The sequence below is a fragment of the Rutilus rutilus genome (genome assembly GCF_951802725.1).
Source record: "Rutilus rutilus genome assembly, chromosome: 1".
Classification (NCBI taxonomy): domain Eukaryota; kingdom Metazoa; phylum Chordata; class Actinopteri; order Cypriniformes; family Leuciscidae; genus Rutilus; species Rutilus rutilus.
In genome coordinates this window covers 50,599,730-50,813,127 of record NC_140209.1, presented here as the reverse complement: position 1 = coordinate 50,813,127, position 213,398 = coordinate 50,599,730, and the positions used below count along the sequence as shown (strand labels likewise).

The following is a 213,398-nucleotide window of genomic DNA, read 5'->3' as shown; positions in this document are numbered from 1 at the left end:
AAAATGCAAAACTGATGCAAACAAATGGCATAACTGCAGTCATCAGTTTTAAAAGTATTAACCTATACCGTGTGTGAGAAATGTGAAATAAGACGTACGTTTTTCCTTACAAAAAGAACTGGCAAGTTCTGTAAATGTAAAAAACAAACTAAAGTTTAGTACCCTACTAAATGGTATCCATATTTGTGTACTGTGGTGCTCCAATGAACTTCAAAGAGCACAATGGCACCTTTCCTGGCTACAATGGTACTTAAAATGTGCTGGGTACTGAACTATGTCTAAACTATATATAGCTATACTATAACTATATGTACTGAAGTACAAACCAAGGCAGTGCCGTGGTGTATTTTGTTCGGGTTTTTTGTTTGTTTTGTTTTGTGGCTCAAAAAAAGGTACTGAATTATCACAATTTTTGACCTTGATACTTCAAGGGACTGAAAATAAATGGTACTTTACTGTTATCATGTACTTACCTCAAAAAAGCGCAATGAATTAATAAATATTTCATAATGAAAGGAAAACAGTGATGTAACATGGTTTTAGACTTAGAGCTGCATTGTGTTTGTTATTACAGCCCGTGGGTTCACACAAACGAAAGCGCGCAGAAATGAATTTCTCATTCGTCACGTCACTGACTGAACTGCCCACTTGCGCGCGTCTCCTCCTCTGACGCACAAGAGGATATGACGAACTTACGAGCCCCACAATTCCCCGCGCAGATCCGCTTTCCCTTCCTTGAGAGTTAAGATGGCGGACCGGCGGCGACGGAGACGGCGCGCCTCTCAGGACAGCGAGGAGGAGGACGAGTCCGCCTCGGGCTCCGAGAGCGGGAGATCCTCCTCGGCCAGCCGGAAGCCCCGCGGAAGAGATCCCGAGCCGGTCGAAGTGCCAGTGGAGCGCGTCGTCACCAAAAGAGACGATGAGTCGGAGTGTGTGAGTGTGTGGCTATAAATCTGCTTTTATAATCAGGGCCGATCTGAGTGTGTGCGGGCTATAGTGTTTCTATCGCTCTAAACACTTTTAAATGTGGGTGAAGACGTGATATAAACGTAGACGCTTCATGAGGTGGGGTTTTCGTCTCCAGCCCTTGATGTAACGTTAGATGTTCAAGTGTGTAACAGTCGCCTATTCCTAGTGATTTTTTACAGGGGTCCTGTGCAATTTCTGATGTGTCTGTGGTTCTGTTTAAATGTAAATTGAGTGCTGATCTCTTTTGACCTTAAAATGACTAGCATTCCATCATTTAACCCAGTGGTTCTCCATCCTGGCCCCGGAGGTTCCCTTGCCCTGCATGTTTTAGATGTCTCTCCTCTATCGTATACCCCTAACTTAACTCATCAGCTCAGTAGGCTCACTAAACAGGCTCCCTAAACTGAACTGGGTGTGTCAGGTTAAGGAGACCCCTGAGATGTCTAGGACCTCCAGGAGCAGGCCTGAGAAACACTGATCTAACCTGATACTTACTACTTGTGTGCAGGGGCGTCAGTTTGTGTTGAAAAGTGGTGGGGACAAAAATTCAGATGAAAAAACATTAGAGCAGGACGGGAAAAATATTGAATAACGGCGCATCAAAAATGGGCATAGCGTAGGCCAGTAACAACACGAAAAAACTCAGCAAGCATAAAGCCCTCAACAATGTCGACTGTACATGTAACAGTCCCTGCAACACCAGCTCAACTGAACAGTGCCAAAGCACCATACTGTAGAAAACAGCAGCGCGTCAATGATTACAATGAAATTCATTACATATGTAAAAGAAAACACACCATAAGCATACAACGCAACATATCTGCATCAAATAACACCAGATACAAATAAAATTAAAACAATGTGGGATTTGCAACCCACATAGAATGCAGTGCAGTTAGAGAACCAAATCCACAAAATGTGAAATCCTCCTCTGCCATCACACATCGCAGCGTAACCAATATAAAGTGCCGTGATAAATACTGTCATTATGTATGCCACAAAAAAACAGATCCGATTCTCTGAACTCTGATCGTTATAAAGGTGTTTAAACAACAAAACACTTCCACTTGCATATATTTGACAATCGAAATATCAGATATGTCATGCCATAGCTAACAAATTTGTGAGTATTTTGAATAAAAAATGGAAAATGACATCATTCATTCAGCGCTGTTGCTGCTGCGGTGTGTCACGTGAAAAACAATGATGCGTCAGCGTCACCATGGCAACCACAAAGTGACAAGTTCTAAATAACGGTCCCTTGAAAAACTCACTTTTAAATTTACGTGTGAAAGGCAGTAGCCTAATTTACAGCAACCCAAACTGCACGATGTCCAAGAGGAAGAAGGGAGGAGACATTAGAAACTACTTTAGCAAACAGCGCTGTACTGTAAGTGATGATCTTATTATGGAGGCCTACTGTAAAATCCAGCAATAAGAAAGAGGCACTTACCTTAATATGTTTGCAAAACTAGCTATTCTAGCTGGCTAGCTAGTTAATCAGTCCATCTGATTAACCGTCAACGTTACATTATGATTTAACAGCCTGCTGATTACCTCTATTATCTAATGAACAATAACAGTTTTCCTGCACCTGTTGTAGACTGTTGCTTAGCTGTAGTTAATAGTGTAGCCTACTGTAAGGATTAGGTCTCGGGTTAACATTTTTTCATAATTTTGCATATCAGCAGCAGCCAGTTGCAATTCCAGGAGCTGATGGAGAGCAGGAGAAAAAGCCAGAGAGTTTAGAGGTGAGATTAAGGCGAAACACTACTGGTGAATAGGGTAAAAAATTTAAATAGCAGATATCATCATGAAACTTTCCCAGTTGATTCCCTACATTAAGATGAGAAAAAAATGTAGGCTATTACAAGTTTTTTGTAATTTAATATTTAAATATGCAAATTAGGCAATATCTAAGTAAATATGCGCTAATTTGTATATATTTTAAAAAACAAAATCTGAGTATTGGATAAAGCCAGATTAAAAATTATTTTTTCATTGTGTTCACATATTAGATGGGAAAAAAATTACAGAGGGATTTATGGATATCTACTTTTGTATACTGATTTTCGCCATGTTTTTTGGAATAAATTTTTATATAAATCAGGCTAGGAATAATATATTTACAAATCCCTCGGTAAATGTCTTCATAATATAACTAGGTACAAGACTGAAACGTTTGGTGTGTATAGGTGCTACTGAAGTGGAGATTTCGGACTTGGAGTATGAGGGAAAGGTCATTTTGAGAAAACGGGCTTTAAAGATTTATCATCAGCCAATGAGATGGCGCATTCAGCCTTTTTACTTTCGCGATTGGTTGCTGATAAAAAGGAAATGACCATATTTGGATCCGACAGCATTGTACAGTGAAGAGAGAGCTTTCCAGCGGTGCCTGTGATGACAGAGAGCAGACAGAGATCGCGGATCGGCGGGATGATTTACAACGACAACTTTTGTTGAATTTACGCGAAATCTACAGACGCAAACAGACAAAGTCTAGTAAAATAAAGACCTAAATGTGTATTTCGGACTTTTTTCCACCACAGTCTGAAAGAAGACATGTTATTGAAATATCCAAAAATCTCAAAATTGACCAGTAAAAAAACAAAACATACTGCCGTCTCGCCTTAACATAGTTTAGCAAAAGTAATGTATATTAAGATTTTATTTTATCAATTTAAAAAGTGGATCTTACACTTTAAAAGTATTTGACAATTAAAAAAAAATTAAGATGTTGCAGACATTGTAGACTGTTGCTTGCTGTTATGATGAGGCAAGGATGAAGCGGAGACAGAATCCATATGCAAGCATACTTTAATAGAACAAAAAGAACACGGAACTCAGGACAGGAAACAGCTACAACGACCGACAAACAACAACTGAAGCACAGAGGTATATATACACAGGCAAAAAGCTAAACAAGATAACAAGGGGGTGTGGTTAATCAAAAACACCTGGGAAGACTAATAAACAAGAAAAACTACAAAGGACTACAAAACATGGCACAGGACAGGAAATAACAAAAGTCCACACACGACAAGGGAAACACAGGACAGGAATCATGACAGTTGCTTAGTTTATGGTGTCTTATTTGGTTGTGGGTTAATATGTCATAATCTCACACCAGCTTCAGCAGCAGACGGTTTCGACTGATGGAGAGCAGGAGAAAGAGCCAGAGAGTTTAGAGGTGAGATTAAAATAGGCTACTTCAGAAAAAAGTTATTTCAACTGTGTTATAACATTTTTACAAAGTGCATCTTACACATTAAAAGTACAAGACATTCATATTTATTGTACAATTACATTTATTTCAATAGGATCTGCAGCAGGCAGTGGTTGGTGTTAGGGCTGATGTCAGGGAGAAAGGGCCAAATCCGAACAATGAGGATGAGGAATCCGAGCATGAAGGCACTGTAGATGAGGAACAAGTAGAATCTGAGGCACAGCAAAATTACCCTTTGACTGAGCCACATCACCCTCATCCCAAGTTTATTGAGGTGCAGAAGTTGGCCAACAAGACGCTTCGATTTCAGAAGAGCTGGTTCAATGATTTCCCTTGGTTACACTACTGTCCTAGACTGAAAGGAGTTTTGTGCTTTTATTGCACCAAGGCCTTTTCAAAGCAAACATCTTCACTAGCCAAAAATACAGAGCCAACATTTATTTTGACAGGCTTTAGGAACTGGAAACGGGCTGTGGAGGGTTTTGAGCGACACTCAAGCAGTAAAACACACAACATTGCAGTGACTACGCACATTTATGAGCCAAAATCAATTAATGCCCAACTGTCCAGTGTTTTGGCAACTGCACAAGAGGAGGCCAGGTCAAACTTACTAAAAATATTAAGCTCTGTTAAGTACTTGGCCCAACAAGGCCTAGCTTTAAGAGGGCATGGAAATGAAGAGGGGAACTTCCACTACCTTCTCCTTCTTAAGGCAGAGGATGATCCTGCCCTTGGACACTGGTTAAAACGGAACCACAGCTACACCAGCCCTGTCGTTCAAAACGAAATGCTAAGTTTAATGAGCAATACCATCATTCGCAACATTGCAGAGGAAATCCTGGCTTTACCAGTGGTCCAATATTCAGTAATAGTTGATGGAACACAGGACGTAAGTGGCACAGAGCAGGAGTCCATCTGTCTCCGCTACGTTGATTCCGACTTGGAACCACGAGAGGAATTCATTGGCCTCTACGAAACTTCTTCCACCACAGGTGAGCAAATTTCTAAGATTGTCTCTGATGTGCTACTACGTCTGAACCTACCCCTTTCAGGACTGCGTGGCCAGACCTATGATGGAGCAGCCAATATGTCAGGACATCTGTCGGGAGTACAGGCTCACATCAGAAAAGAACAGCCACTTGCTATTTATGTTCACTGTGGGCCTCACTGCGTCAACCTGGTCACGCAAGCAGCTTGCTCAACCACACCGATTGTGAGGGATGCATTGCAGTGGACCCATGAGTTGGGGTGCTTGTTTGGACAATCAGGCAAATTTAAGACCATTTTCAAGTCTGTTGCAAAGTCCACAAGTGGTTCCTACATCACACTCAAACCTTTGTGCCCAACACGATGGACAGTGCGCACCCCAGCCATTGACGCCATCCTTGGTCAATATGAGGCAGTCTTGGCTGCATTGGAAGAGATGGCTTCGTCCAACACATCCGACACAGCTTCTAGAGCTAATGGCCTTCATGAGCGGTTCCAAAAGGGCACCACAGTCCTTGGCCTGTTTCTGGCAAAAGAGGTGATGATGGGGTTAGAGGGCCTGAACACTTCACTGCAGGGGAGAGGGAAAACAGTTGGAGGCATGTTAAGTGCAGTTGACTGTGTGAAAAAACACTTTCAGAGCCAACGAACCGAAGAAGCATTCATCACAGTCTACACCAGTGCAACTGATCTGGTTACATCTTTGGACATCGAACCAATAAAGATGCCACATTCACGAAAGCCACAGAGGAGACATGCTGGCCCAGCTGAGCCCTACATTCCATCCACAGATCAGGAGTACTACCGTGTAGAGTTCTTCCAAGTCCTTGACCTTGTAACAACACAGCTGACAAAGCGGTTTGAACAGGAAGGGCTACAGCACCTGGTCAAGCTGGAGAAAGTCCTACTCACTGGTCAAGTTGATGACGTGGTTGACCTGTATCCAGAGCTGCAGTTCCAGTCCCTAAAGGTGCAGCTGGCCATGTTCACTGCCAATTACACCTACAAAACCTGCTCAGAAGTGACAGAAATCATGAGGAACATGGTTCCCGAGGTCCGTGGTCTCTTCAGTCAAGTTGAGGCACTTCTGTGTTTGTTGCTCGTTGTTCCTGCCTCATCTGCTGAAGCAGAGAGAAGCTTCAGTGCCTTGAGACGCCTTAAGACCTGGCTGCGCTCTTCAATGTCACAAACCCGACTCAACAGTGTGGCTGTTTGTCATGTTCACAGAGAGAGAATGTATAACTTGGACAAGAAGAAACTGTGTCAAGAATTTGTTCAAGTTACTGATCGGCGCATGCATGTTTTTGGGTCATTTTAGGATCAGTAATAGTTTATTTTGTTTAAGTTACTTTTTTTGGACAATGTACATTGTTTCTTTCTGTATCTAAACTGCATTGCATGTTTTATTTTGTGCAAATAAACCTTTAACATTTCTTGGTTCGCTTGATTTTTCAGAACATTTTAACCAAATGCTTTCAAAAAGTGGTGGGGACAAAATCAGCCATTTCAAAAAGTGGTGGGGACATGTCCCCAGCGTCCCCAGTGTAAATGACACCTATGCTTGTGTGTAATGGCAAATACATCTGGTGGGCTTGAAGATGCTGCATAAGACATTTTAGGTTTTCGATAAGCAAACCGGATGACATTTGAGAATCCTAGATATTTGTCTTCTGATCTGGTCTGTCACTCTGACTGTGCCGTTCCGCAATGAGAAGAGAAAGATCTGCTGACCATAAAGAGGAAGTTCAGCATTGTTTTTAAACGGGATGTTATGAACTATCAAGTTTGCACTTGTTGTTCGTTCTTGGGTTGGAGATGTAGACCAGTTTTGTTGATTTTGTTGATTTAAGTGTGCTTTGTTTGGCTGGATATTTGATTCTGATCTCTTTCTATTAAGGAAAGTGAAGATGGCGTTGGTGAAGGTGAGTGTATATCTTTCACTTTTTTTTTTTTCTTTTTTTTTTGTGTGACCACAAGCTGGCAAGTATCTGCCTTCAAATTATGCCTTTAGTCCAATAGGATCATGAACTGCTACCACTTTAGTCTGGATCTGTGATTTCATGTTATTAACTGTCACTCTTGATGACTAGTTCTCTAGTCATATGTTATTTGCTCTCAGAAATGAACAGACTTGCTGAAATGGCTGACTTCTTTTCTTCAGCAGTGCTATCAGACTATGACAGTGCTGATCTGGAGGAGAATGGATCGCACACGGAGGTAAGTCTCTATGGCAACACAGTTTAGGGGGGGACTCAATCAGTTCTGTGAAAGACAATGCGGCGATGAATCCGTACAGATCCAGACTGGGCTGTCGGACTGCTTGCTGGGGTGTGTGTGTGTGTGTGTGTGTGTGTGTGGGGGGGGGTACAGAATGTCTCCATTACAGGCAATCTGTTTTTATGCTCAGTCGCTGTGAGAGAGCACTACCCTTTCTTTGAGGAGAATTTGGATTTGAGAGTGTGATTTGTGGTTTAATTTAGTCGTTTTAAATGTGAAGCTTGAAATGGACCTGCCTAATGTATGATTTAGAAAGAACTGATTTCGAAGAGACTCGGCTGGGGAGATTTTCGTAAGCATTAAATGTGGTTTGCTCCTCTCTCGGGACATTATGAGTGCTGCCAATGTCGAACCCCATGCTGTTAGTGCATCTGTAGTCCTCTTCTAATTTTAGTAGACCTTGTATGATGCACCATCCACACGTTTTGCTACTCTTCCTCCTTATGCAAGTAGCATTTCGATGATTGCAGGACTTGTCATCAGGCAATTTAGGCATATTAGAGAGCGCTCGGGTTCATTGGTTGTGAGGTGGTGGCACCTGCCGAGTGGACTTGGATGGGGTTGTAGATCTCAGCTCATCGGGGTCAGTCTGGGCTGTCTTGGATGCTGATGTTCGCTCCACTTTGTTTGGTGTCCTAGCAACCCGATCGTTCAGACCTACGTAAAGCTGGCTTTCATTCACTGCAGACTAACACAAGACTGCTCACGGTTTCAGAACGCTGTGTTTAGGAGAGATTTCAAAACTGGAACAACCATGAAAAATGTGTTTTTATTTATTCTTTTAAGTTAGGAATGATTTTGTTTTGTAATAACATACGATATACCATGTCTTGTGGTGCAGATACTATATAAATAGTGAAAATAAACGCATGAGATCAAGAACGTTTTGTTTGTGAAGTATTTAATTTACAAAACTATATATATATATATATATATATATATATATAAAAAATCTCTGAAAATGTATATCTGATTCAGTGAAATCAATTGATAGTATTTCTCAAAAAATAGGATTTAGCTTTAATTTTATATATTTAAGTTTTTGTATTTTTCTTATGTGCTTTTGTCACTTCTATTTAGTTTTTTATTCCAGTTTTAGTAATATTGGTACTTTTAAATGCATCATTATATTCAATTTTCATATTTCTAATTTAGTTTTAGTTCTAATTTAGTTTATATTTATATTTTATTTCAGCCTTGTTCAGTTAACAAAACCATTTTAAATAGGTTTTCGTTTTTCTAATTCTTCTGTTATACTTTATTTTAAGGTTTCGCTTGTTACAGTGTAATTGCACTGAGTACAGAGTAATATTAATTGTCAATGTGTTCTATAGGGTTAGTTGTTTGTAATTATGCATAATTTACTGTTGTTTCTCTTGCAAGTACATGTAACGTGTAACAAGCACACTGTGAAATAAAGTGTTACCATTTGTTCTTGTAGTTTTATAGCTTTGTGGTTCTAAAATTTGTGAGTGTACTTTAATGGAGATTGATGTGCAGTGTGAGTATTTTGGTTTGTCTTTCCTGACCTGGGAATCTGCTGTTATTTGGCATTTGTGTTCCTCTCAGGGAGGAGAGGATGAGGAGGAAGGAGAGCATTTTAGTGACGACGAAGCCTCACGTCCTGCTGCCGAACCGAAGCCCGCTGCGGATGCCCCGACAGAAGAGCTTGTTGAAGCGGAGGAGAGAGAAGAAGGGGTCAAGGAAGTTAAAACAGACGACAAGGAGAATCTAGCCGGGGAGCGACAGAGTGGGGATGGACAGGTATGGTAGAACAGAACGTTGCATTTTTTTTTTTTTATAAACTATATAGGATGAAGCAATATCGTTTGTTAATAATATACAGTAGCCTAGCGAAGGACACAGAGTGAGCTGCTGCGGGGAAAGTGCACGATCCAATTGGTCCTAAACATGAAACATGCTTTATATCAAGGCCTTCAAAATAACTCATATAGTTAATGTGTATAGTTTAACGCGGCTTGCCCAGTCAGATTCTCTGACAAATACATGTGCTATGCATTTGAGATGTTTTCCTCAGTGCATAACTTGCATTTCACCAGGTTCTCCATCTTTAAATGTTAAAGTCTCCACTAAACTTCACAGACTTTAGTGAACGAGCGCCATATTTGTTTAGACAAATTAATACAAATAAATGTAATAAATCAAATAAATAAATGTGCCATATGTAGAATTGCAAACCTACAAGTAAGTGTATTTTTATGACAGCAGTAACTAATGTAATGGGATAATGAAATCTAGGCTAATGTAATAAGCTCAGATGAGTGAATGTATTCCTCTTACCTGTTAACATTTAGTCTGTGTGTTTGGTTTTAGTTTAGTGATTCTAACTTCTGCTTTAAAATGTATTGTTTTTTTTAGATTGTAATGTTGTTACAATAGAATGTAATGTGATTTTAATCCTTTTTTGCACATATAGCATAGCATAGATGATTACATTCACTATATTTGCTTTTATAGCCTTCAATATAAACTTTGTTTGTAGGACAATATTGGGCAGAATGTCATCACTTTTTATTTAATTTTTTTAAATGCAGTTTATTTATTTTTTATCCGAATACTAGAATAGGAGAATATTAGGGGTGTAACAATATATCGTGTCACAATTTAAAAGCAATACAAAAATGCAACAATATGTACCGTAGATAGTGAGAAAATGAAAATCAATGTGTGGGAAACAATTCAAGTTTACAGAGTTTTACTCTGTACTACATTAAACTACTATATATAATGTAGAATAATGCAATGCAGGAATATTTGTGGAATGCCAAATGTCTTATGTTACCTGTAAAAAGTGGCCTATATTATTTTAAATATATCTAGTCAGTGGCGTAGTGCAAGCATTTTCGTCTACAACAATTCTGTATTTTCAGCTTCAGAATCATGAATATTTTTATTCTGGTGTCACTATTGTCCTGTGCATTGGGTTTCCATCACCAAGTTCAAGCCTATTCATTTCCACCCCCAATGTAATACCAAATTTAGCATTTTAATCAGCTGTAACAAATATTTTTTAACCGTTTACCATAATGTCTTGGAGTGTTGCAATAATATTGTATCGTGAGTTCAGTATCGTGATATGTGTCGAATCATGACATGAGAGTATCGTTACACCCCTTGAGAATATATAGAGATATATATACCGTATATCAACCACAATAATACAGAGAGATGTTTTTTTGGCCATGTTGTCCAGCCCTATCTTTTCCTAAGCTAAATTTCTGGCAGGGTTCAAGTGGCAGGAATGACATTTAAACTCTCTGTATTAGCAAGAACCTTTAGTTTGAAACAAATAACTAAAACAGGACCAAGACGATGCTAAATCACACTGCCACACTGATGTTCTTAATTGTAAATTATTTTTAAGCCAGTACTTAAGTTAAGACTCCTAAATGATTACAGGAAAGCACAGAAGACCCTGAGAATAAATCGGGAAGTAAAGGCCAGAAGCTGGATGATGATGAGGACAGGAAAAATCCAGCCTACATCCCCCGAAAAGGCCTTTTCTTTGAGCATGACGTGAGAGGCCAGGCTACAGAGGAGGAGAGGTGAGAGACCAGATGGATTATCTTTCAGGGAAAATATATCTTTGCTACTATAAAATCATATTTTAATGAATGGAGTTAGTTTAAGATGTTTCAAATGTTGAATCTGATGCAAATGGTTGGTAATTCTCTCTTTTTCTATGCACCCATCTGTCACCAGGCCTAAAGGCAGACACAGGAAGTTGTGGAAGGACGAGGGCCGATGGGAACACGACAAGTTCCGTGAAGAGGAACAGGCGCCGAAATCCCGCGAAGAGCTTATCGCTCTTTACGGTTATGACATCCGTAACGGCTCAGGGCAGAGTGATGGACGATCTTACCGCTCCCGAAAACCCAGGTGAGGTCATGTTTATGTCTTTGCCATGTGGTATTTGGTGGTAACATTTTATATATATAAAATATTTGTTCATATATAAATATATATAAAATATTTTTTTATTTTTTTATTAAACAGTGGTTTCCTGAACAAATTGTGTATCTGTCTTTAAATTAATTCAGTTATAATGAAAAGTTTCTTAAGGATAAAAAAATTATCTCTGCTAATGCTGTAAACTATATGCTCCCTATATAGTTTACAGCATTAGCAGAGATAATTGATCTTATTTACCTCAGTTGCTATTTATTTTTAGATAAATTCAACATTCTAACAAATTATATGCAAACATGTAAACTGAACATTTCAACATTTCAACAGCAGTTCAACTTCTAAACTTAATTATGTTTTTACTCAAATTCTTTGTTGAAATATAATCATTTAAACACTGGCTGTCATTTTAATGACAGAATTTTAAACGTACATTTAATAACAAAGACCTCACTTATAGGTTAAGTAAAATATTATTATTTGGGCTAATATAGTGCATATTTAACGAAAGAGTTCATTATCTATAGCTGAATAACAAGCTGTGGACACTGAATGAGTTGCCAGAGGTTAATATAATGCTACGTGGGATATTGTTTACAAGCTGTTTTACTGATGTCTTTCCGCAGTTGAAACACAGTGATTACACAAGATATAATACGTTTCACTAAGTTGCATTGTATCTTTCAACATGCATTCAGATGTTCATTCATGTTTATTAGGAAGAGATGATCGCGTTCACATGCGCTCCACACGTGCTGCTGCTTAAACTGAGGCGCCTACATAGTGATTGTCATGCTACGTTTAAAAGGCGTCAAAATGGCATTTGTTTGAATTTCGTGATAAAATTTACATGATTTAAAAAATGACATTGTCTCTTATTGTTTGGCTAAAACACTGTATTCGTCTTGTACACATAAGATACGAAAATGACATGAGTGAGGTCAACCTCAACAATGGGCCAGGGCTGGGCAGCAGGGGGCGGGGGGGGGTTTGGTACGACACGAGTATCGCGATGCGTACCTTGGGTGGTGCATTGCGTTTTTTCCGTTCGGTTTGAATATCGTTACACCCCTAATATTTATATACTAATATTTCAATTTTATATACATATCATTTGTACATACAAAGGTCAGTAAGATTTTTTTTTTTTTTAAGTAACTTAATACTTTATCTATTAAGTATGCATTAAATTGGTCAAGTAAAGTGCCAGTAACAATATTAAAAAGTGATCTTTTTAAACTTTCTATTCTGTCCTAAAAAGTATCAGGGTTTTAAAAATAATTAGCACAACTGTTTTCAGCATATTAGAATGATTTCTGAAGCGTCATGTAACATTGAAGAGTAATGGTGCTGAAAATTCAGCTTTGACATCACAGGAGTAAATTACATGTTAAAATATATACAAAAACAGTTGTTTTAAATTTTAATATTTTCACAATATAATTGTTTTTTCATTTCATTGCAGATATGCTGGCTCACCCACTCGGGAGCCTAGGCGCTACCGTGACGGAGAGAAGTCTGTGCGTACAACATGGCAGGGGCCTCCACCTGGCCACCGCAATAGCCCTCAGTCTGTTACCCTACAGTCAGGTCCACCTCCTGCTCCTCCTGCAGCACCCAAACCCTCCGGGCGACCCTCGACTCAACCTCCGCAGCGCAGCTTCCAGGGCAGTCGAGCCTCGTCGGCCCCCCACAGGACAGAAGGTCGAGGATACCCGAAGCCCAGTCTAGACGGCCCGCCACCTCGAGGTGTGCGGCCACAGCCTGTGGAGGGTGAAAGGGGCCCGAGGCTCAGGGGCCGTGGCTCACATGCTGTTCATGCTGACCGTAGCCCAGCCGTGGTGGTGGAGGACATCCGCAGTGAGGAAGAAGAGGAAGAGGGTGAGATTCCAACAGCCACGACCACATACACCGCTCACCACTACAAGACGGAGAGAGAAAGGGTTCCGTCACCACGAAAGCAAGATCCAGGCCCAGCGATGGACGGGGGCAGTGCAGCCGGTCAGGTGCGAGAATCGTCTCCGCCTCAGGAGAGGCAGGTGGAGAAGAAATCGTACTCGCTTGGGCGGAGGGCGACGCGAACGCGAACGTCTGATCTCAGTAAGCAGGCGTCGTTAGATGACTCTTCGCCTACGGTCCAGCAAACCCCAGCGCCAGCGAAGAGCGAGTCGTGGCCAGAGCAAGGTGATGCAGGAACACAAAGTGGACTAACAGGGCTCGACCAGGACCTGGCCCGCCTCAGCCTGGCAGGGCAGAACTGGGCCCAGAGCCCACCCTCCTACCTGCAGGCTGAGATGAGAGGTAATAATTACTTTTTCTATAATTATGTTTTACAACCATTTTTAAGAAGAGTGGTTCTACAATTCCTGCATTTTTGTCCCTAACAGGCATCCGTGGTTCTATGCACATGGCAGGAGGCCCTCCACAGTACGGAAACATGGAGGATATAGTGAGTTGGCTGGTCCATCAATAATTACCTACAAAGACTAAATAGAATTACAAATCCATGTACCATATTTTCTGGAATATAAGTTGCTTTTTTTTTTTACATCTAAAGGTGCTGCAACTTTCATTCCAAAACTTGTAATTTGTGTCAAGTACGCAAAACGTGTGCAAAGCATGTTTCAATGCAAATTAATGTATTTAGGCTGTGTTTAATGAATGCCACTATAGTTAATTCAGTTCTGAATACTGTTCAATTTAAAGGATTTGTTGTGGAGTGAGGGGAACTCACAATTTCTAGTGTTTATAATGTTTGTAAACGTACCACACCGCTGCAAAGTCGCGTTTATCTGCGTCCATTTGGGTTAGGGCATGACCATCACAATACGGAAGAAAAGATCGATCTCGGTTTCCATTTCATCACCACTTTTACACTGATCCTAGATGTTCCTCAGTAAAGGCCAATTCAGCAAATGTGTTTAGCAACAAATTTCAAAGTCATGGAAATGATTTGCACCTAGCTCAATGCACAGCTGAAATGTACAAAGGACATAAATTATAGAGTAGAATATGTTCTAGAATTATGTGGTGTGTCTATAGGGATTCATTCAAATAAAATAAAAATGGACGCTGATTAGAGAGATAAATTACAACCTTGCATTTCATCAATTATTTCTTATTCTCAGGGTGTTGGTGGTGGCCGGGCTAAGCGGTATTCATCACAGCGCCAGAGGCCAGTTCCTGAGCCTGCGCCCATGCACATAGGAGTCATGGAGGGCCATTATTATGATCCCAGTGAGTACAGTGCTCCTTTTGGCCTGTAGAGGGCAGTTCTTAGTTAAATGGGTCACTTGTGTGTCCTAAATTCACCTACTGAATGTAGTAATATTAATTGATTTATTTTTATGATGATCATACATCCAAGATAACTATCATGTCTTCGTGCAGTGTCTTTCCAGGGACCAATCTACACGCATGGGGACAGTCCAGCAGCCCTGCCCCCTCAAGGCATGCTTGTTCAACCTGAAATGCACCTGCCACACCCAACCCACCCTGGACACCCAGGTGAGAGATGTGAACTTCTGCTTAAAGTTGACTCTTTGCTAAATGCGTGTTACTGATCTTATTGGGAACAATTCGTCCATCCATGTTATTTCTTGATAATTTTGACTTAAAGTTAGGGCTGGGCGATAAAACGGTAGCGGTATTTATCAACGATACACCATTGTTGGTAACAATATAAAACATTTTCGATATAGCGTTCGGAATTTTTATTAAAATGCGCGTGCATCGCCCGAAGACCTTAGTTCACATATCGCGTCTAAAAACAAATGGAAAGTGCGGCTGAGCCGCTCTCTCCTTCTTTCCAAAGCGATTGCGCTCCCGAGGCGTCTGTCGTTGCTATGCAACCATGAACTGCGCTCTCCACATCATGTTGACTGAAGGTGCGTTCCATTCGACCGTGATTCGTAAGTGGACTGCAAAGTTAAAGATTGCACGACCACCACAACGTTGCCCAACATCAAATGGCAAACATAATGAAAGCGGAATGAAAACTGCGCTACTCAATATTTTGTGCTTCACGCTCAGTTTGGACCAATGCAGCGCGAGCTGATCTTGATCAAGTGACACGGTTACTACACAGCGCTAAGAGATCCAGTAAAGAAAGCATTTGAATTCGCCACAGAAGTAATAACATCGCTGCAAGATCTAGTGAGAAGCATTAAAATGATCAAACAGCGCTGACGTGGAAACCAGGAGAAACATTGTTCCATGAATGAACTAGTTATAGGCTTTAAGTCCACAGATCAGCAACAGTCACCATGAATTCAATGCAGTAACACTAACTATAACCATGGAAGTTTGGCAGGAATAGTAAAAACCTTTCAAGTACATCACATCTTTTTCCAGCACTTCAAAACTAAAATATTATCATATTTAAATGTTATTTTTAATGTGGTGACCCAAACATTAATTGTTCATCCTTCAAAGATTACCCCCATTTATAAAACTAAAAGTTTCAAGATGTTGGAAAACTCACACTTATTTACAAATAATTTTTCTTTTAATAATTTTTCTTATTTTTTTAAATCAAGAATTTCTCTGGCATTTCTTTCTTTTTGTTGTATCAAAAACGTACCGAACCATGAATTTTGTGAACCATTACACCCCTACTTATTACAGATGTTGATCTACCTCAAAGTTTGCCTTGATTGTTCTACATTTACACTTTTACGTTGCACACATTTTGTAACATTAAGATAAAAGTGTTAAAGAAACTCTCAAACTTAAGATATGAAGATGTTTTACTTTTTGACTGTTAAAACTAATATAGTTTGTTGTTTGCCTTGTCTTAAAAAAAAAAAAGTTATAAAAAAAGTCAATAATTATCGATACTGAACAATATGAAACATTATTTGGTGATCTTTTTTTTTTTTTTGCTATATCGCACAGCCCTTCTTAAAGTCCCCCTGTGGTGAAAATCAAGGTTTTTAATGATGTTTATGTCTATGTGGGGTTTTTAATATGCTTTTAGTCAACACCATTGCAGAGTATTTTCTCTTTAAAACTGCAGTGAACCAAAGACAGCCTCAAAAACACGGTTTGAAATCGCTGGTGTTTCTGACGTCACAGACTACCTTTTAACCAATCACAGCAACATACGGGCGGGCTTTAGCATACCATTAACTATTCTCTGAAGCTGGGGAGTCTCAAGAGAAGCCAGGATATCCCAGTATATTTTTCTGTTGATATGAAAAATCGGATACATTTAGCAATATAGCAGGTGAACTATGTCTTTCTCCACTGACGTTCTGAGTTGTTGAAAGCATTTTTAAGGATGATGATTGTTAGAAGGCAGCTGTCTGACTCTGAGATGGCGAACGGGAACATGGTTTGTGTAACATTAGCAACAAATTATTAGCTGTTTGAAAAGTCAAGCAAAAGGCTAATCAAATGAATTACCGTTATGTCTCTGTTGTAAAGAGCGACACCATTGTGCAGCGTTTACCTCAGTAAGTTGCCCGAGCGAGTCAATCTCTGAACCTGTATGAGTGAGGGGAGGTGGGGCTAATTAGCATATTCATGACATTTTTATTCAAAATGTCAACTTGGTCTTGAAATTACTGACTTCTCTCTGGTGACGTATACCGGACTTCTCAAATAAATTTTCTCTGCTTAAACCCTGCGTCTTTCTTACAATCGACAGCAAGCTCGCATTCAGATCTGCCTTCATCCAAACAACCAACGGATAGAACCAAGTCCATAAATTTTGATTTGTCTGTCTCTGTCATTTATGTATGATTCCTCATTTGTGATGATTTTAATACCCCAAAAGGATTAATATTTATAAGATATTTTGTGAAAATATTATATGATAATTTCAACATTAACATTTTTTTATATTTTCCGTTTCAGGCTTGCATCCGCACCAGTCGGGAGGGCCCATTCCCAACCCGGCTCTTTACGCTGCCCCACCCGTTTCTATGTCACCCGGGCAACCGCCTCCACAGCAGCTGCTACCCCCACCCTTCTACCCTCCACCAGGTGTCATGACCTTTGGGAACACCAACTACCCGTATCCAGCCGGAGCTACGCTACCTCCAATGTACCCCAACCCCCAGGTGAGCCTGTTTGACTATGAGTGTTATTTGCTTCCTGTGATCAGTGCTGGGTGAATTACTTACAAATTGTTGTCCATTACTGAATAAAAATTACATGACAAATTGTAGTAATTAGGGGTGGCACGGTTCACAAAACCCACGGTTCGGTTCGTATCACGGTTTTAGGGTCACGGTTTTCGGTTCTGTACGGTTCATGTTGTTGTTTTTTCTTTTAATCTTTAACACTCCAAAAATTTACTTCAGCATATGATATATAGCTGAATTATCTAATTATTTATTTATTTATTTCATAAATGGGGTGTGTTTGCAAAACGCAGCTTCTCATTTCCCATTCTGAAGTAATATGAGTGAGCAGTCACCCTGAGGAAACTTTCAGTGGCCCTGGAGGTCCATCATCTGTAGAGCTACGTGGGCTGTGTTGGACCGTTATTTGTCAATTTATCCTCGTGTCTCGTCATCATAGGCGGGACATGTCCCCACCATTTTTTGCCAGGGTTGATATTATCTTGCAGCACGGGTGTACCAATACAAATAAATAAAACATTTCCAGTTAACTAGCAAAGTATTTGTTTCATTCGTTTGTTAAATAAGAAGCAATTTAGCGCTGAAATGTGTTTTTTTAATCAAGTGATCAAAGTGCTCGTTGCAGTTGCGATCAGTGGTGCTGATACAGTGTTCTCGTGGCTCGCGCACACACCGCAGCGGCCGCACATTCATCACTCGGACGCGCGCTTCAATCCATTGAGGAGACTCAAGGCTACTCGTTCCGATTAAATAATAAAACAAAATTCATACAAATCGGTCCCTGCTTGATATACAACCGCTGATAAACATAATCGGTTTTGATAAAGAAAAAAATATATACGAGCGCAGATTAGAACTCAGAACCTTTGATACGCTTGGCAAGTTCTGCCACTGGACCATTAGGCTACGTGGAACAGTCGATCTATGTAGCCTATTTATTCACATGAAAAAAACAACATATAGTGTGGAGTAGATCTCATTAAATGTCTAGGTAAACTCAGTGTACTATATAAATCGATTGCTGGACATTGTAATGTAATTCTACATATGTCTGATTTATGATTTAGCATTGTATTAGCACGGGCACGAGGCTACATTGCGCATGCGTCGAACCGTGCAAACCGCGCGACGCACACGCGCACCGAACCGAGACAAGCGAACCGAACGGTTCGGATGTTTTTTCATGTACCGTGCCACCCCTAGTAGTAATCTATTACACATTTTAGGTAATATAATCTGACTACTTTTGGATTGGTTTTAGATTACTTTTAACCTAATTTATCACATAAATTTGAATAGGATAATCTTGTACCATAATACAGTTTTTATGTTTTGCTAAAATACTAAACACCATTCTCTGAACCAAATTCTCAATAGCCTAAACCGATTTGTCGAATAAATCACTCTTTCTGTAAAATCTTAAACAAGTTCAGGCAGTTAGACACCATTTGCAAATCACATTCACTCTTTTTGCAAAACTCTAAATTCTCACTCACTAAAACACATATCTGATATGCACTTGTTGCAAAACGATAAACAGACAGGCAAAAGTTGAACTACTACAACAGTTGTCATCGTTTACACACAACGACTCAAAATAGTTCACACTTATTTCTAATGATGTCATCAAAACAACTGTACAAAGTGTACAGGTGCACTGAATGTTGATAAAAACAATCTGAGAAGAGGATGAGAGCGGGACAGTGTTAATCCAGCACAGCGGAGGGTTTTTCCCCTTTGCCTGGCAAGAGACAGCATTGCCTGTGATATGGACAAAGTCCTCAGGCCGGAGACGTGAAGACGTGATGCTGAGGAAGAATGAATCTCTCGCTGATTTAGATTTTGTAGTTGCACAATTCTTTTGAGTGTACTGTAACATGCTTTTCATTTAGAGTTTATTTATTTTTTTGCTTTGACTTTTGCAGTTGGACTACTGTATTTTTACAGTATGCGAGTGCTGAATATAGACATTCAGTAATATTCAGTACTATACTTGCAGTGCATACAGTATACAATTTATTAACCTTACTACAGTAAGTTGTGATTTACTATACTGTTTTACGAAAGTGCAAAATTTGTTTACTGTTACAATATACTTTTTTCCCTGTAACTGCATGCTTTGGATGTTTGTGTATGTAGTGTCTAGGGAGTGATCTGTAGTGTTTAAATATTGACTGGCTGTGTGTAGGATCTGAAAGCATCATTTGATTTTGAGCGCAGATAAAATGGTTTTGAGGCAATTGTTTTATTTTGCCAGAAGAATCAGATGTTGTTTGAAGATTTGGTTTTGAGAAATGTGTTTTAGCATTTCAGAAAAACTGTAATATATAAAAATACAACGAGACAGAACATTTATTCCATTCTTTATTAACAACATGAGGTGCATTAAACATTATTATGAAACTGGGAGTTGTGAAGGAACTGCAGGGGGTTTGTAAATTGATGTAAATCTTAAAATAAATGAAATCTCAAATGATAAATTAAAATAAAGACAATCAAAATAAAATGCTTTTCTAAAAGTATGAAATATTTTATTTATGCTGTGGTTTCTCAATTGTGTAATTATAGCCGTCTGACTAGAGGCGGTCTGTGTGCCATTTCAAACATAAATATAGACAGACATAAAACTTTTTTTTTTTTTAAGAGAGAGAGGAACAATTAAAATAGAAAAATGATAATTTACTTAAATTTGTGAATATTACATCTATAAAAGTAACTAGTCTTATGATCATTTTAAACCGTAGACTAATTACAGGTATTTTCTTTTGTAATCTGATTACATGTAATCAGTCACCGCCTGTGATACTCATCTAGATTGTTGTGCACCTCTGCATGCTTGACTTCCTCCTGTGCGTCTCTCTCTCTCTCTTCAGGCACAGTCACAGGTCTACGGTGGTGTGACGTACTACGACACGATGCAGCAGCAAGCTCAACCCAAACGCTCGCCGCCGCGACGTTCCTCTCATCCCGTTACAGTCAGACCTCCTCCTCCTGAGGTAACAGCATATTACATTCAGCAAGGAGAGCTCAATCAGGTGATTTCTAATGATGCACATTGCTACCATATTGGTTGCCTGCTGTATGTATTATAGTTTGTTCAGTATTGAATATTTAATTAATGATTATTTACTCTGCTTAGATGACTTAAAATGAATATACGTTTTTCATGCTGTACATTTCAGTCACAAAATACAATTGTGTTTGCTTGCACCAAGATAAACTGCTACTACTACTAACAATTTTATATATGCATGTATGTTTATGGATTAATTACTTAGGGTTGCCAGTTTACATTGCATTTCTGTAGAGTATTATATTAACAGCTGATGTTCCATCCATATCCATCAGGACCAGAGCAGAAATCCCGCTGAGGAAATCCACTCCTAGCTGCCAGGGGGCGAGGAGGCAACGTGTCAGGACCAGCACCGCTTTTGTATAAATTGAATTCATCGTTTAGGTTTTACCTTTTAGTTGTTTTATTATTATTTTTCCGCCTTGCTTAGTTTCACTGTCTTCATCCAAGGTTCTGTTCGCAGGCGGTTCCTTCCTGTTGTACTTCCATTCATAACCGACAAAGTGTTTTACCGTTGTTCAGCTAGAAGTGAAATATGCAGTCTTAAACAGAGAGACATTTTATTTTTCATTAGCTCCTGTATCCCTGATGTCTCTGCTGACAGGCTAATTGAAATTGTACTAGGCGGCTGGACTTTTGAATCGAGTGGTTTAGTTGGTTCTCTTACTTTTTAAATTGCCTTTTGCTCTGTTGTGCGAATGTTTTAATAAAAAATAAATAAAAAAGAGGAGAAAAGCACTACAACAAACTTGAGTATGTGAAAAGATGGACCCGCATTTTTAATTCTGAACCAGCGGTTAAGAGAGTCTGAAATCAGCCAGCGGACATCTGTCGTACACCTTCAAATGCACAAATCCCTTTTCGCATGTTTGTCAGTTTAAGACCGCTGTTATCATTCTGACTGCTTAACTTGCCGTGATGGTGCTAGTCCCACTTCAAACTGGGCCTGAACCCCTCAAACCTCCTCTTTCCCCGTCTGTCTGGCTGTCCCTTGGATCTTTAACATTGTACTGTTGAATTCATTACTGTAATTCTATCGAAGCGAACCGTTGACCTTGCCGGACACTGACCTACTTGACAGTGAAACTCGCTTGATTAGCTTTCTATTGTAAGTGTACATATTAAAGTATATTAAAGCCAGTGGTTTAACGAATAATACTAAGAACTAGTCATTTACGAAATGCTGTCAATATGAACAAAGCAAGCAGGGAAACCTAGCCAAGCCTCTTTGACTTTGCAAATTCATTTTAAATTTTTTGATTCAGTTATTCATCTGTTTTTGTTTTTTTTATAAATAGTTATGTTTGCAATTGTTTGAGGCACACTGTACAGGCATGCATGGTTTTATAGATATATTTCTTTGTGAAAGCAATTCTAGATGGCAACTTTGGCTGTGAGCTGTTATTCTTTGCCCCACCGTGGGAGTGCTATGGATGCATCTTTTTCAATCGTTCCCTTTATGGTTGTTTCCCAAATTAAACCTAACAGTATAACTGAGATCTCGTCGTTCCCAGCGTTGTTTAGACCTGGCTTGTAAAGACTATTAGAAGATGTTGTATTACTTTCTATGCCTTAAAAAGAGTTCATTGGTTTGACATATCTGTTTTTGTTTGATTAGACCTGACAACACTGTGAGGGCTTGTATGTTTCATAGATGTTTGAATAATATTAAGTGTTTCATTTTTTTTTTTCAAATTTGTTTTGTGGAGCAATGTCAGGAGATGAAATTAAACAAGAACTGAATATAACATTCAACTTGTCCTGGCTATTTGGTTTGTTAATCGTGACTTATTTATTTTCTGTAACTCGGGATGCACAATATATTGAATATTCCATATTGGGTTTTTCAGGGTTTAATTTAAGCAGTGTCTGAAATTGTATAATACTTAAATTCACTTGTAGCATTTGAAAATTAGAAACCAATAATTTTTAAATATTACAAGTTAATGTTAATGTATTTGGACAATAATTTTACAATTGTATTATCTGTTTATTTGTTTTGTCCATAATTATCAATGTACATAGTTTTGCTTAAATTGTTCCTTTATGCAGCTTCTGTTACATTCTCCCATCTGATAAATGTCTCCATTTTATATTAAATGTTCAAAGACATTTAAAAATCAAGGTAACGCATTATTTTAGTGTCCTTGTTACATAGTCCTACTCACCATAGTGATAACAGTAAATTATGCATAATTACATGCAACTAACCCTCAACCAAACCCTAATCCTTACTGAGTACATGTAGTTAATTAAAATTACTCCGTACTTAAATATATAATTACAGTGTAACAATGACGCCCTAAAATGAAGAGTAACCAAAATTAAATAATATGAGCAATATTATTAGCGGTATAAAGCATTCTAGTTTGTAAATACAGAGAACGGTGCACCCTGTGTTTGTCTGAGTTGCCGCCTGTGGTTGTGTGCTAAACTCTGACTTTGCCAAAAGCGAAGCGTCGCCTTCTGCCGCATCCAACCCTGCCAAGAGAAGAGTGTGTAAGTGAGACAGTGAGTGTGTGTGTGTGATGCTGCTGACTCTTCTAGAACAGCGCGCCTCAAAACTACACTTCAGCCAGTACGAGCGCCATAGTCGGACCGTAACTTTAATATTCGTTGAGTTCATTTGACATTTTCCTTTGGATTTATTGTATTTAACTTTCCATTGTCGCGTTTGCAACTGTTATTTAGAGAAATGCAAAATAAAGTCTTTTTTCCACAGGCCGTAACAACGCCTGTGCGAAATCAGACGGCGTAGCCCTAGACGGTTTGTGTTCACCAGTAAACATGCATAGCCTTTTTTTTTAAATATACGAGAAAGACTTAATCATAGACCATTTCAGCAGGAGAATGTGAAACCAAACCGAGGTTTTTTTCCCCACAGTAAAAGTTTAGTGGCGTCGTTGTCAGTGCTTCAGAATGTCCACTTGAGGGAACTAATGGCTTTATTCTTCTTCAGTGCTGCCATGTCACACTTCTCCACACACAAACCGCACTCTCACGACCTACAATAAATACTGCAGTAGCTGCCTGAACGTTTGTTTTTTCCCTCTTAAATCCTTTTTATATATATTTACCATATTCGCTTATATAACTTAAATTTATTAATTTTGTAGAATGATTTAACAAATGTAGGAGGCTACTCAAATATGAGTTGTAAGGTAGCGTAGTCAAAATGTAGCCTACCGCCTGTCAATGAAATTTAAAGTTGAAATTGTAAACTAAACCTATTCAAAATTATTCGAAATAAAGCTAAAATGATATAAATATGAAATAAAATAAAAACAACTAACTCTTAAAAGCAACTAACTGAAATCAAATTAAGTTGAAGTACTAAAATTAGGCTACTAAAACTGAAATAAGCTGGAAATATTTTAAAGAAATGAAAAAAAATTACAAAAGCAAAAATTAATGAAAACTTAAGTTTTATATAAATATAAAAATTATTATATAAAATAAAAGCTAATTCAAAATATTAATACTATGAGTGTATAAATCAATACTAAAATAACACTGCTGTCAATGAGCCTAACAATCTATTAATCTAAAGCTGGGTTCTTGGTGTATGTTTGATATTCTTCTTTGCATTAAATTTACATTTTATTTAGTGTATTAACTCATGTTAACAAATGAGACCTTATTGTAAAATGTTACAAATGAATTAAGTAACAATGAGTATTCATTTTTAAAGCATTTATTGATCTTTGTAAATGTGAGTTAGTAAAAATACAGTCATGCTCAAAAGTTTACATACAACAGGATGATGTCCAAATTTTGTTTATATATATATATATATATATATATATATATATATATATTTATATTTATATTTCAGTACTGCCCTTTGGAAGCAACAGAAGATACTTGTTTCCCGGAAGACAAATTTAGTACAATTTACCTCGATCTTCAAATTCAAAAAGTTTTCATCCCCCTGGCTCTTAATGCATCATTTCCTTCTGGAGCATCAGTGAATGTTTGAACTTTTTCTAATAGTTGTGTTTGAGTCCCTCAATTGTCCTCAGTATGAAAAGATGGATCTCAAAATCATAGTCACTGCTGGAAAACTGATGAATTTGCAGGACCTGAAGGATTTTTCTGAAGAACATTGGGCAGTTTAACTGCTCAGGCCCAACAAGGGACTCAAGAATAACCATCATAAAACAAAAACAGCCATGGATCATCCAGGTAACGACACACGGTATTAAGAATCAAGGGTAGGCTATATGTAAACTTTTGAACAGGGTCATTTTTTTATAAATTCAGCTTTTTTTTTTTTTACTACATATAACTAATTACATTTTTTATGCAAAATATGATTTAATGGATTATTACTTTCGACCTAAAGGTAGTGCAGTTACGAAATTGATGTGGTGTGATACATAATACATACAAAGTTTGTTGTCAATATGTCAAGGCATTGCAGAAATAAAGCCTGAGTAGTCATTTTGGCATCATGCCTCAAATTTACTGCTGCGGTATACGAAAACGGTTTTGTCTATCGACACGAAATCCATAACTTTTAGTCGACACAGTCTGGAGATGACACGATTAGATTTTGGTGAAAATTGGACAAACAGTCTAGGAGGAGTTTGAAAAAGTAGGTATTGAATGAAAATCAAGATTGCAGACAGGAAGTTCAGCCAAATATGGCAAAATTGGTATCTATGTTCTCAGTGTGACCCAATAGATGTATAAAGACCATTTTCATTGCAATAGGCAAATGTATTAACATTTTTTTGGAAATTTCATTATAACTTTTGACCAAAAGTTTGATCTTCCCCGAAACTTTGAGTACCTTCAAGGCATGGTGCCGGTGACTCATGCCGAGTTTCATAAGGATACGCTAATGCGTTTATAAAGTATAGCATTTTATATCACAATACTGTATTGAAGTCAATGGCAATTTCATGTTTTGTTCTATTATAGCGCCAACAAGAGGCACAATCCCACTATTTTTTTTTTTATGTGTCCTCAGTGGGAGCCCATACATCTGTCAAATTTGGTGAAAATATCTAATTTCGTTTTGGAGTTATAGACATTTATAAGTATAAACACATAAAAAATTACCCACACCTGACTTTGTTTGCATTTTCATGCCACTTACTATTAATATTTTGACATTTGGGCATTATAAGCCAATGACCTATGTTTTCAAACTTCCCACGGTGGTTTCGTCTCGATCGGTCTAACGGCTTCGAAGATATTGGCAAATGTTTTTTGAGCGCTAAATCACAACGCTACTCAAACCGTAAGGCGACACCTAGCATGTTTGGTATCATTGGACTCGGCAAGGATTCAGGAATGTAAGGAGAGAACTCCAGTGAAAAAAAGTCAACCACACCCAGAGTTATAAGCATTTGAAAATTGAATTTTGACCACTAGGTGGCGCTGGTTCGAAACTTTTCAGGCTCCTTCAGGGCATCGTATTGATGACTCACACCGAGATTCATAACTATACATTCGTGCGCTCATAAAATACAGCATTTTAGTACAAAATCCAAAATGGCCGATATGGGAAAATTGGATATCAGTCGACTCGGCATGACGTCCTGATTCTAATGAGACCACTTTTAAATAAATTTTTTGATAAATTGTTCAGAAGTAATAAGCAAAAATAGCCATTTTTCGTATCTCTGGACAAGTAGGTGGTGTGCGCCGAAACACAGCATGTCGCCTCAGGTCATGCTTGTGATGATGTACCAAGTTTGGTCTGAATACGATAAAGGGTTGCGGAGATACAGCCTTAAGTCTGTTTTCGCAAGCGCTACGTAAAATTTGTTTGTGCGGTTTTCGAGAATGTTTTGACGAATCAACTTGAATTCCATAATTTTTTGTTGGCATGGTCTGAAAATGATCTGGTTCAATTTTCGTGAAAAACGGAGCAACCGTCTAGGACGAGTTTGAAAAAGTAGGTTTTAAAAAACTTAAAAATGGCGGAACATTTTTCAAGACGCCAAATGACGTCATATGGCGCAATCGAATCAGCTTGAGCTAAGGAATCAGACGAAAAAATTTTTCTAGCCCTTACGGTTCAAAAGTTATTAGCATAAACGTGTGAAACTTTGGACAGTTGGTGGCGCTAAAGGGATCGAGGTAAAGACTCCATATTTGCTATGGTGACAGTTCAGTCTATCCTCTATAAGTGTGCCAAATTTCATAACTTTCCCGCAAACGGTTCTATGGGCTGCCATAGACTTCCATGGCAGAAGAAGAAGAATAATAAGAACGGCAATGATTTCAAGAGGTGCCTACGCACTTTCAGTGCTTGGCCGCTAATAACATGCATTTTGTATGATCCCTCTTATTTTGGTAACATAATTAACATTTTGCAGATTCTGCAAGGTGTAGGCTATGTCAGAAAAACTGAGTAGGTTTGAACCTTCGACTTGTACTCTACATGAAAGTTATCAGCTTGAAAAGATTCAGCTTCACTAGAAGTCTATAAATAGTCACATTTCTGAAAAACCCATGGCTTTTACCAGAGTGTCAACCTCACATGGAGTTTCTGTATTCACACTCTCCTTTCTGAAACCATCAACTGCCTCGCTAAACCAAATCACACTTGCTAAGGGACTCAGTTTGTGCTTTGTGGCAACAATTATTTTAAAAGCGATCAAATTGTGATGAGCCGACTGGTTGAAGCAATATGGCTGCTGCATCATCTTGACTGTAACACCCCAGCAGAAAATACCCTCTTCTGCCTTGTGTTTGTGAATAATCATAATGTGATTATTATGCACAGTAGGTGAAAGGAACAGTGAAAGTCTCACTGACCTACTTATAGAAGTGTTTAGGCTGTGCTGCAAAACATGTGAACTGCTGAGTGACAGTCCTGTGTCACTGCTGAAAGGGTAAAACAGGAAGTCGAGGGTTTTGAGTAAGGCCAACCAGACTTCTTAATTTAGCAAGGTTCATGTATGAATATAGCATGTAACCCAGGTCACTAAAAATCCTGTTGATGTAAGAAAAAGAAAAAAAGACTAACACTGAATATGTAAAACAGTTATTTTATTTGATAAAATATCTGTGAAGAGAAAATAAGAAAATACATCAATTAAAACCATAAAACTAATTTAGAAAAGTGATTTAATTTAATAAGATGAAGATTGGTCCCATTAGACAGGACACAGACGATGCAACACTCCTTGCCAGAGAGAGAAGCAGCTGGCGCGATCCTGAAAAGAAGAGAAAAAATAAAATTAGAACGAACAAACTAACAGTTGTAGGCCTATGTATCAGAGAGATAACAGAGATTTTAAAATAAAAGTGTGGATTGAATGTCATCAGTCAATGATTACAGGTGAATGTTAGCGCGAATGCTACAGGGAAAATGCAGCCCTAAAGTTGGAGTTTTGCCTTTCTGAAAACTTAATAATTGAAAATAGAATTCTCTTGGTAAGTGAACTAAATAAATTCTCTATTACTGAGGTTTTTGAGGGGGGGGGGGGGGTGTAAATGTTTGGTAAATGGTGTTCAGATATAGACGAGAATACTTTTTGTGCGTAAAAACAAACAAAAATAACGACTTTATTCCACTATTCATTTCATTCTCTCTCTGTGCCTCGAGTTAGTTTACGTAGTGTTTTTGCGCAGCGCGTCTGTGTTGCACGTCACCACGTAGGCTCACTATTGGGCGATGCTGGTCATGTGTGTGATGCGTGGTGACGTGCAACACAGATGTGCTACGCAAAAACACTACGTGAAAAGACTCGAGGTCCAGAGAGAAGGAAATGAAAAGTGGAATAAAGTCGTTATTTTTGTTTGTTTTTATGCACAAAAAGTATTCTCGTCGCTTTATAAACTTAAGATTGAGCCACTGGAGTCACTTGGACTATATTAACGATGTCTTTAATACATTTTCTGGGCCAGCAAGTTATAGTGTCCATAAGCCTGTGGAGGAGTGATCCAGCTCTCAGATTTCATCAAAAATATCTTAATTTGTGTTCCGAAGATGAACGAAAGTCTTACGGGGTTGGAACAACATTAGGGTGAGTAATTACTGACAGAATTTTCATTTTTGGGTGAACTAACCCTTTAAAGAGACACAAAACGGTATTTAATGTTTAAATTTATTTAAAAAATGACCGAATTTGAAAGGTGAGACTTTGTTTCATATCAAAAGTAACTGTCTGTCAGCGCGTTGTCAGTGTCCTCTCTGTTCCGTGATGTATGTTACACTGCATGAGAACATGGTACGGCGTGAGAGCGGTGTGGCTTGTCGAACATAGCAACAGCAACTAAAGGGGGCGGGTCTTTGCGAACCTCGTGCAAGCAGCATTGAACTGGAACTGAGATTTCTGAGATTTAATGAAATCCTAATTCATATATTGAGACTGCTATTGTGAACAGTAAATTTGATTTATTGTGAATTTATTTTTCCCTACTGTTATTTTCTACTTTCAAATTCTACTGTATTTTATCAGTGAAATCAGGCCACTTATCAAGGCACATATATAATATATATATGTATATATATATTACATGGCTTGGTTGAATTCCAATGTAGAATGTGGTCTGTTATTTCTTGATAACAGACTGCTGCGAAGTACAGTGCATGCAGAATTATTAGGCACGTTGATTTTCTGATCATATTTTTTTTCCAGGCACATTTGACCAATTCCAAACCACATTAATCATAATAACTACAATTAATTTGGTTTTTAATCATTTATAAGTGATATATAATTGTTCATGAAGGCTGGAAATGAAAAACGCCTTATATTCAGGTGTGCAGAATTATTAGGCAAGTTTTCTTTTACAGATAAAATAAGCTAAAAAAGAGATTTAACTCTTTTTAACTCTAACTCTTTTAACTCTAAAATTATTAAATGCCCATGAGAAGAATGCAATACTAGAAATTGCAGTTAAGGCATTACCATTGGACAGTGAAATACTCATTAAGTCAGCAGGGTCAGACAAATACAGGTGGAGAAGAAAAGACACATGTTAACTGCAAAAGAATTAGGAATTAAGGTGAAGAATTAAGTGTGAAACCATCAGGAACCCTTTAGTCTCCAGCGGCACCATTTTCCAGAACTGCAACCTACCTGGAGTCTCCAGAAGTGCAAGGTGTCAGGGTCTCAGAGACTTGGGTTAGGTAAAGAATCCTAAAAATGTACCCCCTCTTAATAAGAATCACAAGCTGAAGTGTTGTGAAAGAATTAATCTTCCAGAATCTGACAGTAAGTTTTGGGAGTTCATTTTTAGTCCATCTCTGCAAAACGGACTTCAGGGTAGGAGATGGACTAAAAATAAACTCCCAAAACTTATTAAAACATATTCTGGGAGATGAATTCTTCAAATAGTGGTAGAAGAGGATGTGGTGCTGGTCCTTCAAGAGTCACTCTCAATCTGTCTGTCTATAAAGCCTATAAAAAAAACAGTCTTCATGTATTTCACAACACTTCAGCTTGTGATTCTTATTAAGAGGGGGTACATTTTTAGGATTCTTTACCTAACCCAAGTCTCTGAGACCCTGACACCTTGCACTTCTGGAGACTCCAGGTAGGTTGCAGTTCTGGAAAATGGTGGCGCTGCCGCTGGAGACTAAAGAGTTCCTGATGGTTTCACACTCAATTATTCGCCTTAATTCCTAATTCTTTTGCAGTTAACATGTGTCTTTTCTTCTCCACCTGTATTTGTCTGACCCTGCTGACTTAATGAGTATTTCACTGTCCAATGGTCATGCCTTAACTGCAATTTCTAGTATTGCATTCTTCTCATGGGCATTTAATAATTTTTGACTTTTCAGTCTGAGTTAAATCTCTTTTTTGGCTTATTTTATCTGTGAAAAAAAACTTGCCTAATAATTCTGCACACCTGAATATAAGGCGTTTTTCATTTCCAGCCTTTATGAACAATTATATATCACTTATAAATGATTAAATACAAAATGAATTGTAGTTATTACGATTAATGTGGTTTGAAATTGGTCAAATGTGCCTGGAAAAAAAAATATGATCAGAAAATCAACGTGCCTAATAATTCTGCACGCACTGTATAAAACAGTTGCCATGAAAAACAGAGCGTTGCTATGGACACAGGATTCTAACCGTAGAGACGGAACGGACTGTTTTCTTTAGCGGAAGCAATACAATCGTTTTTAAATCAATAAACTCCTTTTTAAATCAATATTTTGTGTCAAATTATTGATTTATTTGGTGGGTAGCCATGTAATAAGCGGGATAATGTAGAGCGAGGCGGTTGTTATAGTGAATACAACCCCTTCAGTCCCTCCCCTTCCGGTTGACCACCATGGGACCTTATTTCGGAAAAATATTGTATGGTAGTCAACGGTGAGAGACAACAAATATTTTGATCTCGTTTGAATTGTGCCCTGAATTACACATATGATGTTTGTCAATTTAAAAGATACATTTTAAAGTCAAGAAAGTCGCAGTTTGATGTAAAACTGTTGAGGTATAAGACTGTGAAAATACGTAATTACAAAGACTACAAACCCAAAAGGCGCACGTGTGACATCATACCTTTTCTCTCAATGAATGAAGCTAACTTTACTGAAGCTAACATCTGTCATTTTTTTTATAGTCTTACGTTATAATCGTAACGTTACGCCGTCATGCCTGAGTGTTTTGTACCAGACTGCACACATACGATGCATGTTGGTGACGTACATAGTGCGAGACGAGAGATGTAGTTCATTGAGCGATTTTCACATAAAACTAAATGTTACTCTTCTGTTTTATGACAAACTGCGACTTTCTTGACTTTCATAATTATCTTTTAAATTGACAAACATCATGTGTAATTCAGGGCACAGGTCAGACGGAATAAAAAGATAAGTTGTCCCTCGCCATTGACTACCATACATATTTTTTCCGAAATAAGGTCCCATGAGCCGGAAGCGGAGGGGAGGGACTTAGGCTCTCTATAACAACCACCTCGCTCTACATTATCCCTTACATATTATATATATATATATATATATTTCTTTTTTTCTGGAGAACAGAAGTGAAAAGGGAATTTCAAAGGGTTATCATTTGGAAGAATTGTATTCAAATTTAAAATGATTCTCTACATTATATAAGCCAACTAGAAACAATTTGAATAAATAGGTAAAAATACATTTTATACACATATTAATAGAGTAAGGGTCAATTAACTTTATTAGTTTGAATCTAAATAGGTCAAAAAGAGAGAAACAATTTATAATAGTTACAAACTAAATAGGAAATATAAATCTATATAAATAAGGGTTATAAGAAGGTAACATTTAATTTGTTTGGAACAAGTCTTTACTGCCAACCTGGTCATTATTTTCTTTTGTCTTATGTGGTAATGATGTTTTGAATTTCACTGCTTTATTTTTATTTATCATTTTCCTAAATACATCTTACCTGTTGCTAACGCAGCCAGTGTTGTCACCATCCCCTTGTTGTGGACACCGTTTCTTGAGCAAGTCTAATCTTCTGGTCACTGGTCCAAATCTAGAAATGGTGTACTCCCTTCATGCTCATTTCCGGATTTCACTGTTTGAGAGTGAGGGTTGCACTCTCGCCGCGACGCGCGTTACACGTACTAAGGCATGTATTACTAGTATTTCTTATATTATAGAATGAGGATTTGTTTTAAACCCGTATTAAACTTTAACTTTACAGTGATACCTTAAACCAGGATCAGCAGGAAAAATGCTCCGCGCATTTTACACCGCAGAAAATATTTTCTTACATTGAAAGATAGACCCGAGCCATATAGAGATCAAAATATTTAGGGGTTCAAGCATGAAATGCTGAGACCCTATTGTAATTGTAAGGATTCGTAAAACGCATCGTGCAGGCCAAACCGTAAGGCCTAGAGACGTGAAACCTGGCCAGATGGTAGGCCTCAGTTTGGGGACAACCTATCAGAGTATGACCCCGATTGGCCCATAGGTGGCGCTACAGCAACCAAAAGTACAAAATCGCTCATAACTCTTAGGCCGTTTGACCTAGTTTCAAGTGCCGTACACCACTGTGATCCCTGGCTCAAGGCGGACTGCAAACTAGTCCCTGGTTTTTCGCCCGATCGGAACCAGACCAGTCTAGGACAATTCTCTGGACTCTTAGATCAATAATTATCGAAATAAAGTTGAACTTTTGCATTTTTCGCATGGGTATAATTGGGTCATAAAGAAAATGGGCGTGGCAAAATGCACTCAAAAGCCTATAAATCCTAAACGAAAACTCAGAACTTCACGAAATTTGGTGAGCATATGTGCCATAATATTCTAAACAAGCATGCAAAATTTCATGTAGATCGGACCATAGGTGGCGCTATAACTGTTAAAAAGCTTTGAAACCCATATATTTCCTATGGTAAATTGCCTGTATTGGCTGTAAATGGACTTTTCCATCTATTATTTCAGTGGTTAAAAGCTTTCCAAATAAAACTTAATGTCTTAAATGCTTATGTGCTTAAAGGCCTTAAATGCTTGAACCCCGATAAATGCTGCTTGCAGCTTTAATCAAGATTATTACTATTAAAGTTCTTTTTTCATCCCTCTCCTCCTGTTTCCCACTCTTTCATTGACAGCGACCCACATGCATACATCTTCATCGACTGACCTCATCTCTCCTCATCTATTATGTATGGAATCTCTCTCATTCTGTCAGCAGTGACTTGCACAGACTAGCCAAATGTGATGGGGCCTCAAGTTCTGAAGGGTTCCCTTTTTATTTTATTTTATTTTTTATTTTATTTTATTTTATTTTTTATTTTTTGCTAAACAATAAGCCTTGATATTTTTCCTGCCAGACTGATGCAGTGTACAAACACACTCGCAGCAATGCTTTCCCACAGCACATGAATGATGCTGATCACGTGGCTGAATTTGTTTGTATGCTGCATCTGTGTTCACTGAAACGTGGCCTGATTTTGGCTTCAGGCCGCAGATGACCTGCAGAAACTCATTCCAAGTTGTCGTGGGGTAAACATTAAGCAGGACCATATTTGCTTAAAGATGTTATTATTTTTCTACATATCAAAACATCTATTTACTACTTTTTTTTTTTTTTTTTTAGGTTACATATTTTGGAATGTACTGAATGGTACCGAAATTAAGTTTGTTTATGTGTGTATATATTATAGACAATAAGTATATACTGTATATATATATGTGTGTGTGTATGTATTATAGATATTTACAGTATATATTATACATATATATATATATATATATATATATATATATGTATATGTATATGTGTGTGTGTATGTACATGTATGTGTGTATGTACGTATATGTATGTATGTGTGTATATGTATGTATATGTGCAGTATCTCACAAAAGTGAGTACACCCCTCACATTTCAGCAAACATTTTAGTATCTTCTCAAGGGACAATACTATAGGTATAGTCAATGTATTACTGTCCTCTGAAAATAACTCAACATACAGCCATTATTGTCTAAATAGCTGGCAACAAAAGTGAGTACACTCTAATTGATAATAGCTGTATGTCGTTTAACCATGCAAAGCCACATGTCCTATTCATCATGTTCATGTTTTTGTCTGCTTGACAGGACCATACAAATTAGTGTATCTTGTATTAAAGCAGTTAAAATTTGTGCTTGGAGTACAATTCTCTCATACTGACCACTGGATGTTCAACATGGCACCTCATGGCAAAGAACTCTCTAAGGATTTGAGAATTAGAATTGTTGCCCTCCACAAAGATGGCCAATGCTATAAGAAGATTGGTAACACCCTGAAACTGAGTTACAGTACAGGCCAGGGTCATACAGAGGTTTTCCGAGACGGGTTCCACTCGGAACAGGCCTCGCAAGGGTCAATCAAAGAAGTTGAGCCCTCGTGCTGTGCGTCAGGTTTAAAAAAACAGACGCATGAGTCCTGCCAGCATTGCTTTAGATGTTGGAGAAGCGGAAGGTCAGCTTGTCAGTGCTCAGACCATACACCGTCGGTTTGCATGGCTGTCGTCCCAGAAGGAAGCCTCTTCTGAAGCTGACTCACAAGAAAGCCCGCAAACAGTTTGCTGAAAGCAACCTGTCCAAGAACATGAATTACTGGAACCATGTCCTGTGGCCTGATGAGACTTAAGATAAACTTGTTTGGCTTAGATGGTGTCCAGCATGTGTGGTGACGCCCTGGTAAGGAGTACCAAGAAAATTGTGTCTTGCCTACAGTCAAGCATGATGGTGGTAGCATCATGATTTAGGGCTGCATGAGTGCTGCTGCTGGAAACATGGATTCCAACATGTACTGTGACATTCTGAAGCAGAACATGATGTCATCCCTTCAGAAACTGGGGCGAACGGCATGATAACAACCCCAAACATACAGCCAAGATGACTACTGCCTTGCTGAGGAAGCTGAAGGTGATGGAGTTTGGAGTGGCCAAGTATGTCTCCAGACCTGAACCCTGTTGAGCACCTGTGGGGCGTCCTCAAGCGGGAGGTGGAGAAGCGCCATGTGTCTAACATCCAGCAGCTCCATGATGTCTTTATGGGGGAGTGGAAGAGGATCCCAGCAACAACCTGTGCAGCTCTTGTGAACTGCATGCCTAGGAGGATTAAGGCAGTGCTAGATAACAACGGTGCTCACACAAAATATTGACACTTTGGACACAGTTTTGACATGTTTACTTATGGTGTGCTCACTTTTGTTGCCAGCTATTTTGACAATAATGGCTGTATGTTGAGTTATTTTCAGAGGACAGTAAATAGATACTGCTATACAAGCAGCACATTGACTACTCTAAAATATATCCAAGTTTCATTTCTATAGTATTGTCCCTTGTGAAGATATATTAAAATGTTTGCTGAAATGTGAGGGGTGTACTCTCTTTTGTGAGAAAAGAGATTTGCACACACTGCAGCAGGGATTTTGGCCCACTCCTCCATACAGACCTTCTCCAGATCCTTCAGGTTTCGGGGCTGTCGCTGGGCAATATACGGACTTTCAGCTCCCTCCAAAGATTTTCTATTGGGTTCAGGTCTGGAGACTGGCTAGGCCACTCCAGGACCTTGAGATGCTTCTTACGGAGCCACTTTTTAGTTGCCCTGGCTGTGTGTTTCGGGTCGTTGTCATGCTGAAGACCCAGCCACGACCCATCTTCAGTGCTCTTACTGAGGGAAGGAGGTTGTTGGCCAAGATCTACGGTGCAGTCGTCCTGTCCCCTTTACAGAAAAGCATCCGCAAAGAATGATGTTTCCACCTCCATGCTTCATGGTTGGGATGGTGTTCTTGGGGTTGTACTCATCCTTCTTCCTCCAAACACGGCAAGTGGAGTTTAGACCAAAAAGCTCTATTTTTTTCTCATCAGACCACATGACCTTCTCCCATTCCTCCTCTGGATCATCCAGATGGTCATTGGCAAACTTCAGACGGCGTGCGCTGCAGGATTTTAATCCATGACGGCATAGTGTGTTACTAACAGAGCCGGACAGTAACTGAGTACATTTACTTGAGTACAGTACTTAAGTACAATTTTGAGGGATCTGTACTTTACTCGAGTATCATTTTTGGGGAGTACTCATGACTTTACTCAAGTACATTTGAGAGGCAAATATTGTACTCTTTACTCCACTACATTTCTATCCATAACTGTGAGTACCCGTTACTTCTAAAAAAAAAAAAGAAAAAAGGAAAAAAGAAACATCTCGGAAACCCTCTCAAATGTGATTGGATTGTGCAGGCGCCACTGATTGGGACAGCCTATCAGCAATCACCTTCAGCTTTCCGCCAAAGTCAACTCCATGGTCAGATTTAGATAAGAGACGAAACCATGGACGAAACAATGGATGAAGACGCAACAGGTCCATCCTGGGAGCGATATTTTTTTTCCCAGGATGGTAGGGGAAGACTCATGAATATTCATTAGGGAAGTCATCCCTGATTGGTCTTAACCCCAGTGACAGGTAGGTTTAGGGGCGGGGTTATGGAGGTCATAAGACCCCCAGTGACGGGTAGGTTTAGGGGTGGGGTTAGGGGTAGGTAGGAGTCTTCCCCTACCATCCTGGGAAAAAAAATATTGCATCCCGGGAATGTGCCAAGCCGTGGCCCCACCTCGCCAGACTAGTTAATGATAGTTTTCGCTTCAAGTGTTTGCTGTTTTTACCAATGTAAGCACTGTGGCAGTAGTAATGCAATATTTAGAAAATGTACTCTTGATACTCAAGTACTTTTAAAAACAAGTACTTTAGTACTTTTACTTAAGTAGACATCTGACTGTAGTACTTTTACTTGTACTTGAGTAAAATTTAGCAAGGGGTATCTGTACTTTTACTCAAGTAATGTAGCTGTGTACTCTGTCCGCCTCTGGTTACTAATGGTTTTCTTTGAGACTGTGGTCCCAGCTCTCTTCAGGTCATTGACCAGGCCCTGCCGTGTAGTTCTGGGCTGATCCCTCACCTTCTTCATGATCATTGATGCCCCAGGAGGTGAGATCTTGCATGGTGCCCCAGACCGAGGGAGATTGACCGTCATCTTGAACTTCTTCCATTTTCTAATCATTGCGGCAACAGTTGTTGCCTTCTCACCAAGCTGCTTGCCTATTGTCCTGTAGCCCATCCCAGCCTTGTGCAGGTCTACAGTTTTATCCCTGGCCATTGTGGAGAGGTTGGAGTCTGTTTGTTTGAGTGTGTGGACAGGTGTCTTTTATACAGGTAACGAGTTCAAACAGGTGCAGTTAATACAGGTAATGAGTGGAGAACAGGAGGGCTTCTTAAAGAAAAACTAACAGGTCTGTGAGAGCCGGAATTCTTACTGGTTGATAGGTGATCAAATACTTATGTCATGCAATAAAATGCATTTTATAGAATAAAATTCTTTTTTTCTGGTGTTACTGAAAATGGATCAGCTCATCACAATGATACCAGTGTAAAAAAAAAGTAAAAAAAAGGGCTTTTCTGGATTTTTGTTTTAGATTCCGTCGCTCACAGTTGAAGAGTACCTATGATAAAAATGACAGACCTCTACATGCTTTGTAAGAAGGAAAACCTGCAAATTCTGCAGTGTATCAAATACTTGTTCTCCCCACTGTATGTGTATATGTACTTGTGTGTATGTGTATATAAGTATATGTATATGTGTGTGTGTGTGTGTGTGTGTGTGTAGATAGATAGATAGATAGATATTCATGTTGTGTTTATGAAAAAAAACATGAATAAATGGATGAATAAATTACAATAGCATTTTATTTTGTGCACAAACCTTTCCTAGTATTCATGGAAGAACTTAGCCGTGGATGAATCTTTGTAAACTAGAGAAAATGACCCTAAACTGAACCCAAACTTTAGGATTTCAAAGATTCAGAAAAACCTTGAAAAACTTGAATTGCCCTAAATCTCACATACATTTAAAACTCATGAAGTCTGCACAATTAGCGAGCCTTCTTTGAGAGCTTTTGTCACCAATGCATTTTTAATGCTTTAAGTTGGCGGTCTCTGCATATTTAACGTGTCTCTTCTCTCATCCATTGTTTTGTAGTAGAGATGCACATGGCCGAGGTGGGGTCTCCCCCTCTGGCTCTTTGTCTGAGTGACAGTAACCAAACAAAGCCCCCTGTCTCTCAGGGTGATGATGTCATTTTGGGTCTCCATCCCCCAGCAAGGGCCAGGACAGAGTATGTTTATGTGGGTGTCATTAAACTTTCACATGATTCATGGGAGCAGTTAGGGAGCATCCATGCATTGAGACAAATGATGTGCATGTGAAATGAGAAGTGGATGTGTATTTTTTATAACGCTCAAGTAAAGATGCTCGCTCACACTAACTCATCAAAAGTGACTCAGGCATCTGAAACCCATACACGCTGTCATTTCTTTTGATTTATTTTCTCTCTTTTCGTTTTCCTCACTTTCTTTGTTCATGATGTCTTTTTCTCACATTCTCTTCACAGCTGAGAGCAGCACAGAGGTGTGATATCACAGCCAAGGAAATTGCTTTAACCTGCATGCATCCCTAGATGAATGCAAGAAGAGAGTGTGTCTAATGTGCCCTTGTTCTCCACAATTGTTGTGTAAGAAAGGAGTCTCACTCTTTCTGGCTATTCTGTTCTCTCTCTTTTTTGCTTCTTTCTTTCAAAGAGAAGGCTACATTAAAAACAATGTTCTTTTTATATTTAATTTGTGTTTATTAAAGGAATACTTCACCTGTAAGACTAGAAAAACTGGAAGAACTGGAAGAGAGGAAATTAACATTTGAACTCTCTCTTGTGAAGTTAGCATTACCATTTGAGATGCAAGTCTCACCTCAGAATACATCTCTTTCCCTCTTCCCCCACTCCTTCTCTCTCGCCCAAAAATAAAAACGCTGTCATTAGCGTTGGAAATAAGAAGCTATTACCCTTCCGGAACTGAATGATTTTTTATGACATTCGATTCCATTAACAGTTTCCTAGATAACTAGTGCGATAAGTACAATCAGATTCACTGGCGAATAATTTTCTTTCCCTTTCCGAATTATAGTCCTTTCTATTATGAATCAAACACATACAGCAAGACTAGTGTATTGCGATTTTCGCACACATGACTCTTGCGACGCTACCAGACTCCACACCATAACTATAATGATAACGGCACAGAGAAACCATATGGTTGGCTGATGAACGATAAAAACATTGACACTCAATCAGAATTCATCCTGCTTTAAAGAGGTCGAGCATTTAAATCGGCAGATGACAAAACTGCATGCTTATAATTAACAGATTAGCCTAATATCGCCCACTGTTGTGGACACTAATATAGTCTTCGTTACTGTCTTTATAGTTATCGTTCTTGGTGTGAACGGGCCAGGTTCTTTTTTTAGTGTGTCTGAAATATGCAGTGCGACCAGTGAAGGCCGATTCGCAAACAAACGACTCAAGCCGATTAAAGGAATAGTTCACTTAAAAATTGAAATTCTCACAATTTACTCACCTCAAGCCATCCAAGGTGTGTGACTTTCTTATTTCAGTCGAACACAATCAGAGTCAGTTATGTTAAATAATATCCTCCTAGCTCTTCCCAGCTTTATAATGGCATTGAATAGTGCCCGAGTTTTTGAAGCTCCAAAAGGCGCATCCATCCATCCATCCATCATAACAGTCATCCATATGACTCCAGTGGGTTGATAAATGCCTTCTAAAGCAAAGCAGTGGGTTTTTGTAAGAAAAAAAAATCCATATTTAAAACTATAAACTACAATCACTGGTACGTGCATAGAGAGTCGAGTTCTGGTGGAAAGGTGACCTGACGACGTATTCAAAAACTCGGGCACTATTCATTGCCATTACAAAGCTGGGAAGAGCCAGGATATTTTTTAATATAACTCTGATTGTGTTTGGCTGAAAGAAGAAAGTCATATACACCTATGTCTTGAGGGTTAATAAATTATGGGATAATTTTCATTTTAAGGGTTGCACTTTATTTTAGTTTGTGCACTTACTATTTGCACTTACAGTGTACTTATGGGTTAAGGTTGGTACCCAGTTCTTGTAATTACTATAATAAGTACATCGAGAATAGGACTGTAAAATAAAGTGCAAAAGATGTTACAACATTTTTGTTTTGTTTTAGACCTTTATTGAAGTTGATCCCAGCATTTAGCAACCGAATTGCTTTTCTGTTTTCCAAATATTTCTCAAATTCAAAAGAGTTAACATAAGCACCTTTCTGGTGTCAGGTCTTAAACAGTAGCTACACATTAAGACATGTAGCATATCATGCTTCCCAATTGATGCCAAGCTAAATGATGTGAAGCCTGAGGATCACAGTGAAATAATAGTCCCATAAAAGTGTGTTTTTGAAAATGTTCTTCAGGGGGCACATTACCATCTTAATCTGCCAGACTGACTGGGAGGAGGGCGTCTGCGCTGGGGTAAGACAAACGGCTCTCCTCATTAAATTATGTGTTTGGTTGTGTACCGGGATAAGAAGGGGGGTTTTGTATATCATAGTGCTTAAAAGTGGGTCTGTTTAATGAGTTAAAGATAATCTCCTTACGGCACAAATCACACACACACACACACACACACACACACACACACACACACACACACACACACACACACACACACACACACACACACACACACACACACACACACACACACACACAATGATCCTGCACTCTAGAGGCCTTCAACATTCATCTTAGTTTCTATGTGTGTATGTGTGTATGAAAGAGTGAGTGTGTTTCCACATGAAAGGCTTCTGTCTAGATTTAAAGGGGTTCCCAGTTTAGTAAAGTGTTGGACATGATGGATCTATTGTTTATTGTGAAAATAAAAGGCTCTGTCTCAGTATTCTGACTAAGGACATTGGCGTTTTGTTGTTTATTCGCCCGTACAATGCATTACAATCCTTTTCACGAAGGAGAATGACAACATAGCGAGCGTGTGTGCTTGAGCTTGTGTGTTTGCGTGGTGTACGATAACGATAACGCATGTCATAAGGATGGCGTTGTGTCAGCGGGGAGGGGTGATGGGGGGATGTATTTAATGAGTCATCGCAGATGTGAGCTCTGTTCTCCTCACTCCAGGGCAAGTGCGTTAGGCTCCTGAGGTCATCCATCATCTGAGTGTGTGTGGGTGGGTGGGTGGGTTTATGTAGTCTTATGAGGGCTGGTGGGCTTCACTGCCAGGCAAACATATTAGAGATTCATGTTCATTACAAAGACAAATCTGCTTATGGAATTACCATGGTAATGGCTTCTTTCGCTTTTGTGGAAATACTGCTCTGTTTTTGTTGGATTTCTAGGAGGAAACTAATATAAACATGTAGACACAAAATGTTTTATGAGTAGGGATATACAATATGTAACTCTATATTGGCCAATTGCAACCATTTTTTATTTTATTTTATTATAATTTTTTTGCATAAATCTGAAAACACTGATATTTGAAGCAGATAATATTAGGACTTATTTTACCCAGTTCAAACAGTACCTTTTTCTATGCCAGGTTTAAAGAGTTATTATAAGTTTTTACATTATGTTCTGAGCTGTAAGCTTACACACACGCACACACACACACTCTCTCTCTCTCTCTCTCTCTCTCTCTCTCTCTCTCTCTCTCTCTCTCTCTCACACACGCTTTTTTTATTATACACTATAGTGTATATATAATTATCAAATATATTCAATATTATCAAATATAATATCAAATATGTGTTCTATTTTTTATACTTTTTAAAGATCAGACTTTTAATATAGTATACAAGTGTGTATGCTTAAATAGATTTGTGTGTATGTTTGTCTATATATATAGTTATTACATTTGTTTTCAATATACTATATCATATAAAATATATAAAAAAAACAAATATATAAATTTACATACTATAATTCAGCTTCAGCCGAAACATTATATACAACATTAAATAAACATATATAATATAATCAGTTATCACTCACAAGTATCGACCAACGATATACAGTACTCACTGTATAGACCAATGTTTCTGTATGTCTGTACATTCCTAATTTTGACATTCATTAATGTCATTCCCAGTTGCAGGACCTCATCTGGCTTTAGAGTGAATTTATTTATGGGTTCATTACCCCTTAAATTCTCTTGTTGAGAGAACAGAAAACATTATGCAGCCATTTACAGCACTTTGATGGCAAGTCTAATGGTGTTATGGGGGTTCTTGTGGTGAAGTCACAGACTATGCATGTTGACATCATGTCAGTCATCTTCAGAGAAGGTCATGTGACTAAATGGTATGACAAACACTTGACTGTCATTCTGTTGACACTCACACACATCCTCATCTGACCACAGCCCTAATGCAGTGTACTTCCCCATTCAAGGGACCGCAGGAACCACAGAGGTTGATGTGGGAGAAAATGAGGAACGACCTTCCGTGAGATAAACGTGGGAAGCCACTAAGTTTATAACGGTGGAGAGATTGAGTGTGTTCTGTGACCAGCGGATGACTGCAGTGGTTCACCCCATGTGTGATTTCCGCCACTCTGCAGCATGGTCTCACTCTCATTTCCATGGTGACAACGAGGACCTCTACTGACGCAGAGCTAAATTTATACCTTTTCCCGCCTGCAGTTTTGAGCTTGCAGACATGACTAAGTGAAGTCACACACACAATGCTCAAAATTCAATAGGATCATGTAGAATTTATCTGAGGTTCATTACACCCAGCCTAACTTGAACATGTTTTGTTTGTGTGATGTCACAAAGGGCGGAAATTCCCATTCGGAGGTTTTGCCAGACATCACATATGATGTGCGGAAGAAGCTCTAACCATAGTTGAATGAGTTCATCTTATATCAGGCAGATGATTCCCTCTTCTGTTGATCAGGGACCATTTCCACAATAGAAAAAATAAATGCAGATATATGCTTTTATAGAGATTACTGCTGTGCTAACCCTTAAATGGTTCTATCAAGCGCTACATACATTAAACCATTTAATTTCCCATCATGGAATCATTTTATGGATTTAGTTGTCACTGTCACTAGAAAAAAAACAATTATCATACATGAAAGCATTATGCAATAATTTAAGACATTTCTGCCAATTTAGAACCTGTATGGCATAAAGGGTTCTTTAAAATTGAGTCAAGAACCCTAGAGTTCTATATAGAACCCATTAAACCTTTTTTCTGCCTATAGCATAAAAATGAGTTTTAAGCAATATTTTATTTGTTTTGTGAGTTTTATTAAAGAAAGTAAGGTCATATAATAGTTTAACGTGTTTTATAAACCACATAGGCCTCATTAATTTTTCAAGCATTTTACTTTTAAGCAAATTAATTGGTATCCATGTGTTACAATGATTCTGTATTCAATTAAGTGCTGCAGCATAGTGCGGTCACCGATGGTCACCGGATCCCATATTTACCCCTCATAGGTGTCTTGGGATACTGTTTCCTGACAGACGTTTGAACAAGACACCATGGGCTTCCAAACGTAACTTAATACTGATAATGAAGTTGCTTACTCTATTGGCTCACAACTATAAGCCACTCGTACCTCGACCATGCAGGCCTGAGGTCTGATGGTGTCGGCATGTGCCTACTAATAAGTGCCTTTGATAAATAAGACACTTAAATGCAGTGTGTGTGTTCATGAAGTGGTTTTGAAAGAGATAACCCCTTTTGTGCTTTCCAGCTGGGCGATTTGAAACCATACAGCTGGCTAACTGTAGACCTTACGGAGAACAAGACACATGCCAAATGTAATTGATACAGCACAGAACTTTAGTCTGAGTCAGGTTCTTCATTAATGAATGTCGCTGCTGTTATCTTTATGCTTTAAAAGATAGACAAAAGTCTACGTAAAATAGATGTTCTTTTATTTTCTTGATTCTACTTTGCCCTGTTCTTATTATGTGTTCACATTATTTCCACTATTTCTACTGTAATAGAGAAACACACAAAATATGTGTAATGTTCTTTGTCATTCCTTACAAAAATGTCATTTAAAAATAAAGGTTCTAAAAAGAAGTTTCTGCAGTGCCGTAGAAGAACCATTCAGTCAACAGTTCTTAAAATAACTTCTTCTTCTTCTTTGCTTTGTGTGAATAATATTTTGATTATATAATAGTATTAGTCACCCATACCATAAGAAAGTTTGTATTCATATTTATTTCCTTTGTAATCATTTATTAAAATATTTAAAATTTAACAAGTGCTGGAATTCAAATTCTTTTGAAATTGTAAGTTTGATTATCACCCACAAAAAAAAAAAAAATCACAAAATTAATTAAACATTTTTTTTCGTTAGTGTTACAACCAAGGTTCAGCAGTGGGAATTCTTTGTACTTTACGTTAATTTGAACCGTTTAGAAGTAGGATACATTCTGAAGCATTCATATTTCATATCTCAGAATATTACATAGCACACTAGCACAAACATAGTGGTATTGTACCAGTTGCCACGTGCACTGATGGAACAGTTATTCAATATTTCGGGGTGCAGGATTAGAAAAAAAAATGAAAAAGCCTATCAAATAAATGTTCAGCCTTTGGCACACACGTGGGTTCTTCAGCGTCAATATGAGCTTGTGACTGCAATTGCTGCGATTCAAAGCAATTGAGCAATATCTCTTCACACCACCAATAACCCGCACTCAGCTGCAGAGAAGGCGGGTGGAGAGAGAGAGAGAGAGAGAGAGAGAGAGAGAGAGAGAGAGAGAGAGAGAGAGAGAGAGAGAGAGAGAGAGAGAGAGAGAGAGAGGGTGTGTGTAGTCTGTATACTGTACGTGAGAGCGACGGAGCGCAGTATTTGTGCGGACTCAGAGACGCAGAGACATTCGGTACCGTGAGAGAAAAATAAATACGGATATAGCCTACCACCGAACCAGTCAGGGATCTACAGACACGGAATAATCTTCAGTATCGAGTCGCCTTGTCTCGCCTGCGACGAAAGCCCGTTTCACTCAGACCTGCTGCGGTAAACGATTCATTTATGGTCCAGCATTTTGGCAGAGACTGATTTATACATGTATATGCATTATTAAGTGCTACCTGCTGCTATTTTCATTTTTTGTGTCTGAGTATTCGTCTAATTGACTCATCGATCAAGGCTTCGTTGACAGTGGCAATGCCAGTAGCCTACACATAGCCTTCTTCTCGAGCTGAAGGACTGCAGTGCAGGACGGGTTTCCCTGGGATACGTTTGGATTTTTTTTTTTTTTTTGTATTATTATTATTCTGAGGGTAGTAAGGACTCGATCATCAGCATCCACTTGTGTAAAAGGAACATTGAAAATGGCCGTATTTAATTCTTGACACCTTAACGCAGCGAGGAAGATATTCTTCAGGCATTTTCCAATCAGAGTTGGGTTCCAGCATTATCCAGCTATGATGTAGCCTACACGCGCACGTCAATACGGTTATCATCAGTGTTCATTATTGAGTATTAGAATCAACCCAGGGCCTTCTTGTGATTTCTGTCATCAAAATGCCGGCTGGAATGAAGCCTCTTGAAAAATTCTTGAAGAAACAGACCAATGCACTCACTCGGGCGGGTGGTTTTGGGGAGAAGGCCACTGGCACAGGGGCATCCAGGCGGCGGGCCAGCCTGTCCCGTGTGGTGCCGTTCTTCAGGGAGACATCTCCTGAAAGCGGCCCGGCGAGAGAGGTGTTTAGCCCGGAGACCGAAGAAGCGCCGTGCTGGCCATCCGCCACTGCGGACATCAGGAGCCCGTCGCTGTCCAGTGATGAGCAGAGCTCAGAGGCGAGCCTGGACACGAACTGGACTCCGCTGCCCGCGGACACTCCGGACAATCTAGCGCTGGCACTGCTGGATAGTGTGGCTGGAAAGCGGTACGGCAACTGCACAGGTGAGATGAGTCTCTTTTCCCACCGTTCGTGCTCCACTGACAGATATTCTTGGTGGATCTTTGAAGAGCAGGTCGTTTACAACTATGGTGACTGTTTATGGTGCACGGGTGTGTTGTAGTAGTGGGTTACAATAAATAATCGTTTCCACAAGGCTTGTCACGATTATCAATCGCTATTTTTTGTTGCAATAACCGCGGTTACCGTGCACTTTAAATGCACTTTAACTTTGTTAATTTTCGCGTAAGGGCAAATATTTGTATCCGTTGTGGTTTGCGGATTGCACGATATTAATTTAATGCAGGCACAATAAGGGGAATAAACAATAACATTGTAAATCATTAGCCTATTATTATTTATTTATGAAAAATTGAAAATTAATTGTCAAATAAATGTTCATGATCGCAATCGCGCTAGTTCCGATATTGAGCTCCTCAATAACTTTTATACAAGAGGTTTAAATTGTTGGGCGGTTTGTCATGTCTTGGTACTGTATCAATAACGTTTACACTAAGTTTAAATTGTTTTGTGGTCTTGCAATTGAAAACAATTTTTTTTTTGTCTTTTTGTGTCATTCCATGATAATTTTGTTTTTAAGACAACATATTAACTTAAAAACTTAAACATGAAAAAATCAACATGAAAGAGCATTTGCAGAACATTTTACTTTGGGAATATGATATATTTCTGAGTAAATTTGTAGGGCAGGACTTAATTTGATCAGGAATTGATTAAATCATGAAAAGTGGGTGTGTTACCAGAATGGAACCAGACCATAAAGTTTAAATTAATGTAACCAAACTGGCTCTCTTAAATTATCTTGCCTCACGACTGCATTTTCGGGAAAAACCTGTGCTAGGTAAACCGAATTACACTCAACAACTAGTTGTCAGTTAAGTCACAGTAGCCATTCTGTTGTTTACTTTAGTCACTATCTCTCTATGGTTACAGATTCACTGCTATTGCGAGAATAAATTGGTCATAAAGACCAAAAAAAAAAAAAAGACCACTTCTGTAAGCTGTTGTATGAATAAGTCATTTTATGTAGTGCCATATTAATTTGGGCAAACAAGGTCATTTTTTTAGACAGAGGAACTCTTTATTTCACAGAGATGTGGCATGACAGTGGACCACCGTATTTTAGAAAGGCAGTCATAAACCTTGAGATTATATTGAGCACTGGCAACATTTAAAAGGTCACATCAAAAGGTCACAGAGAGTGATGTCATAAAACAAAGTGCTTTCACATTTGTCAATAACAGATCCTATCACTATGAGGAACTGGCTGGGAAATATCTTCAACTAGGGTATTTCCTCGGCTATGGGAAAGCTTATGACAATCGAACGAAATTATTAAATGTTCCCATGGTGCTTTCCTGTGTGTTTTTCCTCAAATTGGTGTTATGGATGTTTGATGATCGCACAAGCAGCTACCACCCACACCTGACACCCACATACAGCACTGAGCACCTGTATGTAGAAAACACCACCAACCAATCAGTTCATGCATGAATGAAGTGAGGGGATTTCTATTTTGGTCTCAGACAAAGGACTTTTTACAGGGAAATGACGAATTGTGTTGTGTTGTGATGGGAATGGGTTGTCTGTAACAAGTGCATACATGTTACCTGTTCCTGTAAGTTCCAGGACTTTTATGAAGAATGGCTCTCCCACACATTTATTAGCAGCGATGCTTTGCAGCCATAGTGCAGCAGTTTGCACTGCACATGTGCATTAGAGTGTTTTTGTGAAGTAACCATGGAAACTGCAGGGATTTCTACAGTATGCCGGTGCATAAAGAGAGAATTATGCTTGATGCGAAATCAATGGGCAGATGGGCCGTTTGCCGTGGTTCAGTGCGTTGACAGGATGTATGGTAACTAATAAAATGTCCCTTTTTGTAAATTATGAGGACAAATAGGCTAGTTTTGTTATTTTTCATTGGACTGTTTTGAACAGTGTAGAAAGGCGAGGAAAGGTTTATGTGCTTGTGGTAGATTGAATGTTTAAAGAGATAGTCCCCCGAAAAATGAAAATTCTGTCATTAATTACTCACCATCATGTCGTTCCAAACCTGTAAGACTTTCGCTCATCTTCGAAACACAAATGAAGAGAGAAGATTTCTGTCCCTCCATTGACAGTCTGTGCAACTACCACTTTGATGCTTCGAAAAGTTCATAAAGAGGTCGTAAAACTAATCCATATGAATTGAGCGGTTTAGTCCAGATTTTCTGAACATCTTATCTTCTTATCTCTACGAAAATATCTTCATTTGTGTTTCTTTTGAAGAATTTGAAGTCTTTAAACTTGCTTAAACCGACTGAAAATTGTGACTTGAAACATTACATTAATCATTCAAAATCAAAAGTTCATTCAATTTAATAATTTCTTTTCAAAACACATTCTAGCTCTTGCTAACCTCTAAAATGATGCCAAGACCTAAACTTTCATTCGTGTAGTGTGCTGGACAGCTGATGTCTCTTTTTCTCCTTTGGAGGTGATTTTAAGCAATTTATCTTGAACCTCTGCTCTATATCTAGAACAGATCAGAGAGATTTCAGTTTTATGTCACATACTGAAACAGTTGGCCTTATTCTCAACCTGTTTTTCCTCTTTTTATGTAAAGGGGGATGCCTTGCCTCTATATAAGACTGACATTTTCTCTCCAATTTGTCATTATCGAGGCCCGGGAAATTTTTGAAAATGTGTCGCTAATCCTGGATTAGCCAACAATGGGCTTGCAATTTGTCTCATCTAGTGTTGTTGTCCGTAGAGTGAATGTGGATTATGGACTGAGGGAAGTCCACTGATCCAGGGTCAAGAGGAAACACACTGAAATAAGACACTGCTTACATATCAGTCCTGATGCACATGCAGTCAAGTCATCAGCGTTAAGAAGACACACAGCCCAGCTGTTGACCGAATGAGTAACTGTAGACAGATGCACTTTGTAGATGTTTCTATGTTTCTGGCACACTATGTATTTAATGACTTTGAAATATAAAAAAACCTGGTATATCTACTTCTGTTCACTTTTGTGAACTTTATCTCTTGAGTTTCTATGTGGAATCCAGAATTCCCAGGAACCATAAGTAGCTCTGTTCCAAGACAACGCAACACACCCATGAAACTGCTTTATCTCTGGAATGTGTATGGACACCTCATGAGTGTGTGCAGTAACTGGTAGTGTGTAATGGAGTGATTTGGTAAGGCTCATCGAACCAAGATTAGCAAGTTGATCATTACATAACTTTGTTTACCTGTAACCCTTCCAGTTGTGAGCCCTAGGCAAAAGTAGTTCTGTTGGTTGGCGTGTCAGAACAAAGCCCCAGAGGGCAGAGCAAGAGTGATGCAACGGCCATACAGTATGATTCGTTAGTTGCCAATTTTGTGAAAATGTCCTCCAGTCTTACATGCCGAGGGAGGGGAGTGGCTTGGGACTTCACGCTTAATTGTTTTTGCTGAAATGCTTGGGACTTCATGCTTAATTGGTTTTGCTAAAAAAGTTTTTGCAGTTCTAATACATACTTCAATCTATATTATTGCGCCAGGAATACTGTTTGGTTGATCTTTAATTTCTTTCTCCCCATATATATATATATATGGCTCTTCAATATGAATGGGAATAATAAATAATAATAAATAAATACATACATACAAAAGGGTTTTTAATGTCTTTTCATAAGCTTTTTAGAAATGACAAATGCAATATAATAATTGCCCTTAACATATATTATTAAAAAGGGCCATGATTATTTATTTTTATAAAATACTGATAAAGTGAATCTTTAACGCTGTCGTATTAACCAGTTCACTGATTCACTGATTTAAGTTTCACAGTTAGTTGGTGGTCAACCGGTATGTAAACGAAACCAAGTGTCATTAGTTTTCGGTATTTGTTAAAAATAATGAATGAAAACTCGTTCTTGGTTCTCAGCCATACACTTAAAGGAGTGAAATGCACTTATTTTCCCCTTTCTGCTGCCTTTCATATCACGTCAAGACTTTTGCTATATAGTAAAGGTTTGGGACTGTGTGTTTCTTGTGTCCAATCAGCATTGTCAAGATGTAATTTTCCTGTGGTTACAGAGTGATGGCATTTACAGCTCAGATAAACTTCTGTTGTCATATGCCCAAAGATTTCTGCAAGTACTATCATCAGAAGTTAACGAAGGTAACTAGAGGTGTAGATAGTCTCTAAAGGCTGAGGCCTGGTTGTATAAGGACCACACCACCCTCCATGTGCTGCTTTCCTGTGGGCCGAAACTGTCCTGAGGGTGTTTTAAAGAATCTTCGGCAAGTGAGCAAGTGTAGAGAAAGAAATAAATGCAAGGAGGGAGAGAAAGAAGTGCAATCGGAGAGAGTGTGTTTGTGTAGGAGGAATGCTAGCATTTTTTTTCTTTTGAAAAGAGTGAGGGATTAGAGTGGAATGACTGCCCACTCACTGGCCTCCCATTGCAGGGTTTTACATAACATTGTGAGGAAAAGCGAGATACCTCTCTCGTTCTGTGTGGTTGTCACCCTCTCGCCCCCCTTCTCCTTGATCCTTAATGGTTATGCCCACTCATTTTCTGCTTATCCACACACCTGGGCAGCTCTGCTGAAAGCAGCTACGGTGTCCACCTCGACTGTGCATTTTGATGTATGTTAGTGCTGCAATATTAATGCGTGGAGTGGGTGCTAATATACAGCAGGGTATTTTCAAGTGTTTGTGTTATTGTGTGATATATGGGACTCATTTGCACTGTTCCTGCATATAGGCAACTTAGAAAACTATTGCAAAAACTTGACACTCACTGTGCAAATAGCGCTTACAGCTGATTCCAGTAGAGTTTAGGATTATCTAATAATGCTATTCTCTAATAAGCAACAAACAAAATTATTGTATTTATGCATTTGCCAGATGCAAAAGTGGATTAAACCCATGACTTTGTTGTTGCTATAGTGCTCATACTCTGAGCTACAGGAAAGATAGTTCATTTGAAATATAGCTACTAAAGTTTTTTATCAATGCTTTGCAGTGTTGTCCATGCCGGCAAAGAATACAATTAGTACTGCCTTTGAATTGGGCGTATATATACGTATATATATATATATATATATATATATATATATATATATATAATATATATATATGTAGTAAATAGATGTTTTTGGATGCTATTCTCTCCATGTTCTGAAATGGATATTTGTGTGAGCATGTTGGCTCCTCTTAACACAAATGCTCCAGTGTGAAGAAGGAGCCTCTCTCAGACTCAGCACCTGTTCACATGGCAACTGCTGCTTTCGGATCAGGTGGAGGTGAAGAGGATAAGGTAAATGGAAGGCGGCTGGAACTTGTGGGATACGTGGAGAGCAAGTGTTAGAATACAATAACTTTCAGTGCATGTTTCTTGATATTTATATCGGAAATCAGATGAGCACAAGCTAAACTGTCTTTCGGCACCACTAGTAGAATAAGACAAATGTTAACCGACTCTTAAATACTTTTTCAATGTTTTATTTAATTTGTATCGTCTATATATACACTACCATTCAAAAGTTTGGGATCGGCATATTATAATTTTTTTTTTTTACATTCAAAAAAGTCTAAATGTTTGTGGTAGATTTTTCCTAAACCTGTTTCACACCTGAACTAAGTCTACCTGGGTCTTGTTTACAATCAACGTCCCCTTGGTCTCGTCTACAATCGACGTCCCTGAACGTCTACAGTCGACGTTAGTTTCTCTGGCTCATGCCTTATTTTGGGCATCATATTCCCTTTTCAAACCCCCCATAATTCATGCCCTGATGTTATTGGAGAAAATCACACTCAGGCTATGTAGACACAATTTTTGAAAGCGATTATAAGGCGGCACTTCTGAAGCGATCTCTCTCTCTCTCTCTCTCTCTCTCTCTCCCGCTCTCGCTCTCTCTCTCCGCTCTTTTCATTCTGCATCACAAAAACAGCATTGCAGTCACTGCGAGTCAGTGCCTGAATCAAACCATAGCAAATGCGCCACGTGACGCCCCTTTGAAGTGACAGCAGAGGTTGCTCTTTTTCACCACGCAGTTTGCACACTCAAACACACGCGTGCACACACACACACACACAGATGGCCCGGAGCTCCCGGATCAGTGGCTTGACCGACAGCCCTAATAACAGCCTGAACACAGCCTCCTGCTTGCTAGAGAGAAGGATGTGATTAGCACACAGTGATCATTCCCACCAAGAATCAGTCGCACATGGAAAGCCTCCTTCCGAAACAGCTTACCAAAGAACATACAGAACCTTCGAACAGCTATTCATGCTTTTAGACCACATAGTGGCATAAACAATAATGCAGAGAGTGATAAACGTAGCAATGAGTTATATTAATCACTGCGTACGATAATGGCGATGAAGTTCTTTCACTTTAGTGGAGGAGGGTGATGGTTATATACAGAACTGTTTAGAAAAAGAGCCATAAAGGAGCTTTTAGCTTTGATGATCTTCTTATCCTAATCAAACATGTGTTAGATGTTATTTTGAAGTATTGGGGCCATTCTCGCTGTGACGATGGGCTGGGTCTGTTCATCTCTCTTTGCCTGTGGGAAACTGTGACATATTTTTCATAAGAAAGTTTATGCGTATGCAGTATTACAAACACAAGCTGGCTAAAGGCTATCTATTATGTATATAGGTGTGAAAACCTTTTAAAAGCAACAGGTAGTGAAATTTCACCACATTTACGGTTTTATTGTTCATGAGCGCACATTAGGAAATGTTTTTTTTCTACATCATCAGTCACATGATCCTTCAGAAATCATTCTAATATGCTGAGTTGGAGCTTAATGAATATTTGTGCTGCTTAATGTTTTTTTTTTTTTTTTGGAAACCGTTATGCAGTTTTTAGGAATATTTTATGTATAGAAAGAACAGCATTTGTACTTTTGTATTACAGATGAACTTTTTGTACATTTAATGCATCCTTGCTGCATAAAAGAATAAATGTAACTCTGTCTAACTGAAAAAATCGTACCGACCCCAAGCTTTTTAATGGTATTGTATATACTATTGTCACGTTATGCTGCATATGAAGGCACGAAGAGGAAAGGTTCATACTGTATTTAATAGTATCCACAAGGTAAAGCCAAACAAAGAAGAGCAAGCAAAACACAACCATACATGAACAAGACCAGACAAGGGTGAACTGAAAACACATGGCTTAAATACACAGACAAACAAGGTGATTAACGATACACAGCTGACTGATGATGAATGAAATCAGTAACTAGGGTGACAAGAATAGTAGCCGGAAATGGTCCAAACAGGGTGATATAGTGACAATTATATACCGTATATTATAGTTGGAATATATGTGCACACTAGGGGTGTAACGGTTCAAATTACTCTAGGTTCAGTTTGTATCTCGATTGCGGTATGATTTGGTATGTGCTATGTTCAGGAAAAAAAGGACTACTGTCAAATGAAAATAAAGAAAATACAAGATACAAATAAAATAAAGGTTGTCAGGTTTTTCAGGTTGATCTAACAGTAGTTTTCAGGTACAGAAATTGAATAAAGTAATCAAATGTAAAATAACACTGTATATAATCTTCACTGTATAAATTAAATAATGATTCATCTTTATTAAGGCCCTTGCAGACTGAGGCCCTTGCACACTGAGTCCGAAATTTTCGCACGTTAAAAAATAAATACGACCTCACGTTATGTCAATCACACTTGTACACTGCCTCTGAAACTTTCGTCCGTCAAAAAAAAAATCTAATCAGGTTCGATTTTCTGCGTTTTTCGCATCGGTAGCAAGCATTTTGAATGGTGTTTTGACAATTCAGAACCACCGAATCACGAAAGCGGAAAAAACGCATGCGATAATTTCAGACTCAGTGTGCAAGGGCCTTGAGTCCGAAATTCGCGTCCGAAATTTTCGCACGTTAAAAAATAAATACGACCTCACGTTATGTCAATCACGCTTGCACACTGCCTCCGAAACTTTCGTCCGTCAAAAAAAAAATCGAATCAGGTTCGATTTTCTGTGTTTTTCGCATCGGTAGCAAGCATTTTGAATGGTGTTTTGACAGTTCAGAGCCACCGAATCGCGAAAGCGAAAAAACGCATGCGATAATTTCGGACTCAGTGTGCAAGGGCCTTTAAAGTTACAAAAGTTATTCAGTCAAGAGCAGTACTCGAAGTTGGCACTTGGCCACTGTACCACCTGACCACTGCAGATTTAAGGTGTGTTTGACCTGAAGCGGCGCTGTCCAGACCGATCGGTGTATAACATCAAAGTGTTGCAAGAGTGATTTGACAGCAAAAAAACTCAAATGAAACAGCCCAAACAACACTTACAGATTAACATACAAATAAATGATGACAGAGTTATATGAGAACGCTCAGAACTCATGATTGAATAAATGTTAAAAACACTGTATATTTCACTACACAGGAGCTGTTATTATCCTCAAATGAAGTTTAGCGCTCAGGAGTAATGCTGACGAATGCTTTAATCAAGACCTCTAGCTTTTCATTGATGTCTGGGTGAACATGCATAAGTATCATATGAGTTCTGCTGCTCCTCAACCAGCGTAGTCACGTCACAAACGTCGTGCGAGATCGGCTGTTGAAATATATTAAGTTCTTAAAGTCACAAATTACATTCGACAACATTTTTATGAATAAAGGTGGAAAATTGAATACATGTTGAAGTAGGCTATGAAACTTTATTTCGTCATCTTAAATTCCATTTCAGCACCCCTAGTTCCTGCGGCAATGCCGAGAACCATCAAACCCCTGGTGCACGCTGTCTTTAAAGAAATGATGTGATAAAACTGCACATATTTGAGTTCGATGTTGCAAAAAAATGTGCAAAATGCCCCGAGTAACAGCAGCATCAACACACTGACTGCAGCGGTAATGCATAATTTCAGGGCCAGGTTCAAAGTTCGTGCACACTGTTGGCAAACAAAAGGGTGCAAAATGAATCCATTAACTCTGCTATGGGTTTGGATTTGTTTGCACGGGTGTGCTGTTCTCTGGTATTATGGAGTTCAGTTGTGTCGTGCTTTCATGTGGGCACATCTTGGACTGATGTTGTTCGTTCGGCTATTAAAATATCTCTCATTTTCATGTTATGTAATACCAGTCACAGAGGTTTCAAATCATTTCTCCCGGTTGACCAGAGAGCAGGCTTTAAAAATGCATTTTGTGAGCCCTGCTCTAGGAGCAATCTCTCCTGGTGCCAGTTTGAACTGGGTTAGACCTAAAAAAAAGTGGCATGCTTCTAAATTCAGCACTCTGTTTTAGTTTAAAGGCCGTAAGGTGTTTCTGTTTCTTTTTCTTTTTCGAGACGCATGCTGTGTTTCTCTAGACTGGTGGCTTGACATAGACTTTTGCTTGCTTTTGTCAGCTTTTGAAAGACTCGTAGCGTATGTATTTTCATTTGCACCTGCTTTCTTCCTTCCAAACTGTATGGGAAGTTTTCACCACGAGCATTCATTTCAAAGGATTGTTTTGAGAATAGCGGCGGTCCTCCAGTGGCGTTCGCGCATTTACTTATAGTTGGCGGCCCGCCAAAGCAGATTTGCATGTGAATGATGGTGTTTTGTGTCACGATCCAAAGAAAAGATGGGAGTTGAAGGGTGAAATGCCTCCCAGAATGGAAGAATTTTGTGCAGGGGGGGGTTCGAGATAGAGCAGATACGAAGAACAAGCGCATACAGCCTCAGAGAATGAACAGAGACCTTCAAAACACACACCAATGCACACACACGGTGCGTCATGCCAAAAGGCACCAACGTGAGCGAGGGAGAGATGAAGAAAAGACGGTGCAAGGAAGAGAAAGGAAAGCATGCGTGGGTAGTGGGGGTTTTAGATGTGATAAGGCCTCCATGGTAACGGAATGTCTATCATGGTTTATGTAACGCCACCCTGGTCCTCTCCATTACGCTCTCCTGAAATCCCAAACTCCGATCTACAGCTGATTACAGTCTATACATTGACCACATCCGTGCAGCTTGGATTCTTAGCCCTTTTTCACCGACAGCGGTTTAGTGAGCGTGAAGAACCTCCGTGACCCCTAACCTTGAGGTGTCCCCATGCCTAAAAACATTTATATATAGACACAGAGGAAAATGAAATTGCTCAAATGTTGCTCTCTCAACCTAGAGGAGTTTTTAGTTATGCTTCATTTAAGTATTAATTATGTCAGTTGTTAAAATTCAGCTGGGGGTCCGCAACCCCTGGCAGTCTTCCAAGGGGTCGACCAATTATAATTTTTGATAACTCTTTTTATGAAGTTGATGAATATGATACTATCTACCGTGTTTTTAGAGTAAGAGCGGGTTCGGCCATTTGTAACTTGAATGTGCGAGGCTTCAGATGTCCAGTTAATTTAGTCTGTTATGCTGCTTGATATTGCAAACTAGTATTTATTATTGTAATCAGAAACACACTGATTTGTAGTGCACGTAATTTTATTTATTTTTCAAGTTATTAACCTATAATTAACTGGAAGTCTCACACATTCACAGAAAATAGCTTATAAATGTTATTTATATGCATTTTACTTATATTTATATTTATTTATTCTGAGATACAAAAGCATTAGAAACATTAAGCATTGATGTTTTTTTTGTTATTGTTGTTGTGTTATATGTTGGGTGTGTTTTAAAAATTGGACCCTGAGTCTGTAATAAAAGTTTTGATTGATTGATTGATTGATTGAAATCGGCCCTAAAAGGGTGGAAGTGCCTTTTCACTGACTTTTGATTGCAAACTTGGTATCTTTGAAATTCTGGGCACAGTTTAAGATATGGTTGAGAATGAGAACTCTTCTGAAACTCTAGAGAGACATGAAATGACACATGAAATGATCCTAGTTTAGTCTCATCAAGGTTGTTTTTGCTGAAACTGAAATTCTTTGAGGCGGCCTTCAGTTGCACACACCCCGTTACCTCCCTCCGTCTAAAGACAGCAGGATTATGGTGTTTTCTTTTGGCAGGAGCTTCTCTTGACCTTAAGATGAAAAGAAAGGGAGTGATTTTCACTTGTCTGAACGATGGGTGTTCTATACGTGTAATGCGTGTCCGTCTGAACTCCCTGCTGCATCTGCTCAGTTTGGTCCTCACAGTGCGAGATCATGTGCTGCTGTGGAGAATACATGTGCAGTTTCTATATTTGACAATGATTATGTGTCTGTGTGTGTGTGCATGTGCTTGTGTGGGTATCAGGGTGGCTGTTGGATTTTACTCTATTCCCACTTTTGTCATTTAAAGAGATGCGTTTTGTGCCAATCTGGGCAGGAGATTTGCTACACTTTTAGCTCTATCATAATGTAAACTAGTGAATCGAAAGAGGAAAATGGATGAAAGAACACTGGAGAATGTGGGGGCCGTCAGTGAAAGAAGGGATTAAATAGAGAAAAAGCATGCGAGGCGGAAAGGTGTCATATTTGCGTCTTCTGTGCCTCATCTTCATGCTGATTTATATTTCCAAGCTAAACATCAGCACTGACTAATTTACCACTAAATGTGGATATCAAACATTTACACGGTTAAGCTGCTTTGACAGTTTCTTATGGAAGCCTGTTTCGGAGACAGGACATAAAGTTTAATATAAGAAATAGAGGCACATCGTAAGATATAAAGTTGCAGTTGTAAGACGTAAAGTCACAATTTAAAGATACAAAGTCACAATTATAAGAAAGAAAGTTGGATTTGTAAGATATAAAGTCGCAATTGAGAGATGTAAGATATAAAGTCGTAATAATAAGAAATAAAGTTGCAGCTGTAAGATATAAAGTCAAACTTAAAAGATAGTCACAACTGAGAGATATAAAGTCGCAGTTAACTTATGAGAAATGCAGTTTCCTGTTTTATTCCTTTGATTTAACTTGATGTGGTAAAGTTTTATTTGCATAAAATCCTTACATTTGGCTCAAAGCTGTTAAGTCGGAGCTAAAAGTGTTGAGTAAGGACAGCTGGATGCATTAAATGTGCGTGATGCGCTGGTTGTTAACGTGATTCAGGAATTTACTTGGCTCCCCAGAGCAGTTTTGATGCTCTCTGCTAAGCATTATATGCCTGAGGGAGGCAAACAGACCCACACGCTGACATAACACATGGCTCAATTACTGCTGCAGTACAAGTTATCGAGAATTATAAACTCCCACCCTAATTTAATCTCAACAGCCATGACAAATTCTAATGAAGAGAGATGGTCATTGCCCTAGAATGTAATGCTTACATACATCTGACCGGAGGGGGTCCAGTCAGCCCTCACAATCGCACACGCTCATTTCGTCATGCGGTGACTAAAAGTTAAGTTGCTTTAATCTTCTACACCCTCAGCTCTGACACAACACCTTATACATTCCTCATCGGCTTCGGTAGAGGTTGTCCGTCGCGTGTCTTCTGTTCGGTTGCTAACACGTGCCCAAGAGGTACTTGCAGCTATCAGAGGTGGTAATTAACCCAGTTGACTCCTCCTCCAGTCATTCCGTTCCTGTTTTTCTCACTGACTCGCCTGACCTGGCTGTCTGCCTTGCCGTCGTTATGGCTTTGCATCCCATTTGCTTTTTTTGTGGGTTTTACCTTGATTATTTTTGCATCTGTCTGTATGCGTACATCTGTCTGTATTTTGTATGTGTGTCTCGCTCTCTGTCTCTAATCTATTTTATTTCTCCTTACTCAACATGCAGCCTCTAAAGTCAGCGTTGCCGTGGCAACCGCAAGAGATCTGCAGCTCCAAAGATGTGGAAGGAAACTAACTCGCATGCCCACCTTATAAAGGCACACTATGCAAGATTTGTACCATAATATAACAGCGTCGAAATCATTTCGATGGTAAACGAACTCGTAGTAGGGTGAATTATCCCGATAGCAAAGCAGGGGGGGACGCCGCTGGCAAAACCAGCAATGCAAGTTTGAGAGGTGGAGCCCTGACAAATCTCGCAAGAATCACGACGTCACATACATCAACAACATATTAAGCAGCCTCTGTGGAAGACACTAGCACGAATTTCAGGCGTGAATCATGGCAGAGTTGACGAAGAAATCGCGGTCAGAAGAGTCAAGGAAAAGAAAACGACGGCTCTGCGTGAGTGGTATTTACGACAGTAACGTTAAATACAAGTACTTCACAGCGACTCTAGGGGTCACTGTTTGAGAAAAACAGAAACTGCATAGTGTGCCTTTAACTTGCACATATATATATATAGAGAGAGAGAGAGAGAGAGGTGTGCATGTGACCTTATCTTCCCCAAGCTTCCATTGCGCCTCACCTGTGACTCTCAAAAGAGGTGCGACTTCACAAAAACATGCACAGAGGTGTGAAGTATGCAGGTCTGAGCATGTTTCTAATATGCACATTAGGACGCCTTGAGTGCACCGTGTGCAGGAGGACGTACGCATCATTTTTCGATAATCACAGTCAGGAACTGAAACAAGCACGTCTGCACCAATCAGTGATCAGTTGTTGCCTGCAAATCAGTAGGTAAAGCAGAGGATGATTGTGGGAATCTTTTCTGTTCAGATGATTCATTCAACTAAGGAAATTCAACTGACAGTTCATTTTAGTTAAACTCATCGTCTCACTGAACCAGTGATACACGTTGATTCTGTGTCTAAGCTACTGCTCTGAAAAGGGAATGTGTTAATTGTTTCACATGGCACGCGAACGCTTTAGCATTTTGAACTGAACTGACATATTCATTTTGTGCTACTGACTCTTTTCTCGTTCCTCTAGGCGATCACGTTTTAAATAGTAAGGTATCAATGATTTATGCGCTCCACATTGATATAACCCAGATACATAATCAGCATCATGTCCTCAAATCAGCCAAAATACAGTCCCTGAAAACCTCACTGTCAAGATGTGCCCCAGAACGAAAGATATGATACACATTTCTAATCTTTTTTCAGTTTTTCAAAGTACCGTTCATTCGTAATGCTGCTTACGATTCCCTTTTCACTGTTGACGGGTTTTTTTCACGCTCTTTACTTTCGTCTGCTACTGTTCAGGCTCATATTGTAGAGGCAGACATGCTCGTACAGTACATCACTGCAGCCTTTGGGAGTGTCTGTGATCTAAAGTGGGCCAGAAAGCACCGTGATTTATTCTACCCACAAACCCACTGCATGTCCTTGAGATGAGCTAGCAGAGGTGAAGGCTTGTGCCGTCAGGTTCAACTTCATACTCACTGAACGAGTGTTCACAACCTGACGAACAGCTATGACAAAGTCTGCGCTAAAGATATCATTTTCTCGGCTTCCTTCTCTTTCATTATTCCGTCCTCCTCGTGTCAAATCTCTGCAGCCGTTTGTTTCAGACAAACATGAACATTTTGTTCAGTTGTGACGTCACTAATGAGGTTGTGTTCTTCTCTCTGTCTCTTTGCAGAAATACTCCTGGATGACTTCATGCTGACACACCCAATCTTCTTGGCCTCAGACAAGTTCCAGCAGGTCTTGCTTCAGCAGTATCCTTTCTTCTCGCCAGAACCATAAGTGTCAACCTCTTCAATTCTGAAACTCTTTAACTGGCGACCGTAACCCTATCATAAGGTGATTTATACAACTAGAACATGGACCTGGATCATCATCTTTGGATCAATGCTTCTATTAGCCAGTTAGTTTTATGGGGGACGGGCTAGGATAAGGGTCTCATCAATCAATTTTGGTTAGCATTAGCATTAGGAATAAGGGTTAGCCTATCATTTATGTTGGGAAAAATTATTATTGTATTATTGAAAAATCATTATTATTATTATTATAAAATAATTATATTATTTAATAAAAGTTATTATATTGAACTTTTATTAAACTATTTAATGTTTAACTTTAACGTTCCCCTGAGAAACTTTGCATTCACTCGCAAAATGTATAATATGGGAGGAAAAACTATATTTCAGTGCAGTGCTTTTTTTTTCTTCTGGAATGCGATACTTTTGCAAGAGGACACAAGTTTTTGTGATTAAACACAGAAGCATTGAATTATAATTTCTCCTCCCGTCTAATTTTTTTCCATCATTATGTCCCCTTAATGGCTCTGTACTATAGTGTGATATCAAATCCTGTTGTCTTTTTCCGAAGAAATTTCACATAATCAAAGTCTAGCATGACCATGCTTTATGGTTTTCCAGTCCAAAGGTTACCATCTCGACCCAGAACTGGTTAAATCACGTCTAAGTTAATAATTTTATTTCTGGTGAAATTTCGTGGTGCAACAATAAACGCTTTATTATTATTACGTTTTGTTTGTTTATGTTACTGTGTTTGAAATTGAATTATTGCAGTGACAGCTATGCTAGTGCACAACATGTTCTCCAATCAGTTTGTTTACTTTGTAACACTCCAGAAAAATGGAACACTTGTCAGTCTTCAAAACACTTCCAAAACGAACCGAATTATCTGCTTAAAAACAGCCAACAAACATAGCCCGAGAATCCCAGCGTCTGTCTACCGCAGGGGGCTAAGAGCAGTCGCACATGCTGCTTAAGATTTGGGTCAAAATGACGTACCAATTAGCCGCAATGCTAACCTACCTCTATCAGTCTCCAACCCCCCCCCCCGTCCATCCGTCGAGGTTGCCGAAATTCAGATAAGAAGAGTGCAATGTGGGGAATGTGTTTGTTTTGTTAGCTTTAGGCAGAGTGTGTATACATGTGTGTGTGTGTGTGTGTGTGCAGAGGACACCCCTCTCTCTCTCCATAAGTCCCCTCTTATTTAGTGACCTACATTCCTTTTGTGAGTGCCATAGCCCCCCCCATCCAGACCATAATGGCGTCTGAGGGGCTTGTCTGCGGACTTTAGAGCACAAAGGTATTCCTGGGGAGGCCCGTCTGCATGCCTCAGCGCTCCTAATGCAGCGTGTCTGCTGCGGATCCTCTGCGGGAATCAGTGACCCTTGCTAATCTTCCGTCACCACCTCGCCTTATGATCCACTCCTCTCTTTCTCTTTCCTCTCCCTCCTCCTGAGCCATTTATCTTTCTACTTTCCACACCTTTTTTTCCTGGTCTTTGACTTGACCTAATCCCTAATCCAGGCCTAATCAGATCTTTTTGTTGTGGCAACATGTCTGCTTCCTGCTTAGAAAAGACCCGTCTCCTACGCTTCCCACTAGTCAGGGCTCATTTAAGGGGTTTAATAAAAAGATTTCAAAGCAGGATGATTCCTTTTCATCAGGACTGATAGTGCTTTCAGCCCTTCACACGTTGACACACACTCTCGGCGGACTCGGCCTGGCTGGGCTCCAAACCGCGATCCAGGACTCGTGCAAGGGAACAGAGTTCAATGTTTTGCAGCTGCCCAGCGGCTTTGGGCACCCAAGCAGAGGTGACGGCTCTGGATATAGATTTACTAGATCTGGGATGCCATTTGGAGAAGCTCCTCTTGGGCCTTTTTATGTACGGGAATAGTTGTGTCAATTTTAGACGGGGTGTCGGGGACTCTTTAATTATAGACAGAGAGGCTCAAGGATACTCCAGTTTTAATTTAGTCCGCCTTTCAGGTTTCCTGCGCATATGAGTGGTAGGATTGGGGACAGGGAGTCTTTGCAGATTTTAGGTCATTTTTACCTGCCGAAAAATTATGTCTCTGCTTAAATGCTTATGTAATGTTTCACCAACTTGACTTATGTAAGTGTGTGAGTAACGAAAAAATCCATTCCGTGTGTGCTTATGTTGTAGCGTGTGTGTATGAGAGTGTGTGTGGGTGTGATGGGTGTGTTCCATCGCCCTCAATACTTTTCAAAGGTTGTAATTATTCTGGCTGTCTGGCCACAGAGGCATAGATTTTGTTTTTCCAGTGCGGCATCTGTGTCAGGTGATCGGACAGCGGCTGTCTGAGTATGTGTTTATCCGCATGCACTCTGCAAACCCACTCAACACAATATCTGTGCTGAAAATCACCAGCTTTATATTGCGTTTTAGGCTACAAGGCAAAAGTCTAACTATCTATCTGTCTGTCTGTCTGTCTGTCTGCCTGTCTGTACAGGTTCAGATGTGTGTACATTTGTATTCAGTGTATTTAGTGAGCGCAGGTGTGTGTGTGTTGGCTCGTGAGTGTGTTGTTTCTTAACTCCTGGCTCAGATTCAGCTCAGAGGGTAAGCAGGGTGAGGGCTGGCCTGGCTGGGAGGGAGCTGAGCGGAAACTTGCAGTTCTGACTGTGGCCTTCCGCTATCTGGACACATACAGAGACTTACTGCAGGAGGAGGGAGATCGCTCCAACACCTTCCCAAAGGTACTGCACACGTGTGTAAAAAACCTCAAAGGAATGCTCATAAGTGTTTTTTCTAACAACCATAAACTGCAACTTTTTGTTTTCACATTGCCATTTCATTATTATTAAAATATTAAAACAATTTTTGGTATATAAAGACGTTCACTTTTCATAATCATCAGTTGCTTCTTCTTTATTCACTCCTGGTTTTAATAATAATGCAACCTATGGTTTCAGGAGCTGTATTTGCGCGCCGTTCAGGAGCTCAGTCGCTTTCCTGAACTGGTGGAAGACGTCCTGAAACTTCAGCGCTGGACTGAGATATTACACAGCCCGTAAGCATCAAATCCTCTTCATCCTCACAGTGGAATATTATTTTAAGCTATAAATGTTTTTTTTATGAGCTATAATGGCTGCAGAAATCATAGAGGAACATGAAATCATTTAATACATGAAGAAACAGAGCCTCTTAGTTTACGTACATCATGAGTTGTAAAGTATTAAATGAGGCGTATGTAGTTGCACATTAAGAGCTTTAGAAGCAGATGAAGAATTAATGTGCAGAGATTAATACTTTAATGTGTTGTGTTCAATTTCGATTGTGTCATTAAAAGCCTCTCAACGGGGCAGCAGTCTTTTCATAAACCCTTAAACAGTTTATTTCTGTATCCCAGTTTATAAAAATAGGCCTATATATTACCTGGTTGACATTAAATTGGCAGTGGCATGTTTGGTCTTTCTGCTTCTTTAAATTATAACGATGCCATGTAAACATAATGTCATTTCCACTGGCATATTGGAGTTTAAAATTTCTTGCAGTCCAGTCATAACAAATAGTTTAAGAGCCTGCCATGACCGGTCCTCAAATATCTTGCCCATGCATAGAGCATTTTCCATCCCTGATGCCATTACCAAACTAATTTTAGGTTGATATTCGTCTTTTGGAGACAAATAACTTTAGTTATTTACACTTGAATAGCTACCTGACTTGTTTTTCCCTCCTATCCGACAGAGCCGAGGAAGACAAGGAAAGTCGCAAGAAGCAAGTCCGCCCGCTCTTCCGACACTTCAGACGCATCGACGCCTGCCTGCAGCCCCGAGAGGCTTTCCGTGGCTCAGACGAGAGTACGTTTTAATAGAATGCATAAATATTGCACAGACTGACCACAGTTTATTAACTTTGCGTTTGCTTAGCTTCGCAATAACGCCCGTGAGAATACCGTTAGTGAATCATCTTATTCATCCTTTTTTGTAAAAGTGCCAGTCTGCTTCCACTTCATTGAAACCAGGATGACAAATCGGGTCACGGGGTAGCGTCTGCCAAGTTTTATAGATGCAATGAGCTCATCTGATGGAATGGGACTCTTTGTCGGGGCAGTGGCTCAAGCCAAGCTAAGTGATTTCCCAGACCTTAATCAATAGGCAATCTGACAGTACAAAACGCTGCTACCCTGAAGCCTCCAGTGACCCAGTTTCTGCTTTTGTCAGAGCTGTGACTGGCTAATGGAGAGGAAGTCAATACTGTACATAATACTATTCAAAGTTTTGGATCTTTCATTCAACTCGTGATAAAATGATTCAGTATAAATGGGTGATGGTGATGCTGATACTGATATCTGGAAAGTCTGAAATATATATATATGTATGTATACTCAAGACGGTAAAGACATCACAAAATATCTCTATTATTTTGCTTTATTCTATAAATGCTGTTCTTTTGAACTTACTGTTCATCAAAAAATCCTAAAGAAAGACCCATGGTTTCCACAAAAATATTAAGCAGCACAACTGTTTTCAACATTGATAATAATAAGAAATGTTTCTTGAGCAGGTTTCATACTGGAGTAATGATGCTGAAAATTCTATAATTATTACTATTATTATAGAATTTATATATCTTAATATATTTATATATATATATCTTATCTATATGTAATGAGCAAATGTATTGAGCTACCTAAACCTATTTTTGCCAAATAATAACCTGTTGGTTAATAAATAAAATGTATTATTATTATTTTTATTATTATTATGAAAGCATGTGATACTGTTGCCTGACATCTCTGTTGACTTTGTGTTGGATAGCAGGATTGACTATTTGGTCCTTGTTTAGTCTTCTGCAGGGTTTACACACCAGATCATTCGTACGTGACCATTCGGAGCCGTCTTTCATGCCGGGTCGGGGAGATCTTGGCTCTGGTGAAAGAGAAGCTCCAGTATAGCGAGGACCAGCCCACCCAACCTGCCAACCTTATACTGGTGGCTGTCACCTCAGCTGGAGGTAAAAGCATTAAAGTTTGTACCCATAAACACATAATGATCCAGACCTTGATTCACTGCTTGGGGTCACAACATTTTTCAAGAATGTCTTCGATCATCTGCTTTAACATCACAATCTAATCTGTGTTTGTTCAGAGAAGGCTGTGTTCCGTCCCAGCGACGAGGCCGTTTTCACCACCCTGGGCGTCAACACCCACCTGTTCGCCTGCGAGGCCTCAGAGCTCGAGAGCTTGGTGAGAACCGTGGGCGAGACATTCATGTTGGGTGGGGGGAGTGGTGTTGCCATGCCTTCAAAAATGGCAACCATTAATGCCCACACTGGATTGCTCACCTATGATTATCATGTGTCAAACACCATAAATTACAATGTTCAGTGAAGGTGTTATCCACAATAGTGTTGAGGACTTTATACAGTGGTTTAGAAATTATTAAAGGCATTCGACTGCCATCAAAATCTCTTTTTATTCAAACACAAAATGAAAGTAGTATCACAGTGTCACAGTTATTTAAAATCTGAAATTGTAGTTCTGTCATGAAAACTCTTTGTGTGTTTGGCATGGTAATGGGTATGACAGTGATGATGTGCTTGGTCTTGGCGGAATAGATCTGCTACGCTGCTGCTGCTGCAGAGCAAGTACAGGATTTGCTACTGCCAACACATACACAACACCCTACTGCTGTACAATATAGCATGCATGAATTACCAGTAGCAGATCTATAGAGGTGGAGCTGGGGAAGGTGGAGGGTTTCTGAAACGCTCTGCACTGCTAAGGCAAATGCTAACCGAGTATTTAAGGGTTGAGCAGGGAACTGATTGGCTACTGATACAGCATGAACCAATCAGCTGCGCCTAATAGAGAATAATGTGATTGCAAGCAAATTAAGTTAAGAATTAGCCTGTACCATCTAGAGTTTCATGACAGAACTTTGTTTGAGAGAAAATGCAGTTAGAAACCCAAGGCTGTAAGCAAATATTCAAGGCTTGGGGGCACTAAATGCAGAAGTTATTAAAAACCCATATTGACTTGTCCCCCTCAGTGTCTTTTGGTGAGTCTGGTCCTCATCCACATTTCTTTGTTGGTCAGATACCTCTCCCTGAGGAGATCCACTGGTCACCAGGCGACAGCAAACTCCATGACATGAGTGCAGAGGAGGTGGCCAATCAGCTGGTGGTGTTCGACTGGGAACTCTTCAGCTGTGTGCACGAGGTCAGGACACTACAGCATTCAGCACTGCTTCACCACACACTGACAGTCTAGCAGACAGCTACTGTATTGCATTGTGCACATAATAATATCAAAAAATTTCATGCTTCCAGCCAGATATCAGAAGATTCATTCTCAAAGGACAAATTCATTGCGTTCTGTGCGTTAAACTGGTTATTAATTGTTGTTTTTTTGTGTGCATGGCAGCGGCTTTTATCCAAAGCAACTTACAGTGCATTCAAGGTCAATTTTATTTGAATGTGGGAATCAGACTCACAACTCTTTTTTTCCAGTATCATGCTCTTCCAGTTGAGCTACAATTAATTAGTCATTTTTAAATTAGTAACATTTATTTATTTACTTTTTAGGTTTTTGCACAAAATAAATGTGAGTCTAAGATTTTCTGATTTTAGAGGTTGTAAAATTTCTAAAACAGTGTTGTTATTGTTACCTAAAAATAAAAATATTAAAAATGTTTTTTCAGGAGGTGAAATAAAGATGAAATAAAATAAAATATAAATATTAGATAAACTTAACCTTGAACAAAAGTTAAACTTAAACAAAAACTCGAAAATTAATGCTGCCTTGACAACTAACTGAACTGAAGTTGAAGTACTAAAATCACCAAAACAGAAATAAATTATTTAAAGCGATATATAAATATATAAAACAAAAACTAATAAAAAGAGAGCTACAATACACACTCTGTAGTTTTCCATTGCAATCAAATGTGTGCCTTAGGAAACTGGCTTTAAGTTCAAGGCTAGTCGCATAGCAAAGTTCATGTAAAAACAACAAAACTTTATGGCACGTTATGCAATGGTTTCTCTGTTTCCCAGTGTCTTAGTTCCTGTTCTGGTTTGATTTTTATTGTTGTTGTTTGAACAGGTGGAGTTTGTGTGTTACGTGTTCCACGGGGAACAGGCTCGCTGGCGCCCCCTTAACCTGGAGCTGATCCTGCAACGATGCAGTGAAGTGCAGCACTGGGTCGCCACAGAGATCCTGCAGTGCCAGTCGCTTCCAAAGAGGATACAGCTACTGCGAAAGTTCATAAAGATTGCAGCCTTGTGAGTGTATATGTGTTTGTGCAGAGTACAAGCTAAATCCGCTTATGAAGGTGACAAAAATGAATTATTCAGGAATCGTCAGAACTGTGAACATGTTAACATGTGACCACCCACGTATATCAACACCTGTTCAGTATTCAGCTACTTGAAGGCAGTGTTGCCAGATTGGGACGGTGATTTCCAGCCCAAAAGCTCACCAAAACCCGCCCACTACAAGAAAAAAACGCCCAAAATTTTACTGCCAAAATAATGTGATATAATTTCATTACCATGTCATTCAAGATTGATAAGCATTTGTATCTCCTTAAAACAAAATAAAAAAAAAATTCCAGGAAAACAGATCAAAACAGGGCAATAATTAAGGAGAATTAGCCAATATGACTAAAATCTCCAGGTGGACACTGTCAAAACGGCAATCAAGAAATGAACCGATGACTTTAACCCTCGAAAGTACACATTGCAGAACATAAAGCAGAATTTAGCAGTCAAAACGGATTCATCATTGATTCAAACCTTTTTCAGCAGCTGTCAGGGTCGAGTAGAGTGAATGCAGTCTGGATGGCGTAAAAGTTGCAGATGTCTGGTTAGGCTAGTGTGCACATGACCATGGACAGGAGTCATCCCATATTTGATTTCAATTCAAATCATTCAACTTTGCTCTCCTCTCAGAGTTATAGTCACCATCGATATCTCCCAGATACAACTTACTGTATAGTAGGCTATATCACTTTGGCATTAGCGATCACTTTGAATATACAGCTACAACTTATCATGCTCAATCGCATCTGCCTGCGGATCGCTGATTGGCTAAAAGTGCGTGCTCGTCGGTGACGTCAACACCAACGCCAGCTGACTCTGCATGGGCGAGTGTGTACAGTAATGTCATTATGACTGATTTTATGGACTACATGCACACTTTAGTTTAGTTTTTTAACCAATTAGACTTTAAAATGTAGATGTTTGAAAACCGCCGAACTGACCGCAAACCAGCCCAAATTTTGTCCACCTGCCCAAACCCTTTTTTACCCGCACAATCAAATTCAAACCCGCCCAATCTGGCAACACTGCTTGAAAGGTGTGCGAGCAGTGATTTCACATACAAAGAGGTTAGCCAATCATAGCAGAGTTAATTTGCATATAGTCTTAAAGGTGCAGTAGCAAATAAATATCTGCTTAATTCTAAGGGTCACTGGAAAGATGCTGAATGTAAAATTAAATTAATCTGTTTTTGGTGAAAGAAAACTTGACTAAAGTTCCCTGAAGTGGACTTGCTTTTTCAAGTTTATTCACCTCTTATTCACATTCTAGGTTTTTTTTTGTTATCTACTGTTATAGTCCTTATGTGCTTTGTCATTTTTAATACCCTTTTTTATGGTTTACCACTTCTACATTGCTTCAACTTGTTTTTTTATGTCAGTTTTAGTCAGTTTAATAATTTTTAATGCTGATTTTAATACTATTGACTTCTTAGTTTTTAAGTTTTTCATCTAACATTTATTATGTTTTATCCAAGTAACACTGCCTCATTCTTGTGTGTGTGTGTGTGTGTTTTAGATGTAAACAGCAGCAGGATCTGCTGTCGTTCCTGGCGCTGGTTCTGGGACTGGACAACCCTGCAGTCAGCCGCCTACGTCTGACCTGGGAAGTGAGTGCATTTGTTTGTTAATCTCCCGCTTTCTTTTTCACTTCTCTTTCTCTCTCACACTCACACACAGTCTCTTAGCACCTCTGCCTACTCTCGTTCCTAAGAACCGCCGAGTGTTATTCTTGGCAGGAGGTTATTAGCAGTTGCCATGGTAACGGAACTGAATTAGCTTCTGCCGTTCCGAAGGAAATATTTCCATGTCCACCTGTCCTCGATCATGCTTTTTTAAATAATATAAAAAAAACCTGAATCCTGTTTTTTTGTTGTTTTTTTGCCTCATATGTGTTGCATATGTGTTGGTTTTCATCCATCCGATTCCTAATAGAGATTCAATTGCCAATTGAAATGTGTTGGTTACTAATTGCATATGTATGTGTGTTTTGGCAGGGTTTGCCAGGAAAGTTCCGAAAGCAGTTTCAGCAGTTTGAGAGCCTTGCGGTAAGCGAAGAAAAATCACAAATGCAATGTCTTTTATATCTCAATTGTTTCTCCTAGACAGCAATGAGATTAAATGGAGAGCAAACATTGACTTTAGCTTTGGTCTCTTACTTTCTCTTGGGAAAAAAAAAGAGACTCCTCTTGAGTTTCTGAACTGACCTTAATAATGTCTTGAACTGTGCTCAGATTTGCAAAGATCAAAAGTTAGAGATCTCATAATGAGCTCAATTGTTTCTCATTGATTTCTCAGTAAAACCAGTAATATTGTCAAATATTATTACAATTTATTGTAAGCTATTTTCTCTTTTAATCTATTTTAAATGTAATTTATTCCTGTGATCGAAGCTGAATTTTCAGCATCATTACTCCAGTCTTAAGTGTCACATGACCCTTCAGAAATCATTCTAATATGATGATTTGCTGCTCAAGAAACATTTCTTGTTATTATCAAATTGAAAACAGTTGTGCTTGCTGCTTAATGTTTTTGTGTAAACTTTCTGAAAAGATATAATGAAAAAACTTTACTGTCACTTTTGATCTATTTGCATCCTTATTCTACTCATTACTTATAATAAAATAAATACTTGTATGACTTTAAATAAATACTTTATTTCCAAGTTAGCACTTGAATGCAGCATAACTGTTAACTCCATGAAGTCTCTTGAGCTCTGAAAGAGCGATACATTATTTCGTCACTCTGAATGCTGGTGTGACATTGCATGTTTGACAGCATTTGTAATGATGATGTTGTTTCTGTTTGCCACAGGACCCTTCGAGGAACCACAAGTCCTACCGAGACCTTCTAGCAAGCCTGAGAGCCCCACTCATACCCTTCACTCCACTGCTGCTAAAGGGTGAGTCCCCCGCATGTACAGTAGCGCCAGTGTGCTCTCGTCTCTTCCTTCAGCTGTTGTCCATATGTGTTCCTATAAAGTGGCCTCCTGCCACGGCGGCCTCTGTGATTTGAAGTGGGTCTGAAAGGCCCCGCCTCATTAATTAACGCCCCTCTGTTGTGCAGATCTTTACATGCAGGATTGCAGACCCCCTGCAGCCAAACATACAGCAGCGATCAACATGCATGCAAACACATTAGTGATACGCCTACACACAAACATGTGTATTTATGACAGAAATTCTGTTGTTTTTATTTTACTGAGCTAATCATATTTTCTATTTTCTCTTCTCTAACCCTAAACTTAACCCTTAAGCATTTTTAGATTGCCATTAAGACATTATTTAGCTCCTTTATGGGTTTCCTTGTGGACCCACAATATAGGATTTGTGTCATTTTACCATGCTTAAGGGGATGTTTGGTCTCCACAATAAAAGCAAAACCTGACCCACACTTTTTTGCTGCAATTCATTAAAAAGTTTCATTATATGCACAAGTTGTTGCCTGAAAAGCACACATATAATTACACAAAGGTCTTGTGATGAAGGCTCAAGGCACATTTTCTCAAACAGTAACGGCTAAAACAGGAAATATATTGACATTTTTGCATCTTATACTACAATGTTTCTCTTACATTCTTTAAACAAATTTTTTTTTTTTAAATAAGTCCTCACCCAGGCGGCATTCATTTGATCAAAAATACATTAAAAATAGAAATATTGTGAAATATATTTTTTTTCCGTTTTCTATGTAATATGTTTTAGCATGTAATTTATTCCAGTGATGACACAAGCATTTTGCATTTTCAGCATCATTACTCCAGTCTTTAGTGTCTCATGATCCTTCAGAAATCATTCTAATATGATGATTTGATGCTCAATAAACATTTATTTTTTTCAAATTTTTTTGTGGAAACCATGGGTCCTTTTTTCAGGATTCATTTTATAGCAATGTACAAGTCTTCACTGTCAATTATACATATTATATATATGTTTATTATATTACACACACACACACACACACACACACACACACACACACACACACACACACGTCCTGTCCAGTCTGTCCTCTCTCATATCTGTAGTCTCTCTCCATGTCTTTTCGGTCTCCTTCCCTGTAGGTGCTCATGACTCAAGCCTGTCAGGATCAGTTGAGCATCAAAGTCTTTGCTGAGCATTGCTCTGCGTTTTAGTCTGACACACACATCTCTATCACGAGACACACAGGATTCAGAATACAAACCATTGGCTTTACAGTTAGGAAAAACAGGCTCAAGAACAAAGAACAAAGAACACAGGACCAGTAATTTTGAAAATTAATTTTTTTAAATGATTCATTTTGATCAAAACACTGAAGTGTTCTCATAAGTTCCCTCGCAACATTTTAATATTCAATAGGGATTCGTCAAATTGATCAAAAGTGAGAGTAAAGGCATTTATAATATTAGAAAAGACTATTTCAAATAAAAGTGTTTTTTTTTTTACTTTCTATTTATCAAATAATTCTGAAAAAAAGAATATATATATATATATATATATATATATATATATTTATTATTAGTAGTATTATATATATATATATATATATATATATATATATATATATATATATTTAATTTTTTTTACATAACATGTGACGCTGAAGACTTTCATTACAAGAAGTAATGATGCTGAAAATTCAGCTTTGACATCACAGGAATAAATTACATATTAAAATATATGAATGTAGAAAATGGTTATTATTGTTATCCAAAACTAAAACTATTACAAATGTTTTCAGTAGGTAAACCTGAAATAAAATAAAATATAAGTATTAGATCTCTATGAATTAAGTATTAAAAATCTCAATGAAAATTCAAATGTAGCAACCAAATGAAAAAATGTAAACATTTCAATTAACTAATGCTATATAATTTTTTTTTTTAAATAATCATAAAAAAGACAAAAGCACAAAATCAAAATCTAAATAACTAAAACAAATTAAAATGAAAACTGAAAAAAGCTCATTCAAAATATGAATAAATAGTATATAAATAATATTAAACATTACAATACATTGACTTATTTTTGTCTGTCAAATACAAATAAATTAGCACATTATTTCAACTGGGGAAATAAACCAATATTTGTATTATTATAGCCTGAGGACCCTATTAGAACTGCTCAGTTTATTATTATTATTATTATTCCAAAAATTGTATACAACATTAATTATTATTATCATTTTCCTTTTTTTTTTTTTGATAGAAAAAAGTATTTTAAATGCCAATATAGCTTCTTAAATCTTAAGAAAGAGAGAAGGAGCGAAAGAGGAGTAGGAGTTCATCACGCTTCACCTCCTGACCTGCTTCTCTGAGGCGGTTTCAACAAAAAGCCAAACATAAAAAATGCAACACGTGTCACATTTCGCCCCCCCCCCCCCCCCCCCCATCACAAACAAACATCCCGAACGACTCCTTCAGCTTTCTTTCCAAGGTCACAATATCGCCTGTGTGGTCTGAAATATCACCCAAATCATTTGAGAAGATTTTTTTAACATATTATCCATCTAAATTTATGATGAACATAAAACGTGGCTGCTGTCCTCAGGCGTACAGCGTAATGATGAGCATAACCTAATACACCGGATGCATTAATATTACACATGAACATATACATATACAACTCCTGCTGTATTCACATTGAAAGGATTTCAGATCAGATGACATTTCTGAACGCAAATAACACTGTCTGTCAACTACTAACATCATTCTAACATCTTTATCCAAGCAGACACATGACAATTTACACTTTCACAGCTCCTTGCAGGCCATCAAGGAAACAGTGTTCAAATCCGTTAAACACCGTCAGACTGCAGATGAAGCCATGCTATGAGCATCACAAACCTTAAAAAAGAATTTACAAGACTTTTCTAAATGTTTGGACTCAGACACATTGCATTGTAGGCAACAGTCCATGAGCAATAAACTGGTTGCATACTGTAAATATCGTCAGAAAATAAGAAAACTTACTGAAAACATGTTACTATATAATATACTGCATCCTTAATTCATTTCAGAAAGGACTGCAGTCAGAAAGCATGCTAATGGATAATCGAAAGGAAACGTTTTTTTAGATCGTCCTTCTTTACATTAGTGATGTCTCACTCAAATAACTCTTTTGAACTGATTCGTTTCAATGATTGATTTGAATCGATTCGCAAATCACTCAGTTTGGTAAGATTTTTGAAATGTTTTTGACAGAAGTCTCTTATGCTTGCCAAAGCTGCGTTTTATTTAACATATCATAAACACAGTACTATTGTGAAATAGTATAACAATTTAAAACAGCAGTGTTCTGTACACCTCCTTAAGTCCGAACTGGTCTCAGTTATCAACAAAACCGCCATATTAGTAGGTCTGCACAGTTGTGAAACGCGCAGACAGAACAGCTGAACAATGGCTCAAACAGTCGTGTGCAGATAACAACTTTTATTGGCCGATATGTTGGCGCACGGCCTCTCTCTCTCTCTCTTTACTCAATCATCTGTATTCAATACACTCATCCTGACAGCATGTAGTGTCTCTGACATTCTCCTTTTCTCTCATGTTCGCTGTCTCTCTATCTCTCTTTTTTCACCAGACCTGGCCAAGGTACTGACAGATCACCCATCATGACATGATGACTGTTCACTTCTCTCTCTCTCTCTCTCTCTTTCTCTTTTCTTGCGTGTGAGCGTCAAGCTTCAGTTCAGCTCAGCCAGAAAGAAGACGCCTGGCTGAACGAGTGATGGCATGATGGCATGTCGTTACATAACAGTTCCCTTTATTATGCATTCACTCTCTCTCTCTCTCTCTCTGCAGATCTGACCTTCCTTCATGAGAGCTGTAAGTCTTTCCATGGGGAGCTGGTTAATTTTGAAAAGATGGTGAGTTGGCACATATAATGGAAGTAATGATGTGCTTACATTAATGCACACACATATTTGCCTAGCTACCTAAACGAGGGCAAACCACAGAATTCTGTTTTGATTAAAAAAAGCTGTAATTATTTTAATTATATTTTCTACAGACTAGCTCTAACCTTATCCCTTCTGCTAAAAGGAACCTTTTCAAATGCTTCATTTTTTACAATAAAAAAAAGAGACATTTACATTATTTAAGAGTAGGGTTATGAATTGAGAACTAAATTGGTTCCATTTAAAAAACCAAATAATGTAAGCAACTGATTTCCATGATTTTATGTCTGTCAGAGATGTTTCTCTCTTCTGTATGTGTGCGGTGCAAAGAAAATCACATGGGGAAGAGCTATGAGCTTTGACTCATTTGTGTTGCCAGATCTTGCTAGAAAAAACTGCGAACAAGAACAAGCCCATAATAAACCAAGATAAATCTCAATATATTGAAAAGAATACCAAAATATCATGACCCACATCTTCCCACTTTAATATCCTCATAAACTTGATCGCTTTATGAATCGAACCCAAACAAGCCCCAAACCGCGTAGAATAAGTGGTCATGGCAACACTTTGAGAGCGCGCTCTGAAGCACCCTTACAAACAGAAACAAAACTGTGTAAACCTTCACACGCTCAATGGAAAAACGTAGGCATACCTGTGGCGACATTTTTGCAAAATGCTAAATACGTACCAATATGCAGCTATATATCACTGCAGTTTCCAACAGAAACGAACACTAGAGGAAGTAAAACAGCAAGCACTTTTAATCGGTTTCACACAATTATGATTACAGGGGCAGATTATGGATGAATGACTTGTTTTCACACGACTCCTTGCACAACATTATGTTATGACCTCAAAACACTTTTTACCATAGTGCATGATTTGTAAACAAATAAACTTTATTTTGGAGCTTGCATCACTTTACCAACTCCATATGTTCGGTTTTACTGACATTTTACAGACGAGTCACTATAAAAGAGCTCAAAGACGAGTTAAAAAAAACAAGCTAAAATGCAATGGTTCAGATTGCGTTTTTATGTCACATGGTAGGTATGTCACGGGTAGGTTAAGGGTTTAGTCTTAGTGTACGTTAAAAAAAGTGATGGGGCGTTAAGCTTTTAGCGCCACTTACCGTACATTTCAATTCAGATTGCGGTGATAAGTACAAACTCCAACGTGATAAAACGTTTCCATATTTACGTCCATCTGTCCCGGAAAAATACTCATTGGACATTTCACTTTGAAACTGTCGCGAAATGTATTTTGCGTTTTGCAAAAATGGTGCCACAGATATGTTTTTCAAATGAGCCTGGGCTGCTGTGAACGGTGGTTTCGTTAAAATTGCATAACATAACAAGTATTTGGTCGTGTATTATTACTTTTGTCAAAATAATGGATACCAATCACACGAGACTATGGTTACCATGCTGTCAATCATCGAAATTTCGGGAGTGAGCCGTTTTCTGTAGGCACAGTACACACACACAACGAGCATTTATTGTTTTCAGTCCCTTATTTAAATGCGGTTGTCACTCCCGAATCTTACAGTGTGTATGTGGCCAGTGAGTGCAATAAGAATTGTTTTCCAAACATTGTGTATTCCCCCCACCCCCCCGTGTCGAATCGTTAAAAAAGAATCTAATGAACTATATGAAGCCCTGATCAAGATATCCTGTACAGCTAATTAGTGGCCACAAGTACATTATTTTGTCATTGTATATCATTAATGATTGAGTGTCAATCAAATCTCTGTCTCCTTTTCTCTACCAAGCACAAAGTGGCTGAGATGGTACGAAGCATCAGGCGGTACAGGAGTACTCAGCTAGGTATGTGTATTTCTACACACACACACATACGCACGCACGCACACACACACGCACACACACACCTGTCTGAGTGGATTAGTTCTAGGAGACTGCTGCTCCACCCTGCCACAGCCCATCTGTCTAGGACAGCACAGCCCTCGGGGCCACGAGCCACAGGGCACCACTTCAAACACACACACACACACACACACACACAAGCACAAAGGCACATGCCCATGCCCACAGCGTGTGTATACACAAACATGCAACAGCTGGACAGCACTTCAAACTATTTATGTTCACAGACAGTACGATTTGCTGTTGTACATGTGTTTGCATGTGCATTATGAGTGATAACATTCATTATTATTTATAATCACTGAGATACTATTATAGTTTTTTTTATTATAATTATTTTTATTATTATTATTATTTATTTCTTTTTACATTTAGTGTTCTGAAAAAGTTTTGTTAAAATTGTATAGATTTTGTTGTGTGCTTTTTGTAATTTTTACTAGTTTTTTAATTTGTATCTATGGGTTTTTATTCATTTTTATTTCTATTTTAGGGGCCGTTTAAAATTGTTTGCATTTTGGCCGTTCATTTACATGACAATGCTGAAAATGCAAATGTTACCGTTATCGTCTCTGTGTAAACTACAAAAACGTGAATTTGTGAAAACGGTGACGTCGTGCACATGCGTATTACGTGTTCAGTCTATAGATGTGTAGTGTTTCTTTACAAGAACATCGGCAAATACTGGCTCATACTTAGTCATTCTTGAAATCATTCTTCGATCATTTTGAAAATGTTGTCATCTGTACACTTTTTAAACACGTTTTTAGTACATCGTTGTCGTGCAAACGTAACCTTAGTTTGAATGAACTTTAATAACCCTGCTTTATTTGTGTTGATGCTGTCATTTGGTGTTCAAAATGTGCACTAGGTACCTTTTTGTGCTGACCTTTGAGCTCTTGGGGTTTTCTTGAAGCTCGGATTAGTTGAATGTCAGTTTCTATTTTACAATTCTTTTTAGGAGATTCGCTGCCTTGGACTCTCGCCTCCCTAGATTCAAATCTTAACAATCACACAAACAAAACATGGTTTCCATGGTAAGCATGACGTTGCGTGAGGTTGAGAAGTCGTGAATCCGTACGCACCCACGCAGTTTTTGATTGGTGTAATGCTGCATCATCTGGCGTGCCTTTAAAGAGCGTCTGGTGCAGACGCCCTGCAAAAGATTCTGCAAAAGATTCTCTTCCCCTTCCTCTCTATGCGAAGTTTGTTTTGAGGTTGTCATGCATAATTGTATCATCACCATCATCTCAAACCACCATTTCTATGATCATCAAGTGGTTAACACACAAACAAACAGATACGGTTGGTAACGGCTTCAAAAAGGCGATTATTTTTTAAAAAGAGATTTTTGGATTGAGATTTTTCATAAAAATAATAGTGATTGAATTTTTATAATAGTAGTGAATAGTTCTCAAAATATTCATGACAACCATCCACCCATAATCGACTTGTCTGACTTTCATCTGATATAACTTTATTTTTCTGTCAATTGCTTACTAGCTTGTAATATATCAAAACTTGTACATTTTATCTGCAGTTCTTGTAAATGTCAGAGATATTATGAGGAGAAAGCGAAAAATCTTATTTAAAACATCAAATATTATATTTCTCTAGAATACACATTAGCCTTACCAGCCTAAAAAATATAGATTTGTTGTGAATTATGTTATCGAAATAATCTGGACTTCCAGACTAGATTTCGGTTTCCATTCAAGTATTACTTGTATACTACTTGTGTACACTAGTGTTTAAAAGTTTGGGGTCAGAAAGATATTTTTGTTAAAAATAAATGAATGGTTTAATTCAGCAAGGATGCATTAAATTGATCAAATGTGCAGGAAAGTAAATATATAAATAATAATCCAAATGCTGTTCTTTTTGTCCCTTGTGAAAAATAAATATTCCAAAATTTATTTGAAATACATTTATTTTATGCTAAGTATACTACAAATACATTTACATATTTATTTACTTAATATAAATAACCTGCAATTGTACTGTTGGTATACGAAATTTATATACTTTTACTAATTTTCTACTTCATGCACTCTAGTTATCCAGAAATAGTGCTGAGAGGTACTTCAAGATATATATACTTAAATATATAGTGGAACTATTATAAGTATACTACTTTAAATATCTTGCATTTAACGACTGATTTTATACAGAGATCATACTATCCTTACTAATAGTGATATTAAATCTTTAAAACTTCCGGGCTTCCAAATAATCTTTAATTATAATATTTCTATCAGTAAGTCTCAAGCGATATATCAGTAAATATGTTAATGAGTTTGTAGTATACTTAGTGTGAAATAAATGTATTTAAAATGTGTGGTTTTTTTCACTAGAGTGTTCATCAAAGAATCTTGACGAATATTAAGCAGGACAACTGTTTTCAACATTGATTATAATCAGAAATGTTTCTTGACCATCAAATCTGACTGGAAATCAAAGAAAATTCAGCTTTACCATCACAGGAACAAATAAATTGTAATAATAATTCACAATATTACTGTTTTACTGTATTTTTTTTATCAAATAAATGCAGTCCTGGTGAGCATAAGAGACTTCTTTTCCCACAAATTAAAAAATCTTACCAGCCACAATCTTTTAAATGGAAGTGTATCTATTGCCAATATGGCCTTGGAGTCGCTTCGACTTCCCTTAAAGGGTTTTTGTTAATGTTGCACCGTAGTTTAGCAGCATTATGAGTCAGCTCGGTTTTTGAAATGAGTCACTAAGAAAAATATGCCCTATTTTCAGCTATTATGTTAGTATTATTCTTTTACCAGGGCTTTGTTCTGGAGTTTGTCAGGCTGTTGAAGTCGAGCAGCAGGTCTCGTGCGTCAGGGCACTTATTTCCCTGACTCTTCCTCTGTAATTATCAGGGCTCATTCTCCCTCCATCTACCTGACTGGATTGCCCTCATCCATTCCCATTAGAGGGATTGATGGCCAGCCAAGCGCACGCCACTTTTTCCGTTTTTTAAAACAATCTTTTTTTTTTTTCTTCTCTATGCGCAGCATTTAGATGCACCAAAAACAGCAGCCCATTATCTTTATCAGCGCACATTCATAAAAAAAAACTGCATTGTGAGATAATATCTCATCAGACGCTGTTAATTTATGCTGGTGTTGCGTGACATGCCATATGTCGCCCACGCAACCGGACCCCATTTGCAATGACATTTCTATAGGGTGGCTGAGGCTCATTGGGTGACGTGCCGAGGCCAGAGGGCATCAATTTCAATGGACAAATTGCAGCCATTGACATTTGTTAGACCATGCACAACTCCATTTCCCTTAGAGCGGGTTTGAACTTTGGGGGAGCTGCTCGGATGCGAGACTTAATGACTCTGTAATTGTCTCTAATGCTCTCCTGCTGTCAACGTGTCAAAGGAAGGATGCTGCAGCCCACAGCTGATGATCTCAGATCAGTTCTGTCTTCTGTTTTTACTGTTAGGGAAGACAAATCACCAAGGAAATTATTTCAGAATCTCAAATGCTGCTCCAAGGCATTAATGAGACGCTCAAGCAAATGCTCATAAAATTGTCCAAGACCACATTATCTGCAGGGCTCTGCTATCTACATTTATTTTTTGTTTATATCAAGTTCCTTTATGAAACATCTGAGAAAATCTGAGTTGCATTGCATCACTGTAAAAGTGATCAGTTGACTTAACTTAAAAAAATTAAGTTACCTTAAAATGATTAAGTAAATAAACTTAAGTAATGTGGAACTGTCAAGTTCACATAACTTCTTTTTTTTTTATTTGTTATTAAGCATTAAGTTTATTTACTTAATAATTTTAAGGCAACAGGTTTACTCAATTTTAAGTGAGTGACCTGAACACTTTTTACAGTGATACATTAAACATGATTAAATCTCCTGAGCTATGAAAATGTTTTTCAAGATATTGCAAAATTGATCTTGCTAGTCAATATTTTTGTCTGGTTTTGTACAAAAAAAATATTTTAACATCCTCAGCATAATGTAGCCTACACTACTGGAAGATTCTTTTGAAAGAGGGCTCATACTGACCAAGGCTGCATTTATTTAATAAAAAATATACAGTAAAATAGTAACATTTTGAAACGCATGCTAATACATATATTATGGTGAGTGGACAGTGCCACGGATTACCTTCCGAAAGAGATAGTCATGTACCTTTACATGAGAGTAGGGCATTGTAAGCTTGGTAAAAAAGGATTATTTGCAGTTTCTTTTTCACGTTTCCCTGTTCATTTTAATATTGGCGGTCTTGTCTCAATTTTGGCACATATTTTGCATACAGTGTCATTTAGGCAGAAAACGCCTCCCATAGAATCTAATGCAGAGTCAGAGAGACCGTTTTTTTTTTTCTTGAGATCAGAGAGGACAAAGTGCAGCTATTCATAGCTACTGAAAGAGCTGCTTTGCTTTCTCTCTCTCGCTCTCAGTGTCTGTTCTTGGAATTTTTTTTCGCTCTCTTTCTTTTTAAAAAGTGTGTCTTAGCAACGGATGCTGTGTGTGTAAAGTCAGGTCAGCTGGACATGAGCGTTTGTGAGCTGAGCACGTGCATGCCGGGATCTCAGCTCTACCACGCCACCATGTGGTCAGCCACAGTATCACCCCATACTCAATACAGATCATTTCTTCAGCGGAACACAAGATGTTTTGCAAAAGAGCAGGTTGATGCTGTTAACTAGCTTCATTTTTTGCAGCCCTGTTCTCAAAATATGTCTGAATATTAAAATCCTGATTGTTTAAATGCATTTTTTAGCTAGTTTTTAACAGGTTTCATTTATTAAAAAAATAATTGTTCAACATTGACAATAATAAGAACCATTATTATTAACTGAACACCAATAATAGAGCATCAAATCAGCATATTAGAATGATTTCTGAAGGATCATGTGACAATGAAGGATAAGAGTAATGATGCAGAAAATTGAGCTTTTTATCACAGAAGTAAATCACATTTTAGAATATATCCAAACAGTAAACCGTTAATTTATACGGTAAAAATATTTCACAATATTTCTGTTTTTACTGTATTTTTGATCAAATAAATGGCCATGGTGAGCATGAGAGACTAAACATAACATAAAATTATTCCAAACTTTTGACCTCCAATGTATAAATATTACATACATTTATTTTGATAAATAATTATAAGGTTTTACAAATTCGATTTTTTCTGTCTGTTTCTTTAGATTTCTTTCTTCCAGTGACTTTAATTGATTTCTTTTTGTCTCTCTTTCTTTCCTCCTCACAGCAATGGAGGCCGAGCCGTCCCCCTCTCACCTCCAGACGAAAGCGTACGTTCGGCAGCTGCAGGTCATCGACAATCAGAACCTGCTTTTTGAGATGTCCAGCAAGCTGGAGCCAAAAGACATGTGAAGGGACCAAGCGTACCTACAAGCCATATCTACAAAACCTCTTGTTCCCTCCAATAAACCCACACCCAACCCTTCATTCTCCATTGTCACAGATCAACCCAGCTGGTCTGTCAATCATCTCAGGCTGCGCCTCCGAATCACTGAACGAGGAAATTTGCTCATGAAAATGGTGTGAATTGTGCTTTTGAGTGATTCTGTGTCAATGTTAATTATGACCACGCATAGGGATCTGGATTCATTTCTGCTTTTATTTTTTTCGCTGTTCACGACTGAAGGGAAACCTGTCCTGATTGCACTGCCATCAGTTGAACTGAACCAAACCGAAATAAGCTTTTCATCCGGGCCTTCAGAGAAACAGACTTCATTTTGACTATTCATTACCCTAAAATACATGAGACAATCTGACCTCTTGAACTCTGACCTCTGGTCTTCCCTCTTCCCCTGCCAACATTGGCACTTTCTGCAACCCTGTGTAACTTGGCTGCAGTCGTTAGTTCTTAGTGTTCTGAACAATATGGATCCCCAGCCATCAAATGAGTCCCGAATCCAAGACCAGCTCCAACGTACAGGATGTTTTCATAAATAACCTGAATAATGTAAATGATAAAGTCATAATACACTAGAAATTGGCTTTAACTGGACATTAAAGTGAATGTACAGGAGCTCGTTTACTGCAAAAATGTATTATATCAATATTTCTGTCTTGTTTTTTCGAGAAAAATCTTTTTTTTGAAACATAATTGCATAATAATACATTTAATATTTAAACAATTGTAATATATTTAATATATATTTTAAATATTATATATAAAGAACACTACATTATGTTAGATTTATACTTAAAACAAGAAAAAACTATTGTTTGTATACAAATTTGAATATATTATGCAATTTTGCTTTTCAAATAAATTTGAATGCATATTGTTTAAAGGATGTTTAGATATTAGTTCTGAAAAACAAGCAAAAATACTGATAATTATTTTTTTTGTGGTCTTGAAGCCAAATTTAACTTTCACTGCTGTTAATTTATTAACGCTTAATAACAGACCAAAAAGAAAAAAAGACCAAATGCAGTATTTTATCTTATTTTTGGACAGAACCACTTATAACGCTTAATGTAATATGCCGTTAATATTAGTAGTTCCTGATGGCCCAGCTTCGTTTCAAGTCGAGCTTTACTTGGTCAAGCACTTGTTTTCAGTATGCCTTTGCGTTATGTTGAAAGGGCCAATGGAAATGTTAATTCTCATGACCAGAAAAGTGTTTATTTGCACCCAAGTTTTCTCCTGAACGATCCCAAGCTAATCAGTCAAAATGGGCTCTGTACCGGATGACTTGTCTTGGATTGGACTCTCTCAGGATCTCCTCCTGAGGTCATATAAGGGACGGCCTGTAAGGCTGCACTGTACATGTCATGTAAATAGCAAAATAAATATGAATATGATTCTATTTTATGTAAGAGCTATGAGATGGACTCTCAAGAAGAATATTTGTTTTGTAAATTAAGAAAAAAAAGTATGTGTACAGTTTAAAAGGGACGACCCAGACAGAGTCTGTGGTTTGCGATGAAAGAATTGTATAGCATATTTGCTGGTTTTGTTGTTTCGGTTTGATATCATTTCTTATCCATTACAGATGACTTGTACATATCCTCTGTTTTGGTTGCATAGTTTTTTTTTTTGCGTTGTCTGTCTGAAATGGATGAATTGTACAGCATGTAGGTGGTTTAGTTGAATTTTGCTGTTATTATTTGGTAAAAGTTTCTCATTTTGTTTTTATTTGATATTTTTAAAGCGGGTATTCTCTTGTTGTTTTTTGGTTTTGTACAGAAGTCCGTGTTTACAGTGCGATTTCTCTGAAACTCAGACATGTCCAATGAAAGACACGGAGGGCGGGGCAGGAGATACTGCCCCGCCCCCTTTTCTTGACATACGTCAAAGATGCATCTAAAATAAAGCCTCTTGTGATGAGCACTCGAGACGCTCTGCCTCAGTGTTTATTCGGTGCAATAATGATGTTGAGTTTCATGTTGCTTAAAACCACAAAGCTTTCTGGGGAGAAAATGTTACAAAGTAGCCAACAGATAGGGATTTTAAAATTACGATTCTCAAACCTTGACATTAAATGAATGATCAGTCAGCACTCTCAAACTTCGAGTATTATATTAGTAGCCTACTCGGTTCTTGGCTCATTTTGAGTCGGGCAAGATCAATTCAAACTGGTTCGTTCTTTGAAAGAATCGACTCAAAAGAGAATCGATTCGGACATCGCTACATCAGAGCGGATCTCTTCAAAATAAGAAGGAACGCGAAGGAACGTTTGTCCTAAAATGTAGTGGCATGGATCCATAAAAAGTAGGACTAATTTCTGTGACCCCAGCTAACAAAAATGTTCTAAGAATGATTTGCTAACATTCTCATTAAGTTATGAAAATGGTACATTTGACTGTTCTCTAGTCTAAACTATCTTTAACAAGTAGCAAGACAAACATCCTGCTAAAATGTTGCAAAAAAAAAAATCGCTCCACGAACGATGTATGAATATCGTTTTTGTGTTTCGTTATTAAAGAACAGATAACTTTGAACGAACATTCTATTAATGTTTAGAAGTTCTTCCGAACGTTTGTTCATAACCTTGCAAGAGCGTTAGCCAAAGTTCTGAGAATGTTCCGTTAGCTGTGATCGCACCAAATGGAATGACAGAAATAATGACATTCCAAACATGGCCACATACTGATATCCACAGAGGGCAACGCATTATTATTTCCCGCCCTTATTTTTTATGAGACAGAAAAATAATAATGCACGGCCCCTGTTGTATTCTGTATTTGTATTAAGTCTGTAAGTCATTATTTTTGCAATATCGCTCGATGCTACTATAATGTCAAAGGAAAAAAATACATTTCAACTCAACAAAACGTCATAGCAATGCTCAACGATGTACCTATTCCCACACTTACTTTCAAAACAGACAAAATTTGCTGTTGCTCAGCACATTTCTGCATTTATTATGACAGTACTTATGCAATTATTGAACATGATGATAATTATTTCAAATGGAGAACATCTTCCTCTTGTTCATGTGGTAGCAATTTACATGGCATGGGTAAAAAAGGAACTAAAACAGTACAGAGGAAAATGGAGTCGTAAAAGTTCGTAAAACAACTATAAAATCAAAGGCGTTCCTGCTTTACATTAGGTGTCAGACAAATGTGATAATGCCATAAATTACAATCAAATTACAAGTTGTTGCATTTTCCGCCCTCCAATATAGTTCCAAACAAGTTGATGCATGTGTAACGACACCACGGCGTTAAATCTTTAAACATGTTATTCTGTACACATTTGTATTATTAGATTTCAATTTAAATACACTGTAGACACCAAAAATAAAGAGGAACCAACTTTTATACCAGCAGGTGAGGAGATAAACACAGAGCTCTTTCCTGTACATGGAAGCAAATTCATTTCATTAAAGGCAGCAGCTAAGCTAAGCTAAGCTAAGCTAAAGTGTGAAATTTAAAAGCGTTAATAAGATTCAAAATGTTCGTTTCCTCCATAACTCAGTTTGCTCGTTTCTACAGTGTAATGCACGGGGGGAATAAATGAACGTTTCCATGTTTCAACTGTGCCACCGTCTGGACATCCATACACATGGTCATGGTGTGTACTAGCCAGCACATTACAATAATAAATCCCAGCAAACAGAGGCTCATAGTAAACAGAACTATACACAGCAAATGTGACCGTTATGTTCGAATGTCTTAGGTCCTTGTCAAACCAGTGGGCTTCTTCCTTGCAGATGGGAAATCATGGTTTCCTTGACATTGTGCAAATAAAAGAAAGCCCTCAAAATTGTTCTATTTGTGAGATCTATATACATTTACAGCGGCGTCAATCATTTTGTAATTTCTCAAATAACGTTCTGCACTTGGTTGCTAGATAACGCTGAGGTTTCTAGTCAGGGTTAAACAGTCAACGAATTGAGAGCTGTAAAACTGAGATAATAGTCCCATAATTAACGTAGCGAGAAATACACTTTCCTGTCAGTGCTTGACCTCGCTTGCTTGACAAATTGTTTTAGGTGACCATGACAACGAAAGTCAGACATAAACTCAAGTCTTATTGCGGTTTAGGATGATTGACGCACAAAATATGTTAGATTTACCCGCGGAATATCAATGATTGCAAGATTCCTAGAATAGGCCTATGGGTTTGTTGCATCGTTTTACAAAACTCTTTGTCCTATGTACTCTCAGTGTTACCCTGTTGCTCAACATTTTTAACCAATGACTTGTAATATTGGAAAAGAAAAAGTATTAAAAACTATATGAAAATAAACAATCGCATAAAAAGCTGAACACGTAAATACTTTCGGGGGGAAATGGAAGAACTCCAATACTCTTGAGGGTTTTCAATACTGTGCTGAGTTTACAAGGTGTAGTGCCCAATTCTGTGACCCCACTAGGCGCCTACTAGGGTCACAGAATTCATTTGAAAAACAAACTCGGTTCTGTTTAATTCATACGGTTGATGTGAGAGGCCCAACAGTGAAGAGAACAGGCCACAGCTATCCGACTGAACTATAATCTCAGGTAATAATGATTTTAAGGGCTGTTCACACAGAAGACATTCTTCAGTTTAAAACGTGAGAGGCGGTACGGTACCTAAGGCTGCGTCCGAAAGCTGAAAAATACACGGAGGTAGGAAGTCAACAAGGCACGTCCTAATCCAATGATCGTGTCACATATCCTGTCTACTAAGAAACCTTCAACTGATTGATTTTTGAAGGCAGCCTAGATGTATCCTTCACTGCCTATGATATCCCACAATTCTGTGTTCCATTTCATGACAGTTGAGCAAAAAATAAATATGGGGTCTGATAGGTTGCTGTTCATTCGGTGTAAACAAAGATTCTGACCAACTTTTTCCCACTTTTAATGTCATTTCTAGCAAGAAAATTTGTATTATAGTAATTCAATATTTGCTTAGTTATCACCAAAGCACTCACTTATTTTGTTTCAGTTTCGTGAGAAACCTTCGTGCGCAGACGATGCCTGCAAAGTCATTGACTGATAGAGCAGCGAGGCAAGTCAGCTGCCTAAGCTTTCGGACGCAGCCTAATAAAGAAAGAAAAGAACGCAGGGTCTCGAGACGCTTCACAGCTTCTAAAAAACGGGTCAGCGGAGAAGCGAGACAGTCCAAGGCGTTATTTTCTTACAATAGAAAAATAACGAAAAGCAGTGAACCAGCGCTTACATTAACCGACGCACTCAATTAGATGCAAGGATTTACATAAGAATGGGTTTACGAAGATTTGACACAAAGTATGCTTGTGTCAACACACTAAATTGAGACCACTGAAGCCTCACAATTGCTGTCAAAATTCCAGTTTTCCCAGGAGAACAATTTAAAAGAACACATTTAAGACAAAGAAAGACCAAAGTGGCTTGTAACACCACAAAACAACTAAAAGGAGATTCCATATCAATGTATATGGAATGATAATACTGAATCAAATCACGTCCAGCAGGACAGAGGACAATGAAAGCCAACAGAGACATAAAACTTTAGGATTCTCCAGGACTCTCTGTAGTGCAATCCAAGTGCACTCACCGTGGTCCCAGGAGACCAAAGCATTGTAGTAAACACACTAAGAGTGCTTAAAACAGAGAGGGCTGGTGAAAGGTTTTGTGTAGCATTTAAGCAAGGCCATATTTCTGATTGATTCAGAATTCTTACACCGTCACATTGTCAGGCGGCTCGGTCACATTGTCGGGTTGACCGAGGCACACTGTGCAGTGCACATAAACACTGCATCAACTAACCACAAGCGCTAGAGATTAAGCACAGGGTGATGTTTCTCCTGTGAAGAAACCATTACCCATAAGCCCCTGTTCATTCTACACTCCCATTACCATATCTTTTACACAGAAAGAAAACATAAGAAGCTCCTGAATGCTAACTCTAAATGTCAAATTTACACTTTTCACACCCTGTTTTCCAATTTGGCCTAAAAAACAACAACTTGACCATCTCTTTTGCCATGCAAAAATGGACTTTCACTGTATTATTTGCCTAGATGTGAAAAGTAAAGCCCTTACCCCATCTCCCCCCCCCCAGCACATTGCTTAAGCGATTTTAATATTTAAATATATGCCAGAATATATACAAACAGTCCTCTTGTCAGTCACTGCGATACAGGCTCCGATCCTACATTTATTAATGGTGCGTGTTGGCATCCGTGCGGTCTTCGTCCGGCAACCGCTTCGTTCTTCTCCTGCAAGCATGTGAGTGAACATTTATTAACGAAGAGGTTCTACATTCCTGCCGAGAGCAGAGAGGCTCATAATACCTTTAAGGGCGCTTAAAAAGAAACAAGGAGAACATGAATAAATGACTATAAAAAGGGCCTCCTGATAGCTAGACGTCCCCTCAGGCGTCTGGTACAGTGTTTGTTTTGTCCCCTCTTCGTCCCCGGTAACATCCCCTCAGCATGTTTCCTGTAGTTCATCAGGTTCTTCAGGTCATGGAGGAAAAATGTGGTCGGAGGGTAGAGTGGGCGGAGTTGAAGGCGTTTCTGTCGTTCTCTCCGTCAGTTCCACAGTGGAAGGCTTACGAAGGCTCCAAGCTCTTCAGAGCGCCAACCTTTGACTCCAAGTCAGTAATCTGAGATGGAAACACATTGGAGTTTAAGCCAGTTTCATTTAATATTTACATTTTTATAAACATGGCAGATGCTTTTATTCGTAAATAATTTAAATGCCGTTCAAAGGCTGCGTCTACTTGATCAAAAATACAGTAAAACGGTAATACTGTGAAAGATTATTACAATTTAAAATAGCTGTTTTGGCTTTTCATTTATTTCAAAATGTAATTTATTCCTGTGATGTCAAAGTTGAATTTTCAGCATCATTACTCCAGTCTTCAGTGTCACATGACCATTCAGAAATCATTCTAATATGATGATATGCTGCTCAAACCCCAAATTTTGTATGATAAATATTAAGAGTGATGTTTGTTTTAGCAGGAACCAATAATGTAGTATAAAACTAGTATTTGCATTCAAGTATGCAGACCACACAGGCATTGCAGTCGTTTACACGCTTAATTTTCTTTCTGTTGATCAGATTATAATTTCAGGTCCACCCCTTTCAATCCAATCTAAATCGAATTCAGATTGAGCTCAATCAGATCGAGTAAGATGTTTACGCGAAGGCTTTTCTGTCCGATTGAGCCATCAATCTGATTATTTGGGTGCACGTAAACGTAGCTGATGTATGAGTGAATGAGAATGATCTGCATTGGCAGTTTCTGGAAATACTGATTTCCAAACGCACCTTCTCCTGGAGATTTTCTGTCTCCACCTTGTGGCTGGCCTCTGACTCCTCTTGTGCTCTGCGCTGCGCAGTCTCCTTCTTCAGATACTCAATCTCTCTGCATTAGGACACACACATAAACACAGCTTAGTTTAAACCCTTTCGCTGGGTCACATGAAGGAGTTTTGTCCAAATCCTTCAACCACAAACCATATGATACACGCTTATTTAGCTTTGTAATCCTGATTAAAGTCATTATATTGAGTCTGACTGGCTGTTATCCACCATTTCCCGCACTCACTTCTGCTGGTACTCTTTGATGAGGCGTTTGGCTTTGCTGTACTTGCGCTCCAGCGCCTGGTACTGCGTCTGCGTCTCTTTCAGGTGCTCGTCCACTGCCTGGCACAAGCTCTGAGCCTCCATCCAATAGCCCTCCAACTTCTCCATCCGCTCCTTATTCTCTCTCACCGTCTGCTCCAACTGAGCCCTTTCCATCCGCCAGCGCAGCTTATCCTGCTCAGCGTGAGCCAGCTATAGAGACAGAGAGAGAGATCTTGTCACAAGGGTAAATAAAGGTTGTTTAAAGATCTCTTACACATGTTTATTATTCTGAAACCTTAAAATCTAAAAGCTAGCAAACAAAATGACATGTACAAGTGGTGTCTGTGACGGTCAGTCATACCTTCCTCTTGAGCTGCTGGATCTCAGCCTGGGTCACAGCATGTTTGATCTGGAGCTGGAGACAGAGATGGAGAGGGTACTGAAGCATCCAATGGAAGCAATGCTAATGTACATTTTTCTAGATTACTGATTTAAAATCTTACAGATGCATGTCTACAAAACTATTCCAATTAAATTGAAGCTATATAATAATATATTTAGGCACTTTTAAGTAAGACTTATTTTAAGGATGTACAATATTGGTGACCATAATGTTATAAATCAATATTAATTTTTTTTTGTATATTATTTTCCCCAGGAAGAAACCTAATTTAATTTCCCCTAATTTAAATTCAAACAGTATAATCTTTAATTTTTAAATATCAAATTTTAATCTGTTCATAACGATTTGCCATCTGAATTTACTTAAAATTCTACACTGAAACATATAATTATGGATGGATGATAGAGAGACAGACAGATAGATAGATGGATGATAGACAGACAGACAGACAGATAGATAGATATATAGATAGATAGACAGACAGAAGGATGATAGACAGATAGATAGATGGATAGATGGATGGATGGATGGATGATAGACAGACAGACAGACAGACAGATAGATAGATAGATAGATAGACAGACAGACAGACAGACAGATAGATAGACAGATGGATAGATGGATGGATGATAGACAGACAGACAGACAGACAGACAGACAGATAGATAGATAGATAGACAGACAGACAGACAGACAGATAGATAGACAGATGGATAGATGGATGGATGACAGACAGACAGACAGACAGATAGATGGATAGATGGATGGATGGATGGATGATAGACAGACAGACAGATAGACAGACAGACAGACAGACAGACAGACAGACAGACAGACAGACAGACAGACAGACAGACAGATAGATAGATAGATAGATAGATAGATAGACAGACAGACAGAAGGATGATAGACAGATAGATAGATGGATAGATGGATGGATGGATGACAGACAGACAGACAGACAGACAGACAGACAGACAGACAGACAGACAGATAGACAGATGGATAGATGGATGGATGATAGACAGACAGACAGACAGACAGACAGACAGACAGACAGACAGACAGACAGACAGATAGATAGATAGATAGATAGATAGATAGATAGATAGATAGATAGATAGATAGATAGATAGATAGATAGATAGACAGACAGACAGACAGACAGACAGACAGACAGACAGACAGACAGACAGACAGATGGATAGATGGATGGATGACAGACAGACGGATGGATGGATGGATGGATGGATGGATGGATGGATGGATGGATGGATGGATGGATGGATGGATGATAGACAGACAGACAGACAGACAGACAGACAGACAGACAGACAGACAGATAGATAGATAGATAGATAGATAGATAGATAGACAGACAGACAGACAGACAGACAGACAGACAGACAGACAGACAGACAGACAGACAAACAGACAGACAGACAGATGATAGACAGATAGATGGATGGATGACAGACAGACAGACAGACAGATAGATAGATGGATAGATGGATGGATGGATGGATGGATGGATGACAGACGGAGCGGACGGACGGACAGATAGATAGATAAAAGTAAAACAATACACTAAAATAAAAAAAAGTTTAAAAAACTCTACATTCATAATGATACCTATAGTTCAAAATATAAATATAATTATCGGATATTGGCAAGTCAATAATGACAGTTTGAACAGGTTTGCATATTTTTTCAGGTCATGTGTTAACGAGTGGCCAGGTTTAGAAGTTCCTTGTATGTTCTACTGACCTCCTTAAACTTGTGAGCAAGTTTCTCTGGGTCCATCTCCACAGGAGAAACCATGTCTTCATTCTCTGCCAGGTCAAACACCTCGATGGCATTAGGACACATGGGGCTCATCTCTTCTTCATCTGTGGCATATTCACCCGTCTGAACATGGACAAGAAATGGAGAGAGACAAAGAAAGAAAGACATTGAGACACGTGCAAATAAGATTTGTATATCTGATTTTAATCTTATGTTTATGGATTTTGAAGCAAAATAAGTTTATTTATAGGACTTTGGGTGTGTATTGGTGTCTGATCAGTGTGTTAATAACATTAACCACTAGATGTCAGAGTTAAGCTAGGCAGAAACCAATTGGATCAAGGGGAAATGCATGCCAGGACACTATAAAAAAACCCTGTGACTGGCCAACCACCATTTTGAATTGACTGTGCAGCTGCAGGAAGATGAAGTAAAGCCGGATAAAAGCTAATTAAAAGAACTGCAACCGCTTGATACATTGATGTGCCACATTTGAAGTGACTTGGGAGCTGTCAAAACCTTGGAGAATATCTTGGACCTTAAATAAACACACAAAGTCTCTTGTGTATTTCTGCATGCCCCAACACATCTGAAATAAAACAACCAGCATGTTCTCCAAATCCCAAACCGGCTATTACTCTCACCCCAAAAGCCTGTCGTACACCCAACACTCCCTAAAAACCACTGCAAATACACTACTATAACAAACATCCTTTTAACAATGGACTTCCCCTACAAGTTAGGACATGAGCAGACTAACTCTCGCACAATGACTTCCTGTCTGGATGAGTGAACAGTGTAAACTCTTACCAGGAAACCAGTCACAGTTCATGACACATGTGACAGAAATGCTTTGTGACAATATTGGTTCCTCTGATGTAGAGTTTTGATCTTGTTAATATTGTATGTTAGTATCAGTTCAGCATTACAAGAAAAGAACGAAGAATCACAATATCTTATTATGTCATCTTGAAGTGAGAGTTCATCCAAAAATGAAAATTCGGTCATCGCTTGCTCACCCTCAATTTGTTCCAAACCTGTACCCCCCCATCCCAGTTACTGCAGTCTTGAATAATTATGTGTCCTTGCTGAATAAAATGATATTCTGTATTTACAAATGTGTTTTTCTATCTCAGTGAGCCCAGTTTGTCGTTGTCTCCCTGGGTCCAACTCTGCCATGTGGGTGAAGGAGCAGACAAACTGTCTGTTTTAGCACTTCTCAAACGTTAAGATAACATCAGACTGACGTGCGCTCAGTGTTGCGGAGGAGAACGTGCTGAGAGGGCACTGAGCTGGCAAATTAAGCCGTGAGATGCACTGTGATGGAATTCTGCCCTACCCAAGATCTCCAAAAATATCAAATGTGAGAACTTGTCAATCTTTAATATCTGAATTATTCATCAAATCCCTTCACGCCATAGCTAAGTGGGCCAGTGTGGAGGACAATCATGAGTCATGTAGAGGAGGTACAGGTTGAACGTGTTAAAGCAATGAATGCTTTAAAACAGAGCTATTTATTGTTATATCATGGATTCTGAAAGAGCGTTTCGATGAAGGAATGTTGACATCATGTCTTCCACTGCATGGCAGTCTCACAGCAAGATGAACGCAATAAGATTGTATTAGCTGTTGAAAAAAAAATGTCTTTCAGTTTAACTTGATTTATGAGTTGAGCATTTTGAACATGTCATAAAAAACTAAATACCTCAGCTGTGTTGATGCACTGCCAAGAACAAGGTAAAATATCATTCCCCATTAATGTCACATTCTCAAGTGAAAATCATATGTTAGAGATGGAAAAACATGCTGTTGCAGATAACTACATTTATATGATTACAGTCTATAAAGTAAACGAAACATTGTCTGAAATTAGTCACTTGACTCTTCCCCTCTTACTTGCTTTCACTGTTTGTCTGTATTATTTACAGTATTTGTGTTAAGCATTTCTTAACATGGAAAGTTTGTCCTTTCCACCCACGATTTACTTGTGAATATGAAGCTGAACGAATTAGAAACTTAAACGTGGTTGTTTAAAATTCAAGGCAAACACAAACTGAGCCTCCTAAACCCCACTCATACCGATACAAAGTTGAGAAACAGACGGCAGCTGACAAGGCTGTGATGAAGACGGCCCTACAGTAATCTTGTGTCCGTATTCTCCAAGAAAGCTGCTGACCGTCAGTGCCATCAGCAAATGTTGTGTAAAAGTATGACACACACACACACACACTGACTGGGATTTCCAGTCTAACTTCAAGCCCCAAAAACAGCTAAATGTACAACTTTCAAATCTGGTCATTCATGTGGATGAGTTACAGAAATCTCTAAATAAATTGATACGGTTGGATGTAGGTTTTAGTAGTTTTACACATGTTGATGTGTCCCATTTTAGACAACTTGATTGGTTACCTATAGAAAGCAGAGTAGCACTTTTTAAATAAAAAAAATGGTACACAAGATAATCAATATTAAAGCTCCTATATATTTTAACACATATTTCTCGGGTAAGTGAGGGACATTTTTATAATGCTAGGCAAAGTCTTGTGGATATTACAGTATATCGTTTAAAACTTTCGAATACTTAGGGGCTCAAATGTGGAATAATTTGCCCCTGGATATTAAGTATTTCAATTATTGTTGGTTTTAGTTTGAAAGTCAAAAGTTGGTTATTATATAGACCAATAGATGACCCCAAAGATAAAAGTCTAAGGGGGTCAGATCGGGAGACCTTGGGGGCCATTCAACTGGCCCACGACGACCCATCCACTTTCCAGGAAACTGTTGGATGGATGGATGGATCCCTCCAAGACTGTTGGAACAACAAAAGTGATGGTTTGGTGTGGTATATGGGGTACAACGATAGTGGGTCCATTCTTCATCAATGGAAACCTCAAGGCCACTGGATATTTGAAATTGCTACATGATGATGTGTTTCCCTCTTTATGCACTGAAGCTGGCACGTTCCCTGAGTTTTTCCAGCAAGATGGTGCACCACCACATTATGGGTGCCAGGTCCGAGCATTCCTAGATGAACAGTTTCCTGGAAAGTGGATTGGTCGTCGTGGGCCAGTTGAATGGCCCCCAAGGTCTCCCGATCTGACCCCCTTAGACTTTTATCTTTGGGGTCATCTGAAGGCAATTGTCTATGGTGTGAAGATACGAGATGTGCAGCACCTGAAACTACGGATACTGGATGCCTGTGCTGGCATTTCTCCTGCGGTGTTGCTATCAGTGTGTGAAGAGTGGGAGAACAGGGTTGCATTGACAATCCAACACAATGGGCAGCACATTGAACACATTTTATAAGTGGTCAGAAACTTGTAAATAACTCATGAACGAATAAAGTTACGTTGAAACCAAGCACACCATTGTTTTTCTTGTGACATTACCAATAAGTTTGATGTGTCACATGGCCCTCTTCCTATTGAAAAAACAAAAGTTGTATCCAAGATGGCCGACTTCTAAATGGCCACCATGGTCACCACCCATCTTGAGGAGTTTGCCCCCTCACATATACTAATGTGCCACAAACAGGACTTTAATATCACCAACCATTCCCATGTTATTACGGTGTATCCATATGAATGGCCCACCCTGTATATTAATATGGCTATAAAATAGTGATAATAATAATAATAATAATAATGATTATTATTGTTATTAATAAATAAAAATCTAAAAATGACAAAAAATTCGAAATATTACTGTAATATCTCTCTTTATTTTACAAGTATGAAATTACACAACTAATATTTATGGCTGACTTGATTTCTTTATTTTCAAACATTAAAGCTTCCCTTTTGTTCATAAGCGCTTCTTATTAGAAGTATGTGAAGATGGTCGGCGCATGTTGCGTTCCCAAATGCACGTTAAATCGACCCAAACTGCAGATGCAGAGATTGAGTTTGTGTGGCGCAGCATTTACTGCGAACCGAGTCGTTTCAAACTCCGGCAGGTATTGAGCTGCTCTCGAGTCAGAACACAGTGCTGCGCTTCACTCTGAAACATGCAGCGCATACTTATATGTATTTATTTAAATCGTAGCATTTGCAATTTGTTAATCACAATAAGTTGATTTCGGCTTTTTTTTTTAATAATCATGCAGCCCTAATAGAATTTATATTTTACAATTGCAAATGTTTCACTTTTAAATAAATAGTGAAAAAAAAAAAGTCCAAAATGCAACACTAATTCTGCATTACTCACAAATTGAAAAAGTTGACTGTTAAAGGGTCCATTTTGTATCTTATGAAGTTTTACCTCTTCGTCCTCTTCCATGTAGGGGTTGTAGCGTTGCTCCATCATTTCTCTCTGCCATCTCTCTTGTTCCAGTGTCTGCTGGATCAGCTGGGCCACCTCACTCTGTTCCCCCGGCTTCTCTCGGCCAATCACAAACCTGCAACACAAACACCAGCCAATCAGGTGACCTAGTGGACTAGCTGCCATTCCTGTACTGTTTTGAAGCGTGATGTCTAGTGAAAATATACTGTATACAGATTTACAGGAAGGAAAAGACCTTCATTCTAAAAAATAATCAAATAATATCAAAAACTTCATCACCATCCTGATGTATGCATTCAACTGTATTAAAAGCGACTGATTTTTAATCAAGGTATTCCACAAAAATAAAAGTTATTATTAAACATGTTCCTGCGCTTAAGCCTCGTCTATTAATCACATTTTCCATTTTCCTGCACTACAATCATAGACCATCCATGCCTAGCGAGGACAGATTAAGAGAAAACAGGACGCAGATTTGTGAGCTTGTTTGAATTGCCACAACCCAATCCCTCATCTTGATTGTAGACACAACTACACAGGTCAAAGTGACAGAAAGCAGCAATCTATTTGACGGCACTATTAGAGATGATAGTGAGTCAGAGACAACAGAAGATAATGCTGATTAAATAGAGGGAAATTAAGTTCCAATACACTAAAGCTTGAGGTCTACCTGAATTCATCAAAAAAATCTAGACAAAGTGCATCAGTTTCCACAAAAATATTAAGCAGGCTGCAGCACCTCGTCAACACAAGTTCATGTGACATCGAAGACTGGAGTAATGTACAGCTTTGATCACAGAAATAAATTACATTTATATATATATATTACGATTGTGTCGATTGTATAGCCTAGAAATCTAGACGCACCCTAGCGGCAGCAAAATTATTTTGCAGCCAGGGTGGGTCTAGCAACTCTCAATAGACCTTTTTGCTGCAAAAACCTAAATTGGGTCAGGCCAATCACGTCGTGTATAGAGTAGGCAGGGGCGGGCTTAACATATGACGACAGAGTTGCGACGGCTCCCTGCCACTTGAAAACAAAGAATGGCTGCTGCGGATGGAGAACAGCGGTCTTTCGAAACGGCTTTGGCCGCAACTCTGGAGGAGTTGGAGTTAAGTTTTTCTTTGAGAAAAGAACAAAGAACGGCACTTAAGCCATTCTTAAAAAAAGGAAGATGTGTTCGTAGTTTTGTCGGCCAGATTTAAAAGTTGAATCTATCAACTAAGCTCCGCTGTTGGGAAAACGCTCTGGTTGGTTGAAGCGCTGTCCTATTGCGTGCAGAGGGAATTTGAAAGACTGCCGTTTATCCCGCCCATCAGATTGACCGTGTCTATGGTGAGTTGCCAGACTAAACATCTTGATGTACGTCTGGCTTGCCAGGCTATCGATTGTATAAATTGTAATAATATTTAACAATACTACTGATTTGACTGTATTTTAGTATACTTTCCAAAACATTTTAAAAAATGAAGTCGCTATGCAAATGTTGCTTTGTGTCCTTACTTGACAGTGCCGCTGGTGTTCCTGAGGACCGATGCAGCGAAATTCTGGGTTACGCCCACCAGACTGGTTCCGTCCACCTCCACGATCAAGTCGTTCACCTGGATCCTACCGAAGGGAAGAAGAACCAGGAAAAAAAGCACATTTGTAAAATAGCTGCTTCATCTTGGGCCAAGTTACTGAACAATCTCATCACTCTATGTGTAAAGAAATTGACATTGCCAAAGGAATAATTTATTCGGTCTGAAATAGACCTGAAAACTGACCGACAGCAGCAGTGAATCAGTGCCCCACTTAACTAAACCACTTCTTGTATTCCAGGTCGTTAAAATGATCGATCGACCCTCTCAGTCACAAAACACGTCAAACTATCCAACCCCATCCAAAACGGCCCGAGCAGCCTGTTTGTCAGGGCAGCTGTACGTTTGATTGACAGCAGAAAAACCAATCAGGAGCCAGAAAGTGAGGATGAGGTGCTTGGAAAAACACATGTGGTTACAGCACATTTTAGCATTGGTTTATTAGATTTGTATGTCTCCTGTAGCCACTGCAATGCACCACAAACCTACTGACTCAAGCCTGGAGAAATAGCTAACGTTATGAATTTTTATTAAGAATCATAACACTCGCTGAATCTCCTGCGATCTGACGGATCGTCATGAGCAAAAGGGGGCTTCTCTAGGCTGAATTACTGTTATTAAACCTCTTGAGCTTGAAGGGTAGAAGTAACTTCTCCACGACCTCCATGATTCACTCCAGGGTCTGAAAATTCCCAGATGACTTTGCAAGGTCAGATTCAACTGAATATAGATCAATAAACTACACCATCCTTCCTTCCCTGCATGTGTGTTGACTGAATTCTCAGTCAAGCATGATGAACTTCTGTTTTATAAAATAACAAAACCATGTACACTTAAGCATGAGCATAAATGTATGTATCTGCATCACAGTTTCTCTTACTGACCTCCCGTCTCGGTGGGCGGCTCCTCCTTCCGTCACAGTCTTGACGAAGATTCCCAGTTTTTCTAGGCCCATGTCTGCACCGGCACCCATCCCGATGATGCTGATTCCCAATCCGTCTTTATCTGACCGGAAGGAATCACAGTGTTATCATGACTAGTTCGCATGTCTCGTAAATGAACAACACAGAGTTATAATATGCAGGAAGACATCAAGTCTATAGGCTGCAAAGCTGTGGAAATGACTGATTTAGTTATTATACCTAGGTAGTATTATGATCAAAATACTAAAACATAATCTTTAAATCAGTGTTGCTTTTGTTAACTTAAACTAAAACATGTTTTAAAAAGTGTTCGGCAATTCAAATAAAGCTAAAGTAAAATTTTAAGAAAATTTTAAATGTTGCTTCAACAACTAACTGAAATAAATGTAAGTACTAAAATACAAAAAGATATATAGAAATATATAGAAAGATATATAGAAATATAAAAAACCTAAAAAATTACAAAAGCACATAAAATTACTAAAACAAACTAAAATTGAAAGTATAAAAGTAAATAGGTGGCAATTCAAAATATTAACAAATATTATAATAGTATATAAACGATATATAATGCTTTAATTTGTAAATGGGCACTTTAGAGAGGTTTAAGGCTTTTAAATTGGGATAATGATCTAGAATTAGTATGTGACTAATCCTGTGACTGTAAATCCTGTGACCAGATTTTGAGATTATAATTATTTAGCAATTATAAACACATTTGATTTCAAATAATCCTCTTGGAATGATCTTGTTCTTAATCACTTATTTTTTAAGCCCAGATTGAATGTAACTTTCATTTTACCATTGCAATATAAAAGCTACACATCTGGACACAACTCATCTATGTCTGCGCTGTGATATTTCACGTACAGTAGCTATGGTAACCGCCAGACTGCTTTAGGAGGGAGGGCTCAACCCCTCAGACTTTCTAATCAGCAAAAGCTGCTTACTTTACAGACCAAAACAAGCTGCTTCAGTCAGTTTGTTTAGAAACAGGAAGTTAAGGACCCTTAAGGACATACCACACAGGCTCTAAAAACACACATGGTCTAGTAAGGCGAGTCACGTACCCTTCTCCAGCTCGACGGGGAATAGGTCCAGTCTCTCCACCCTCTTCTCCAGCTCATACTCGGCCGAAGCCGCCATGGGATCAACATCATCATTGCGTCTGTCGTAGTCCTCATTGGAGTATGTGGTGAAAACCTGAGAAAACAAGTCACAAAGCTTGAGTATGTATAGAGTATAGTTATACAAAAAAGCTTTTTTATTTATTTATATATCTTGGGTTCAGACACTGGTCAATCAGTCAGCACAACAGGGTCTGCTATCTGCCCCAGACAGCAACATAGTGTCCGGATCAGGGCAGACATATACATATATATATATATATATATATATATATATATATATATATATATATATATATATATATATATATATATAACAATTCTCATCAGAATACACAGCTATTTGTTGAATGACTGTCAATGGAGAAAGAAGCAGGGTACAGATAGTGTAGGTATGACATCTACCAGCAGGTGCTAACTGAGACATGCTACTGTAACCTGACAAACAATGTCAGATGGCCTGTATGGGAGACAATCATTATTTTACAGTTCCATTTGGTACCGCTAGTGGATATTATTCATCTTCATCTTCCTCAGTGAAGATTATTTTTCTGTAGCCCTGGGTGCCACTAAAGCAGTAGTTTTTACAGCTACAGTCATGCATCATGTTCTCCATCAGAGAGACTGGGGCCATGAAACCACACGAGCATATGGGTGTATCACTGTGGGTTCATTTATAAATTATAATAATAGTTGGGGACTACAACAGCCTTGCTCCGGAAACAGAGTCCCATTCTATATAAAGCACCATAGTTTACCCATGAGTCTTTAAGCAGCACTTGTGTTACCTCAGCTGAATATATTGTGGTAACAGCTTCCTGTTTACAGTTGTTCTTGATCGAAGCTTGCTAAAGCCGCACGTTAAAAACAATGAGATGGAGGGCAGCAGAACAGAGCAGAAAACAGGGCGGCACTTTTTCCATTTGAACCAGAGGATGACGCTAACAAGTAAATGCTGACACGTGAGTGAGTCGTTTGAATCATTCATTTAACAGATTTGTTCAAAAACACATCAAAAGAAGAATCTTGATGAGTGAATCATTAAAGGAACACTCCACCGTTTTTTCATATTAAACTATGTCATTCCCTTAACTAAGACGAGTTGATACATACCTCTCTCGTCTCAGTGCGTGCACTCAATCGCTCTGGCGCGCGGCGACACTTTGATAGCACTTAGCTTAGCCCAGTTCATTCATTAGGGACCAAACAGAGATGAAGCTAGAAGCGACCAAACACCTCCACGTTTCCCCTATTTAATTTAATTTCCCTATATAATTCCCTATTTCCCGTTTTATTTTGACTAACACATAATAAAACGTGGCGGTTTTCTAAGCGGGTAAAAAGGATAACTATAATGTATGGCGGAATAGCACTTGGGAGCACTTCGACTCGTCTTCGACTATCCTTTTTACCCGCTTAGAAAAGCGCCACGTTTTATTTTGTCTCACCATACTTGGTCGTGTAACTACTCGTGTAACTGTATTTAAATAGGGAAAACGTTTTCCCTGTTTGGTCGCTTCTAGCTTCATCTCTGTTTGGTCCCTAATGAATGAACTGGGCTAAGCTAAGTGCTATCAAAGTGTCGCCGCGCGCCAGAGCGATTGAGTGCACGCACTGAGACGAGAGAGGTATGTATCAGCTCGTCTTAGTTAAGGGAATAACATAGTTTAATATGAAAAAACGGTGGAGTGTTCCTTTAAAACATTCACTCAACTCAGTCGTTCAAAAATGCTGATTCATTCAAGAACGAAACTAGTGGCAGACACGTGCATTCAACAGATTTGTTTAAAAATATTGAATCATTCAGTGCTTACAGTTGAATCACAGCTGCACCGATTTATGGCCATCTTGATTATTAAAGTAATATAATGTGATTCATTTCATTTAATGTGAGCATTTTGTTAATTAATCAGCATATAACATTTTAAATGACATATTAGATTTAAGTCTCAGATTTTTCCTTATACCATTGTTTCTTATACAGCTAACAAAGGTAATACTTTATTCTAAATAAGGTTTATGTCACAATTATGAATGTTATCTCCAAGTTTTACAGATTTTTTTTATTTTTTTTTATTCCATTTCTTCCCATGCCCTACTGCAGTGGGAAATAATAATATCAAAAACTGCTGATGGAGGAAATCTGCATCAGTAGCGGAGTAACGCAGTGCTCATTACCCATCTGCCTCTCCGCTTGTGCTGCCGTCAACTTCTCTTCTTCTGGGAAAACTACAGATAATTCTGCACATCAGTTGTTGGGTACAGAAGGACATAATGCAGCAGAATTAAAGACATTGACTCCCCCCACCCCCCTTCAACATTTCTCATTTTCAACTTCCTCAGCCCACCCCATACCACTGAGCTTGTGTCTTTCACAATCACTCACTTCCTTTTATTTCATCTCCCTCTTTTTATCTACTCACCCAGTACATTTAATTCTTTCATCCCTTCATTTCCAGGAATATTTTACCGTAAAAATGTTTTCTCATTTATTACTTCTTTTCTTACGTGGGAAACAATGAAGGAGCTCAAAAAACACTATAAAAGTCTATACAATACAATATGTTCTATATAATGTCTATAACGTCCATACCAAAGAAAGTAAGTTGAACTATGAATGACTAAAATGATCAGCCTAAGAAAAAAAAGAAAAGAAAAAAGAAGAAGATGGTTCCTTGAGTTGAACTTACTGACTGTTGTTAACTGCACACTGGAGGGGAAGATTTAGTCTTTTATGTCTTCAATATGAATCTGTTTCTCTCACAAATCTATCATATGGCTTGAGAAGAATATAGCATTTAAGTCATATGGACTACTTTTATGGTGCTTTATTTGGATCTTAAAAGGGTTAGTTCACCCAAAATTGTAACAAATTGTCATCAATTGCTCTCATGTCGTTCAAAACCAGTAAGCCTTTTGTTCATCTTCGAAACACAAACAAAAATATTCCAATGAAATCTTGAGAGATTTCTGTCCCTCCATTGACAGTCTATGCAACTACCACTTTGAAGTTTCAAAAAGTTCATAAAGAGATCATAAAACTAATCCATATGAATTGAGCAGAATGAAAGTCTCACGGGTTTGGAACGACATGAGGTCGGTGAGTAAATGATGACCGGATTTTCAATTTTAGGTGAACTATCCCTTTACGGTCCCAAAATACCAAATCAAATCATGTTTCCACTGACATTTCATAACATGACTTTGTTGGATATTATCTTTCCTGCTGGGAAAAACTGGGCCAAATCTGCTGAAGTTGGTTCTTGAAAAATGGTTGCTGGTCCAAGGTCACCAGCTCTAACCAGCTTGAAACCAGGTCTACCAGCCATATAGGCCACCTAGAAACCATTTAAAACCAACTACCATCAGAATATTCCAGCACATTAGATTCAATATACCACATCATCGTTTTATTCCACTCTCACACCTCCGTCTCTCTCCTACTCCTCCCTTCCTCAGATCTGCTCCATCTCTTATCTAAAAATATTTCCTGTATCTCAGCGCTGAAGTGAACAGCAGGTCGGAGCACCCTCACTGTGAATGCCATCGGCCTGCTCTCATGTCTCTGTCTCCATGGCAACGGCCCGGCGATTGTGATTATGACATCGTTGTGCCATTCCCACCCCCCACCCCCTCTTCTCACTCTCTCCATCCCCCTCCTCTCCTGCTTTTATTTATTCCTTCCTTCCTCTTGACGGCTGTACAAGAGGGGAGGGGAAAATGCAACTGTATATAATACTAAAATCATGTCTATACTGCCTGCATCACTGAATATGTGATTTTCATTACATGAGAAAATTCAATACATTTCAATTCTAGAATATCTGGATTCCAGTAAACACAGATTGTGTCACTCATGTCTTATAGGCCAATTGAAACAGTGCAGTGCAAGTGCCATCTGTGAGTTTTATATCATTGACTAAAAGTCCTTTTTGGTGTCTCCTTTTCTGTACCTCTTTCTCAGTCTCTCTCAGAAGGAATGTTGGAAGGGACGACACGAAATTCACAGGCCAGATGTGTCTGAAACACATGCATCCTCTGTGAACTCTTTCCACAGAGCAGAAGAAACTTACAGACTTCAGTCAGTGTACAAGCCACATTAAATTTGATGCAATGAAATCTTCAAAATCCAGGAACCTCCAAGGTGTCAAAAAATAAAGTTAAATAAATAAATACTAATATAAAAGTTAACACTTTATGATAAGGTGTAATTTAGGGATGCACCAAAATGAAAATTTTGCCATTCAAAACGTGCCATCAGAGAAGGGATAATTAAACATCTGTTTGTGTCCCTGATTTCGGCCCTCCAAAACCATTTCGGCCCGTAAATGTAAATAGCTGAACATTTTCGGTAGCCGAAATTTAGGTGCATCCCTAGTTTCATTTGTTTACATTAGTTAACATAAACTAACAATGCAATCCTTCAGCATTTATTAATCTTAATGTTAATCTCAGCATTTACAAGGTCAAAAGTTGTATATGATAACATTTGTAAATGCACTGTGAACTAAAATGAACATTTTTATTAACTAACATTATCAAAGGAATAATAGCCTAAATGCTGTAAAAATATGACTCATTGTTAGTTCATGTTATGCATTAACTAATGTTAACCAATGAGACCTTATTGTAAAGTGTTACTGAAAAATGTTTTGTTTACAAAACAATAAAAATGAGTTGTGGCCTAAGACTTACTGAAACCACTTAAAACCAATGGAATGGATGTAATTCTCTCCTTTATAGCCTCATTTTCAAACCTGACTAAGGTTCATAAGGTTTATATAGCCATCTGAGTTTGAGTTTTGAGGCTCACTTTCTGTAATTATTCCCCCTATCAAAGAAAGAAATGACAACAAATTCAGCCTGCTCGATGCACCGTACTTCAAAGATCTGCCATACTAACAGAACATGTCAAGCATATGACACAAAAACCATAGATTACACAAGCTGACAGATAATACTGATAAGTGCTAACATGAGCTAGAAACCCCACATTCATGCACACAGTTGCAGTGCGTGCATGTGGATTGCAGCTGGTTTGACTGTGTGTTTTTGGCTCAGACACTCTAAACTCTCACTAGTTGGTATGCATGGGGAAAGTGCAGTGTGTTAGCGTTACAGCATGCTGCTCCCCCTCCTTCCTTCACACACAAACAAACCCTCATTTCTTTGCATGTCACATCACCAAAGTTAAAAACAGGAAGATGTGGAGGGTCCTGGAATTTGAGCAGCCACACACACAGTCTCACACACAGTCACATAGTCTCTCACACAGTCTCTCTCTCACACTCACTCACACACACACACACACACACACACACACACACACACACACACACACACACACACACACACACACACACACACACACACACACACACACACACACACGCACACGCACACGCACACGCACACACACAAGGGTCTTTCCATCAGTACATAAAGCTGTGTGTTGATTTTAAGTGCATGATGAAAGGAAATTATAAGACAGAGACTGATGGTTTGACCAGAATTGGTTTTTCAAGGGCTAATGCAGAAATATAGAATGAAAATGTAAAGTTTTTAATGATGGCAAGTGATGCAAACACAAATGGGACATTTTGCTGTTAATTTACAGTAAATTATTATATATAATATATATATATATATTATATATAATAATCATATAACATTAAATAAAAAATTAGATTTAATATTATATTTAAATAAATGTTACATTTAATAATGATAATAGTTATCATACTTTGTTTTTTTTTATTTTTTGATAAAAACAAAATCCTCCTGATCAATCATTTAACAACAATTTTCAACAAATACTATCCAACAGAATTTGCTAACAGTTCATTTTTCATGATTTTCACAATAAATAAAATAAATAAAAGTGTCAGTATTATTATGTGTGACCCAATAGTCTAAATAGAACATCAGTATTGGAAGTATCAATATTTCAAGATAAATCTGTCCATTTCTACCAAAAATCTCGGTCACCTAACCAATGTATATTCGTTTTTTTTTATTAAAAAGGGAGCATTTATTTTCTATGTGTTTTCAATATCAGACTCGTTTACAGAACACTTGCAGCAATCTAGCTTAAAGTGACAATGGTGGCAGAATGGACAACCGCTCATCCGAACCCTAAACCTGTGTTTTACCAGACCAGATCTTCAATTCAACACAAATGCGTTCCTTTGTATGCACTTTTTTTATTCCAGTTTATTTCTTGCTCTTCTCCGAGCAAGCAACAGTACTAACGCCTTTCTCTCCGAGCCATGGTGAAAATCAGCCTCTCTAGGCACTGTTTTGACACTCCTCGCCTGGTTGCCATGGAGATTGTCTTTAAATGCAGACCGATACACACTCCACAGACACAAACACACTCACAAACACTAATACAAAGTGACACCGGCGCACACATGAGAAACCCCGGGGTGTTCTGAAAGGTTGTGACAAATATTCTTAGCAACCTGCGTTTGCTAATAATTAAAGCCCTGAAAAGTCACACGTGGTTCAGCTGCAGGGTGGTCGACAGTATCCCCCACAGACAGGTCAAGGAGAGAGGAGAGATGAGAGAGGAGAGATAGTGAGAGAAGAGAGAGAGAGAGAGAGAGAGACGAGAACTGAGAGAGAGGAGAGACGAGAGAGAGAGAGAGAGAGAGAGAGAGAGAGAGATGAGGAGAGAGAGAGAGAGAGAGAGAGAGAGAGAGAGTAGAGAGAGAGAGAGAGAGAGAGAGAGAGAGAGAGAGAGAGAGAGAGAGAGAGAGAGAGAGAGAGAGAGACCCAAAGCGCAGACCACTGCAGGGTGGTCAAAACAGCACTGAAACACTTCCTTCATTTCCCTCCCCATTTAATATTCATAATGCAGATCAACTCTGTTGAATGTCTAATCCGTCCTTGAGATGAGGCGTTAAACCGAGGCCCTGACTCTCAGTGGTCACTTCAATCTATGTATGTAAAAACTCTTGGCTGTCGCATCATATTATGCCTAAAGAAAAAGATGCTACTTTTTGGCTCATTTGTCAGATTGAAATTTGAGCACAAGCATTGTGGCATATAGGATTGTTTAGATGGGGACACTTAATATTCAGCAATATTAGTGACTGAACTGAGCTGGATGATGACATCACTAGGTGCGTTAACATGGAGCATTGTATTCCGAATAAAAGTCCAATCCAAATGAAAATGCTCAGCGTAAACTCCATTGGAATAAAAATGCCGAAACCAATTGAAATTTCAATCGGTTTGAAAGGGGTGGAATAAACCTTTTCTAATCCATTTGATAAGACATGCAAACACTTGATCGGATTCAAAAACGACACTGGAATGTTCTGCGCCTGTGTAATGACATAGAAATGGCGTAATGACGTATGACGCACGGAACGAGCTGGTGGTGGTGTTGTTGAATAGAATAAAAGACTCTCATTCACTGATGCCTTGTTCTGGGCACAGGAATGCGCAAATCAACTCAATCACTTTATTTAGCGTTCATTTAAACATTATGTTCGAATTCATCAATTGAAACAAAAAACGTGGCTGCTATTTTCTCCAGAGCTGCTTTATAGCTGACCTGAACTCGTTCCACAATTGATTGCATTTTCTTGAACCAAACTGAATCAACACTGAACTGATTTTAACTGAATACTATTGTCATTTTAGAGCTGCTTTACAGCAGAATTTAATTCTGTTTGCATCATTGAACCATTATCATGTTCCTATTTATCACTGTAAAGCTGCTTTGAAACAATCTGCATTGTATATAAAGTGCTATATAAATAAAGGTGACTTGACTTGAAAAACATAGGTACTTGTTAATTGAAATATCAATATTGGATGAAAACAAACTTTGAAACAAAAATTTAAAATGTTGCCATCCATGACAACTAACTGAAATAAGTTGAAGTTGAAGAACTAAAATTATTAACTGGAAATGAATAAAACCTAAAACTAAACCTGAAATAAAAAGTAAATTAAACTTAAATATTATTATAAAAAAGAAAAAGAAATAAAAGAAATGTCAAAAGCTGGAAATTTACAAAATAAAAGTTAACTCTTAAAGGTCCTGTTCTTCGCGATCCCATTTTTCAAACTTTAGTTAGTGTGTAATGTTGCTGTTAGAGCATAAATAATATCTGTAAAATTATAAAGCTCAAAGTTCAATGCCAAGCGAGATATTTTATTTAACAGAAGTCCCCTTTCAAAGCCTACAGCGAACGGCCGGTTTGGACTACATCCCTCTACTTCCTGCTTTAATGATGTCACTAGAACAGTTTTTTGACTAACCTCCGCCCACAGGAATACACAAAAAAAGGGGGCGTGGTCTTGTTGCGCTCCCATGGAGAAGAGGAAGAGTTGCGTTTGTAGAGTGTGTTTGTCGCCATGTCGTCGAGATGCTGTTATTTTCATATAATAACACTGAGCGCATACATCTCCACGTTATGGTAAGAGGCGTGACCTTTCCGAGCAACGTGCGCTAAGCTGCTGTCGAATCACAACACAGGAACCGCTGGCACAATCAGAACTCGTTACGTATTTCTGAAGGAGGGACTTCATAGAACAAGGAAGTCATCAGCCCGTTCTTAGGACAGTGAAAACAGCGGTATACAGATAAGTAAATTGTGTGAAAAATACTGTGTTTTTTTACACGCGAAACATGAACACATGTTATATTGCACACTGTAAACACAATCAAAGCTTTAAAAACACAGGAAAAACGGGACCTTTAAAATATTAATACAAACTATAGAAATAATACTAAAGTAACAATGCTTCATTGTATATAGCATATTTTGTCAGCTGTGGTGATAATATTATATCTACTGTATAATCTTACAGTATATGTTGAAAACAATATGGTAATACGTTATTCCAAACACATAGCCCAAATCTGTGCCAACAAGTAGCCCATAATGCCTGTCTTCCTGCGTTTCCTTTAATAAACATTTATCATTGGGTGGTGGTTTATCCTTTGAAACAGCTGTGGCTGTGATGTGAATAGAGGAAGTTGATCCTAATCCAGTTTAAAAGTCACTAAGAGAAATACACAATCAGGCGGCACACATTCTTTTTATTCTTCAACTTCATCTTCAACTTCACTTGAAAATTACAAGCAGGTATGTAAGAGCAGGGTTTTGAATCTGTGATAAAAATGAACTACAATGTGCAAACTCTCACTCATTTATGCTTAAAATAAATGCAACAAGCAAAGAAACAGGAAGCCAACTTTGACAACAGGAAGTTGCTGATTAAGATCAAAGTTGCCAACACTGTCAAAGGAAGTACAGTCAGAAACACATCAACTATTAGCTAGCATTAACACCTTTATACAGGTCAGCTTTTGTGTAACTTAACTTTGTGTAACTCTTGTACCTCGTTCGAATCATAGTTAGGAAATTACAACAGAAGCTTAATTTTCCATTTAAAGGGGTACTTCAGCGTTGGCAAAATGGGCTTTCAATAAAACTTGGCTGTTTACAGTTAAAAGTAGAGATGCATGATTCTGGATAAATCTGTGAGTCTCCCACGATTCTGAACAAATAATTTTGCTTCACTTATTTCATTACTGGATGAATCAGCAATTTTGAACACATTTATTTCCGTTTTTGAATGAATGATTCAATGACAAATAATTCTTTTTAACAGTCACTAGTCACCACTAGGTGGCGTAATGGTGTAATCAATCCAATCGCCTCTGCAGACATCAGTGTTTATGTCTGAGTTATAAACTTTTATCCCAGTGCTTCTGTAATAATAATATGAATATTTGTAACACAGAAATAACGATAATGTGTGGTTGAAAAGACGTTTGTGAAGCTATTTCATAGCGCGAACACAGATTTGAGTGTTGCGGTGTAATTTTGTCAAAGGTTTAATAGACAAGAGAATCGTTGTCATTTAGGAATGAGATCACGTGGGTGTTTGAATCAAGATCGCAATCTTGTAGCGCTAGTAGAAAGGCAAAACATTTGTTAAATCGGTTCTACTTTTTGCCAAATAGGTAGGAAAACTTCAACACCCATAATGCACTGGGGATATTTCCATCCAAAGCCAATCCCAGTCTGCAATGGATAAACGTACCAGAGTCAAATACCGTTTTGCTTTAGTAGGAAATACATCTTAGCAAACTTGTAGTCATAATGGTGTTGATTTGTATTGAATTCAAAAAGTAAACGTTTAGCGGGAGTGAGTTACATTCGGTTTCTAGAGACAAATCCAGCGTGTTGTAGGCAGTGGCTAAAGGCTGCAAAAGAATTGTAAATATGGAGAGAACGCAGTGACGGAAAATCTGAAAAACCTCTGTGTTTGTAGTTAACATTTCAAACTGAATGATAATGAACACAGGGTTTTAGGCCAAACGGAGGGGGAAAAAACTGTCAGTTCACCCTAAGCAAACTGTCGCTGCGTTTAGGTAAGAAAGCTGTTGCCATAGCGTGTTCTGTTAATAACCCTCTGTTGATCTGACTGTCTATGGGCGGGGATAACAAAATGTGGAAGTTGGACTTTTGCTGAGAATTAAACGTGAATTTCTCGGTCCAGGTAACACGGAGAATGATTAAAAATGGTTAATTTACACATACTACCGCCATTGTAACAGTACAAAGTGGGTTGAAAATCTGCAAAGTTACACTTTAAGTGGTTGTAGTAGGGGTTGAATCACTTTAGATTTTTTTAAATCGACATTTATGTGATTAAAGCAGAGTCGACTACTCGCTGATGACGTCACTAATGAACAAATAAGCCTGAACCTCAAGCTGAGACTCGAACGTGGGTTGTCTTGTGCACAGCAATGGCATAGGCTATGACACAGCGCAACTGCTCCTATATAACAGCTTATTTTTAACAGTTCTTTTGTAGTTGGGTCATTACATTTCTCACAGATTTCTGCTCGTTCTAAATCAGATACAGAAAAATTAGCACTGTAAAGATTACATTTATATGAACGCATTAGTGAGAGAGCGACTGCGTGTGAATTAATTCTACCTGGCAACGTCTCTCTACTAATAGTGAAGCAGTGGGTTTTAGTTACTAAGAAATATATGCTAGAACTTTTCAGTTTCTAAGCTATTTTATTGATAAAATTACAGAACAGTGTTGACAATACATTTCTGCGCAACTGAATGATTCTGTGAGCGCGCGATCTGCGCGTGATGTGCAAGCTACTGTCTGTGTGTTAAAATGCGTATTCCACCCGATCAATTTTGAGGATCCAGATGGTATAATCAAACATATCTTGTGGAGCGCTCTCGGAGTATGCATTTATTTGTCATTTTAACTGTTTGGAAACAAAACAAAGTGGTCATGACCAGTGACTAGTCAACATCAAGCTTAAAGCGTCATGACAGAGCATTAAAGTCGACTAGTCGAATAGTATGTGCAACCCCTAGGTTGTAGTAACCTTAATTTAACCAGTTTAAAAACTCACTCCGCACTCCAGGACCTAAAATGGCATTAAATCTATACATTGCTAAAACACCCATTTGTGTGCTATTGATTCAGAGTGGCATTAAAGAGAAGCCAATCAATCAACTAATCAATCGATCCATCAACCTGTCTCTTACATCATCAGACAATGGTCTGCATTTCAGCCCAAGAGTCATTATTTTTAGTTTGGCTTTGTTTGCACAAATTGCAGAAGCTCAAACACAAACAAGGTAAGAATTTCTTTCTTTATGTTATTTAATTTAATTTAATTTAATAATGAATCACAGTGTGTACCCTCGTTTTCCTACAGCAGAAATGTCAAGCAATTATCCAAGCATTAAACATCATTAAAATATAGACATGCATTCATCCATCTAGAAAAGGAGACCCAGAGAGCCTGACTACAGCTCTCCTTCCTCAGCTATGATAGAGTTGAGAGGTCACATACATTTATTTGAGGGCAAATGTGACGTACGCGCCTCTGCAGCAACTTTAATTACATTTTTCCATTTAGAGGTCATGTGTGAACAACTGTTGTTGAAATGAATTTGGCTCGAGCAGTATGTCTGACTAGTTCTATACTGGTGCAATGTGTACTTTTTTTCTTTTTTTTTTTAGAAACAAGTGACAAATTTCTTGTTTAAAGCACGGTAAGCTGTTGCTTGTGTGAAAACAGATGTTATATTTTCACCTGAACAGTTTGTCCAGCAATTATACAGCAATTTCATGTTTTCCTTGTGTGAAAGTGGCTGATAAAGCAGACTTTTTCATGGATGTGTTTGAAGGATTCACTCATACTGAGTACACAAGCAGCTCTAAGTGGTTTCCAGTGCAGTCAGGTTAAGAGACGTAGAGAACAGAACACCACAAGACCCTCAAACCCTCAGCTTTTTCACATCTGAACATACAAACAAATGAACAGACACCACCGATCTTCCTGCTAAGGTCGGCTGGCAAAACTGATCTTAAGCAATATGGCATTAATCATCTCTCCAAAACGTAACCACAGCTGTCAATCAGACGAATCGAATTATGTGATATGCTGATTAATTAGCTGAATTATTTGCATGTCGATATATGCTAAGAAAAACCCTGCAATAAAGATAATTCAAAGACTCTGAACTGAAAACAGATTGAAAAAAACAATACAAAAAGTGGCTTTAGAAGTCAATATTATTTGTTTTATATTCATATAATTGAACATTAATTTAATTATTGCCCTTTTATTTTGAAATGATCAGAACATAAAATTATGGGAAACATATTGCGGCAGCTAGAGAGAGGTAGACCCCCGTAGCAGATCTAGACAGGTGGTGCTGGGGAGGTGGAGGGCGAAAATAAGAATTCGCATAGCACGCAGAGTTAATGTATTCATTTGGTGTTGTGGTTATAAAGGGAAATAGTAATGAAATAAGTAAAATCAGTTTGCTGTGAAGGTTCCACTGAAACAACCAATCTGAACGCAAACAGTTTAATGCCAGAACTATTAACTTCCGGCCACCACATGAGAAATCAAATCAAGATACGCTGATCTGCTGCTCAAAAAACATTTCTTATATCAATATAAAAATAAAAATAAACTTGAGCAGTAGTGTATCTAAATATACTGTATATAAATCTGTGAAAACATGAAACAGTCAAAGGTTTTTGTAGCGTACATTCTGCACTTCTCTAATCTCACAAGACACACTGCTAATCCTTAAGAATCAACCTGTTGGTTTAATCCCACCAAGAGGCTGTGAGCCCTGAGGACATTTGACCTCTTCTTTACTGTTTGCTTTCAGTCTGTGACTGAGGCATTATGGGCGACTTGACATGGATGAAGAGCTAAAAGCATGTTCTGTGTTTACATGACATCTCAAAAAGACAAACTATTGCTTTAGTTTGATTTAAAAGTTGTTGTTTTTTATAGATAATGAAATCTGAAAATGACAATTTGGTCACGATTTACGCACCCTCATTTCAAATGTGTATGACATTTTCTCTTCTGTGGAACACAAAAGATATTTTGAAGAGCACTGGAGTCCAAACAGCGTTGGACCCCATTGACTCTCATTGTATGGACAAAAACACAGGTTTAGAACATGATGAGAGTGAGTAAATCATGAGAGATGGTGTGTCCGAAATCGTGTAGGTACTACATTTGAATTTGTACTTACTTTGCGACTATTAGAAAAGAATTTTCTTTATAGAATGAATGTGGGTAGAAGGTCTGGGACGAAACACCTGTCTCCCGATTCGATACTATCTCGATACTTGGGTGCCGATACGATATAAGAATTGTGATTCTACAAGTTTTGCGATTCGATATTGCTACAGTATGTATTGCAAATTTTGTTCGCTTTTTCAACTCTAGACCAAGATACACTTATACATGATGGTGCAGGTCATATATCAGTAGATATCTCTCCTACTGCCATTTTTTATTTCTCGCGTCCACTAAGAGATATGATGTCATGTAATACTCACCGATACAACACATATCACCCTCCTCTGATTAAATAAAAGAGGTAACTTTCCTCCACCTTGTCAATAAGCAAGGACTAAAATAAAGCAATTTAAAATGAATTTATATAGATTTAAAAAAAGAAAAAAAAAAGAGAAATCAATAGATATCCCGATAGTTAGGTGAATGCATTCAGAAATCCTTTCCCTTGGCCTCATGTGCAAATGCGGACTTCAGAATCTCGCCGGAAGTAGTAGGTCATCCGGGTACTTTTCGCCTACTGTTTTTCGAATACTATGCATTCATTTCAGACATACTAATCTGTTGCCATACTGTTTTTCGCATACTATATACGGTAGTAGGGAAGTATTTGATTTCAGACGTAGAGAGAATTTCCATTTTTAGGTGAACCAGCCCTTTGATTTTTGATGGACACTAACCCAACACCAAACATTCTGAGATATGTGTATGTGAGTTTTTTTGATTCGATTAAAAGTCAGCACTGTGTTTGTTATGAGTCTGTAAAACGGGACAGTGAGTGTTTCAAGTTTCTTTTGGGTGAAATGAATAGGCTTACCAGATGAAGGAAAAACAATCATGGTCACACACACATGCATGCCTTCAGAGCTTCCTGTCCAAGCCACAATGGCTGGTCCCGCTTCCACTAATACTACCGTAATATTGATCTAGGGACTGACCAGCTGTTATTTTCTAGCACAAACACACAAATGTAACTAATTGTATTACAGTCTCTCGGCATCAGGACTATTCAGAGCGTTGGAATGCTGTCTCTCGGGACTGAACGACTAAAGCCTTTGTGATTAACTCCACGGCACGGTTTAATGGCTTGTGTCAGTAACTCTAGCCAATCTGTTTTGGGAACATTACAGGACGTCCAGACAAGATTTGAAGGGATAGTTCATCCTAAAACAGAGCCGGCCCGAGGCATAAGCGAACTAAGCGGCTGTCGAGCCGAACCCAATCCCAATCGAGTTTTTTTTTTTTTTATACATATTAATTAACTTAAACAAGTGACATTAATGAATAAATGAATGAATGAATAATTCAAGACAAGAAAATTCTGATTTCATGATCAATATCCCTGCCTATAACTGCTGCGTCTGCCAGTGCTTGAGTCATGCGCATAAACTAGACACCTCGCGTGCATAGACAATTCGTGCGCAAAGTCACAGTAATGTTAAGCCATGTCACAAAAATTTGATTTGATCAATGATTGACATTTAAATCAATGATTTATCCTTTAAATTTAATGATATTCAGAACAGAACAAGAATACAAAAATAACTATAAACAAGTACGAAAGTACCAAAACGAAATAATTTAAAGCGAAAGTGAAAGTAAGCGGCGTTGGGCTCATGTATCTCTCTCATTAGAATCATAATGTTTCAACATTCGCGATGTATTTGGATGGTAAACTATTCTTTATTATAGGCTTCTTTGTACTTCACTCACGTTCCAATATCGACAGAAAAAATCATCCTCTTCACTTACGCAAAAATGTGCTGTGCAAAAAAAAATTTTTTTATTATTATATTTTATTATGGCTATAATGAACAGGCTGCGATGTCAAGATTGCAATGCTGGAATATGTTGTGTGTGTGTGTGTGTGTGAGGCGCGGGCGCGATCAAACAGTGGAAACATAAAAACATACTCCGTCATGTTCATATAAGACATAATTCAAACTGCAAAGTGTTGCAAAACGTTGGAGGATATTTTGCAAATAATTTATTTAATATGTTTTGTGACAGTTTGTTTTCAGAAGTTTCAAAGAGTTAATTAGTAAAAGAGTAAAGAAAAAGTTAAAACTTTTTTATTTAAGTATCTATTTTTATTAAGTATTTATTTTGTACTAATACATAACCTCATTGTATTAATTTATAATTTAACATTATAGCGTAACATTTGTGTCAATAATCGCCAAGCACAGGTGACTCTGCGTGGCAAATCAAATTCTGCGTAGGGCCCCCAACAGGCTCGGGCCGGCTCTGCCCTAAAATTACAATTCTGTCATAATTGACTCTCCCAAATGTTGTTCCAAACATAATAACAATACTATTCAAAAGTTTGGGGTTGGTAAGATTTTGAAATGTATTTGAAAGTAGTCCCTAATGCTCATCAAGGGAACATTTACTGGATTAAAAATACAGTAAAACCTGCAATGTTGTGAAATACTATGACAATTTAAAATAACTTTTTGCTATTTGAATATATTTTAAAATGTAATTTATTCCTCTGATGGCAAAGCTGAATTTTCAGCATCATTACTCCAGTTTTCAGTGTCACATGATCCTTCAGAAATCATTCACAAGGGTGAATAAATGACGACTGTTTATTTGGTGAACTATCCCTTTAAGTATTGACAGCAGGCAAAGCTGCAGACCAAATCTGCAGTGGTGCTGTCAAGATGTGTGCACAACAAATGGGTTTAATAAGAAAACGGAGATGAAAAAGCAACTCTGGCTCTGTGCCTGCCTCCACTCCAGGTCCCTTCGCTGCAGCTTTCAGGAATACCCATTTGCGGATCCGTTATCAGAGCAAAATAAGTGTCAGAAAGGGAGGACCTCAGAGTGCGATCCGTATTGCTGAAACATTTAGAGAAACATGACCTGAAGATTCAAGATCATGCATGAATAATGTGGAAAGCAAACCCAGCCCTGCAACCACCAATTTGGAGTGTTAGGCTAATCATAGTGTAAAGATGGAAAACAGTATACTAGATTATGAAGTCAATGGGTGAGATATAGTGTTTTTCTTTTTTCTCCCCTGAGGTCCACGAATAATGTTAGTAAAAATGTGTGTGAGCTAAAAACAGTCGCATTGTAGTTTTCATTGACCTTCATACACTGTAAAAAAAAATATCTTCTAAATTACATTTAAAAAACGGCAGCTGTGAGAGACAGAAACTCGCCGTAAAAAATTCTGTGTCAATGTTTTCTGGCATATTGGTGCCTGTATATTTTAAACAATCTATTTGAAGTAGCAAAATCTGTCTGGTACCGTATGTACTGATAACCACCATAATAATACAGGTGGTACAATACAAAGGCACATGATGAATCACTTCTGGGAATATCTTTAACTGTTTTTCAATTCATAGTTTTGACATATTACATATGGTGACGAATTACATATAATATGATGTTAAAGGGGTCATATAATGCCATTTTTGTACAAGCTAATATGATTCTTTAGGGTCTAAATTAAAAGTTTGGAATATACTTTAATAAAAAATTCTCATTAGTATTGTAAGAAAACACTCATTTTACCTGGTCAAAAACAGCTCTGTTTTCAGCAAGCCGTTTAAGTGCATGTGTGTTTAAATGATAATGAGCTTTGCTCCCCCCGCCCCTCTGTTCTGTGCGTACACCGTTTTTAATAATAACACAATAACCATAACGCGTTGTTAATTATAAACGTGGGATTATGAATTATATTGAGAACGTCGTACGTAGAAAACATGCTGTAATGTATCCTGAGTGTAAACAGCCGCATTCATCGTGAATCGTGCAGCAAGCGATTTGCAAAGATTAATATTAATATTAATATAAAGGTTAATAAAACGTTACACTCACTTCTTCTTCTGGAGGTTCAGCAGGAACACGAATAGTTGGTACCGATCCTACCGATCCTTTTTTCAGGAGCAGCTTCTTAGCAAAACCAGCTTTATACTGACCCTCGTTTGTAAAGCAGTCTGGTGTGTGAAATGATTCGCACAAACATGAAAGCATTGACGTTGATCATGGGGAATATTCCCTTCGAAAACAAACTCAGCCACTGCGTCTTCAGCGGTTTGGATTTAGGAACATCAAAATGACTGCTGTGTTCCTTATTACACCCAAGAACAGAACACCACAATCGCTTAGACGCCATTCTGCTCATAGACAGTGCTCCAGCGTATCAACAATGACCGCGCCGGTCCGCGCGAACTATGATTGACAGCTCGCTCACGAGCGAGGGCGGGTCTGTGTTGAAACGCTGCTGTCAATCAACAATCGTGGGAGGGGCGTCGATTTTGTGACGGCTTGATTTGAGAGAGGGGAAACCATATAAGAAGATAAAAAAAAAAAAACACTGGATGGATTTTTATCATTTTATGATGGTTGTGTACAGGCACTGCCAACACATATTTCAGTACAATCAACTTGTAAAAGTGCGTACCATTATATGACCCCTTTAAACTATTTACACCGGTAAGGTGTATTACAGTTCACCAAGATTTGTATCACAGCATTTTTACAGTATTTTCTCTGTAAAAACTACAAATATTTTTTTTTCAGTGTAGAAATAATTTTGTAAACATTTTTGTGCTACTGCACCTTTAAGTGCCCAAATCACATACAAAATTCCCAATAACACTGTCTGTGCTCCAGCTACAGTGACTTCATGTCTAATATAATTTAACTCCTTCATCCTCTTGTGATGAATTCACAAAACAATCTGCATCGGACTGAAATGCCCAGGGATCCTATGTAAAATGTATAACACATACTAAGGCGTTTATCATCAGCCAATGTGTCACAGTTGCTGTGGTTGCTAAAGTTCAGAGCGAGTTGTTTTAGCAGCCTAGTTTCATTAAATGATCTTGTTGGACTGGGGAGGACGTTTTGAGTTCCATTGAGTACGTTGAGCTCTTTTATGACCCCTTTAAAAAGGAGGAGGGCAAAGTTTGGCTGGTTAACGTGGTCCTGTTAGGGCCGGCCCTGCAGCTTGTTACAACTCAACGGATTCTGTGAGCAAAAGCTGAAGTTTTCAAATTGAATGCTTGAACGCGTCAACCAAACAACTGACATTGATACGATTAGGGATGCTACCAGACAGCTTTCTTCAGATATTACAAACTTATTTGCAAGGCACATGTGTGAGAGCTTAATAGAGAGAATGTTAACGGGAAAGGGCTGTGTGATATAATGTGAGAGCGATGAAGAAGTGGAGAACAGAGGCTTCAGTGTGCCCCGTTTCTCTCTCTCCAGACAGCAAGCGCTCGAAGAAGAAGACTGCTAAAGAGAAACGGCAGCAACAAGAAAGAATGAAAGAAAGAAACGAGTGCGTTGGGCATTCCAGCGTGACCCTGGCAACCTTTCTTCAACAGACTCCCTGTGAGTTATCCAAGGGCTGACGTTCTGCTCTCCCACACAGAGGAGGGAAAAAGCTGCTTGCTGCCTCGGCTGGCATTTCTTACCCGGGAACTAGAAGTAAAAGCTAAAGGTGCATTAAAGACCAAGAAAGACAAAGACTTTGACTCTCAAACAACACCAAATAACTCCGTCCCTATCAACTCAGTCAAAACAACACCAAATAACTCCGTCCCTATCAACTCAGTCAAAACAACACCAAAAGAATGCTGCTTCTATCTAAACGAATAAAAAAAGACACTGGCCAGTGCTTCATCCACTTGTTTTGTTGCTCCGTAACAAAGAGAGCTCAGAGTAGGACACATTCCATACTGAAAACATCTGGGATAATTATGAGGAAATTACAGCTGGAATAAGTGTCAAACCACAAGGTTTTGTTTCAGAGCTTAGGTTGACTAAAGCAAGCAACAACAAACACAAATGCCTTTAGTAAGCCCTACTAAGCGATTATGTTACATTGTTGTATTAAGCTTGCTTACGCGCAGGATTTTTACACTAGGAAAGACAGTGACTGTGAAGGTCTGACCTAATGGTTAAAGATCTGAGCTGAAAACTGAAAGATTTAAGATCAGCAATGTGATGTTTACCAAAATTCTTGGTCACTTTGGATAAAAATATTTGCTTAATGACTAGTTAGAGGTTTGTTGTGCTTTCACATTGTGCACTGGTTGTGTTTTTATGGGACATTACTGTATAAAAATATAATGGCATCATATTATTAGCCAGTATTATAAATATTTACATTGTATATTATGTATTTATTTTTTACAGCCTAATTATTAATAATTTACCTCAGCTTATCTAACTAAAGCAGACTTTTTTTTTTTTTAATGGTTTCTGCATTACTTTTGCTTTAGTTTGTGTGCAAATCTTTATAATAAAAACTTGGCATTATTGCTCTTATGATATATTGCTTGTGATGCACCTCATTTGTAAGTTGCTTTGGATAAACCCTATTAGCTTATTATCTAAATAAATAAATGTAAATGTTAGTCAGTAAAGTATTGATTATAAAAACCAATAATGCTTTATATCACTAAATCAGTACAAGTTTAAAGGCATATACAGTAATTTGTCATCATAGCAAGCAGAGCTACAGAGAGACCTTTTGCGCAGTCCATTATTATAACTATTATGCAATCTGATACCGCTTTGTTAGTCATCCAATAAAGCTATTTCTCCAGATATAATGTACGTCTCATACCAAGACAATCTTTGCCAGACTAAATGAAAGAGGTTTTTAAGATGGCAAAGCTGATGCAGAAATGCAGAGCTCTATCGTAAAAAGATAAACATCACTTAATGGCTCACAGCATGCGAGGCCAGCTGAATATTGTCTTTGAGCAAGAGCACATTTTAAAAGACATCTGACAAGACAGAAGCACCTCTGACCTCCTTTCGTAGCCAGTCCATCTCTCCCCAGGAGCAAAAATAACTGACGACAGGCCACTGAGAAACACCAGAAAGAATCAATCAGAGAAAATCAATGGAGGAAATGACAGATTTCCCCTGATTTGACGCCAATGCTTTTAGATCTGTTACCAATGCTTTGTAGTTAAGTGCTGATCTCTTAATGTGTCATGCACATGTATATGCATTATATAGCTACTGCAGCCAGTGCTGATAGATTACTTGCAAATTGTAGCCTGTTGCTGATTCCAAACTACATGATAAAAATTAGAAAGTAATGTAATCCATTACACTACACATTTCAGGTGATATAATCGGACTACTTTTAGATTACTTTTGACCTAACTCGTATATCACATTGAATTGATAACGGGGTTTGTGAAAGAATGTGAATCATATGTAGGCTAATCAATAAAGTAACTGTAGTCTGATTACAAGCATTTTAAAATGTAATATAATCTAATTACAAGTACGTCATTATTTACAATTACTTCATTATACAGATTACATTTAATCAGTTACTACTGCAGCAGCACAAGATGGCGCAATGCAAAAGATAATAAAACCCTGATAAATGTCGTCCTAACTCCTTCACAAAAGTACTAGAAATTGGCTTGAATCTACCGACATGCTGAAAATATAAAACATCAATGACAAAGTTGTCTTTGTCACATCCAGTTAAGTGCACATCTGGATATTGGCTGACCTTTAATTCTTTAATTAAAGTCAGATTTGAATATTGGCCATCAAGTCAGATTTGCCTGACTGCTGTTAAACATATAAGATGCAGCAGTCTAACCTCATTTTACACCGGAAGGCTTGTAAATATGGTGTCTGGGTTTGGCCTGGAGGCGTTAAACGCATCAATACAATCATTCACAATTTGAAATGCAAAAAAGGCTTCCTTTTGAATACTATTAGCCAATGAGCTGTGGTAAAAATGCTTTAAAACAGTGATCCATATCACAAAATGTCTTACATTCTTCTCCCTTTTTGATCCCATCTTCAACTAAAAATGTTGAATAATCATGACCAAATCTGCTTGGTACTTAAGCCCCTATTTTTTCCCTAAGAATCACTGCAAACTGTGTTAAATGCCAGACAAAGTAAAAAGAGAGAGAAAAAACTGTCTTGATGTTCTGTTCAGTCACTGAAAGCTACAAACAAGCTTTTGTTAATGCTCTCACTTCCTAACTGAGAAAAACAACCAGAAAATGGTCGGAACATGAAGAGTTCCTTAATCACCAGGCAATTAACGTATTTCATAGAGTCTTTACAGCCTTTTGCCCACAGATCGTACGTCCACGATCTGACTGTGCGCAGTACTAGCCAGCCACTGACTGAGGGGATGGGCAGCACGAACTGTTTAACAAAATGAGGCCATACATCAATCAATAACCTCACCTAAAAGCTAGCCAAAGGCCCTCTATAGGATTTAAGCAGTCCACCCCCTGTTTTTCAGTATATTATTCAGCTTGCCTAACAATGTCTCTGTCTGTCTTTCTCAATCAATGTACACGAGTGGGTCGCAATATATCAGCGTTCTAATTGGAAGGTTGGAGGGTATTCTGGCAAACTAACTGGCATGTTTGGTAACCTCAAAGGCTAAAACAGACAAAACAACTCAAGTATATGACATTTAATTACACAGAAACCATGCTAGATGCTTCTTATATGCCAATGTAACGTGCATATAAACTTCATATAGGGCTGAGCAATATATATATATATACACTGTAGCTAAACAAGAAAATTCTATATTTTTCAGCCTTTTGATTGTCTTTATGTATTTGTACTGAAAACAGTGTTATTATCGTTAACAAAAACTATTAAAAGCATTTTGTTCATTGAAAAAAAAAATATATATATATAAAAAAGAACTAAAATGACTAATTGTGAACAAATAAGGCAACGGCTATTTGCACTAAGTGTAAATAGCATATTTTCATAGCGATTGCTGCTATTTACTGTCTTTAAAAACACTAAGTGAACTGAAAACAGCTGCATTTTCTTTGCAATATATTTACACAATGAAAATAGTGATAGATTCTATTTACACTTTGTAAAAATAGCAGTATTTTCTTTGCGATAAGTATAAATAGTAGTTAGATGCTATTATACTTATAAATAGTGGCAGATACTATTTGCACCTCAGTGTTACTGTATATTAAACGGTGTGCAATAATAAAATAGAGTGTAAATGATTATATTTATTACAATTATTAAATGGATGTCGCCTTATTTGGACAATAAAGCCCTCCCTAAACCTAAACCTAAACCTAACTATTAAACACTTTATTATTAAACGCATGTTAGTTAGTCACGTTAGTGGCACTTTATTTTCAGTTTTCAAATATTTTCTTCATTTTAATTGAAAATAAATGTCTTTCCGATTGTATATGTGATGGGAAAAGGAAAAAGAGTGAGTTCAGCAAAAGGCGGATTCGAACCCGAGTCGATTTGCGTCAAAACTTTCTGCAACACCCCTTTACCCCTACACTATTGCTAATGTTGTCAACCAGCGTATTCTGTCATTTTGTCTGGCCCAACCAGACGTCAGTGGGCGGAGTTAGTGTAAATAACCTCTGCCAACCAGATGGGCTATTTGCACTTTATAAAAATCAATAAAAAACGTAATAAAAGAAAATTAGCTACTAAGGATATATATTTAAAAAAACTAATAAAAATGACAAAGCACACGACTATCAAAACAAAAAATAAAAGCTAATTCTATATATTTATAAAAACAAAAAAAGTAAATAAATAAAACTAAAATAACACTGACTGAAATTCCTTAAAGGGATTCAATATCTTTTAATGAAAGAAGTAAAAAATAAAATAAAATAAAAAAAACGTTTTCAAGATGTTTTTAACTTTGTTATTCACCAAATTAATCATTTTTATTCAAATGCACCAAAACAGTAATAATATGCACCAAAAAATAATTCTTGAATAATTTTAAAGCATTTAAGTGATGATTCAAATACTCAAATGATTCAAAAAACCAAAAAATATATTGTAAATATGTGACACTGTCTAGCTCAGCCCTATTACCCAGCAGCTCTTGACATCATTCTTCAAATACCGTGGAATGATGCATCAGTTCTGCCAGGAGAACAAAAATGGCGTGTTAAGCTATGATCCCATGATACATTCGTTTAGGCATAGTTTGGCTCTAACAAAAGCAACTCAACATCCCTCTGTGCAGGAGGCAACCAAACGGATGCATCAATGGGTTTCAGTCTCTCATAAAAAAAAACCTGCACTGCCCCTTTAAGGCAGCATTTCCTTTTTTTGTCAGTTTCCTGCTGCAGCCTGATAATAACGGCCTCATTCAGCAAGGCAACGACAACACACAGCTCTATTATTCCCTGTGTTATTGCCTGGAATCAGTGCTACCTTCAGCTCCACCACCTGTAGTGCAGGGCCAAGAGTAAGACTTTCTGGATTATGTGAAAGTGAAGAGAACGCAACTATTTTTAGCAGCAGGAATGGACACAATGTGTTGAGGTTGTGAGCTGCTAAAGCACACATATGCCAGCTGAGACAATCAGACAGAGTCCAAAAAAAGTTTATTCCTGCTGTTAAACAGCAACATATAAGTGCAATGTTACGCTGTGGTGGATTATTATTTATAGGAAACAATTTTCATTCAGAAATTGCTAGTACCTTTCACAAATAATTACAAAGAAACGGCATGTAACACATTGAATTTATAGTGTAGGCCGATGTCTTAAAGGGGAATTATGTATAGTCATATTAGTCAGTGAGTAGCAAACTTGAATATCACTTCCTCTGTACTGATTTTCTTCCCGCTTAAAATTATGTATAAATTAAACCTTTCACTTTCTATTCTGTTTTAGGATCTGATCGCATTTAAACCCAGAGCTTCTCACTCCTGAAATGAACTGGTACCAGTCTTAGATCACCTCCAAATGTCAACTTCTACCAACAGCTCTGAGTTAACCACCTCCCTGCCCTAAAATTGTTGTAGCTCTTTCTGTCTTTGAGAGGATAAGAGAGTCTGTCCGTGACTCTTTACTCACAATACACTTAATAATAAGGCCACTCTATGAACTAGATGTGAAAACTAACCATCAACGAGAATACAGATGGTACAATGAACAACGACTACGCCTATTCATGCAAGCAAACATTCAACAACATGTAACATGTTAACATGTAAGCAACAGCAGACATAGGACAAAAAAAACTTTCCCTCACAAACAGAGATACAGTGGTCCCAAATTTGGACACTTTAAACATGTATGAATGCCAGTGCATTAGCTAGCACAAAGATTCAGACAGATCACTTAACAAATGTGAAAATAGTAAACAACTGATAAGCTTTGAAGACTCACACCTTCTGGTAGTCAAATGTTAATAGAACATGTTCGTAGTTAATGTGATCATCCACACCTGTGGTCAGACTGACTTCATTCATCCATTCAAATTGATACTGGAAGCAGTTGGTTAAAAGTAATGACAAATAATGACTGTGAAATGTAAAGTTAGTATCACAATGTCTAGCACTGTTTGCTTACAGATGTTGCTTGATTTTATATTCAGGTGTCTAGGTATTATCTATTGCAGGTATTCCCAAAATGTCTCTGTCAGCCAAACCCCTTTGCAGTAAAATATTACATAAAAGTACCCTCTGATATTTTAGGTTAATATATCAATAATGATACCAGAGTAGAAGGGGCTAATGAGGCTGTGATCAACAGATACAAGAGCTTTTAGTCTAGCTGAGAGAAAAAAGGGAGAGGAAAAAGAGGAAGATGGTGAAAAAAGGGAGAATGTTTAAGAATGAAATGGAATAATTCTGTAAGCAACCGGGCTTTGATAGAGCTGGTGTTTACAGGTGTTCCAACCTGATTTTTATTGGATATCTGCAATGAAAAGGTCAAAATGCAGTCAAATGAGGTTAAAAAAGCTATACATTTCAAGCATTTCTTTTGCTACTGTATCGTTGTTCTGCTTTAAAGTATGTTTTCTCTACACTAGGAAAAAAAAGGGACCGTGACGGCCACAGTTTTGCAACACAAGGCAAACCCCCTGGTATAAAATCCCATTGACATCAGTGAGATTACACAGTATTCACTTTAGATTCAGCATGCCTTCGGTATGCCTTCACTGGGAGCTAGCCATTCCCATGCAGTGAATCTAGCACCTGAAGAGCGAAGTACCTGACCGTTTTGGAAGCGGTTGCATGTCTTAAAGCGCAAAACACAACTTATCCCTTTGTTGAGCTCATGAACAGTTTGAAGCGATGGCGCTCTGATAGTGTTGGTCATCATGTGAATGTGCCATTGTCTCAAGAATACAAATTCAGATGTGAAAGTCGCCAAAACACAGAGGAACACGACCATGTGACTCTCATGCTAAGAACGCTGTGCAGCACCTGACTAATCATGCAGTCTGAAAACAGCCAGCGAGAGAGAGCTCTTAAACCAGCAGAAATGGGCCGTCAGCAGGGCCAGTGGCATGCGTGTGCTTTATCAAAATGCTGACGGTGCCCAGAGATGACTCTGCAAGCAGTGAAGCAGTCCTCCCCTTCTTAGAGAATCTGTGTCTGAACATTTCAGGAGACAAAGGCATCTACTACTTGTGCGTCACACCAATAACAAACACACTTTTAGGCGTAATTCCCCAAAGAAATACAATCTTCAAAGACTAGCTTCTATTTTCCTACTCCTGCAGCCATCCAAACCCTGCCAATCCACATTATTCATTCAAAATGGTGGCTACAAGCTATCATAATTTACCCCAGAAAGCCTAAGATTGAAACCGTGCCCACAGCTTTTAAGGTGGTGTACACTGCATCGCGAATGCATTCAATTTATTAAACAATGCGTCCTTGCTTTCACACATTTTAGGCACTTACCTTGATGGGGTTTGTACTGAAACAAATCTTCCTGCTAGGGGGTGGTTCATCTTCTACAGGCAACCCAGGGATTTCTGAAGAGCTGGATTCTGGTTCATAAGCCTCATCTTCCTCAGCCTCCTCATCTTCATCCAGCTGACTTCCACCAGAGTCCTCTCCGATCCCGCTGTATGCGCTGATGTCCACCAGATCTGCTTCTGAGATATCCTCTCTGTGGGATTCCTCCTCAGCATAGGCCTGTCCAATTTCCTCTCTTTGTTCTGAGGGCTCATGGCTGCTGGTGGCCTCCCCGTTTTCCAGAGAGGCGTGGACATCCGCCTGTACCAGTCTGCTCCCAGCATCCGGTGCTGCATGCTCCCCTGGTATGGAATCATTGCTTGATGCATTCTGGATCTCCTCTGACCTGGACGTATCGAAAACTGTGCCAGCACTGTCAGAAGCCACATCCTTGGATGGTTTGCTATTGGATCCATCAGGTTGGATGCTTGTTCTACTCTTCGGACTCCCAGGTGCAAGTTCTTGGTCTATGCGCTGAGCTCCCTCCTCTTGATTTCCTGTTGGAGAGAAGGCTCGTGCCTTTCTGGTGGTGACTTTGGAGTTGATTTCTTCCACCTTGGCCGGGGTAGAAGGCAGCGGGGAGGTTGAGGAAGGTCGGTGAAGGTTGTTACGCTGGTCTACTCTTTCAAAAACTGCGCTCAGCTGGCTGACCGTAGGGGACACAGCATCTGCGGGACAGTCGCCTGCATCCAGCCTGTCCAATGACTCAGTGCTGCCATTGAAGCGAACCACCACGTCCAGACGACTGTCTTGGAACCCTGACGCCCGCTCTTTCTTTAACAGGATTCGATTAGTCGCTGCCTGCTTCTCCTGCATGTGACGTTGTTCAAATATCTTCCGTGTCTCCTGCAGCTTGGAGATGCCTGTGGTTGATCCACGGGATCCGCTACCATCAGTCTTTCCATCGAAGCGGCTAACCCGCTCTGACACAGTCCCGCCGAGTTTGAGCAGTGCACTGTGATCCACATTCTCATTTAGACTGCTTGCTCTGGGAAGGGACAGTCGGATCGTCTGGTCTGGGGCTTTGGCCTTCGACGGATCCTCTTCATCCCCGGGAGAACCCATCTGCATGAACATGTTCTTGATGCGGTGCACATTGGAGCCGTACCTGCGGCCCCGGCCCTGTGGTCGAGGTTTCCCATCCTCCCCATTAGCAGCACTGGAATCTTTTACCGGCTTGAGAGATTGAATTCCAGCCTCATAGGCATTCCTGTGCGGCGATGCACTTCTTGCTACAAGGGTGGTGCTAGTGCTGCCGCTGGCTGCAGATGGGGGTTCAGTCTTCATCATGGTTAATCAAACAGCAGTAAAGACAAGCAGAAACAGCATAGCCCTCTGCTTCTCCTCCTTATTGAATGAATAAGGAGAGGCAGCCATCAGGATCAGTCCATCATCAGCCAAAAAAAAGAGAAGAAAGTAGAAAGTATGAATAAGACAAAAATAAATGACATATTTTATCAGAAATATAAATCTATAAAGGGTGGCCCTTTAAACACTAAATCCACACTTATAAATGTGTGAACTTCACTGTATTATTAGATTACAAATTATGGGATGAATGAATTAGGCTAAATCGCTTTGTAGCTAAGTCATTTGTAAAAAAAAAATCTCATTTGTAAGTGGATTTGGATTAAAAGCGTCTGGTAAATCAAAAAATGTAGATGTAAAATATTAAACCAAGTGGCATCTGCAGACAAATTATGCTAGGCCTGTTCTCAGAACTCAAGCAAACACATAAAGTTCACATAAAGTAAAAAGTTAAAAGAGACCTGGTTTGATATTTTGCATCTAATGCAATAGCATTCGTTCATTTTAAGTGTAGTTTAAGTGCCTAAATATGTTTGATAACTCAGTAGGGGCCACAAATACCATAAACAGTAGCTCCTCAGTGCAAACACCTACATGTTAAGTACCATAGTGTGGTTTTTGCATTCATTGACACCTCTACCATGGCCACACAGATGTCCCAGGGTCATAAAGCCAGAAAAGACACATTCACAGACACCTCTTACTTTTAGAGTTAACTTAAAATTGCACTAAAACAGGAGTAATTGAAGATATAAGACTACATTTTAACTTAGAACATTTAAAAAAATAAAAAAATAAAATGCAGGCTCAATACATACAAATTTGAACAATATTAAAGACTGTAACTTAAAGGAAACGGTTTACGCACTGATGCGAAACACTTCCGTACTCTAATTTCTTTGAGAAGTACTTTCAAGTATTGCCCACATCTCACATAACAATGCTTTCAAAGCTTTTCATAAACATAAACTATTCATTTTGGTAGACAACAGTATTTAAATAAGACTGGCAGATGTGCTTTGGAACATGGCAGCTCGTTTATAGATGGCCTAAGATGGTGATTAGATGACAGACCATCTTAAACCAGCAACAAACCATCTTAAAGTGGCCAAGCTGGTTTTTAGAGAAAATTTTCAGGTTGAACAAGAAAATGACTAACTGGATGCCAGCTACCATGTTACAAACGCAGCTCCAACAGGGTTGGATCTCTGTAGAAGTCAAATTGATCTTTCTGTCAGATAAAGGAAGTCAGATCATGAACGAAACCGTAAACAGAGACGCAAGAACATGAGACCATTTCAAGTCATTTGATATATATTTAACGGTGCACAAATCCTTGGGAAATACCATGCATACTGGCATGGACAGGCAGGCTTTGTTGTGATCCCATGCTGCTGCTGATGCCAGTAGATTACTTATCTTGGCAGCATGAAACCACCAGCCTTCAGGCGCCGAAACATCGGCTGTCGTTTTAATTTCGCTTAGATCGAGAGGTTCCTAGTGTGCAAGACAAACCAAATCGCTGATTAAAATGGTAAACTGTAAAATATATATTTTCTGCGCCGCTGATTGTGTTGAAGGAGTGTCAAAAGATTGAGACTGCAGCCTGTCAAAACATCACATTAGGACCCTGCGGAGCGGGCCGCTCTCTCTCTCTCTCTCTCTCTCTCTGCAATGATGCCTCGACTTCCTGCATCCTCTACCGTCCAAATAACGGTTCTACCGTTAGAATCAAAGAAAACGAGGAAAAGAGCAACATACAACGTGCCGCGCTCTCCTCAAAAAACTGACCGTACCTTGTTTCTCGTGTTCATCAAGACTCCGTCCTTTAATCAACGCAAAGTCCATTGGTTCGCAAATCCATTGTGTCCACGAGCCGTTTTCGCCCTCTTGATTTCCCCCCACGAGCGTGTGACGCGCATGCCTCTCTCCCTCTCTCTCTCTCTCTCTCTCTCTCTCTCTCTCTCTCTCTCTCTCTCTCTCTCTCTCTTCCCGCTTGTGCCCTTCTCTCCAACTCACAGCAAGTAGGCTACACAGCAGCATCGCAGGTTATTTTAACCTTTTAAGCATAATACAATATGATACATATACACCGGTAACTTGCACAATAATAATACACAGCAGCGGCATACCAAGTAGTAGTCAGTCAGTAAGCAAATAGAAGAAAAGAAGCAAATATTTTATAAAGCATAGGCAACCATGTGTAGCCTATAGCTGTATCCCGTTTTAATAAACTCTTTTTTCGGTATTTTCCTGTATTTCTTTATTTAAATATTTTTATATATTCTTAATTTTTCTGACTATAAACAGATAGGCTACTTCTTTCAATGTGGTATATTCCATATAAATGTGAATTCTCCCTATTGTATTGTATTTTATGTTATTTTTTCCTTGTTCCCTTCCTTTATTTTATTTTCCATTTCTTATCATTCTTTAATTCGACCTATTTATGTTCTATTTCAGGACTATAAATGCTTTCAATGTAATGAAAACTGCTGACAAATCCTGCCAATATACATTCTGACGACAGACAGATAGATAGATAGATAGATAGATAGATAGATAGATAGATAGATAGATAGATAGATAGATAGATAGATAGATAGATAGATAGATAGATAGATAGATAGATAGATAGATAGATGCAGATATATTTGTACTGTATCCTTTTAATCTCTAAATCAAACCACTGCAAATGCCTATAAGAAAGACACACTTCATCGACATTTGGCCCTCTTTCTGATCGTATATATGGCAAATGCTGGTGTGTAGAGAGCGACATCGTGTGGGGAGTTTTAGAAGTTCAGAATATCCCAAACCATTGTCCAGACTGTAGTCAGGACAGCGGTATGGAATCCCACACCCTGGGGAGTCTTTGTTACACTTTCACACTGTGATTGTGGAAACCGTGTCTGTGGGCTCTGAATATGAACTGAAGATGAAGTGGGACAGCCTTTTCAGCTCCATTTGCATTGAAATTTGACATGCTGCTGCAAAGAAATTTGAATTAAGGGATAAAGAAGATTTTTACTCAGCCCGTGATGTTGCACACATGCAGGCACAAAAGATAGACAGATCATCTGTGACAATCTTGTTTGTAGGCTAGGAATCATGTACGGGAGATATGAGCTATTGCCAACAAACAACCATATTATTTGACAAATATGAATTTTTTAATATTTTGGATTGACGATGATGACCCACATTATCAGTTTTTTTGTAGATAACAAACTCATAAAAAAAGAAAACGTGATTTGTAACTGAAATGGTTGCACAAAAATACCACAAGCTGTTTTCATGCTTTGCAGTTTTTCCATTAGAAAACCTGAATATCCTACATACTATTTATGAAAACGGTTAATTCAAAGTTATACTGTAGAGAAGTGTGACTCTCTCATTACGTTCCTGGTGACAGCAGAGCAGCAGGAGGAGCAGATGATGGAGACTTCCTCAGGGACAGTTCCAGTCTCTTTGCTAACATCTGTGTGGTTTGCCCCAGCAACACCTCCACTGCATATTGCCTGCCGTGGTGACCCATATTTCCTCTGATACTAATCTCACTACTCACATAACACACACACACAGACTCCCCCCTGCACTGGGCTTTTATGCATGAGTGTGTTCATTGAAATCGGATCACACTAGCTATTGTTTGTTTGACATTGATCAGACTCAAACAGATCACAGGGTGCCACCTCTGGGTACTGAACTGCTAAACATGCATCATTGCTCAGTTCATTATTATCCTGTATAGGTGAGTAAATAGCCCAGGAGTTGATGACGAAAAAGGTGGCATGCTAAAGTGTACGTAAAGCAGATTATTGATATTCAAAAGAATGATATGTTAGATTACCATAAAAATTGTTTTAACCTTTTCCAGTTTTGCAGTTAGCCTACATTATGAATTGTGTAGATTGTGTTTAATTTTCCAGAAAAAAAATATAATCAGTTTTAATCACTCCAAACAATATGCTACCACATTTCATGCCCTGATTTAGGAATCAATGTGTCTTAGGTATTTGGTTATATAGAAATAGTCCAGCTCCCCCTAGTTGCATTGAGGCAGATTTAGAACCCAGGTTGCTATGGTCATGCAGGTTTGTTTACGTGGCCATTGCCTCAACATAGAGCTCGACATAAGGATGTTTGTTACCTCCACAAAATGATCTTGTGGCCACGATAACCTATATCCTCCTGGGACCCAGGAATAGACTTTTGTCAACTGTAGTGGACATTATATTTCAGTCAATTTCTCTGACACCATAGATGTCACAGTTTTAAAGAGCACATCTAGGGCACTCTTATGGAAATATGATAATATATTGCACTGCTTTTCATAAACCAACATCTCAGGAAAACGTTATGGGGTTTCAAATCAAAATATGACTTTCTGTTACAGAACAGGGCATTGATTGTAGTGAACACCAGGACTTAAATCATGTTTATCAGGCATTTTGGGAGACACAACAAGTGAATAGGGAAAGCAATTATACATCAATATTCTTATGAAATATGAAATATCATTATTAAAATGTTTCCAATTATTACTCCCATTATTACACTTCTTTTTTCATTACATGTTGCTTCAAGAACACATTCATATGCGAATTAGATACAGTGTATTTGTATTGAATGTGAATGTGAATGTTCATTTATGGCCATTTTACCCACGTGTATTGCATAAAGTAAAATGGTGTATCAATTCATTCTGTTATATCTTTCATAACATAGCAGGTGAGAATCATCTTTATACAAATTTTGGTTGAAACTCAAAAATTGATTGGTGAATGAAAAAAATAATAATCTCCTTGTATTTGCCTATACATGTAATTTCAGGTTTTTTTTTTTTTTTTTTTTTTTTAAACAACTGAGTCCTGGTGTCAACTACAGAGTATAGTATAACATGAATAAAATATAATTTTGCAAAAATGTTTTTAGTTTATTTTATTTTTTTACCATTCGTTATTCTTATGCTCTAAACAATGTGATGACATGAAAAAAATAATAAATTCAAAAAACTCCTCTCAGGAGGATATCACATTTCCATGGCTTGGCTCGTTGGCTGTGTCTGAACACTTACAAATTCCGCCTTCGGAGGACGCATTCCAAGGTTGGAAGGCATCAAGACACGTCCGAATCCAAAGTAAGCTTCACTTTCTGTCTCATTATATAGTCCTACCTTCATCTGATCAATTTTTGAAGGCAGCATAGATGTATCTTTCGCTGCCTTTGATATCCCACAATCCTGTGCGTTCCATTCTGTGACATTGAGCTAAAAAATAAATAAGGATGGCGTCTGACTGAAAATTGCGGTTTGTGGTCAGTTTGCACGTCTTTGACCAACGTTTTTTTGCCTTTGACGTCATTTCTAGCGAGAAATGACTACTGTTGTAATTAAATATTTTCTTAGTTATCACCAAAGCTCTCAAGTCTTATGGAGGATCTGTTTTTTTATAGATTTAAACGCATTTTTATTTTATTTTTTGATATACTTATAGCTGGACCATTTTTGGGAGGGTATAGGCGTATAGCTGAAAGGATGCAGTATTTTTTTCTGTTACCATAGTGAAATTAGGAAGAGTTCTGCTTATGTCATCCTACATATTAACTGTTTAAATACCCTTTTCATTGTAATTAAAATACTTTGTTGTATTATCGACTACTGTAGCTACTTGATCCAGTAGAGGGCGCAGGGTACGAGTACAGTCTTCCTGTGTTCAGTTGCATAAAAATTTTGCCATCCAAATGTTTTCTTTTCAAGACTGGTCATTTACATAAAAAGGTATTGGTCTTATTTGGATCTGAAAAGTAAGACTGATTATCCTTTGGTTAACTGCTAGTTGGTCAGACTAATTCTTAAAACACACAGTTTGAACATAGTGGATATGTTTATGCAGCTGGCCCCCATATCTATAAACTAATGCCTTGAATTAGTCCTCTTGTATTAATAATTTAATATCACTAGCTAACATACTCTATTTGCCCTGTGAGCACAAAGAACACTGTAGCTTGTGAAGAATGAAGCCCAGTTTTCCCATTTCAACGAACTTTATGCATTTCTTACTCATCTCAACTAACTTGCGCTTTTTACAAATATTTTTACTATGTAAGATGTATTGTAATTTTTTTGGAATTGAATATTTATCATACATGATTTAGGGATTAAAAACTTCAAACTTTGTTCGATGTATGAACTAATGAATAATTTAGATGTATGCAACAGTCACTCCCAATCGTTAAAATAATATGCTACTGAATACAACACATTTGTATCATAATTTTTAGCTATCTACTCTTTAAATAAAGCCTACTATTTAACTTTAGTTAGGTTTGCAAAGTTTTCCCCTTTCCACAAAGAATTTCAGTGTTTAAAAGTGAAAGTGAGTGCATGGATCCAGTTAGCAGTTTAGATATTCAAGCCCCCCACTACGGAAGCCTCCGCATACCTTACGATACAATGGCCCTGTTGTGTCCTACAGGACTGCCACCTTCACCACCTACCACCTTTAGCATTTCACTTCACACTGCAGCAAAAGATTGGTTCTCCTCAGTTTGAGCTCCACAAAAAGCTCCACTTTTAAAAACATTAAATATGTTTAGAGCAACATCTCTCTCAGCTTTCAAGTCAAAGGAATTCTCTGCGGATTATATTATACAGCTCAACAGCTCAGATGACCGATGATTTCAACAGATGTGCAGTTTGGAGCATCAACCAACAACCAGTCTTGATCCGAATTTTCACCAATGGATCATTTGGATTATCGGTGGAATATTATCCAGATCATCTTGGAGTGCAATGATTTCACGATGCATTTTTGTCAACATAAGCGACTCAAGGCAGCACAAGGTTAGTACACGCAAGCATCAGAACATGCAGTATTTCTTTCTGCTGACTTTAAGTTATTTTGCTTAAGTTTATGTCCTGTTGGTTATGGATTGCTCAGTAGTATAATAAACTACTTTAGCAAAAACAACAACATGAAAAAAGCACCAAAAAAAAGTAGCAGACATTTCTGATATTTTCTTTAATCTTTCCTTTTAGTAAAAACAACTGTAACAGGTGCAAGCTGTGCTTCATTCAAGTCCATTGGGCAGTCAGGGACGAGTCAAGATCACTTCTGACAAACATAAGGTCGACCACTTAACATGCTTTATTTCAGCATTCAAAATAATTAAAAACATCTCAAATTATTATACATATACAAAATAGGTACAGATCTTCTTGTTTTAACCCCCCTATGGTGTGCTTCTCTCATAATTTTAGGACTTTTCTATTTGATTGCCTGTTTTATGCTTTAAAAAACCCTGGGTGAAAACAAAACAAATCCTGATTACAGAAGGGTGGGAAGGAAGTGGGGATATAGCTGGAAGCAACTGGACAACATTTGGGGGGATATTTTGTAAAGAAACCAAAAGACAACAACCAAAAAGTGTCAAAAGGTGTTTGGAACATAAAAACAGACTCCACCTGCTTATTCTGCACTTGAAAAGACTGCATCACAGCTACAGTATTGCTTCTTAACAAAAGCTCTGCTGTCTGGCTCTTAGCTTGCACTTGAGAAAGAGAGGCGTCTGTCACAACTGGGAAGCAAGATACTGGGGTTTCTTTAGCACCAAAGGCCCTGTGAGCAAAAGCGACTAACAATACATCGCTTTTAAATCTTTCAGGACCTCATGAGGAAATAGCACCTTTACAGCTGTCAATTGATCTTTTAACCATACTTCTGCCAAGTAAAATCCTGACCTGGTGTTGGTCAACACTGGGAATTGCAGGTTTCTTTTTTGAGGTAGCCATAAGACATCAAAACAAAGTTGAACCCCTGTCTCTACTAGAAGTACTTTGTGTGACTCTTGAGAGGAACGTTGGCATTGGGCACCCGGTGGTCCTAATGGGTACAACACAAAGACACTTAAATGTCATTTTACAGATTTATTTAACACCTGAACATGGTACAAAGCATTTGGTTTCGCTCTTTCATTGTCCTTCCTCAGTGGTTGAAAAAAAGTCACTGCGATGTGTCTTCAAAACTCCAGGGGGATTTTACTCTTTATAAGTATATATTATTTTCTTGTTGCCAGTGAAACAAATGAATCTTCTAAAGTATCCTCAGTGTGGCTGGTGACAAAATAGTGGTCCAAAAAAAGCCTGGTAACACACAACCACTGTCTTCTGAAGCACAGGTCTAAGCAAGTGGACCATTTGGACAGCCAAATTGAATTCTAGGGTTTGATTTTAATGCATAGAAAAGATTTTAGAGAGATGATTGCTAGAAAAAAAAAAACACACACGCATTCAAACAATCTCAAGTCCAGATTTCTTTTTTACAAGAAGCAGACTGGGCCAACTTCAATGCCAAATTCCTGATTAGGTGCACCAACGTCCATAGGGGCGATGTCAATAATAGGCAGACGGGATGTTTTCGTTGTTTTGTAGTCAATGACTGTCTTGCCCCATGCACCGGTGTGCGACTGTAGAGATGGAAAAAGCAAAACAGGGATAGAATTAGAACCTTTGCCAAACCATTCTTTATGTTGCTATAATAATAAACATTTATGTTGCTAAATTAATGTAAAGTTCATTCAGATAAAAGCTACTGCTAAATGAATATATGTTAATGTAATCACATTGAAACAATGCTTTTATATTAATTGTCATTTTAATAATGTATCTTGTACTAGCTCTCATATTCAAGTAAACAGTACTGTTGTGATATTGAGATGCTGAATGACTGCGATAGTCACATCAAGAAATGATCTAGAAGTTAGAACTCACCGTGCAACCATCCTCAATGACACTGTATGTGAAGCGGCTGTTGCCCTCTGCTCTGATCTCAATCTCGTTGGAGCCCTGCAGAAGAAGAGCCTTCTTCAGGTTGCCAGAAGCCTGGTCCATGTATGCAATGCTGTTCTTGCAGTGGTATGTAATATTCTGGGAAGCCTCAGTAGACATGAGGCGCAGGAAGGTGAGCTGAATGTTGACATCCTCAGCCTTGGAGCCCTGGCTGCCGTACTCAAACTGTAGGTTTGCACAAGAAAGTACAAGAAAATAAGCAAATATTATAAACAGACACATGGAAAAAAAAATCTGTTATACTTTTTGGCCTAGTTGACATCCTCACCTGGAATCCATCGGTCATGGCCTCTCCGAACCAGACGTGTTTCTTCTCCTTGATGTTCTTGCTTGTGTACCAGTTCTTCTTGGGAATGGAGAACTCAGTTGGGTAGACACAGGTCTCGCCAGTTTCCATGTTGCAGTAAACCTTGATGGCATCCTGGTTGCAGCCCTGGTCAGGGTCAATCCAGTACTCTCCTGTGTTTTGTTTTTGAGGAATGAGAGGATTTAAGTAAGCATGACAATGTAGTATGATGACTGTAGAATTTAGGAATTTAGAATTGGGCAATTGAGAAACGTACCGCTCTTCCAGTCTGGGTGGCACATCTTCAGGTCACGGCAAGTGCGTGCAGGGTTCTTCTTGGTGCCATCTGGGCTCATGATGCTTTCAATCTGCTGGCTCAGGGACTTGAGGGTGGTATCAACCTCCAGATCACGGTCGCGCATCACATTGGCATCGTCGGCACGGAAGTGGCGGAAGGGATCAGGGGCCTTCTCCTGTGGCTGGGCAATGAAGCCGATGTCAAATCCACCACCAGAGGGTCCAGGAGGTCCAGGGGGTCCGGGAGATCCAGGAGATCCCTATATCAGAGAGTAAACCAAATATGGCGGGGTTAAAGTATATGTTTGGTTTACTGGGTGCATAGTCATGTAGAAAAAGAAAGAATCACCCACAGCTGGTCCAATTTCTCCATTGCGACCACGGGGTCCAGGAGGTCCAATGGGTCCAGGAAGTCCGCTCATACCATCCTTACCAGCAGCTCCAGAAGATCCAGCAGGGCCCTATTGATACAAAAACAGAAAACATCCAAATCCACTCAGAATGAACTCCAAAACACTGTGTATATAATTTAACTACTTGATCAAATCAGAGAAAGAATGGTAGTACAAATATGCAGCAAGATTATATATTTTATAATAATACTTACTCTAGGTCCAGCGGCTCCAGAAGCTCCAGCAGGTCCAGGCTCTCCAGAAGGTCCCTAGTGACAAGAAAAAAAGAAATGAAAATGATTATTTTTTCAAGCTGTGGATATTACATTTGAAATTTAAACTATGTTCCATAAGCTGAACAGAGTCACTTACAGATGGTCCTGGGGGTCCCTGCATTCCAGTAAATCCTCTGTGTCCCTTCATGCCTCTCTCACCAGCCTCACCAGCCTCACCCTTGTCTCCACGAGCTCCAGCGGGTCCCTGAATAAAGACATTACACCTCAGACAACAGTATTGTGTATACCACAGACAGAGCTACATGCAGAGTCTGGTTTGGAAATTCTTTTGTGGTTCGAGTCTTTGACTCAGGACTTACAGAGGGTCCACGAGGACCAGCAGGGCCAGCAGCACCGGCAGGACCAGCAGGGCCCTAAGAAGGAAAAAACTAATTTGTCAAATTTGTCAGACTATAAAACTAATCTACTCCCAAACTTTTTAAACCATCACCAGTTCAATTCATTTTTGGAGATGGGACACTTACAGACTCTCCACGATCACCAGTCTTTCCAGCAGGGCCAATGGGTCCAGGAGCACCAGGAGGTCCAGGAGCACCGGGAGTGCCAGCAGGACCAGTCTCACCACGGTCACCCTATGTCACAAGCAGAAGAACAGAATTTTTTAAGGGACACCTCCACAGTCACACAAATGAATGTGGGGTAATGAGGTTTGACTACTGGATGTGTTGCAATATGGGAAACCATTAAGTCTGAAACTTACCTTGGGGCCAGCAGCACCATCACGTCCAGCAGAACCCTCATTACCTGGAGTACCCTAATGTAAAGCAAAGCACATAGGTGTCAACAAGGCAGGACTCTATAGTTTCAGGTTATGTCAATGAAATTCAACAGGTATTGGTGTATATGTGTGCATCTTTACCTCACGACCAGGCTCGCCAGAAGGTCCAGCCAATCCAGGGGGTCCCATGGGTCCTGGAGGTCCACGTTCACCAGAGGGACCAGAAGGTCCCTGTTTGCCAGGCTCTCCCTAGATGGAATGATGAAGAGAAGTATGATGAATGCTTTACCATGATTGATGCTTAAGAAACCAACTTTCCAACCAGACAAACTCTTGAAAGTAGAAACTGACTGAATAAAACAAGTTAATGATTGTATGGCAGTAGATGAGCCATCAAAGAGTGTAAAACAAGGAAACCAGAATACTCACAGATGGGCCGGAGAGACCAGGGAAACCACGCTCGCCTCTTTGTCCAGGGAGACCAACAATACCACGCTGACCAGCAATACCAGCAGGTCCAGGTGTACCAGCAGGGCCCTGCAAGAAAAGAAGAAGGGATATTAGTGAGATAAATTAGGAAGTTCATCACAGGCAGTATTTCTTTTATTCATGTCTTTATTTAACTGTGTTATGTGTTCTTATAGCTAGAAATCATGTATAAATATACTAATTTATACTAGCATGGAGATCAAGAAGGAAGACAGAGGGAGAATCTTATCACCCTCTAGGAAAGATTGTATTAGGCCAAACAATTGTGATAACAAGCACAGAATTGTCTTAGAATTGAACTATACCTATAATCGATTAAATAACTACCACATTTGGTAGACAGAAAGCTCTCAGTTAAAGTATAACCATTCAAGTTGTGAATTTGTAAGATAACTGTGAAAATGAGGACTAAAGAGCATAAAATAAAGAGAAACAAATCCATGAATTAGGAAAAATGTATTCATATTATTTCAAACCATAAGTAATTCAGACCATCCTGTCTTTTATTCTGGGGATGACTTGTGAGAGAAGAAACTGAGAGGCCAGTAATAAGTAATCTCCTTGAAACAGAGTTTACAGGACTTTACTCAAAAAGATTTGGTGTGGGAAAACATTTAGTGGTCAGATGATACCAGGATAGCATTTTAAATGCTCAAATAAATATATGTTGTGCACATACAACACGGCCAAAAAATTTGAGGATTTGAGAGAAGAGAATTGGTTAAGTCATCTGAATAATTTTGCAAGGCACTGTAATTGATATTATATTCCTAGTTTGCTTACAGTCATGTATTTAACAAGGCCACAAGGTAAGGCAATAATGATATAGATCGGCATGAAAGACTTACATTGGGACCCTCAGCTCCGGGATTTCCTTTCTCACCAGGGGCACCAGGTGGTCCAGCAGAACCAACTTCACCAGTGCGCCCAGCAGGTCCAGTCTCACCACGGTTACCTTTCTGGCCCTCCTTACCAGCGGGTCCAGGAGCTCCTGGGGGTCCAGAGTTTCCCTAAGAAAAACAAGAAGCAATTAGAGAACCGTTGTTAATTATGGAAGAGAATCACAATTACCATTTTGATTTACTAATTACTACTATCAAAATCTTGTCGTGGAGGTTCTTACAGCAGGGCCGGGAGGTCCAACTCTACCAGCAGCACCAGGGAAGCCAGTAGCACCCTTAACAAAAAAGTAAAAATGAATTAGTCTAATTGTGATATGTAATTTCCAAGTTACTGTAATTTTTAGTTGTGCCAAGTACTGACACATCACCCAGGAATATGAAATTATAGAAGTCATACTCACAGGGGGACCAGCAGCACCACGGGCACCCTTGGGTCCAGTAGAACCAACAGGACCCTGTATGGCACAAATCAATTTGATTAAAAATTTGGATGACATAACATTAGTAAAGACAACCATGACTATTACATGCATCAAACGTTATAGACCCAAAGGACCATATGTCTGTTTTGGATGAGGAGATGATCTGAGATGGTCACACCTGAGGTCCAGGGGCGCCAGTTGCTCCAGCAGGTCCTGGAGGACCAGAATCACCCTTAGCACCATTGTCTCCAGCTTCTCCCTTAGCACCAGGCAGACCATCGGCACCCTGTTGGAGAGAAATTGGACGTTTGAACTAAGAACTGGCCTGTAATTGTTAAAACACTTTATAAGTTTATATATATAATAGAGTTTGTTACTCACGGGAGGTCCAGCAAATCCAGCGGGTCCTGAAGCACCAGTCTCTCCACGCTCACCCTATTTGTAATTGTAAAACAGGTGATGTCATCAGATCATTTTGGTAAAAGAACTTCAATGTTTCTGCAAATGATCAATTTTGTGTAGTATATCTGTGCATCAAGGATTGTGCTTACAGGTGGTCCACGGGCACCACTGGGTCCAGCAAGTCCAGCTGCACCAGTCTCTCCCTATGTTAAAATACAAATGATAGAACCATGGTTGAATATGCCCTTCAACTTTGTAAGAGTTATCATCAGTGATTATGGATATATGGAATCTAGCACAAAAGACACTCACTTTGTCACCAGGAGCTCCAGCAGGTCCAGGAGGTCCGATTGGTCCGGTCATACCACGAATGCCATCTTTACCAGCGGCACCATCAGTACCCTTGGCACCTTGGTCACCCTGGGATAAGAGTTTGTTATCAATTTTGAGAATCTGTGCCATTCGATTCATTTGCTCACTTGAATTGCTATGAATTAATTAGTATTGAGTTTCTTGTCAGGAACAGCTCTGACAGAAGTTGAAAGTTGTGCATCAATAGTACTCACTCTGTCACCCTTAAGACCTGGCAGACCAGCAGAGCCACGCTCGCCAGGCATTCCTTGAAGTCCGGGAGGACCCTGAGCGCCAGGAGCTCCTGCGGAACCAGCATCACCCTAAGAAAGCAAGAAAAAATTCATCTTAACGTTGATACATATGGCAATTTGATATCATACTCCTCAGGGCTTTGACTCGTATTTTGGGACATCCTCTGGATTTCGCCTAGCCATTCACAGTGAATGTGTGGTATCACTTCAACAAAGTGTGTCAGGACAGGTGAGACTCACCTTGGCACCATCGTTACCAGCTGAACCAGGAGAACCACGTGCACCAGCAGGACCAGAAGGGCCAGGGGCACCACGCTCACCAGGGAATCCTCTGTCACCCTGGGTAAAAAGTAAATAGAGATACCATCAGTTCTTGTCCATCTCACAAATCTAGAACTAGAATTAGAATTATGGGCTATGTGCCATTTGTTGATCATGCTGTAGATACTCACTCTGGATCCAGAAGGTCCAGGGGCTCCAGCCTCTCCAGGAGCACCCTGTAATAGGCCAAAGAAGGCAAATCAATATTGTGTCGCATGACCTTTCATTTCTAATGAGAGTTTCCAAGGGACTTAATTGCTGTTGCTCAAAGAAAGTGCATGTTTATGCATAGTACCCTGGCAAGCAATTCTGAACTTTCATTAATCCCCTCTAATCATTTTAGATCTTTGGTTCACATCTTCTGGTTTACTGTATATAATAAACAGTAGCTCCATAACTTACCTGCTCACCAGACTTGCCAGGCTCACCAGTAGCACCCATAGGTCCTGGCAGACCCTGTCATTTAGATGCACAAAAAATAGATCAGCATATTGATGCCAATGTCTATAACAAAATATTGAGTATTGAGTGGATGGGATGGGTAAGATGAGTTGGCACACTCACCTGGAATCCGGGAGGACCACCAGGTCCCTGTTCTCCTCTCTCTCCAGTAGGCCCCTATTCATGAAAACAATATCAAGAGATATTGAAGTAGTTATACCTCATTGTTATTGTAAGTATTATTGTAAAGTAGTAGGTGTAAGAACAATATAAGTTGAAGCTATATATTTTAATGTTATATTTATAGCCATTATATGAATATTTGAGACAGTTTGTATAATGTATTAGCAGGACCATTGTTTTAAAAGAGGCTGAAATAATGTTAAATGACAGGATGTATTATGGGATACTGAAGTGCTACTCACAGCAGGTCCAGGAGCACCAGGGGCACCAACATCACCGTCCTTACCGGGAGCGCCCTATATTTAAACATAAAACAAAATAGAATAAGGTCCAGACTAAGACGCTATGAACCAAAAAGGGTAAAAGATAACTGTGGTGTGTAAAACAAAAGCACAGATACTTACAGTGGCACCAACAGCACCCATCACACCTCTCTCACCAGGTTTGCCACCCTCACCCTGCACAGGGGCAAAAATAAACATCACTCTTAAAAAGCTTTTTGTAACAAACGCACTCTGAACCAGAACTCAAATGTTTCTTAGACATAAAATATAAGCTATCAAGGTGTGACTGTCTGCATTTTGGCTATGCAGTGAGAATACTCACATTTTATAGTGTAGTTTGTTTCAAACTGAAAGAGTCAAGAGAGTTTAGTGCACTCACAGCAGCACCCTTAGGTCCAGGGAATCCCATGACACCAGGCTGTCCTCTGGCTCCAATGGGGCCAGGTGGTCCAGGGCGGCCATCTTGTCCAGCATTACCCTATTAAATATAAAACAAAAAGACATGTGAGCTTTGATCCTTTTCTACAGATATCTGGGTATGAGAGGGTATGTATGAATGAATGGCAACTCCTTTCAATAAGGTTTCATTAGTTAACATTAGTTAATTACTTACAAGGCTTACGTCTAGTCCCAGACTAAAATGCATGTTTGAGTTGAGTTTTAAAGCAACTTGCACTGACGTATCTTAAAATATCATGATGTCTCAAAAAATTCACAAAATTCATTCAAATTAAATGTCTCAAGATTCACACCAGTAATGTTTTTTCTAAAGCACGTTTATAAAAGCTACTTTAATATCCTAATTGAACTACAGTCTAATACTGGCTTAATCTAAGCCCTGTCTGTGAAACCAGGCCAATGGTTTGACTGATTTAAGTCTATTTTCTTTAAACCTATTTTTCTTGAAATGTTCTGGAATAAACAATCTAAGGTGTCAAAAGCAGTTTTAGGCTTGATATTGTTGGATTTCAAACACTGGATCCAACCAGTAGTATACTAGACCACTTTAGCATGCATTTGGGTTGTCTGTTATAGTGTAGTGGGTTTGTTGTGACATTATGGAGAATTGTGTGGGCACTCACAGATGGTCCGGTCTTTCCATCAGGTCCAGGGCTGCCAGGGCTACCAGTCATACCCTGTAATTGACACGAAGAGAGAGGGGGTCAAACACTGACATACTAATACACAATCAATCCCACCAATAATATATATATCATTCCTGTGGATGCCAATTTTCTCACCTTGGATCCTGGCATACCAGGTTCACCATTGCGGCCAGGCTCACCAGTGGCACCCTTAGGTCCAACAACTCCAGGGCCTCCACGCTCACCGGGGGCACCCTGTAACAGCGATCAGAAAGAGTTGCACCATTTACCACTGATGAAATTTGATATAAAAATATGATAATATCCTAAACAGATTTTCTGCCTATTTTCCGTTTAGTTGCTAACTAAAAGGGATGTTAAATATTATGAAACATTTTGTATCTTTTGTAGACCCACCTTAGGACCTCCAGATCCATCAGCACCAGGGAAACCACGAGCACCAGGAGCACCCTGCACAAAGAGGTGTGTAATTGTTAAGGTCTAGGCCGCTTTTAAGGTTCTTACTGATAATTTCGATTATCTGGAGAGGTTTAAGTGTGGGTACATACACGTTCACCAGTGGGTCCACGACCACCAATAGCACCGGGCTCACCACGGGCTCCTCTCTTGCCTTCCTCACCAGGTGGGCCAGGGGGACCCTGAACTCCTTGGGCACCCTGGGTAAGCACACAAGAAAAAGGAAGACGGTTAGAAATGAAACAGACAGTCAGATTAGAAATCAATTATTGTAAAATAGTTGTTTTTTAGTCCTAAGGCACTGTTTTTACAAAGCTGTGGAATGTTTCAACTAAATTAGCATGATAAGATTGATATAAAATGGAGTTTTAGAAACAATGAAGCGTGTGACAATGTTTTCTAGATCAAATAAATGAAGTTTATACTTACAGCCTCTCCCTTAGCACCAGCCTCTCCTTTGGAACCAGGGGCACCGGCCTCACCCTGTAAAATGTAAAAAGTAATTGTGTGAAATAATTCACATTTTGTTTGAAAAAATGTGGCTGATGATCTGAGAAGAAATGGACACTTACGGTGTTACCCTTAGGGCCAGGGGAACCAGAAGCTCCAGCAGGTCCGGGAGGACCGCGAGGTCCAGGGAAACCAGGAGCACCAGCAATACCAGGAGTGCCCTGCAGGTGGCAGCAGAGAGTAACAAAGATATGCCGTTAATTTACTAACACCAAAGTTCTAATCCAGGAAGAGGAAATATGTTGGCCTAAAGAAGAACTTTTATCATCAAGAGCATTTGATTAAACTGATACTTACAGTAGCACCCTTGGGACCAGCGGCACCATCAGCTCCATTGTTACCCTACAGTAGAAGGAAAGCAAAATGGACAAGGTGGTCAGGACTGAACTGCACAAATAATTGAAATTTAAAAATATTATATTATATTTGGTGTTTGAAAAGATTTACTCACAGCGGGTCCAGCAGGACCTGCAGGTCCAGGGTTACCAGCCTCACCACGGGCTCCCTGGGGTCCCTCTGCACCACGAGATCCCTGAGCACCAACCTCTCCCTGGAGAAAGCAATGAGCAAGAGTGAGATGGGTCAACATTACACTTATGCAGAGCTACACGAGGCATCTCAATTCTCAGTGTAAATGAAGAATTGTGTTTATAGTCCATAAAAAACCCTTAAGATGATCAATATCTCTATGACGCTAGAAAATAAGTTTGTATGTCATCTCAAGTTTCAGATAGATGACTTTCTATTAATTTATCTATTGTGGATGATTCAAGCTCCAGACAAATAATAAGTTCAAATAACTAAGCTTTGACCTACTAACACATTTCCAAAGATCAACTCTTCATTCAATGTTGGCCTACATAATCGAGAACACCGACATCTGGCTCTATTGGCCACCTTGTGGCACTCTAGCTATTTGTTTGGTTTGATATGGAGTTTGAATTTGTGTAATCATGTGAACAAATGAGAGGTTTTTTTTTTACCTTAGCTCCAGGGCCACCAGGGAATCCTGGGGGACCAGCAGGGCCAGTTGGGCCCTAAAAATAGAAAAAGAAAATAAATTATATTGAGTGTTTCTTTGACTCATCATCATTTTTCTGATTAATTCAGACCTGGTGTCTTTACAAAAAGTATCTGGTCTATTTTATTTATAAAAAAAAAAGATAAAAAAGGCTACTTACAGGAGGACCAGCAGCTCCAGCAGCACCATCATTACCACGAGCACCCTGAAAAATGGAGAAAATGGAGAATTCATTCATCATTTATATATTCAAAGTGTAATCTGTGCACTGGAGAGGACAGGATTTAGATAAAGGATTTATAAAAACTCTGTTTTATGTTTGAAGGATTATCTCAACACATATAAAATGATCCTTTGAAAATGTGGTTAAGCTGTGAAATGCTTGTTGGTTACATCACAATAACAAAGTACAGATCACTTCAGGGTTATAAGGTTATAAGGGTTACTTACAGCAGAGCCAGGAGGACCAGCACGGCCTCTCTCGCCAGGCAGACCACGAGGACCCTGGAAAACAGAGCTACATTAGAAAGGACTGCAACTGTGGATGTTGAATCTGAGAGAAATAAATTTGCAAAATAGCATGAAAGTCATGCTTAAATATGCAAATCGATTGTGAATAGATGATCCTTACCATAGCACCAGGAGTCCCGTTCTCACCAGGGGAACCAGCCTCACCCTAATGAGCAAAGCAGGCTGTTAAGTGGTCTGCTTACTGTGAAATTTAGGTTTAAAGTGTAATACTGATTTTCAATTCTGATTTCACCTTAGGTCCAGCAGGACCAGAATCTCCCTTAGCTCCATCTAGACCGCTGAATCCCTGAGGTACAGAGGATGCACGTAAAGATTTAATTCATGTAGACATAGGTTGATAGTCATCAAACGAGAGGAACCACTTCCTAGAGCTAGAGCACTCACTCTGTGTCCCTTGATGCCTGGAAGTCCAGGGGTTCCGGGGAATCCACGAGCACCCTAGGGAGAAAGAGAAAGGCAGAAGGATTTTACACCCTTTTCTCCTTTTGTGGGTCAAACACCATAATGCTAATAACTAAAAGAATGCAATTATAACAAAAGTGTTTTCATTCGGAAATCCTGTGAATAGCAACACTGACCTGTGCGCCAGGGGGTCCGCGCTCACCAGGGCGACCGGGTTTGCCAGATTCACCCTACATAGTCAGAGAAAAACAGATGAGAAAAGGAGAAAGAAGCTGAATCACTGGTTAAACCCTAGATTGAATTATGAGAAATGTTTGCTATTTCACTGTCACTGTTTCCTGATGTTTCTTTATCCGTTTCTCTATGATGTTGATAAATGTAATGCTCGGTTCCCCGAAGTCTTAGATGAACAATATGCTGTACTATAACTGAACTGCACTGCATTAACTAATGAAGTAAAAAAAAAAAAGGTTCTTCTTACATCATCTTAAACCAAAATCTAAAAATGATGTGGATTACTTACATCCTCTCCGTTCTTTCCAGGGGGACCAGCAGCACCACGGGGACCCATTGAACCCTAAAGCAGGAAAGCAGCAGAAAAAAAATCTAAGTTAGGAAAAACATTTGTGTCCATGTGAGTGTATTTTTATGTTTCACATTGTGGCGGCATGAGTGAGTCACACTTTGGCAGAGTGAATTATCCAGATGAAAAAAGTGAAATATTGACTAAAATGACTTTTTGCTGGCCAGTTAGAGACCTCTGTCATACAAACAAACAGGCTGGATGTCATGCATCCACTCAGTAGAAAAGCAATCTAGGTGCCTGAGGTCAAGATTCATAAACACTGTACCATTTTGACCAACTGGAGTCACATATCGAAGTAGGGTGAGAGTACTATTAATGTGGGTGAATGTGAATGGGTAAAGTGATTGACCTCAGATATTTACTTAGTGTTTGATTGGATAGATGTACAAATTATTTGTTTAGATACTCACAGGAGAACCGGCCTCGCCAGGCTCACCAGGGGGACCAGTAAATCCTTGGGGTCCCTGTAGAGGAGGACAAAGGGCACAAATTACAAAAAGCACAAGCCTGAGGAACACTGTTACATGATAGGAGCGAGATTACATGCTAAAATAAGCATTGAGGAGAAAGGTTGTAGCTCATTTAGACTTCCTGGGTGGATCTAATTCAAATTAAATGTATTCTGATTTTCCCAGGTACGAAATTGCAGTAATCAAACTAATTTCACAAAGATTAAATTGAAAATGACAACAGATAAAAAAAAGGGGTTTTATTAAAAACATTAAAAATGCATGGTGCATATTTATATTTATCTATTCATTTAAATATGACTTCCAATATGGAACTGTTTAAAACATATATGTCAGGATGACAAGACTTTTAAGAATTGTACTCACAGAAGTTCCAGGAGGCCCAGGGGGTCCACGAGGGCCCATAGGTCCCTGAAAAAAAGAGAAAAAGGAGATACAGTCAGTAAACCTGAAAAAGTAACAATTGGTGAACATATTGTTCAAGGGATATTTTGTTTGAAGCTACATGCTACACATGCCTTGTCTTGGCCTACAGTGAGTTATGTTTAGATCAAGAATATACTAAGAATGTGTTTGTAATGCAGCAGCTGATTTGATGCTGTCTGTTAATAAAAAGATGAATGGTGATTATATAGAGAGATAAATAAGTGGACATGCATATTGTACATTTATTGAAGTGGTATTTGCATCACTCAGGGGTTTGTAGGATGCATGCATGTTTAGGAATATGTGTCGGTTAACGTGTGCATTTTTACCATGGGGCCTGGGACGGCCATTCCTCCTCCGGATTTCTCATCAAAGCCACCAGACATCTGAGGAGAAAAGTTCTGTGGAGGGACAAGGAGAAAAAGCAGAGACCTTGTCAGTAATTTGGACCATGTCCATTTAGTTCTTACAAAGGATGAGATCAGAGACCCTTAAAAGGGATCTGTGCTCAGCACAGGACAGGATGAAACATAGCTGAATGTATCTAGCAAGCTCATGTTCAGGTGCTTATCTTAAACTTAATCCAAAGCTTTGCATGCCTGTGTGCAACTGTAGCTACTGCCCCGAGGGTGCTGTCCACTTTAATGGTGCTGAAACGTGTCAGCCCTGTGACCTAAAGGTATTTTAAATGTGATTTGATTTCAGATTCTGGCCTAGACTAACTCTGGAAATTTTGTACCTGGCCTGAAGGTACATTTAAGTCACACCTTTTACCGGTTGGAGAAATTTAGTATTTTCCCACTTTAGGATAAGATACTTACTCCACCAAGGCCAGGAGGTCCAGGGGGGCCTGGGGGCCCAGGAAGGCCAGGCTGTCCAGGGATTCCATCATTGCCAGCAGGCCCGGCAGGACCCTGTTAAAGATCAAGAGAAGGGAAAATTAGGATTTAAGGGGATGAGGCAGGTGCTACACTATGGTATCAGAAAGGTTTGTAGACTGAGTCCAGCTCACATTAAAGCCCTTACAATTCAAAGTGATGCACCACATCTATAGATCAGTCCTTTTTACTTGGTAGAGGTATAATTAGTGGAAAGTGGTGGGTATAATTCTGATATATAATTCAGTTGTCTTTTACATTAAATATATATATAGACCAAATCATCTTTCTGTGCCTCATCACAAGAGCAGCTAAAACACCACAAATACCATATAATAAGACAAACTAAACCATCTGCATGTGCTTTTAGCATAATTCTGTAAAGCATATCATTAGCGCTGTTGGTACTTTCTGTGTATGAGTACTTATAATATATATTTATATAGTTACAAAACTTATATATATATCATGCATAACAAACCATGCATAACCTTGCTAACAAACACTTGAACAACTCCAATCAAAATCTCAAATAAATCAGATTTAAACTTGTTTTAGATCAAATCCAATGGCAGTCCGATAAGCTATAAAATAGAATTTATAACTATGAGAAATGTAACATTTAACATATAGTTATATAACATACATATACATACAGTATAAATATATATATATAATGCTTAATTTTTAAGCATAATATATATTTTAAGCATAATATAAAATATTATTTATATAGATGTTAGGGATAAAATCTTTTTGTGCAGTGACAGCTGATTTAGAATGACATGTTTTTTTGGTCTTCAAGAACTTAAAAGATGTTCATCAAGTAAACAAAACCCTTGATGAGGCAATAAATGGATGCATAAAAAGAGAGAAATATAAACCTACCCTGTCACCCTTCTCACCGGGAGAACCTCTAGGTCCCTAAGAGAGAGTGATGAACACAAAGGATTTTGTAAGGATTTGTTTTCCCAGATAAATAAACGTAACAACGTTTAATTAACTAGTTTCAAATGAGTTCAAAAGATGCCTTGAGCATGCTTTCCTTATTGCAATATACTGGACATTTCCCAAGATTCTTCTATGAAGCAATGAACTTATTTGAGGCATAAGCTGATAAAAGTAAAGCAACATTTACCTCAACACTGGGTTCCTGGAAATCTATACAATTGAGGGGAAAAAAGAAAAGAAAAATTAAAATCATATAAAAACAGACATTAATTAGATGTCTCTTATCAAATCTAATCAACAATCAGCCAAACAAATGAGTCTCTGGTTTCCCCCAATTAGATTTGAGGCTTTGAGCCTCGATTTAGGCCTACTAGACCAAGAACCAAGCGACAAATTAATCCAGTGAATAACCATAAGGCTTGAAGCTTGAAGGTCATATTTAAAAATCCAAGGGAGTTAATGTTGTGGATCCATAAGAATTTCCCCAGACATTTTTAATGGGGGGTGTGGTGGGGTTGTTCTGTTTGCCCAAGGTAAGGGGGAAACCCCCCCGATGCGTGAGAATCAAGGCGTCGTACCGTCGTCTGGGCAGACGGGGCAGCACTCGTCGTGGGGAATCACTGGGTTGGGGCAGTCGGTTGTGTCCTCGCAGATCACCTCGTCGCACATAACGGTGCCGCTGTCGCACACGCAGATTTGGCATGGCTCTGGTTTCCAGACGTCCCTGTCATTGTAGACCTGGCCGTCCAATGTGCAGCTGCCACTTGTGCCTATAACGAGTAAAAGAGTTGCATGAGTGTAAAAGTAGAAAAGTAAACGTTTGTTAGTTGACTATGTCATAGGATTTATATTAAATATTCAGGTCGGTGTGTTTCTTGTTTGCTGTCATCCACGTGAGCCTAAATCAGTGACGGAAGGTGGGAAATGCTGATAATGTACTTTTAAGTCATAACCTCCAGATTTCTAAACTTAGATCTTAAGGGAAATGTGAAGGATTTGGTATTAGATCAACTGAAAGTAGGCCATCTCTTTAGCATTTTGCTTTGGAAACATTTCCCGTAGACGTGCATGGGAACAGAATAGCGGATGTTAACGCACACCTTTACTTTTGCTTGAAAATGTTTGGTTTGAAAATGACCCCTAGGTGGCGTAGTGCCGTTAGGCCCAGGTTCCATTATTCAGTGGGAAAAGCTTGAGGGAAAATTTCCACGTCTGCTGAAGCTCACCGTCCATCATGAAGTAATTGAAAACTGTCGGCTTGGCAAAGGCTAACGTTTTCCTTCAGTGGAAAGTATGCTGGGTCCGCATGTGTTTTCAATCACCATAACAGAGGGGGGAAAGTAACAGGGATGGGGTGGGGGATTGTCAAAATATGATGTCATTGCACATTTAACCACCAAGTGGCGCTGGGATACTGCCTGAAAAACTTAAGCCCTTCAGATGTAAAATGATGCGTCTGGAATATTAATTAAAAGTAAAAAAGAAAGAAAAAAACATTTAAACTATTCTTCTTTCTTTATTATTGTGCAGAAAATCAAGTAGTTTTGTTTTAATGTACGTAGCAGACTTTACTTTCCAGTTTGGAGAGATGCTTATCCAAGAGTGAGATCATCTCTTTTTGTTTGGGGGAAAAACTTTTTTAAATGGATGTCGTCAATATCCAGATTATTTTGCTGGAATTGAACATTTATATTGTTACCAAGTTGCTTGGTTTTTCCCCCAACTGGCCAATTTGATCACTAGGCAATGAATTTAATCTGAACTTTTATTTCTCTCAAAGTTTTAGGTTCCACATTTTTATCAGTTCATTTCAGATTCCCTGTCTACTTTTCTCATATAGCAGCTGTTGAGGACAACACATTGCGCGTGGAGGAGAATCTCCATAACCTGCGCCAACTTGTCTCCAAAGGCTCACGCATGCAGAGCGTGAAAAGGCCCAGTGGGTCTAATGCATATCCAGACTAAGCAAATGTTGTTCTCCCATTCTAGAAGAAAGCATAATCTATGCTAAAGGTTATAGGAAAACGCCTGCATGACTTTTTTTTCTTTTTTTTTTTGTCCTGAGAGAATAATTTATCTTGCTGTTTCCTTCTACAGCATCACAAAATAGACTCACTGCTTCATTTTTGCACCCACTAACATCCAGCAAAGCTTGAAAAGCTGTGGAAAAGTTATACTTACGATCATCCTCGCCTTGTCCTCTTGCCAAAAGCACCGTTGCGCTTAGCAACAGCGCCAACCGAATATCCACAAAGCTGAACATGTCTAAATATTAGACATGTAGACTCTTTGAGGTGAGGGAAGTTCTTTTTTTTCCTTTAGACTCCAATCATACAAGGTAGGGTCCGGTCTTCTGTGACTCCAATCCAGACCCCAGCAGAAACTCCCTACTGCCTAAACCAACTCTAGGTCCTGGCTTTTATACCCCAAACTTTCTGGGAGGTGCCGGGCGCAGCAGATAACTCAAGCATGTTCACGTTTAATAGAATAGCGTCCCTCCTTCACCGGACAGGGGGGCTGTCTTCACAACGTTTTCAGAACTAACATCTGAAGAAACCCGATCTCTTAATAAAAAGGTGAGGGTTTGCTCTCAAAACTTCTTTTTGGTGAAGCTAAGTTGTGTGCCAAGGTGACCACCTGCATTGTGGGCATATCTTTTGTTTCAATATTGAATTCTGGAAAGACCTATTGACCAAAGACTTTCTTCAGATGAGGACTTGGAGACGAGGACCACGCAATGCTTTCTGAACTAAATTTGTTATCGTTTCTTTACTAATTTGTATACCGACGGAACAATTTTGTTTTATAGACGTTAGTTCAGTTTATTCTTTTTTTTTTCATTAGTAGATTTCTGCTGCCAAGTAGTCTATCTATCTATCTATCTATCTATCTATCTATCTATCTATCTATCTATCTATCTATCTATCTATCTATCTATCTATCTATCTATCTATCTCAGCCTATTTTATTCAAATAGCGATTCAACAGTTATTTATGTAGGGCTATATTGTTTATAATTATTATTTGCCCCTGAAATGATTTGCCAAATACAGTATTTCATTTTATTTGTTCTATGAATGTAGTTGTGTTTGGTCCATCTTTGAAATGTGTAGGCATTATATTCAGATGCTGATTCAGGATGGACACATTTTCTTGTTAATAAAGCAGAACAACAACGTTGTTTTTTCTTTTTCTTTTAACTTGTCACCCACCATGATATCTGTAATTTAGGCTTAGCCTACTCGATTTTATGATTGATACATTCCAGGTGTTTCAACTCGATATTTCGTCATCGACAATTAAATTCTACGTGGTCGAAAAGTTGTCAACTTGGCATAATTTTGGTTTCACTTACAACTTAAGGCAACGTCTGAACTTTTCTTTCAGTTTTAGTGGGCATTTTTTATATATATATCTTTGTTACAGTGAAGGAAACCACATTTGTAATAAGAAGGAAAGAAAGAAATATGGCCCAGACTATAATAACAGAATGCGCTCTTAAAGGTGCACATCCTTAATACGCGGCCACGCACGAGCCATAAAAATTGATTTGGCTTGCGAGCGGCTGCATCTCTCTTCCGCAGACACGTCGCACCTCAGGAACTGACCAATCAGAGCTGACGCTCTCCCCCTCTCTCTCTCTGCATCTTCATAACAGTGTCTCATCCAAGAGTTGCGTCTGCCTCCCTATTCCGTTCGGAATAATGCAGATGAAAGGAGTCGCGAGCCTTGAGAGAAAGGGAGGGAGAGAAAGAGAGAGAGAGAGAGAAAACGCCACCTCATCGCTTTCAGGTGCACGTAGGGTCAGTCGCGAGGAAATTACTTGTGCTACATTCACACACATGGCAAGTCAAAGCAATACGAATTACCTAATTGGAAGGATTACATGTACATTTAAACGAATAACCTAACAAGTGCAGACTGTCAGGGGGTCTTTTTTTATACTTTGTATGCAGTTCAGTGTGTGAATGCTTGTGTTCTCAATATATAGCCTATGCTTAAGTGTTTAAAAGTTTATGTGCATATATTACTGAATTTGTTTATCCCTATCAACTTTTCAAAAATTATTTTAATTTCTATTCTTTATTATATAATTTCTTTGGTAAAATGCTCAAAATCACTGGCAACACTCACTGTGCCCTCTCTACAAATCCACAAAAATGAATTGTTTTTGCTTATAATTTGTTCCCCCATCCAACAATTTTCACAAAAATAGTAACCAAACATATTTCAAATGAAAGGCATAGAAATGAAACAAGAATGCTGCCAAAGGCTTGCTCTTTGTACTGAACAAAACAGCAAAAACACATTCATCTACCTATAAATAACTAAAGTCACAGAAATAGACGTATAATTAGTAGTCATATAGCAGATCTTAAGTTATAGACGATTTCTGAAGATTGAAAATGTATGTATTTATTTTAACGTTAGACATTCTTTGATGCTCAAAGTCAAGCATATGAACTTCGCACTGCCAACCACAAAGACATTTCAGTAACAGTGTCAGTCAGTGGCTAAATTATGAGTGACAAAAGTGCACAATGCTATGCTAAAGATATAAAAGGCTCATATTCATGCCTTCATTCCCAGCGTATGTAGCAAATTTTGCCATTTGTTGTCAAGAAATGTGCAGAAAGGTCTCTTTGCCTGGCCCTGTCATTTGTCTAAATACTATGAATAAAGAAATATGCAGCAGAAGCCAAAGTAGACTTGAAAATTTATGAAAATGGATGCAACCACAAGAAGCCAAGTATTAGTGTTTAGCCTGGGAGAGCAAAGCCTTCTGGGAGCTCTCACATTGTCCAAAGCCAGCATGAGCTGCAACAGAGAAAGAGCCAAGCACAACAGAGCACAGACGCCTTCTAAAGATGTGACCTGGAAAAGGCAGCAGGATAGAGGGAGGAAGAAGAAGAACTTTTTATTGGGCCGAAAAATTGATCTGGTTGGTTTTGTAACACAGCAAGTGGTTTGTATGGAACGAGGAGCTACTGTGTCAAATCAATTTACTTCAGTAAACTTAGGCCCGGTTTCACAGATAGGGCTTAGATTAAGCCAGGATTAGGCCGTATAGTTTAATTCGGATATTTATGTAAATGTGCCTTAAAAAAAAAAAAAAAAAATTACTGATGTGCATCTTGAGACAAAACAATGACAGTAACATATTTTAAGATATGTATATATATATATATATATATATATATATATATATATATATATACATATATATCTCCAGATAAATTTTTCGGCCCAATAAAAAGTATTGGTATATATATATATACACACACATACAAATATTGAGAATGCATTTTAGTCTGTGAAACTGGGGGTAAGACAATTAAAAAGTCATTTTTCTTCATGTAAGCTGATAGGCCAACCCGATCTCACAGCAATTCTTACGAATTTTACGAGGTGGCTAATTCGTAGGAATTCATACGACCTCACTCGTACGACTTTAGTTTTTGATAAATCATGCATATTTTACGAGTTGCCATATTCGTAGGAATTCGTACGCATGACCTACACCTGACCCCGCCCCTAAACCTACCCATCACGTGGGTTTAGACAAATCGTACGAATTCGTACAAGTGAGGTGGTACGAATTAGCCACCTTTTACTCATTCGTACGAATTGGTCGTGAGATACCTCCGTGTCCAGACATTTAAATGGATAGTTCTCCCAAAAATGTTTTTTTTTTAAATATATATGAAGAGTTCAGATGCAAAAGCCTCTAAGTGCCATCTGAAATTCTCTTCTAGAATGATCATTTTTATCAAGCTCGTATATTTAAGTTCAGTAATTTCACTTAAATGACAATGAATAGGTAATTTTCATTGCCATTTAAGTGAAATCACTGAACTTAAATATATGAGCTTGATAAAAATGATCATTCTAGAAGAAAATTTCAGATGGCACCTAGAGGCTTTTGCATCTGAACTCTTCATATATACAATTAAATTCAATGGTGTCCAATGTTGTTTTGGATTACCTTTCTTAAAAAATATATTCCTCTCCGTTTTTCCATTCCACTGCGCTACTTTTCCATTGTTGTTTTTTTTTTATGTTGCTAGACAGACATCTTTAACCATTGTGCTCTTGTCTTGCATCTTTTGCAGTGTCTCATGCATGACAAAGTGTTCTAAAAACGTGGCACTAAAGTTAAATTAAGTTCAACAACAACCAAAAAAGCATCTGCCCTGCATCTTGTTTTTAACCCCCCAAAAAATGTTCTGTGCGAATGGCCTCTTACACATAAAGGTTTGGAAACGAGTGAATGGGTAAGTGAATTACAGAATGTGAATTTTTAGGTGAACTATCCCTTTAACAAAGACCAAATCTGTTGCATCATGATTTCTAGGCATTACTTTAAACCTTTTGAGCGTCAACAAACACATATTAGGCTTTCATTATCAACCAGAATCGAGCTAAACACTAGAATTCATGCTCGAGGAATAGGGACACGCTGGCGCTGCAGCATTGAGGAGCTTTCCGACCGTCTTGTCATTACACGGCTACCGGCTCGGTCTTGCACGGTCGGAGACTCTGTGCTTTGATAGGCGGGTGTCTGTCCTGAGCAAACAGGTGTTGTGACCCACCCCATGCTTTCATGGTGCAGAAGGCCTGCTCTCCAAAAATACCAGCCTCACTCTACTCCTGCTTCCACAGCTGTTCCTCTTTAGGAAAGTGCTTATCCTCTTTATGGTTCGCAGTCCTGCACACACACTCAATATGATGAAGGATCTGTGAACCTGGAAATTCGGGAAGCACGTGTTGAAGGAATGGGAGGGTGATTGTAAAACACTGATGAATCAAGTTGAATGCAGGACCGCTCATCAGGAGATTGGGTTTGTTTTATTTTACATTAAAATCTAGTCAAGGTTCTCCAAAGTTACTCTGTGTAGTTTGGATGATATTCATCTCAGCCCAATTCTTCAAAGCTTCTTCAAAGCTTTTTTGTTGGAAATTTTGTTTGGTTACTCCAAGTTCCTCTAGTTTGAACAAAGTTTGATTTAATGGCATGAGGAAACCACACACTGCAACACAATTTCTAGCAAAAAAAAAACTACACGCTCGATTCTAAATCTATCCGTTTTTGCGGAATGTTATGGAAGTAGCTCCAAAAAGCCCAATTAAAGGATGCATGCTTGCTTTTCTCAAACAACATGTGTATTGTCTACCATGAGGACAACAATGTAATAGTTTTAAATAGAGTGGTGTCTTGGCAAAAGTACATTTAACCACAATGGTTTTGCCAACAAGTCGATTTATATATTATGATACCCTTCTCAATATAGTTCCCTTTTATGTTACACACCATCAGGGTCAAACATATACTTGGATCTCTGCATTTTATTGACTACATTTTATAACAAATAAAGTACTGAAATATAAAGTACACACATATCTGGTCTTTATGCAATAACTTTAGGTTACAAAATAAGTCTGTAATTATGAAGTTACACTGGAATGTGTAAAGTTCTTAAATTCTGGTGATACTCGAAGAGCTTGCAGATTTCAACACATTAACAACTGTATCTTTGCAGGAACAGTGGCCTGCATTTACTGGATTTTCGGAGGAATTGATTGAAATGTAGGCTCAATCCAGACACAATTGGGGGGAAAACTCCTGGCCCATGAACGCCGGCTCACCTGTGACTGGAGTAAGAACTCCACGGAATTGGAAATGCAGATGAGACATTTTTATTTGATTCTGAAATTGGTGACAGGTTTGATTCATTAACATTAGCTGATACATTAGGAGTCATTAAATAACAATATACAATTTTACAGCATTTATTAATGGCAATTTATTAATACACATTTGTTAATTATTTACCGATTTGTATTTATACAACTATAAATATTAAAAAGGTTAAAAATGATACCTAATGCATAATGCTTTGTTATTGTATACTACACTTTAGGGTCAGTAAGATTTTTTATTTATTTAGCAAGGATGCATTAAATTGATCAAAAGTGACAGTAAATACATTTATAGATGTCCATTTCAAATAAATGCTGTTCGTCTGAACTTTCTATTTATCAAAGAATCCTGAAAAAATGCAACAGTGTCCACAAAAATATTAAGCCGCACAACTGTTTTCAACATTGATAATAATAAGAAACACTTCTACTGTATTTATATAATACATGCAGCCTTGGACTTGAGAAGAGACTTCTGGCAAAATATACAAAAATCTCATCAATACCAAATGTTTGAGTGTTAAACCTTTTCATATCTAGTACAGCTAAAAGTGAATAATTCCTTTATATAATTGCATGGATATTATTTTTAAACTTAAAAAATTATTGCTTGCTCAAACTAACTTGGGTCTCTGTGTTTTACTGCTGTCTAGATACACTGAAAAAATAGATTTAGGAAGCATCTCTAATGACAAAGAAATGAGGAGACATGAAGCAGTCATGTCATTTCCATGTCCCGCCTCCCTTGTTCTTCTCATGCTGATTTCTTTAGTGTTTGTGGTGGATGCCTTCAGCGTTCACAGAGTTTACAGAGCTACAGTGGCAGAAAGGCACAGCATTGAAATAGAAACTGGCATTTTCAGAACCTCCTCGTCTGACCCTGGTCTTTGTAATCTATAGTTCTGTGGTCAGAGTCTCGTCGAGGTCAGCTAGTGATTATGGGTGGAGTCCCACTGGATTGAGAAAAGAGGTTAGATCGGAGTAACTTCTTTCTTTACTTACTTTTTCTTTCTTTCTTTCTTTCTTTCTTTCTTTCTTTTTCAAATGAATTCAAAAACAACCAGACTTTAATTGGAAAGCACTAGATAACCGATTAAGATGCATGCATGTTGCTTTTGAAAGGATTTTTACCACCAATCATATGTAAAACCTTCATGTGTTTGTAGTGAACATGATTACAGAACTGTTTAGCTAAACGTTCTATTAAAGTGTGAAAAACACTACGAGTACTACAAAGTGTTGCGGAAGGCTTATGAATCCCCTGTGAACATCTGCTTTTTCATCACCCTTCATAACAGGGTCCTAATGAGTACAATGTAGATGTCCACGCTGACTGCCTGAACCAAAAGGTGCCTCTCTTTGAAGGCCTTGCTTTTATGAACGGAAGCAACCTGTTTGTAGAGCTGTTAAAGGACACATTTGCTGGATGCACACACACACATTCACGACACATAGTTTACACACATCTCCAGGGCAGGAACCAGCACACCAGGTAATGATGCATTAGAGCACAGCTTTAATGAAACACTCGACACCAGAGGCAAAGCTGCTCTTTTTTAACCTTTCTCCACTTGCATCTATCTGAAAACAAGCCTGAGTTTCTATCATCTAGAAAATTTGTGGTAGTACAGCAGGAGAAAGTGAAATTTAATGGCTTTCCCAGCTGAAAAATCCAGAAAAACAGGATTTTTTTGGATGATCCTTCAGAAATCATTCTAAAATGAAGATTTGCTGCTCAAGAAATATTTATTATTATTATCAATGTTGTTCAATGTTTTGTGGAATTTTTTGTAACATACAAAAATTTCTTTACTGTCATTTTTGATCAATTTAATTGCTCGATAATAATAATTCTAAAGCTAATGGATGGATGGACGGACGGATGGACAGATAGATAGATAGATAGCTGTTGCAGACTGCAGAGATGCAGCAGACACAATAGGTAAGACAATAAGATCTGTCACACAACTGACATCACTGACATATAAATCTGAATGATTAGATGCCCAGATGGGTTCATTGCATAATTCCTCATTGGAAAAATGGACACATTTCAGAGGTTAGATGCACTACTATCCCTCTTTCTCTGCTTGTAGCAGCTTGTAGACAGATGTTTCATTTGGCTGTGCTTGCCCAAGGCACTGCACAAGAAAAAAAGCTGCCTATACCATATAACTGCCTTGTTACATAGGGGCCTTGCAGTGTGAGGGGGTCATTTAAGCATCAGGAAAAGTTCAATACAGTTATGTCCTACAACAGTGTGTAAAACGGACCTTTCCTTCCACTAAAATAAACTGAAGCCAATCTAAAATGAATGCCCCCATATTAAACCAAAGACATTGCAATTTCTCTGCCCCATAATAAGGGAGTAAACGCAAACTGAAGTCTAAGTATTCTTATCCTGTCAGTCCGTCTGTCCGTCTGTATGTCTGCCTAATTTTACTTCCTTACATTAAAATTTTAATTGCAAATACACACTGATTTTGCTACCTCCATTTAAAATCAATTCAAATTCTGGATCTGAACTGCAATTTAAAAGGCAATTAAAACTGCACACGTCTGCATATGCACCGTGTTCACGCTGTGTGTTTCAGTTAGTGTGTGTTTATTAGCCCTGTGAAGTGCACGTCGGCTTGTTTGCGTGTGCATTTTGCATATGTGTGCCAACCAGTAGCTTCTGGGTGTGAGGCACACTTCACAAGCTCCTGTTAGAAGTTAAAGAGCAACGAGAATGTGTTAGTTGGCGCCTGTGCTTACTAAGACACTTCTGTTGCTCAGCAGGTGAGCAGTCACACTTGCACATGCTTTTACAGCATCGGATATCACTCCACAACTTCAATGCAATTTAACAGCTAACAAAAAAATTCACAACACTTGATCAAAGAGGCCACAAAGCGTGTATTGAATTCTGAAACAGTTTGCAGTCTGCAACATCTATCTATCTATCTATCTATCTATCTATCTATCTATCTATCTATCTATCTATCTATCTATCTATCTATCTATCTATCCATCTATCCATCTATCTATCTGTTGTCCTCCATCCATCCATCCATCCATCCATCGGTTTAAATCATTTGCATTAAATAAATAGCAATCAAACAATTATTTATGTATTTAGCTTTAGAATTATAATTATTGAGCAATTAAATGGTTCAAAAGTGACAGTAAAGAAATGTATAATGTTACAAAAATTTCCACAAAACATTGATAATAATAATAAATGTTTCTTGAGCAGCAAATCATCATATTAGAATGATTTCTGAAGGATCATGTGACACTGAAGACTGGAGTTAAGTTCAGCTTTACCATCACAGGAATAAATTACATTTTATATATACAGTATATACATTATATATTCAAATATAGAAAACAGTTATTTTTAAATTGTAATATTTCATAATATTATGAATAATAATATTTTTTTCTGTATTTTTGATTGAAAAATGCAGCCTTTTTGAGCAGAACTTATTTTAAAAGCATGAAAGAATCTTACTGACAACAAACTTTTGAATGGTAGAGTGAAAAAGCATTGATCAACTACACACTTGATTTCTTAGATTTTTATTTTATTAGATGCTTAAAAACAAAATACAACAATGGTCCAGAGTCCTTAGTCTTCCTAGTCTTTCAGTAACCACACATTTGAATATTGTGTGTGTGTAAATATCACAGCATGTATCAAAGCCCCATAGTATTGCCATCCGTATACCATGGCACTGCCACAGCACTTTTTTTTGTAAGGAGGGTGATGTGGATACACACCTGCAGAAAGGAAATGATGGGGATTCAGAGCCCTCTTCCTCCACACAGACAGCATGTTTTACTTCACTCGCTGTCTGGCCACCAGGCACTACCATGGCATCACTTCTGCTTTGATAATCTCTTCACGTTCCAGACTAATGACAGGGTGAAGGTGGGTGGTGGTGAAAGGGGGGATCTCGCTCCCGAGTGCCGCCCCAGAGACGACTGTAAACGTCTGTCATTAGAGCAGAGGTAAAAATCATCCCACACAATTACAGGTGCCCTCTGTACACAGAAACTGGAGAGAAATACTGGGCTCTGGGGAACAGGTGGTTGACTTGAAGCTTAACACATTTGCGAAACTTCAGATTTTTTTATGGTTTTAGAATCTTTATTGGAAAGTGTTAAACAATGTTTGTTATGCTCGTTTAATGAACCATAAACAATTTTTGCACATGCACCTATGGAACAGTCCTAAGGACATGAAGGCCTGGTTCCACAGACAGGGCTTAGTTTAAACCAGGATTAGGCCTTAGTTAAGACTTTTAAGTTTTATAAACGTGCCTTAGAAAAAAACATCACTAGTGTGAATCTAAATAGTGGAACTGATATATTTTAAGATATGTCAGTGATATCGACCCTCCCTTTGTTCAAGGACTCATTATTCCATTTCTGTTCGTCAAATGCCTGTAAAAAAAATTCAGTTTATGTTTCAGTTGTTGAATCTTGTTCATAAAAAAAATTACACAATAAGAAATTTGCAGGGAAAAAATCAGTTGAAAGTGGCAAGAAGTTTCTTTTTTAGCTGAGTAAATTGAATGGAAATCAGTCGACAATTAATAAACGATGGGGCAACCAATACCAATGGGTAATTCCTGTTAGTGCCCAGGCATTTAAACTTAATTATGAATTCATTATTTTCACAATTTTGAGAAAATGATCAGAATGAAACCTTAGAAGATTAAAATAAAATAAAAAATACCTGGAACAGTTGTAAATACATTGCAGAATAAATTTTAGATCTTACTTCATAGGACCTGGGGCAAAAATAGCAACATCCGATCAGAAAATTCACGTTATTGTGGTATTGTTAAAAATATAGCTAATATGATTCCCATCTTAAAAAATGGAAAGTTTAATATTTGTATCCAATATATTAAGACATATAGCCTATATGATGGGGGAAGGAAAGCATACTACATATTAGGAATGACCCAAATACTATTACTCGCTTGCACCAAATATTTCCACATGGACTCAGATCAATAATAGTTCAGGTACTTTTGAATTTTTATAGACCTTTTTATGTTATTTGCACTGTTTTATAGCTCAGGCTAGGACTCAAGAGTAGTTGAGGAAACCGGAAGTCTGTCCACCCTTTTGCAGTAAAACACAGCAGGTGTCCAATATTTGGGATAAATTTGACTTCTCCTCCATGATTATTTGTGTTGGTTAGAAAAGAACAGCTCTGAGGTTGGAGGAGGAGACAAGGCCGTGGACAGCCACGTCTCCATGGGACTCTGCTGACAGAGGACTTATAGGGATTTAAACTGAATGAATGGAGGATTTCATGAAGTTGCTTAGGTGAGCTTCGCCTCCAGGTTCGATTCCTGCTGTTTCCATTAAGTTGAGACCAGCCGTTCTTGATGCAGTCCACCTGATATCACTTAGTTTAGTCCTACCTGCCCTCCCTGACAAAAGCTCCGGATGCTTGTTATGCCAGCTCTCAACACAAACACAGACAGCTCTAATGATTGGGCACGCTGGAGGCTGCAAAGCATTATGGAGCCGCGTGTGTGTGTGTGTGTGGATGTAAGAGCCGCCCAAGCCGGCAAAGCTGAAAGAAACAAGGTGGGAGCGTCTTCTGTGTAGTTTCGCCGTTCACTGGGAGGGCAGCTGCAATTTTGACAATTTCAGAAAAATTCAAACCCTTTTAGTCAGTACAATCTGTGCAGTCCTTGTAAAAAAGGTTCCGAATATCAAAATTAATGTGGCATGAGCTTTTGATTGACGTACATTATTGCTCAACCGTGGCTGATCACAGCTCACACCAGAAGCGAACGAGGTTAAGAGACGACCTACAGAGAGAGAGACGAGAGAAAGAGACATGTAATTTACCAAAAGAGCTTGAAAGAGTACGGCAGGATTCTGTTTTACTTTGGTATAATTTAATCTCCTTTGCCTTGGACTGATTATGTGTTTTAGGTTTAGGCGAGGCTTCTTGTCTTTGGCTCTTGATTTTTTTTCTCTCTCTCTTTTTCTTTCTGTCTCTCTCTCTATCCTGTTAAGTATTATAAGATTGATAAATTCATTCCACCAGTTTAGGTTCAGTGGCCAAACTATTACAAGTGAACAACAAATGATCATCTGTATACTTTAGAAGCAAGTCTCACTGTTAGCCTAACTTGCTTTTTGTCATTTTAATATGCTTTAATATTCTCTAACAATGCAGTACAAATATTTGGCTTGTGTGTCCCTTTGCACACCACAAAATCCTACTTGGGCTTAATGCAATGGCTTCAACAAGGTCTGTTCTATTAATGACCATCACTAGAAGTGCCTTGCAGTGCACTATATATGGGATCTCCACAACTGCAGTCCATTAATTAACTGAGATGTGAGACTGACAAGAATAGTTAGTAACTCAAAATGGCAAAAAAATCCATCACATAAAATGACACTGAATTTTGAACTGGTTTGAACTGAATTAATAATATTAAAATTCAATAAAATGAATAACAATATTGTGAGGTCTTGTAGCCACAGTGCATTTATTTTATGACACTTTTGCTACATTATTTGAGGACCACAAGGCTAACGACTAAGAAAGAGAGATAGAAAAGGAAATAGACAGAGAGTGAGTGAGTTTATGGAAAGTATGGCAGCTCTATGCGTTTAAGCTGCCAGAAATGAAAGCACAGAAGGAGGACAAGAGGCAATAAACCCAGTATCACCTAAAAGTAAATGGTAGGGAATGAGGAGAAGAGATGAGGATTTCAGGAATGTAGGCGAGAGAGAGAGAGAGAGAGAGAGAGAGAGAGAGAGAGAGAGAGAGAGAGAGAGAGAGAGAGAGAGAGAGAGTGTGAGTTAGAGAGAAACAGAAGGAAAATAAAGTATTTTCACCCTCCGACCACATGAATGCATTTACCCTGCTACTGTATTTGTCAATGCCCAACTACAGGTCGCAAAGGCAAACGAGTAACCCTCACATATAACACTCATAATGCTGGGCAACTTGTGATACATTAGATTACGAACAAAACTACATTCCCACAAATGTGCACATTGGCCAACATGACATATTGACAATTATGCAGTGTTAAATGATGTCTTTTCATTATTTATTAGGCCTGTATGCAAAACTCTGAAGATTTTAGGAGAATTCAAGTCACTCACAAACTTCCCTGAACCTTGCATGTTTGTTATTAGCTAAATATTTTAGTTATCGTTTTTAAATGCTTTTAGTTACCAATAAGAGTGTACAACTCTCAGCTAAATTAAGTGCAGAAAATGTGGGGGTGCAGAAAAAATCCCCTATGTGGGCCTACAATATTTATCACCCAGAAAGAACCTAATTATTAAAAGTGGAGCTGAAAATAGTGATTTGGTGCTCAAGAAAATTTTCTTCTTATCAATTTTGAAAACAGCTGTACTGCTTTATATTTTTGTGGAAACTGCAATACTTTTCTTCTGGAGTCTTTGATGGACAGAAAGTTCCAAATTAAAGTCTTTATTGTAAAAGTCTTTTTATTAATTTAACGTCTTTGCTGAATAGAAAAAAAAAAAAATCTTACTGACCCTAAACTTGAACAGTTTAGTGCAATTATTAGAAGTTTTAAGAGAACTGTGAACATATTTTTTATAAAGCACACCTGAGCACCCTGTATAGGGCACTGGACACTGGACCATTTCCTCTCCACTATAGGGGAGGACAGAGGAAGCCAGAAGGTCATGGAATATTCCAACAAAGTGGATGGAGAGCAGATAACGGGGAGGAATACATGGAGTTGTTTCTTCTAACTGAGTGCATGTGTTCTCAGGAAGTCAAGTAGACATCTAGGGCCCTATTTTAACAATCTGAAACGCAAGTATCAAACGCGAAACGCAAGTAACTTTGTGGGCGGATCTCGGCACAAATCTAAAATGGGTTGGTCTGAAGTACCTACATTACTCATAGGTGTGGTTTGGGCGTAACGTGCAATAAACTAATCAGAACATCTTCTCATATTCCCTTTAAGAGCAGGCGCGTTTGTTCCATGGCGGATTGCTATTACAACGGCGGATTTGCCAGGCGCACGCCAGGAGCGGTTCACAGCCGAGGAGACCGACGTTCTCGTCAGGGCCGTAAAAAGTGACATTGTATGAGAGATGGGATGAGAGATGGGATGGGAGAAACCCACCCAAATTAGCTTCGGTTAAACAGGCGTATAATAATTTTGGTAAATGTGTAAGCTAGATTTATGCCTATTTCTTCACATCTTCATGGACACCACAATGATTTCCCTCATGTGGAATATTTTTCCTTGTAATTATGTATGGTTTGCAAAAATGGCAACTGCTGCGTCTGTGTGTAGATGAGAGAAGCAAAGTGTATGCGCGTTGTGCACACACTACATTATGGCCAAAGCATGCGCCCTTAAAAAAGCATCTGAACGCACCACTGAAAACGCGCCACTAACTTTAGACTAAGTTTTTCCTGGTCTGTGGCAGAATTGTTTTCTGGAACTGCAAAATAGCACCAGGGAACGTTTGCGCCGGAACACGCCTCCTCTTTTCGCTGAACCGCCCCCGGGAGCGCAAGTTTATTCCCTAATTTACCGACGTGCGTCTGTGGAGGGAAAATCCGCTGTGCGTCGGGTGCAAAATAGGAATGATACAAGCGTGGATGTACAAAGTCAATTGAGCTGGGTGCAAGATAGGGCCCCTAGTCTCATACTGTTTCCAGCATAACTAACCATAACTGCAAAATTCAATGAGTAAAAAAACACCAGATAATGCATGCAAGCAGAAAGGTCTTTAAATACTACGTATCTGGAAAATTGAAACGATGTGAATTTAATTATTTGTGCAATGACAAAGTAAATATTTACAACATTTGGCAATCAAACACAAGTTGCGTTTAAATGAGTCTGTTTGGAAGGAATCTATCAAACTTTCATGACTTTGTTGCCTCAGGATTTGGGATTTTTATTCACTCTGCCACAACTTGAAGCTCCATTATAAACACACGAAACTGTTAATTAATGATGCACAGAGGATGCATTCACCTGGATGTCATCTTCAAGAGCACATTTAACGTGTGCAGAGAAAAGCCATGGTGCATAAACACCCTGAGTGTGTACACAAACGTTTGCCCACCAATTAAAATCTGTCATTATCTACTCACCCTTATGTCGTTCCGAACCTGTTTGACTTACTTTCTTCTGTTTTGATAAATATCCAGGTCAAACACTTCCAAATAATTAAAAGTCAATGGGGTCGGAGGCTGCAAAATGACAAAAATAATAATAAAGCACCATAAAAAAAAGCTTAAGAAATGTTGTGCACAATATTCTAAATCTTCTGATGCCATAAGATAGCAACCCTGCTGGGAAAACCCCCCCACATTAAACCAGCCTAAGCTGGTTTTCTGGTCTCATTTGGTCTCCCAGCCCAGTCTGTTGGCCAAGGAATGAGGCTTGCTCTTCAACATGCCATTTATCAGTCAGTCAGAATCACCACTCTCAATTCTTCAAACTCTTTCTAATGGGAGCACTTTACCCAGCCTGGTCTGTTGGCTGGTTTTAGAGGGGTTTTGGACACTTTTCTGCGGGCCAGGCTATACCAGGTGCTTAACCCAAGCCCAGCAAATTGTTTTAAACAGATTTAGGCAGAGTTGTTTACCAGGTAAGTCTCAGAATAATCAATTACACAGTGGAGCAAAACATTCATTCATAAGCTAACTTGTGGGAATTTATAAATGGATCGCAAGAACTCGCAAAGGTTTGTTTACTGACAAAACTGTCTTTAAAATATGGTATTTGATCTCTACACATTGAATACATTAGATATATAGTCTGCATTTTAAGTGTCATGATAACCTCATGTCCTCAGAAGCCTCTCTAATTTAGATTTAAAAGGCCAAGGAATGAGGCTTGTTCTTCAACATGCCATTTATCAGTCATTCTGAGAATCACCTCTCTCAATTTTTCAAACTCTTTCTACTGGGAGCACTTTGCCCAGACCTGCGTTCTGCTGGAAAAATGTCTTGCTGAAAAGCTATTAGTCGCTCCCTTCCCCCTTTCTGCAGTGTTCCAGTCGTGAAAATTTGTCAGGGAGTGAGCTGAAATCTACGTCTGCAGAGAACATTACCTCCCCCTTTCTTTCTCTCTTTCTCAGGCTCTTGACTTCTGAAATGCACAGAAGAGAAAAGACTAAACTAAGTTGTGAGAATAATGGTCATGGATAGGAAATTTCCAACAACTTCCAAGTGCATTTAGTTATATATTACTGGTAAACAACCATATGCAACTGGTTTTACAAATCTGTCCCAGAAGATAAAGGCGATGAGGAGCTGAAAGTTCAAGGGTAAATGCAGACCATGAAGAACCAGGCCGTCACTATCCCTTTAGGGAAAAGCAAAAACGTTGCTAGATAGTGTTTCACTCTCCAGCTAAAGGAATTCCTTCCCATAGGCTAGTTTATCTGACTTGAGAGGCTGTCTGGCACTGAAGTCCTCCTCATACCCTGGAGGGGGAGACTGGGTGATTCATTTCACGAATATGTACACACATTTTCTCTTGCCTGCTGATCCATTGTAGAGTGCTGGGTTAAAAAAAAATAAGTGAACGCAAATTTAGGAGGAGCCAAGAACAATTCACTTTGTTAAAGGTTGTATCAGTGATTTCAGGTCCAAATTTTTTTATCACATTCATCTAATCTTTCCTAACGATCCGGAAATCTAGGAAAGATTAGATGAATGTGATAATAAAAAAATTGGGGCCTGAAATCACTGATACAACCTTTAATAGAAGTTGCTCTTTAAAGCTTTTATACTATTTATTTTTCTTCATTGTACTTAAAAATATGGATTTTGCAGGATTTTGGTCCTATAGGTGAGAGTAAGAGTGACCAGTTAAAAATGTTAAATTTAAGACAATGAGACTCTGCAACAGCCATCAACACAAGGTTAAATTAGAATTAAGTGTACATTGTGTATATAAAATAAAATAAAAAGTATTGTGAATGAATGAATATGTAGCATTTTAAGCAGTGTTTGTGAGTTTTAATTGGTGTACGCAATGTGCAAAATGTCTTAAGGTGAAGAGGCTTCAATAACGATGCCACATAAAAGCTGAAGACCTGCTATTTCCTGTGTATTTAACAGCTTGTCCGACTGTTTTGAGTTTCATTGGAGGATCTGTTTAGATCTGTGTGGCGCCTCAGACTCTGTAAAGCAAAACTTTGAGAGCCGTCTTAAAATTCAGAAGTAGAAAGTGAAGTTAACAACAGGAAAGAAGAATGACTGAATAGTAGCTGTTTGCAGGAATATACTGGAAATACAACACATGCATTGTTGAAAAGGCATTCAGCTTATTAAACCAATGATAAATCAATAGTTAATAGGTTCACTACACTTTGTGATAAGTGTGGCTGTTGTCTCTGGCTGTTTTGATCTGTTAGGCACATTATTAAGGTCTATTTTTTAACCTGTTGTTTCCTAAACAGCTCTTTGATCCTGGTTGACCTTTGACCTTAGGCCAACTGGGCAACAATATTCAGAGAGAGAGAGAGAGAGAGAGAAAACTTGATCCAAGAATCAGGACGGTGAATCACAACTGTGTAAAATGTGTAAATCTGAAAGCTCAGGTTAAATGGGAGGGAGGGGAGCTCACGATCTATATAACTGTGAAATCATCATAAGCCATCCAATTTAGGACAGGATTATCTGGATTACTTCCTTTTAAAGGTATAACCTATGTAATCTTTAGTGCAGTAAAGCTGCCTGCAGTGCAATAGGCAACCACAACATATCACGTATGGAGAAAGTTAGGCTTACTTCCTCTGTCAAGCCCACTCTTTCCTCTGTGTCTCATTCGGTCCATCACCCCTTCAGCGCAAACAACATTCTCCATTCTGCAGTGGCCATTACATCAGCTGTCAGGAGGCTGTTGAGTCAGCTTTAAGTCAAGCCCAAGTCTCTGTGTGTTAGAGAGAGAGTACGAGTGAGAGGGTTTGTTTTGGTGCTAGCTGAACAAAAGGTAAAGAAAGTGAATAGGTGTATTAAGAGAGGGTAAAGAAGGAAGAAAATGGAGAAACAAACCTCAATATCTTTTTTTTTTTAAGTGTAGGAACTGAAAGAATTGTTTTGGAATTTAAGAGATGATTTCTGTATTTCTTAATGTTTATTTTCAGCCTTTTTTATGGTAAGAGAGGAAATGTTTGCTCCCTTCGGACTGGAATCTCACCTAAGATAAAGGAATTTCCTGTGAAGTCCACTTCGCAGTCTACTTCCAGTCGAATGGAACGCACCTTGATACTCTCTTTCTTCTTCTACTGTAGGCTACTTTATTTATGCTGTCTTCATGTCACAATTACGAGAATTATTGTTTTATTTTATATAGTTTATATATAGTTTAAAATGCATGTAGGCTACTGACTGGATATTTTAAAAAAAGAAGAAAAAAATCGATATAACTACCAAACTACACTTAACTTTTGAGGCTGTTATCTCTTTTTTGTACACATATTAATATGATTTTACAATGTTTAAAAATTGAACTTCGAATTTTAACATTTATTTTTATTTAAAGGGATAGTTCACTTTGAAATTAATTTTTGATATGTTTTAGCTTACCTCAAGGGAATCCAAGATGTAGGTGTCTTTGTTTCCGCAGTAGTTTCAATTTTGATATTTTTAGGTCAAACCGTTCTTGTCTGTCAGTCATATAATGCAGGTCTATGGTCACTGGCTCAAAACACAAGCACAGAGTCCAAATTAAAACAATTCCCCATCGTCCAAATGAAACAATTCCCCATCATAAGTACACATTGATGGCCTAAGACACGAAACGAGCGGTTTGTGTGAGAAAACGAACAGTATTTATATCGTTGTTATCTCTTGAAAACAGCACATGTCCAAATGATCTGACGGCGCGGGCGGGTATAGATATATACATAGATGTCGCCTTGGCTACGGTTTCGTTCCAATGAACTGCAGTAGCGAAGGCGACATCTAGTGTATACATCTATACCCGCCAGCGGGCGGGTATAGATATATACACTAGATGTCGCTTGGCTACGGTTTCGTTCCAATGAACTGAAGTAGCCAAGGCGACATCTATGTATATATCTATACCCGCCCGCGCCGTCAGATCATTTGGACGTGTGCTGTTTTCAAGAGATAACAACGATATAAATACTGTTCGTTTCTCACACAAACCGCTCGTTTCGTGTCTTAGGCCATCAATGTGTACTTATGATGGGGAATAGTTTCATTTGGACGATGGGGAATTGTTTTAATTTGGACTCTGTGCTTGTGTTTTGAGCCAGTGACCATAGACCTGCATTATATGACTGACAGACAAGAACGGTTTGACCTAAAAATATCAAAATTGAAACTACTGTGGAAACAAAGACACCTGCATCTTGGATGCCCTTGAGGTAAGCTAAAACATATCAAAAATTAATTTCAAAGTGAACTATCCCTTTAATGTTTATTTTCACATTAGTTGAAAGCTCCAATAGTTTCCTTCAGTTTCTATTCTATTCTGGCATGCATACTCACTCACTTTTTATATCTAGACTTAAAATGCATCTTTATTCTCTGGCGTCTTCAAAGTCATATTTTATATAGTTTTTCGTATTATGCATGTCATGTATTTTATTGTGTTGTAATTTGGTCAGCTTTGCTGTTATCTGTGCTATAAAAATATTTTTTTACTTACTATTCTATAATCTGTTACTAATTTTCTTGCTGGGACAGTTTCTAATCACTGTAAAACCCTTTAACCCAAAGGTTTGCGTCTTTCAATCTTTATCTCAGTTCCACTTGGTCTGCAAATATTCAAAAAACTTTGATAAAAAGGCCTATGCAAAACACCTGCCAGAAATGAAGGAAAAAGAGAAAAATGGAGAGAGTGAAAGCTGGCTTAAATGTGTCACATTACTTGCTCCAAGATTTAGCTTCTCTCAGGGCATTTAGGAATATGTCCCACCCACTGCTCCGCCCAGCCCTCTGCGGCAGAAGCCTTACAGGAAGCAGCATTCTGGGCTAAGATCCTTCTGTAGCCACGTCTCGATTGGCTGAAGCCCAGGCTCACAGGCGGCGGACAATAGCAGGTTTCAACCACAAAAGGTTACCATTTACAGTCCCTTTTCCTTCTCCCTAACTGGATCTGGACCTCAGAGATAGTCTAAATCTCAGCATGTGTTTTGAAAAGGGACCTATCAAGTCCTGTAGCCTCCATACATCTATCTATGAGTACATCACGCTAGCTTGAATACAGTTTTTTCTCACTCTATTTTTCTACGCACATCTGTTTGTGCTTAGAGCGACGTTTCCAAGGTGATCCTCCAGTGCTAAAGAATAGAATAAATCTCATCCCTCTCTATAGCCACATGTAGGATCCAGGCAAAATGCATGATGTGAAGAGGGCCATCAGATGTCTGGTAGGGGGGAGAATTAAGAGGAAGAAATGGGTGGGATTTGCTAGAAGCCGGGGTCAGAGTTCATCCCCTTGAAGGTCAACGTTGGCAGCTGCTACAATGGCCTGGGTGGCTTTCTTACCCTTAAAAATGTGCAGTGACACCATCCCATAATATACTAGTTAATTTGACCATAACTGTAAAAATGTATTGTGCAAAGATTATTAGAGTATATTTCACAAGAAAGTGAAAAATGTTTCTACACAAGGGGTGTCCAATCCTGCCCCTGGAGGGCCACTGTACAACCCCAGTTAACCACACCTGAACCAGCTAATCTATACTAGAAACTTCCAGACTGATGTGTTGAGGCAAGTTGGAGCTAAACTCTGCAGGACCGAGTTTGGACACCCATGTTCTACAACAATTTTTTTATTTATTTCAGTGTTGGAGGAAAAGTTTGAAATGTATTCAGCCACTTCTTCATAAACAAATGCAATTACCTCTCTCAAACCAGGTCCAGGATCAGTCTTTCCTCTATTTTGTTGAAGGTTTGTGTGAGAAACCTGGTCTTTGTGGATCTCCCCAGAGAGCTGTAAATTTCAGACTGAGATGCAGATGTTTCCTCCATTAGACCGTAGCTCCTCCTTTCCATGGGTGATGACCCTGCACATGGCAGAAAACATACAATCAAGGGTTGAGTGCTAACATACCAGCCCAAGCATTGGCAACATGGCATAAAGTGGTCACTCTTGGCTGCAACAGCATGCCACTTGTTTTAATTCTTTATAGGCCACGATCAAAGACAACTAAAAGCTTTTTGGTCTACGCCCTTAAAATTAGTTTTAGCTGAAACCGGCATGCAAATTATATAGTGAAAGTCAAGCAAAATACATTCAATTTATGTTTGCTAAATGTGCTAGCATTTCAATAAAGCATATGTAATTAGCAAGATGCAACAAAAACGGGCTCAAATGGAATAATCCAAAAAAAAAATTGTCACTTTAATGATCACTTGTTAAATTGCTGTAATATTTCATACAAATATATTCATACATGCATGTACTGTATATATCTTTGTGGAATATTACTCTAATATTTTTTTTAATTATTGTTGTATTTTTTTTAAAATAAATATATATAAAACTTTACAATAAGTTCTTATTTGTAAAAAAAAAAAAATGAGATGGAGAACTATTTAGCGGAATGGAGTCGCATAAATAATTCCGGTCCTTTGTCAATGTCCCAGTGTTGCGTGGCCGAAATGTAGTGGCACGGGTAAAGGAAGAAATTACTACATGCCATGTGTCACGTGTTAGCAGCATTACGGGACTCTATAGTTCAAGTTTAGTTTCTGCTTTTTGTTGTTCTGACCTGCAATCATGAATAAACAGTCTCGGGCCATTACAGACTGAGAGCAGGAGACCGTGAGAGAGAGGGATTTGCTCAGTTCCACTTTTTTAACATTACGTCTAAAATGGGGAGACCTTCTCCTGACCACACCACAAAAATGTAAGGCACGCCTTGTTCCTTTAGAATAGACATTCTCCTTTGCCACTTTCCTCTCTTTTTCTCTCATTTCTCTTCTCAAGATGCGACAGAGGGTATACAAAAAGCACACAACCATATGCACTTGGTTCTAAATCCTAGTGCACTGCCTCAGTAGGCACCATTTTAAGGCATCATAGACACACGCCTGAAGTGAAGACTAAGATTAGACTAAGTTAGATACCTCAATTTATTAAGGCTGCATGTACCTTTCAAAGAGGCAATCCCAGAATGCTCAGTGGAAAAAAAAATCAATCCAAAATGGCAGATAAAACTAGTAAGTATTTACTTGTATTATAACTATTCCAAATTATATATACACATATTCTACATTCATATATTCTATATTTCTCTTTAAATATTTCTGAATCAAAAGATTCTGAATAAAAACATCCAATTCATTAATACTGAAATGTATCAAAATCTTAAAATGATTAAAACTGACAATTCACCCCAAATTTTTGGCCAATACATAGATTTAAGCTTATTATAATGTGTCATGAGAATAGAGAGCACTTAGGCTATGTACATGTCAGATCTATGGTCGAAGGACAAAAAATTTATGGATTTTTAGGGAAAAGAGGCTCTAAAAATCACCAATCTACAAGTTTTGTAGAAAATGTGGGTGAAATCTGATTTACACAGACTAGGATTCCTCCAAATGGTACAAATTTAACCAATCATGACCATATTCAGATTGTTTTTTCCAATAGGTTCTGGCCAGCAGAAGCAATCCAGAAACCAAGAGACAAAGTGAGAAAATATGGCTTTCCGATAACGTGGCAGTGACACGTACTGAGTCTTCAGGAAAATCCACACTGCTGAAGCTAAGACTAGACACAGATAGAGAGAGAGAGAGAGAGATGAAGACAAAACCATAACTGTGATACAATGCAAAACGCAGTGAAATTACTTTTAAACTCATATTCTCCAGAAGGAGAGAGAAAGCGAGAGAGGAAGGAAAAGTTCAGTGTCACTTTAGACACATATTGCTTGAATTAAACTGCAGAGAAAGGGAGGGGGAAGAGGCTTTGAATTCTTTTCCATTGAGATCAGCTCTTTACTGCCTCTCTGACCAGTCTGAGACAGAAACCTCTTCAGTCAGGCAGCTCCCATCCACCAGCAACGGTGCTGCAGAAGAATTCAGAGAAAAAGGACAGTTAGAAATTGTCAATATGACATTTCACATCTCCCTTTTTTTTTTTTTGAGTACCTGATTTAATTTAAAATCTTTTCCTTTCAGGCATTGTAACTTGCTAAAGCTTCTAAACAGGTTATAATAGTTTCTTCTCCAGCATTTCAGACTGTGCTTAAATAACTCTAACATCTTATTCTGTGGTCATGAGTCATTACACTCTGACTAATTCTTAGGAAAGAGATCCCAGCTAACAAAAATATGTTCTAATCATGTTTTGAAAATGTTATTTCTGAATGTTCTCTGAACGGTCAAAATCTCCAGATTTTAAAATGTTTTAAAAACGTATTTTCTTGGTTATATGAACTTTAAAGGTCCCATATTGTACGCCTTTCTGAAGTTTTATTTTAGGTTTTGATGTCCTTAAGAATATATATTTGCCGTATAAGTACCAAAAACCAGCTCAATATATTTTCTCAGGAGCTCTGCCAAGAACAGGTCGATTTTGGCCTGTCTACTTAATATTCATGAGCCTTTCTTCTGATTGGCCTGTTGTTTTCTGAGTGACCCACCATTGCTGGGGGTGGTGACTGAAGGCGGTGACTGAGTAGTTCTGACATCACATTTACACGGAAGTCACAACGGCTCGTGAAAAGGCACAGCTACTTTATGCAGGCTGTGCATTTGTCTGTGGATCGACTGTTTTGAAACTTATATGGTAGTTTCATAGCCCCTAGACCCCTGTTAGCCCCTGAACTCTGCACAGTTTCAAAGATCCAAGTGCAAAACAAAGTTATTGTCTCCTAAAAGAAAGAATCAAATCTGATCTGCAAACGAGTCCTCAGCAATCCTAGTCTCACTTCTTGTTACATACCTATGTAACAAATTTGCATAATGCATGGTCTTCATTTGTTGCCCGCAACAAAGCTGAGGCCTGGAAGAGTTTGGTTTGTGTTGTCGACATGTCGAGAAGACGGTTTTCAGCGCTGGAATTGATACAGAAAAATCTACGCCATCGTTTCTATCAAAGCCTCTGGAGCTGAAATTCAGATAATAGGTGTTTCGTTTCTGACACGTGCTGTCAGTAGAGCAATCACAACAGACTTAACATTACTGGAAGAATGTTTGTTCATTACTTTGAGGGAACCTTGCCAGAACGTCAGCCAAAATTCTGGGAACGTTCCCTGTCAGCTGGGATCTAAGCAGGTTTGTCAAAACCTAAATATTTAAGAATAGTTTTGTTGCTTTGTTTGCAGTTTGTGTATTATTCAAATCAGTAATGATCTTTCTGAAGTTGTCGTCTATCATCCATATTCCCATAGTAATTAAAATCAGTTTAATGATTAAACAACTTTAAAATACTTGATGAGAGAAGTATAAAGCACAGAATTGTGATGCACCATGTTGTACAGCTGAAGTCCATTAGGGCGAATTTCTGAACAGTTTTATATGTTCTCTGGGGGCAATACATTTAATGGGTGATATGACATACGTATAATTGGTCTTTCATCGTATATGTTTACTAGTTTTACTGTTGATCCAAGGCCAATGGTTTATTTGGCTTTCGTGGGCTTTCCAACCCCTTTTACTCCTCCTTAAATGCTGTGGACATCACCAGTGAAGACATGGAAGACAAAAACATGAGAACAAAGAAACAAAACATTTGGCTCACTTAAAACCTTGCAAACTGACTTTATTCACAGACAGCATCCCATCCGACATGGAATAAGTGACTCATGTGAAGATCACTTTATGGGAAGCAACTCAAGTGAGGCCAGAAACACAATTCTGATGTTAGCATAGCAGCTAGCTGATACTCTACATACACAGCAAACGTATAAATAACTACATTTTTTCACCCAATATCAGCGTAATTCTTCCCTCAGCTCAATCAACCATTGTGGAAGAGAGTGTTTTTGATAGCTTTTCCTTTTTTTAGGAAGGAAAAAAAAAAAAGCTAAGATTGCAGATAGAAAGTCTGCAGTGAAATTTCAATAAATTCAAACAAACTATAACAAAACTAAATGACTTGTGGTATGCAATCTACTTTAGTTTAATAGCTCTATAAGCCGTAGGCCTACATCTAGCCTATAATTGTCTAATTTGTGTAAATTCTATAGAATGCTAGGACAAAAATCTGAGACAAAGTTGATACTTAAAATGAAACATACTTGAGAAGTCCAATAGATCTCCTGGAGCTAAGAAAGAGAAATCTTGTGGTAAAAACTTTCCCCTGTGTACCTATGAATCTACTTAATGAAGAGCAAAATCTCAACCATATTGTGGAGGAACCTTAAATCTATTTTATATATGCCTACAATTTAATACAAATTAACCGGCTAAATGTGAAGGCAATGGGCATGTGCATTGAGCTATAAAGACATTTAAAAAGAGAAAAACTAAAAATGACAAAAACACAGCAACATTACTAAAATATAATATAATAATAATAATAATAATAATAAAACATTAAAAACAGTTCAAAATGTTAATAAATACAACAATAGTGTCACAATGATAATAAACCGACAGGTTGAAGTGTTTGGATTTGCTATTAGGGGGATCAGGAACATGAGCTGAAATCCCAGCACTCTGCTCTTCTGTGTCTCAGGCCAGCACCCCAATCCTTATGTAAACACATGCCGACGTCTGGGAATATTCACACACACACATCTCTCATGTCCCACCCACATGCTCTCCCCTCTTTCACTTTCCTTTAAACACTCTCAATCTATTAAAAAATGTTTGCTAGCTATCCTAATGGTCACTGTTGGAGGCTTTAAGTGTAAAATGAGTAAACAAAAAGAGTCAGTATTGTTTTGGGACAGCTTTCTCCCACCGTACGGCCTCACACTCAGTATAAAAGCACTGATCTACGCAGTCTGCATTAAAGCTAGTACTGTTTACCATGACTAAATGGGGAGCATACTTTCAGCTCCAAATGGCCTGTGTGAATCCAAACAGTACAATATAAGAGGCAGCTCCTAAAAAAACTGTTATTTTTCAGTAAAATGCTTGTCTCTTGTATGTGTCTGACTGGTGTGTGGAGCAGTCTCAACACTGTTTTGGTTATTGAACTGAATTATAACTCTGGAAAATTCCAGAGACAAACTGAATGACTGTTAATGTGTGCTTCTTTTTCTTTCTTTCTTTTTTTGAGTATTGAAGAAGTTCACTCTTTGGTATTTGATTTATAGTAGTGCAGCGTTTCTGTTCCATGAATCATCGGCCAAACTTTAACTCACTGAGAACGACGACAACTTGAGAACTACCAACCAGGAATCGGAAAAAAGGGAGCCTGCGTGGACATTTAATCTATTTTCTGTCTACAGTTCCTTCCGTTTTCGTCTGTCTCATTGCACTGCGCTATAGAATTCATCAGCCATTCTATCTCCCTTTAAATTTGCATTTATATTTCCCAAAATGACTATCACTCTTTTGCACTTCACTTTCTCCCGCACAACATACTCATGCCTTATCTCGGTTTATTTGTCAGAGCGTGCAGGGGAAAGGGCATTGAGTGTGGATTTTGTTTACATGAGGAAGTGACGGAGTGCTGCCGTCTGGCCTTCCAGAGCAGGAAGAGGTAGTCGCACGACTTTACATGATCTCTGGCCATAAAGACACTCATTAAACTTTCACACTATCCACACAAACAGATTAGTACTAAAAAAGGCGGTTTCTAAACCTTTTTATATGTTTTATTTTTTTTACAGCATATGGATACTTGTACACACTGTTCAAAAGCTGCTACTAAAAGTATTAAGAGATATTTTTTCACCAAAGAAAGAAAATCTTGCCGTTTACTCACCCTTGTGTCGTTACAAACTACTGCAGAAAAACAAAAATAGATTTTGATTTAGGTTACAGCTGTTTTTGTCCATATAATGAAAAGTAATGGGACCCAAAACGTTCAAGCTCCAGGACATAAAGGTGAGTAATGAATACAAATTATATATGCAGAATATTTACAGAAAAAACATTTGTCAGCAGAAGGTTGCAACTGACTACTCAGAATCAAGTATTAAAGAAAGTCAAGCAATAATACATGTCACGTGTGGAATTTAAAAGTATACTTATGTGACATAAAAGTGATGAAAACACATCTGTGTGCACATACTCTATATTTCTTGTAATTTACGTAAATCTAAACCTCCTTTTCATTTAAGGTTTGTTCACACCAAGAACGATACTGTCAGTTACAATAAAAAAATGAAAAAAGAGATAAATGCAGCAGATTTATTCAACAAAAAACTCAGAACACTAGAACAATAGGAAACAGAACAACCGATTAAAACACAGAAAGAACAAGCTTAAATACACAGACAAACCAATCAACGAAATGAATAACAAGGGCCCGTTCTTCGTACGTTGCTTAAAACATTCGAGATCAAATTACACATCCAAGATGATATCATCGTGCTAATCATGAGCTGGCTAATTAGGTTCTTCGAACACACTTGCCCGACTCCGACAAGTCGAAAATAAATGTGCGTTTCCAACAATTTAATAATGTAAACGACAATCTCACAAGTCACGAGAAAAAATATATATCTCAGAAAGTGCACTATCGTGCTGCGCTGGACTTCCCGTATCAGCTCCGCTTATAAAGCCGGGATCTAATCCTGTTTACATGAAATAAGCCTGCTCCCGAGCAGGTTTAAGCTTAAGGACCTGTTGCTATGACAGCAAGTCTAGGATGAGCTTCGAAGAACCAAACAATCCAAGATCATGCCAAATCGTCAACAATCAAATCCAGCTAACTGAGTTAGTGACGTACGAAGAACGGGCCCCTGGATGAGCGTCGAAGAACCAAACAATCCAAGATCATGCCAAATCGCCAACAATCAAATCCAGCTAACTGAGTTAGCGACGTACGAAGAACGGGCCCCTGGTGTGCAAATTAATCAAACCAAGAAAAAAACAAAGACACAGATCTAAAATACTTGACAAACCCACCCAAACCATAAACAAACTCCCTTACAGATTATCCCTTAGAGATACATACAAATAATGAAGTTTTAAAATCGCTCTTACTCTAACAAAATAGCTGAGTTCACACCACAACTATAATGAGAAGGGAAAGATTTCATTGAAATCATTTTTCCAATCCACCTTCTACTTCCATGTGGATTAAAGAAGTGTCATCTTACATGCCTTTGGAAAAAATTGCATTTCGTTTGAAAAAGCGTCAAGATTTGTTTGTCAAATACTGGGGTAGCTTCATTTCTTACTTGGGTATAACAGGACAGAATGCTTAGAACCTAACTTTTTATATTTTCTTGTTTAATTTTATTCATGGTTTATTTGTGGCACTATGGGTTGAGGTTTGGGGCATGTTATGTGCGGGGATGAAAGATTTGCTTTGATTATTCTGTACTTTGTTGTACTTTGTGTTTAACTTGGAAAAACCCAATAAACATAATGTTCAAAAAAAAATAATAATAATTTTTCCATTTTATGAACGTCTGACTACAGCGCTCACTGCATTTACGTTGGCAGAAGAGCTGCATGTGCTTAAAAAGGGCGTTATCATCCATTGGTGTCCATGCTAATTTTGTCCTACAAACTCCTATTTGTCAGATATTTTAGAGTGTCGTACACATTTTGGGAGGCAGCTTTTCATCTGTCAAGAACTGTAAAGCGTTTTTCTTTTTTGTTAAACAACTTGTAAAAATGACTTCTGGTTTTTTAGACAAAATGTGACATTTAGGGCGTTCAAAAATGTGCATTTTTACTAGCAAACACCTATAGCGAAACCCTGTCATTTCGCAGAAGAGCAGACTATCTCAGATAATTAAAGCTTTAGGAGAGAGGAAAGGGATGCTAGTACAGACTGTTCAGTGCAAATTCAGATGTTATGTGACTATATATCACTCTTACGGGTCACAGAAATGCATAGTGTCTTGTACTACATGCAGTAAAAGTTTCACTCAATCAGGCCAAAAAAGAGTGATAATGAAGAGAATGAAATGGAAGTGTTTGCTAGAGGACATTACTTACTAGTTCAGCATCACTTAACACTAAGATCCAAACAAGAAAGACTGTAATGCCTGGAGAAAGCTATCCGAATACCTGACTGCAACAGAGAAAGATGCTTTTATGAACCAGCCTTGACCCCTTGCTTCCAAACAGCATAAATAATAATACCTCATAAAGTGGCACACATGTTAAGGTCACTACAAACCTGAATGGTAACAAAATAATAGCAAATCAAAGGACCCTTTGAAACAAATGTTTTCATTGGGTTCAACTGACAGACAACTTGCTAACAAGATTTTTTTTTGTACTGCATCAGAAACTCCTAGTTTGGTGTCGCCAAGTTCTGCCAAACGTGAACTAAATTAAACCAGCTGCATCTGGTTGTGTAAACAAACCTTTGATCTCTGATTTATCAGAGTCTTTAATTACTATTATAAATCTTTTTAAAATCCTGTCATTTTGTTGTTTTTGTTACTGGTTACTGATGTTATTAATTTACAGTGAATGTATGAAGGTAATATGATGCCATAAAGAATCGCATGCGCAGGGTAAGATTTGTGAAAGTGTACATAAAATTGCAAGCGTAAATTAAATTTGCATGCGCAAGAGAAGATTTGTAAAGGTGTAAATCGCCTTTCAAGTGTAAGAAAAAAAATATTTGTTAGGCATGAACTTTTTTAGGCATGTCTTTTTCACACAAATACGGCCAAAAGCATTGCAGGCCTGAGAACAGAAATTTGCAAGTGAAAACAACAGAGTCAGGAACTGCAAAACAGATTGATCGCGTAAAACCAACCTTTGTGTATAAAAATAAACTGTTGCAAATGTCTAAATGACTTATTGTGTGTCATTTCACCATGACTGGTTCACCATGGGGCAAAAAATTCCCGAAATAACCCTATCTGTACAGTTGCGTCTTTCTTTTAGCTGCGCTTCCAGTTTTGGCACGATTCTATTACTGCGTTTTGCAAGGGCGAAGAGGAGGGCAGGTCCACCTTCTTCATGTAGCCAATCAAATGAACTTCTCGCTGAATCTGATTGGTTCAATAAACACGCCAGTCGCCAGAACACATCTTCATCTTCTTTTGGCTCAGCATCGTTCTCGTTGTCGCAATGGTAATTTTAATCTAGATGGTGCAGACTGATACTGTAGGTCCTTCACTCAATCTTCTTGCAATCACATCATTCTCTATAGGGCACAGATGATTGGTTCATGCTGTACCAGGCAGTAGCCAATCAGCTCGCTGCTCAAACTTTAAATACTTGGTTAGCATTTGCATTAGCAGTGCACTTTCAGAAACCCTCCACCTTCCCCAGCTCCACCTGTATCTGCTACTGGTAATTGCCATATTGTACAGTAGCAGTATGTCTTTCTTGCTCACAGCAGCGTGTCATGTTTTTTATTGACAGCAGCAAGTCAATAACCAACAGCAGAAGTGTAACAGATCTAGCCTGGGAAAACCCAGACAACTTCTGGGAAATTTAGATTTGCTCTTCAAGCAGTCTGGCAAAGAGCTCATTCAAGCCCATTTCTAATCCGTCGAAATCGCGGCACCAATCAGAAACGTTGGGGCGGGCTTTACACAATGACGATCGCTCTGATTGGTTTTAGGTCTATCCAATTGCGCCCAGAGGCATTTGAGCGACGTCCGTTGGTGAAGCGCACCAACTTAAATGCATTATTATATTCAAATTGCAAACACATGAGGACATTCTCCATGAAAGACCCACTGGCAGATGAACGTGCTACTACATTTCTCTCCGAAACGGTAGGAAATTAAATTAGATTTAATAGAGGATTTTAACTGTGACAAGATGATTGACAGGGCAGTTTACGTGACAGGATGCAGGCGACAGATCCGTCCGGCAAAGATGACGAAGTAGTATGTCCCAAAGCTTGCCTACTTTTTTGCAACACATTCAAAAGTAAATACCTTTTCCTCACAAAAAGAGTACATACTTTTATGGCGTAGTGTAACTTAGGCGAATTGAGACGCAGCATATGGCTTTACACGATGACGATCGCTCTGATTGGTTTTAGGTCTATCCAATTGCGCCCATTTGAGCGACGTCAGTTGGCGACGCTCCTTTGGAAATGAGTTATTAATGAAGCTTTGCCAGACCATAACTCAGTTACTACTGAGAATGGTCTGGTTTTAACCAGGCTATAACAGATCTATTCCGCCAAAACCAAATATATCAACACTGCTTGGACTGAAAGTGTCTGGTATGGCACTTTTTTCATGGCTTCATGAACTGATTTATCACTTTCAGATTACCACATCTTGGCTTGACCTTGATCCCAACAAAGACATTAATATGGACAAATAATTATATAATAAATAGGTAAATTGAATATCAAATAGCCTACTATATAATAACTGAACTGGGAGAAATAGCAACAACAAAAAACAGCTGGGACTTATAAGAAAATGTAAACTGATCTGCTTAAACTACAAAGAAAAGCCATCCCAAAAATGCTCTACCTCAAAGGATTGGAGGATTGGAATTCGGTGGAAATTCCAGTACCCTTTCTTTCTGACAAAAAGAAGAAGTGGAAAGCTGGCAGATCTTCTCAGTAGCACTTGGAAACTCATCGACTAAACTTTGATCACAACTGCTCTCTGGATATGTCTTTTAAAGCAGAGCCTCTTTCTTTTTCAATGAAAAATATTTCAAAAAGTGAGAATGCGAACTAGGGAGAGCTTCATTTATGTGCTAAAGCCCAAAGCAATGCTGATAAAGGAACTTGAGCTAATTTAAATCGGTACAGCCAAACCAAGTAAATGTGATCTGCATATGTGATCTCTCATTACAAAACAAAAGAGGTTTTGAACACCTTGAGTATGTGCAGTGTCTGGTATTCTATGTTCTACAGTGACATACAATAGGGAGAAACCTCAAATGTTGAAACTCTGAAAGGTCATCTGGTGTTTAAGCTGAAATGCATTTGGAACATTCCTGTCTTAAATGAGGGTTGAGATGTAGATCCCTCCAATGCTTAACAACTGCACACCTGGACCAAAAAGGTTATGATTACAGCCCTCCACAAATGTATACCTGCATGGGTATCAGGTGTACATTAGTGGTCTTATTTCATTGGCTCTATATCTTTTACTGTCATTCTGTTCTTTTAAAGTCACACCAGAAACTCCTATATTCCGATGAAGTCAAAATATCCATCCATCCATCCATCCATCCATCCACACACACACACACACACACACATATATATATATATATATATATATATGATTGCAAATTACACATTACTTCTTTACACCACAATGCTGTTGAGTTACAATGCTGCTGCAATTTATCTTTCAAATCAAGAATTTAAAACTCATTAAAATCATACTGATGTAGCCTTTGAAGTCAACTCGACTTAAGTAGCCAATAGTCCTGGGATAGAAAAGAGCACATAGTAATTGTTGAGGGCTTGTCTTTGCCTTGGCAGAGGAAAAAAACTCTGTCCAATAAAGGGATGAAAATAAACCGTAAATGAAAGGCTTCACAGACGTGGCTGGACCTCATAGCCTGAAACAGATTAGAGCCTACAGACATCCTGACCACCAGAGCCCTCAATGCTCTCTCCCTCACTTTAGCTGCTTTTCTCAAGAAGGTCTATTACGCATGGGTATGCATGTGACGTCACCATCAGCCTGAGTGACTGCAGTTACGCCCACTGAGTGGCAGCATTGGTTTTCAGTGTGAAATCTGTGAATGCCACGAAAAAAAAAAACACATCTAAACCGGGAGAGAGCTTTGAGATTGACTTTATGTATTTATTTGCTTTATTTATTTTCCCCAGCATCAAAATCAGGCACATATAAATGTCAGGGAATTTCTGGCTGCATGTCAATATCCATGGATCACTGGATCTTTGGTAAGTTGTAAGGAACACTTCCTGTATATCGAGTCCAACCTTTAGTCTAAACTGATAAACGTTTGTTTTACTTGCATTTCCGCCGTTTCCCCTATTAAATCCAGTCATGCAGCAGCTCTTTTGCCACTCAGTCCAGCTGAGGGGGTTTTTCCAGAGAGAAAGTGATGTCAATGCATACCCTCATAATCTCAATGGCGGTTGCTCAGCTGGCACAGGACCCCCAAACATTTGTTCATGGGTCCACAAGACAATTCTTTTAAATTGAAAGAAAATGACAACATGATAGCCCAAGAACCAGTTTCAAGTCCAAAAGTATGAGGCCACTATATATAAATACACAAACACAGTCAAAGTTTGCCAAGACTCTCTCTCTCTATCTCTGTTAACTTCTCTTCTGTTTTAGTTAGGCCTCCTTATATTTTAAATCTGAACTATGCTGAAATTCCCAACATCCTGACTGAGTAACACTCAACCCAGAGGACAATGGTTGGTAATCCCGCAAAGTGAAAAGCCAGATCTCATCTGTGTGGTTTGCCAGGTGGATCTGCAGCATGTCACCTTACATTTGTCCTTCGTCACCAGTCCTGGCCAAGCAGTCTGGATTAGCAGCTAATGAAAATAACAGGGTAAAACAGAAATATCTCAAAGTCCAAAGAGCTTGAGCATTCAGCTTCAATTCAGGAAGATTCCAGAAACGTTGGAAGTTGGAGGCAGAGAAATATGCTTCAATCTTCCAAATATTATTTTGCACCTGGACGGAAAAGTCTTCAAAGAGTAATTGCTGTTGGATCATGAAACTAATATTTTTTTTAATAGTCTAATGCAACTATATATATTCATAATGTGTTTCTAAAAGTACAGAGAGCACATAAACAAGACCAAGAACAGACCACCTTAAAGTCAAGCCTGGAACTCTTAAATTACCGCAAGGAAAAATACAATTCTGTTTTAATACTCCTAAATCTAGATTTTGTATCTCATATGGATGTCTAGTTAAGGTATAGTTAAGTGCTGGTTGGTGTGCTTGGTTTGGCTTACCCCAGCACTTCCATAGCGTTCCAATGTGACTCGAACCTGAAGGGAGACCAATATGTCAATGTAAATGATGCAGCCTCCTATTTGACAAGATCAGTTAGAGATTTTAACCAAAACTGATAACAAGCACTACTGCTGCCCACCCAAATTTGCACTACAATATGTGGAACAACACTGTCAAAGCAGGTCCATCATGAATTGGTTCACTAAAAAGTGATTGTTTCAATAGGGTGTGAGTCCAGTTGATCAAAATAAGCCAACTACATGAAAACATCAGCAGCACATTTTACCATTATGGCTTGTGTGATAATTGGACATGGTGGATGAGAAAGATCAAAAGATTACTAGCAAAAGGGAACAAGTTTCTTGTCTTATGCTGTGTACTCCACGTGATTAGGTACATGCATTAGAGCCACAGGTAGGGTCTCGATGGATGCTTATTCAGGAAGCTGTAGGATATTTGGTCCAAACCTGCATTTTATGACAAACAGCCCCTTTTTACAAACCTGAGGATCAAGGCCAAGTGGGACGAGGCGTGCTGGGTCCCCTGGTGCGTTAATGGTGGATCGGAGTCTTGGCTCTGGTTTGATGAGGTTCCAGGAATCAGCAGGAGGCTTGACTGTAAAAATGGGTAAGGGGACTTTGAGAACCCTAGGGGAGAGGTGATATGGGCCAATCATGGGGAACAAAATCCCTTGATGATACGGAAAATATAAATTGGTAAAGGGACTCAGCAGTGCTGTTTATGGCAAAATTTGCAGTGTGTGCTAATAAAAAAGGAAGGTTTGCGTTGTTCTTCAATGCATATGAATAAAGGAACCTTTGTAAAGAGTTTAAAATCGAGTTCTCTTATATCTCTTTTCCACAGACACTGTTCCGGTGCGGATTCCCTGCCTGTGTCCATTCTCGAACCGTTCTGCGCATCTCCACTGCGGAAAGAATCATACACTAGAATCAATCCCGATATTGTGAACAGTAAAACAGAAGTGCCGCACTGCCTGCACAAACACGCAATGTTTTTTTTTTTTGACTGGTTATAGGCAGGTAAACAACTTATAGAAGCGTTACATCACAGTTCGTTCCATAAGTCTGTGGAAACATGCGGCCGGTTCGCAACAGGCTCCAGTTTGCCTGGCCGAGAACAGACTCTGGCTCCAGAACCGAACTATTCTGGTGGAAAATACAGTGAGGAAAATAAGTATTTGAACACCCTACTATTTTGCAAGTTCTCCCACTTGGAAATCATGGAGGGGTCTGAAATTGTCATCGTAGGTGCATGTCCACTGTGAGAGACATAATCTAAAAAAAAAAATCCAGAAATCACAATATATGATTTTTTAACTATTTATTTGTATGATACAGCTGCAAATAAGTATTTGAACACCTGTCTATCAGCTAGAATTCTGACCCTCAAAGACCTGTTAGTCTGCCTTTAAAATGTCCACCTCCACTCCATTTATTATCCTAAATTAGATGCACCTATTTGAGGTCGTTAGCTGCATAAAGACACCTGTCCACCCCATACAATCAGTAAGAATCCAACTACTAACATGGCCAAGACCAAAGAGCTGTCCAAAGACACTAGAGACAAAATTGTACACCTCCACAAGGCTGGAAAGGGCTACGGGGAAATTGCCAAGCAGCTTGGTGAAAAAAGGTCCACTGTTGGAGCAATCATTAGAAAATGGAAGAAGCTAAACATGACTGTCAATCTCCCTCGGACTGGGGCTCCATGCAAGATCTCACCTCGTGGGGTCTCAATGATCCTAAGAAAGGTGAGAAATCAGCCCAGAACTACACGGGAGGAGCTGGTCAATGACCTGAAAAGAGCTGGGACCACCGTTTCCAAGGTTACTGTTGGTAATACACTAAGACGTCATGGTTTGAAATCATGCATGGCACGGAAGGTTCCCCTGCTTAAACCAGCACGTCAAGGCCCGTCTTAAGTTTTCCAATGACCATTTGGATGATCCAGAGGATTCATGGGAGAAAGTCATGTGGTCAGATGAGACCAAAATAGAACTTTTTGGTCATAATTCCACTAAACGTGTTTGGAGGAAGAAGAATGATGAGTACCATCCCAAGAACACCATCCCTACTGTGAAGCATGGGGGTGGTAGCATCATGCTTTGGGGGTGTTTTTCTGCACATGGGACAGGGCGACTGCACTGTATTAAGGAGAGGATGACTGGGGCCATGTATTGCGAGATTTTGGGGAACAACCTCCTTCCCTCAGTTAGAGCATTGAAGATTGGTCGAGGCTGGGTCTTCCAACATGACAATGACCCGAAGCACACAGCCAGGATAACCAAGGAGTGGCTTTGTAAGAAGCATATCAAGGTTCTGGCATGGCCTAGCCAGTCTCCAGACCTAAACCCAATAGAGAATCTTTGGAGGGAGCTCAAACTCCGTGTTTCTCAGCGACAGCCCAGAAACCTGACTGATCTAGAGAAGATCTGTGTGGAGGAGTGGGCCAAAATCCCTCCTGCAGTGTGTGCAAACCTGGTGAAAAACTACAGGAAACGGTTGACCTCTGTAATTGCAAACAAAGGCTACTGTACCAAATATTAACATTGATTTTCTCAGGTGTTCAAATACTTATTTGCAGCTGTATCATACAAATAAGTAGTTAAAAAATCATACATTGTGATTTCTGGATTTTTTTTTTTAGATTATGTCTCTCACAGTGGACATGCACCTACGATGACAATTTCAGACCCCTCCATGATTTCTAAGTGGGAGAACTTGCAAAATAGCAGGGTGTTCAAATACTTATTTTCCTCACTGTAGATATTAAAGGGATAGTTCACCCAAAAATGAAAATTGTCATAATTTATTCACTTAAACACCGGACCTCATAGACTGCTACAGGGATGACATAATTTTGTTCAAAATAATGTTTACAAATGAACACAACTTTAAAAGTATAGTGGAGGGTTTTCTTTTTCCGGGTGGATCATCAAGACTATTGGTCCTCCTAGTTGTCAATCATTCTGGTGATATGTTTACGTAAGGCTGTCGTACGTGCTCGTCCCTAGGTAGTTTTCGCTTTCTGCGCATGCGCACTTTCAGGTGTATATGTGTGGTGAGCCGTTTATATACTGTCTATGGTGGTGAGCTACGGTTTCAGCCATTCATTGAAGCTCGCCGTTCTCACCGGGTTTTTTCAAAATGTCTGAGGGTCGCAAGAGCAAAAGTGTCTACGAATTGAATGACAAGAAGAGAAAGGCCTCTAAAGAAAGAAACAAGACCAGAGAGAATATTTCACACGCTGGCGTGCGCTAAAAGCACAGGTTGGGCTTCCCACTGATGCCTCAGTCGCGAAGTTTCTACTCAACAGGTAAAGTTTGGCATGCTATTTGGAGAAATCCATTTAAAATCACTGCTAGTAAAAGTTAATGTAAGCTATGATTAGCAATGCTAGCCCTGGCACAAGTCACGCACCGACAGCAACTTGTAAACAGAGCGTGCACGAGGAGTACTAGGCTCATGCATGCTCTCTCGTGCACACGTTTAATAGGCGTTCCCTCTCGGGAGCAGGTAGAGTGTTGCGGTTCTTTTCTAAAATTCGGGAAAATCCTCCACTATACCTTTAAAGAATTTTGAAGCCTAAGTACAACCAGCAGTAAAAAGCTAAGTTTGGAATTTAAAGTAACTATACACAACAATCACAGAACTTCAACATCACTTCCGACAACTCTTTTAAACTAAACCCATTCAAAAACACTCATTGACTTTAGGACAATGGAACCTGTGGGCCAAAAATACTAAGTTGTTTCTGAATTTTAGAACTCATTCCTGCAGCACTTTCATTCAGACGTAGAATGCATGAGGGTGAGAAGGCTAAATAATGACAGAATAAGTCAACTATCACTTAAAGATGTTCCATAAGTGTTGCCTACTCTGCTAGCTGTCCAGGATGCACTACTCTTTCAACAAGCTTCATCATTCCTGACATCACCTATAAATGAGTTCCGGCTACCTCATCTCTTCCACTGATCCAGTATGACCACATTAACCAGTAACTACCATCCTCTTCTCATGTTAAGTGGCACTGGGCACATCAGAGGCTTCCAGTGGCCTCTGGGCTGGCAGGAAACAGTTTGACCTCCAGCAGCGGTGCCCTCTTTCCATTCTCAAACAGAAGCTTTCATTAGCTCGCCTGAGAGAAGGCCCTCATTAGGACCAATGATCATGGTGATATTCTCTGCTCAAGGCCCTTTTGCAAGCGACCAGAGACTTCAAAGATGCCTATGGACCCCTCTGTGTCTCCAGAGCCCAGCTCCCAGTAAACCCCCTTCACTGAAGCCTGGTGCGATAATAGACAGCAGAAGGCAGGTAAAATGAGAAAGATGGTGCAGCAGGCTTTTTGTTTTATGACTTTCAAAGCTGGTGGAAACAAGTTGTTTTAAAGGCTCAGGACTTGCACCACCAACAAGCTGGAAACACAAAGGGGGATCCCTGTTAAAAAGGCCCGTAAAGAACCAGCGACTCCACGACTACCTGATGGCCCAGCTGACGTGGCACACTAAAGGTAATCACACACCATGGAGGATTAGACTTCCACATAAATTACTGGTGTCAATAACATAAGAACATTTAAGCATTTTTAAGATGCCAGATCACCAATATTTATTCTTTAAAAAGTTAAGGTGCATCTTACCATTAACTCTTTTCCCACCATTGAAATATTTGTTCAGATTTTCTCAGCTTAATGTTCAAAATGTTGCTTTTAAAAAACAAAAGAAAAAACAAACTTACCCAAATTCAAGTGTTGACAAAAAGTTTTTTTAAGCAGAGTCTGGTCTTTCTTGTGACATATTGTATGGTCAGATATTCAGACAACAAAATATTCTGTTTTGTGAAAGTTTTGTGAAAATGATCAAAAATGCTGGGACTGGTTGGCAACTTTTTTTTTTTTTATGCTGGCAGGGAAAGAGTTAAGCAAAGCCCTGCTGAGACTGATACCTATTATCATTCTATACACTGTAAAAAATATTTTCATGATTTGTAATCACAACATTGTTATGTGGTTATGATAATTATGTGGTTGAGATAACATCATACTTTGAGTTTCTGTTGACAATCTTCTTTATTGTATTAACTCTTTTTTTTTTTTTTTCAGTGAATTAAAATGCAACCAGGTTACTTACTTTTTTTAAGTTAAACCAACAATACTTTTTTACAGTGTATTAGTAAAATAAGAAAAAAGGTGTAAATCACATATATTGCTTATGTGTGGCTCTAAAACATACTCAAACTTTTTATGTTTATTTAGCTGTCTCTTTTATTCAAAATGACTTACAAATAAGGAAAATCACAAGCATTTTCTCAAAGTCACAAGCACTTTTTTTCAGTTGCACTTTATTTAACAGTACGTGCACTTACAGTGTACTTACCTAAGAAAGTACTGGTTAATATAAGGTAACATGGGTTAAGGTTAGGTTTATAGTGGTACTGTAGGTTGGTTCAGAGTTAGTACCTAGTTATTACCCAGTTATTGTAATTACTATAATACATAGTACATAGTACTAGTACAGAGTACATAGTACGTTCATGGGGACCAGGACTGTAAAATAAAGTGTTAACTTACTCTTTTTTTTATAGTTAAATGCATAAAATTAGGCTATTTTTCCACTACAATTCAAAGGTCTTTTTTTTTTTTTTTTACTTTTTTTTTACAGAAATTAATACTTTTATTCATCAAAGATGCATGAAATGTAACATTTTAATATACCATTGTTTTTGAACGTGCATGTTAAATAAATTCAAGTACATATCTCAACCAGGCTGCATGCACTTGGGTCTTACAGGAAATAGTTCTTTGCAAAGAACGTTCCTGGCGCATCGCCCCCTAAGGTTGGTAAGAAATAATAAATCCGTATAAGTGAGCGCAAGTGTAACTCTGTGTGGAAGAATGTGCTTGCCTGTGTTTCTCTGGAGAAAAGTTAAAAAGAATTTATTCAAATTTACCTTAACTCTTGATGCAATGATTACTTTTAACCCATTTACTTGTGAACTATGAAATATTATATTGCAGTTATCTATTTATTTATTTATACTCATTTAGACCATATTTAATAAGGGTTACAAGAAGCAATATTACTATATTAAAAATTGCAGGATTATTTGTGATAAAACATAAGGATAGCCCTTACAAAACATAAGCATAGGCTACTTCAAGTTCATTTTATTAATAGAGTTCAAGTAAAGTTTTTAAGTATATTTTATGTATATTTTATGTAATAAGTATACTAATATCATTGTACTGGTAGCATACTTGCAAGTGAACTATTTCAATAATACTTGGGACTTATACTAAACAGAAGTATACTTAAAAATATACTTTAAGTGTAACGGCAGTAAACTTTGAGTACACATAGTTTAGTTTGTACTGCAAGTAGCCTATACTACTACAAGTGAACATAATATATGTATACTGATAGTTTACTAGTTAAATACTTGTAGCACATTTATTAGTTTATGAAAGTTCACTTTGTAGCATATCTCAGTAAACGTACTCGGTTACTAACGTAACCTCTGTTCTCTCTAGAGAGGGAACGAGTATTGCGTAAGCTAGCTTACGCTGCGGGAAAGTCTCCTTTCACGAGATACTGAAGCCAAAAATTATCCTAATTTTTTAAACTTTGTCAACGCAGTGCGGCAGCCTGCAGACCTAGGGCAAGCGAGTCGCGTGCCCATTGGCTGCTCTGCGGCAACTGCAGCAGCCTATGGCTGAGCCTTGCGCGTGACGTCACGTCCAATGAGCGCGCTTGGCGCGCTTAGTGCGTCACAGCCCGTCATTAGGGGTGTGGCTTAGAGTATATAAGCAAGGAACAGAGGCTGCTTCGCTGGTTTCTGTCGCATGAAGCGAAAATGAGCTCGTGGCGAGAGCACGGCGGGTTACGCAATACTCGTTCCCTCTCTAGAGAGAACAGAGGTTACGTTAGTAACCGAGTACGTTCTCTTACGAGAGGTTCTCTCGTATTGCGTAAGCTAGCTTACGCTGCGGGAACACCTTTGTCAACGCCGTGCGCGCGCCCAGCATCCTGAATGAATCCCGTGGGAAGCCCAGGGAACGCGAAACGGAGCTGGGCGGCCAGATACCACAGTACACAAGCACATAATATGGGGCAGGGAGCGGCACAGCCGGTCCAACTAACACTTCCATACAGTGTAGCTCAACCAGTAGAGCTAAATCAGCAGCGTAGCCCGCGCACAGACAGTGGGCTGGCTTACGCGAGACTTAGACTGATAGCACTTTGGCCTGCAAAGCGGGAACATCCAGGTTGTAAAACCTAACAAATGTGGAGGGGGAGGCCCAGCCCGCCGCTGCACAAATGTCATGAATGGGAATCCCACTGGACCACGCCCACGATGAGGCCATGCCTCTGGTGGAGTGTGCCCGAATGCCCAAGGGGCACTGCAGGTTTTTAGATGCGTAAGCAGCTGCGATAGCATCGACTATCCATCTGGACAGAGTGTGCTTCGAGGCGGCGAGACCCTTGGTGCGCCCACCAAACGAAACAAAAAGCTGCTCTGAACGCCTGAAGGCGGCGGAGCGCGAAATATAGCTTCTCAGCGCCCTAACTGGGCAGAGGAGGTGACTATCTGCCTCGCAGCTAGTAATCGGCAGGGCTGAAAGGGAAATGACCTGCGCTCTGAAGGGAGTGCCCAAAATTTTTGGGACGTACCCATGCCTCGGTCTGAGAATAACTTTAGAGTCATTAGGTCCGAACTCGAGGCACGCAGCGTTAGTGGATAACGCGTGAAGGTCTCCCACACGTTTTACTGAAGACAGTGCTATCAGAAAAACGGTTTTGAGCGTGAGGTATTTCATATCCACAGTTTCTAAGGGTTCAAAGGGATGTGCTTTCAGTGCGTCTAAGACCAGTGAAAGATCCCACATAGGAACCGAAGGGGGTCGCGGGGGGTTCATCCTCCTCGCTCCTCTAAGGAAGCGGATGACCAACTCGTTCCTTCCTAATGCGCGGCCCGGCTCTGACACAGAGAGCGCTGAAATGGCCGCGACATAGACTTTGAGCGTGGAGGGGGACCTGCCCGCGTTTAGTAGCTCTTGAAGGAAACACAATACTTGTGAGACCCCACATGTCTGTGGATTGAGCCCTTTGGTAGTGCACCATTTGTTAAACACAGACCATTTAGACGTGTAGAGCCGCCTCGTGGAGGGGGCTCTAGATTGTATGATCGTGTTCATCACCCCTTCTGGTAGATCAGCATGTAGTTGTTGAGGCTCCACGCATGCAGAGACCAGTGCTCTGGGTGGGGATGCCAAATCGAGCCGCGGGCTTGAGAGAGAAGGTCTCTCCGCACCGGAATCGGCCAGGGGGCTGAGTCTGCCAATTGTATGAGTTCCGGGAACCAAGCTTGGTTCTCCCAGAACGGGGCTATGAGGAGCACTGTGTGGCGCGCTTTCCTGACTCTCTCGATGACCTGAGGCAGCAGAGAGACTGGCGGAAACGCATATAGCGGGCCGCTGGGCCAAGACTGGGCCAGCGCGTCCTCGCTCTTTGAAAAGAACGCTGGGCAGTGTGCGTTGTCTATTGACGCAAAGAGGTCGACTTTCGCTCTGCCAAAGCGGCGCCACAGCGACCGGACTGTTTGAGGGTGTAGAGACCACTCCCCAGGGGGAACGTTGTCCCTGGACAGTCTGTCGGGGCCCTCGTTCAGATGGCCAGGCACATGCGATGCTCTCAGAGAGCGCAGAGAGTGCTGAGCCCATACGAGGAGGCGTTCCGTCAGGGCGCAGAGTTGCTTTGATCTGACACCGCCCTGGCGGTTCACATAGGCCACTACTGAAGTGTTGTCCGTGCGGACTAGAACATGGTGACCACGGAGGAAAGGGAGGAAGTGCATGAGCGCTTTCTCGACCGCGAGCATCTCTAGACAGTTTATGTGTAGGAGATTCTCCTGGTCTGACCAGTGGCCAAAGACCGGTCTGCCTTCGAAGAGCGCTCCCCAACCTAGGTTGGACGCGTCTGTAGAGACAACTTTCCGGTGTGAGACCACTCCCATATTCACTCCCGTGTGATACCATTCGGCTGCTAGCCAGGGCTGCAGGGCTGAGACACAGACCTGAGTCACTCTGATTAGCGAGCCGCCGGTCGCCCAGGCTCGATGGGATACGCGCGTTCTCAGCCAGCGTTGAAGCGGGCGCATGCGCAGTAAACCCAACTGAAGCACTGCTGCAGCTGAGGCCATATGCCCCAGAATGCGCTGAAATGCCTTCAGGGGAACCCGGTTGCCTTCTTTGAAGGATGCAGCGAGGCGCTGGATGCGGCGCGCGCGCTGCTCCGTCAATCTGGCCGTCATCGCCACCGAGTCCAGTTCTATTCCGAGAAAGGAAATCGACTGCCGGGGCGAGAGCGAGCTCTTTGTCCAGTTGACCGCTAGACCCAAAACCTCCAGGTGGTCGAGTAGCGCTGTTCTGTGAGACACAAGTTCTGTCTCTGACTGCGCTAGAACGAGCCAATCGTCCAAGTAGTTCAGGATTCGCATTCCCTGACTCCTCAGGGGAGCGAGAGCCGTGTCCATGCATTTCGTAAATGTACGGGGTGCTAAAGACAGGCCGAACGGCAGGACTGTGTATTGATAAGCTCGACCGTCGAAGGCGAATCTCAAAAATGGCCTGTGACGGGGAGTTATCTGGATCTGGAAATAAGCGTCCTTCAGATCGAGAGAGATAAACCAGTCTCCTGGGCGAATTTGCGCGAGGATCTGTCTGGTTGTAATCATCCTGAACGGCCGTCTCATGAGGGCTTTGTTCAGATGTCTCAGATCTAAAATAGGTCTTAATGCTCCGTCCTTCTTGGGAACGAGGAAGTAACGGCTGTAAAAGCCTGACTCGCTCAGAGAAGGATGCACCTGTTCTATGGCCCCTTTTCGCAGCAGCTTTGTTATCTCTGCTTGAAGCAGATGTGCTGTTTCCAAACTCACTTTCGTTTCCGTCTGCGCTAGAAAGCGCGGAGGGCGACGAGCAAATTGGAGCGAATAACCGTGTCTTATGGTGTTGAGCACCCATTCTGACGCGCCCTGAATAGCCTCCCATGCTTTTGCATGCATAGCTAGGGGTCGAATGGTCTCTGGGTTCAGATCGCCGCGTTGCGCGGGATGGGGAACCTGTATCAGAGAAGACGGGGCGGCGCGCGCGCCGCCGATGCTCGGACACGAGGGCAGAAGAACAGGGCTGGCCGACTGTGCAGAATTTAGTAGCTCGATCTTGGACGATGGAGCGTGAACTGCTGTCAAACAACCCAGGCGCGAGGGCGGCGTGGGGATTATGGTGTCTGAAAGTGGGCGCGCGTGCTCGTGAGCTGGCGCGGGATATGCACTTATGACACGGCCAGTGTTTGGGGGCTTTATGAGGTTTGCAACCTGTCTGGCAGAGCGGGCAGTGGGCAGGTGTGAGCACAGGACTGTGGGCACATTTCCTACACTTGATGCTCGAGCGGAAAGTTTCCGCTTTAAGAGATAGCGCTCTGGACGCGTTGCCATGGGAACCTGGTCTGTGTGAGGCAGTGAGCACACGGGAGTGGGCACTTTTTCTACACTTAAAACCCCTGCGGCTTGAGCCGTAGCAATTTGAGGTAACTGAGTGACAGAGCGAGCAGCGAGTAGTTGTGAGCACGGAAGTGTGGGCACTTTTACTACATTTAGTGCTCGAGCGGTGAGAGGCCGCTTTATGAGAGAGCGCTCTGGGCGCGTTACCATGGGGATTGCACTTGTGTGAAGCAGTGAGCACATGGGTGTGGGCACATTTTCTACACTTAAAGCACTTATACTCTTTTTGAGATTTATCTGGGTCGCCGTGAAAACGGCGTTTGTGTGCAGGCGAGCGAGTGTAATTACTGGCTCGTTGGCTGCGGTGTGTGCTGCTGCAGTAGCCTGAACATAGGGGACTGACAGAGCTGTGCGTTTTGATGGCTGTCCGGCCGTAGCGGGACTCAACCATCTTTTCCTCCTTGCGGATGCTAGGAGGACTTCGCGGGCTCGGGCTTCAACGCGATCTTGGACCGCGGGCCCCGTGGGGGCGGCGGTCTGTGACGGCTGGTCGAGCGCGACCTGGGGCGATTGCCCTGGCGCCGCTGCGAAGCGTTGGGGGGCCTGGAAGAGTGCTGGTTAGAGCTGCGCACAGGAGGCTGAGTTTGAGGGCGGCCTGTGGCTGAGCTCGAACGGCGGGGCAGGAAGAGGTCCATCGCCTGCGACGCCTTCTGTACCTCAGAGAACCGATCCACAATTCCGCTGACCGCAGGGCCAAAGAGGCCGGTGGGCGAGAGTGGTGCGTTCAGAAACACAGCGCGCTCTGACTCACTCATGTCCGCGAGCGTCAACCATAGATGTCTGTCGATGACGGTGAGCGCGGCCATGGATCTGCCGATGGCTTGAGCAGCGGTCTTGGTAGCGCGCAGCGCGAGATCCGTAGCGCTGCGGAGATCGGTAAAGGCAGACTGATCCGAGCCCTTCTCGTCCAGTTCACGGAGGAGGTCGGCTTGAAGGATCTGAAGAATAGCCATTGAGTGCAGGGCGGAAGCAGCCTGGCCGGAGGCGGCGAAAGCGCGGCCGGCGAGAGCTGAGGTGGTCCTGCAGGCTTTAGACGGCAGGGCAGACTTTGAGCGCCATCTAGCAGACGGCGGGCAAAGGTGCGTTGCCACAGCATCCTCAACGGCGGGGATGCCGTTATAGCCGTTCTCGGCGGCTCCGTCCACCTGGGAGAGAGCCGAGGAGACTGGCGAGCGGAGTCTGGTGGAGAACGGAGCGTTCCAGGACTTAGAGAGCTCGGCGTGGAGCTCAGGCAGGAAGGGTGCTGACCTAGAGGCAGGCGCAGGGCGGCGGCTAGGCAGAAAAAACCCGTCAAGGCGATTGGGCTCCGGCTCCTTAGGTGGAGACCAGTCCAGTCCCATTCTCTCGACCGCTAAAGTGAGGAGGCGGAGAAGCTCTGCGTCAACACTAGCGCGGGTTCGAGAAGACTCCAGAGTAGAGGGGGCGGAGCGGTGAGAGCCCGACCACTCCTCGCTGTCAGACGCGAGCAGAGAGCAGCTGTCAGCGGCATCATCTGCATCATCCCCCAGGGCGACGGCAGTGCGGGCAGTGGCCGGCCGCTGCGCGTCGGAGAAGGGTGGGGGGGAAGGAGAGAGCGAGGCTCGCGGGAGGGGTTCCGGCGAGCGCTCAGCTGTAGCGTCCAGTTCCGGCGGCCTTTGAGAGCGACGTTTTTTCTTTCGTGGCCCGGAAGAAGCGGCCGGAGAAGATGGAGTGTCTTCGAATTTAGCGAGTCGAGCCCATAGGGTCGACATCGGTAAATCTTCACACTGTTCGCAGCCGCCCTCGGAGAGAGCGCGAACAGCGTGGTCAAAACCCAGGCAGAGAGCGCACAGCACGTGGCGGTCTCCGTCGCTGAGCGAGGCTCTGCACGAGCCACAGGATGTGCGAGGCATTTGAAACAACGCCTCGCGCTCTTTTAGATGCAAGTGTGTCGCGGCGGACACACACACACACACAAAACAGAGCAGAAAAGGATATAAGGCCGGATGGCGCAGCAGGCAGGGAAGGCTGAAGGCGGCGAGCGGCCGGCGTCCTCAGGCTGAGATCCTCGGCGTGCTGGTCGCTGGATTCAACGGCGGCTTCCTCGGAGATCAGCGATGCGAAGAGCTTCGCTGAAGAGACAGAAATCAGCGAAGCAGCCTCTGTTCCTTGCTTATATACTCTAAGCCACACCCCTAATGACGGGCTGTGACGCACTAAGCGCGCCAAGCGCGCTCATTGGACGTGACGTCACGCGCAAGGCTCAGCCATAGGCTGCTGCAGTTGCCGCAGAGCAGCCAATGGGCACGCGACTCGCTTGCCCTAGGTCTGCAGGCTGCCGCACTGCGTTGACAAAGTTTAAAAAATTAGGATAATTTTTGGCTTCAGTATCTCGTGAAAGGAGACTTTCCCGCAGCGTAAGCTAGCTTACGCAATACGAGAGAACCTCTCGTAAGAGAACTACTTGTTTAGTAATTTTATACAGCAAGTATAACTTACTTGTACATTTTCTTCAGAACTTAGCATTATATAGGCCTGGTTTCACAGACAGGGCTTAGATTTAGCAAGGATCGGGCCTTAGTTCAATTAGGACATTTAAGTAGCTTTTATAAACAAGCCTTAGAAAAAAATATTAGCCTACTTTTGTGCAGCTTGAGACAAAACAATGGCACTGATATATTTTAAGATACGTCAGAGCAAGTTGCTTTCATTTAAAACCGCTCAAACATGCATTTTAGTCTGGGACTAAACTTAAGCCTTGTCTGTGAAAGCGGTGGTTAGTTGACTATTTACATATTATTTTCGCAATTTACGTCGTTAGGCTACTACTATTTTTCAGTATAATTTTTTTATACTTGCAATATGCCTTTATCTGTTTCTTAATCTGCTTAAAAACATTTTATTCTTCATGCATTCTTTTTTATCAACATTTGAATGTGGGTAAATTTCATTTAAAAAAGCAATATTTTGAACAAAAAGCTGAGAAAATTGTGTTTTGGTCAAAGACCAAAGAATCGGTTGGATTCAGAACGATGATAAAAACACAGATGGAGTAGATCGAGTCCATCAACACCCCCAAAGCTTCACAGTCCTACCTCTTCCTGGGTCTAGATTTCATTCAATAACGTTTGGCAATTATGAAATATGCTGTTTGATGGTCGCGTTGGATCACATGCATGTTTGTATTTATGCTTCCATTGTGCTTCCATTATGCTTCCATTGCTTGTTTCTGCTTCTTCTTCTTCGGCAATCGGCAGTGTTTTGATCGAGAAATTCTGTACTCTTTCAGAAGACGTGTAATAACGCCCCCTATCGTATAACAGTGAACATTTCTATTAGGTACATCCATGCAGCAAAATGTTTCAAAAAGTGGTGGGGAGGGACAATATTATCAACCCTTGCAAAAAGTGGTGGTTAGGCCTAGTATGTCAAAACCGTCCCACCCGCAAATTATGCCTATGCTATGACGATTTGTAGAATAGTGCGAGTAGTGTCTTCACACTGAAATCCCAAACAGAAAAAGTGCACTATAACTATCGCAGCTTTAATTATGTAGCGGAGAAGGGGCAACTCCAATTTTAAATGACCAAAAAACCTTATAAACTTCATACACTACACGGTTAAGTGCGTTGTGCATAAGTACATAGTGTTTAAGTGTATAGTGCGTCATTTAGGACACAACTTTAGACTTTTCTGTCAGTGTAAGGCAAGTAGCAAACATAAAAAGTAGACTGGCAGTATACTTATTTTTAGTTACATTTTTAAAGAAGTATAATAGCACACTTGAACAAACTCCTTTTTTTGTAAGGGAAAGCTTAAATAGCATTTGTCAGCTGCAGGAAAATTAAATGAATGAACGTTAACCTATAACATTAGTATTTTTGCACATAGGCCAACAGCATTGGGTCACTGTCACTGGGACCCAAACATAAACATAAAGTGATTCATAAAAACTCTCAATTGTTGTCTACACCCACCTGTTAAATATAGTGCTGTCTGCCTCTCTCTCCTATTTATGATTATTATTTGCATTTATAAATCTATATCCTGACTGATTTCTCTCACAGAATGGATTTTCCTACACTGAAAGCTAACCTTTTTGTTTTTCGCTCTGCCCCCAAGCCTCTCTCTCTCTCCTTCTGTCTGTTTTTCCATGACTCATGAAAGCACTCTGACGAATTACAGAGGTCTCAACAGATGGAAAAACTCTGCTGTTACGACTGACCACAACCACTGACCTGAAATCAGCTGCATGCTCATCTCACGTGGGATTTAGCTACCCCAAGCTGATCTAACATCAGAGATAGATAGTGCTCAGTTTCTACCCCCCTTATAGTTTTGTCTGGACACTCTGGAGTGAGTAAGACAGTGGATGTGGAAAGGAGGAGGGGAAGTAACAGGGAAAGAGGTATTCCAGATGTGTCCCCCTGCTGGTGTTGATGCAACAAGGTTAAATGATACTGTGTGACTCAAATCAACATGCAAATGAATAAAGAGAAAAACAAAGCGACGAGGGGAGAAATGAAAAGAAAGATGTAAAAAAATATTTATATATACAGTAGGCTATATGCAAGAGTCAAGACTACATTTAAGTGAATGTGTTTGTAGGTTTTGAGGGAATAGAGGAATACAGGGTCGGCTTATTTCACAGATGGAATGGCCGATATGCAGCATGAAGCCTTCTCACTGGTCATTGTTTGACACCCACATGATGAGCGGTCTCTACTGCTTAGTCTGTTATTAGGGCCCAAGCTCTGAAAGGCTTTGCTACCAGCGAAGTTATCATCTCATGGCTGAGAGATATAATGTTTCAGTAGTGAAGCTGTATTATTTATAAAAGTCACTGGCAGAGGTTGAAAACCAGATCCCGAATGTTTCTGTGTTCGTGCAATTTCTTTTCTTTACAAAGATAAATATAAAGTTCCCACCTCAATAAAAAGCTGTGAGCGAGTGCACACAGGCACGTTTGCCTCATAATACAACATTAAAAAGCTATTTGTATGAATAAACGTGTCGTCCTCTCCTTGAAGTGGCTTGGAATTCAAAGGGGAATCGGATATGCGTGTTTAGACGTAGGTCGGATGTCCAGATATCGGACATGTATCAGATTTAAAACCACATTTGGAAGTGGCTCAGATCAGGTGCGAAGAAATTGGATCTTGTGCGTAGTTTTGTGTTTACACGAGTGCAACAAATTTTGATCTGTGTTAGATGTGAGTAAAAGATCGGATTTTTTGTGCCGGTGTAAATGCAGCCTTAGCTTGATTAATAAAATAAATGCATATAGTTAATTTGTAAGGGAAGCTACAATATAGTTTTATACAATTAGTTTAATAGTTAGGTTAATAAAATATAAAAAGACCTTAAGATGAATGCTGGACTTAAAACATTTTAAGCTGCAAAAGATAACTTTGCACTCATTTCAAAGTGACATCTTCTGACATGAAATTAATCTAAATTGAAATGATCTTATGGATGTGGCTGTTGTGGTTCACGGTCATAGTGGCACCAACTGCTGCAGTAAATGTGGGCTATTCAGGCGACTTTGATGTGTTTCTTTTACATTTGCCGGTTTTAAATTCATACTGCCTGTCGTGCACCGTTACCCTAAACTTTAAGCCACCGGGGTGGCGGTGCCACCGGCTTGGGCCCGCCATCGCTGCTTGCAGCTATATTTTCTCCTTTGCTTTTCTATTTTTTTTTTCAACCTTTTCTCTCCCACACTTATTTTTTGCTCCCATCTGTAAGCCAAAACAAAACTAAAACTCCCCCTGTCATTCATAAGACGAATCACCATGATTTTACCTACTAATATGCAACACTTTACTATAAGGTTAGACAGTATTAACATTAAAGAATAAATAGCAAGGTAATACAATTGGTTAATTCTGATTTTGAAATATTCTATTGTTCATTGTTAGTTCATTGTGAATTAATATTAACATACACTGTATATTTTTAACATTAAAAGTTGTATCTATAGAAATAAATATTAAATAAGAAATACACTTCTGTTCAAAAGTTTGGGGTCAGTATATTTTTTAAAGAAATAATGCTGTTATACAGTAAGGACACATTAATTTGTTCAAAAGTGACAGTAAAGACATTTATAAAGTTACAAAATATTTCTATTTCAAATCAATGCTGTTCTTTTGAACTTTCTATTCAAAGAATCCTGACAAAAACGCATCATAAAATCATATAGGATGATTTCTGAAGGATCATCTGACACAGAAGACTGAAGCAATGATGCTGAAAATTCAGGTTTGCATCAGGAATAAATGACATTTGCAAATAGAAAAAATTTTTGTACTGTATTTTTAATCAGATAAATGCAGCTTGGTGAGCATAAGAGACTTCTATGAAAAACATTTAAAAAGATCTTACCAAGCAAAAAATTTCAATGGTAGTTTAAACCAAATTAACCAAGTTTTAAGTGCATTAACTGTTAAACAACATTACTGTTAAGTGCTACAAGATCATATAAGTCATTGTTAAAATATAGACTCATTTGATATTATAAAAAAAAATGATGGAACCAAGTGTCAATTTTACAGGGAGTTACAGCCGATAATTACAACTTCCATATGTTTACAGACGCCATTGCTTTGTTTGAAGACGTATATTTCTCTTTCTATCTCCCTCCTCCCTCTCTGTTCTACAGCTAAACTACTGCCACATCAACACTAGGAGTACGCTGGAGTATGAGAGAAGACAGTAATGAAGGGAAAAACTGTAGGGGGGAGCAGATGTCCTGAAGTCGAACTCATAGAGGAGGAGGAGGAGTGAAGAGAAGACAGACACGTGCCTTCAAGAAGATTTCTCTCCAGAAATAAGTTCAGGAGGAGGAGAGAGAAAGATTTAAGGAAAGTGGAATTAAAGGTAGTAAATAAACATTAGTTTATCATTTACAGTTGCTACTACACTCCACGAAATGCTATTTCTGATTCCATATGTTGCTCAGGAGAGGCTCTTTGTGCACAGAGCCTGGATCTGCATTATTTCAGTAAAAGAAAATGAATTAGCCATTAGTTTACTGACTAAATTAGCCTATAAAAAAAACAAAAACATAACAGACCATGTATTTTCTTCTAAATAATCTGCACATTTCCAAAAATGTGATGACAGGAAAAAGACTGAATCCAATATTTCACATTTATTAAAATTGCATAAAGCTTAATTTTTCATTTAAATAGCTTTAAATATTTTAGATATTTTTACCGCAGGTACATTTATGGTACTTTTTTGGTCAACAAGTCTCTCTGAAATTACCAAATTGTTGTTTTTTCTTGGCTTGGCGAATTGGTGAAATATTTATAGGGGAAACTAATCAAACTAATAAAGTAGAGATTTACTAAGTTCTTAAATTATTTTATCCTGTTCTGAATAAAATTATTACTCTGGTAAATAGTACCTGACATGTCATTCAAAAGTTTGGGGGTCAGTAAGACTTTATTTTCAAAGAAATGAATACTTTCATTCAGCAAGGTTGCGTTACATTGATCAAAGCTCACAGTAAAGACATTTATAATGTTACAAAAGATTTTATGTCAAATAAACACTGTTCTTCTGAACTTTCGATTCATCAAAACATCCTGAAAAAGAGTATCATGGTTTCCACAACAATATAAGCTGTGCAACTATTCACAACATTGATAATAAAATGTCTCTTGCAGCAAATCATCATATTAGACTGATTTCTGAAGGTGTGACTCTGAAGACTGGAGTAGCTAGCCTACTATTTTAGTAGCTACTAGTAGCTAGTATTTCAAAACATATAAACATAGAAAACAGCTATTTTAAATTGTTTCACAATTACTCTTTGACTATTTTTTCTCAGAAAAAATAAGCTTTAGTGTTCATATAAGAAACATAAAAGAAAATCCTACTGACTTACAGTGAACAGTAGCCTATTGCACATTGAAACACAAGCAGAACAAACTTGTGTTTATAATTCATGCATCATTCTTACATTGCTGCATTCTGTTCAATTTATAATTTATTTCCACGGAAATTTGATAATAATAACCTACCCAATGCTTAGTTCTAACTCGAGAATGTCTGGCACTTGACTGGCGCGCTTACATGTCATTTTGTGAGCCTCTAAAAAACGGCAAGTCTCACACACAAACAGGAGAGGGGGACAGAGATTAGCTCCACATACGGACATCATGCAAACGAACCCTCACGAGCCAAGGAGAACGGGGAGGCTGGACGAGAGGAAAATGAGGTAGGTGGAGAATGAAAAAGAAGTGGGTGTGGTTGGAGACTCAAAATAATGTGACTTAGATTAAAAAAGAAGAAACTGAGTTTAAAGTAGCCTATAGCTAAACATGAATGACAAATCCGAAAGTGCGGATGCCAACGCTGTGATTGTGTGTTTGAGCGGGAAAGAAAAAAAATAGGCTAATATGAAATGCACTGACGTGCCTTAATGTTTTTGTTTGCTAAGCGAGTTTTAACTTTTGTCCTTCCAAAAGCCTGGATATCACTTCTGGGAATCTGGGAATTATTTAAATTCGCCATTTCTTCCCTATTGTGATGTATATCTGAGTGAAATGGCATCTTGAACAAGAAAATATTATTTTGCCTGAATTGGTTGGATGGTTGTGGTTTGCTATTGCAGTGATGTCATTGAGTGACCGTTTTTTCCCGCACAGTAGGCTACAACATTTACATTTACAGTGCTACACAATAGCAGTGACAACTCCCAAACTGACACATTTGGATTCGATTTCCCTTTAGTTGTCAAATTAAAACCATCATGGGATTGATTCCCTCAAGATTCCAGCATGTAAATCCTACAGCTATAAAGGACTAGCGATGGTTAAAGGTTTAGTGATATAGGATTGCACCTTTAAATCTCCCATTCACTCTGTGCTTCTCTCTGAAGTTGCCTACTTGCCTCTACCTGCCTGCAGCATAACTTAAGTGCCTTTATTTTTCTCTCTCTCTCTGCTGAACACAGGGTCCCAAATGACTTACAATCTGCTGTAAAAATTTGTTCACGAACAACACATTCAAACAAAAGTCCACCGACTCGTATTTACTACAGTACATCCATCCGATAATATTTCAATGCCATTGATGGCAGAAGACAAAACCGCTTTGATTAATACTCTATTACAAGATTGGAATGACTCAATAAGGGAAGAGAAAACAACCAATCATCATTAGTCATCAATCAGCCAAATACTTTTTAAATAGGCCATTTGTTGTTTAATACTTGCTTTACTTTTGTAGTGTTTTAATTGTATTTATTTATTCTGCCATTGTGGCCTAAAAAAACATAAGGGATTTATATTAAACATTAAAAAAATTAGATATAGGGAATACTGTGGGATGGCGTGAATAAAAGAAGCTTTGATAGAGAATTTTTTTTGCATTTAGCATTTAGAAACTGGAATCTCTTTTTCTCCTCCAGACATACTGACATTCCTCAGGCTTTGGAGAGAAGGATGATGATCTTCCCACCTTCCTCTCTCCTTAGCTTTCTTCATTTGCCTGCAATCTGATCAGGAGTCTTGGAAGGATATTTTGTCAGACTGACAAGCTGTGCTGTCAATTGGAAGCGAGAGATTTCCTTTTTTCTTTTGACCTTCATTTAGTATTCTTCCACAGACTTAATTCTATAGTCTAAAGTCCCAGCAGGTCAGTATAATATTGATACAGGAAAATGTTCTTATGCAACACATATCTATTCCAGCATCGACATATTATCTGTTTAAAACAGATTGCTTCATAAATTACTGCCAGGCTGGCGAGGTAGTGAGAGTTAAAGTAAAATATTTTGGCAGAAAATAGAAACTCAGCATCTCTGAAGTAGCCTAGCTATACTAAAGAGGCTTCAAATCATCATGTAGAGATTTAAACACCAGTAAACATGTTGTCAAAACTGTGATTTTAAAAGCTAAAATGTCACATCACCAGATCTTATTAGCGTAACTGATCAGCAGATCTGAAACTGAAAGAAAAGAGGAAAAGAAAATATCCACAACATACAGCATAACTGACGCCCTCTACTGGCCCTCCAGCCAATTTTTTTTTTTTGAGATTTCATAAAGAGCCTCAAATGAAGAGAACTAACCTGAGATAAGATTGTAACATCTGAACAAATATAAGTGATTAAAAGGGTCCAGGACAGAGTTGAAATGTTGAGGAAAGTGAAAATAAAATAACATTAAAAAAAAATATGCAAAAATTAAGTAGTAGGCTAAGAAAGAAAAATAAAAACAAAGAAATGAAATAAAAAAGAGAAAAAATGAAAATGGGGATTTGCAAAGTCTGAAGTAATTAAAGGAAATATGGAATAGGGGACCATCAAAGAGGAAGAAAACAACAACACATGAGTCAAGCAATAGCGTCATCCAACCAGATTCCCACATTATACTATCAAACAAACAAGTACACAATTAGAAGAGAGAGAAACTGAATTAAACAGGTAATTAACTAATATAACAATAGCTGCTACTGTCAATCATTGTGCATAGATCAGCCACACCCATTCATCTCTCGCACACATACAGTTTATAAACACATTTTTATGCCCTGCAGGCATCACCTGTGTGGGTGTAGTGGAGTGGATAAGAATGTGTGGTAATGTGGTTGAGCCTAATTGTAGTGTTTTGGGGCATAACTGTCTTTCTGATAACTGATTTAGTATCCGCTTTTGACATTTATGTTGCTTATCTAGTATTTGAGGTCTGTTTCAGAAATCTGGATAATAGATTAAATTACAAGCAAAACATACATTAATTAGAAAGAATCTGTCTGTATGCTGTGAATATTTTGTCTAGTCCACCCGGCCACCCACAGGGTGACTGCTGGTGTCATGCTGGCCTGACATGTCCGGTGTAGACGGCAGGACGAAGATCAGTGTTTCTCAGGATTTTCTAGAAATAACAAACCAGTTCTTCTCCCCTCACAGATTCTCTGTTTTCTATTCTAAGTGTGAGACAGAAAATTAAAAATAAAAAGGTAACACTTTACAATTAGGTCCTATTAGTTAACATTAGTTAATGCATCAACTAACATTAACTATAAGCAATACATTTGTTACAGTATTTATTCTTTATTATCTTTATTTGGTAGTTCATATTAGCTTATGTCATTCAATAATATTAACAGACATAACTTTCGATTTTAATAATGTAGGCTATTAGTAAATGTTAAAAATACCTCAGATTAATAAATGCTGAAGAAGTACTAATTAATTGTTAGACCATGTCAACTAACATAGTTAACTAATGTCAATGTATTTTTGGTAAAAAATGTAAGCACAGATTAAATAGAAAAAAAGTTTAAGATGTTACCTTGTAGGACAGCAAATGGTTGCTGTTATATTATTAAAGTACCAGAGATTTAGGAGGGATTTGGGGAGGAATGTCCAAAGAGTGAATTATTCTATAGATCATCTAAAATTTGGTATGGTATATTTGAAAATATTCTATTTTAGGCCTTTCTGTTTAGTATGAATTTACTGCACTCACACCATAGTGATCTGTAGCCTTAAGTTCCCCATCTGTCAGTTACTACAACGTTATGTCGACTAACAAAAGGGGTCTTACTTGGGGTCTTAATCACCTCTGAATTGTAGAAAAAACGGCCAGTGGAATTGGCGAGTGGAATTTGCATGTCGAGCCACTCCCCGTACATATGGGTATTATTCACTTATTCAGATGTTTGCTTTGGAGCCGAGTGGTTGCACAGGGATCACTCTTCCAATCACTAAAGCAACGAAAGACGAGTGCTATGGAGTGAGAAGATGAAGCCAAGCTTCCCCCTTTGGGCATGGTGGAACCCTCCACTTTGCCATGAGTGCTTGCACTTGGATATTTGGTTCCTGGGTGCGGCGTGCGGTTCACTGCCCTAGTGCCTTTCTTCCCGGAGGTGCATGAGGAGGTTCAGAAGTAGTGGAAGGCACCTTTCATTGCCCGTAGCCACTTCGTAGCCTCCTCTACACTTACTACCCCCGATGGTGGGGCCTCCAAGGGTTGCATGGAGATTCCCTAGGTGGAGTGTGCGATTGTGGTGCACTTGTGCCAACATTGTGCCACCACCGGGCGGAACTGTCTGCATCTCCCGTCCAAGGCCTGAAAGATGACAGCAGCCCTGACTGCTAAATCTTACAGTGCCACTGGACAGGCCACCTTTGCCTTGCATGCGATGGCCATCCTGCAAGTACACCAGGTCAAAGCACTCAAAGAAATGCACAAGGGTAGTTCTGAGCTGGGGTTGATGCAGGAACTGCACACGGAGACTGACATCGCCCTCCGGGTGATGAAAGTCGTGGTGTGGGACCTTGGCCAGACGATGTCCACTCTGGTGGTCCAGGAATGTAATTTCTGGCTGAACCTTGCTGAGAATCGGCATGCCGGAAAAGTGCACTTTCTTAATGGCCCCATATCGCAAGGTGGCCTCTTCGGTGACACTGTTGAGGAAGGGGATGCAGCCCGTCCCTCAGGCCACTAAACCCTCAAAATGTTCATTGAAGCGGCCCTGATATGGACAGCCCAGAGATGTGGGGAGTTGGACTCGGTCATTATGTCAATGTCTCGTATGTCTCACCAATGAGCGTGCACAGTCAGTGCTGAACTGCCTAAATACATTCAGGGGCAAAACAGCAGTTCCAATTAAACATTTTCAGAGGCTCCTGGGGCATAAGGCATCCACACCCGTGGTCACGCCACTCGGATTGATGCAAATGACTACACTGGCTACTCAGCCAAGTGTCCATGCATGTTGTAGTGACAACAGATGCCTCCAGAACGGGTTAAGGCACTGTATGGTAGGAGCACGCAGGAGCACAGGACCTCGACTGCGGTTTCGACCACTGCTTCAGGGCAAGCACATGTTGGTCCAGGTGGACAACATTGCGATGGTCAAGGAGGACGAGGAGCAGGTTTTGATGGTTGCACATGACTTTGATGGTTGGCCCACACAGACCTGGTTCTCGGACCTGCTGCTCTTTGCGACAGCCCCTCCCTAGAAGATTCCCCTGAGGAAGGACCCTTTTTTTTCTTTTTTCTATGACGTGGTAGCATATGGAACCTGTTACCAGGTGAGCTTACGCTTTAAAGTGGAGTCTGTTCGCTGAGTGGTGCTCTTCCCATCAGGAAGACCCCTGGAAATGCCCAATCGGTTCTGTGCTTTCCTTCCTGCAAGAATGCGTGGAGCGGAGGCTGTCCCCCTCCACCTTGAAGGTGTATGTTGTCGCCATTGCAGCGCATCACGTTGCAGTTGACGGTCACTAGGAAAGCACGACCTGGTTGTTAGGTTCCTGAGAGGTGCCAGGAGGTTAAATACTCCTAGATCACACCTCATCCCCTCTTGGGATCCCTCTGTGGTCCTTTCTGGTCTGCAGAGAGCTCCCTTTGAGCCTCTTGAGTCAATTCAGCTTAAGATCCTGTCTCTAAAGACAGCGCTCCTGACCGTGCCGACTTCCATCAAGAGGGTGGGGGACCTGCAGGCATTTTCGATCAACGAATCGTGACTTGTGTTTGGCCTCTTCTCATGTCATCCTGAGATCTCTGCCTGGATACGTGCCTGAAGTTCCCACCACTCCTTTTCGAAACCAGGTGGTGAACTTGCAAGCGCTTTCCCCGGAGGAGGCAGACGCAGGCCTTGCATTGCTGTGTCCCGTTCGTGCTCTGCATGTTTACGTGGACCGCACGCATAGCTTCAGAAGTTCTGAGCAGCTCTTTGTCTGCTTTGGAGGTCAGCAGAAAGTGAAGGCTGTCTCCAAGCAGAGGTTAGCCTACTGGATAATGGATGCCATCGCCTTGGTGTATCAACCCCAAGGCGAGCCGTGCCCCGTCGGAGTCAAGGAGCGAAGTGCCTGCTCCATGGCATTGGCGTGCTGTGCTTCATTGGCAGACATATGCAAAGCTGCGGGCTGGGCGACACCTAATACCTTTGAGACTACAATCTTGGGGTGGAGCCGGTTTCTTATTGTGTGTTGGGTACAAACAGGTAATGTGTGGGAAGGCTGGCTCGGTGTCTCCCTTGCAGCGCCATTCCCCTCTAAGGGGGGGTTACGAGCCCTTCTTGGCTCTCCAGGTGAGTTCCCTACTTGGCGAACCCTGGACTGAGGTTTCCTCCAAACGTCCTTCGGCAGTCAGACTTGAATACTCGAGTGCATGCCCACTCAGTCAGCCCCTGTACTGGGCTCAATGTTTTGTGATTTCCCCTTGGTACCTAAATGTGTATTCTTTCACAGTAAACCTGTCGGTAAACCTGTGTCTTTTCCTGGGCAGTTTTTGTTCTGTCATCTGTAGTATTTCCATCCCTGTCTAGGCAGGACCTACTGCAAAAGCCTTTTCATATGAAACACTGCCCTACGGGTCAGTCCATAAGTGTATTTCCACATGTTCCTCCCTACGGGTGAGATGGGGCCATCGTAGTGTCCCTTTCTTTGGACTAGGTACTCTTCCCCAGCGTTAATACACTGGACATGGCTGAAAAAAAGAGAACTCTTGTAAGCACTCTTCCTGTGAAATAAAATGTAAAGGAACAGCAGCTACGACAGTCTCCATGTCCCTTCCATCTCACTGGCATGGAGGACTATCATTCTGGGCTTACGTGGGGTGCTGGGTAGGTTACAACTCAGCAGGAGCAGTTGCCAAAAGGGCAGGCTACAGCTTGCCAGCATCTGCATCTCCATCACTCGTAACACAGTCCAGTGGTTGTGCTGTTTTCTATAAGGACCCCATTTGTCACTCAACATAACTCTGTAGTGACTGAAAGATGGGGAACGTCTTGGTTACTGATGTAACCCTGATTCCCTGATGGAGGGAACGGAGACGTTATTTCTCCCTGCCACAACCCTGAACCACCACTGACAGGATGAATTAAATCGTTCAAAAGTGACAGTAAAAACATTTATAATGTAACAAAATATTGATATTTAAAATAAATGTTGTTCTTTTGAACTTTCTATTCATTAAAGATTCTTGAAAGAAAATATGTGTCACTGTTCCACAAAAATATTGAGCAGAACAACTGTTTTAATAACTGTTTCTTGAGCAGAAATGAGCTAATATGTTTCTTAAGCTAATATGTTGATCAAATCAACATATTAGAATGATTTCTGAATTATCATGTGGCACTGAAGATTGGAGTAACAATGCTGAAAATTCAGCTTTACCATCACAGGAATAAATTACAGTTTAAAGTATATTAAAATAGAAAACACTTATTGTAAAAAATAAATATAGTAATAATATCTCACAATTCACTGTTTTACTGTATTTGTTTGATTGAATAAACACAGCCCTGGTGTGCAAAATAAACTTCTTACAGATGCCAAACTTTTAAATGTTAGTACTTGTATTCGCTTGTATTTACTGTCTGTATAGGGGTAAGTGTTGTTGAATTCTTAGCTAGTTGAAAGTGGTTTATTAAAATAACTACCACCAAAAAAATACCACCAAAATCAATTACAGTCTCCAAATATTGCTGTCAGTAATTGCTGTCAGTAATGATAATAATAATAATATTAATAATTAAATAATTAATAATGAACTCGTCCAGTCTGCAGATCTGAGATATGGCAGACTGAGATATGGCAGACAAAGATATGGCATTGTGTATTATCTTTTACACAATGTGCGGTTTTATAACTTTCCAGCCACGGTCAGACTGATGGCTGAGGATATGGAAGAGGAAACAAATGTCTATCTCATTTTTATAAGATGACAAGTGTTATCTCCTTTTATATATGTTAGGAAGGGTAGTTTATGCCTGTGATGTGTTTATGTGTCTGTCTCTGTTAAACAGAGAATGTTTTATTACAGTATAAAAAAGAAAAAGAAAAAAGTATATTATGTATTATCTCAGGACAGTGCAATACTCCTATATGGAGGTAATCATCTTTATTGTGTTTGTTTGTTGTAGGTTTATACTGTTCTTCGTTTACTGTACCTTCTCAAAGTCTATTTATTGTGTTTTGTTAGTTCTTCTTTTATGTTGACTTTTAATGTTGACTCAATGAGCTTTGCTACAAAAATTCCTGCTTGTACTAGCTGTACTGGTACAAATGGCAAATAAACTTCAACTCACCATTTACAGCCAAAAACTTTTTTTCTGCCTTGCATTCATTCTCACCACTCATTTAATATTTTGTGGATCAGACAATGTGGATATAAATGGGGCAGTTTGAGAAGGTCTCAAACTCCCCAGGGCACTCCCCAGGCCTCTGTCTTTTCTCTCCCTTTGTGTCCTATAAACATGTGTCATACATTATTGGTCTAGAACAGATCTCTTCTGGAAAAATGCTCTCAGCAACATTTGTTATTATTGTTCTGACACACTCTCACATTCAAAGATTGCTGGACACAAAGGATATTTTTTGTTGTTGTTAAAAAATACAGTAAAAACAGTAATATTGTGAAAAATTACTACAATTTAAATTAGCTTTTCTATTTTCAAATATAATTTATTCCTGTGATGCAAAGATGAATTCTCAGCATCATTACTCCAGTTTTCAGTGCCACGTGATCCTTTAGAAAACATTCTAATATGCTAATTTGATGCTCAAGAAATATATTTCTTATTATTATCAATTTTGAAAACAGTTGTGCTGCTTGATATCTAATCTGACTGACCTTCAACTTTTGTATGAAGTGCCTGTGATTGAAAAAAGGCAGGATATTATTAAAAGGTTATTTATTAAAACTCAGTCATGACTTATGCATCTAACTTTAGAAATGCACTTAAATGTTTCTGGTTTTGACCAATAAATGAGTGTCTAAGACAGTCTTATAAATTGTTCAGTAACAAGAGTAAAGTCCTATATTATTCTTGAGTTTCCTCTCCCCATTGGAAAAGCACACAGATTGGAAACAGCTGTGGCCTATTCTGGATGCTGTACAGCTGGAAGTCTCGTCAGAGCGCTGGATGAGCCAACGAGAAGGGCCACGGGAGATTCACATCTGGAGAAGAGGGAGAGCGCGAGCGGAAAGGATCCCTGACGCATGCCAGTTTCACCATCCCTCCTTCACACACACAGGCGTGCCAGTCCTTGTGCGAAAGGGAGGAACATTCCCTTCTGCTGATGTGAGGGAGGAGATTCAGAAATCTGAGCATTCACACATTCCCTCCTCTACATCTCACATTATATTTGAATACTTGATGTTTTCATTAAAGGGACAGTTCACTCAAAAAGGAACAATCTGTCATAATTTACTCACCCTCATGTCATTTCAAACTTGAATGACTATCTTACTTCTGTGACAAACAAAAAGTGTATTTGGGAAGAATATCCTGGTATTTTAATATAATGGAAGTAAATTATGTAAGGCACATTATTATGTAAGGCACAAAAACTATCACAAAGGCTACAGTTATTTGATTAAAAAAAACAGTAAAACAGTAATATTGTGAAATAATAACTTATTTGATTACATTTATTGAGCCCAGACTTTTGAACAGCTGTGCACGTGTCCCAAGGTCATATCACATCTACCAGCTCTACACTCTATGAATTTGGTGAATAACCAACTAAAGCTTGATAAAATAATTAAAAAGAAGTTAATGATAATTGGGTGCATCAACTAAATAAAATAATCGGAATCCATATGTAGTCAAACAATTCAATTTCTAATACATTACCTATTTTACTGAAAATTAATGCAAAATACATGTGATTAAATGTGACAAAGTGTACAAAAAATTGCAATTGCATTAATTTAGCAAATTTCCTGTTAATTCTGTTTGCCTTAATTTAAAGGAACACTCCAGCGTTTTTTTTTAATAGGGCTTATTCACTGTCTTTCCTACATTTAGATAGGTGGGAAAACACATTTTTGTCTCAGTGCATTGTTTTAGTTTGGCAGCAC

General features: G+C 39.1%; 5 protein-coding genes and 1 long non-coding RNA gene across 8 annotated transcripts; 4 read left to right on the top strand and 2 right to left on the bottom strand.

The window, feature by feature from the left end:
- Positions 1–668: 668 nt before the first annotated feature.
- On the top strand, positions 669–22,296 carry casc3 (casc3 exon junction complex subunit). 3 transcript variants are annotated; one of them, XM_084402148.1, is made up of 13 exons: positions 669–933; positions 7,080–7,104; positions 7,344–7,399; positions 9,029–9,223; positions 10,880–11,025; positions 11,183–11,359; positions 12,852–13,687; positions 13,774–13,835; positions 14,515–14,623; positions 14,777–14,893; positions 17,246–17,451; positions 20,349–20,471; positions 20,824–22,296. In XM_084402148.1, exons 1-13 carry the CDS (start codon positions 748–750, stop codon positions 20,860–20,862), a joined length of 2,277 nt encoding a protein of 758 aa, XP_084258274.1. In that variant the 5' UTR covers positions 669–747; the 3' UTR covers positions 20,863–22,296. The 3 variants fall into 3 exon arrangements, with proteins under 3 accessions (XP_084258274.1, XP_084258273.1, XP_084258272.1); XM_084402147.1 differs by having other exon boundaries at positions 715–933; positions 7,347–7,399; positions 20,349–20,510; XM_084402146.1 differs by having other exon boundaries at positions 715–933; positions 20,349–20,510.
- On the top strand, positions 4,026–6,609 carry LOC311286123 (zinc finger MYM-type protein 1-like). The gene is made up of 2 exons (XM_084402174.1): positions 4,026–4,159; positions 4,290–6,609. Exon 2 carries the CDS (start codon positions 4,983–4,985, stop codon positions 6,498–6,500), a length of 1,518 nt encoding a protein of 505 aa, XP_084258300.1. The 5' UTR covers positions 4,026–4,159; positions 4,290–4,982; the 3' UTR covers positions 6,501–6,609.
- A 22,378-nt stretch (positions 22,297–44,674) lies between the features above and the next one.
- rapgefl1 (Rap guanine nucleotide exchange factor (GEF)-like 1) lies at positions 44,675–83,704 on the top strand. Its single transcript, XM_084434683.1, has 15 exons — positions 44,675–45,791; positions 60,170–60,248; positions 62,861–63,011; positions 63,228–63,325; positions 64,003–64,115; positions 65,104–65,271; positions 65,406–65,503; positions 66,356–66,478; positions 67,364–67,542; positions 69,097–69,187; positions 69,575–69,625; positions 70,392–70,479; positions 74,362–74,426; positions 76,231–76,285; positions 81,603–83,704. The coding sequence occupies exons 1-15, from the start codon at positions 45,410–45,412 to the stop codon at positions 81,725–81,727; spliced, it is 1,866 nt and encodes a 621-aa protein (XP_084290809.1). The 5' UTR covers positions 44,675–45,409; the 3' UTR covers positions 81,728–83,704.
- Positions 83,705–84,702: 998 nt separating this feature from the next.
- Positions 84,703–129,073, bottom strand: ppp1r9ba (protein phosphatase 1, regulatory subunit 9Ba). Its single transcript, XM_084434671.1, has 11 exons — positions 128,939–129,073; positions 125,778–127,181; positions 99,409–99,541; positions 98,300–98,420; positions 97,339–97,443; positions 95,814–95,949; positions 91,536–91,676; positions 89,727–89,780; positions 89,346–89,575; positions 89,066–89,162; positions 84,703–88,394 (listed from the first exon to the last, which is right to left on the bottom strand). Exons 2-11 carry the CDS (start codon positions 127,122–127,124, stop codon positions 88,341–88,343), a joined length of 2,418 nt encoding a protein of 805 aa, XP_084290797.1. The 5' UTR covers positions 127,125–127,181; positions 128,939–129,073; the 3' UTR covers positions 84,703–88,340.
- A 4,580-nt stretch (positions 129,074–133,653) lies between these two features.
- On the top strand, positions 133,654–147,742 carry LOC311278046. The gene is made up of 3 exons (XR_014625376.1): positions 133,654–133,989; positions 143,528–143,599; positions 146,601–147,742. It is a non-coding gene; the product is annotated as an uncharacterized lncRNA (long non-coding RNA).
- Positions 134,271–151,759, bottom strand: col1a1a (collagen, type I, alpha 1a). Its single transcript, XM_084388489.1, has 51 exons — positions 151,550–151,759; positions 149,947–150,138; positions 149,556–149,578; positions 149,306–149,341; positions 148,361–148,453; positions 147,869–147,940; positions 147,480–147,524; positions 147,054–147,107; positions 146,581–146,634; positions 146,234–146,287; positions 146,040–146,093; positions 145,888–145,941; positions 145,756–145,800; positions 145,575–145,628; positions 145,285–145,329; positions 145,087–145,140; positions 144,555–144,653; positions 144,401–144,445; positions 144,166–144,264; positions 144,023–144,076; positions 143,686–143,793; positions 143,534–143,587; positions 143,273–143,371; positions 143,114–143,167; positions 142,411–142,509; positions 142,152–142,205; positions 141,990–142,043; positions 141,688–141,741; positions 141,526–141,579; positions 141,255–141,299; positions 141,043–141,141; positions 140,764–140,871; positions 140,510–140,617; positions 140,347–140,400; positions 140,177–140,230; positions 139,974–140,081; positions 139,775–139,828; positions 139,595–139,648; positions 139,320–139,481; positions 138,412–138,519; positions 138,124–138,231; positions 137,965–138,018; positions 137,729–137,836; positions 137,564–137,617; positions 137,341–137,448; positions 137,184–137,237; positions 136,930–137,037; positions 136,557–136,836; positions 136,262–136,452; positions 135,916–136,158; positions 134,271–135,611 (listed from the first exon to the last, which is right to left on the bottom strand). The coding sequence occupies exons 1-51, from the start codon at positions 151,629–151,631 to the stop codon at positions 135,465–135,467; spliced, it is 4,347 nt and encodes a 1,448-aa protein (XP_084244615.1). The 5' UTR covers positions 151,632–151,759; the 3' UTR covers positions 134,271–135,464.
- Between the last annotated feature and the right edge of the window lie 61,639 nt (positions 151,760–213,398).

Excerpts from the sequence above, each read along its gene's own strand:
- casc3 (XM_084402146.1), top strand. The coding sequence starts at position 748 with ATGGCGGACCGGCGGCGACGGAGACGGCGCGCCTCTCAGGACAGCGAG. Across the intron at positions 13,688-13,773 it reads CCTGCAGGCTGAGATGAGAG|GCATCCGTGGTTCTATGCAC; the intron begins GTAATAATTACT and ends TGTCCCTAACAG. Across the intron at positions 17,452-20,348 it reads CAATGTACCCCAACCCCCAG|GCACAGTCACAGGTCTACGG; the intron begins GTGAGCCTGTTT and ends CTCTCTCTTCAG.
- LOC311286123 (XM_084402174.1), top strand. The coding sequence starts at position 4,983 with ATGCTAAGTTTAATGAGCAATACCATCATTCGCAACATTGCAGAGGAA.
- rapgefl1 (XM_084434683.1), top strand. The coding sequence starts at position 45,410 with ATGCCGGCTGGAATGAAGCCTCTTGAAAAATTCTTGAAGAAACAGACC. Across the intron at positions 64,116-65,103 it reads TTTCCGTGGCTCAGACGAGA|TCTTCTGCAGGGTTTACACA; the intron begins GTACGTTTTAAT and ends GTCCTTGTTTAG. Across the intron at positions 70,480-74,361 it reads CACTCCACTGCTGCTAAAGG|ATCTGACCTTCCTTCATGAG; the intron begins GTGAGTCCCCCG and ends CTCTCTCTGCAG.
- ppp1r9ba (XM_084434671.1), bottom strand. The coding sequence starts at position 127,124 with ATGATGAAGACTGAACCCCCATCTGCAGCCAGCGGCAGCACTAGCACC. Across the intron at positions 89,576-89,726 it reads TCCAGCAGCTCAAGAGGAAG|CTGGCTCACGCTGAGCAGGA; the intron begins GTATGACTGACC and ends CTGTCTCTATAG. Across the intron at positions 89,163-89,345 it reads ATCAAAGAGTACCAGCAGAA|AGAGATTGAGTATCTGAAGA; the intron begins GTGAGTGCGGGA and ends GTCCTAATGCAG.
- col1a1a (XM_084388489.1), bottom strand. The coding sequence starts at position 151,631 with ATGTTCAGCTTTGTGGATATTCGGTTGGCGCTGTTGCTAAGCGCAACG. Across the intron at positions 143,372-143,533 it reads ATGGATCTGGAGGTCCTAAG|GGTGCCCCCGGTGAGCGTGG; the intron begins GTGGGTCTACAA and ends TCGCTGTTACAG. Across the intron at positions 139,649-139,774 it reads GTGGTGCTGCTGGTCCCCCT|GGTGCTACTGGCTTCCCTGG; the intron begins GTGAGTATGACT and ends TTTTTTGTTAAG.